Genomic DNA, 258,029 nt, shown 5'->3' with positions numbered 1-258,029 from the left:
CAGTATTTAGTTGGGCCTCCTTTGGCCTGTATTACTGCAGCAATGCGGCGTGGCATGGAGTCGATCAGTCTGTGGCACTGCTCAGGTGTTATGATAGCCCAGGTTGCTCTAATAGTGGCTTTTAGCTCTTCTGAATTGTTGGGTCTGGTGTATTGCATCTTCTTCTTCACAATACCCCATAGATTTTCTATGGGGTTAAGGTCAGGAGAGTTTGCTGGCCAATTAAGAACAGGGATACCATGGTCCTTCAACCAGGTACTGGTAGCTTTGGCACTGTGTGCAGGTGCCAAGTCCTGTTGGAAAATGAAATCTGCATCTCCAAAAAGTTGGTCAGCTGCAGGAAGCATGAAGTGCTCTAAAACTTCCTGGTATGTGGCTGCGTTGACCCTGGACCTCAGAAAACACAATGGACCAACACCAGCAGATGACATGGCACCCCAAACCATCACTGACTGTGGAAACTTTACACTGGACTTCAAGCAACGTGGATGAAGTGCCTCTCTTCTTTTCCTCCAGACTCTGGGACCTTGATTTCCAAAGGAAATGCAAAATTTACTTTCATCAGAGAACATGACTTTGGACCACTCACCAGCAGTCCAGTCCTGTTTCTCTTTAGCCCAGGCAAGACGCTTCTGACGCTGTCTGTGGTTCAAGAGTGGCTTGACACAAGGAATGCGACAGCAGAAACCCATGTCTTTCATACGTCTGTGTGTGGTGGTTCTTGAAGCACTCACTCCAGCTGCAGTCCACTCTTTGTGAATCTCCCCCACATTTTTGAATGGGTTTTGTTTCACAATCCTCTCCAGGGTGCGGTTATCTCTCTTGCTTGTACACTTTTTTCGACCACATCTTTTCCTTCCCTTCGCCTCTCTATTAATGTGCTTGGACACTGAGCTCTGTGAACAGCCAGCCTCTTTAGCGATGACCTTTTGTGTCTTGCCCTCCTTGTGCAAGGTGTCGATGGTCGTCTTTTGGACAACTGTCAAGTCAGCAGTCTTCCCCATGATTGTGTAGCCTATAGAACTAGACTGAAAGACCATTTAAAGGCTTTTGCAGGTGGTTTGAGTTAATTAGCTGATTAGAGTGTGGCACCAGGGGCCATCAATTTTGAACCTTTTCACAATATTCTAATTTTCTGATATGATGAATTTGAGATTTTCATTTGTTGTCATTTCTAATCATCAAAATTAAACAAAATAAACATCTGAAATATATGAGTTTGTATGTAATGTATGAATATAATATACAAGTTTCACTTTTTAAATGGAATTACTGAAATCAATCTACTTTTTCATGATATTCTAATTTTATGACCAGCACCTGTAGTTACACATATTATTTGCTATTTACACCATTAATCCGGATGCCAAACTCTAATAAGTGTGCATAATGAAAGCAGGAAAAGAAATCCTCCTTACAGCTGTTGATCGCTTTGTGCATCATTGACCTATGTAACATTTAGATGCTTCAGCGAAGGAAAGTTCCAGCGATATTTTCTGTCACATGTCTTTTAACTACTGTACATAGTGTCTTTTCAGTAGAGTTTTAGCGGTGTATCAGGGGTTAGGGTCGGGAGAAAATAGTCTATTGTACTTATTTTATTTGAATTATGTAAAATAGGGACTTCCAGATATTTTCAGGAAGTTAAATAAGTAAACTCAATAGCACAGCTAAAAGAAAACTCTGCCCCACAGAGATATTCACACTGACAAATATTCACACTGACAACAAAACTGTAGCACCTGAAAGAACTTACTTAGTACTTTTTAATTAATAGAACATGATAGATTGCAATTCTCATTAAAATCAATTCCAAAACACCTTTTTAAACCCAAAGGACATTAAATGTTGATACAGGGATTTATTGACTGAATTGTTGTAGATGTGAATAGCTGGAGGCAGGAAGAATCTCCTGTGACGTTCAACAGTATGATGAAGAGGGTGCACAGGGTTATCCATTATGTTCCCCATTTTATACTTATTTTCTAAATAACGTGGAAATGAAAATCAAAAACCGGCGAGTGAAAAACAAATCGCAATATATTAATACATTTCTGTCCTGCTTAATCATGACTTCATGGAACTCAACTTTACATCATTTTCTAAGGTGATACAAGCAGGAAGCAGAGAATGGATATAATCAAATAACATAAAGCATGAGTCAGATGTAGTTTGGTCTGTAGCAAAAACAAGGATTTCAGGGTTTAATAATCTGACTTTCCTAAAACTTTCCTATTCTCTTTTCCTCCAAAATTACCTTTTTAAAGCACTTAATGTAAGACATGATATTTAGAAACCCCATCAGGCTTGAAATGTATAAACAAACATGTTTAGTGTAGCACTATTTTTGTAATATTGCACTAAATGAACTGAAGGGAAGCAGAATATAGCAGAAACTAAATGGCCCCAAAACTGGACTCTGAGGAACACCATAAGGTAGACCTGTCAAAGATTTGTAATTCAAATCCTATGAACCATGGTTTTCAAGAATGTAGCCTTTTTTCCACTAGATTTTTTTAAGGGAAGTATCAGAGCACAAGGGGACAAAAACAATAGTCTTTAACTTAAAAACACTCTATTATTTCTATCTCAAATATATGTTAGCTTGTATTCCCTAATAAAATCCTTGGCTTTATGGCTGTGATGTTACAAAATGTGGAGATGTTCAAAGATTATCGGTTGTTTTTCCATGCTTGTTCAATATTATAACATTGCGAAACCTTCCCGATGTTGTCCAACATCGTGTTTCAGATCAACGACACGTCAAACATCCCATATATTTTACCAGAGCATATGTTTTTCTGTGCCAATACAGTTTAATAGTCTTTCATCATCTTTTTTTTTATGACTTTCTTAAGCATCTGGGTTTTACATCATTTTTGTGTAATTTTTTAATATATATTATTAGCTGAAAATGCAGACCTCCTGTTAACAGGGCAAATGTGATTACATGTTGCAAATAGAAAACTTCCAAACTTAAGAAGTTATTACTAAATCCTAATTTCAAATAAATTGTAAAATAAACTTTTATGGTAGAAGGAGTCATTTGAATCGAATATGTCACAACTAGAACAGATAGCTCTAGTGAGGAGTCAACAGCCAGACTGCTGGGGAATGCAGAGTTGTTTTTTTTTCAAGGTTAAGGTTATCAAAAAATATGTTTTTAACCTTTTATGTTTAATCTGTCAGTAAACATTAAGAGATCCTTTAAAACAAGTGACCACTATTTTCATAACCTACCTATATGTTTGGTAGCAAAATTATTATCAGCTGCGATTTGTTATGGTAGAGAGTATTTGGTAATAATCACACAGCAGGCAAACTCAACCCAAATCCAATCTTTTTACCTATATGCGGCTCATATCCTGCCTTTTCAAAGCAACTCAAAAGCTTCATTCCAATTGTTTTTTATTTCAGCCCTTTCTATAGGTGCTACTAAATTGGATTTATATCCAATAGTTTTCCCAGGTAACTGCAATCTGAATGTTCAGGCTGCATTTCATCCAGCTTCTACATTATTCGCCTTGCTTCTGCTGCACATCCAGGCATCTCTGCAGCAGCAGTAGTTTCCGGCTGCTTTGAAAACGGTTGTAAATAGCTCTACATTGTTCTTTTTTTTTTTACTTACCTTCCTTTTTTGTGAATGATGTGGTCTTGCTTTTTTGTTCCTAACAATTATTATTGTTATTGTTATTATTTTGATGCCGTCATTTCTTCCCATAAACAGTGTGCAGCTGTGTGATATCTACATTCTCCTTCTGCACATGCAGGTCACTGTGATGTCTTGAACACTTCACTACAGAATTCTGATCGCATCACATTTAATTAGCAGCATGAAAGGCAATGCCAAAAAAATGGTTTTCAGAAAAAAAGTGGAATTGAGCATCAAGCATTAGCTACCCTTTTATCCATCACACATGTAGCCTTTTGCTCTAAGAAGATTTAAAGGTCAAAACAGCATGCTGCTGCAGGTAAAATCATTTTGATAATGCATTACTGAGGCTCAATTAAACCTTTATGTGAAAACTAAAACAGTAAGACTTGCACAACGGCTGCTAAGCTCAGTGAAATGAAATGAGTTTTGTTCTTCGCTTGAAAGGAGCAGGCTGATGAAATTGAATCTATTGGAAGAATAATAAAATATATGATTTACATATTTTTTTAACAATAATAAATTAGCCACTCCAATGAGTTACAGGCAAGCAGAGTGCTTTTAAATCCATATACAGGTTGCCGGCATGAAAAGTTTCCACTTCGATATTTCTTAATTAGCCTAAACTTTAAGCCTGAACAGAACAGAGAGGGAAACTTGTAGAAATTATGATAAATGCCTTTTAACAGATATGTCTGTCTGGTCATTTTAAAGCAGGATAAGAAAATGATTTAATTTTAATTTATTTTATTTCTCTGGCCCTTTTTGAAAGAGCACACAAGTAAAAAAAAAAAAAAAAAAAAGTTCCTGAACTGTGTATAATGTAGAAAGAGATGCATGTAGGTCCTTTGATACTAGTCGCATAACGAAAAATACGAACCAAATCCTTTTCTATGGTAGATTTCTTGGGTGCAAGTTGTAAATAAAGTTTTGCTTTGTGGCTATGAGATCTTTGGAGATCAGAGATTTCCCCCTTTGAGATACATGGTTATCTCATGGAAAATGCAAAATACCACTACTGTGCTGTGTTTGAGTATGCTGTTGTCATTGTAGGTGAACATATTTGAAGTAACTGATTAATGAAGCTCAATCTGAGTGATTTCTTGTGGTTTGAGGCTAATTGTAAATGTTGGCTTGTTGGGTTTTGCATGATTTAGCGAGATGCTTTATTTGCCTTTTTTTTATATAACTCCCTATGACAACTTAATGTCACAGGGGGAAAAAAATGACTAGCACATTTACTGCGATGTCAACACCTGCTAATTGAAGCAGGTATAGTTGGTACAAGGTTAGGTTGAAATAGAAGAAACCTTGAAAGTCTTTGTATCTCCTGCAGTTAACAACCAAATGCTGCATCTTCAAATATTACTGTCGAATTCTAAAATCATGTATTGTTTAATAAAGTCAATTTGAAAAAAACGCTAGGATGTCTTGTTTGAAATGCTTATCCTGTCAAACCATGTAGAAGAGAGGAAATATGACAGCATTTTCATACTTTATAAAGACATTTAAAAAAGGATACATGTGGACTTAAATAGAGCAGATGCACCACTGATCTCCTTTTCAGTTTGTGGCATTTTGGTTGAAAACCTTACAAAAGAATACTTGGGTTGATCTGCATCATGTACATTAGACCACACGCATTAACAAAACCTCACTTCTTTTCCTATTATAAAAGCTGACCAAATATGGCAGATGTCTCACCTCTTCAGAGAGGAAATAAGAACTTATAAGGGAAATCTCAGGCACTGTGACATATCCATGCTTGGCACAAAACACCAATGTTTATTTACAAAAAAGAAAGAAAAAACAGCTAAAAGGACAGAAATGCTTTAAATATGACAACTATTGTTAAATCGAAGTAATAGTGGCCGTTAAACACAGGTCAAACATTTCTTACTAGAAAACTATTATAGTAAAATCATTATTTTGGCATAATGAGATCAAATTCTTAAGACTAGAAAACTACCCAAAGGGCGCAGATCTTTGCTAAGCTTCTTTTCCCAACATATTATGATTTCCTCCCTAATTTAATACCTGTATTCAAAGAATCTTTAAAAACAATCCTTGATCCAGATGGTGATCCGGATCATCACCAAAATCTAATCAACATCCATCCAGACAAACCAGTGCCGATGAAAACATAACCTCCATTGCAGAGATTATAAATACCTTACTGTATATGAAACTCGATATTCAATATGCTGCACAAAACAATCTAACTTGGAGTCTTTAATGTAACAATTCCACTATAAAAAGGCCAGTTTGATGTTTTTTTTCTACTTTATTCGCCTTGTGAAAATCCCCAAATGAATACATGATGGGCAGCAAAAAGGTTCAGGATAAATGCTGTAGAGGAGCAAACAACTACATTCATAAACAGCTTTGAGAAAAGATGTAAAGCAAAAAAAAACAAAACAAGCAATTATGGAAAGAAAATATCTCTCAAGAGGAAGTAAAGATGGATAAATAGAGATACATCTATTTGGTGTAGATGGTGTGCAAAATGCTTTAGAAGTGAGTCACAGGATGCAAAAAAAAAAAAAAAAGGAATGTTCTTTACCTATGCTGTCAGGTTCATATTAATCGCATTTCCTGACGGGAAAAAATGATTTAACTCCTTCTGATTGGGACCTTCTGTTCAAAAGGTTTGAAAGGAGGGAAATAAGTTTGAAACAAGGAGAGGCTTTGATGTGCTGTTTCCATGCTTCATTTACTCTAGAATGCCTTCTGTAGACAATAAAAGTCTCCAACATATACATTTCGTTTCCAAAATTAATATGGCTGCTTTTTTTCAGTAAAAACCCACTTTTCTATCGATGACTTGAATAAGAATAAAGAAAAGATACCAATAACATATGCTGGTAATTTCCCATCTTTACTCATTTTATCAATTGGGAGCATTGATCTACAAAAAAAAGCGTCTGCTGTTACATTTTAATTCATACAAACCCTGTATATATGTATATATATTGGTTTATTTGATGGATTTAGGAGGATATTTGATTTTCTGATTTAATTTATAATACAAAATCAGGCTCTTAACAGCTGCTCTTCTACCAGCAAAAGACAGAAAGTACAATCATAACTAAAATAAAACAAAGGGCATTTTAAGCTTTAGATTCAGTTGACTTTTTCTCATAGAAATTAATATATTGTCTCTTCAACAGATTTTGAGACACATTTAATGGGGTAATTTTATTTATTCAGCTATCTATAGATGCATTTTCCTACAAAAAAACAAAACATTAAAATACTTCATGGTTTAATTTTCAACCTACATTAATTTTCTTTCTATTGAAAGATGAACATGTTTCAGCAATAACAAAAAAATACAAACAAGAAACTTAATTTTTTTAAGTCTCCTTCCTCTTTTCTTCATTTCAGTTCATAATTTGTCCATAAGGGGAACAAAAACACACCATTTGCATGATAACAAAGACGTCAAGTTTGTCCTTTGACAAAAAATGCATCCTTGTCCATCAGTCCAGGTCATTTGGGAGTTCCAACAGTGGTGTTGTTGCTGCTGAGAGCCTGTTCCAGCAGGGCTCGCTGGGCCGTGGCAGGGAGGTACAGGAAGGAGTAAAGCAGTGCCAACAGCAGGAGCGCCAGCAGCAGAGGGAGACCCCAGTCCGAAATCATGATGGGCTCATCGCAGCGAGCCTGCAGGAATGATTTAGGCATGATGGACCGTTTTCATGCCAGTTTAAAAATGCATGCCTTATTTTGCAAAGTTGCATTAAATAGATGTGATTCAAAAAAAGTCCTTCAAGGCTTTAAGAATCCAAAGAGTGAAGCAAACGCAAGTATGTCGGCTCTGTAAAAAAGTCAAGAGTATACAGGCCTTTCTTCAGGCGGTGAACCAATAAAAAAAGAAAAAGAAGCTTCAGTTTACAACTATGATTCAGGAAAAATCAAATACAGAAACAATATCCTTATTAAGTTGATTAAATTGCTATGGATGCTCCTGTCCTTCAGTGACACATGTCACCCTCTGTTCTTTATCTGACTTAAACTTCCGTGATTTGCAGTGATGACGTTGGCCTGCTGAGTCACATGCATCTCTTTATTTCTAAGAGTTCAAAGCTTTCCATAGGTGCACACAAACACAAAAAGAAGCAAATTGTGTTATGAAATATGGCTTATGTTGTGAGCTTTAATCGTCCTAGCCCGAGAACAGACCCATACCTGCAGAGTGATGGGATTGGTATGATGATCCAGGACAGTCTGTCATGAGCTCTGGGCCATGTGAGGTCGTCACTTGACATTGGAATGATGTTTTCTCCTAAGAGCTTACGTAAAAAATGACATATGGGTTTTAGTGCAAACAGTCTCCACTATCTGTAGATTATTTCCAGGTATTTAATCTCTTGTGGGGTCAGTCGCACTATGAGAAAGACTGAGGTCACATGTACAGGTGCTGGTCATAAAATTAGAATATCATGAAAAAGTAGATTGATTTCAGTAATTCCATTTAAAAAGTGAAACTTGTATATTATATTCATACATTACATACAAACTCATATATTTCAGATGTTTATTTTGTTTAATTTTGATGATTACAAATGACAACAAATGAAAATCTCAAATTCATCATATCAGAAAATTAGAATATTGTGAAAAGGTTCAAAATTGATGGCCCCTGGTGCCACACTCTAATCAGCTAATTAACTCAAACCACCTGCAAAAGCCTTTAAATGGTCTTTCAGTCTAGTTCTATAGGCTACACAATCATGGGGAAGACTGCTGACTTGACAGTTGTCCAAAAGACGACCATCGACACCTTGCACAAGGAGGGCAAGACACAAAAGGTCATCGCTAAAGAGGCTGGCTGTTCACAGAGCTCAGTGTCCAAGCACATTAATAGAGAGGCGAAGGGAAGGAAAAGATGTGGTCGAAAAAAGTGTACAAGCAAGAGAGATAACCGCACCCTGGAGAGGATTGTGAAACAAAACCCATTCAAAAATGTGGGGGAGATTCACAAAGAGTGGACTGCAGCTGGAGTGAGTGCTTCAAGAACCACCACACACAGACGTATGAAAGACATGGGTTTCTGCTGTCGCATTCCTTGTGTCAAGCCACTCTTGAACCACAGACAGCGTCAGAAGCGTCTTGCCTGGGCTAAAGAGAAACAGGACTGGACTGCTGGTGAGTGGTCCAAAGTCATGTTCTCTGATGAAAGTAAATTTTGCATTTCCTTTGGAAATCAAGGTCCCAGAGTCTGGAGGAAAAGAAGAGAGGCACTTCATCCACGTTGCTTGAAGTCCAGTGTAAAGTTTCCACAGTCAGTGATGGTTTGGGGTGCCATGTCATCTGCTGGTGTTGGTCCATTGTGTTTTCTGAGGTCCAGGGTCAACGCAGCCACATACCAGGAAGTTTTAGAGCACTTCATGCTTCCTGCAGCTGACCAACTTTTTGGAGATGCAGATTTCATTTTCCAACAGGACTTGGCACCTGCACACAGTGCCAAAGCTACCAGTACCTGGTTGAAGGACCATGGTATCCCTGTTCTTAATTGGCCAGCAAACTCTCCTGACCTTAACCCCATAGAAAATCTATGGGGTATTGTGAAGAAGAAGATGCAATACACCAGACCCAACAATTCAGAAGAGCTAAAAGCCACTATTAGAGCAACCTGGGCTATCATAACACCTGAGCAGTGCCACAGACTGATCGACTCCATGCCACGCCGCATTGCTGCAGTAATACAGGCCAAAGGAGGCCCAACTAAATACTGAGTGCTGTACATGCTCATACTTTTCATGTTCATACTTTTCAGTTGGCCAACATTTCTATAAATCCTTTGTTTTTATTGGTCTTCAGTAATATTCTAATTTTCTGATATGATGAATTTGAGATTTTCATTTGTTGTCATTTGTAATCATCAAAATTAAACAAAATAAACATCTGAAATATATGAGTTTGTATGTAATGTATGAATATAATATACAAGTTTCACTTTTTAAATGGAATTACTGAAATCAATCTACTTTTTCATGATATTCTAATTTTATGACCAGCACCTGTATTATGTTTTTCCACTCTGTAGGCAACAAGCTGCTCAGAGGATGCTTAGATGAATTAACCTAGAAGCTTTATTTATCTATACAAACAACATTAATTTACTGGATCTTTCATTGATTGAGATCATCACCAACACTAGAAAAGGCATGACTTTATGCCCACTTATAACCAGGGAAAGAATACAAATAGACTTAGACAGATTTAATTTTGTCAAAAGAGATTTCATTTAAAGATAAATCAAATAGCACACCCAGCTAAACTAAATGACAATATTCATAAATACCACAGTAGATCTTTTAGAACGGAGGTCCTACAGCACCAGTTTTAGTAAACTGGGAAAGTTTTTGTGAAAAAATGCCTCTCAAATGATCTATTAGAGGACGTCAATAGGAAACATTATGAAGGCTTTTAGAACTGCTGTAACGCAATAAAGAACATTACAGTAACATCTTATATAACTTTTTTATTTTATTTTATAGGTAGTGGTGGCCTAGTGGCAGGGGCGGACTTAGGAAATTTGGGGCCCTAGGCAAAGACAGGCATGGGGCCCTCTGAATTGAGAAGACAACATATAGAACAGACCCAGTATACAGATACAGAAATTATAATAGAATAGACTTAGATGATTTGTTCTACCTTTTGTCCCTCTCTTCTTATCCTTTTTGTTGTGGTTTTCTTCTGTGTTCTTTTGTCCCTTTCTGTAGTAGTCTAGGCAAAGGCAGGCACGGGGCCATCTGAAATGAGAAAACAACAGGTCAATTATACAAATTGACATTTTAAGGGAATAAACATGCATTGTTTTACCTTTTATCCCTCTCTTCCTGTCCTTTTTTCATGTTGTCCGTTTCATTTGACTCTTTTTTTCTTTTGTTTTATTCTCTTCCTGTCTTTCTTATTCTTTTGTTTCTTTTACTCATATTCCTCCTTGTTTCCCCCTTTTCTCTTCCCATGCTGTCTCAAAAGGGATGAAGGATTTTTCCAATCACTAAGCCCATTCTCACTTAGCTGATTGCTCCTTCCTGGGTTTCCGAAAAGGCGACAGCAAAAGCAAAAAACACAGTCTTTCACTATAGACAAGCCAAGATCTGCTTATTTGTTCACCATTTTTCATTTGAATGAAATAATAGTTTGAAGTAAATCTCCGCCCGTCTCCATTTTTTGGAAAGATCCTATCCTTCACCTGGAGTGGTCCTCTACGTACTATCGAGCAGCATGCTCGATCAGACAGCTGCTTTGGCCAGAGTGCTGGGTCATCTTCGAGAAGTACAGTGCTTACTAGCTGAGTGGTTGATGCTGGATTCTCTGGTTGAACAACATCATCATGAAAGTCTGGCTGGATAATATTGGAATTCTCTCCATCACAGCCCATCTCCATCTCATGCTGCAAACAAACACACATAAAACACAGTATAAGGCTTTTACCCAATGTTTAAATATAAGTATATTTACTCAATCGCTAAAGTAGAAATTTGATATCATGTATCTTCAAGTTTGTCTATGTCACTGTAACTCGGAAAGAATCTCTCTCTCATATATATATATAAATAAATAATATATATATATAAATAATATATATATATAAATAATATATATATATATATATATATAAATAAATAAATAATATATATAAATAAAATAAAAAATGTATATATATATATATATATATATATATATATATAAATAAAAGATAAAAGGTGCATGTCACAGGAAAGACTAGTGTTGTTACAAATATGACAATTGCTTAAACTACAGAACAGTAAATTATTTAATCTATAATTAATGTGACTAGGGCTGCAACAACGAATCGATAAAAATCGACTTTTAAAAGTGTTGGCAACGAATTTCATCATCGATTAGTTGTGTCGCGCGATTATTGCGTCATCCGCCACGCCGTCATCACTGCCTCTTGACTGAAAGAGGAAGAAAAAAAAATATGGCAGAGCGAGTCAGCGCCGCAGGAGCAGTGTTGCCAACTCAGCGACTTTTCAGACCCCTCCAGCGACTATTTTTCAAAAAAGCGACTAGCGACAAATCTGGCGACTTTTTTCGGTTTCACTGGCGGCTTTTGGAGACTCTTACGTGAAAGCATGTATCGTTCCTACTCTGCCGTGGGGCGCCTCCCCCCGCTCCCGCAGGAGTCCCTCTTAGCGCTGCAGTCAGAGCCTCAGCGTCCAGACTGCAAATGAAGCGCGCATGCACCGGGATTGTGCGGCGCAAATTGATCACAATAATTAAAATAGCCTGCGCTTTGTAAAGCGAAAAAAGTGATCACATGCAACTTTTTTCAAAAGAAATTAACATGGCACGGAACCACCATGTTTGTTTGGTTTTAAAGTGGGGAAACGTAACGTTAGTTTCTCAGGTAGCTCATCTGATGCTTTCCTTACCGTGTTAGTAGGTTACAGACAGTGATAAGGTTGGCTACTTATTTTACTTTTAATTTCATTTGAATTAGCTTAAGCAGCGTTTACATTTACTTTATAAATAAATTAACTTGCAAATTATGAGGGCAAGGCTTTTAAAGTTTAAATCTTCTGGTGAAGATAAAGTAAAGAAGATCCTGCAATTTATGGAAGTAAAGCAGAATAAAATCCAGCAAGATCAGTAATATGTCAATTAATTATATGCCACATTCCCATGTAAATATCTGTCTTTGGAGGATGTGTTTTTTAGCACCCCTAGTTCTCTCATCCAAATACAATTTATAATTTGAATCACAGGGCTATTTTTATCTCTATGGTTAAGTATTTTCTCAAGTAGCAACTTTAACTGCTATACTTTCCTGTCTTAAAAGGCAGAACTCTTCTAGTCTAAAAAAACCTCATTTGTTGAAATGGGGGGGGCCTATTGTTTGAACCCCTTAGGGGCTTTAAAAACAAAAATGTCTTTTTTTGCGCTTTATGAAACAAAGGAGCCTATATTTTGTGGATGTACAGCCACATTTCTCATGTAAGTTTGCGTAGTTTTAACACAAACATTTATTTTTCATATTGCACCAGTACAGTTAATGAGCAACCTGTACTTGTGTGCTTGTTTGTTCTGTTTAAAATGTTTATTTTGGAATAAAGAGGTTAATATAAAAAATATTTTTTGTCCGATTCATCGATTAACCGAAAAAATAATCGTCCGATTCATCGATTTTTAAAATAATCGTTAGTTGCAGCCCTAAATGTGACCCTTAACATCCCCAGCTGTGCACAATAACACATATCAAATCAATGTAAATACAAAGCTGTAAAGCAGAGTGAGATGTTGGTAATAACTTCCTTATGTTTTTTGAATGTATAACTTAAATTATTAAAGACTAAAACACCTAAAACTTATGGGTGATTTTACAACATTTAAAAGCCTGAGATTTTCCTGAAATTCAACATAAAAAAACACCTAAATAATTGATTTTTCATCGTTCTAGCAAATCCAAATGAAATTAGAAACTTACTTTAAAATGACCCATCTTCAATAAGGTAAATAAATAGTTATCAATATAGGGGGAATGTCCCCTTCGACAGCTTAATACTCACTAGTTGTTCAACTCCACACGATGGATCCTCCTTAACAGGTGCCAGACTTGCAGCTGTTTGCGGCAGGTTACTGCTGCTGCTGCTCGCCGCTGCCGCAGTGAAGAAGCCAAACTCAGTCATTTTTGGTAACTTTGAAAGCAGCTTCCTACCTTCATTCTTTTTTTCTCCTCTTTTCATTACCGCTAGGGTAACTTCTTTTCATCTTTTTTCTTTCCTTTCTTTTCTCTTCTCCGCTCTGCTCGTCTCGTCTCTTCGCGCCGTTTGTTTTTTCAAATAGTTTGCTGCGGTGTGTTTGGACCTTTCTGCCCATGCGCATCAAATGGACTGAACCAATGTAGTGGAAACTGTAGGGGGGGCCCCGAGACACACTTAATATTATAAGCATTCTAATGGCATTTTAGCGAAAGGATTTTTTTCAAAAACATAATTAATGTGCACAAATAAGTAATTGCTGAATTAACCATACATGTAAAAGGAGTTTTAGGGGGCCCCCCAGGAACTCGGGGCCCTAGGTAACTGCCTAGTTTTGCCTAATGGTAAGTCCGCCCCTGCCTAGTGGTTAGTGCATAGAGCATAAATCCCTGACCTATCCCCTTGGGGAGCAGTGTGCTGCCATTATGTGGCACCCGGGGAGCAATCAGACATTTAGCGTTTTGCTCAGGAACCCAGAGAGAAGGCTGTGGGGATCGAACCAGTTACTTGCAACCTTCTCAGAGCACAAGGGCACTGCTCTAACCAAGTAGGCCAACACTCCCCCAATGGTAAAAGTAGAATTCCAGTAAAGAGCATTTCCATTACCATAAATGTCCCATTTGTTATTTAATCCAGGATATTTCTACACAAAGTGATCCCACTCTACAAGACTGTGGAAAAAAACTCCACTTTACTAATTTAAGGCCTATAGTGTTATTGTCAGGGGTTTTATTCAAAAAGTATTAATTCAAAAGTTCACTAAGTCTGTTTTAATATGTAAATGAGCAAATAGTCAGTAAAGGCTAATACGGTATATAGATCTACAATCTATGGCAATAATAAAGTTAACTCAGAAAATAAATAAGAACATCACTAATGTTTATAAAATTAAAGGAAGCATTTTACTCTATTCGTCTAAACAAGTCATCAAAGGAATTGTGACTAAGCTAAGCAGAGCCAAGCAAAGTAAAAGACGAAACAATAATTTTTTTCAAGCATTGTTAATTTGATTTGATTGTTACACTGTCGGCTGCTCAGTGGCGCAGTGGTTAGCACTGCTGCCTTGCAGCAAGAAGGTTCTGGGTTCAATTCCTGGCCCAGGGTCTTTCTGCATGGAGTTTGCATGTTCTCCCTGGGCATGCGTGGGTTCTCTCCGGGTACTCCGGCTTCCTCCCACGGTCCAAAAAACATGACTGTTAGGTTAATTGGCTTCTCTAAATTGTCCTTAGGTGTGAGTGTGTGTGTGAATGGTTGTTTGTCCTGTGTGTCTCTGTGTTGCCCTGCGATGGACTGGCAACCTGTCCAGGGTGTACCCCGCCTCTCGCCCATTGACTGCTGGAGATAGGCACCAGCACCCCTCGCGACCCCAATTGGGACAAGCGTGTAAGATAATGGATGGATGGATGTTACACTGTCTCATTTTAGTTACAGTTACTTTGACCACTGTAGTTGTAAGGGTTATTGGTTTAAAGAAAGACAGAGTTTAAGTGATGAACTGCACTAAAATCTGCAATTCTTGTATAAATAAATAATTTTCTACTAATAGACTCCCATGCAGATTAAATAAAAATACCAAGAGAGCTATCTGCTGCATGTGATGCATATGATATTGAATGTTTTAGACATTTTAATGACAAAGCATAAAGAATAAAATTAAAACTTTTCAAAAATCCAAATAATTTTCTTTGATCGTTAATTGATACATGATATCTAAGAGAAATACCTGCTAATAGTAAAACTGTCATTAATGATGACAAAATAATGCCTTAAATTAGTTGAAAAGATGTTGAAGGTCTTTTTCAGGATCTTCCGTTTCTCTAGCTTCTTAGACAGATTTATTTTGTCATTCTGTATACATGTGTATACAAAAAGAAATTTCATTTAAACAGCTCTAGAAAATTTCATTTTTTACAGTGCCTTGAAAAACAGTAATAAATACATAAAAATATAGTAATATAAACATATGACTGTATATTTACAGTTCTTACATTAATTTATTATATATATTTATTTATTTTTTCCTTGCATGGATGAACAACACATGCAGGTTTGGTTCACTGGTGACCCAAATTCTAAGAGAGTGTACTATTGCCTATCTCTGTGAAAACACAAAAAAGAAGAATAAAATTAATTCCACAGAGTAAATCTTAAAATCAGTATTCATTTTTCTGAATTCCTGATTTATAGACATAGATTTTACAGTTTTAGCAAACAGTATAACTCTGATTCAGTGGTCCTGGAAATTAGGTTAAAAGTTGCCTGAAATATTTGTTTTTTCTTACATCATTGAGAATATTGCAAATGTGTTGTCAATAAAGTCTTGTGTAAACACAACAAGAAGAACTTTGATTAATAATTTTGAAATTTTAAATCCTAGTTGTATTTGGATGGTGAATATGCAGAAAAAAAGATAAATTAAAGATAAAAGTTAAATTATTTATGGTATAAATGAATATTGTTTTTTGTGTGTAATTATCCTATACATTTATGTTTTAATATAATGAAACATTTTTCTCTTTTAATAAAAATGTTTGAGATTATTATCAATGCAAAAAATGTAAAGATCTGATGTTGAAAAAAAGAATTTTTATTATCATAACACATTAACGCTCAATGTGAATTAGTGAGACAGATATCATAACACAACATGCTTAAGTAAAAACATCGTCTTGTATATAATCAAGCCAGAAGCCGTCAGTTGCATTCATTTCATTTGAACTATACAGGTAAAAAAAAAAATTATAATTTTTATTCCTGCTTTTTCAGTCCTCCAAACCTACAGGTGGCGACATAATCCCAAACGATGGCCGGAAATCAGGAAGAAAAGAAATCATAATCTGCGAATGCGCAGAAGTGAGCTATGAGACGTGTTTCTGTTTACATGCTTTAGAGATGCTCTGCTCATCTTCGGCCTTCTTTTAAGTCAAGGTAAATTATTAATAGCGGATGTATGAACGTGTTTTCTTGAGGTGCAAATGTCATTTTTTCGACACTTTTAGCTAAACGTTGTTTAAATATATGTTTAAGAGATAGTGGTGGAACAGGAAGTGGATGGATTTATTAAGGATGAGATTTGATGAGGATACGATAGCACGCTTAAAGTTGTAACAAAAAAACAACATAAAATTGATTCAAACATTCAGGATAATTTATTTTTTTTTTTTTCTATTAAATACCTGCGTAGAAGTTTTGGGAATTTATTAATCCGAAAAATTTCAGAAATTGCTTTGGATAAATTGTTGAAATTACTCCATAAAAAATACTTGCATGACTTTTTCATAATTTTTCAAATTTCGATTACATGTTTAGTTTGATTATAATGCACCTTCATAGTGTCAGCATGATTTTCTGTTATTCAGGTATGTGCTTGTTAAACCCCAATAATACCTACCTGTCACATGTTAAGGCTAATGTTTTACCCAGCAGTTTATCTAACTGTGACAGTTCTTCTGTCAGGATAAAAAATGATACATAATAATGCAAATTCAGCCTCTTTATGTATTACTGTCTGTTGCTTTTATGTTGGCTCCCCTGAAGTACAGGATCACAGTAACAGAAAACTTATTGAGACAAAACAAGAGATTTAAATTTGGAATTATAGCAGTTATGAAACAGAGATGTCAGAAGTTCAGAAGTTTATGCAGTCGGAGATTAAACACTTGATATTGACTATTGGAACAGATTATAACGCCAAGTCATGTTTGCATCTTTTTTTTCTTCTTGTCCTGATCCAGGCTCTGCATGATTGGATTGATTTGACAGCTGGTCAGGATGAGCTCAGAGCCAGCAAGCGTTGAGAGCCTGCGGGTGTTGTACCAGAGCGATGACTACATTATTGTGGACAAACACTGGGATATCCGCATAGACAGCAAGATGTGGTACGAGAAGCAGACGGTGCAGCTTCAGCTTCAGCATCATTTCCCCCATCTGGCAGACCCCAGCACCTACTATGGGTTCAGGTAAAGGATCACATCCGTTTACATTTTCCTTATGCTTCGTAAACAGTTGTAGTTACACCTTATTAACGTCTCCTCCAATAGGTTTTGTCACCAGCTGGATTTTTCCACCAGTGGAGCTCTTTGTGTCGCTCTCAATAAGGCTGCTGCTGGAAGGGCCTACCGCTGCTTTAAGGACCGCACTGTTACTAAAGCCTATATAGCTTTGGTAAATCCTACATAAACCATCTGTGACTCTTACAGAAATGGTGTCAGCGAATGCCAAAAAACATTTGTTTATTAAACACATTTGATGTAGACTAAGCTACTTTATTCTACATCCCAGGTTCGTGGATGGGTGGAACAGGAGACACAAACTTTGAATTTTGCCATTGGCAAGAACTCCATGGAGGGAAGAACACATATGATGTGCATTGAAGGAAGTGAAGGTAACGGCAGTCTGAAATCAGCTTAAATTGTTTGGAATTGGATAATTTTTATGTTTATAATTCAATGTGACTTCAGAGAATGTACAACCTTGGATATAAAGACAATCGAAGACAATTTGCTTTAAGGTTTGCTGCATTTTTTTCCTCATTTTTGCTCCACAGGTTGTGAGAATCCAAAGCCTTGCCAAACTGAGGTGACGGTGTTGGAATACGGGATGTATGACGGAGACCCGGTCACCAAGGTGCTGCTGCAGCCACTCACTGGTACCCAACCTTATTTCTGTCCTTTCATTTTTTTAAAGAACTACATTTGCAAAAGCTCAGCTTACAGACAAAAAACTAAATAAAATAAAAACAGAAATCTGGAACGTGTTTAATGCATTTATTTTCAACAACTTAAGATAGTGTCACACTCTTAATGTCTCCCAGACTTCCATTCAGTCAGATAGGAACTTAAATTAACTTTTTGAGCCTAAAAGGAATATTCTATATGTGAAGGTAAAGCTAACCATAGGAAAACACATTACGGTGAGACGTGGTGGTGGTAGCATCATGCTGTGATGATGCAGGTACTACAGTTTAAGCTGATGGGAACATAGATTGTTCTTCATAAGGTTATTGTCTGCGTTTTGTTTAATATCTGTATATGTAATTATGACTTTAAAATTCAGCATCACTTAAACTTATTATTTTAGATGCATTTTAGTTTTATTTAATCACATTTGTTTTGGTGAGCTTGGGTGTAGCCAAGTCTTGGTTATACATTTATTGGATGGTTGGGGGAACCTTTAGTTTGAAACCCTCTTCAACCTGGACCACATTAAGTGCACCAACAACCTGCCATTTAGGTCTGGATATTCCATTCTTCACCACTTGAGGATGCATGGCAAACTAAAGCTTAAACCCTGGCTAGTCTATGTGGCAATTATTCAGGTTTGCAATCGCGCTTTTAATAGGATAAAAACGCATAGAGGGCTTGAGGACTCAGGCAAACCTGAGGACTTTGTCAAGGTTGCCTGATGAAGCGCTAGTACCGAAACGTTGCAAATAATTATCGTCTTCTGCAAGTTGGACAGCATGCAGGAGTCCTCTTTAAATGTTGATCTTTTTATCTCTTACGCAGCTGTCAAGTAATTTAAATGTGCAAAGTGCTCTGTTATACTTCTTAATACAAGAAGGTCCTGGATCGAGAGCCTTTAGAGGTGTAAAACGTAGTCACATTCCAAAAGCAAAAACATAATTACATAGTAGTTTTTGGTTCTGATGAGACAAAAGGATTCAAGTCATTGGTAAGTTGTTGCTGTTTTGAAAGCATCCATCAAACTTGCTTTTCCTGTGAGCCGATTAGTGTCGCAAAACAAAATGTTTACCTTGAGATGCTTGGATTATTTATTATATGTAAACTGTTTGCTTTGAGCGGTGTCTTTGTCCAGGTCGAACCCACCAGTTGAGGGTCCACTGCAGCGCCATCGGCCACCCAATCGTCGGAGACTTCACCTACAGCTTGGGAGCAGATGACTCTCCGTATCGTATGATGCTGCATGCCTACCTCCTCCACATCCCCCTGGAGCCTCAGGAGCTTCTTGTCACAGCCGGAGACCCCTTTGTCCCTGCTGTCGACCCAAAATGGATTTCACAACGCTCACTGAGGACACTGGAGGCCACAGTTGATGCTGTTTTGGAGCATAGAAAGACTAAAGAGAAGGAAGAAGAGGTGGCAAGAAGAGAGGGGGAGAAGAGGAAGCAAAGCAAGCAACGAAGGATGGAGGAGCAGAGCGAGGAGCAGAGGAGGGCTTGTCAGGAGTGGCTGAGTGAATGGGCGGGGGATTGATAGGACCTTAATGTTTTAGTTTTATTTTAGCTGTTCACACAAACTAACATGCTGACCATTGAAAACATGAAGTACCACGCAAAGTGAGAAGAAGAGTATGAAAGAATGAATGAAAGCGGTAAAACTTAAGGTGTTCATTCCTGCATCTTTGTTCATTAAATTGCATGTATTTTACTGCAGCTAAAAATGAAGTGCCTTCACTCACAGTCAGGAGTTCCCTCTTTAAGAGGTTTTTATTTACATTTTGTATACAACAATGAAAAGAAAACACTTCTTTCATGCAGATGCATTTCCTTTTTCATGAAGGTTTTAAGCTGTAGAGATTTACTTGGCCCATATTGTCATATGATGTATGTAGTTGTGGAAATCCCAGTCTAAATGTGCTCTATGCATTTTTGCTGTTTGATATTTTCGAGTCTGTTTAAGATTATTCACTCCCACTTGGTCTCATGCTTGAAATGACCCGAATCCAAACAGATTTGTATCATTATTACATCTTGGTTGAATATACCAGCAGATGGTGGCTGCTCAGTGGGGCAGCGGGAAGTACTGCTGCCTTGCAGCAACAAGGGGTCTTTCTGCATGGAGTTTGCATGTTCTCCCTGAGCATGCGTGGGTTCCCTCCGGGTACTCCAGCTTCCTCCCACAGTCTAAAAACATGATTGTTGAATTAATTGCCTTCTCTGAATTCCGCTTAAGTGTCAGTGTGTGCATGAATGGTTGTTTGTCTCTGTGTTGCCCTGCGATGGACTGGCGACCTGTCCAGGGTGTACCCCGCCTCTCGCCTGTAGACAGATGGAGATGGGCACCAGCACCCATTGCAACCCCAGCAGGGATGGAGCGTGACAGAAAATTAATTGATACCAACAGATGGAAGAAACTATAACACATATTTAGACAACATCTAAAGTAGGTTAAACGTGCTTAAGAAATGCTTAAAAACACTGCTGATGAGTTTTTTTTTATATGTCCTCCTCTGTTTTTTCCGAAACAAATCCAGTTCATTGCAGTCGAATCATATTGCCAGACCAAATTGCATGCAGTTCACTTGGTTCAATCATTAATGCAATGATGTGATGGATTATCCGTCTAAAGAATCACAGCTAACTGCTTTGTTTTTGGCTTTGTGGCAATCTCTAATCTCAAGTAACATGCAGGTTGCAGCAGTGAAGATGAACCGCTATTTATCCAACGATAAATGACAGCGCAGTGAGAGAAGCACGGCTAACCGGGGAATCAACGGGCCGGGACTGATTATCTGGGAATGTATGAAACTGCTTTTTTTTTTTTTTTTTTGCTTTTAAAAGGGAAATAAACATTGTCAAAGAAACAACTGACTGGGAGTTGCTTTCTATGGAATAATAAAAAAAAAAGAGAGAGAATACAGAGAAAACATAATATATCCCTTGATGGCCTGGAAACAAAGCCAAAGAAACTTGTGATCAATTTTAGCTGATATCGGACGTCTGCCAATATTTAGTATAATTCACCAATATATAAGGGACTATTTTATGACAGAAAAGTTTTCTTTTCCTGCGGTTTTAATGTCATTACACTTCCACAAGTACAGAACAATGAAATTAACTCTCTGCATTTAGCCCATCCCCTTTTGAAGCAGTTGGCTGCCACTATTCAATGCCAAGGGAACAGTGTGGGGGTTGAAGATCTTGCTCAGGGTGGCAGTCTGTGGGAGTGGGGCTTGAACTCTTTTGATACCTTGTGCAATGCTCTAACCACTAGGCTGCCATTCCCCAAAGTAGGCCACACTGGCAGCTCATTCCCAGCTGGGATATGAAGGCTTCCTGTTTGCAGGATGGGTGACTTAGCACTTGAGCTAGCGATCTGCTAAAACGTGAAGATTATGCCTGCTCCAGCAGGTCACATACACCCAACTGATACATGAGTCTCAGAGGAAATGCTGAAGTAAAAAAAGTCAGTGGTATGAACTTTTTTTAAAGTTTCAGAAGCCTTTAGGTGAACTACTATTTGCAATGGCTGCACAAGACAGAAGGGGGCATAAAAAATTACACAGTGTCTGTAGCTCTAGGGAAAAAATACTGCTATTAGTTATTGGCCAGATCTGTTGTAACATATCAAGATATTGGCCAAAATTCCAATATTATGCATCCATAATTTTTTTGGGAGTTAAAACATTGGCTAAAGGCCCCCTCAGTTTCCTCAATAAAAACTTTCTAACGGCGGCCAAGGCTGCAATTGCTCAGTTTAAATAACTTTGGTCAGGACAAAGAAAAAAATAAACAGATGCACTTGGCTATGAGAAGTGGAAAATAAAAAGAGTTGACTGTGATTGGCTGCAAAAACTCCACAAATTGCTCTATCAATAAAAGTTGTAAAAATTTTAATAAAAATAGGAGTGTAGTAAGTTTGCTGCAGGAAGGAATAATTACTTTGTCCTAAACAGAGAAACACAGTGAAAAAAGCTGTCTAAAGTAGATTATTGCTGAGATTTAAACATTGAATGTGATTAAAACTGTTGATCAGGGAGGTGCGCGTGAAACTACACTACCCAGGAAAGATGGCAAAAGCAGTGGGAAGAGGATAGAACTGGAAGGTGGCTCTACAGTATTCAAATAAAAGTTGGTATAATGAAGAAAACAGGAAGAAATAGAAAAGAGGAAACCATTATATCCAGATTATATTTTGAACATACAAGGTTAAATAGTACATTATTTAAAATGGGAAAACATCCAACAGGAAATTGTGATATTTTGTTTTCAAGGAGAGACAGTAAAACATGTTTTGTTGGTCTGTTCTAAATTTTTTACATTTTCTGTTGAGGGAAGGGGATTAGTTGATGACAAGAAAATAAATTGTAATTGAATATACAAGATATTTTGGACAAACTTTCATCTTCTAAATGTTTTTTTATTTATTTAATGAATTACCTTAATAGAATATAAGATTTATTAACTTAATTATTATAATTTTATATTATTTATTTATTTATTGTGTTGTGGGAGAATTTATATATATCCCGATCCACACTCCATTCCAGTAGATGGCGGTAATGCCCATCAATAAGTTGCTTGAGAGAGAGAGAGAGAGATATTTTTACAAAACATTTATTGAACAATAATTTAACAAAATACAGTTAACAATTCAGATCTACAATACATTATTACAATAGCAGATTGTTATATTTTAGCTCTCCCTCATCAGAAATGGTGCACAAAACACTGTTAAAACCCCACAGTTCAAATCAAATTAAAAGAAAACTGTTGATCATGGAGGCGCGCGTGAAACTACACTACCCATAATTCCGTTCGGTGGAGTCACGGCTTTGAGGAAGTGCGGATAAAACAAGCCAGCGAGCCGTGAGGTATCCGAGCGGGTTGACAGCTGTTAGCGGTAAAACAGAAGCACTTTTTCTTATCATCTGAGCTACTTTGTACCGAGACGGCAGCTGAAATGTCCGCGGAGGTTTTCTCCTATGAGAGTTTAGTTCATGCTGTGGCAGGAGCAGTGGTGAGTTACCTTCACTTTCAATCTCTTTCCCTTATTTACTTTAATGGAAGCTTTTTTTTGTCAGTTTACGCAATTTCGACTTGATGACACAATATATTTCTTTAAAAATGCTTAAAAATCCCTTTTTTTAGGGAAGTGTGACTGCAATGACAGTATTCTTCCCATTGGATACTGCTAGATTACGACTCCAAGGTAAACAACATTGACCTGCTGTTCAGTTTAAAGACATTTCAATTCTAGATTTTAATGACTTTTTTTCTTTGAGTTCAGTGGATGAAAATAGAAAGGCCAAATCTACACCAGCTATTCTGGCTGATATTGTCAAAGAAGAAGGACTGTGAGTATTATGATGTTAATAGATCACAGTTAAATTATTAAAGAATAGAAATATATGAGTTTAAAAATGTTACTGCTGCTTCTATGTAGACTAGCTCCCTACAGAGGATGGTTCCCTGTCATCTGTAGTCTGTGCTGCTCCAACTTTGTCTACTTCTACTGCTTCCACTGGATAAAGAATGCCTGGCTCAAGGGCAGGCTGTCAACTCCTAGCACTGACCTCATTGTCGGCATTGCTGCAGGTGAGCTGATCTCCATCTATAATTGGTTTTAAACATTTTGTTTAAGATTTTTATCAGCCAACTTGCTTTTCCAGGTGTTATAAATGTTCTACTGACCACTCCTCTGTGGGTGGTCAACACCAGGCTGAAGCTGCAGGGATCCAAGTTTCGCAATGCCGATATCCGGCCCACAAACTACTCGGGCATCCTGGGTAAAAAGAGACACTTTCAAGTTTACACATAATTCCTTGAATGGTTTCTGTGCAGGTCACCATTTTCTTCTTTTAGGGTGGGTGTTTTAAGGGTAACAGAACACATTTGATGTTTCTATGTCTCCCTTGGGACAAATTAACTGAGGCTTTCTTATGGTTTCTGGGTTTTATTTTCATGCCTGTCTTCTGCTACCCTATTTGCTGAGTGTGTGATCTCTGCATCTCCACAACAGTAACTGTCTGCCTTCCTAAAGTGGCTTCTTAAAAGACGTAACATACACACAGGTGGACTCCACTAAATAGGTGCTATCTGAAGGCATTTTTTTAACCTGAGTAAAAGAGACTGATTTAAATGCAAACCATACATTTTATGTGAAATAAAAAATATATAACATATCATCATGATTTTAATCTCACCATCAAAATAAGCACTTTGTGTTGTCTATCAAATAAAATACTTGTGATGTGAAAACATGAGGAAAGGTTTTTTGTCATTTTTTGCAGATGCATTTGAGCAGATCATCCGTAAAGAAGGCGTTGGAGCCCTCTGGAACGGGACCTTCCCATCCCTGCTGCTGGTGATGAACCCCGCAATCCAGTTTATGATTTACGAAGGTCTGAAGAGGCAGCTGAGAAGAGGGGTTCCCAGGGAGGTGGGTTGGAGGGAGGTCGTAGCTTTTGCATATTATCTGGATGAGAAGATGGTTTAAATGCAGGCAGGCTTGAACCATGGAGGGCTGAGGTGTGATCTGCTTTGTTTGGTAACCCTCCAAGCTTTCGTCGCTGGAGGTCTTCATCATCGGAGCTGTCGCCAAAGCTGTTGCCACCACTGTTACATACCCACTGCAGACGATCCAATCCGTCCTCAGGGTGGGTTTTATTTATCGGTCTTGTTCAAAGGCTTGGACTTTTGGCCTTAATTTTTTTTTTCTGCCTTACTCTCTTATTAGTTCGGTCAGTTCAACACACCAAAGGAAAGGTCCAAACTTCTGTCCAGTCTACAGACCATCAAAGGTCTACTGGTAAACAGAGCAAGGTGAGGATTAAAACAAAACATATTCTTCACTTTGAAATCTGGTTTCTCTAAGTAACGCATGTTGGAGCACATGTATAAACTTGCAGGGAAATACACTGGAAGTTCTTGAGAAAAGTGAGGAAAAAAGTGGGGCAACCAGTTCAAAACGAGTTGTAGCACTTCCAGGTTAAATCTTTGCAGAATAATAATAACGCCCTTTGAAACTTTTTTTTTTTTTGCACTACAAATAAATGTATTAAATGTGTTTCTTAGCATCAATTCTGCCATTGCTATGTTTAGTTGCAGGGATACTGGTTATTCAGACAAATAGAGTTCATTTGTGTGAATTCTTCAGTCTTCATTTAAGACCAGTTTTGTTTAGTGTTTCCACTAATGCTGCATTCACACCGGACGCAGCAGAAGCAGCGAGTTTACATGCAGTGTCAAGGGCTGAAGCGCATCAAGGCGCAGCAAAATGTCCCACAGCGCGTTTTGAGCAGCAGGCGCAGCGCGTCGGGAGCGTTTAAGCATCTGATGCACGCGACGCACCGCAAACGCGCTGCTGCTCGAGATGGAAAATTTTTACTTTTGCTGCTTGACGCGCCACATCAACCAATGAGAGACACTGATCTGGGAGATGCCAGGAAGAGAGACACATCGTTGATGATACAGAGCGCTGTGATCACTCCTCTGAAACAGTTTATTAAAGCCTAAATTAACTTAAAATGCTAAAACCTGCCGACAAAGCGTGTTCGCTTTTATTATCCTGGTGCCTGCAGTTTGGATTATGTACATGAAAACCACCTTCAACCACCAGCCATGTGTCAGAACTAAACTGGTACAAGCAGCAAAAAGGAAGCAGCAGACGCGGTTTTGCTGCTCCTGTTGCGTCCGGTGTGAACGTAGCATAACAGACTACGATCAGAGGCCCGTACCAGGAAGCAAACCTAACCTATCGGGATAACTCTCATCCAGTTTAACAAATCCACAACAATGGAATTCAGGATCAGCAGTACCAAAAAACTGGTTATCAACTTGCTAACTCATTCCAGTTTGAATTGATCATGAATCTTTGAACGCACACACATAAAGGGGCGGGTTCAAGGTAGCAGAACAATCACAACCATGAGCGCAGAAGGGAGAGAGCCATATTTCTCCTGTGAGGAACAAAAACTCATCTTACAGACATACAAAGAAGAAAAAAGTCTCAATGAAAAGTCAAACATGGTGGTGGCATTCTGACTACGTTAATGAGCAAATTGGAGATCAGTGACATTTAAATCAGACTGCATCCCAGTCACTGTACAGCATGTTAATGACGTGCCCCTCTGGAGTGAAGAGGACTTGCAGCAGATAACAATAAAACACAAAAGCATTATTTCATCTGGTTAGTTGGACTTTATAATATAATTCAATAATGTATTTGCTACAATGGAGCTGGAAGCTGATGCCAGGATTGCATCATATTAATACAAGAAGTGATCAGTCTGAGTGAAATCAACCTGATTTTTGAGCTGTGTCAGAAATCAGCTCACTTAAATTAAATTTTGTAGCATTTCTGTTACAGTCTCAAATAGAGTCTTTGCTTTATATGATCAATGATCCATTTCACAAGAAAATGACAGCCTTCTTCTTAGTGTTTTATTTTTATTATTTATAGCTGGCGTTACCATTAATCCCCCATCGGAGCTGGTTCAGTGTAACATTTCCCCTTTTCATTTATACTGTTACAGCCAACAAGACAAATAGAATAGTAAATGATTGGTATGTCAAAAAAGAGGCAAAGGCAAAAAAACGACTTCATTTGTCAAGAACATATTCAATGTGATGTTGTTTTGTTTAATTTCGTTTTTTTCCTCTGAATTAAATTGGGTCTTTAAAGAAAGGGCATGTCCTTGTTTCCTGGAGCGCTTAATAGGATCAATCCTGAAAGCGAGCCTGGTTCTGAGCAGGTTTGTCGTTCAGGGTACGTTACCATGGTGACTGGCCTCGCTAAGAATGAATCCAGCTTCATGGTAGCAGAAAGTCAGGGTTAAAGGTGAAATTGTCATGCTGACCCATTAATCCGGGTCCGTGGTACAGGGCTTATATCAGTTAAGATTATGGATCCAGAAGCACAGCTTGTCTTTACTGTTTTAAGGCATCATGCTTTAAAAAAAACAACCTTTTTAAGAACAACTCTGTTGGTATCAAAATATATGATTTTTGGTTATATTGTCAACGTCATTGGTCTTCAGTGCAGTTTTGTTTCGACCTGGCTCTCTGCTGTAGGAGACATGGAGTGTTGGGTCTGTTCAAAGGCCTGGAGGCCAAACTACTGCAGACCGTGCTGACTGCGGCCCTCATGTTCCTTCTCTATGAGAAGATCGCCAGTGGTACCTTCAAAGTCATGGGACTGAGCAGCAGCCACTACAAGAAACGCTAGCCAGCAACCTGAGAGACAAACCTGGACACTTGCCAGCATAAATGCACTGTTATGATGACGAGATGGGACCTAATTTTAGTCTATTTCATTCCTCAAAGGAAGCCGACGTCCTGCATAAACCACTACTGATGTCTCACTGTGATTTTCTTGTGTTTCATCATAAATGAAAATGAGGATGTGAGAAGTTGGGAAGGCGGCATTTCTCATTAAAATTTTAATACTAAATCCCTAAAAGTGTTGTTACTCATTTGTTTTCCATGTAATCTTTTCTTTTTCTTTTTGATCAACAGCTGCTATTTGCTATTGAAGTCTGCATGGAGTTTGCATGTTCTCCCTGAGCATGCGTGGGTTCTCTCCGGGTACTCTGGCTTCCTCCCACAGTCCAAAAACATGACTGTTAGGTTGATTGGCTTCTCTAAATTCTCCTTAGGTGTGAGTGTGTGGATGAATGGTTGTTTGTCCTGTGTGTCTCTGTGTTGCCCTGCGATGGACTGGCGACCTGTCCAGGGTGTACCCCGCATCTCGCCCATTGACTGCTGGAGATAGGCACCATCACCCCTCGCAACCCCGCTCAGGACAAGCGTGTAAGAAAAATGGAGGAATGGCTTGTTTTTAAAAAACTGAATACACAACATTTTTCTTTTTCTTGTTTTTCACTTTTATTGTCAAGGACTGCACAGTTGTTTTTATGAGTCCATCTTAAATAATACATTGAAAGGAGTTCAAACGATCTTTTCTGAGAATAATTATTTGCTTAAAATGATTCCAAAACCTTTGAAAAGTTTTTTTTATTTGAGAATCAGTTGACATTAACCAATCCAGGAGGTCTTCAGCAGTGGATATACTTTTATCCAGATCTATGCACATTCCAAGTTTTTTGCCTATATTTCCTAGTTTCTTCTTATAAATGCAACTTGCAGAAGCTGTTTGTCTAGTCATGATAGGAAGCTTTTAGGCCTAACTCTTTTAGAATGTTCTCGAGTGGACATTTTATAGAGAATAGGTTAAAAAAAATACAAAGAAAAACGGAGCGAAAAAGGAACAGTACCAGACTGTTTTTGCTTGCTGCTGTAGAAAAACTTGTTAGATATTTTTACACTTCTAATTAATTGTCATTTTTATGTGTTAGAATGTCATAGAAAATCCAAACTGTAGGCAGAGCAAAAAATAAAAACATGAATGGCTTATTAAGTATAAGTTTAAAAGTAGTTCATCATTTGTTGCATTTTCTTTTTAAAACTCTGAATTCCTGAATATCTCCAGCTCTTTCTGAATGTGCACCCACTGACCACTGGACATTAGGAGCAGGTCCCTGCGAGCCTGAACAGCAATTCACAGATTTAAACAAGAGATTGATGGAAATGAAAGATTTATTATAATATTATTTGCTATAACCAGCACTGGCTCACCATGATCGCAAACACTTTGAGGGTTCCTGCCACCTGGTGGACGAATGCACTACATGTTTTCTAAGTGGAAACATAATATGAACACAACTATAGAGCCTTCTTCATATCTCTATACTTTTTATGATGCCATGTAGATATGTTTGCATCTTCACATAGATGGAGATGCCTTACATAGTGCTACCTGTAAGCAAGGAACCCTCTTGGTCTTGTAGACGTTCACTTGAGTGCAGACAGTTTTAATAATAAAGGACTTAGGCACATGAGTAATTTTCCTAATGTTTCTGGAGTTAGCTCTTCTGGATTGCTTGTGCATCAAACTCACTGGTTTCTTTCCTCTGTGAGGACATGAGAACAGAATCACTGCATCCGATCAATAGCTTTGCTCTCAAAGTGCAGAGCCCTAAAATCTGAGCTCTAATTTGTCGAGAAATAACTGGCATCAACTAGCTACTTAATGTGATAAATATGTGAATCAATAAATTCAAGATATGCAGCCAGACACCACAAAGACTGAATGATGAGATCTTCAGCATTAATGGCAAAAAATACCTTAATGCACATAAAGCAAGCAATAACAAACTTGTAATGGTACAGGATTGATGTACAATTGCAATCATGCATGGGGGAATGCCTTAGTACCGGTATATTAAGGGGCCTGTCTGCTGAAAACCAGCATGTAAAAAGCAGCAGTAACTGTCGAGAGAGCAAGGATAAAAAAAATAGAGAAAAAAAGACAGAAATCACTGAGAACTGAGGGGAAATATAATTAATGGAAAAGAGGAATAAAAAATGAGGAAAGATTTTTTTTTTATGTCTGCCAGGATTTTAATGCCAAATTTAAGCCTGATTCATATTTGACTGACATTTTAGATGTTTTCTGGATCCAGCAACAACAGAAGCATCACCTTTGTTAATCATTGTTAGGGAAGTTGTGCTTATCTTCTGTGAGGTGGAAATCTTTCAGTGTGGGTGATGACAAAACTCTTTACTTTTCACAGATTTAGATAAAATACCATACAGCAGATATGTTAATGCATTGATGGATAAAGATTCTTATTTTATTTGTAGGCCCATGGTTACGATCTATGACTTAAAATGATAAGTGTTGCGTATTTATATCGCTATATTTTGTGACATATTGTAATACTTAATTTGATTTGTTGCTACTAAAGTAAAATTATATTAAGTAGCAGAGGTGGGTAGTAACTAGTTATTTTCACATGAATACATTTACTTGAGGAACTTTTTGACCAAAAAAACATACATTTAGGAGTAATTTTACTGCATCGTATCTTTTAGTTTTATTCGAGAAATTATCTTTAAAAAATATTAATACTCTTAATTGAGTAAAAAGTATGTCTACTTTATCCACTGTGATTACCTTCACCGCATAAATAACAAAAAGGCTAAAGACAAAGCCACAAGCTAATTTACAGTGAGGAATAAATCATGTCACTGGAGGTCACTTTTATTTTATTTTTTTATCTTTACCAACAGTGAATAGTTTCATAGGTTTCATATTAAAAAGAAAATTGAATTGATAAAGTCTTACTTGTATCTAAATATGTTATTATTTATTATTATATTTTTTGTTATAGTATTAAATACCAGAATTTGCACATACCTTTAAATTCTGATCTTCCTTGTTACATAATTTTAAATAGTAAATGAGAAGTTACTCCGTACTTGAGTAACCTTTGTACCAAAGACTTGTCATTTCCTGGATAGCTGCTTTTTTACTTTTGCTTGAATAAAAAAAATAATGATGAAGTATTACTACTCTTGACTGCACATGTTAGGTATTCTACTCACACCTGTTAAGTAGTTTGAATTAGGGATGGGCAGATCGATAAAAGTATTGATGATATTGATATGGATGTCGCTATTAATATTAAAAAGCAGATTCATCAAAGTCACTTGGCTCAGCTGTACCTTGCTTTGAAACTTTGTTTTGTTAATTTTCATTTCTAATAATAAAGTAAAAATCACAAAAAAAAACCCAAAGGTCAAGCTTGAATATAAAAAGTATCTGTATCAATATCAGCGATTCTGATCCTGTAATTACTTGGTATCGGATCATACCAATATTTCCTGTATCAACCATTTCTAGTTTGATTAGTCTTGAAGGGATTTACTTCATACTGAAGCTACTCTGAGGATTTATAGTGGAAATTATAGGAAGGTTGCAAATAAATTCTATTAGATGCAAATATACAGAAGAAAAATATGGAAAGGTGTTAGTTGGCTATTGTCAGAACCTTACAGTAAATGAAAAATAATACCAGTGCAGTGTGGAAAATTGGGCTGAAACAATTAATTGTGATTAATCGATTATTGAATTAATAGTCAACTAATAGAGTAATCGATTAATCATTAACTGGAGAACAAACTCAAAAACATGCCTTAAACTAACAGAGAAACTCAGAGCAGTAACTATAAAAAAATTGTGAAAAAATATATAAATATTTTGCAAGATAAAAACCTTTTCTTCTTTAAGGAACCATTTGCTATCTGATTATTAATAAATGAATGGAAAAATAATTGACTGATTAATCGATTATCAAAATAATAGTTATTTGCAGCCCTAGGAGGAAAATTCAAGTGTTGAGTAGCCTACATGAATCGGCAAAATAAAAAAGCTTTTATTCCTCTTATTTATCTTTAACTTATACTTGGCTCCAGGCAGGGGCGGAGCTAGATGGGGGGCCAGGGGTGGCCATGGCCACCCTAAGCCAATCATTGGACAGTGGCAACATTAGTACTCTCAAGTGGAATATTCAAACCATTTAACTTTTTCATATATTTACCTTTACTTAACAACAAAGACACTGTGGTTAATTATGCACATAAATATACTGAAATTAAAGATAAGTACATAATTCGTGCTCTTTTCAAAACTAGATTTTGTGTTATATGGGGTAAAGAGAAAATAATGTGTCTCTGCAAGTCATCAAGGAGTCTTCAGTGAAATCATAAATAAATAACTATTTTAATAAAAAAGCATTAAATAATCAATTAATGTAGAGATTTTTACTTGTAAATATAATTTTTTTGCAAAATGATTATTGATAAAAATAATGAATGAGAACGGAAAAGATGTTTGCCCCAGAACTTAAAACTGAAAGAATTGTATCCACTATATATCTGTCTATTTGTCAGCAAAGGAAATATGGATGTTTTGCTCATTGATTTTTCTGTTGGAACAGTGTAGCTTAACCCTGAGGTTCTGTCGCCTATCCACTTTCGGCCACCCCTCAACATACATTGGTTATTGCCTGGCCACCCTTATAAAATGTTCTGTCTAAGCCCCTGGCTCTAGTGGAGTCGTCCCTGAGTTTTCCAGATCTCTGGTTTCTAGCTGAAGTCCTTTAGTACCGATGAACAGCACAGCACACGTGGATCAGCCATGACAGCCTGCCCAGATCTTCAACCGGAAACACGCGACAGCAGCAACTCTGTGGTGCTGCGGCTAGGTCCATCCTCATGATATAACAATCTATGGTACTCCGACAATCACGCGACACTACAACCGGTAGTACTTCACACTTTCATAGTTACGTAAGCACTCCGCTGACGAGAGACTCTCCTAAACAAATTGAAGCTTTAGCTCGTTTTTTTCATCAACATGGATCCAACAAGCGCTAAAGAGTCCGAGAAGACGTGCGTGTTGTGCTGTCAGGACATCGACATCTTTGCTTTGGGTAAATGTGACCACCCGGTGTGCTACCGCTGCTCCACCAAGATGAGGGTTCTCTGCGACCAGAAGTACTGCGCCGTCTGCCGCGAGGAGCTCGACAAGGTGGGCTTTGCTCTGTTACTTTAGCACGGGGTCGGAGCTAGCTAGGCCTCAACGTCATTTTACCTTCCCTACTTATAAACAAAACCCCTCACTCTATAACAGTATATTCTGTAAATTGAAAACGAGGATAAATCTGCGTGGGAACTACGTATTTTAGCTATATTACACTTGAACTTGTCGCTGTTGCCGTCAGTCGCCGGATAGAGCAGTTAATGCTAATAGCTGCACGTCAGTAGGTGTAGGTTTAGCAAGTTATATACTTATACTACTTATACAAAATATGTATACTCTTAGGTTACAAATTGGCTTCAATGTTTACCATTAAAATAAAGAAGTTATTATAATCCTAAATAGTGCTGGTAGCCCTGTCAACTTTTGTGTAACACATTGCTTAATTTGAGTATAACCTCCAAATACCCAGCTAGTAAACTATGATATTTTGAAATATTGAAGGTATTAGAACCATTTTCATAAACGGTTTGTCTGTTAGTTTCAAGCTTTAAAGATCATTTTAGATGTGTTGAGTTGTAGGTAGTGTCAAAGGCATTTTTTTTGGGTGTCTGTCAATATATAAAGTAGTAATATGAGTGAGAAGAGCACCCATAAAAAATGCAACAAGTAGGGGAAACTCTCACTGCTTCTCAGTCTCACTGCTTCTCTTTGGCAACATATAGTCAGAACTTTAAGTTGGTTTTGGAATCAATCAAAGAGATGAGGTGACACAAGCATAAAGGAATCAAAACTTGGTAAACTGTACCAGTGTTGTTGATGTGTTTTTATTGTTTTTTTTTTTTATTTTTAACCCTGGTCTTTAAGTCACAGTATCCTGTATGTGTTAAAGTTTACCCAGTTTCAGCACACCTGATTTCAATTGTTGGATGATTTAGAAATAGACTTTACTAATATATATATATATATATATATATATATATATATATATATATATATATATATATATATAGGGGCTGAAACAATCGGATTAATGATGGTTGATCTATTATTGAAATAATCGAGTAATCGTAGTAAAGAGACTCTAAAACATGCCTTTAACTGACAGAGCAACCTACCTAGACCAATAATTATAGCAAAATTTTAATAAAATATCAACATTTTGCATTCCAGATTAAAAATAAAAAGACTTCCTTCATCAATATGCTCTATCCAGAACTCTTCAAAAGGAAAAGTTTGAGTTTCCCCTGGTTTAATTTAGTAAAAAGTCCTCTTCAAGGAATCTTTGGCTGTTTATTAATCATTAAATCAAAAAAATTATTGACAGATGAATCAATTTGCAAAACAGTAATTAGTTGCAGCCCTAAAAAAAAAAAAAAAAAAAAAAATATATATATATATATATATCTTTGTTACCATGTTGGAAGCTGACCTCTGTATTTAGGTAATTCATGATCTATAAAACATAGATTACCTACGTAGAACATACTCAACCCCAAAATGTTTCCCAAAAACCATTTAATATTTTCACTGAGTACCTGATCTATGTTTTCTGAATTTAAGCAGGATAATTACATAATTTATTTAGACTTAGACAGGTTTTCTTTTTTTTCTTTTTTTCGTTAAGAACAGCTCTCTAGACTATTTCAGTTTTTAAAGTGCAGCTGTTTCTCTGAGTGGATGTGCTCTCTTCGTCCTCTGGCATGGGAGCTGCCTTGGAGCTTGTCTGCCTGGCTGTGTGTTTCCTGGACGGGACCGCCTTTTACAGCTGCTTTTTGTATCTCTGCTTCTGTCTCCTTGAACCCCAGTCGGCCTCGGCAGATGGCCGCTCACACTGAGCCTGGTTCTGCTGGAGGTTTCTTCCTGTTAAAAGGGAGTTTTCCTCTCCACTGTCGCTTCAAGCATGCTTAGTGTGAGGGATTGTATTTGAGTCAATGAGTCAATGCAATCAACTGGTTTTCCTTAGATAGAAAACTTTGTATCAATTTGACTGTATGATCTGGTTGAACTGTAAAGTGCCTTGAGATGACATGTGTTGTGAATTTGGCGCTATATAAATAAACTGAATTGAATTGAATTGAATTGAATTGAAAAGGTAAGCAGCAGTGATAAAAATATTGTGATATTATTGAGCTTGGAATATCCTTACATCTAGTTATTAATATTAATTAATAATATTAATATTCTTTGGGAGATTATAAATAACTGCTCCAGGAAGTTGGTGTTTGCTTTGCAGCTTTAGTTCATGTTGAAAGAAAGCTGTGAAAAACAATTATCTAAGGATGCATCCTCTGCATTGGTGTTAGTGTTAACCATGTGTTGACAGCAGATATGTGATTATATGTATTTGTTTTGTTTTTTCACTAAATTAAATTTCTTTTTTTTGTATCAATAGTTGAACCTTTTTCTCTCATGCTGTTCCAGGTGGTGTTTGTTAAAAAGCTGAAGACCTTTCAGTCTCTGCCTTATCAGCAGTTCCCCTGTGAGAAAAAGTATGACATATATTTCATTGACGAAATGACTCACTCTCAGTACAGGTATGCAAAAACTTTATTCATATTGTTTCTGTTGCCTTGAACAACTGATATTTTACACACCAAATGTCAAAGTTTGAGAGGCCTGTTATTAATTTGTACACTCTGTAGTTTACAAATGCAGTAAGCTTACAGACCTTTTCCAAATCTTATGAGTTATTGGAATACTTTGCTCTTATTACAAAAAACTTCCTGCACATCAAATGGTTTACTAATGTTTCTGGTGAGAAGGCTAGGGGAGGCCCGTGTTTAAAAATATCTGAATGTCTAGTCCCTGTTTATAAACCACTTCTGCTTTTTCTTTTGAATATCTTTTAGTGTCACAAAAAAATTCTAGCTGTGAACAAAATAGGCAAATGCAACAGATTTATTTTAGATTAATTCTTGTAATTGCTATGTAATACCCTGTGCAATAACCTCTGCAATAATCCTGTTAAATAAGACTTCAGCTGTTATAGTTTCGCACTACCTCACTGTTGTTCTTTACTTTAAATCTGTCTTTTTTTTTTTTTTCATCCACTGTATATATGTGGATGCCTTATATATACTGCATGCACATTTTCCTCCTTTTTTGTACCTTCTTTTTAATATTGAGCCGATGTTACAAGTGAATTTCTCCACTCTGAGATTAATAAAGTTTATCTGTCTTATCAGATAGTTAAGATGAATCCCTGTTTTGCCAAATATCTCAGTGGGTGCTCTATCATTTATTCATCAGTATGTGTCTGTCTAGAATCGTCTCTTAAGTTTATTGGATTAGTTTGCTGAAGGCTTAAACTAGCCTGCTTACTTTCTGTTTTGGTATTGCTGGTTCATAATTCTGCTCATAACACATCTCCCAGCAGTTCTAGTTATTGTTTTTACAATCCTAACAGTTCTTAATATGACTTAATATTTCAGGACTTGTGTTTCAGCTGTCTTCTTCATCAGGGACTTTCTCTTTTTATAAGAGGGATCACATAACCTGGGCAGTCAGGAAGCTTCAGCAGCCTCTTTCACTCTAAATGAAACTGAAAGAGGTTAAGTCTTTTGATCAACAAAATGATGTTGTTAATAGCGCAGATTGTGAGCATGGTGTGCAAAAGGCAGCTGTTCCGTTATCTGGGTTGCAGCTCATTAATAGCAGACCACAAACCAGCGAAGGGTATAGGGAGCCGAGGCGACTTAGGTTAATTTAGACCAAATATTGTATTTAAAAATGCCCTGATGAGCCTCACCCCTGGCCTGATAGAAATCAGGCTGAACATTTTCTAATTTTGACACAAACTTTTTTATTACACAGCTCTTGTTAGAAAGTTGTCTGTCTGACTTATATGATTATTTAAGACCATTGCATGATGTTGGGATTTTATTTCATTTTTTTAGCCTTTTTACTACAGAAGACAGCTCAGCTGTATGATAGTAACCTGGTTATAATTTTTCTGAGTAGCTTTATTGGGCTTGGATGTTTTTCTTGATGTCTAATTTTGCTTATCAGGCGTCTGCTGCTGTCAGAGTGCGTTCGGTGTCAGGAGCCTAAAGTTTTCTCCAGATTTGAGGAGCTGGAGCAGCACATGAGGAAGCAGCACGAGCTGTTCTGCTGCAAGCTATGCTCGAAACATCTGAAGGTATGCTCAATGATCCTTTTCATTTCTGTTGTGAGAACTGCTCATGAAATCAGACCAGGAACCATAAAGTTGTTTTGGAATAACTTTAAGATTTGTGCTCTGCCAAAAAAAACAAACATTTTAGTTTTTTGCATGTGGTTGTTTACTGTCTAATAACATATAGTGGAGGATTTTTGAGAATTTTTGACAAGACCCACTTAAAAAAAAAATGCATGTGCACAACCCTGTACCCGCTCCAGAGAGGGACACCTATTAAATGCGTGCGAGAGCATGCATGAGCCCATCTCTCCTTGTGCACGCTCTCTTTAAAAGTTGCTGTTTGCATCATTCATACAAGCTTACTTTCCAAAAGAACATTGGCAATTTTTCCACTGTCAGACTCACCACCGTTAAGTGAAAATGTGAACAAGCACGTAGGACAGCCTTACGTAAATATATCACCAGAATGATTGAAAATTAGGAGGACCACTTATTTTGATGATCCACCCATGAAAAGAACATCATGCACTATATGTTTCAATTGATTTTATTTTATTTTTTTTTACTGAATTTGATGCTCTTGCTAAAAATGTTTGTGAGATAGATTTTTATAACACGGTTAGCTTTATAACATGGTTAGCTTGTTGATATATAGACAGTGCGGCATCTGCAAAATATTAAAGGTAGCATAACAAATTTATTTTGTGTTTTTTTTTTTTTTTTTTTTTTTTACTTGAACCCTCTCCAGATCTTCTCTTATGAGCGGAAGTGGTACAATCGTAAAGAGCTGGCGAGGCACAGAGCACACGGAGACCCGGATGACACGAGTCATCGAGGACACCCGCTCTGCAAGTTCTGTGATGAGCGTTACCTCGATAACGACGAGCTGCTTAAGCACTTACGCAGGGACCACTATTTCTGTCATTTCTGCGACGCAGATGGCTCACAGGAATACTACAGGTGTTTATAGAAGGAGAAAATTATCCTCCTTAATGATGTCAGTGCTTTACAGGGTTCTTTCTTTAGCTTTTATGGATTTCTCTGTCCTCAGTGATTATCAGTATCTAAGCGAGCACTTCAGAGAGAGTCACTACCTGTGCGAGGAAGGACGCTGTGCCACAGAGCAGTTCACCCACGCGTTCCGCACCGAGATCGACTACAAGGCCCACAAGGCCGCAGCGCACAGCAAGAACCGAGCAGAGGCTCGTCAGAACCGCCAAATCGACCTGCAGTTTAGCTTCGCTCCCAGGCAGCAGAGGAGGAACGACGGTGGGTCCCTTTATTAAGTTCTGGAGCTAAAAAGAAGCTTGTATGCAGGTGAATCTGAACAGTTCTGTTAATGGTTAGGTATGGTCTCAGGCGAGGACTATGAGGAAACGCGGCATAATCGAGCAGGTCGGGGAAGGCTTCAGATGGGACAGAAAAGCTGGAGGTACTCCAGGTAAGTTTGCATGACTAAATCCATTAAAGGCTCCAGTGGCTTTAAATCTTCTTTACATTTTATTTCATTAGGATTTTATTCGATTAACCAACACAAAGTGGTGTAACGGGAAATTTACTTTAATTTATGTAATATAATTCACAACTTTTTTAAAGGAATTTAAACATTGTTTTTTAAAGACTTTTTTTTAGGTCTTTTAATAGTTTTGCTCCTTATTTCTCTGGTTCACACTTGCACGCAAACAGGCACACACACACTTCATAAATAAAAAGAGACGAAGCTTTTACAGCTTTTCTCATACAGTGTGCAGTGAGCTTCCACTACAGGTTTAAAAAATTGTTTCCTCTTTGGTTTTAAAACCCGCGTGTCTTTTCTTAAAGTATAAATAAAAGGTAGGCAGCTCCTAGAGACCCATAGGACCAAGAATGAGAGGTGAGGTCAAGAAGTGAACTTGATATGATAAAATAATATAAATACCTTAAACAAAATGCAATGCTGAATATAAATTATAATGCTGCATTTAAATCAACAATATTAGCTCAGAAATAGTAATTTTAACCTTTCATTTCCTGCCTCCAAGTTAAATCTACAATCAACCAGAACACAGAGCTGTGATGTAAACATGTACCAAGCTGCACGTTCAGCAAATCGAGCAATTTAACTGATATTTCAACCCATAGAAGGCAGCACTGTGATAGTTTTAGGGCTGCTATTTCCAAATTTAACAAGCTTAACTGAAGATTTGCAAAACAACTTAAAGATAACTTTTCAGCCTTCATAAAAGCTTTTCATAACTTTGGTGGTTATATGTGGAATGACACCTCTATCATGGCCCGACGGGGTCTGTATTAATTTCACCGGCACTAAACAGTGCACCAAGAGCTTGAAGCGGCAAAAAACCTTCTGCTTCATTTTAAATGCTTGTTCACATTAAGGTCAGACGCGCGTCAAGAGCATCTTTGACTGCCTTCAAATATTATCTTGCTGTCGGAGCCCCATACACCGGCGGTGCACTGTCCCTGGAATTCCCGTTCAACAGCAGCCTCTGGCCTGGTCGCCTCTTATGCTGCGTTCACACCGGGGGCAGCTGGCGCGACAGAAGCAGCGAGTTTACATGCAAAGTCAATGGTTGACGCACGTCAAGGCGCAGCAAAAGGTCCTGCAGCGCGTTTCGAGCAGCAAGCGCAGCGCGTCTGAGCAGCTGAAGCAGCGCGTCGGGCGCGTTTTGGCATCTGACGCGCCGCAAACGCGTTGCTGCTCGAGATGGAAAAATTGAATTTTTGCTGCTCGTGGCGCCGCGTCAACCAATCAGAGAAGCTGATCTGGGAGCTGGCTGGGAGAGAGACACAGCGCTGATGACACAGATCGCTCTGATTACTCCTCTTAAACAGTTTATTAACGCATAATTAACTTAAAATATATACATCTGCCGGCAGAATATGTTCGCTTTTATTATTGTGGTGCCTGCAGATCGGATTATTTAGATGAAAAACACCTACCAGCCGCCGCGGTAAACCGCGAGGAGGCGACCCGCCAGAGGCTGCTGATGAATGGATTCCTTCTGTCGGCGCACCGCCGGTATGTGGGGGTCTGAGCGGCTCCGACAGAAATAATATTGGGAGGCAGGATTGTAATCTGGATGAACTGACTGCACTGATGAAGTTTTCAGGTGTATTTTCTCACTTAAAAACATATTAAAACTACTTTATTCCCACTGATCACAGCAAATATAGCTGCAAGGCAGAGAAAGGATAGTGAAGCTCCGCCCAACGCGCGTCAGAGCCACTTTTGGACCGCGCAGGCAGAGCAGCAAAGTTGCTTCAGCCGCGCGTCAGAACTCACTGGTACAAGCAGCAAAAATGAAGCAGCAGACGCGATTTTGCTGCTTTTGCTGCCCCCGGTGTGAACGCAGCATTAGGGGTTTTCATCTAATTTTTGCAGCGGCTGGAAGCAGATATTAATGCTTTTCATGTATGTAATCCAAACTGCAGGCACCAAAATAAAAAAATCTAACATATTTTGCCAGCAGGTGTCGACATTTTCAGTTAATTTAAGGGTTACTGTTTCAGAGGAGTGATCATAGCGATCTGCATCAGCAGTACTGTGACTGTCTCCCTGCCAGCTCCCAGATCAGCTTCTCTGATTGATGCAGCGTGTCGAGCAGCAAAAGTTAAATTTTTCCAGCGCGTCGGATGCTCAGGAGCTCATGAGCCTCTGCTTCAGCTGCTCCAAATGCGATGCAGGACCTTTTGCTGCGCCTTGATGCGCAACCATTGACTTTGCACATGAACTAGCTGCTTCTGCTGCCTATAGCGCTTGCAGCCTGAATATAGCAAAAAGCCTATGTATGTTTTTTATTGAATGGAAAAGGAATGAAATAGATTAAACTTTTTATTTCTGAATATGATAAACTGGAAAGGTTCAAATGGTGGAGATGGCTTGTCATCACACCCATTTAATTGTCCGGGTTTTAAATTGTAGCTCCTGGTTGTTATTGTGCTTATTCTTACCTACTACTTAATTGAATTGTGTTCCCACTGGGCCTTCAGTCATATTTCGGTTGTGAAAATATTGGTATTCTAGCTTTAAATTGTTTTTCTTATCTGTGCAGAGAACGAGAAGAAGAAGACAGACAGGTGGAAGCAGCTTTAAGAGCATCAATGGCGGTGCAGAGACAAGCAGAGCAAGCTGCGGCACAAAGACAAGCGCAAGCAGAGCGAGCTGTAGGACAAAGACAAGCGCAAACAGAACGAGCTCCGGGACAAAGACATGGAGAGCGAGCCATGGGACAACGATATGGAGAGCGAGCTCCGGGACAAAGACACGCAGAGCGAGCTGCAGCGCAAGAAAGAATTAATTCAAAACAGTGCCGAGAAGAAAGGACTGAGAAAGCAGAACCTGAGGAGCCCAGACAACTGACAGGGCAGCAGCAAACAATGAACAAACCCCCCGGTAACAAAATTTTAAAAAGCATGAAGTTATACCAGTAGTGAGATTATCTTCCTTAGATTTACCAGGATTGTCTTGTGTTTTTTTTTTTTTTTTTTTTTTTTTTTTTTTTTTTTTTTTTTTTTTTTTTTTAACAGTAAAAACGATGAAAGGCTCTAATCCAGGAGATGAGGATGACTTCCCTGCTCTGGGAGCCGCAGCTATAGCACCAATGTAATCCTCAACTCTCATAATGAACTGATCACCTCATGACTGTCTGGTTTTTGCTCAATTGCCTTCTCTGTGTTCTTGTCCTTTCAGCATGAAGCCGGGTCCAGCAGCTCCTCCTGCAGCTCTAAAGGAAGAGGAGTTCCCAAGTCTCTCCAGCGCCGTGGTTACGTCCCCCATGACCCCTGCTTATTCTGGACAGCCAAAAAATACTTCCTCCTTTCAGGAGGAGGACTTCCCAGCTCTGGTGCCCAAAGTCCGGCTTGTCAAACCTGCAGCTAGCTCCAGCTCTGCATGGTCCAACAGCACTGCTGTAGTTAAACCCAGCCCTCAACTTCCTATGTCCTCCAGAGCTCCCTCTGCTCTCTCAGCTGCTCCCTCAGGGCCTCAGCTCCTCTCGTCATCAAACTCCTCATCCTCCCGGAAGAAGAAGAAAGTTGGCGAGAAAGGAAAAGCAGCACCTTCTCATTCTCCCTCTCTGTCCGATGATGACAGCGGGGGTATGACGCAGCAGGAGTTTCGCTCGGTGCCCACCATGCTGGACATCTCCTCCCTGCTCACTGTTAAAGGAGGCAACAGCAAACCCTCTGTGACCTCCACTAATCCAACTCCCAACATGGAACCCCCCTCCTCTAAAGCCAGCAAGAAGAAGAAGCAGAAGAACACGGATGCTCCCACTGCGTCTGCACCAGCAGTTTCAGGAATGGCCTCAACTGTAAACACGATCTCAGTGGAAACGGCTGCGCAAAAGGAGAATGTCCCAGAGAAAACCTGGAGCAAATCCCTTTCCAGCACCGTCTTGGCAACCAGCAGTTCTGCTGAGCCGACAGCTGCTGTTTGCAGCGATTCGCCGAGGATAACTCCACCACCAGGCGTCGCTCCCGCTCCGGCGCCGGAGGAAGACTTCCCTGCCCTCATGACCAAGATTCCTCCTCCAGGTATAATAAACTGCCTTCCTTTGTTATTACACAGAGAACTGAGCCCTGCAAAGGATTTTAGAAATATCAACATTTCTCTGTTACAACAAGAAGCTTTAAGTGTTTCATTTATCCTCCGATTTTAGTAGAAATAAAGATCTAGAATTAGGATGGAATAAAATTGACACCCACAAAGTTAAACAATTCATGAAAATTAAAGTCCAACTAAAGTAAAAAACAACAACAACAAAAAAAATAAGATGTAAAAGTGAAACTTAAAACAGCATAATATTTCCATCCAGATGTTTGAATATTCTTTACCATTTACCCATTGAGATAAATTCTTTTAAATGTTGGTTTGTGATCGAGGGGAGATTACTTGACTATGGTTTTATTTGAGCTTTTTTTTTAGATTTGTTAATCCGAAGAAACCATCAAAACAAACAAAATCATCTGAGCTCGTTTTGGGAATAAAAAATTTTATTTGCAGAAGGAAAGTGGTCCAACGATGGCTTTACTTTTCATGTAATGAACAGTGAAACGTTTCAATTCTCCAATACAACAGGGATTCATTTGATACTGAGATAAAAGGAATAAACTCCGTTAATAGTCATTTGATCTGTGTTTATCTAACAGGATTTAAGACCTCCTTCCCAGTGAAAGCCACGGTAACAAGCTCACCCACTGTCATGCCCCCACCCCCACCCGGCCTGGGAAGCTCAGGCCCAAAGCCCCCCCCAGGCTTCACAGGAATCCCCCTGAACAGCAATGTGGTGGAACCTGCTGTGAGCCTGTGAGTCCTGATGACACAATATTGGCTTTGAATTAAAATTATCTGTGCTGAATCCGTTTGGCTTTATTTATTTTTATTTTTTTGCTGATGTTCTATTTCCTCTCTTGAAGGCCCCCCAAGATGCCGACGAATGGTTACTTAGTGCCAGACGACTTCCAGCAGAGAAACTTGGAGCTTATCAAGTCTATCAAAAAGTATCTCCACAACGATGAGTCAAAGTTCAACCAGTTCAAAAATTATTCAGCTCAGTTCAGACAGGTAAGCTTTACATCCAGTATTCCTTACATTTCTCCATCCATTTCTCCCTGACCGGTCTGCTGTGTCTCCATGGTTCTGTCTGTATTTTAATGTTCATTAACAGTCCTGAGGCCTTTATAGGGCAGCTGGATTTATTCTGAGATATTACACACAGAGGGATATAGGGCCTGATTTTAAAAACAAACAAAAAAACTTTGCTGGTGATAAATTGCTGTGTGACTATAAACCTGTTTTCCAATGCGATTTAAAGATTTTATTCAGTGTTTACCTCAAAATAGATGTGCTTTACTATGTAAGAGCGTCTCTTTTCCTGTCAGACAAGTGAAAATTGCTTCTTCATCTCTAACTCAGTCGGGGCTTCGCAAGCCACCTTCTAGAAATTACATCTTTAGTGTTTATCCCCATTGACTGTCAATAACACTAAAACGCCACAACCTCATCTGACATGATTTTCTGTCGGATCAGGTGTGTTCAGGGAAAAGCACAGATCGATATACCAGAGTTAAACTTTTTGCCATTCAGACCCTGTAGAAGAAGGTGGAAACAAGGGGGAGAAAAAGCACACAAACGAAGATTATTGAGCACATTTAAATCTAGGATGAATTAAAACAGGCCTGGATTGACAAGTACTTGCTTACTGGGTGCCTTCTGAAACTAGTTTGTTCAGCTGGGTTTTATTTAAGGGAATCAGAGTAAAGAAGGAACACCACATTTTTCATTTTATATAATTTTATTTTTTATTCCTCCTCTTTACCTCCTTATGTCAGTCTCTCAGATAAACATCCATTAAATATTAAATAACCTTTTTTTTATAATGTAAGAAAACTGTCCTAGAACGGTAGAGGTTATAGTTGGAAGTCCTTTTTTTTTACCGTATTTTTAGTTTTTATTAACCTTTTTTTTTTTTTTTTTTTTTTACCTTGTGCTCTCTGTTTCCAGAGCGTGATGTCAGCAGCCCAGTACCACCGCAGCTGCAAGGACCTCCTCGGAGACAGCTTCAACAGCATCTTCAATGAGCTGCTGGTGCTCCTCCCGGACACTGGGAAGCAGCAGGAGCTCCTGACCGCTCACGTCGACTGCAAGGCGCTGGAGAAACAGTCTGGCGCCGGCGGGGGGAAGAAAAACAAGAACAAGAAGAACGCCTGGCAAACGCCTGCCATGGCGACCAACTCTGCAGCTGAGCTGGACTGCCAGGTGTGCCCCACCTGCCGACAGGTTCTCGCCCCCAAAGACTTCAACTCCCATAAGACCCTGCACATTAATGAAAGCGAGGAGTTCCCTTCCTTGCAGTCGATCAGCCGGATCATCAGCTAGCCCCTCCCCTCGGGTCTCCTGCTCCGTTTGCCATAGTGGGGCAACACTTCAGCTGTCCCTGCAGCTCTGTAGCAGCAGCCTCACTGCTGTTTAACCCAGAGGAGCCCGAGATCTCTTTAAGAAGGATGTTGGTGTTTTTTCCCTTGGTTGAAGATGATGCTGATTGGTTGGTCTAAATGGTTTTCCAGCTCGACGCACGTCCCTCCAGGATGTCTACTGCTGGCACTCTCGCTCGGAGCGTCTCTAATCGGATCTCTGAATCTAAGAAAAACGGAGGAAGTGGTTTTGCGGCCTAACAGGGAAATCAAATATTCTTTTTACTTTGCTTTGGCTTTCACTTAAACAGAACCGCACTTTGTGTTGGTAAGATAATTTAATAGAGCATGCATTGCAGCAGTGCTGCGTGGTTAAACAACTAAAACATGTTCAGTTCCAATAATTAGAAGCATATTTATTAGATTTAGCCGATTATTTAGTTTTTGCTGCTTAATCCAGAACGGTGCAAGGATATTGTTCGATTTTTCTTTTCTTGATTATGTGACAGAAGAAAAAAAAGCTGCTTCTGATGTTGGAACAGATTTTTGTTCATGTTTCAAATGTTATTTTTTATCGTATACACTCATTCCTATAAGGTAAACTTAGCATGTTTGTTGATAATCACCAGCACTGGTGTGCGGTATGAGGTTTCAACAGAAACACATTCAATCATATGCTTCTTTACAGGAATGGCTGGGAAACATGATTTAGCTCCAGCTTTAACTTATTGCACGTTTTCTTATGATTTGTGAGACTGAAGTAATATAACCGCCATCGAAGCACCTTACAACGTCGACACAAGTGCCAGCGCTTTTTCTTTTTGAGGTCTCTGGTTTTGTTTGGTCCAAAATCTTCCCATGTTTTCTATCTGGAAATCCCTCACCGGTGCGCTGTTTTCCATCTACATCCAATAAAGCTGCCTGCATTGTATCAGTAGTGTTTTTTTAGTCTTTCAGTCATATTTTTGCTGTATCAGACTGAACAAAAACACTAAATTACAAGATGAACAAATCTATAAATTTGTGTCCTCTTGTGATTTTTCTGTTTACCTTTCAGGTTTTCTGTTTGATTCAGTAACTGAAGGAGGATCATTTCTGTAACTCACAAACCATTTTTATAAATTCAACATACAGCACCCCGTTATTGCGATAAGTTTTTCAGATCGTTACAGATTTATAATTAGAAAACTAAACAATCACTTTTAAGCAAATATTCACAGCCGTGAAGCTTCAGACTTAGCTGCGGTGTATACTGTTTCTACAGCATCAATTGTGTCCACCTGTGTTAAATCTGATTTTGACATGATTAGGATTGTGAATGTGACGTTTTCACCAATGCTTCATAAAAGCATGTTGATTCCTCAAGGTAGGGGGAGAAGAAAAATCCTGGATGCTCCAAAGTGCTTTTGACATGAGGACCCAAAGATCTTAAAGGAGGGAATCAGAACCAGTTTATGAATGTCCTGGATTGGCCAAACTAAAGTCCACTCCACACACTAATCCAATTAAGCACCTCTGGAGAGATCAGGGCCCATTTTCACAAATATTCTCAAAAACTCCCATTACAGCCTTAAAAATCCTGCCAAAAAGTTTTAAGTTAAAATCGGTTTGACTGGCAGCTGAGGGCAAGTCGGAGTAAGAACGGATGCAAAATCATATTTTACTGAGGAGGTTTAGTTTCTGAGACTAATTTCTGACTCTAATTGGTTGATATGAGACTATATTTAAAAAATGCCCCTAGTTAATGTAGTGAAATAAACTTATTAGAATTCAGAATAAAGAAGGGAGTCATAACAGAAAAACTAAACAATGGTCACTGCATCAAAGTCTAGTAGCATCATTTTGATTTGCTTCTGTTTTCTCACTGCACTGGTCACTTACTACATCTATGTGATATTAACGTGGACTCACCTGTCAGCATTTTCCTGGTTGCCTGCTTGTATTCTGGAAGGAGACTAAAGGAGCGATGAAAGGTAAATAGGGCTAAACTTCAATGCATCTTTTTTTTCTTTGACCTGCCTGGAAAGAGAAGAGTTGCGTGCAGCAATCAGGAACCAGAGTGATGCCGTCACACAAGCGCATTTCTAGATGTCCACCTAGGCTATGGATACTGACAGCATCATGCACAATGCAGCAAAGAACTATCTACATCTTCATCAGTCTATAGGTTGTATTTTGTGTACTTTATCTTGTCTAGGGTTGGTATGTATATTTATATTTTTGGTTTTCCCAATTCTTTTTAAAATTGCTATTGGGAACATTTTACAGTCTAACTTATTGACATTTCTATGTACTGTACTGTTTGATTTTTTTCTCTGATTTTTAAAAACTTTTCATTAGTAATATATATATTTTTTCCATTTTCTATCTTTAATAAGATTATGTTAATGGAGTTGCACTTTTCCAAGCACTGTATATATTTCCCTCTATAGATATGATACATTTAATCCTCTCTCTGTATTAATAGTTTTATGAATACTATAGTTTATCTACTATTTTATTTCACAATTTTAAATGGTAGATCAGACAAATAACTGCCTCTGTTTCTTCCATGTCTGCTTTAGACAGTCCTATGCTCACTAAAGGGCCTCATTTCTAACATCTTTTTCACTTTAAAGAGCTCTCTTAAGGCCTAGAGAACTTTGCTAACATCATTTATATTACTGAGGTAAAATGAATATAAAAAAATCTTGAGATTCTAAGATTTTTCCTGAAATATCAACAAAAGCTACTTTTAGGATTCTTTGTTACTTTTGGCGCTGTTTCGTAAACAGATGTAGCTGCCTGCGTTTTATCAAGACTCCCAGGGCTTTTCAGACTTCAACAGGCCCTCTGCTTTAGTACTTTGCAGATGTCATGAGGGGCTTTTCCACATATTTTTACTGTTTAAGGTTTAAAACCCCTTGAAACTCTGAAATTATTTTTGATAGCAAATTTGTCTTTTTGCTTTTTAACTACAAAAATTTTAACTACTATATATGGTGTTTCAGACCATTAATCAGTTGTAGGGCTGCAACCAACGATTATTTTGCTAATCTATTCATCTGTTGAGAAAGTTTTTCGATTAATTGATTAACAGTCTGATAGCCAAAGGTTCCTTAAAGAATAATTTTTATAAAATTAAAGCAGGTGAAACCTTTCCACTTGAGGGGTTCTGGATAGAGCATATTGACAAAAACATTTAACATTTTGCATTAATCATAAATGCAAAATGTTCATATATATATATATATATATTTTTACAATTTTGATATAGTTCGATATCTAAATTGGTCGCTCTGACAGCAAAAAAAAATTATTTTGCAGTCTCTATACTCTAGTAAACAATTGATTACTAAATTAGTTGATTATTTCAATAATTGATTAATCCAGCCCTAATCAAATGACATCACACAGTGATAACTTGCGATGGGTTTCATTCTTAAAATAAACGACTCAAACAAGCCAAATAAGTCAAAAAGCAACTTCCCCATTAAGCTATTAGCGGGTAGTGATGGTAATGATCCTTGAAATTTTCTAATAGTGTTTTCCTTTCCCTCCGCTTTACTTTTAATTCTATGTCCTATTGGATAAAATCCATTGATGCTTTGGTTGCAGCATGACCAATGCTTATTCCAAGGGAAATAATGACAGAAACAGGCAGTCCAAAACCGACTTTATCTTTTATTGGAGTGATGGTCAGACTGCAGTCCAGATAACAGACAGTGACACACATCTCTGTACACAGCGAGTTTACAACTTCAGAACAGGAAGAAAACAACTTAGAAAAATGTTAAAGGGCTGGATCACTACAAAAAAAATAATAAACCAATGACTGCTTCATCTGTCAATGAGAATCCTTTTCTTTTTGGTAAAAAGGGAGGGGCTATATGGGTGTGTTGTAACATCCATGCAATGCATTGTGCCGGTACCACCGATGGTCCCAGCTTAACTACACCTAACAGCCTTTTCATCACTTCAGCTTCACAAAACAGCAGAACGATGGCGTAAAACATCAACTTCGGCCCCCTTATGAGTTTTCTCACAAAGTATTTGCAAAAAGGAGTGCAGTCTAGTTAATAAATAACTCTCATAGATAATATTTTCTTATTTTCAGTAGTACGGGACAAACCAGACCCTGGACACCATCACACAAGATTTTCATTTACTTCATAAACATACTGTTTTTTTTTGTTTTTGTAATTACATTTCTTTTTTTCTGTACAATCAACCAGTATCACAGTAGTGTACATAGGCCAGAGCACAAAACACAGAGAATGCTTGTATTATTATTAATAATCTTCTTCTACCACATTGACTGAATAAGAGACTGAAGCACCCAGAACAATAAAACATCCGGACCTGACAGCACCCCGAACTAATGACACCACCATCAAAACCCCAATCGCACCCAGACAAAAGGAATGCTAACTTATATTAACCTGACGTTTACATGGAGGACTACACGGCTGCTATATTCTCTGTCTCCTCATTCTGACCATTTCCCACCACATTCCATACACGACTTTCTCTTGAGCATCATAATAAAGATATAACAGCTTTTACTTCACTTTTAAAGTCTCAACACTTCATGGTTAATAGATTTTGCCAAGCTGTCGCAAACAGACACCTCGGGTAATTGGATTTTCCTGATTGATATAAAGAAGTCATAGTTCTTTTAAGTTTATAACAAATGCTTATTAATTCTGTGCATTTGACATTGTCATTGAAATTCAGTAGCGAAAAATGAAGAAATATAAGACTGATTACGTTGTAAAAGAAAATCACACAAGCAAGGTAGTGGCATGGTCATGCTGTGGGATTTTTTTTTGCCAAGGGTGCTTGTTGAACTTAAAAAAATAGATGAAAACTGTCTGAAATCCAGGTTTATGTCACAAAAGCCACCATTTAAACTGATAAAAGAGGGAAGGGTGAGATGTTGTCGCCAAAATTGTTTTAGCAGCTAGTAGATGACAACAGAAAGTGTGTGTTCAAGGTCTACCTATACTGTATAATCGATCTATCCTGGTTTGAATAAATCATTAGAAGAGACTTCTGACCAGAGCTGATGATAAACCTTCCTATTTTGTCCTGCTTGTTGAAAACAAACCTACCTTTTGACCTCATGCTTCGGACTTCAGACAACCTGACAGCGAAAAAGTGAGCAGAAATATTCAAACCTATTATAACAATATAAAGTTTGCTAAAACCGTCACAAATAAAAGCTGATGTCTGAGTGGAAACGTTTAGTCGCTGCACATGGACGCCCCACATCACTCTGATAGATTGTTACATTGGAAAGGTGACCCACATCCTCCCCACACCAATCAATGTCACCTCAGATACTAATTCAACCTAACCAGCCCACCCAGATCTAGAGGCAGGATTGGAAAAATTGATAAATCAGTTTTCAACTTTAGAGTTAGCCTTTATAAAGCTCATCTGTACCTTTGTCCCTTAACAAAACTGTGATTTAGCAGCTTTTTAAAAAAAGGAAACAACGTTGAACCTTATTTCTCCACAACATTCCCACACATCTTACGCTCAAAGGATGCTGCTTAAATAGCACACTTCTTCATGCACTATGGAACGATCAAAAGACGACTAGCTTCTAAAGCAGGGTCAGCCTGCGATACAAGCCACTTTTTTATTTCAACACAAGTAGGGAAGAGCTGAAAAAGTTGGTTAGATTAACAGTCGGACTTTACTTTCTGGAAATACATTTGCTTCCAAAAACCTAGTAAAAATACCAGGTTTTTGTCATTTAAAAACATTTGAAAAGTATGATGAGATATTTAGAGGGGAATTCCAAATATAATGTGACATAATATCCTGTAAAATTTGTTAGAGGGACAAAGAAATATGAAATAATAGTAAAATATAAATCTTGGTGTATAAATGTGGATGCTTATGAATTAATACTTTGTTGAAGCAGTTTTATTTTATTTTGGGAGTCTTTTTTTCTTTGGTAGGAGTCTGAGGGCATCCCATACCATGATTGGATAAAATTTATTCTTCCTTCAGACCAAAGTCTTCTGGATCTATTCGATGGTGAGAACATCTTTCATTTACAGCCCATTTCTAGATTTAGTTCTAGACTTTGACTAGGCCATTCAGAAACTTTTTATGTACATAAAGTCAAAAGAAAAGGAAAAGGTTTGGAGCCAGAACTGACAGGTATTTTACGCTGCCAGTTCTACCTCGAGAAATGTTGGAGGGGTGGTGCCTCCTATAGGGTGACCGGGTGTAATTTCATGCAGGTAAAGCAGTAGAAACAAACTGATTAAATCATCCATTTATAGATGTATTTAAACTTTGTTTTATTGCAATGTTGAATTGTGTTACACTGTTAAATAAACAGCTGAACTTAAAATAGCTACGCTTTTGGAGTGGTAGTTTTTTTATTTAAATGAGATTGCAGGTTATCTTTTTGCAATATGAAATATATTGCAGTGGACCTGCATTTGATCAGCTGTTAAAAACGTTGAGCATGACGGGGGGCACAAAAAGTTTCTTGTAAACTGTAAGGGGGCTCAGCAAGAAACCACTTAAACCATGATGCAACCACCACCAACTTGGTGTGTAAAAAGGTTTGGTTTCGTCAGACCATGATACGGTTTCTCCAAAGGGCCTTTAAATACGGCCCTTTTTTCCTTAAGAAAAAAAGATGCCGTGGATCTTACAATCCATCCTTTAGTTTAGAAACAAAGAATAAAGGAGACTGTGGTCACAAGACCACAATCAGAGCAAACCAGTAATTATAGGTGGTTCTTTAGAGAAGTGGCCAATTGACAGTCTACAACAATAATATGATTTCTTTTCAACCATTTTGAAAAAAAATATATACTGTTGTGACATATATCTTCCAGCTATTAGGGACTACATTCACAGTTTTATATTTTAAATCTAACTCATCTCCTGATTGGTACTTTTGTATAATCCTGTCCTTCCTCTGTAACCTTTGTAAACCAGGACTTCAACTAAGGGGTGTCAATGAGCAAAGATTCTACAGATTCTTACAGAAAAGTTTATTCCATATTAATCAGTAGTCTAAATACTTAAGTTGAAAATAATGATGCTTCATCAAAGTATTACTTCAAAGGTTTATCCAACCAAGTTGGTACAGCTTTTGAGTTTTTAACATAAAGTACAGGGTTTTTCACATAAACTTTAGAGGATATACATCACTTCATTTTTAAATAGAAGAGACATTTGGAAAACAGTGTTTACATGTTTCATGGTCACCAAAAATTATCAGATGTTTTATCATTTTTGCTTTCCACTGCTTCTCTATTTCTCTTCACTAGAGTAGATGTAAAGTGAAAAATCTAAACTGCTTCAACAACTAAAATAAAATTAAATCTACCAGGGAAATTAAAAAATGTAATGCTTAAAAAAAACTTTTTATCAAAATTCTACAATGAATAATTTGAAGCCACTGATGTGATTGTGAATGGTCAAGGAAAGCACCAAATGTTACAAATATCACTAACATTTTTCATTTGATAATAATAATTGAACTTTATTAATCTCTCACTAGAGAAATTTACCTCTGCATTTAACCCATCCTCTTAGGGAGCAGTGGGCTGCCATTGTGCGGCACCTGGGGAACAGTGTGGAGTTAGGGTCTTGCTCAGGGACCCAGAGTACAGGCAGTGGGGATGTAACCGGGTAGATGAAACCTTCTCAGAGAACAAGCGCACTGCTCAACACTCCCCTTAGCTTGGTACTTTTCTCCACAATAAGTGCAAAATGGAAAAGGAAACAAAAAGAAGAAAAATATCTGAGGAGCCCCTAAAGGATATTCTGCAAGAGGCCTCATTCAATTGGCTTGGGTAGAGTGAGAATTATAACGGCGCATTCATAAACTAAGTAATAATTGTTCACCAATGCGAATGATGGTGTTTCTCTCTATGAAAACTCCTAGAAAGTCTTCAATGGTGGAAATAATCTCTTCAATTTGATCAATACAGTATTTGAATGAGAGTGATTTTAAGAAATGTGTCATTTGAGACAGACCCTGGAGTCAACCTGCTCTGATTATAACGTCTTTACTTTAGTACAGTGCCTGCCTGCCTGCCTACAGTACACAAGAATATGAAATATTGCACTCTGTCATAAAACATTGCAGTTGTGTACAGCATGTGGAAAACCGACCGAACTCGGTAACGTCCTCAGACACACGGTAAGAATATGGCACTTATTTGATCTCTACGTTTGGAAACATACAGATTCAATGCAAATGATCACCAACTGGGAACACAGGAGGAGTTATCTATGCTGCTAATGAATGAAAACAAGATCATTCCCAGTTTTGGCAAGAAAACCGACACCTGAATGAATGAAAAGAATTAAGACCAAAGTGCTATAAGAGAACACTCCCTGCACTGCTCACTGTTGTTTAAAACCACTGTGGTGGAATTTGTTCAGAACAAAATGATTTTTGAACACTTCAAAAGGAACCTCCCTCTTTCACTTTTCCTCCTCTAGTTTTGATTTTGATTTATCTGCGCCGATGCAGGAGGAATATCCTTTCTGCAGGTCTAGAAAAAAAGGCAGATAAAGCTGGAATGTTCAGGAGGGGCAGGAAACGAGAGGAGGAAACAAAGAAGCAGAGGCCGGACGACTTTATTCTAAACAGCTATTGAAAACTGTTTCCCGGGTCGACTCATGAACAACTTTACTTGAAACAGAAATCACAAGAAAACAATTTTCTTTTATCTGCGTCTCTTCCATCAACACATCTGTCTGTCCTAGTAAATAGGAACCTGGTATGTAGGGGCTGTGTTGTTTTCGGTGAACGGCGGGCTCTGGTAGGGCTCTGTGGTGTCGGTTGGGGCGCCTCCTGGTGAATTGGACGGGTACGGCTGGGTTGGTGCGCCGCCGTCCATGTGCTCAGTGGTGAACAGGGTCATGTCTGTTCCCAGAAGGTACTTCTGGACCGCACGCACGGTTAAGCCGGCCTACAGGGGGCAACAGAGAGAACAGCAGAGTCACCTTCTTAAAAGATGTAACTCATTATATTCAAAGAAAGATTCTATCTGTTTTATGTTTAAGTTGGAACTCTGTATTATTTGGTATTCATGCTATAAATAGAAAACACAAAAATAATTTTATATAATCAACCTAATAATTCATAACAAATCTAAAATAACTCATATTGCCCCTTTTGGATTTACAAAAGAGTCTGAATAACACATTGTGAACATTTCTCATTCCCATAACAAAAAAGCTGATAAAACAATTAATTTGTGCACTTTATTTAATATATTTATGTGATTCTGCCCACTGGTTACTGTTTGTTATCCTTTTTCCTTGGTATTTTTGTTTATATGTATGTTAATAATTTGCCAAAGACAAATGATTGAATATTGCTTTGTTTTGATAAAATCTTGTAAATAATACAAAAGGAGAACAGTAGAGTTAATCAAAACATTGCATATTGGTTAGCATAGCTAATACTAATAAATTAGCTTTAACCTGGTAGCTTAAAAGATTGTTGTCTCTTTGCAGCTAAAACTAGAACATTAAAGCTGTAGAAAAAATATGATCTTTTCTTTTAAACCGGCTGACATTAAATGCATTCTTATTTTAGCTCATAGGGTTACCAAAAGGACTTCTGCTTTGCTTAATGCCAGAACAATAAACAATCAGACAGGCTGCATCACAATAGGCTAATGAAGTTTATCATTAACAATAAAAAAATAGGAAAAACAACATTAATTTTATATGTTTTTTTTGTCTGCATGTGCCTTTAGGTTTAAAATTTTGTACCTCATAGCAAAGAGTTTGGACTCGACTGTTTTAATCCATGGAAGGGTTATTAACTGGGAAAAAGTTGACTTTGTTTATTGTCATTATTTCTCTATACATTGACAGTTTGCTCAAGTAAAAACCGCCCCCCCCAAAATCCGATGTTGTTGGGTGTAGTGATTAAAACCCTCTGTCAGTAGCTATGAATCTGATATTGGAGTCGATGTTTTCAGTCAGTTGGATGTTAGGTATAAAACATCCTGCTTCATATCCAGAGCAGAGCTCTGGTATGAAATACCAACTGCCAAAATGTTTCCACCCAACACTGCTGAGATAAAGCTGCTCCACCAAGAGGAAATGACTACAAAACTCCCTAAAGCTGATGTACAAGACTGATTATCAGACACAAGAAACGGTTCAAATAATTTTCTGTTGCTCAAACAACTCTTAACCAACTGTCGCTTTCATCCTCTTTTCATTTTTTTGTATGTTTTAGTTGAGAGAGAAGTGTGTCAACTATGTCATGTGATGTCATGTGGTTGAAGCTATTATGAATTTTTGCATCCAACTTGACCATCTCAAACAGAGGTCCCCCACACGTACACCAGCTCAGTGTATTACTTTCAGTGTGCATTAACACTTCCTTTGCTCCCTCCAGGTGATGGTGCTCTTCTTTTCATCTCTACAACTTTTTTAGGCTTGATGCTTGCGCGTGCATGCGTGGGTTCCCTCCGGGTACCACGGCTTCCTCCCACAGCCCAAAAACATGACTGTTAGGTTAATTGGCTTCTCTTAATATTCCTTAGCTGTGAGTGTGTGCGAGAATGGCTGTTTGTCCTGTTTGTTTCTGTGTTGCTCTGCAGTAGACTGGCAACCTGTCCAGGGAGTACCCCGCCTCTCACCCATTGACAGCTGGAAATAGGCACCTGCACCCCTCACAACCCCAGCAGGGATAAGTGTGATAGACAATGGGAATGAAAATGGCTTGCATTAGGTCTGTATGGCACCTCATGGCCAAATTACGTCATTATCTCATCAAAACCCTTCTGCACAGCTTTAATCCTGCTCAGATTTTCCACACCGAGCACCTTTGAAAATCTGTAAAGATGAGGACAGTGCTGTCATGAACTTGGCGCTGATGACTGGCTTGATTGCTCATTCCATTCACCTCCACCCAGTTTCTCATTACAGTTCATCGGATCCATCTGCTCTTGCCTCTATTTAACCAGCCCTTTAACCAGTCATCGGTGCCAGATTATTCTTGAGCCTGTTGTGAGAGTTTCTCTAGCCTACCTTAGAGTTACTGATTGCCTGATCCTGACCCGTTCTGCCTTTGACCTCTGAGTCTGCCTGTCCCCATTCTGATCTGTCTCCTTATGTCTCTCGGGAACCTCTTCGGACCTGTGATCTCCTGGTTCTGAATCTTGAGCACATTCTCGACACCGTCTTTGGCTCTGTCCTCTGGATTATCCTGCCTTCATTCGCCTGCTCGGTTCTGATCTCCGGTTTGTTCTCCGGTCTCTGAGACTACAGCGTCTGGGACTCTCTGGGCAGCACCCGCCGCATCTTGTTGGCAGTGTAACGGCTAGAACCAACCTCGTCCTCTGGGCATGGACTGAATTTGAGGACCAGGTTAGTGACTCACACATTGATAATCTACTTCTGCCAGATCGACATGGTCACTAATCTGTATTCTCCCCCTGCAAGGATTCCAGCCTAAGATGCCTCTGCTGTTCACTGCAGATCTGTTGTTTTAAATAAATGCCTTTTTTGAGAGATCTGACAGTCTGTTTGCCTGAATACTGGGTCATCTGTTCTGAGCTCTGACAAGTGCAGCATGGATAAACAAGAGTTCCTACTGGAAGTGGTTTGTAAACATTAAAATCTATGGACATTTGGGTTGTAAAGAACACTGTGATCCACAGATTGCAAACAACTTTTTGAAAAAACTACTCTCACTGTAAATTATGTGTAAACAGAAAAACTACAGAACCACTTCATCTGCAAAGGCACCCTCCTTGCCAAGATTGAGATACCCTCCATCAACACCCAAACTAGGAGCAGCTCCCGAATCATACAGACGTTGGTAACAATCACAGTCTTGTGCTTATAAAATCAAAACAGGTCTTGCTTTGTTTCTACGAGGACTTGGTAGTATTTAAAAGCAACCAAGATAATCCACAGTTCTGTCCCAGCCCAGACATAATGCATCAAGGGACACGGTAGTAAGACAACTCCAGATACACAAAGGACACGTGGACCTGACAACTGCACAACCATGACCACCTCAGATGCTCAAGAAGAGTAAAGGTCTGTTCCACTGACCTACAGGAAATCGTTACTGCTACAAATCACAGACACAGCATCTATTATCTCCAGTGATATATTTAGCCTTACCCAAGTGATTATGGAGAAGAAGGAGAAGGCGATTGCTGCTCGTGCTGCATCAGCCCCCTGGTTGAGAGGCAGATCATCACCTTTGGTCCGAGACCACTGATTGGCCAGGAAGCAGAAACTTACAAAGTACAGAAAGGTCCAAAAACCTGCAAGACACCAGAAAACCCAACAAGTGCTTATTTCCTAGGAAACTCATTTGATACTGGCACAGTAACAACCTGTGGCTGATGATTTCTCATATCATACTTCCCTATATTATGAATAATTCTTTTAGAAAAAAACAGTATCATTTTTCTAATAGTTGTTACCAGATAATTGTTTCATTTCACCTTATGAAACAAACACCTTAAAAAAATGCCCAAACCAAGACTGCACTCTTGATGTTTTAGAAACTCACTTTCAGTTCAGGTGGTTTCATCACTTCTCATTCACTCTGAATATTGCTTCACTTTTTTTTTTTTTTTAATAAAATATCACTTTAACGTTTTTATTTTTCTCACTACTAACCTAAATACATACTGATCTAACTTCATGTTGCAGACCAAACTAGTGCCAAATTGTTAAACTGAAAAATTATACATGTTTCTCAGACTTTTTACTCATAAACATCATAACAACAATGCTTACAGTTAGGCCCCTTTTGATGAAATTACAGCTGCTCTCTAGAGGTACAACCTTTGCATTTTTTGTCCATTCTTCTTTGTTAATTAGCTGAATCTAGCTCAATGTGATTGGATGTACAGCCTCTCTTGCAAGAGATTCTCAACTGGATACAGATTTGAACTTTAACTGGGCCATTTCGACATGGATCTGATTTGACTGAAATGATTTGATCGCAGCTCTGGTTGTATGTTTGTTTTTGTGAATTGCATCACCACGATAATGGTGCATTCCACTCTTCACAGATTACATTCTCCACATGTTTGCCGTGTTCTCTAAATACCTTATGGAAGACTGCAACATTTTCCTGGATCTCTTCTCACCTGAGAAGCCAATCTCCAGCATCACAGCCTTCTTCCTATCTTTGACAGAGCTGATGGAAGAGAACTTGTAATCGAGCAGGAAGAAGAAAAAACATGCCAGCAGGCCCACCAGGCCCACGAACACGCCGTAGTTGCAGGCGTCTGCATTCTTATTGAAGACACAGTGGAGGCGTTCACTGCCCAGGTTAACATAACCCTCGTTCACGATAGAGGCGAAAACCACCAGCGAAAATATCTGTGTGCCAGAAAAGAGCAGATGGACAATTTAAACATGGGATTGTTCTCCCTGCTGCCCTCTGAGAAGAGGCTTCGTAGCATTTGATGTAGGACCAGGAGGTTCTGTAACAGCTTTTCCCCCACTGCCATAAGACTGTTGAACTGCTGAAAACTCTAATCAAGTCACAAATCGAGACTCTGCATCACACTGAAAACATTGCACTTGCATTACATGGTGAATATACAAAATATAATTCAACTCAGCGTTTCTACCACATTTTGCACCATATATATTTATTTATTTTTGCACTACTTTAAACCTTCCACATCAATGCCTTTTCCACCATGTCTCTCCTACACTGTTTACATTTTGATCAATGCAAATTCAGTCTCGGAAAGCTGTAAGATTTGAAATTTCATTTGATATACAATTTGCATACAAAATAACAATAGTTTGTCTAAGTCTAGGTCTAAATCTAAATTGTTGCAATAAAATATATGTATTTCGATGGTAATCAAGTTTGTCCTTTTGGTTTTGTCTTTGAGCAACAAAACTTAATTCAAGGATCATTAAAATCACACTGCCCTGTCTACATCGGCTTTTTCTGATTAAAGATATAGGTGCTTCAACTAATCTACAGAATTAAACCGCCCTGCATACAAAATGCCAAAACAAAAGTGATTTCTTTTGCTAAAGCCGCAAGGTTTTTCTGTTCTTGATCATTTTTCCCCCCCCCCGTTTTTTCCCCAGATGCACCTATTTCTTCACCCAGTTCGTGTTTGGCCTCTTCTCTGTGTTCAGAACCTTAAATCTGACATTGATCAGCTGACTAACACTGTTCAGAATAATAAGACCATGTGATGCACCAACACAGAGAAGAATGCACTCATACTAGGGGTCTGGGTCATATGATGACGAAAGGACACACAATGGGATAATGTCAGACCCCACATTCTGCCCTAATCACATGAGTGGGCGTAATCTGAGCAGATAGATGCTCAAGAGCTTTGGTTGAATCAGTGAAATGAAATGGCTTTTAGCATCATAAAGCTGCATCATTTAACGGATTTTCTCAAATTTCTCAACAGGGGTTTCAAATTACCGTACTACCTTAACAGCAGTATCCTCTCTTTTCAATGCCAAGTCAGTTTCCTAAACAGTTTGTAAGCATTTTTAAATGGGAATCTTTTTGCAAATGAATCTTGTGAAAATGTTAATTTACGATTTAGTCAAAAGAATGCTGGTCTTTGTCCTGGGGCGGGGCAATAAAACAATAACAATATATATTGCAATAAATACCTTATGAAAATCATTTGTATATTTATACTGAACTCTAATCCAGAACTGCACGTTATGCTGGGGGATGTAGGCAAAGTAAAGGATTTAGCCGGAACCTCAGCTTGGTGGTGGGCTGATCTATTTTTTAAATGTTATATTAAAATAAGATCGGGGTTGTCATTTAAATTCTCCCCTTTACCCTAGTCCTTATTTCAAACAGGTAAAAAAACAGCAACAACAACAAAAAATACATAAATAATCATTGATATCAACTGGCTTATATCATAATACATTTTTCTGTCAAATCACACACCCTTAATTTGTCTCCTGACATGATTCTTCTCATGATTTCATGTTCCTTGCATTTTAATGTTAAACCCAAGTATATGCCAAAAGGTAGTACAAATAATCTAACCGACATGGTTCTATATAAAATAACAATTGGTTCTGCTTTTAATGAGGAAACATTGGGGAAATTGCAACAGTGGATGGCCACAACATGGAATTTTTCTCCAATATGAAACAAGCTAGAGTAATGCTACCCATACTGCACATGCTTAATAGGATGGCCACCACTGCAGAGGAATAGCAAGCAGATTCTAGATTTGCTACGGGATTTATTGGTTATAAAAAAAACAACAACAACAACAACAGTTTTTAGGGTATGAAAGTTTTTGCAAAGGGTTATTTTTTACTTTATTGTGGTCATGTTTTAGGGGGAATTTATCCCAAACCTACATAGTTTAAACAGATGATAAGTTTATATTTAGCAAATTGAGCTTAACAGGAAGGAGGGACAGCGGTTGCTTCTGTCTTCATTATTAAGAAACAGACCACAAAGACGGTATTTTTAATATTTGTTCTATTTTTTTTTTTTTTTACAGAAATATAACAAAGTGCATCATGTTAGAGGAGGAACAGCTTTGTCTGTGTCTGGGCCCGTGCCTTTATGAAACTGTGAGTTTCAAATCAATTTGAATCTTTCACTTCTGCATGTAAGGCCTACTCATAACTGTCATCTGATCAAAGCAAATGAATAACCCTTTAAAATTGCTTTGTCATATTTTAATCAAAACAGTTATGCATATTATAATGATAAGAATTATCACATAAACTATAAAATGTTTTATATTGGTCACAACTGATTTAAAGATACCTAAACAATTTAACTGTCCGGGGTCGATTGCAACATCTGTCACTTTGCATTCAGATGCAAATAAAATTCTTATATAAAATTCTTTTTAGTTTTTTTTTGTAATTAAGCAATGATTCAATTCTGCTTCAAATGTCTCATCCAGAGAAGATTTAAGGCGTTGATTAAACAGAACCTATCTGAAAACATGAAGTAGGTTATGACAGCTCAGAAAAACCACCAATGCAGACCTCAATTTAAAGTTGCCATTGATTATCTGCAAAAATATTGTTTGCTCACATGTTAGCTCTAAAACAAGCTGTAATAAACACATAATGAAGGCAACTGAAAGAGGGTTCCAGAAGTCAAGGGCATAGATTTGATCTCAACTTTGGTAGGACTCTATTGGTCTTAAGTTGAATTGGTCTGATGCCACTGGTCCTACGTATTATGCATGCTCCTATTTTTTTTTTAATGCTTGACGTGAGCATCAGGGCGCATTTAGTTTAAAGAGAAAACAGCATTTTTTGCTACATTTATACAAATCTTATAAGCATTACACACACAAGATGCTGTTTATCAATGTTTGAAGCATCAGTGGCTTGGAATAATGTAAAATTGGGACAACTTAACACTTTGAAAAGGGTTACATTTGAGCTTACCAATGTCTATGATGGAAGGTAAATACGTGACTTTTTAACCAAATATGTCTGTTGTATGTGTACTTATCCGGTGTTTTCTTTTGAAGAAATAGATGTGTGCAGAGGTAAACCCCTTCTTATTTTTTTTTTTATTTGATATGCTTGGTTCCACGTACTCAGAGATTCACTCCATACAGAAAGACCATATTCTTATCTTCAGGTAACACAGAGTACATGTCAGATTAAATAATACTACTTCAGGGATAGTATCTAGGTGTTACTTTTTTGTATGTCTCGTACCATGTCTTTCGGTTGTGCTGTTCTTTTTATATCTCTTTGCAGGTGATGAAGCAGACTGAAAACGTTTGAGCATTATCTCTCTTTCATTTCATCTCTTCTCCTTTTTTCTGTTTTTCCTCTTCTGTTCTACTTACATTGCAGTGTCCATATAATTTGTAAAACTCCCAGCATAATTATAATAAAGCAATTTATATGCATGAATCAAGCGGAACACTATGGCAATAGCCCTACTGCTCCACTTGTGAAAGTAAAATCTGGTGGGCTCTATTTTTCATCAAGACAATTATTGCTACATTAGCAGACAGGACACTTTATTGTAAAACAAAGCAAAATAACATATTCAAAGGACTGCAAATAGATTTATTGTATTTACATGGGCGCGGGAACTATAAGAGGAACTGTCACTGAGCATTTAAAATATTGACTTCAATATACAAGTTGTGAGAAAAGAAGCGACTGCTGCAACAACACTATATTGTAAATCATAAAGATGTTGTTCACATAGAATTATTAGTAGGGACAAGTACGTCGGGCCAAAATTTTGGTGGGGACATGTCCCTATGGTGAGTCTGCAAACCTACAACTGGAGTCTAATTTTTCCTAGGGGCCAGGTCTGCCTTGTTGTGGCTCTGGAATCACTGTATCTCCAGATACTGCTGCTGTGCAAAAATCCATTAGTGAGGGAAACAGACGCACACAAAGCAAGTCACCCATACAACCAGAAGCTGTATTGTGGTGTGAGCACTGCATGCACTTAAGATGCATGTTTCAGAAACCATTTCCCTGCAAAAGAGGAGCTGCTCCGTGGAACCCGAACGTCAGATCACGACGCATCTCCGTGGCCCCGCGTGCGTAATGATGGTGGCGGGCCAATCACAGGTGAGATGACGAACGACAACCGTGTAGGGTAAATCAGTAAAACCATCAGCTGGAAATAAAATCACTTCAAAAAATATAGAAGGATTTTTATATTACGCTGTGAGCATATTATAGGCTACGTAGGGGGAAAAAACACATTTTGTTTAAGAAAATGGGCTAATTTGCTGGATAATTAGGTTTGTGATTCCCTTAATCTGCGGTGTGTTTAAAAGCATGTGTAACCTGAGATTAGTAGCAATAAGGTCACTTTGGAGCCCGGAAAACATCTGTAGTGCAGCAGATATAGATGGATTCAGCCAAACAGCAGGCCCTGGTAACACCCTGCACCACATCTGTTCAATATACACAGCAATTCGCCTTTTTTTTCTATTTTCCTGTTTCCACACACACCCAGCTAATCAGCCTTCCTATTTCCACTGTCTACATTTACAGCGTTGGGGGTGCAAGTCACGGGATCCACGCAAATACACGCATGGACACATTAACGGGAGGAGGAAAAATGCAGCACAAATGAATCTCACCCAGGAGAGAATTCTCAGGATAGTCTGAGGCTGTTTAGCGAACGTGATCGGGTCCACGGTGGTCCCGGTTCTGCCCGCTCCGAACGATCCCACTCCGTCCATCTTCTGTGGCTCTCTGTCAGTGTGCGCTCTGCGCGGCTCCACGCTCCCCGGCTCCGCGGCAGGATGGAGGGACTGGTCCTGCGCGCTCCCAATGGCGCAGGGACGCGCAGGAGCCAGAGAGCTGCGATAGAGAGGGGGGGGGGGGGGGGGGGGGGGGGGGGGGGTGTTAAGGCTCTCAGCACCAAACCGTAGTGAACTTCTGCCTCATACGACTGAATCCAGTTGCACTGCTTAAAAAGGAAAGGCCTAACCGTTTTTTGTTGTTGTTTGTAAGTGTAAATTAGGCTAAAATGCAGAGGCGTAGCCAGAAATTTTTTATAAGGGTGGCCGAAAGTGGATAGTACATAAGAGGATTAGGGCCACTGAAAAAATAAAACAAGTTAACTGATTTTAAAATTTTATTTTAGTATAATATGGGAAAAAAGTCTGAATTCTGACTTTAATCTCAGAATTCTGACTTTTTTCCCAGAATTCTGACATTTTTCTAACAATTCTGACTTTTTCTCACAATTATTACTTTTTTCTCACAATATTTTTTCTCCCATATTATACTGAAATAAAATTTAAAAATTCAGCGGCCCTAATCCTCTTCCGTAGGATAGGCACCAGAACTCAATCTACACTGTTCCAACAATTATTAACGAGCAAAACATCCATATTTTCTAAATAAAGACAAACTATCCTTTTTTCCTACAGCCTTTGCTGACAAATAGACGCATAGTGGATACAATTCTTTCAGATTTAAGTTCTGGGGCAAACATCTTTTCCATTGTCATTACTTATTTTTATCAATAATCATTCTGCAAAAAATTATATTTACATGTAAAAATATCTACATGAATTGATTATTTAATAAGTTTTTATTAAATAGTTATTTATCTATGATTTCACTAAAGACTCCTAGATGACTTGTAGAGACACGTCATTTTCTCTTTACTCCATATAACACAAAATCTAGTTCTGAAAAGAGCATGAATTATGTACTTATCTTTAATTTCAGTATAATTATGTGCATAATTAACCACAGTGTCTAAATGTTAATATATGAAAAATTAAAATATTCCACTTGAGAGTACTACTGTTACCACTGTGTATTAGAGGGAAAAAGTGGTAGGGGTGGTCAATGATTCGCTTAGTGTGGCCATGGCCACCCCTGGCCCCTATCTAAATGTAGTCAGAATTAGAAATGTTTCTCTTTGGAAAATGCCATAAAAAATATCTTATGGTTTCTCCACTCCTGTCTACAAAAATGACACTTCTCTGCTACCAACTCTCCCCATGCAGGGCTGGCTGGTCCACAAATGCAAGAGGGACCGTCTGCAAATTATTCACCACAAAAATATGAGAAATATTCAATAACATCATGAAGGTCATGCTGTTTCTAGACTAATTTTACAGGAGGGGGCAATTTTTTTTATGGGGGCTCAGAGTAAAAGAATAACATACAAGCAGAAAAAACAAACATGGAAAGAGCACGGTTGCAGATTCCTGATCTAACAGATAAAAACTGAGATCCTATCTTGTGACTGAAGCTTATAATTAACTGCATTTACTAAATAATTGTTAAAAGGTGAAATTGAAAATTTTCCCAGGAACAAATCAGTTACGATTTCTTCTGTCTGCATATATCATCATAATTCATTTATCTCTGGAACTCTCTCCCAGATCATCTGAGAGCTCCACAACCACTGACTGATTTTAAAAGAGGCTTGAAGACTTTTTTATTTAAGCAAGCCTATTCTGCCTCCACATGATTTTTATTATGTTGATTTTTATCTTTGATTTTATTTGCACTGTGTAGCACTTTGAGATTTTTGTTAATGAAAAGTGCGGTACAAATTGGATTTATTATTATTATTATCTAGTATTAAACTATAAAAGCTGATTTAAAAAAATAATATTTTCTTCAAATAAGCATATTTGCCCCTTTAAGCAATCCATTATTATGATCTACCAAAGGTATAAGTATTTTGATTTTTAAATATCAAATATCAAAATACACCTTATTTGAAAAAAAAAAAACATTACTGAAAAATATTTCAATTTTTTTAGTGTAAGGCTATTTCCAAATGTCCACCCTAACCCCTAGATCCCTCATTCACTATATACAGCGGGGGCTATACAGTGGACTTTATAGTGAACTCAGTTGATTACTTCTTTACTCCCCGTTGGTCACGTAACTCCTCCTTCACTGCGCGGTGTCTGCAGCATCTTTGTTATTAGTCGCCGCTGATGAGTAGCGACAGCCTATGGCAAAAGCAAGCCGCTGTGACAGCAAATCATAATGCCTTGTGAGGAGAGCTCTCAGCGCAAAGCATTCTGGGATATATCTGCTCGTCTAGTGACCATGAATGACTACTTTTTAAGGTGCATTGTGGAAAATTTCAAGTCCCCTACTTTTTCATCCTCTTAAGTCTAGACTTTCCGAGACTCCTTTAAAATGGTGTGACCAACATATAGTGCCCTATATAGTGATTAGGGCGGACATTGGGACACAGCCTGTGTTTTCAGTACAGGGGCAGAGGCATAGCCAGATATTATATATAAGAGTGGCCAGGCAATAACTGATGTATACTGAGGGGTGGCCGAAAGTATACAGGCATCAGAACCTCAGGGTCAATCTGCACTGTTCCAACAGGAAAATTAACAAGCAAAACATCCATATTTTCTAAATAAAAACAAACTATACTTTCCTACAGCCTTTGCTAACAAATAGACGCATATATTTAAACATCCGTAATTTCTAGATAAAAGGTGTAGTTGATAAAACTCTTTCAGTTTTGAGTTCTGGGGCATAAATCTTTTCCATTGTCATTACTTACCTACTTTTATTAATAAACTTTCTACATAAAACTTATATTTACAAGCACTAATATCAACATAAATTGATTATTTATGTATTAAGTATCTATTAAGCTCTGTACTTATTTTTTATCTTAGTATATTAATGTGCATCATTAACCACAAAAAATGTAAATGTTTTGAATATATCACTTGAGAGTATTACTGCTGCCACCATCTGTATTAGAGGGAAAACAATGGTAGGGGTGGCGACCCCCATACAGGGGCCAGGACAAGTTCTGCAGAGACACTGTCCCCTATTGGCCCCTGTCTAGAACCGCCAAAAAAAAAAATGCACACCTCAAGGATCAGTAAAGCTGATGTCAGATAAATTGGGGTTGACCTCCTTTATATGTTCTATTAAAATCCACTATAAGCATCTTGAGGATGTCCATCATGATTTAATAAGTGGTCTTATTATTTCTATTTACAAATACTAAATTCCTAAATCCAGCAATTCCCTATACACCTAAGAGATTTGTTGTCTTAGAAAGAGTATTGCATTTCATTGTAGATTATTCCTAAAAAAAAAAAAAAAAGTTTGAATCCTCTTTATGATTAAATGTCTTTGTCCCTATTCATCCTTCAGCATTTATAGCCCAAATTGCCACATGCATGCATCTTTTTAAAAGTTTAAAGAAGCATTTTTAAAATACTATTTTAAATGCCAGATGTTCGTTTAAAAACCAATTTAGTTATTGAACAACCTTTTGATCTCAAAATGTAAGCAGTTATCTATTAATTTTTAATTTTTTTCCAGGAAGGACATTTTTATTATAATTAATTTCTTCATATAACCACTTATATTTTTCATTTACATAGTATTTTTCTTGTGAAGTGATTTTGTGAGGATGCCATCATACCTCATACATCGCTAAGGGGCACTGATGAGCACTTTGACATTTTCTATAAGAAATCTTAAAGCATAGGAAAGAAAAGAAAAAAAAAACCCACCAGGGTTTGTAGTTTGAACATTCATTATTAAATAAGGTGTCACACTATGAATGAGTAAAATGAACACAGCTGTTGGTATTCTGGATCTGCTGGTTTAGATCTGGAGGTAATAGACAGTTTCAATCTTTTTAATTCATGGTCATCTATCAGCAAAATTGTAAATATCTGCACTAAATACTTAGTTTTCTAGTATCATGACATAATATGTTGAGATATTTATATAGCAAGTAGTATCTAAATCAACATCAATAGCTCCACTAAAACACTTCGCTGCAATAGAGTGAAATGGTGACGCTACATTTTGTCTGTTTAGATCTATTTTCTCTTTATCCAACCGGGCCTTAGGAGGCATCAGCTGCAGGTTTGATACTGACTGCTCATTATTCCTCTAGGAAAATCGGACTAAAAGAAAATGAAATCATAAAAGTTAGAATGAATAACATTTTTGCAACAACATCTGTCATAGTAACACGAGAGGAGGTATTTAAGAAATGATCCCATAAACACATGTACTTATAACTTATTTTTATATTAATTTAAAAACAACAAAATATGATTTACAGAGATTTTATTTTACAATTAAACTTGTCACAAAACCTAATCACAAAACAACTAAAGGTAGAGATATATCACTCACTCGTCTACATTTTAGCATCTTTACAAAATAGTTCAATCAGAGCGAGCTGGGTTTTTCAGCAGGAACCGGTTTATTCAGTCACAGGAGCCGTCCTTCCAGCCATCTCTCCATCTCTCGTCCACAAGAGAGCAGTCGAACTCAGGCTTCCCCAGGCGGACGTTGACCTCATTATGTAAACGGCAGAACCACTGGGAGAGCGCGTGGCGGCTGCTCGTATCCGGGTGGTTGGTCTTTAATCTGCGGGGAGGAAATGGGATTTTTCTTAGAGTTGTCTTTTGTTTTTGACGACACCATCCTCTCATTATGTGTTAATAAGCTTTAAATACATATATTCACTGTTTTTCCTAGTTGGAATAATTAAATAATTACATGTAAAAGCTTCTTGCATATTTGCTGCTATATATCTGATATTTTAATCGTTTGTTTTAACGTCACTGATCGGATTTTCAAACAAGGTCTTTAATGTTCAGTGGGGCTGAAGTGAAGCTCTTGCATCATTTTCATTCACCTTATTGACGGCATCAGCAGAGTAACCGTCCCACAGCATGATGCTGCCACCAGCATTCAGTCACTGTCGTCAAATAGGTCAATCTTTGTCTTATGTGCCCAAAAAATGTATAAATATAATCTTCCCTCCAGTAGGTATGTGGCTTGTACAAGCTGGCAGCAGCAAACGTCTTAATTTAAGCTTAAAGGGATTAATTTAGGACAAGGTGTTTACTTCCTCTCCTCATTCCTTTATCACATGCTTCATTGATAACTAATCCAGAGCATTTCTGTTTATAGTCTTTATGAACCTTGGCGATTCTTCAACATCAAGACCAACTTATCTTTCTGCTTTAAAACTAATAAAGTTGGTTGGATGGTTGAAGATGGGACATAACTTGGTTTTCTAACTGTGATCACAGCCACATGTGATAAGGCAGGCGGTAATGTTATGGAATGATTCCAACCTCAACCCTTTTGATAAATTATGGACCATGCTCCAGAGCTGAGAGACTCGTTTAAATTAATTGATTTTGCTAAAAAACAAAACAAAAGAGAGTCAAACATCTAGATCGACTCCATCTACAGCAGACAACCATTCCAACTTAAAAAAAAATACAATAAAGCTGTCTTTAAAAGCTTCAAATATCTTTCATGTCTATGATGAGAGTATGCAACCTGCCAAAAACCATGTGTGGTCGTGTTCTACCTTCCCCTGAGATCTTCTGCACATTCTTCACATGGGTAGAACTTGGAGAAAAGGTTGATTAGCTGTCGCATATCTTGCTGCTGGGTGGAAGACGGACGATCGGGGTAATATGCTGCCATGGTGTGCAGGAGGGACCAGGTGCTACGTCCCAACTCCTCTCTGTCCAGTGGACACTGAGGCTCCGTCTGCTCTGTTTCTGGTGCACGCTTCTCCTGCAGAAAGGAAGGGACAGTAAAACCAATAAAGGTCAATTGGTTACAGCAGGAGTCTTAAATGTTTTCCAGGCCAAGGACCCCCAAAATAATGGCAAAATGGAGCAGGGACCCCATAATTATATATATTGTATGAAATTGTGTTATATCAAACTGGTCCTATATTCACGCTATTACAGATGGAATAATGTAACGAAAGTAATTTCACCCTGGGATTTTTAAAGTATATCTGATTCCTGGTTGATGGGACAGGTGTTGTGAATGAAACGGTGCCCAGCTTGAAAGAGCTCCTATGTGTCGCTGAATGTGTGCATTAATAACTGAAAGATCTTCTACCTTCATTTATCTGTTTACTACAGTGTGCTGAATTCATGTTAATGAGGATTTAAAGACAGTTCAATTAGTGGAAAAAATTGCAGGGTAGTATAAAAAATGTTTTTTTTTTTTTTTTGCAGTACCCTAGGGTTTGCAGACCCCCTGTAGAAGACCTCCGGGTTGTAGCATTTAACAGATTGAATGTAATTATGAGAAAAGGCTCCAAGGTCAACTAGTCCTAAAAGGGAGACAGTGGCAGTATTATGCCATTTGGGGATGTTTTGTAAATGAACCACTTGTTAAAAACTAAAAATATAAATTAGTGGATTTCTGTAGAGAACAGAACCCCCACCCCCACCTGAACCCTTTGACCCACCTTAACAGCTGCTGCTGTGGTTTGCTGCTTCTGCAGTTTCATCCAGGACTTAAAGTCCATACAGGCTCTACACGGTTTCTTTTTTGCCTCCCCGCTTTGCTCGTGTCCTTTCTCGGAGCTTTCCTGCTGCTGGGCAGCAATCGGGAAGGGAAAACCTACGAACTCCGATGGGGTGGCGGTCGATTGTCCTCTGGCTGTTGGTTGCTCAGCCATATTTTCGTCAGTTAGTACCTCTGAGTGACCGATAGATAACAAAAACGACTGCTGGAAGATATTAAATTAGTTACGACTGGAAACATCGCCGGTATCTAATTTCCTCTGTTCCGTGCGTTCATCTTCGGTGTTAATTTGGGTAACTGGAGCAACTCAATGGGGGGTCAAGTTTCGTAATTGCGAATTTCCTTCTTCTTCTTCTTCTTATGAGATTTTATGGCGGTTGGCAAACTTGTGAAATGTGCATTACCGCCACCAACTGATATGGAGTAAAGCAAGGAAACAGGAAACGATTCACCCCCCCCCAAAAAAAAAAAAAAAAAAAAAAAAAAAAAAAAAAAAAATACAATAAAATAACCTGTGTAACTTAAACCCACATAATACTAAATTATACTAAATTACATTTGCCCGTATAATTTTAATTTACTCTAGGTCATCGTACCTCTGCCAGTTTCTGATGGTCCCATTGGTCTTTCCATCATGCTTCCAACCATCTCCCAGTTCATATCTTTAACATCCAGATATTTTTCTGCAGCCTTCACTATTATTTTGATTTTTTCTGTTTTTTTTGTCGTCTGAGCAGTACAATTAATCACTTCCACCATGAAAAGAACAAAATTTGTCTTTTTAACAATTAGTGAGTCTTCATCAATTTTTGGAGATTTCTCTAGAGGTTTGAAATTTGCCGTGTGTTGAACTATAGGTTTGGGTTTTTCTGACTGAGATGGGATCCTTTTTGCAGCTTCAGCATAAGTTATTCCAAGCTCAAATTTCATTTTTTTTATTTCTTCAGACCTTTTGCTTGCTTCACAGCCGCGATAAGCAGCAGTATGTTCTCCACCACAATTACAGCATTTTATTTTAGCTTCTTTTCCACATTTACCATACTCATGTTCTCCTGCACACCTTCCACACCTCTGTTTCCCTTTACAAACTGCTGCAATGTGACCGAATTTTTGGCATTTGAAACATCTCAATGGTGGAGGATTGTAGATTTTGACATTATAGCTTATGTAACCGATGAATACTTTGCTTGGTAATTGCTCTTCTTCGAATTTAATTAGCACAGATAAACTGTCAGATCTTTCTCCGTTTCTTGTTGTTTTTAACCGTTTTACTTCTTTTACTTTTGCACCTCTTATGTTTTCCAGAATCTCTTTTTCAGAAATTTTCAGAGGAACTCCTCCAATGACTCCCCTGCTGATCTTTTTGTTCTCCATTAGGCTGCACTGAACTCTTATCCCGTCAATTTTGTTAATACGTATTGCTTTGCCTTGCTGGGCGCTGTCTCTGCAGTTAATTAGCAGGTCTCCACTGTACAGAATTCTGGCACCTCTGACTTCTCCAACAAGTTTATTGATGGTTTTTGTTAAGTGAACCGGATTCCAGTTTGTAAAAGAGTCTGCCTGATTAACGACTTTGAATATGACTTTGAATTCATTTTGTTGTGCTGTGGAATGTATGGATTGATCATCACTGGATTGTTCTGAACTAGATTCCCCTTTAACTGATCTCTGTTTTTTCCGCTTTTTCTCATTTTTTGATGCTGCTATCTTCCAACCTTCATTGTCACTATTTCCCTCTTCCATCCCACAAGAATCGCTTCCTGTTTCCTCACTACTCACGGCCCAGGACATTTCTCCACAAGCAGAGCAGCTTCAAAACACGCGCCATGCACCAAACGACCAACGTTCCTCCCACCCTCCGTCGAGCGTTCCCCAGAACTGGGGCTCTTCTTCTTCTGCTGTTATCTACAGCAGTACTGGAGCTTTTGCGCGCCCTCTTGCGAATTTCCTTGTTTCTCACGGACTTTTTATGGGAACGGTACTGCTTCCTGGTGTTGTGTCGAGGAGAGTCCCCCGCGATTTAATGCGTGTAGACAACGGCGCTGTGCGCTTCTATGCAGTCTGTTACGGCCGTATTTTAACTGGATGTTACTATTACAAAAAAATGTAATAAAAATCTGGGAAGCCGCAAACTAAATGACATTCACGAGGATTGAATAATAAAAAAAACTGACTTTTTAAATACCTAAAAAACAAACAAAAAAAAAAACCTTTTCTAGTCCGTTACAGGTGTACTGTTACAGGTGTAAGAACAATCAATCATTCATTTTAAATATTTCGAATTATTCTTAATTTAATGTAACTGTTATGGTCTCATTATGCATTTTTTTGTATTTCATTAATATTTCTTACTGTGGCACATGGGCGATTCTAGACAGGGGCCAATAAGAGAGTAAAACTGGTCCCATGTGCTGCACACATTCAAAGGTACAGTGGAGGATTTCCGTGAGATGCCTATTAAATGCGTGCAAAAGCATGGACAAGCCCTTTTCTTCTTGTGCACGCTCTGTTTAAAAGTTGCTGTTGGCATCACTCATACAAGCCTACTTTCCAATGGAAGATTTGCAATTTTTCCACTATGTCAGACTCACCACCAGTAAGTGAAAACAGGGATGGGCACATAGGGCGTCCTTAGGTAAACAAATCAGAATGATTGACAATAAGGAGGACCACTTATTTTGATGATCCACCCAGAAAAATAACATCCTCCAGTATACTGTTAAATAAAAGTGAGTACATTTTTTCTTTAAACATATTTTCACTTCATTTCAAGGGACAATTTGTGGATGGAATAAGACAATTTATGTTTCAAATAAAACTTCATTATCTTATTTCAAGTAAATTTAATCAAATAATTATATTTCAAGAGCAAAAATTTTTATTCCTTTAGCAGATTACCTTATTTGCCTGCTCAAATATAGGGCAAATGAATCTATTTTAATAAATGTTTAATTTTTTAGATTAGTTTTTGGTACGTAATAATACATTTCTTATGATGGTATACACAGACAGAAAAACAACAACCTTTAAACGATTTTATATTTTGTTTTTACAATTTACTTTAACAATTATTTTGAAATTACATTCAGCTACAAGCTTCAGCTCTAAATGTACAGGATCACAGTTTTCATATGTAAACACTGGCCCCAACCTGGTAGATTTATTCTAGAACCAGCGCGTCTATGGCCCAATGAATTTGTGCCTATTTATATCTTCTGAATTATTACCAGAGAAAGAGGGACCCATTGATTTCTCTATTTTTTCTTTTTATCCTTATGTAGAACAAAAAGTGTGACAGTGTGTTTTTTCAATGGCAGTAGAATGTTTCTAATTTTTAAGACATACAACACTACCTAAAAAGGACCCAATATTACATTGAGAAATACCTACAATTTCTGGTGACGCTTTAAGACAAAACTTATTTTTTTCTTCAAATAAACAATTTATTTTACCTCATTTTAGATCTTTTTTTTAATAAATCCCAACCTTAAAATGACACCTAAACGCACCACCCTTCTTACCATAAACCTTAGTGTAGAAGCGCGGTGACTTCAGGACAGTACCGAACCGGGCGGGGATTCATTTTAACGGAGGAACTCTGCGCTCCAAGTGTGCATGCTGTTGATTATACCCTCTGTTAAAGTAAACTTCTTCAATATTATTTTCATATGTGACTTTTTTGTATTATTCGAAAGCTTGTTAACACTTCTACCCCTTTAACCACGGCACTAACCGCTGGGTCTTAGCTGTCACCTCTCACTAGACTGCAGTTAGCCTTGGCTGGCTAACAAAGCTGACACGTTTCTCAAGTAATTTCCCTTTTTTTTCTCTTCTCCCCAACAGATTGGCTGCAGCAAGCCTGGGTTGCAACAATGGGTATTTTGGAGAAAATCGCGGAAATAGAGAGAGAAATTTCTCGGACCCAAAAAAACAAAGGTAAAGCAGAGCAGAGCTGCTAGCTAACCAACAGCTGCAGCTGCTGACCTGGTTAGCTTTGGCTCGGAAAATACAAACTAATTTAGTAATGAGGTCGAAACCTGCCCCAAAACAACAACAAAAAAGTTCAACCCCGCTTTAAATATCTAAAGACACAGGGTTGATATTGATCTTATAGTAACAAGAAGTTAAAATTCAGTGGATATTTTTTGAATTTTTACGGAATGACTATGACCTGGATGACTGAGAACCTTCATCAGCAAGAAGTTAAAAAGCTCCAATAAAGAGTAAAAACCTGCATGCTCAGCTGGGAATCAGATTTATTGCCAAGTAGGTTTGAACTTACAAGGAATTTGACTTGGTGTTGATGGTGCAGACAAATTATATATATATATATATATATATATATATATATATATATATATATATATATACACATACACACACACAGACAGACTCTATAGCGATATACATTATAAAACATACAATAAATAGTATATACTAGAAGGCTGTTAATGTTACGCAGGAGGTCTTGAGATGCTGCATTGGTGTAGCTTCTGTTCCAGGTCCTGATCCAGGGAGGGAGAGAGGTAGTGTCAGTGTGATACTCTGGGCCTTGTTGATAAGGCTGGTAGCGGATGGGAAGAAACTGTTCCTATGGCGTGAGGTTTTGGTCCTGATGGACCGCAGCCTCCTAGAGGGACTAAAATAGTTTGTGGCTGGGGTGCGAGGGATCAGCCACGATCTTCCCTGCACTCCCCAGAGTCCTGGAGGCGTACGGATCCACGAGCAGGCTCAGATTGGTAACTGTGATACTGGGCATTTGCCCGGTGGGCCGGTCCTAATTTCAGCGTGCTTAAATCATTCCGGCCCCAACACTTACTCTCACCTATCTGTGACAGTAAATATCTCCAGGAGCTCAAGAAGTAATACAATGTTAACTACCTAAGTCGGGCACCCCCAAAGTTGTTCCTAGAAGGCTGCTGTCCTGCAGGTTTTAGAGGTTTCCCTGCTTTAGCACAGCTGTTTAGGATGATTGAAGTTGAGCAACAGCCTGTTAATCAGCTTTCAATTAAAATCAGCTGTGTTGGAGCAGGGAACCCTCTAAAACCTGCAGGACAGCGGCCCTCCAGGACCGACTTTGGGGATGCCTGATAAATGATGCATGCAGAATATATATCCATTCCTTGTCATGCACATCCTTGTGACGGTTGGCATATGGTGCAATTTTATATTTCTTGAAACTGTAAAATCCTTGCAACAATCTAAATTATAATAAAACTAAATGCTTTCTTTAAACCGAACTACGATGTTCCTCTTATATTTGGCGAATTTATGTTTGAATATTTTTGCAAAAATATGTTGCGGTGCATGATGGGGTTTTGCATCTAAAGGCTAATGTTTACCATCCTACGTGCATTGTTGCCAGGTTGGGATGTTTCCCAATCTGGCAGTTTAGAATGGCCTCATTTACAGTAAAGCAGTATAATTATAATGCAGCGTATTATGGATCTGTGTGCATGTTAAGGCTTCCTGCAGGTCTAGAGCCTAGGCAGGTTTAAATTCCTTATGACATGTAGACGAATGTTTCCAGTTGGGCATTTTAGCAAAGGGAAAATTAAAAATCCACTATTTAGACCCCTCCAAAAAAGCAGTAGTTATCTCTATTGCTTGTGGACATTTCTTCCTTCCACTCAGTTTTCTATTAATATCCTTGGATGCAGCAATCAGTAAATAGCTGACGTCTAGCAGTAACCTTTGGCGATATCCCTGCGTGGTGCAGGATGTCACTGACTGTGCTGGATATGATATTAAAGGCCAGAACAGGTATAACAGTTCAATATAAAATATGACTTTGTTCGTTTATGTAATACTAACAGGTTTTGACCGAACCACCTTCATTTTTAAAAGAATTTATTCAATATATTAATTGTTATTTTCTAACTTATGATTTTTCCGGCCCTGGTTTAGGCCTAGATATTTATTTTACAGGGTTGCTGACAGGACATGGAGCTTGAGAGGGAGAGAGCGGAATCAGTTCTAAGTCATGACTGTCATATTATTATATCATGAATATGCAGATTATATTTTACAACTTCGTGTTTGATAATTATGTAATTTGTTGTACAGTTGTAGCTATTCAAAAAATCTCCACTTTCCTTGATGGGCCCTTGCCTGGTTCCCTACAATTCCTCCAAGATTTGTAGTAAAATATTATTTTTGTCATTATTTATGGACATTAAGATCTAAAGAGAAGTGTCATCTCCTGGTTAGACCCTTTATTTCATTGAAAGGGTGGAGTTAGAGTAAAAAGATATTCAACAGGGGGTCACTCCAGTGACTGGAAGTTGGAGGGGATTTTGCTGTGAGTTGGAGGGAAGTGGGCCGCCATTCAGCTGGCGTTTGACTGGGAAGGGCATGTTTGAATGGCTGCTACTTTTGGTTGACGATAGATTTGATGATAATTTATGCACCGTCCTATTCAGAAACATTAATCAAATTCATGTAAAACTGTCCAATGCTGGAGTTCAGAAACCTTTAAAGGAACCAGCTGACATGCAGTGATGATTGAGATGCTCCAGATGTTTCCCATTTAAAAATGTATGGACAACTTAGAGTAAATGTTGACAGCAAATTACAAATTTACTGTCTTATGACAACATTTATTATTATTATTGCATTTTCAAATGATTGAATGAAGCAGCTAATAGTGCTTAATGATTTTTTTTTTTTTTAACTCTGCAGCCACAGAGTACCATCTGGGTTTGCTAAAGGCTAAGCTAGCCAAATACCGAGCTCAGCTCCTGGAGCCGTCCAAATCTGCGGGGGCTAAAGGCGAGGGCTTTGATGTCATGAAATCAGGAGATGCTCGAGTCGCGCTAATTGGATTCCCTTCAGTTGGTAAGGTAGGTGGACGTAACCAGGGTTGGTTTTTCTCTTTTTGTTGCAGCTGTGAACTGCCTGCTTAAAAGCTCCCTGAAACATTAAAAAAATATATATTTTCATCATACATCCAGGCCTAGTTGTCATGTCCTCATCATGTGATGTTAACGCCACGGCAAGATAAAAGATGCATTTAAAGATACATTTTTTTTTGTCATTGATTCTCCCTCTTCAGTCCACGTTCCTCAGCTTGATGACGTCAACAGAAAGTGAATCTGCGTCCTACGAATTCACAACCCTCACCTGCATACCAGGCGTCATTGAGGTGCCTTTGGTTAAACTATTTTCTTCCAAGTCAAGCTTTAAACTGTATGGTTTTTATAAAAAAAAAAGAAAAAAAGTTGTAATTCTTTACTTTTTTCTATCTTCTGCTGTTATTTATTGGTCTTTAGTATAAAGGGGCCAACATTCAGCTGCTCGATCTCCCAGGAATCATCGAGGGCGCCGCCCAGGGTACGTTTTAGCTGCATTATGGCAAATTTTTCTCTCATGTCTGCAAAACCTTCATAGGTTCATGTCTTTGTCATAGGAAAGGGTCGAGGCCGACAAGTCATCGCCGTTGCCAGGACGGCAGATGTGGTCATCATGATGCTAGACGCCACGAAAGGAGACGTCCAAAGGTTTGATGATATTAAAAAGGTTTGTAACCTCGGAAGACCGTCGTTATAAACAGCAGATTCTTTTTTTTTTTTTTTTCAGAGAACTTCTAGAAAAGGAGTTGGAGTCGGTGGGCATCAGACTGAACAGGACAAAGCCAAACATTTATTTCAAGGTATCACTGTGATCCATATTTGGTTCTTTATTTTTATTTGTAGCTGTGTTATGAGCTGCAGGTGCTGTAGAGAGAAAGTTGAAGTTGAGTTTTGGTTAGCTTTGTAAATAAGACGTTCTTTTCTCAATCTTCTTGCAGCCTAAGAAAGGTGGCGGTTTGTCCTATAACTCCACGGTTCCTCTCACTCACTGCTCGGAGAAGCTCGTCCAGCTCATCCTCCACGAGTACAGTATCCTTCAATGAGATGACAGAAGAAAAAAAAAAGCTTTCCTTCCCACTTTCCCAGCATTTCTTTAACCTAACGTATTAGAAATCTTTAATGCAGAAGTTCTCTTCAGGGAGGACAGCACACCAGACGAGTTCATCGACGTCATTGTTGGAAACAGAGTTTACATGCCCTGCCTTTATGTACCTCAGCTCTTCTTTATTTGAAATGACACATTATGCATGTTTGAAAATCTCTTGCCTGATGCGGATTGGAGTTTACAGGTGTTCTTCTGTGCCATCAGGTGTACAATAAGGTGGATCAGATCTCAATGGAGGAGGTGGACCGTCTGGCTCGCAGACCTCATAGTGTTGTCATCAGGTTGGATTTCCACCTACCACCTCTTCCTTCAACCCTCATTTATTATATAAATGTGGAAATATTTGTAAGTCAAAGAAGCTTCTGACCTCTGCCTCTGTGTTTGTCCCAGCTGTGGAATGAAGCTGAACTTGGATTATCTCCTGGAGACGTTGTGGGAGTACTTGGCGCTTATTTGCATTTATACAAAGAAAAGAGGAGGTATTCTTTTTGAAGGACTCTTCCACTTTGGCTTGAATGTACAATAGATCCCTGAGTTAACCTCCTCATTCCTCTGCTTCCTGTCAGAGCGCCCAGACTTTAACGACGCCATCATCATGAGAAGAGGAGCATCAGTAGAGCATGTGGTCAGTAGATTTGATCAGTTAGTACAAGTATCAATGCATTTGATCACATAAAATAAGTAGTGAGTGAAAATGTGTGGGCATAACTTTTTTCTTTTTTGTTCTTCACCTGCAGTGCCACAGAATCCACAGAACTCTAGCCAGTCAGTTCAAATATGCCTTGGTGTGGGTAAGTAAGCTAACTGGGACAGTCAACATTTTTAAATGAGACGTTGGATTGATTTGTTTATTTTAATTTATTCTGAGTCTAACTTTGGATCCCTTACTTTCCGTTTCCCTGGTGTTACAACATAAAGCGACATATTAACCTGTTTTTCTTAGCTTCTCTTCAAATGGGGAAGATAAATAAAGGTAACTTTTAAGGGGATGCTTTGAGAATTACTGCCATCTAGTGGTGAAATGGGGGTATTTCACTCAAAAGAACACTATACCCTAGCTCTTCGGTCTGCATCCTTAAAAATCCAGACATTTTTACATTCAGTCCTGCTAATAAAACTCATTTAGAGCCACAAACATTAAAGACACCTTTTGTAAAGAGAGAAAATGTGAACTTATTTAATAATTATCTACCAAAGATTCTTCCATTTTTTTTTTTTTAAGAACTGCATTGCAATTTACAATTTTAGCTTTTAAAATGTAGGGAATAAGATTGTAAAAAAAGATAATTAAAGAATGGATGGAAATGGAGTGTTTGATTGGGCCTTTTGGTAACGAGGTATTCCAGGGATGTTTGGTATGAAAGAAAGGATATATTTGAAAGAAGCTGAAGTAAAGTGGAGGATATGTGATGCTGTGGGCCTGTTTCTATTTCTAACATCCTGGGAAACACTTTAGAGTTAATGCAATCAATAAGTCATTGAAATAGCAGAAATAAGAAGAATTCAGCCAGAAACTAATAACATGGTGATAATACGCAGAGATAGTTCGCTCCACACCTACGTCTTAACGTGAGAAAAATGGGTTTCCTCTTTCTCATACATATATAAAATAAAAAAAAGTGTAGATGCTCATTTTTTTTATTTAGGACAGAAAATTCTAAATTTTGACTTTTTTTAAATTTATTTTCAAAATTATTACACAGCATTTCGGATTTTTAACAGAAGACAACATTTGTTTTCGTGTTATAAAGAGGTCATACCTGTGGTTCTTATCATCTTTAACACAAACTGTAATTGAGGTTATTTTAATAAGAAATTTTTTCTGGCGATTTGGCCTCTGCAGCATTGATTGCATATTTATATTATTAATGAATCCCATTAATTCTGATTCTGTCACCTATTACAATGAGAAGCAGTTTGGGCATTTAATACAATGAAAACCTTTTTTGAAAACTGCTTTGCAGATTTCTGTGGGTTTTTATTGTCCACTTAATGTTCTAAAAAAAATTATTGTATGCCAAAAATAACCAGAGAAAATACAAAACACAGCTTTTAATTGAGTGAAGTCAGGATTTTTTAAAAGTCCAACCAAAACTGCCCCTCTTGATAAATCCTGATTAATCATCAAATGGCTCCATCATGTTGCAGACAGGTTCTAATTAAGCTATTTGATGATTAATCATCAAATAGCTTAAATAGATCTGTCTGCAACATGAAGGAGGTTAAAGGATCCCAAAAAGCTGTGGTGAGTCCCCCCAGGATTGTCCAGCCTACCAAAATAACTTTCTCCTCAACTTTCTCCCCAGTTAAGGTTAGAAATTGGGCAGAAATGGTCTCAACGCAAGAGCACATAGGCCTGTTTCACATTAGAACAGATGGGATACATCGATTCACATCAGGTTTAAAGATGAGGCAGCATTTCAGAAAAAGGATGTCAGTTTTAAAGAATTAGAGCTGGTGGTGGTAGAGTGGTGATCTGGGCCTGCTTTGATGCCAAACACTCTCATCTGGTATTGAATACTGTTTTTTATTTGCTCAGATTATCTCTTTCTGATTTGAACTTTGTGAAAACACTTCCTCTATCTCTGTTTAATCAGCCACATATTGGACAGATTCAACCGGTCAGCTTTCCAGGAATTAAAGTCCTCACCTTTAACATTGTCTTGTCATTTCAGGGAACCAGCACCAAGTACAGCCCTCAGAGGGTGGGCCTAACCCACATCATGGAGCATGAGGACGTAATCCAGATCGTTAAGAAGTAAACCTCTTCTGAATGGACGGAAAATAAACTGTATAATAATTATACAGAAAAGACAAGAACCTAGCGTTGTTATTTTGTATATGAAATCTATCCATGACCAGCAGATTCTGGACTAAAAATGTAAGATATTGTCATCAAGAGAGGAAGCGATAAAAATAAATTCCATAAAACATTTTATAAAGTCTGTTTGCTTCATTTGTACAAAGACAGGAGTTTTTGTTCCCTCTATAAGGTTATTAGAGATCCCTTTAGGTGTTCATGATGCAGAACCTGATGCTTGGTGTCCTTTGACCCCAACCCCACTGCCAGCATCCCTGCTGTTGGTGCTCCATGGCAGGCTTGCCACTTTTCTCTCCAAGAATATATGGGCTCCCATTGATTCGCCTGCACACACAAGCACAATAGTGCCTTTAAATATTAACAAGCAGATCTTCGGTCCAGGAGAGGGGCACCGAGTGGGAGGCTTCACTAGAGGGAAAGTGGGCTAAAAGATGTGAAGAAGATGCCTCTTCAGACTGTGCTGTGGATGAAGCAATGGTGTTTGGATATAACCTGACGTGGAAAGAAGAGATGGAGTATTCTGGAGCCTAACCACAAACAAAGGTAGGGTTTTAACTGGGCGGGTGTTGTGAGCAGGCATGACACTTGATGCTGCTCGGCTCCATATGGCGGGGCAAAGCGGCAACAAGCACAGCCAGGTTTAAGAAAGGGAATCTAGGGTCATCTTCACTCATAATGCTACTTTGTATGATTGCTACTTTTCAGGAAATCAGGAGAAGAAGGCTTTTTAATTTGTAGCTGTTAAATAGGTTCAGTTAATAAAGTCGGAGAGGCATTCTTCACCTTTAACCTCTTTTACAGGAAGTGATGCATGATTGAGAAGTGGAGGAAAAACATGAAACCTTTTTTGAATTATTTTTTAAACAGAAATCTGAAAAGTAGTTTTATTAATTCCTTATATCATGAACCCCCACATCCCATTTGGCTACAACTGAGTTTGCTGGTTTCTGAGGCGTATCTACAAAGAAGTATCTGTGAAACTCTATTTTTTATGTATTGGTTAATTAATTAGACTTTTGAATTTAGCCTGAAATACTCCATTATATCTCTGGCTTTGTGATAAGGGTCATTGTCCACCAGTCCCATCACCTTTGACCAGCGTTTCTGTTCCAGCAGAAGAAGAACACTCCTCCTGCCACCACCATCTTTAATTCTGCAGATGGTGCATTCAGGGACATGCAGTCCTAGTTTTCTATTACCTAATGGCCTAATCTTGGTCTAATTAAAGGATCTTCTGTCATATTCTAGATGTGCCCCAAGCTTTACATTGGACACCTTACCATTCTTTTATCACTCCCTTCTTTCATCTGGTTTCTCATAAAGTCTAGATTTTATCAGCACACGATTAATAGATTCCCCATCTGTTTATATTGCAGATCCTCCAGAATGATCACGGGTGGATTTTATGTAACAAATCAAAAAGATAAACAGGACAATAGCTCATTATTTAGTCTGTTACAGTATATGAGCCACAAAGCCATAGTTGCAGACTCCTTGGGTAACAGAGGAAAAGTGATCATAGCTTGTTATGAGTGAAGCTTATAGCTAACTGCTATTTCTAAGTGTTTGTTACATAAAATTTCCAAGGTGAAATAATTAAAAGTGGTCCAAATGACAAAGCAGTTACGGTCTGTTCTGTCAGCACATATAATAATAAGAAATTAACTAGTATTTCACTATAAAAACTGATCAAAAATGTAACATTCTCTTAAAATTTGTGTATTTTCCCTTAATGAGCAGGTGATTATGATGATCTACCAAAGAAATTTAGTGTTTCTGCCCTTAAAAATGAGATAGTTATCATGCACCTGAAATAAGGTAATAGTCATTTCTTGTTATTTTTTCCCTAAATCAAGGTAGGGCAAGTTTATTTGTATAGCACAATTCAGTACACCGACAATTAAAATTGCTTAACATGAATTAGATAATAAAATAGAAGAAAAATAAAAGCAAATAAAGATTTTTAAAAAATGTATAAAACAATTGGTCTATAACCTTATAATAATACCTCAGTTAGCAGTTAACTTCAGCAGTAAAAGGCAGCTGTGAACAAATGGGGTTTTATTAACTTTGACTGATTATATTACTCTCCCAAAGGAATTGAGTATTTTTGCTCTTAAAAATTAGATAATTTTCATGCACCTGAAATAAGTTAATAGTCATCTGTTCTTATTTTTTCCTAAAACAAGGTAAAATACACTTATTGTTAATTAAATCTAAACTTTTTTTAGTGTATGTTTTCAGTACAGGTGACAGAACCAGTTCTACAGGGGCACTGGCCCTCCTTTTGGCCCCTGTCTAGAATCGCCCTTGCTCCTCTCCCCTGACCTGTTAAGTTAGGCTAACAGGAACGTCTTTTTTTCAAAGCTTAACTTTGTTCTATACCTCTATTTCTCAGGCAATGCATTGGTGTAATTAAGTATGGAAAATAATGTAAAGTGCCTTTAAGCAACTTTGATTTACAGCTTTATCATGGGATGCTGATTTCTGAGAGATGGTCATGGAATGTAAACAAAAGAATGGTAGCTTATATATGAAGTATATAGATGGTACCGTTTATTTTCCACTCCTGAACACAGAACTCAGAACATTTTCTTAGGATAAATAATAGAAATGCATTGGATACATGAATAGGGCAAAAAAAAAAAAAAAAAAAAAAATATATATATATATATATATATATATATATATATATATATATATATATATATATATATATATATATATATATATATAAGGTTCAACGTCTAATCTGCCCCCTTCTGGTTCCTTCTGCTCATCACACGATGCTGCAGTTCCTAATGTTCTACTGCTGCTTCACTACAGCCAAGTTACCTCTCACTAGAAAAACACCTCTGATACATTAGAGACACACATGTCATTTTAATCTGATTAAATAGATTCTGATCGTTGATTTATACTTTTTTTCCATCATAAATTTGATATGCATACAGTTTATTTTTTATTCAGAAATGCGTAAATTCTTTTACTTTTCTTACCCAGTTTCAGCCAGATGCATACAGGGACAAATGGATACAGTCCGCCTTAAGTAAACAGAGGAGCGGCTGTTTTATTGTCATATCAGTTCAAGCTGATAATGACTTGCAGAGATTAGACATAATTGCCTCTTCATGGGATACATCTACATTGCTTTGAGGATTACATTTATATATATATGCTATAAACGTTGTGTCTATTTTGGACCATTAAAGGTACAGCTTGCAGCAGGAAGAAAGAATCCTGTAACAGTAGATCCATTATTATTCTCCAGAGCAGGTGATCTGCTGTTCTGTTATGGTGAGAAAGGAGATTCTTTTGTAGGTGATTATCAGTCAAATATTCTGACTAGCTCCTAAAACAAATCTGATTATCTTAGTGCTGGATTGATTTGGTTATTTGTGATTTGAATCAGTTTATTTGGGTTAGGAGAAATCCCAATCTATATTTTTAATATACCTCCATGACCTCTGCTCTCTAGCAGTATATCCGGGTGTTTGTATGACCACAATTATATGAATTAAAACCTTAATTAAGCATACTTATGTTAAGCAGCAGGATTTTGAAATAAAGCATACAAGCATGTCCAAAATTAAGACAAAACAGAAAAAAAGAACAACCACAAAATTCAATGATTCGGATTGCTGGTGAAGATTCTCAGTCATCCAGGTCATAGTCATTCCAAAAAAGTTAAAATAAAAAACAGTCCACTGGACTTGGTTTCCAAGTTTGAAGACGGTTCGCTTCCCACCCAGGAAGCTTTTTCAATTTCAAATGTTAGAATTGCAGTTGAGTTTGAAGCTTTATATAGCAGCCCAAAAACTTGTTTTGGCCTGGAAAACATGCAAATTGAACCGGAAGAATGGGTCGTTTTGGGTGCTTTGTTAGCCTGCAATACCTGATACTGGTCTATGCCTCTGAAAGGGGGGTTGTTGGGGCAATTGCTGGCTTGGCTGCCAAATCAAGAAGTTTTGTCCCCTGTATGGGGGTGGGGGGGTTGAAAGGATAGCGGGAAGGAATAAACTCTATCACTGCATTGTAGATTTTCGAGAGCTGAAACCTGAATCCTCCTCCTCTGTTTAATGTTAATTTTTCTCTCTAAACATAAATGGCTTCCTTCTCACCCTTTTTCAAACCACCTGTCTTCTTTCTCCAAAATGTGAACAGTCTGGTCCTCAAATGAGTGTTCCTTGTCCTTAAGGTGGAGGTGGTAGCCCATTTGTGTTGGGCAATGCATCTGTGGAGAGGTTGTTTGTTTTATCCAATATAAAGATCAGAACATTCCTCACTGCATTGAACTGCATAAACTACTCCCCTTATCTTAGGTCTGGGGGTTTTGTCTTTAGGATGCACTAGTCTATGTTTAAGGGTCTTGTTTGGTTTGAAACGTGCTGGGATTTTGAGTTTTTCAGACTTTTTTGGAATTATTTGGATTGGCCTGAACTTAAATCTGACTGAAATACTGGGATTACCTGATGAATGTAGCTTAATTGAAACAATTCTGCAAGGAATGGTCTATAACGCCACGGAAACGGGAAAGCCTTGTTACCATAAACAGTTATTGCAAATGCTTGATGGAGCAATCAGTCATATATAGCATCTTAGGGGGGTTCTACATAATGCTCATTGTTCTCCTATATTATTGTGATCTTTATTTTTTTTAATCTGTAAAGTTGTGATTAATTTCTACTGTTTATTTCTCCATTGTACTACTTTGCTTAATTAAGCTTAAACATTTTCCTAAATAAAAGCAGATAGCATTTTCAATTGGCCTATAATCTTAAAGCCAAGGTATGGTCTTTTTTAAAAGTTGTTCTTCATGTAGAGGTAAAACCCTCCTTGACATGTTAAAATTCGAACTGATTGCTTTTTCAAATATAGTGCTGTGAAAAAATATTTCCTAATTTTACAAGGAGCAAAAACTATTGAAACCAGTTTGATATGAAAACAACTGACTGCAATCATTTTACACTTAATAAGCATGTAACTGTTTTTGGCCTAAATATCCTGGAACTCATCCTGGAATAATCATTCAGTGCAATCAGACAGTTAGATATTCTCTAAAATAAATAAATAGAAAGTTTTTCAAATACAATTATTTTATGTAACCATCAATATGGGTAGCAAATTATATATATAAAAAACTAACTTTGTCTCAAAGACGTGCATTCATATTTAAAGAAGACATATAGATCACATAGCACATGTACACTCGTGTGAGCAGCACTGATAAGTCCCTCACCGGCCGTTATAAATGCAGGCCTTTTAAAACAAATCCCTTCTCTGACGTGCAGAAACGACTGTTGCTTGGTGATAGCACAATGCCTCTGTTTTTGTATGTTTGTTTGTACATTAAAAAGCTGCCATTAATGCACAATAGACACCTTAAATTGTTTGTCCGGAGACTCTGTGGCAGGAAAGTTCGTGTGCCAGTGCTGCACAGGCATAAAGAACTGCAAAATGTTTTCATAGTAACCCAATCGCAGCAATACTGATGCATGAATTGATTTGTAAACAGCTCACTGTCATACATTCGTTGGAATAGACACTGAGCTTTTGCTGAGGCAGAGGGTATCTGCACTTATGTGGGTCTTTTGTGTGCGCTAATCCTGCATCATTAAGAGCAAAGTGAAATGAATGTTGCCTGTTAGTCCACACGGTCTCAGAAAAGGACTAGAATCAGTGGAGCTGCACACAGAAGCCTGTTGATCGGATCGTTTCCCCTTTTACTTTGAGGATTTTCTCATCAGTTTGTTTTTTAGAAATTGAACATCTCAACATATTAACCCCCCCCAAAAAAAACAAGGTAAGAGACATACAAACTATTTTTCTCTATTAAATTTGTCTTTTTTTGTCATATATATAAATTCAACATTATTCACATTAGATCTAATTTTTAAAAATGGAAATATATTATGACATTATTATTCATTGTTGATTTAAAATGTTATTTTAGAAAAGTAAAATGGGTATAAATATTCTTTTCAAATATAGACCTCTAGCTATCTTGAAATACTAACTCTGTGTGAATAGCTTTTTAAGGTCTTCCCACAGCTTCTTAAGTTCACACTTTGACTAGGCCAACCAAAAACATTTTTTCCTATGCCATTAAGAGGCTGACTTGGTCAAGTGCTTCCACTTATTGTCACCGCTTAAGACCAGTCTGCTAAAACCACTCATACTCCTTATGTCAAGCTCAGAACAATAGGAGTCGAGGCAGATAAAAAGTTAGATTTCTTCAAATTTTTATTGGAAACAGAACTGCAGTGAGCGGCGTCGGCTTCTACGGCAGGAACCTCTGCAGGAGGAGACAACGGTTTAGTGACCAGTCAATCTGGCGGAGGATAATAATGAACGTGTGAGTCACTAACCTGGTCTTATAGTTCAGTCCGAGCCCAGCGGATGAGGTTGGTTCCAGGCTCACCACTGACTCGAAACAATCTGGCACTGATGACTGGTTGAAGGCTGGTTAATTAGAGGCTGAAGCGGGTGGATCAAACGAACAGTAATGAGAACTGGGCAGAGATAAGCAGGTGAATCAAATGAGTAATCAGGACAGACTTCACCACCAAGATTGTGGCTCCTTAAGGATTTTTTGGCTCAAAAGCAGCAACCATTAATGATTTTATCATGGAAAGCTCGTAAAGGAGCCTCAGACCATCATCTGACCACCACATCTTTCTGCCATTATTGAATCCTGAACACCAACCTTAACAGAGACAAGTGAAGTCTACCTCAGATGTTGCCTTTTTTCTTTCTCTCCCCTTGAATGAGCCATGATGCACTCTTCTGGTTGGCCATCAATGTTTTGAAATGTTTAATGGATCTTATGGTTTGTAATGTGTGAAACAGGGAAACTTGGAATACATTAGCAAATTATTATTCCATTCTTTGTATTCCTTTTTAGGAATTAAGATCCTATACGTATTTGTGACATTTTAAAAGTCTATTGTCTCCTCTGTCAATTCACTTCTCTCATTCTAACATCAAAAGTAGTACTCATTAGATGACCACATCTCTGGGGATATCTGTATATCTAAACATTGCTTAAGCTTTTTGGGTGTGAGCATAAAGAGACAGAAACTCTTACTCTTACAGTACAATACATTAACTCAAAATCTCAGTTTTAGTTGTCATGTTACAACTGTTTGCTATCAGCTTTGGTCATGTAGTATAGATACTTTTTTCTTTCCTATTTTGTTTTCACTTCTTCCTAATACACCTTGGCTGTCTGATAAATGAGAAAAGTGCACCAGTTTACTCACTTATCAGACAACAAACAGGAGATTACCATCAAGCATGTTCGATTGTTTACATGAATTGCTTTACATGTTTGTTGAACAATAGTATTCAGTGAACCAATATATCTGATGTAGACAGAGGAACTTTTGAACTTTTATCTGTACTTGATCACCATGAATAACCTTATTGGTGTCCTTTGTTAAATGATACCAGTGTCTGTTGTTGCTGTTTGCCCAGCCTACAGGATATGATAAACACTTGTGGTCACTATGGGAAATGTGATACAAATTTGGGCTCACTTCATAAAAAGACCAAAACTATGTTTTTCCAGCTTTAACTTTTCATATTGCATCCAATAACAACCACTGATTTAAGGTATTTTATTTAGATTTTTGTCAAAAACACATAATCTAAAGTTTTGAAAAGGAAAGGTCCCGGTAATATTTGGATTCAACCCTCTTTACTCTTTTCCTGGATATTAAAATCACATGCAAACAATTTCACTGCATCACAGCTGCTTTGTGAAGCCCTAAGATATATGGTTTGTTCCTGACATTGTGTATCATATAAGTCCTTTGTTTTAATGGTTGAAGAACATAGTGCTAATCAATCATAGTGTTAATCAAGCAATGCTCCAACAATACCTAGTCACAGTTTTATTACAAAATAAGGAAAGAAGGGAGGTCTTAATGTTTCCAAATTACGGTAACTTTTAGGTATTTATTTTAACCAACGCTTGATTCAGCTCATAATTATACAACCACTTGGGGGCACTCATAGAGCTTTAAATATGTAGCTCAGTCCCGGAAGGTCAGCAATAAAAGAGTAGAATGAGGCAGAAATGTTATTAAAAAGGAGGGTACCTCATTCTGTCAGCACTAAACTTTTGAATTCAATTCCTTTTTTACACATCCTATGCTGAACAGCTTTGAATTGCATATGGCTACATTTTTTTAAAGAAATTTTAGGATGTCATGTTTTTCTGCTTCATAGTTATTACACAGTAAGAATGTGATTTAGATGTATGAATGGCACTGTATTAAGTCATATTAGGAAAGAAAATATATTTATTTTTCCCTATCTGCTCTTTGGCTCCTGGCTGTTAACCTTTGACTCAATCCTCTCTGTTTATTCCTCTTTGTCTGTGTGGGGTTGACCCTATTGTGATATATATAGAGGAGCAGATAATGAATGTTTCATCTTATCTGCGTAGGAGGAACTCAGGCCATTCATTAAACATTCATATCTGCCACTGAAATGACCTCCTGGTCATGTCAGGCCATCATTGATGAATTAGCATCAGCCAATCACCAATGAGCCATCGCTGACTGTACTCGTTCAATCACCAACCCCATGATTCATCCAGACGTTCAGTCAAACATACGGAGATTTTAATGGTTTAAAATAACTTAAGTGCTCCACAGGATTATAAATTGTGAACTATTAACAACTATAGTCTACATGATAATGAAATCAGTGATAACGACTAATTGAAACTTATAATGAAACTTATATTTATAGATGTCCAAGTTATGTAGAATGTTTGTTTTAGATGAAAAAAACAGATATATAATATCTTTGAATTGAAAAATACTATCATGATTCAAATCCTGAAGCTCTATAGTCTTGTACAACAGCTGTGGCTTCTGCATGCATTATAGTGTTGGATGGTTCAGTGGAGTACCATGCATCATTCTCAGCTGATGTCCATCCTACTAATGAGGGGCATCTTTTGGCTCAGAGTAACTTTGCCGCTCAGACACAGTTTAGCAACAGCTCAGCCGGCGTGCATTATTCATACACAGGTGAACCAGTAGATATGGTTACACTAAGGTAGCATACCTGCTATATTAAGGTGCCCTTTGCAGCTTTAAAAGGTAATGCTCACTCAGATTGCCCATGCATGTGAAGTCAGACAGTATACAGTCTCAATTGGGACTGCAGATACATTGAGAAAAAAGACAAGAGGTCAAACTGAGGGAAACTTTAGAATATGGGTTTCAGTAACCAGAGAGAGAGGCAGAAGGTTGCAGGAGGTCACAAAGCCAAAGCTGACGTGGGTTGTGGGTGGATACAACTGCAATGAAACACACATGGACACTAACTCTAAAACAAAGAGGACAACCGCGGCTCATAGTATTGCACTTAAACTGTCTCTCCTTGTTGGAGAGACTTGCTGCCAAAGTAGGTGCAACGGCCAAGATGAGGATTCCCTGCTGGCTCACGGACCGGACTTAGAATGAGAGTCAAACAAAGGACTACACTGTCTCTGTTAATGGAATGGAAGGATGATTTATACATCAGATGATTTTGGAAGGTTACTTATAAACATAACAAAATAAAGGAATATACTTTTTTTTACACTTTGGAATATACTTTTTAACAAGACGAGATGCACTCTACATCTTCGAGCAATACATGGTTAATCTCAAATTTAACCCGACCAGCTGCTATTTCAACCCTACCGGACAGATTTCTTCCTCCTTATGTACACAGCAAGTATTTTTCTGATAACTGAAGAACTGTAATCCAAGTGAATACAGATGGCTGAGATTTCAACTCCATTACTAAATCATGTTTTAGCAGACTGTGGTTTGAGTTTATCTTAGGGTGCTTCATAAAACAAATTATCTGGGAAGGGTGCATCTATGAGTACTTTAAAATGTTTTCAGAGGGACAAATCAGTGCTGGAAAAAGCAATGCAAACATGGGATCAACTCAGATGTAAATGAAAGAATGTTTATGATGGTACAACACACTAATTTTGTTACACCCACCGGATTCAGCAATATTTTGGGGAAATTGTTTATCTTCTGTTGAAGGATATAAGCATACAACATGCCACCAAAGAAAGGTGACCCAAAATCAGCCAAGAAGGGCAAGTCAGATGAACCAAAGAAAGGAGGAAAGGAAGAGAAAAAGGGAGCGAAAGATGACAAAAAAGGTGGTAAAAAGGCTTCTGAGCCACCAACAAAGGGTAAGGATGATGGGAAGAAAGGAAAAGGAAAGAAACCTGTTAGTGAGTCAGAAGAAGGTTCAGAAGAAGAGGAAGAGGAGATTTTGTCTGAAGAAACTGGAAGTGATGAGAGTGAAGAAGAGGAAGTGACCACAAAGCCTGCCAAGGGGGACAAAAGTAAAGGGAAGGCAGCTCTAAAAGGGGCTTCCAAAGCTGTGGCTATGAAGCCTAAACGCTCTTCTCCTGATGATGAGGAGGTAGAAGACGATCAGAAGAAGAAGCCACCAGTGAAAAAAGGCATGGATGTAGTTAATCTAAAAAAGATGAGTGATCTCAAAGGGGCCTCCAAGAACATGATGGGCTTGGCTGCAGCAGGGCAAAACAAGAATTTAGTCAAAAAGGTGGATGCACGATCTCACCTTAAAGGAGCCTCCAAAGTTCTCACAGGCATCACAGGAAAGTCCTCTCCTTTTAGCATGCCCTCTAAACAGGCAGAAAAAGCAAAACCAAAAAGAAACCTTAAAAGTACCTCCCGCCTGTTTCTAAGACTTTCCAAAAAAAAGAAGCCCCCTACAGGTAGTAAACCACTTCTTGGAAACACCAAGCTTTTTGCTGGCTTTGGGGGGAAATCTGGGACAGTTGACAAAAAACCTGGTCTGTCTGGTTTCAGCTTATTTAACAAAAAAGAGGATCCCCCTAAAGAGACCACATCTAAAAAGACAGTAAATTTATCAAACTTGGGGAGTAAGGGTAATAAAATGGCATCTGAGGCAAAAGGGTTAGGAGGGAAGTTTAAAGGAATGTTTGGAAAGAAGAAAACAGGACAAGAGTTTAAGAGTAAAAGTCAGATGGTTGGTAGGATGGCTGCAACAACTAACTGGCTGACTGGTAGGTTCCTGTCCTCTATGGGTCATGGTCGCCTAGGGGGGCGGGCAGGACGAAAAAAGAAACCCTCCTTTGCAACCCGGAATACCAGAGGGGGACTCAATGGGCCATATGAGTATGATGATAATTATGGATATGAAGATGACTACCAGAATAGGTGGGGACCACAAACCTTTGAAAGAGAGACATTTAACTATGACCAAACTGATCCTTATGGAGAGCAAATATACTATGACGATGAAGAGTGGGAGGATGAGTTTGGTTATTACGATGATGACGGTAACTTCTACTATGATGATGAGCTCTACTTTGAAGATGATGTAGATAACTATGGTTACCCATATGATTATTATGATGATGAATATGAAGACTACTATGGCCATGAAGGAGCAGAGTACTACTATGGGGAAGATGGATTTATGTACTCTGTAGAGCCAGACTCATATGGCTATTTTGAGGATGGATTTTACGATTCATATTACCCTGAGCAATATGTGGATTATTTTGACCTCAACATGCCTTCTAACTATGGAATTTCAAACCCATATGTTATAATGAATGGCACTCATGATGTAGTCCCAGGGCCATTTAATGACCAAATGCTGGCATATGCGCAAAGTGCACAAATGTACAGCCCTTATCAGCAACACGTCACAATGATCCCTGAGCAAAATTTAGCTGAGACAGGACAACTTTATGGTCAGGAACAGTTTTATTCGACTGTAGCTGAACCATTTCTGTCAGAGCAGTTTAAAGTCCCTAGGCCCCAGGTTGTGTTGTTTGGAAAAGAGGGGCTAGATGTAGCAACTTTACCACCACCACCTTCTCTTCAAAATCAACCACCTCCCCAAATGTTTGCCTCTCCTAATCCATCATTTGCACTCAACAATCAGGAAATTCTGTCAGATGTACAATATGACCACCAAATCCCAGCTAACTTTTCTGGACAACCTTCTTTGCCCAATGACTTAATTCAGCAATTTCCTGCAATGCCTACTGAGGACTCTATCTATCCAACAGCTATGAGCAATCAACAAGGGTACCTTCCATCTTCTCAGCTAACTCACATCCCTTTTGCTGTTCATCCAAATCACTTGTCTCCATCTCCCCTACCTGCTCAGTTTTCCCCGCAAGTATATCAAGCAGTCCAAGCACAGGATCCACATATATTTCAATTAGAGCAAATCTCACCTGGAGCCCAACAAATGCAGCAACAATTATATTCACAACTGCATTCACCAATGGCCTCCCCTGTGCCAGTGCAAAAGATTACTCCCCTGCTATCTCCCCAGTTATCATTGAGGCCAGGATCACAAGAAGTACGAGTGCCTCATTCACCCCACTTCTCAACACATCCAGTCGATTTCCAACAATTTCAGTCTGGTTTTCAGTCAGACCCCTACTTTTCTCCTCATCTGCCTTGGCACACTCACCAGGCCTCAATGGCAAGCCAAAGACGCCCGTCAAGGGGGAGGACAGTTAGAACTAAACCATCCTTTACAAAAGAACGAAGAAGAAATGGGTTACATAGGGGCCCATCCATTGTCAGACCCCATTCTCCACCCTCTAGCCCCCTGGCGTCTCCACGAGGATCAGTAAGAAACAGGCAAAGTCCCCCGTCATCCCCAAGGTTATCATTCAGACAGCAACCCCCTCCAGATGCAGTGCATCTGCCCCCACTGAGACCGCAATTGATGAATGGGAGAAAAAAAACATCTACGATCAGGCGTTCCCCTTCTCCACCACGTCCCTCTCCACAAAGCCGTAGCCCAATTCAACACGAAATATCTCATTCTCCACAACATTCATTCCGCCCAGCTTCCCCCCATCGCTCACCTTCACCATCACGTGTTTCCACTCGACCCCTCCCAACCCGCTCCTCTACCCGCAGGCTGAGAGGAGGGTCAGGAGTGAGAAGCCATGTGCCAATGGGAGCTGTGAAACCTTCACCAGCCAATCCCTATTTAAAAAGACACAGTAGACCTGGGCCCCCTGTAACTCAGCAAGTAGCTCCCTTTAGGGCATCTATACATAGAGGCCCTGCATCGCCTTCAAGGGAAATGGGATCTGGAACCAATATGCAAGGTATATCAGGCTCTCGGCCAGCAGGTTTAAGGGAAACCAAGAGAACTGGTCCTGCCCAAGGAGCCTTTCACAGACCTGTAGGTCGGGGACAGCCACTTGTACGAATGCCCAGAAACCAACCATCGGTACAGTCAAGGCAGTCATTTAGGGCTTCTCCAGTAGCAGCCCCTGTCTCTCCCCAGCCATCTTTAAAACAAAGTGGTCCTCTTTCTCCCCAGCCCTCAATCCGAAGACTCCAGAGTAGACCCCCATCTCCACAGCCCCTACATCATAGATCTCCTCAGCCTTCCCGCTCAGCCTCTCCCATGTACCACATCTCTCACCCTGCTTCTCCCTCACCCCATCGGAGACCTCATAGTCTGAGGCATGCATCTTCTCAGCCTTCTGTACATTTGCCTAATCATCCCCATGGCGTCCCCCTACAATTGCAAAACACTATTCAGTATGATTACACACTGATGGAGCCAGGCCCATCCCCTATGCTAACCAATGCTTTACCAGGTTCCCAAGTTCTTCCTCAACAACTACCACCATCCCCTAATATGGGGCGTACACTTCATAATCCTTATTTGCACAATTCTAGCAATACAGCATCTTTACAAAGGACTCCTTCTCCTTTGCCCAGAGTACATGGGGAAGAACCAGCTATTGCACAAGAGATCCAAATGGTGAATCCATATGGCCCTCTGGTCCCCTCGCCTCTTTCCTCACCACACCTGTCTTCTGCTGTACTTAATTCTCAGCTACGTAATGCTTCCTTCACATCCACTTTACAGCAACACCTCTCCGTGGCTTCAGCAGCCCCTGTTTCCATAGCACCCCCACCAGGAAGCAATAGAGGTAGCTCCCCACTTTTCTCTGGAGGACTACGAACTTCTCAGATCCAAGGATCAATGTTCAAGCTTCCCAGTGGTACTTTGACAATGCCTAACGGCTCTGTTAAACATAGAAGTACAAATGATGCTGGAGTTGGTGTTAGTAATGTAAGGTCTTCCCCCTCTGTGCTTTCCAGCGCTCTGCAGAACCAAAACCTACGTCAAGCCACTTATAGGCTACCTGATGGCTCATTGGTCACCAGAAAAGAACCTGCTGAACCTGCCTCAGGTCCTTCCACCATGTCTTCCTCTATGTTGTCATCTGCCCTTTTAAACTCTAATGTACGTAAAGCTACATATAGGTTGCCTGATGGAACTTTGGTTACAAGAAATGAGCCAGCACCTGTTTCTTCCTCCCCAATGCTCTCCTCGGCCATTCTTAATGCAAATGTTCAAAAAGCCTCTTATAGACTACCAGATGGATCATTTTTAACACGTCCAGGAGAGAAGACAGAGAGTGCTGCAAATTCTTCCTCTTCACCTGGACTGTCTAGTGCTTTGATGAATGCAAACCTCCGTAAAGCAAAATTTCAACTCCCGGAAGGATCATCACTGTTTTCAAGAAATCAACCTCAGAGTCCGACAAGCCCTCTCCTGTCTGGTGCTTTGCTGAACAGTAACATCCGGGGTGCTTCTTACACTCTCCCAAGCACATCATTATTGAGCCAGCGTGGTCCAACTGATACTCCTGAGCAACGTTCACTTAATCTCTCTAATGCCCTCCGCAACCAGAACATCAGATCTTCTTCTTACCGGTTGCCAGATGGAACACTCATGACACGCTCTCAAGCAACTACTTCTCCGCAATCAATTGACCTATCGAAAGCATTATCTAAGAACCCAAACCTTCGTGGAGCAAGATACCACCTCCCGGAAGGTAATATCATGACGAGGCTTGGGGCGCCCAGCACCCCACAACCCCTGAACCTTTCCGGTGCTTTACAAAAATCTCACTTACAGGCAGCTTCTTTTCGTCTACCTTCATATGCTGTAGTATCACCACATGTCCAGGGAGCTGGACCTGAACAACACTGGGCACATGGCTCAGGAGCCGAAGGCATGCAAGAAGATCTAGATGTGTGGGGGGCAGAGAGGGTTCTACCTCATGGTACAGTGCAGAACCTCAACAAGTGGTCCTTGTGTAGAGATGGAGAGCTCCCTGAGCACTCCCAGCATCTAATGAGGCACAGAGATGAAGGGGAAGAACCTGGGAAGTGGAATCTCAATAGAGATGGGGAACCACGAGGGCAATGGTTTGACAAGGTAATGATCTTGTTGGAAACAACAAATGCCTTAGACAACTAGTTTGGCTAAGGCTATTATAATACCCCTAAATTTGAATGATCATGTTTGGAATTTATCATGGATGGAAATTATTTTTAGCCTGTTAACAATTAAGCCTGTTAACAATTAAACAGAAGCAAACTTGTCCCAGTTAAAAGGTAATTGTTCATATTTTTGTGATTGTCAAAAACATTTAAGCTTTGAGTTGTTATGAGCAAATAAGGTAGAAACCAAGGCATAACATTACTGATGGGTGGTAAACCAACTGCGTCACAGGTAATATAAAATCCTAGATTATTTTAGGAACAAAAAATTAATTCTTTGAAAAATCCCATTGCAAATGTTTTTTATGCAAGTTTGTTAAATTGAGGCCTGTTGTCTTGCATCATTTCCTAATGGCTCTAAACATTTGTGTTAAAGATGTACTCAATCAGAAGAATGCCTACAATCACTCATCGGGAGTGCAGGGAGGAAGATGGTGTGGAGGATATGACTCAATTACAGTAAGTCATTTTAAAATATATTAAAAGGAAAGACAAAGTAATTTTTAAGACTGACTCAAAAAGAAAAAAAACAATAAAAACCGTCTAATATGAGGCAGAATCATACAAAAAAACACTATAAAAACTTCAAAGAAATTTCTCCATTATCTGCATTCTGTTCCTTTTCAGAGAGATGGACGAAGGAGCTGTTTTACTGAACTTAAGGCGAAGGTTTGACAGACATCTTATCTATGTAAGTATCTAAAAAAGAACAAAAACGATAAATTTCATATTTTTAAATAAGTATTAAGTACTATCAAACATTATTTGCCTTTCTAGAGATTTACCATTTTCCATGTTTGTTCTTTTCCCTTGAGATACTGTACTGGTTTTATGCCAAAGGGTGCTCTCTCTCCAATCCACAAGATATTTTCCTAAATGTCTTGAGCAAAAAAAAGTTTTTGTTATTTTTATGGTTAATTTTATATGGTTCTGGTTATTATTGTTGCATTTATCCTACTTTATTTTGGCTTTATTTCATATATTTCTTAGAAATAACTTCAGTTCAGTTTTAACTTACTTTACTTCAGGCTGTAATTTGCCTAGGAGTGTCTAGTAAATTTAAACCAAAAAAAGAAAGCCCATTTTTTTTATCACATTTATTTCATTATTTAAAAAATGGGGAGAATTCTTGCCAGATGTTTAAAAAGCATTTTTTAAAAAGCAAATAAAAATATAAATAATGTTTTTCAAAACTGCATGTTATATACCTTCCAAAATAATGTTTTTATGATAATAAAATATATCTGAATATAGAAAACAAAAAATAGATAAAATTGTAAGGGGTCAAACATGCTTTCAACCTTAGAACTATTGACATCTGTTAATTCAAGTGTTTTAAAAACATTTTTTATATGTTACTGTTCTCTTTCAGACATATATAGGAAGCATACTGGTGTCTGTGAATCCCTACAAGATGTACAATATCTACGGGACAGATGTTGTGCTGCTGTACAAAGGTCGTGCTCTGGGAGAACACCCTCCGTATGTAAAATGTGGTCTTTACATTTCGACACTGCAAGCATACAATGCAAACAAACTACATTAACGAGGATTTGGTATTATGCATATCTTTAAAACATTGTTCATAATACAAAATACATTTTGACTTTAATAAGTCATTTGCAAATAACAAAAACAAAACTGTTGCAGTATATTTGGCTTTAAAACGCACTAGTTAGATGGAGAAAAAAAAAGAGCATAAATCAGACAAGGGATCTCAATTTCAATGTACTTATGTGGACTAGTTGTCCATCCTACTAGTACTTACAGCATTTGTGTTGAAGAAGCTTCTGGCCATGACTTTTTCTCTTACAGGCATTTGTTTGCCATAGCAAATGCTGCTTACTCCAAAATGATGGATGCCAAACAAAACCAGGTCATTATAATCAGGTAAGAGTACATAATCCTTTTTACTTTAATACAAAGCAGGTGATTTCCACTTTTTAGATAGCCATTTTGCAAGTACCATGCTGTATGGATATTTACTTCAACAAGGACAGGGAAGATGAACGAAGCTATTTATAATGTGGATGAAGGTTTGTGTGTGGTGTGTGAGTGAGTGCATGTCAAGGGCTAACTGAGGTCTAGTGTACAGTGACCATTAATGGCCTGATCCTTAGCCAAGCAGCCTGTGAGCTGAAACCTTATGCTGGAAAGTTTTGAAGGTCACTTAGTCCCTAAACACACAAAAACACACAGCATTCTACCGTCCCGTAGTGTGGCCTGGATAATGGTGGTATTTAGTGCTAATCTGTTGGCAGTGGTATAGGTACCTGGATGTTGGTGTGTTGGTGTACTTGCATGTGAGACACTGCTTCAGATAGTTCCTCTCAGACTAGGAATTGAGACTTTGCGTAATGCTAGCCAAGGCTGTTCTCATGTAATTTAGTAAGGTAAACACTTAGCAAGCCCAACAGCTTGAAAACAGGGATTAAAAAGTATTTAAGGAACTAGAAAATAAATTCTTGTTCTTAGAAATCGTTTTTATCATTGGGGGAGATTAGTATTTATTAGGGTTTTTGAGGACAAATGTTATCTTCTTGGCAAGAAAGTCACTAAGCCCCTTTTTGGGCTTTAATTTAATAGTGATAAATTATCAATTTCAGGTTATAAATATACAACACCATCCGTAAGTATTATTTATTGTATTTATGGAAATCTAATAGGAGAGATCAACACAAAGTAGGAAGGAAAATACATTTTCTATGGAAATAGCTTTCAATATAAAGATTTATAAAGTGTAGCTTGTGTTTTTTTTCTCAGAACCTTGTAAATAATACTTCATAGAACACCTTTGCTCTTTGGTTCAAGCCACAAGTCACCTGGGTGTATTTCTACCATCTTTGTAGCTGTAGAGTGAAACATTTGCCTATTACATTTCTGGGAGTGTCTGTGAACATCCAGGTTCCTGCCATAGATTCTTAATTAGAGCGAGTTCTAGACCTTAACTAAAAATTTTTCAACACATGAACATGCTTTAGTCTAAGAGAACTGCATCGTCTTGTCTTGCGTTTAGCTCTCCTGTCCCTGCTGAAGAAATGCATCCTAACAGCACTACCTCCATATTTTATAAAATATATAAAAACTTTTTTTCGTTTTCCTTCCACCATACAATCATGCATTACTTTTTGTTGGTTTTTGCACATGATATATGAAAAGATATGCATTGTTCGCAGGACATTGTATTGAGTAAAATGTTTATAAGAGCAGTATAGATGGGCACATTGGAAGGTTCCTGCTCTCTTACTGTGTTTTAGTGGAGAAAGTGGGTCTGGAAAAACAGAGGCCACCAAGCTTATGCTCCGCTACCTGGCTGCAACAAGCCACAACTCCAATCCATTGCAACAGGTTTGAACACATACTGACACGTACATGATGCTTATAGAATATTTCATAATAAAGAGGATTTGTAATGTCTCTTTTCAAATATGTTTTTTCCCTTTTACTGCTTCTTACGACGTCTTTTCGTATGGAAAGATTGAGGTACCGGTAGTCTTTCATTCTGAATGTGTTAATCTTTACCTTAAACTAACCATCTTCACTTTCTTTAGGTAGCAATGGAGGTTGCTGTGTTGCTCTCCTTGTTTCATTAGCAGTACTGGAACACTAATGAGCTCGCCATTCATTTTGAGTTATCCCTACATTTTCATTTACTCCTTCCTATTTAGCTGTTCGGTAAAAAGAGATATTTTTCTGTCTGTCTGCTGAATTTGGGTTATTGACTTCTTATTCAATACCTCCTTGTGGTTTGCTCTTTATCAAAGCATGCTGGACATTTTGGGACAGAGAACTTAAAGCTAATTCATTTTTTTTGCATCTTTCTTCACAAAGTGAATGGCAGCTGAGTATTCCGTATAGACTTTTATGTATGGAATGGTTTAAAGCTATAGTGGAGGATTTTTGTGAATTTTTAAAAAGACCCGCCCTCTCCACTTTAGTAAAAAAAAAAAAAAGCCCCTCTCTCCTTGTGCATGCTCTATTTAAAAGTTGCTGTTTGCATCGCTCATACAAGCTTACTTTCCAATAGAAGATTTGCAATTTTTCCACTATGTCAGCCTCACCACCGGTAATTGAAATTGGGGACGAGCACGTACGACGGCTTTATGTAAACATATCACCAGAATGATTGACAATTAGGGGGACCACTTGTTTTGATGATCCACCCAGAAAAAGAACATCCTCCACTATACCTTTAAGTGTGCCATGGTAAGGAATTGCAGAGCAGTCAAGCAGAGCGCTGTATTTGTTCCATACCACTTGTTTATATGCTTGCTTATTATAGGAAGTAATTCTGCTTCAGAAAATCATTTGAAAACTATTTGATCTCCAGCTCGGCTTGGATGCTATGTCTATTTTAGTCATGCACAAACCTCTGCACCATATCTCTTGCATTCCATGTATAATGACTATGTACAATTGTTCTACTGCATTTACACAACAGCTAATAAAACTGTAGTAACCCAACAATATGGGTTGATTTCATGTAGCCTTGTAGCAAACCTACTTTTCTATCTGAATGAGTGTGCAAATTGTTTGATGATAGAGTTACAGCACTGATATGTGACTTTGCTTCTTTGCTGCTCATCTGATGAATTTGGATGAATTTTGAACATGGTAGATCCTGGAGGCAGCGCCCCTGCTGGAATCCTTTGGAAATGCCAAAACTGTGCGAAACGATAATTCCAGCCGCTTTGGGAAATACATAGAGGTCTATCTGGAGAAGTGAGTGCGGATCAGACATGTTGATTTGGACGGCAACAATTTTTTAATCCTACTAATGTGCCCCACCCCCTCTTGTTTCTGTTGATCTAGTGGTGTAATTAGTGGTGCCATAACCTCTCAGTATCTGCTGGAAAAGTCCCGTATTGTCTTTCAGGTAACTTCCACAGAATCAGACACAGCATGGCATCTTTATCTCATGTAATTGTCTGTAGAATGAAAAGCTAATGTTTGCTTCAGGCCAAGGATGAGAGGAACTATCACATCTTCTACGAGATGCTGGCAGGTCTTCCTTCTCAACAGAAGCAGGCTTTCTACCTGCAAGATGCTGAAACCTACTATTATCTAAACCAGGTAGAGAAAAAGTGTGCAGCACAGATTTTTTATTCCCAACCATGTTGATCAGTGCTCTCTTCAGTTTGAACCCTCTCTCTGAATTAAGGGAGGGGACTGTTTGATTAGAGGAAAAAGCGATGCAGATGATTTCCAACGTCTGCTCTCTGCGATGGAAATCCTTCACTTCGCCCCTGAGGACCAGTCGGCCATCTTTAGAATCCTCTCATCCATACTTCATCTGGGCAATGTTTACTTTCAAAGGCATGAGGTAATTCTCTGGGTTCATTCATTGTTTAAAATTATCCCTCTGTCTGTATTTTGTATTTACCTTTTACCTGTTTATGGAGTATGAAGTGAAGAAAGCAGTAAGAGCAATCCTGGTTTGGAGAGAATAGTTTTCATTGCATATTCAAGCTAAACACTAATCAGAGGGAAGTTCCCATCATCTCAAAAAACCCTATCTGAGACTTTCACCCCATTACAAAGGTCTGTCTTGTTAGGCTAGCCATTTGCTCTGTATCTTAAAAACACCACACCACCTGTTATATGAAACTACTAGAAAAAAAGTTTATCCTGCTATTAGATCTGCTTCTAAGATATAATGGATGAACCCTTGCAGTTTTCTATAGAAAACTGATGTTTCGCTCCCAGTTGAACGGCATTTCTAGCTGCAGGTTGGAGAACCAGTAGGATTTGAGTTTCTTTTTCCCATTGAAGTTTCAGAGAGCAAGTATTAAAACAGTTGGAGTGCAATTCAAAAGGCATTACATTTATTTTGTCATTTTTTGACAAACTAAAACCAAACCAAATACATGAGAGAGAAAACTGATCTGTAATACTTACAGCCAGGGGATTATTAGAGGTAAAATAAATATTTTTTTCTCCTATTATTTCACTAGTGGCCACAGGCTTTTAACTGAACACCTACTTCTAGTCTGTTTGATGCAGTAAGTTTAAGTTCCTGAACTATGAAGCCACATTTAGGGTAGGCTTAAACCGGAATCAGGCACAGGTACTCTACTGATGATATATGATCCTAACGGGTTCTAAATGATAAAACACACTGTAGCCTGCAATCATGAAAATCCTATTTTCTTTTACAACCAAATCATGATATTCATCTGCTTATTGAGCTTGGAAATAATCATGAAAAGGGTTTAATCTTATTGTTTCTGATTGCCATAGTGTTGGTTTAGAGCTTGTCCTTAAAATAGAAAAAGCCTCTTTGTCGTCGTATTGTCTGTTTATTTTTGCTGTCCTCCACTGTTGCAGACAGGAGGTAAATTGAACTGAAAATAAACTTTATTTATGTCAGCCATATTTGAAATTTAAATAAGGGTGGCTCAGGCAGTATATTTTCCTTGTACTTGAGCTTCAGATTTTCCCCTGTACAAAAGTTTCAACCAGGATACTGCCATGCATGCAGAATGTTGTTCAGGTAGGTAGCCTCTGTTTAAACTATTTATTAGCTCATCTGTTAGTTCGTACCTCATACGAAGCAAAAGCTCACATTGTGCTATAAAATATCTAATTATGAACACTTCTTTTTTTATGTTTGGATGCATAAAATAGAGAAAAAAATTATGATCAGCTTATATCTCTGACAATACTTGGCAGCTCTCATCTCATTAATACAAACCTTAAAAGTCAATGACAGTTTATTTCCAACTATTCAGTTCATTCAAATAACTTGTTTACCTAAAGAGGGTACATTCCATAGAGCTCAGTGAGTTAATTGTTGTATTCAAAGCTCATCTGTGCCACAACACGGGCAGTTAATGATGAAATAGAAAAGTCAGCCCTTTTTTATTAAGCCTGATTGTCTTGCACGGATTTCCTCTGCAGACAACAAACTGAACAAATCTTTTCTCTTTTGTGTGTTGGAGGCTGATGGCCAGGAGGTGGCATCAGTAGTGAGCGCACAGGAGATCCGAGTTGTGGCAGAACTGCTTCAGATCTCCCCTGAAGGACTACAGAAAGCTATAACTTACAAAGTCACGGTTAGTTTCATGCTAAACTACCCGTCACGTGTTAGTAGATTTTTGTTTTTTTTACAAATCATTCCAAGATTTCTTTTTTTTTTATGTTCTGTTCTCCTCCTCTCCTGATTGGTTCATTGTAACTGAGGTTTTACATCTTGTCTCCTCTGAAGTGGACTGGCAGGTTCTTTTTCTTGCTTACACAGGTGTGTTTACATGAGAGCATGTATTGGTCCCAGTGTCCCTTACATAGACACAATGGAAACCCATGTGTTGCCCCCCCACACACAGAGAAAAAGACACAAAAGAAACAAACCGCTGTCATTGATCTACCTCCACCGTAGACATGTACACTCGGTTCCTTGGGTGGATCTTTTCAGTAGAGTGGACTGCTTCTAACACGTTGTGATGAATCTTGAATCTAGCTGTTATTTTTTAAACAATTAAATCATAGTAAGCTAAAGTTGTTTTTGTTTTGTTTTTTACATTATAACCTCAAATGTCAATGTCCAAAGAAAGTATAGAGGAAAAATGCTTTCCAATGTTTTTTTTTTTTAATAACCATTTTATCACTTTGACAGGGCCTTTTTAACACATCCATTTGCTTTGATTTTAGTTATTCCTTTTTTACTGTTGCTGTATGCTTAGGGTTACCAACCTACTCTGTTTAACTCCGCTGCACAAAGTGTTTTAGATGTTTGCCCTGAAGCATTTCATCAGAGCACCTTCATCCAGATAATTGCTAAATACCCTTCACTACTTGTGACAAACTTCCAAAAGGTGTTTTCATCCCTATTTTAACAATGACTTTCTTCTTGGATTCAGAGAATTATTCAGAGAACAACTAATGCTCAACAGATTCTCCCACCTGAGCTGTAAACCTCTGCAGCTCCTCCAGAGTTTATATTGAAGTAGCATACAATTGGTTGCACCGAATTTGATTGAGGTTATGAAAGTAAACGGGAATATTATGTAATGCATGCCTCACCTATCAGATTTCTAATATTTCAGGATGTTGTTGATCTAAATGCAGACAGGAACAGCACAGCAAGTCAAGATTATTAAATGAAAAATAAACCATCCATCCATCCATCCATTATCTGACACGCTTGTCCCGAGTGGGGTGACGAGGGGTGCTGGTGCCTATCTCCAGCAGTCAATGGGCAAGAGGCGGGGTACACCCTGGACAGGTCGCCAGTCCATCGCAGGGCAACACAGAGACAAACAGGTCAAACATTCCATTCAAACCATTCACACACACGCTCACACCTACAGATATAGCTTTTTTTTTTTAAGTCAGGAGACGACCAAAGCGTAACATTACCCCATTCAAGCACAAACTGATGATGGTAAGCTACATTTAGCCACAACTGCCCTGGGACACATTGACAGAAGTGAGGCTGCCGTACATAGGTAGCCTCTGACCACCATCAGTAGGCAATGCATATGAAGTGTCTTGCCCAAGAACACGTAATATTGAAAGCCGGGGCTTGAACCGTCAACTCTTCGGTTGCAGGGCAAACACCTGCATCCCTGTGTTTGCCCTGCAACCACGGTCACGCAGTTGATTTTTGTTGTGTTGCAGAAACAAAACAAAACTTAGCCTAGATGCAAGCTTCTGTCAGCCTGTAGACTCTCCTCACCCAGGCGCTATTTCTTTATTAGATATAAGCAAATCTTTTATGTATTTTTCCCCTAATGTTTCTTCCATATGTATCTTGTACGAGAGAGGGAGAGAGACATCTAGCAAAGGACAACAGGTCCGATTCGAACCCGGGTTGGCCACTTCGAGGTCTCCGTTCATGGGTCGTGTTATCTTCCTTTATGTTTTGGTAGAATGTTTTCTTGGTATTCATAAATCGTTATTGCTCAAACTACAAATGTTTACCCCTCCCAAGATGGCGGTGATTGTGGCTAGGCTCGCACTAGAATGTGTGACAACCCGCATGCTTTCTATGCTAGCAGTATTTCACTGTAATATGTTTCATTTACAGACAGAACAGAGTGAAAACAGAACCATCCTGCAGTTTTACATGGTGCTATTGTAGACTCCTTCTATAAGTTACTGTAATTACTTTTGAACCATTATGCATTGCAATATACAGTTATGTCTTGTGAAATAATAAAGCAAGTACATACTGTATTTATATCACAGACATGAGAGAAATCGGTTACAGTGTGGAAATGGGAATTTAGTGAACTTAGGAAGAAAAAACATAAAGAGGACAATAACTGCCACAAAAAAAAAACACAAAAAGCAAATAAAAAGCCCAAAACACAACGATATGCAATACTTTGTTTAGTTTTTTTTTTTGTTTTTTTTAATAATTTATAACCCCTAGAAAACACATTTGATTACAGCTTGTGGTTGTAGCTTAAAAAATTGCAAGAAAGTGCAAGGGGAGTAAGTCATTGTTGAAGGAACTGTGCTTTCCTCATCATTTTACTTATTATATTTCTTTACATACCCACACTCTTCTAAAAAGATACTGCAAAGCCATTATATTGTATCATTTTTAGATGCTTAAAATGCAAAATGGGCATTAGACTGAATATTTTTATTTTCAATTAGCTGTGTTTTTCTCTAATCTCTGATTTCCTGCAATATTGAGAGAAAATCCTTTGAGATTCGTCTTCCTTGTCCACACTAAAAAACCTTTTCCTAATTAGATATGTTATTCTGTAGAAATGTCTTCAGGCCTCATCCTTAAACACATAAGCAAAACACAGAAGAAAAGAATGGAAGGTTTCTTATTTGGTGTCCTGACGTAATGACGTTAAAGCTTTTTTCCTCTTTGCTTAGGGTAGATCCAATTATTTGGTCAATAAAAGCTCACATATTCCACAGATGTACAATATACCCCTAATCTTCATCTCTGTAGAGTGAAACAAAACGAGTACGAGGTCTCTTCTACCCCTTTATGCTGATAAAACTGATATTCCAGTTGAAAATCTATGCATTATCCTTTGTTCTTCACTTGGATCCATATTGAAAATAAATGCCAGTCCAGTTCATCATATCCAATTGTAGTGGAATGCATCAAAAAGAAACTGAGGTGAAAGAAAAGGAGAGAAAAATCTTACATCTACCACAAGCACATGCTTATATACACGAGGCAAGAGTCTTTTGCATTATTCAGACTCTAATTACAAAGGTGCGTAGGTAACAGGAGAGGAGTTGGGGCTACCAGCTCTTTCCTTAGGCAAGAGGTGTGTGCACATTAAGAGGGTGTTTGTGCCGGTCAAGAGGATTTTGGCAAAGGAAGCTCTCAAATCTCAAAGCGCTCTTTATCTGAACAGACTGAGTCTTGGTCTCTTGCATCTATGAGGTAGAAATGAGGGGGCAGAGCTTCCAGGAAGCAACGTGTGTGATGGAGATGAGGAGGAGAAGGGAATGCTAAATAAAGTGGGAGAATAGAGCCCCTAATGCAGCATGAATAGTGTCCTACTCTGCTGAACTCAACTGAAATGTGTAAACTTAACTCTCTGTATGACGTCTGGCAACCTTTTTCTCCACAGGAGACTATGCGGGAAAAAATCTACAGCCCTCTGAGTGTAGAAAATGCTGTTGATGCCAGGTGAGGCAAAGGAACCAGAGATAACCAACCCCAACAATTCACATACAAATCAATTCGTCTTTTTATTGGGTTTTCCAGAGACGCCGTTGCCAAGATTCTTTACTCACTTATCTTCCACTGGTTAACGGAAAGGATAAATGCTCAGGTGTATCCTCGCCAACACAGCCTCTCCATTTCTATTCTCGACATTTATGGATTTGAGGTAAGCAGGTGTGACAACAAACAAATCTGACTGGAGTTTTAGAGAGCGAGGTTTCTGCAATATAAAGTGTTTCTGCACACATTTTAGATGGGAAAAAAACCCTAAATGACCTCTGAATGATTACAGGAAGTTGCAGCCTGAATTTAGCACAATAGGTTGTTTGTTGGACTTTTTTCTTATCAAGCCAGGCAGACAGTTTTCCAGAAGCCATAAATTCACCCCAGGGCAGATGACACGAAATCAACAGGTCTAAAATAAGCAAAGTGGGATTTCCTCCATCAGACAGAACAAAATGAGCAGGTCAACTGAACAGACGCAGCGGACGCTGCCAGAGAGTTCCAGACGCGGAAGCCTAAAGGCTGCAGAGCTGACATGAGATCAGATCTGAGCTGATGAAGGAAGACAGGATAATCCACAGGACAAAGTCAAGAGGGAGATCCAGGTTCAGTCTACAGAGAATCCAACAGGAGTCCGAAGACAAGCAGGCTAACTAATTGGACAGGGGCAGGCAGGCTCAAAGGTTCAAATACAGAAACAAATCAGGATCAGACCAAAGTCTCAAGAATAATCTGGTACTGCTGGCTTGGAAACAGGCAGCTTAAATATGAGACCGGAACAGGTGGATTTGATGAGCTAGACAGGTGAATGAAATGAGCAATTAAGCCAGCCATCAGAACCAAAATCCTGACAAGTAGAGGCAAATGCCCAAAGAATCAGAGTAGATCCTTAGTCAGAAATGTTTTTCTGCCTGTTTGTGTGCAGTCTCGGTAGTATCCATCTGTTGTACTGATTAATACATTTTCTTTACTTCTTTTAGTGCTTTTGCTTTTCCCTATGATATTACCCACAGCATCAGATTATTGGTAATCAGAACATTTTAAAGTTGACCTAAAGGATTCAAGGTAGCATTACAACCAGCAGCTCTGGCTGGATTTAGAGACGTTGTTATGGCATTAGTAATATACTGACACAATATAGACACCTACCAATGGAGTTAGATCACACATGGGTATGTAAAGTTTGACTAATTCATCCTGTTATTCAAAAGATGAGCATTCGTGGAGAATAAAAGCATTTTTCTAGTCGTTTCTTGCAGGTCACACACGCTTTACTGTCTCGCTGCCTCCGTCTCCAAGCACACCACATTTCATGCCCTCTCACTCTGGAGCATCAGTCAGGTGGCCTCTTCCATGGCTGCTACTCTTGTCTCTAAACATATCCTATTGAAAGAAGTCATAGAGAATAAAAAGATTGGTGGTGGCAAAACCATAGTCCTTTTTTTTCAAACCTGTTAAATAAGTAATTTACCCATAAAATAAGTCATATATGGGTAAAACCACATATGTCTGACATTTTCCCCCCTTACTTCTTTCTATTTATGAGCTGATTTACATAACAGCATAACTGAATAAGAACGTCAAAGAAATATTGCAAAGCAAACTCCAATAATGAAAGAAGAAACCTTAACCGGTATGTTAGCACAGTGTCTACCTGAAAGGTCTAGTGGACAGTAGACATTCTGTCTAAATGTAATAAAAAAGGTTTTTTAGTGTTTGGAAAGCTGCAGCTTACCAACACCATACTTCTACAGAGCCTTACACTGCTCTCTAACTGCCATGCTCTGTGCTCAGCATAACAGATAATATAAAAAAAATATTTATCAGATTAAGAGATTAGAAATGAAAAATCAACTGCTGTGTGTGTTTGTGGCAACAGGATCTGGCTTTCAACAGCTTTGAGCAGCTTTGCATTAATTATGCAAACGAATACCTGCAATTCTTCTTCAACAGGATCGTATTCAGGGAGGAACTGGTGAGTCCCATCACACCTGCAGATTTGCTTAATTTCACACACGGTCTTCACAACCGATTTGGACTTAAATATCACTAGAATAAAGTGATTACAGATGCAGAGGTGGATGAAATGGATCTAACTATCTGTAGGGTAAAAAGGTTGAAAGTGACATTCTGCTGCATCTGATCACCCTGCAGGAGGAGTACAGCAGAGAGCAGATCCCATGGCAGGAAATCATATTCAGTGACAACCAGCCCTGCATTGATCTCATTGCCGCTAAGCCGCATGGGATACTGAGGATTCTGGATGACCAGAGCAGTTTTCCACAGGTGAGGGTGCTGACACAGAGCCGTCTGTACTGTGCATCCTACATATATTCAGACCTAATTTTTGTGTTGATTTGTTGCCAGGCAACAGACCACACATTTCTTCAAAAATGCCACTATCACCATGGCCACAATCCGCTGTATATGAAGCCAAAGATGCCACTCCCAGAGTTCACCATCAAGCACTTTGCTGGTCGAGTCACCTACCAGGTACTCAACTGCTCATCCATTTGATATTAAAAAGGCAAAATAATGCAGTTCTATACGTCATTGGTTTGAACTATAAGAGAATGTTGCACACAATCATGTGCAAGAGGAGCTTTGCAAAAAAACACTTAGTGTCACCTGATAGAGCTTTTTTTCTTCTTCTTTGTATACTCAAAACTTTTTCATTGCTTTTAACTGAATGACTTTCTCATGGGTTTTCACTGGATACAGGAATGAAAAAATGGCCAATGGTTGTGAAATTAAAAAAAGATTGCTTTTGATGTTTTACACATTTCTGAACTGAGCTGTGTACATTTTTATTTTGTCCTTTGTTGATGTATCTTTTGTGCACACAAAACTTCGAGTTTACCTTCAAAACTTTGACAGGAATCATAACCTTGAGACCAAGGGTGTCTGTTATGGTTGATCTCCTGTTGGTGGTTGAACCCCAGTCCCAACAATTGCAAGTGATTTCTAACCTCCTAACTGTATGTTTCAAACTTACTTGAGTAAGTTTGAAACATACAGTTAGGAGGTTGGAACCTTCCTCTTTGCCCTGCTAAAGAAAAACATCCCCACAGCCTCACGCTGCCACCATCATGCTTCACCATAGATAAGATGGTGGTGGATGGATTTTGCATAGAGAAGTGTGTGTATTTTTGGCTCAACCTACCACAGCATGTGTTGGATTTGTCTTTCTGTACCTCTGGATGGAATTTAATATTGGACTTCAGGAACCCCGTTTAACCATGTTTAAGATGATACCCTATTGCTACTCCTAATTTTAATTAGTGGGTCACTAATAGGTTTCTGAAGTGGATTGTTGGGGACTAATGCAAGCCTTTTAATAGTTGGTTTTCTCCCTCTTTTTCCAGATCTTAAGAGCAAATCTGATGACTTGACAAAATAATTTTATTGTAAAATTCCCACATGTGATCAGTGTTCTGATCCAGGGAACATTAAAAACAAGGAAAGTGTCCCTAGGATTAGGGTTCCCCTATGTTGCCTGCGGAAAAACATGCAATTATTCAGAGTTTTAGTGTTATCTCTCAATGGCTTTCCCCTCTAATCTCTTTGATAAATCTCTTCAGAATGACTTTGGTATTCTTCCTTCTTTGAATAATGCTGTTCTGACCAGGTTTTACCTGCTGATAGTTCTCTGATAGCTAAGAAACAACTTATGCCTCCGCTAAACAGTTGTGTTTATACTGGAAATTAATTAAAATAAACTTTTTATACTAATTTTTTAAAGGCGTTTGGTTGTACAGTATCTTATTTAGGAGTATCTAAGTAAAGGGGGCGACATACAAGGCACTGCTTTGTGTTGGTTTATAACATTTTGAAAAACACTTTGGAGTTTGTGTTGTTCATAGTACAAATGTGGATTTATTAGGGGGCATGAATTTTTCAGTTTTTTTCTGGTCATTCTATTCACGTTTGATATATTCACATGTGATTTTTGATTTTTTTTTTTAAGTGTTCCTTTCAGAGCCAAATCTTTCATTCTGCTTAATACTTTGTTTTGGACCAAATTGGTTCATAGTAAGACACTGAAAAAAACATCATGTAATAATAAAAGACATCTTTGATCCAGGTTAATAAGTTCCTTGATAAGAACCATGATCAGGTCCGACAAGAAGTGCTGGACCTGTTCATTCAGAGCAGAAACAAAGTGAGTCCAGAAAATCAGCCTGATTAAAAATACATTGAAAGGTGTGATCAGAATCCTGTTGCTGAGTTGTGTATATTCCATGTGTTTCTGCACATAGTTGGTGTCAAACCTGTTCCTGGCTCATGCAGACACCATAGGTCAGAAGAGAGGAGGCCACATGAGGAAAAGCAGCTCTGTCACCAGGAAGTACCAACCACACACCGTCAGCAGCAAGTTCCAACAGTCCCTGCTGGAGCTGGTGGAAAAGATGGAGAGGTGAAGCAGAAGAGACATAAAGACAAAATGTCATTACCTTAACATTCAGACAAAAATAATAATAACATTTTATTGCTTTAATTTCAGATGCAATCCTTATTTTGTTCGCTGCATCAAGCCTAATAGTATGAAGGTAAAAACGTGGAACTTTGTTATTTCTTGGTGTACGTATGTATAAACCTCTGTATTCATGCATGTGCAACTGTGAGCAGCGGCCAGGTGTGTTTGAGGATGAACTGGTCAGCAGCCAGCTGCGACACTCTGGAGTCCTGGAGACTATCAGGATCCGCAGAGAGGGGTATCCAGTAAGGATGTCTTTCTACAACTTTCTCTTCAGGTAATTTATATACAGAGGTCTGGATATCTATAATCAGTCTGGTACTTTAGCTATCTTTACTGAGATTGTGGAATGGCGAGTTGTTCAATCTATGGTAGATCACCATGAAAATATCCATCTATTGTGCTGTTCGAGATAGAGGCCATATAGATAGAGAAGAAGCCATTAGTCTAAAAGCAACCCAGAGAGTGAAATGACAGTTTACTAATGTACTTGGCGAGGAGGACTGTAACTTACTTAGATATTCTGTGGTCTCCTGAAATTAAATTCAAATTATTCAGCTGATTTAGTAAGCCACAAAGTAAAGCTTGGGCCTCCCAAAGAGAGAATGACCCTCAAACATTTAAACTAAATCATTCAGAGATTTTAAAAACACAATATTTTAGCACAGCCATCGATCCTCTATAAATTTTGTGGGCAGAGCTGAAAAGCGCTAATGCTAATAAAGAATTAATTTTGCATGACATAATATCATAAATGAAAAAAAAAATGGTTATGTATTGTTATTAAATACCTGGTATCAGCTTTAACATTGATTCCAGTACTTGGATCAAGGTAGGATAACAAATGCGACATCTCATAGTAACATTCAAGCATGGTGGTGGAGCAGTAGTGATCTGGGCCTGTTTGGCAACCACTTAATTTGGGGACCTTGCAGTTATTCAGACAAAGCTAAAGTTGTATGAAAACCAAAGTAGAGCAAGCGAAAGTTTGACCATCCTTTGATATCAGGTCAAAATCAAGACAACAATCATAAAAACAGCAACAGATTTACAGTATGACAGTAAATAACAACAAAGAAATGATTAAGATGTTGTAATGACCCATCACATTTTTTTAAACTCTCCTGTTGCACTCCTGTAAACCCTTAACAAAACTATGTTTAAATTTTCCCACAAATGGCACCCTCTAGGAGTGTTTCTCTTCACTTGCTACTGGAGCAAGTGAAATGCGGCAAGGTTCTGCAAAAAAAAAATAAAAAGTCTCTCTATTCTACCCAAAACATGAGAATGCCAACTCCACATCAATTGTACAAACATAAAAGCAATATTAATCTAGTTTAGGACACAAGTAACAGAAAAATCGATATGATTCAATCAGTTTTCTTCCCTTTCTAATGGCGGCCTCCTTAATAGTCCATATGTCCCATGATGAAAACCACCACTGTTCCACAGACAATAACGACTTCCCTATTGGTGTATTTTAATACTCAGGTATAAGTCCCTGGTTGGACTTAAACAGCTGCCAGCAGCAAACGGAGAAAACTGTGTGATTATGTTGAGCAAGCTGTGTCCCCTCCGACCAGGAGTCTTCCACATTGGTGTCACTAAGGTGAGTTACACCACCTCTAAAATAGCAAAAAGGCAACCTGTTGCAATCATATCATACTGGATATAATGTTTTAGAATGGCTTTTAAAGCCAAGATACCTTCATTATCCTCACCCATAGCCTCCTGTTTCTGTGTGTGTGCAAATGGCAGCTGTTTTTAAAGGAAGACATCTACCAGCTGTTGGAGTGCAAACGAGAGAGATCCCGGGAGCTTGCTGCTCTTACTTTGCAGCGCTACACCCGCATGTTCTTTGTGCGGAAACGCTTTGTTGCCTTCCGTAAAAAAATCATTGGGTTTCAGGCCCAGTGCCGAGGCTACCTCCTCAGGTGAGATGTGATTCAAACATTTTTAAAGGTATAGTACCTTAAAATGTATTTAGACAGTTGGATTTTTTTAATCCCCATTTTATCTCACTCCAATCTTCAGTATATATTTTTTTGTAGTTTTATAATTACAAAGAGAAAAACACCTCCTTATCCTACCTCCTTTACTGTTATACCCCTAAATAAAAATGACTTAATTCATAAATATAGTAAATCTGTGAGCAATTAAACCTTGGTATGACTCCAGTTGTTATGGGAAGGTCTTAGAATTTTGCTGCAGAAAAATGGAGAACAAACAGCATCATATAAACTTGCACACATGAACACAACAGACTTCTCTGAAAGTACTGTTCAGTCTGTCAGTTGGAATGTTACAGGCAGAACATTTTTCACAGAAGTAGCCTAAGGTGACCGTTATAAAGCTACAGAGAGAGTAAAATGTGCAGACAAGGGTTAGTTGGACAACTGACTTCACTGAGTGAGGACCAACAACAAAGCCATGTTGAAAGAAATCCCAACAGGTCAGAACTGACTGGATGGTGGAGCTAAACAACATAAAGAAAACTATTTATTAAAGAATGGCCTCGTCAAATTCTAAACCTGAACCAAATAAAAATGTGTTGCAGAGCTTAAAATCCATCCTCTGTAAGCTTTACTTAATTAGCAAAGACAAAACAGGTAAAGAGAGATTCACATCTGAATGAGAGTCAGCTCAGTGATGTATTTTAAAAAAACCTGTCATTTTTTCATTTTCCACTTGACAATCATTCTTTGCTTGGTTTCGGTCAACAACTATAATACATTTTACATAATGTGAATAAATGTGACATGATTACTTTAAAAAAGTTTTACAGTTGGATGTAAAGGTAATGTTTGCAAGCTATTTGGAGAACTGGATCAATAATTTTCTCTTCAATCGTCACTCTGTTCTGTTAGGAAGCAATACGTGAAAATGAGGGAGAGTCTGGTCCGATTCCGCTCTTACGTTCGAATGTATGTCAACCGCAAACAATACATCAAGGTATATGCACCCTCTGTTTTATCCATTAAGTGTAATTTTCTTTCAATGTCTCTTAGGTAGTCTTGGATTTACACTCTGTTGCCGTTTGATTTGTGTGATCTCTTTCCAGATGAAGTTTGAAGCCAAGAGGAAAGGTGAAGAAGAGAGGAGGAGGAGAGAGATGGTAGGATGGATGCTCACACAGAACTTATATGTAAACATGTATATATATTGTTTTCTTTTTAAAAGAAGCATATAAATGATTGATTCTTCCAGGAGCTGTCAAAGCGGGAAGTGGTTAATGTAACGCATCTAGCGATTCCTGCAGAACTGGGAGCTCTACTTCAGACAGCAGCAGGTGGGTAGATGGTCGTCTTCCACACTGAGCGTTCATCAATTGATGGGCTTACTCTGTGCAGCTCTTTAATGATGCATAGTTAACTAACCTATCTGGTCAGCTTTCTGATGGAGAAAGACTTTGAATAATCTTTCTGTTTCTCTCTTGCTGCTACGCCGCCTCAGTCCGGAGAGAGCTGCACGCAGACTGTTTGGCCTTACTTCAGGCTCCTCACATCCAGGAAGAAAATCAGCTCACTTTGCCACTGGACATCAACAACTATCCTTTTTACCGCTATGTTCAGGTCCACTTCAGGGTAAGATGTGTGTCAACAACCTGACTTTTAAGTACACACTACAGTGTTTTGTCACTTTCCAACCACAGACTTCAGCATATAAGAAAATGATGCGCGGTTTCTAAATTAGCCCTGAACAAGTAATTTGAACCAACTTTTTCCGGCAGCTGCAGGTTTTTTTTTTTTTTTTTTTTTGGTAGCTCAACAAGCTTTCTGCATTTAGTGGCTAGAACTTTAGGAGATTACCTCAGATTATCAATTTTATTTAGTTTATGTCCTGACTTCATGTTTAGGGTTGGTGTCCTTCGGGAAGGTGAACCTCCAGTTTTCCTCTTGCATCACTCTGTGTTTAGCTCCAAACATCTTTGTATTACTTTTGAAAAGCTTTTCTCTCCCAGTCTCCCTTTTACCACATCATGACCGTGCCACCACCATGCTTCAGACAGGGAATGTTGTGTTTGGGGTTATGTGCAGTGCTAATGTTGTCCCACATTCATCATGTTAGGTTAAGATTAAATTAGAGTATCTAACGTAAGCATTTCCATGTTGGTTGTGCTGCCTGTGTGACTTTAAAGTTGACTTTAATGACCTCCCTTATAGCTTCCCTGTACATTACCATATTTTTAGAGACATACTGCAAGGTGTTGTATCAACAGATTCCCCCACCTGAGCTGTTAATCTCTGCAGCTCCTCCAGAGTTGGCCAATCCTTTCAATAGATGATGTCATTTTCAGGTTATTTGCCAGTAAATTTGTCAAACTCCTTTCTTTTTCAGATAATGGATTCAATATTGCTCAGTGAGATGTTCAGGTTTTAAATCAGATCTATCTGCTGTGGTCTTCGGTCTTCAAGTTTCTGTTTGTTTAGTCACATTTAGTGCTATAGGATTAAGAGCTTTAAAATATAGATGAAGATTTTTATTTGCAAAACACTGAAAAAAACAAATTCAGAAACCAGGGTTATAAAGACTTCCAGAATCAGCTGCAAGTCAACTTTTCTAAGATTTCGTTTTATTTTTAATAAAAACATTAAAAGCTTTGCCCTTTGTTATATACTGTAGCTTAGTTGAGTATTGAGATGGTTATGGTGTTGGTAATAACAAATGGGAAATCTGTCCATCTAAAGCCAAATGGAGTTTTAAATTGGTAAGATTCTGCGCAATACAGGGTTGAAAAATAATATCTTTTTTTTTTTTGTAGGAACCCAAATTTGGGATGTTAATGGCCCCTCTGGAGTCACCTCTTACTAAGGTGGAGGATGACCTAAAAAGGGAGGCTCTGGAGCTTTTTAACATGGTAAAATGACTTTTTCACTTACTGTACTCTTTTTTTACTTTATAATGTCACAAATCTCAGATAAAACAATAAGACCATTAAAACAAAAAGATAGGGGGAAGACTATATTTGTGCCTTTCTTCTGGCATCCTCAGGTTTTGCGGTTTATGGGGGACCCTCACCTGAATGGAGCTCAAGAAAACCTTTTCGGGAGTTACATCATCCAGAGGGGTCTAACGTCTCCTGGTTTAAGAGATGAGATCTTTGCTCAGGTTGTAAATCAGGTGTGGAGAAACACAAACTCGGAAAACGCTGACAGAGGCTGGCTGCTGCTGTTGGCGTGCGTTTGCAGCTTCGCTCCATCCCCCAAGATGGAGAAACACCTTCTGAAGTGAGAACCCAAACCCAATAATGTTTTACCTCAAAAGGGGGATAAATGTTAAGAGCTGCCCAAGACCATGTTAGTATTTAAGAAAAAGGAAACAAATCAGAAAAGTCTTGACCAGTAATGAGAAAATCTTTGATTAGACAGAGGGATTCTCATTAAAAATCTGTGTATATTATCTAAGTACACCATCTCCAAAAATGGAACATAAAAACACTCCAAATGAGCTCCTTTGCCTTCCTTTTGTGAATCATTTTTTCAGGTTTGTGTCAGATCATGCCCTTACTGGCTGCCAGGCATTACTGCAGCACAGACTCATCCAAGCCAGTCAGAAGATCCAGCAAAGCTCAGGCCCTTTCCCTGAAGCTGCACGCACCTATCCACTGTCGCTGCTGGAGTGGACAGCCAATAGGAAGAAGGCAAACATGGTTTTGCATGTGCACTGCTTTGATGGTGAGATTTCAGCTCACAACATATAAAAGATCTACAAATTGAAAGTCTTTCTTCAGAACATGCCAAAAGCATACATTAAAAGAAGGTTTATGTAAATTAAATCCATTTTAGGATTTTTTTTTTTACAGTGGTTGAGGGGTGCAAACATACTGTGACTCAATAATTGCTCAATAATTCAAAAAGTACTGCTTTTAAATGCAAAAATTAGACTAACATAAAAACATATGCAGAGGGAAATTATGCAACGGATAAAAACTTCAATTACAGAAAGCAGAAATGAGCTGCAAACACAAAATTGGCTCCATATACATAAACAATGCTATTATTATAAACAAACACATGTAAAGGAAAATAGCATGTAGCAAAAAAAAAAAAAAAAAAAAAACAGGTAAGAAAACAATTTGTATCCTACTACTTGCTGAATTTTTCCTTTTGCATATGAGGTTGCAGCACTTGTTGTATTTGCTGCTCATTAGGCATTTGCAGTACATTTACACCTCTCTGCCACCATTTTTCTGTATTCAGTTTGAAGTTTTATGTTATTCCCTTCTTACAGTTAAACTTGTTTTTTATGTCGTTTTCTTAAACTAATTTAAAGGTGATTACTTAAGACAAAAGGATAATATACCAAACATCACTATTATTCAGTGAGGTCCATTACCGACTCATTATCTGACAATTAATTATTCATTACCAGACGGTATCCTGTGTCTTGAACTCGAATGTCTTAAATGAACGCCTCATATTGTCTCTGCAGATCTGAAGGGATAAAAAATCAGCTGTTTTATTTGGTGTTTTGTTTTTTCTGCAGGAGGTTCCTTCTTGTGCTCCATTCATTCTTGGACCAGCGGGGAGGATTTAGCAGGACATATCCTGCGTCACAGGTGCTAATGGTCTTAATTAATCTTTATTTCATACATTCCTTTACAGAAAAAAAACCCTAATGTTTTATATGGTTAAGCATAATCATTTTATGGTTCCAGTCAACATTTGTGTGAATGTACCGCAACCACAACTTTTAATTATTTTACCCTGTGGTAAGGATGCGTAAAAAAAAAAAAAAGATGGACCAGTCTTCTGGTGCAGTGCCATACTGGAAAATTCAGAGACATATTGAACCCTCTTTCCTCTAGGGTGCTGAATGTAATACTCTGGATTCTGAACATTTCTTTTGGTTTTACAGAGGTGTTTCTGACTGGTGGAGGGGGAGTTCAATTCTGATGAAGGAGCAGAGCCAGTGGGTGGAATTAGCCGGTCATGACTATGTGCTGGACCTGATAGCGGACTTGGAGCTTCCTGTGGATTTTCCCAAGCAGAAGAGTTACTTTATCATCAGCACGGATAACCCAGCTAGAGTCAGAGCAAATACCAGCCTGTCAGTCTGCAGAATAAACTCAACAGCAACACATGCAGTACAGGATGGCACTGTCACATTTATCTAACATGGTGGATTGTTTCCTTTCTCATCGCAGCACCTTATTAGGCAGCGGCTTTGACTCAGATGAAGATCTTCCATCTTCCTTTCCTCTAAGCAGTAGACCAGCCTACAGCCTGCCTGATTCTGATGGCTACTACAGCCATGGTACACAGACACACACTAAGGAAAACTCTCACCCTAAACACTCATAACCTTGTGTATATTATTAGCAGCACTGTATCTGCACTGGTATGTACATTTCAAGACTGTATGATTAGTAATCCGATCCAATCAGCTTCTACATATAATTAGGTATTATATTTCAAATTGCAGCCATTCAAAATGCAAAATAATATCCTACAAAAAGTGCTGCAGAGAGAAGTTCCTACCTAGAGGATGTAACACAGTTTTTAGCATCTGCAAGGATTTCTAATCGTCATGGTTTTTATACCATTAATATCATCTCTTTTAATTTTTTTTATTGCTCAGAAAGTTATATTCAATACCCCATGTTAGAAAAGGAAGAGGTACAATCCATAAAATGGAGTTGAAATGCAAAAAAACGTGGTAGTGTGTTAACATTTAGTGTCCGACAGCTATGCTGTTATGAGCTAAGGAAAAACTATTTAGATTGATTTACAAAGAAACTGAGAGGAAGTTAGGAGTAAATGTTTGCTTTAGCCTTAAACACCCTAATTCTAAAATCTGTGCAAGACTCAGTCAACCTATAATTCACTACAATGCTAAATGATAGTTGTGAGAAAAACTTGAACAAAACAATAAGGTTTCCACATTATTTAGGCAGACAGAGTCATTGCAGTAGCCCCTGTTTTGCATAGCCTTGCTGGTTTATTTCAGCACTCAGTCAACTTCCTGTTGGCATGAGGTAAAACCCTACAGCAGTGAAGGAAGATGGTTAAGGGTCTATTTTCTTCATGAAATCTGTCTGTTTTTTTACTTAGGTGAATTAAGGTTCTCTACAGTGATGTAGTTTATAAAATGCTATTCTGAGAACATCTTCTTCTAGATCTACAGTCTTAGTTTAAGCTAGTCAGATCTCCATTAACCAAAGCTACTTTTGAAGCACTAAAATACTTACTTAACATATAATCTATGAGAAATTGGAATTTTCCAGAGTTTTCAGAAGATTTTATTTTACCAAAGGGTCACAACAGCAAAGTGGGTCAACAGGGAAATTATTCTAATGTCATTTTTACATTAGTAAACCAATTAAGTAAATGTGCAGAGGCAGCTAAAGGTCATTCCTCATCTAATGGATCACTCTAAATGAGAAATGCTACTACTATCCTGCCTGTTTTTCTGTGTGTCCAGCAGAGTCAGACACGTTCAGCGAAGGTCAAACGCAGAGAGGAATGGACCGCTACCTGGATAGCTTGTTTGACCCTGTGCTATCAGACAACGGCACAGTGAGTGCTCACACTGATGTCCTGGACACCACACAGCTCAGATTTACTCTCACCATACTATCAATTCATGCATAATCTACAGTTTTGCAGCATAACATAGAGTTTTCTCGTTGCTTCATCACAGCTTATACTTTTGGTAGTTTTTGTAATGGTTTTATCCTGTTAACGCCTTAACCATGGGCTGTTATGTGACTGACCAACAGGAAGAGGTTCCCCTTATTGAGAATGTGCAGAAATGTTACATGAGTTTCCAATGCTTTATGCTTAAAACTATACAAAGTATTGGACTGTATTTCGATTGTTTCTCTCTACTGTGAAACCTCTAAATAAATCTAATCTAATAAATCTAATCAAAAAGAAGTTTTGTTAATTTCCTTAGGACCTGCTTTAGCTATTTTTTATATTGGGGATGGTAAGTTTTAAGTCTTTGTTTTTCTGCAATGAAGAGAAACCACAGCTCCATTTTGAATACATTTTAATAGATATGAATATGACAGAGAATGCATCATTAGTTTATCCTTAAAGGCTGATAAAGTAGTTCACTCAAGGTCCTCTGCTATTTGAGAGTGGATGGAAATGGGTGCTGATGGAAGAGTGGAACATGTGATCTACCTTCTCTGTTTGTGTATGAATGGGGCAGACAATGAGGATGATTAGGTTTCTTAACGGGCTACCGTATATGATTGTAAAAGCAGGCAATGTATTTTAAACATCCTTGGGAACAGTTTTCTTCTCACTACTGTTTACAGAATATAAAAAAGGAAGAGATTTTTACAAGGTTTTTCCTTGTGTTTGCAGTCGTTGACACATTGCTATCTTATTGTGAATTATAATGATTAGGAAATCTGCAAACTAGAGAGTCTGCAATTAAAAAAATTTATATTCACTTAGAAGAATGAAACTGAACTTGGAAATCTGTTGCAGAAGTGTATATTTTGTGTCCCTATGGGTTTGAGCGTATGTGTGGTTGAGCATTACTACAGTGTGTATGGTACTTCCTGGGGAGTATTCAGTTCCTCGACTCGCTCTCTAATTGACGGGTTGAATCATACAGCACTCTACCTCCTTTCTGGGCTCTTCTCTACTAGCACACACTGTTACTTCCATTCATGTCTTTTAAACTTCCGCTTCTCCTCACCTGCAAACATACATTTTGTTCCACTTTATCCAAATGAGCTTTCTGTGTGCCAGAACATGGAGAAGACTGGTTTGTCCACTAGAATGAAAGGAGGAGGAGGTGTGGGCATCGCAGAAGGTCGAGGAGAGGGGCATACATCTCCCACAAGGCCTTATCCACCTGGGATCCATCCTGGAGGTGAAACTTTGAACTTTCCTCCTGCTTTATATGAACTTTCTGTTCTGTGTATTTTATTTTCTGTGCATTTTTTATTTTTCACTTTTAAAAAAACATATTTTTTGATTGGCATCAGTTACTCAGCTTGATCTCATGTGGTTCTTAAAACCTTGATGCTCTAGTGGATTTCCACAAACTCAGAATGTGTCGAGTTGATTTGTTTTACTCTTTTGAATCAGTTTGACTGTATGATCTGGTTGAACTGTAAAGTGCCTTTAGATGACGTGTTGTGAATTGGCACTAAATAAATTAACTGAATTTAATTGAATTGAAATTACTCTCATACCTCCAAAAGTGAATAGTTAAAAATTATACAAATACAATGATAATTGAATTTAATTTTTTTATGATAATAGACTCTTTAGTTCAGTTGTTCAAAGATTCATTTCCACAGGTCAACACCCTTAATCGGGTGTTTAGAAGCCATAATGAGCACTAGCCTCATCCATAATGCATGAATGCCCATTCATTGTAACAACAGGTGTTTTTAAACTGTTACACTCCAGTTTCCATTTATATTAATAATGTAATTTTATTCTTCTGGTTACTCTGCTCACTTTGTAATTTATCTTCTTGCAATATAGTGTATATTATTATGCATAATTAATCCATTACTATTCAAAAGAGGTTCCTGTAAAGTTAAGAAATGTAGCAAAGGAAAGAGGGACGAATTGAAGGAGAGAAGTTAAAATGTTAGAGGGTAAAACTGGGGATATTATTATTATAAATTGAGGGGTTAGCATGTGATTGCTGCCTCTGGTTATAGATTGACTGTGCCTTGCTAAATACAGCTGCTCAAAATTCAGCTCCTAAACATACAGCCAGAATGGCTGGTATAGATCAGTGTGTATTTATGTTTAAAAACTGTTCAAGTCCTTTTTCAAATACAAATACAAATAGGAGCCTGCGGTGAGAATAATAAAGTAAAAAATGCTGCACCTTTATACTGTTCAGAAATTCTCTTTATCCAGCCTGATTTAGTTCAACATAGTTCCCAAAGAATAATGAAGAAAAAAGTCACTTTGGATGAATGAGCAGATGGAGTTAAGTTCCCATTTTTAACTCAGTTAAAATACAGCAGTTTGGATAAATACAGCAGTTTGGATAAATACAGCAGTTTGGATAAATACAGCAGTTTGGATAAATACAGCAGTTTGGATAAATACAGCAGTTTGGATAAATACAGCAGTTCACACTTTTATAAATTGTCAGCATAAGAAGAATCTTTATTAGATTTATATTTCTTTATTTTGTCTCTATGGTCATATACCAGATTGGTTCAGTTAGTAAACCTGCTGTAGCGGCCAGTGGGAAACACTTTCCTGACTCTAATCTTGTTCCTTACCCGCTGCTCTTAAAGCCGTCCCAGTGCTGCCAGTAGCTGGAGGAATGATGCCCCCCATGCCCGTCCCCTCCCACCACCATCACCATGAACGACACCAACAACAAGAGCAGGAACAGCAGCAGCCCCAGTACCACCAGTATAACCGACCCCAACAGCCCTACCCCCCACCTGGTTCCTCCACACCCCTCCCTGCCTCCCGTGTAGCTCCCACCCCTTTGCCTTCTCGGCCCCCCACTGCTGTTGCTACAGCAGCTAATAGAGAAACAGACACACCATCTCATATTGGAGGCATGCCGGGGATGCCGGCACTCCCGGCTATGCCTGCAGTTCCAGGCTTACCTGTGATGACAGGTGCAGCAGGTATAAGAAGGATGAGGTGTGAATTAGACTTTCCAGCATGTTTGGCCTGAAATGAGTGGGCATGGTGGATTTCCAGTATAACTATGAAATCCATAATAATGTTTTTATTTGATTCCCATCTTTCTAAAAAAAAAAGTTTGAAAGTTTTTTATGTGTGGATTGTATTTTGTGAAATAAATGCATGCTCAGTCAGGAAAAATGTCTGAGTAAAGTTAACTCTAGTTAAAACAATATTTACTTTAAAACAGAGTTGGCTCTTCTCTGAAAATAGGAGAATAGATTTAAAAAAAAAACTCCTTCCTTTCAAAGTAGAGCAAAAAAAAGCTTTCTTAGGGAAGAAATTGTTAACTGTGGAAAAACATCTCAGGCATTATTCCTCTGCAGCATTTTACTTTTATATATTTATGTGGTCAATGTTTCATTGCTGATTTCTTCCTCAGGATCGGAACAAGTGGTGCTGACTCAGCAGCAACAAGCAATCATCAACCAGCAAGCTATAATTTTGGTGCGAGTCGTCTCCTTTTCACTCTACCATTCTGTTCTTTAGTTCTATAGCTATACAAAGTTAAATAACATGGTAACACTTTATTCAGATGACAAAATATTATATGGATAAATGCCTTTTAGTCCAGTTGACATTAGACAAACTGAAGAAATGGATAGAAAAGAAGAAAATTTTATTTAGTCTTATTTCTACTCACAAAAATTATAAATACTAAAGTAATCAAATGAAGCACATTTAAAAAATGCTTAAGATCTGTATAATGTGTGGCATAAAGAACAAATTTACAGACACACCCTCTGCATACACATTTAAATTAAATACTACTCAGTCTATAAATCAGGATAAATTAATATCTCATATTTGCCACATCTAGAAATAAGTCAAAAGGTCTTAAATTAAGAGTATTTACCCTTAATTTGAGTAGTTAAATAAGATGATTTGCCAATGAAATGAGTATTTTTACCCTTAAAATAAGACAATGCAATTGTTTTTTCCTATTTTAAATGTAAATGCTCTTGTTCAATTGACAAAGTTTCTCACCTACCACCTGAATTCAAGAAAAAAATTACTTATTTAAAAGAAAAATACTAATTTAGATTAAAATTTTGCAGTGTTGAGGAAAGGAGAAATTACATTACATTAGATGGAGTTCTAAAGAGCCCTGTCACATACTACAACTTTATGAATTTCTTTTAGTAGCTCACCCTGGTTTCATAAAAAGGCTTACTTATTAAGTTATGGCACCCTATTTTCTTAATATATTATTATTTGTGTGTTTTACTCTTTGCTTTTGCTTTATTTGTTATTAACCTGAAGCATTTTTGAAATTAACACAAAAGAGAAAAGGTTCGTATTTGTGCATGAGCACAATAGGTAAGAAATGAAGTAATTTTCAAAAGAGAAATGTAGAAAAAAAGTGGAAAAGTCAGAGGTCAAGTGTACAAATGTAAAGAAGAATATTGGATACCAAGAGGGAGGAGATACAAGTAGTGCTTTGAATATATTGGAATATATGAAAGCTTGTTTTTATTGAATGATTATGTAAAGCTGCCTAAGCAGAGAAGTTGATGGATGCGTTAGTAAGTACTGACAACAGTTTGCAACGGCGTACAACAATGTTTATGTCAGCTGATCGCTTATTTCCAGGCATAGAAAAGACTAAGTAAACACTATCAGGGCAAATTACTAGCATATGTTGCTTTATTTTAATATTTTTTTGGTGATTTACTATCCTCCTGGTATATGACAGGGCCCCTTTAAAGGAAAAGATTGTTTTTAAGTCTCAAGAAAAGTTTATATTAATAATTGCATTTACAGCTCACAACTTACAAAACTGACAAACCCAAACAAGCTTAATTAAAATTAATCAAATAAACTGTTTAATACGTTTCTATAGGCCATCCTAAATAATGAATCACTTTGGGTATAAAGTAAGAAAAAAAATGCCTAAAAAAAAAAAATCCTACAACTTTTATGTTGATCACCAGAAGCATAAAGAAGCTTGGTTTGACCAAATTTCTTTACTAAACTGTATAAAAATTCAGTTCTGTGTCAGTTAAGTCATTTATCCATATTTTAATCCATTTTTCCATTACATCCCTTTACAACTTTGTAACTAAAAATACCTAAACCAAAGATTTTTTCCCCTTTTGATTAGGTATCTTCCTCGTAAAATTACTTAATTTTTTATATATAACAATATTGCATTTCAATATTAATTTTGGAAAGTGTGAATTAAACACCATCCTATGTACTTTGGTTCTGATCCCTGTTTGACCGACTAATTATAAAACAAAGACTTAAGATATGTGTAAAGAGGCATAAACTTTAACAGTAAAGTGAACTTGTAATTCTCAATATGCTGATATAGAACAAATAAATGTGTTTGTGGGGCAGGCCCAGCAGATGACCATGCAAGCTATGGCAATCCAGCAGCAGATGTTCTCGTCCTTCCCACCTGTTGCTCCAGCCCCCCAATCACCACCACCACACCACAAAAACCTACCACTACGCTCACGCACACCGAGCCCTGTAAGTAAGCAAATCTCCTTTTTTGCTGATATAATCACTTTTAAATATCATCTTGAATGATGTATGTATTTTTTCCAGACAAAAGAGAGCAGCGAGTCATACAAGCACAGTCCTCCAGCTGTCCAGCGGAAAAGCAGTACGTTTATTCTGTTCTTTAAATGTCATTAAAGCTGAAGATCCGGTTTTCAAATAGATCAGACGTGTCTCATTACCAGTGAATGTCTGTTTTTTTGTTCATGGTTTGTTTTTCAGGCACAACGCGTGGGCCTCCTCCTGAGGATGTAGTTCGTTCCAGTGTGAGCAACACAGAGCGCATTGACCCGAGTCATGACATCAAAGACATAATCAAACAGCACCAGCCTGCAGGCACAACATCCTCGGCTGGGTCTCCAACTAAAAGGTAATATGAACACCCCCAAGGCCCCATTCATTGCAAATATTCTGCACTGAAATTGAATAGATAAATTAGGAATAAATGAATTGTTATTGCTAAATCTTTTACCTTGTTATTAAACAAAATGCATTGCCTGATCTGATTGGTCTGATCTAGAACGAGTGTTTAGTTAAAGCACTTTTGAATGAAAATTAAATGTATTTATTAATATTTTCATGTTTGTCCAGGAAAAGTGATGGGAAGAAGTTTTCCAAAAAAGCCAACCCTCATGATGAAGCAATGGAGATCCTTAAAGATCAAATGGCAAACCCCCCACAACCGGTAAATCCCAGCTCCTAGATAATTTCTACAATACAGCATTAAAAGTCAGCTCGAAAATTAATGGGTATTGGATATTATAGATAATGTCACTGAGACCCACCATCCTGCAACTTTTAGATGCATCTTTTCTCCAACACACCTGAATCTAATGACTAAATTCCCTTAGCAGCTCATTCATCCTAGCAGAGGCTAAGTAATGAGTAATGAGTAAGTTATTCCAATTAGGTGTGTTGGAGAAGAGATGGATAAGGATGGTAGCTCTAGAAGACCAGACTTGAGTAGCCCTATAGTAGAGCATAGATGATTGGTTATGCACATTAAAACAAGTATTTTGACGTATTTTTCACACTGTGGTTCAGTCCTAAATTTACCCATAGAAAAAAAAGTCACAACAACTTATAATGATTCTATTGTTATATTTCAAGAGTTGCCTCTGACTTTTAAAATTGAAGCAGAGTTCAGGTTTCAAAACTTGGCTCAAAGGTTATCAGTGTTGCACTTACCCGAAATCTCCTGATGACAACCTCTGAGGTCTCCTTACATATTGACTATCGGGTACAATTGGTACAACAGTGTTATACACCAGGCTTCCTCACATGCAGGAAACATGAACGAAACTGAACCTACGGTCTCTGTTTTCACACCTGAATCAAATGGCTTAATTACTGCCTCAGTATTGATTGATTGATTGCCTTTATTGATCTCGCAGTGGATAAATGTACTTGTTACATCAGCTCAAATAGTAAAAGAAGAAGAGCATGGGATATATACAGTATATACAGTGTGTCCACATATGACAGCTTTTTTTTAGTAGTAGTATCATTATACAGGGTTGTGCACAGGGTGTTTGCATTGGTATTTATATGGAGTGATATTTATATTTATATATATAGTTATTGCACTGGGTGTCAAGTATAGAGAACAGTTATTGCACAGGGTATCAAATTGTAAATTGCACATTAAACGTTGCACAAGTTATTGCCATTGGAGTTTTGCATTGTAGAGTCTGGTGGCAGCAGGGATGAATGACCTGCGGTAGCGTTCCTTTTTACTAACAGGGTCTAAAAGTCTTTCACTAAAGGAGATGCTCAGTTCCTCTACAGACTGGTGCAGAGGGTGGAAGGTGTTGTCCATGATGGATGTAAGCTTGGACAGCACCCTCCCCTCAACCACTTCCTCCACTGAGTCTAGAGTGCAGCCTAGGACAGAAGGCCTTTCTTACTAGTTTGTTGAGTCTCTTTCTGACCCGCTCTGTGCTGCCAGGGGCCCAGCAGACAACTTCATAGACAAGGGCTGATGCCACCATGGAGTCATAGAAAGTTTTAAGCAGGGGCCTGCTCACTCCAAAGGACCTCGGCCTCCTCAGGAGGTTGAGGCGGTTCTGGCCCTTTCTATACAGGGCATCGGTTTTATGAGTCCAGTCCAGTTTATTCTTGATATGAACACCCAGGTATTTGAAACTCTCCACACAGTTTCTATGTTTGTCCTTGGATGTCCACAGGGGAGTGAGGTGGGGGTCTTCTCCTGAAGTCAATCACCATCTCTTTGGTCTCAGTGTTAAGACATGGGTGGTTTTTCTCACACCAGTCCACAAAGTTCATGATGATCAATCGATACTCCAGCTCGTTCCCCTCAGAAACACAGCCTACAACGGTCGAGTAATCTGAGAACTTCTGGAGATGGCAGCTGTCTGTGTTGTAGGTGAAGTCTGAGGTGTAAAGGATGAAGAGGAACAGGATGGTGCCCTCGGGGGGCCCGGTACTGCAGACTGCCACCTCTTAATGACAGCCACGTACTGCCTCAATATACAGTCAGGTTATCCAGAGTCATATTTATGACCTGATCATCTGAATCAGTTGTTTTGAAAATCATCACATTGATATGGCTCAAGCTACAAACTCCGGTATAGTAGGTGGCAGTATGCACCTAAAAGTCAAGGTTGCAATCTTCCATTAAACAAATAGAAGAAGAAGAAGTTGTGTTGAAGCAGAGGCTAAATTCGAATTTATGGGCTACGTCTTCCAAGGAAGCGGTCTACCTGGACTGGATCCTTCGAAGTCCATGAAAATAAGGAGGCCGAAAGAGTTTTTGCTGTAGATTCAAACAGGTCTAGCCTTCCACAGCTGATACCACAAAAAGCAGGAAAATAATGAATACCAATAATGAAATATATAAAAGATATAAGCAAATCTAAACAATGTACGTATAAAAAATATATCTGCAAAATCTCTTATAGTCAACAACAAAAAATACTTATACCAAAAATACCAAATTGTGCAAAATAGCAATTAAAAATAAAAATCATATCAGCCTTATAGTCCCCACATTGCATATATGTTAGAAATCTGTCCTTAAATTACAGCCACACCAATTTAGACAGTAACACATAAAAACTTTTCAATAAATCAATCATTACCCGCCACATATCTGACTCAATAACCATTAAAAAAACAATTTTAATTCATTTCAGACAAAACTATTCACATACTTGTATTATATTAAACTGTACTTCCAATATTCACCACTGTACGGCGCCAAGTACCTTTTTCCTCTGAGATTGGAGCAGCCGGCTTACTTGGTTTCCCAATGAATCATGGGATATCCAAGGCTACGTAGGATACACCGGACCCGTCCTACAAAACGGGCAAAAAGAAGGATGCATTTGTTGGCTGCGAGTAAAGTGAGGAGTTTTGTAATCCGAACTGACCTCAACGCCACGCTATGAGGTAATTGGCCTATGAATCTGGCCTTCTGAAGACGCAGTCCCTGAATTTGAATTCAGCCGGAGAGAAATCTAAAAGGTGCAGGACACCATACATTGAGTACTGGAACTGACGAATCCTGCTCTACACAGAAACCTCATTAAAGGTATAGTAGAGGATTTTCGCAAAGTTTTTGTAATGACCCGCCCTCTCCACTTTTAAAAAAATCCATATGCACAACCTTGTAACTGAACGTCAGCCCTAAACCCTAAATCCCTCAATCAATAAATAGAGTGGGGACTATAGAGTGGACTCAGTTAACTGACCGTTCGGACAGATGATCACCTCCTCCTCCCCTGTGCGGTGCCTGCGCCATCTTTGTAATTAGTCGTCCCTGTCCGGTTGCGAGAGGCTATTGTGACAGCTGGTCGCTCTAACAGCAAATCCCATAATGCTTTGCGAGGAGAGCTCTCCATGAGAAGCATTCCGGGATATATCTACCTTTCTTTTCTTCTCATACACTTCGTAGACACTTTTTCTCCTACGACCCTTGGCCATTTTCAAAGAACTGCGGTGAGAAAGGTGACCTTCAATGACTGTCTAAAACTGTAGCTCACCACACATGTACGCCACACAAGCGCAGAAATAGATAGCTAACTGGGTGAGCACGTAGGATGACCTTACGTAAACATGTCACCAGAATGATTGACAATTAGGAGGACCACTTATTGAGATGATCCACCCGGGAATGAAAGATTTGGCAGATTGTTACACTGTAGAAAGTACAGAACAACGAAATGAACTATCTACCTTTAACCCATCCCCTTGGGGAGCAGTGGGCTTCCATTGTGCGATGCCTGGGGAGCAGTCTAGGGTCTTTCCTCATGGACCTAGAGTGGCAGTCTGTGGCAGTGGGGCTTGAACTCAGAACCTGAGGTTTCCAAGCGCAACACCCTAACCACTAGGCCACCACTCCCCAAAGCAGGCATTAGCATGAAGGGTCTTGCCTAAGCACCCAAGTGCCAGTACCAAGTAAAGTGCTTTGGTACTGGCACTGGCGAACCCAGGCCTCCTGTTTGCAGGATGGCTGACTTACTACTTGAGCTAGCCAGCCACCAATGTTTAAATACCCAATATCTAAATCACAAAGAAATAAAATTCCACTCATTTGCGTGATTCTCAGTCACAGAAGAAGCCCTCCCAACTCAAGGAAGATGAAGGAGTTAAAGCTATTAAATTAGCCAAGTCTCGACCTGCAGAGCCAGCACCCAGCTCCATCATGACCCCAACCCATCCTCCAGGTGAGATTATCAGATCAATTAATGAGCATTAAAGTAAATAGCTCTTACTCTGGCATAATTCGACATGTATGTGAAGAGTAGCTCTGGCTAGATTTAATAAGTGTGGTTCTTCAGTCTCTAGAGATTTACCAGTAGAAGAGGAAAATATTCAGACTCAGCTTCACAGTAGGACCAGCGATGAATATTACACCTACTCTAATGTCCCCTGGAAACTCTTCTTGAGGAAAGAGGTGGGTCTGAGACCTTTTTCTCATTACAATTCATTAGAATTCTGTTTTAATGTTTTTTTTTTTTATGATGAATTCCTGATTTTATTATGCTCCAATACAGGTTTTCTACCCAAAGGAGAACCTAAATAATCCATTGACCCTGGACCTTATTTTCAAGCAGGTTGGTCAAAGATACCCATTTACATCAGACTTTTTTGTTCAGTTTACAAATTCTTATATATATATATATATATATATATATATATATATATATATATATATATATATATATATATATATATATATATATATATATATATATATATCATTGATTTTAAATTAAAATTATGTATTACAGCTGGAGAATAAGCACCAGCCTTCTTCCCCTCCAAGGATAAACGCTTGCAGACAGTTGTTAGATGGATTAGAATTTGCTTTAGATGAAGGCAAAGTGCATTTTTAACTGTGCTGTATTACACTTTTAATATTAAATATTAAAAGAGTACAAGTTTCTGCTTAATCTTGCAACAACTCTCTTGCAGAAATAACTGCTCCTTGAAATGTTGCTAAAGCATAATTATGAAATGAAAGAAATGATGCATGGTTACAATTTTTAGAATTGTTGAACCGTTGTATGCTATGCTAGTGGCAGAAAATCCCCTTTATATTTGGTAAAACTATTAGTAAAATATTTGTCTTGAACAGTCATCTTGTGCTGAACTATTGCTGTGGTTTCTGGCGTTTATTATTTCAGGGTGCTTCCCAGCAGCTATTTTCAACCATTGTAGTGATGGATTTTATGTACGTTTGTCAATGCAATACGTACGGTTTGGATTTAATTACCACCAATGAGCCTCCACTGTTTCAGAGACCAGCAGTTGCCACTGGTATCCAGCCCTTTTTATTCTTAGTGCTACCAACTCACTGAAGAAGTGTCCTATTTTATAAATAGAGTCATTTTGTTTTACAATTTATTCTGTGTAAGTACAGTACACCTGTTCTGTGAAAAACTCTGGTTTGTCAGAGAGCATTAAAGAACAGGCACCCATCAAGGATCAGATCTGGGAACCTAAATAAAACATTGCCCAAATACCTGAAGAAGTTGTGCAGCTAAAAAAGAATCCTGATATGTAAAACCATGATCACCCACAAAGCCAATCAATTTTCCTTTATAAATCACACCTGTACCTTAAAGTTTGCAAACAAGGCTCCACCTCATTTCTTCATGCCCATACTCAACAATAAACGCTGCATGCAAAATGGAAAGAAGAGCTGATCTGAGTGAGGTGAGAGGAAGATGGATGGAGTTAGTTGCAAGGCCATCCTGGAGGATTGTAGTGGCTTGAAATGCAATGCATATATATATATATGTATATATATATATATATATATATATATATATATATATATATATATATATATATATATATATATATATATATATATAGGGTTAGAGAGTTCATTTCTCCATTGTGAGAACAATAAAGTTGAATTTCTATTTTTTTATCTTTTCTATATGCTCTTGTCTGTGCCTGTTTTTTGAAGGTTTTACACGATACTTTCTCCGAGGCTTGCGTCCGCATCACTCAGGAAGAAAGGCAGAAGATGAAAGACCTTTTTGGTAAAAAAAAAATAAATAAATGATTAAACATCAAAATGTTGTGTTGTGGAGGAAATGCACATCTATAACCAGGTTGCCACCGAAAAGAGTTGATAGGTACATTTTCTTTATAACAGCCCAGAACAAAGTGGATCAGGCCTCAGGAACGAATGATGATAGTGTGAAGAAAAGAGTGGTGACCATGGCCAAAGACTCCTGGGAGATCTACTTCTCCCGCCTCTTTCCCGCCTCTGTGAGTTTCCCAAAACTGCTTTCCTTCTCCTTTAGGCCTGTATGAATGCCAGTTGTTTGTAATATAAGCCTGTGGTGGATATGTGTGCTGCTTGTGTGTGTTCTTCAGGGCAGCGTGGGAACGGGGGTGCAGGTCCTGTCTGTGTCGCATACCGGCATCAAACTGTTGAAGCTGGTGAAGAGCAGCTCCACTGCTTCAGACTACTTCAGAGTGCTGAGGCCTTACAGGTGAACCCAACTTGTTGGCTTGTGATAGTTTGGTTACGTTTTTGAAGAAACAGCTACTGCATTGAAAATGAAACCACATCCAATCTGAGATTATCCTCCCTTGGAGCATCTTGCACTGCTGGTAAATCACAGTCTTTGCAGTTGCATCACAGTGATCTCTGCTCCCTTTGACTGATAGCTGCTGTAGGAAAGCAGTACAGGTCAGAAAAAAATGTTTTTTTTTCTGTCTTGAAGGACAACTGGGGGAAAGTCGTTGAATACATTCCTCATGAAACAAAGAACACCCGATTTTAAATTCTAGGACTTTCCTTATCAGTAAATAATGAAAATGCTTATTAAAAAGATTATTTAGATATAATATTTAAATGTTCATAAACATGAACCAGATTCAGCAGTGTTGTTAGTTACCAACTATATAAAAAAGCATTGAGAAGCTGTGTGCTGCTAAGCATCTTTGATGTAACACCATGAACAAGAACTTCTTCAGCAGCAACAGCTTCTTTTTCATTCGTTTTATGGTAGTAGATTGCTTTTTTAACCACAAGCTCTTTTTGTTGTTTTTTTTCATAGAAGGTTGCTCTGTTGTTGGCAGGGAGCTTTTCAGGTCAGGATCAGCTGCTGGACTGTTAAGATTCAATTTTAAACACAGAAGCCTCTGGTATATAGCAGAGCTTATGGCAGTATCAAAATAGCGAGGTTCCCAAGTCTCTAAATCCTTGCTGTGCTAAAATCATGATTGACAGTTTTTTTTTTATTGTTTGCTTGTAGAAAACGTGCTTTATGGTCTATTATCTCTACTTTGGTCAAATCTGACCAAAGGACACTGCTGCAGAGGTCTTTTTTTTCAATGAGATGCAACTTTGCAAAATTGAGTCCTGCTGCTCTATTATTTTGTATCACACAGCATTTGTAAAGCATAAAGGTAACCTAAAAGGCTGAACAGTGTAAGACACGTGAAAATGAAAATGACAAATGAAACTAAACTGGATCTATCACCATGAGTTTTAAGTACAGTTTGTCTTTTAAACAGAATAATTAACAGTGTTCCTACTGTTGCTGCTTTTAGGGCAGTCCTTAAGTATTTGCTTCTTGTTTACATGTATATTCCAGACCTAGAAGCAGACAACTCTTCAACTTTCATAGAAAGGATCACAGTTGCTGATAATGCATTTAATCAGCATCTCCTGGATGCTACTTCCACACTAAAAGTCTACAGAAATGTATAATTAGTTTTTATCTAAAGGCTTACCCATAATATTTTCACTTCAATAACCACACAGTGTATAATCAAATATTTTGACTTTTATGGTAAAACTAGGTATATTTTATACAGATAAAACAATTTAGTGTACTTTTGGTGTGCTTTAGATATTTCCAACATGTTTTCTCACTTAGGAAACTTCCTTAAATAATAAAATATTACAGCCCTTGACCAGAATATATACTTGCTTTGAACTTTGGCTTGAAGCTGACTTCCTGCTTTGACCTTTGACTGCCCGTGCAGCTACTCGGACATCCTGTTTGTGTCTATCCCATCAAAGAACATGTTGGAGTTCAACCTGACCAATGAAAAGCTGATACTGTTCTCTGCCAAAGCGCCGCAGGTCAAACATATGATCGACTACTTCCTCACAGAGATAAAGAAGGTCAGAAACATATTTTTTTTACTGGCTTTTCTGCAATTCTGTCTTTTGAGTCACTGTCCTGTTTATTTACTCTATTATCGATACTTCAGATGGACAGTTTTTTATTGCCTAAATGTTTTTAATATAACATCTCAGGTAAGCAATGGGTCAGATCCATCAAGGAGCAGATCAGTCTTTGAGTGGCGGCAGAAATTGTCAATGTTTGCAAGTCGGGTAACAACCTGAAAAACAACCTGATTATTTTGGGGAGATTTGATATTGTCGAAAGTCTGCAGTATATTTTTATTCTGCCAGTACTATCTGATAGGTTTAGATAAAATCCATTCATAATCAAGGAATGCTTGAAGATTTTAAGCAACTATATCCCAGGCTTTAAACATCACAAAAAGCTCTGCTTAATCGATAATCCAAACCAGTGAAAGACTATCAACATTCAATCAATCAAGAGTATCATCGTTATGTCGTCTAAATTAAATGTTGCTGAGACACAGACTCTAAATGCACATTTAATAAACAGACAGGGGTTAGCAGGGGTATGGACCAATTGTAAACCAGCAACAACGTGAGTTGGCAAACCCCCACTTTTGATATAACATAAGGGTGGCATCATCATAGTGTTGGCATGCTGTTGTTCGGATGGAACTTTAAACTAAAGCATATTGTTGTGTTGCAACAGCCCAGTCAAAGTTCAGATCTAAATCCAAATGGAGTCTGTGGCATAAATTGTTGTTTTCCTCTGAAACTTTCTACTTAGGCTCAGTGAGATTAAGCTTGTTAAAATATTAAAATGGGCAAAAAAGTTAGTCTATAAAAAACTGCAGAGACACACCAACATTTTCACTCAGGAGGCCTAAATACCAATGCTTACAACATTTACCAAATTTCCATTTGTAAATCAACTTCAAATCCATGCCTTACCTTTTGCTGATCTATTAGAATATCCCAATAAAATACACTAAAGATTTTGATTCTAGATTGACAAAATCAGACAAATTTGAAGGCCCTGGTTCACCTTTGTAAGGCATCATAACGTGATATAATCCAGCACCAGACTGGAAGCTTCAAATGTGAGATGAAGAGTTAAATAAGGTGGTCTTCCTCAGGACTCAGAGTATGTTGTAGCAGTGAGGAATTACATCACTGAGAACAGGAATCACCTCAGCTTTCACAAAGGAGACATCATCAGGCTGCAGCACATGGATGGGCTGGATTCTGGTGAGTAATACATAGAAGTAAACTGAAAAATTGTTAAGTCTGGTTTCAATACATCTGTTCTCTGCTTTTTTGAGCCACTATCTATAATTAATGCAGCATCATACAAGCCACATCAAACCACTGTGTGTGTGTGTGTGTGTGGGGGGGTCTGTTTGTGCAGGCAAAAAGTATGGCTGCATTGTGAGAAAAACCGTCATGCTTCTGGAAGAGCTGAAGAAGGACACGCCAGACTTTGGTGGGTATGGAAGGGCTTTATTTATTTATTTATAGTTTTTTTGTTTGTTTGAGTATTTAATGAATGATTCATTCATCAATTCATTTTGAAAACATTTTGTCTAAAATTATCAGATTATTTCCACAAGTACGGTAAAATAAATAAATAAATAAATGTTTTTTTTTTTTTATTTGCTACAACGTCTTTTGTTTTACTTTGTATGCTTTTGTTTTGTTAGCACCCTTTGTTTGGGAATTTTCCAACTTTTTTTTATTACCTTTTATTGTCATTCCACTGTCAGAAGAACAGAGCAACGAAATTCATTCTCTTCATTTAAACCATCCCCTTGGGGAGCTGTGTGCTGCCATTGTGTGGCACCTGGGGAGCAGGGTGGGGTTAAGGGTCTTGCTCAGGGACCCAGATTGGCAGTCTGTGGGAGTGTGTGGGACTTGAACTCAGAACCACTGAGACCAAAGTGTGATGCTCTTATCCACAACTCCCTGAATGCCACAGACTTGACACTGTGGCATTCACTGACATGTGCATTGGTTAAATGTTATTGTATCATGACTTGCTCTAAAGACTAATGGTCCATCATGATCAAAAGATTTTAATCTAAATTCTGATGATTCCACTGATGTGTTTATGCTTAAACAGGTTGGCGGTTCGGAGCTGTTTTTGGAAGGTCTGGAATGTTTCCTGGTGATTACGTCCATCCTGTGGCTGCTCCCGACTTCCTGTTTCTGCCTGCTGAGCGTGTAGAACCTCGGGACAGGCACGGACGGGTTGCGGCATCGGCCGCTGTCGCTGTGGCGATGGGATCAGCTGTAGCTGCTCATGAACTTGAGCTTTCCACGGAGGTGCAGACTTGGATTGTATCTTCAGATTATACTCCCACATTTCAGTGCAAAAACATAACTTTGGGCTTTCCATGTGTTAGGTTGTAAACGAGAAATATGGGGACAGCTGGAGTGCCGAAATGGATGACCTGCCTTTGCACAGCAATCAGTATTTAATGACTGAGTTTGCCAAGAAGTACTTCAGGGAAGCTCAGAGGAACAGGAGGTCAGCCATATTAACACAGACGCATGTGCAGCCAAAATGATAATACAGTCTATAAATTTGGATTCGGATAAGTAGACCAACTGTTTTTTTTTTTTTTTTTTTGTTTATCTCTCACAGTGATCAGAAAGCCAAAAAGGGGAAGGAGGCCAGGGACCCCGCCGATATGATCAAATTCTCCAAGGTGATACATGGGGTCAGGGTTCAAACTCTCAATCATGTTAAAGCTTTGTGCTATTATCACATCATTGACAAATTAGAAGAAAACTATCTTCTTTAATGCTCAAAAGTTGAGAAAAATAGAAATAAATACTAAAATAAAAATAACCCCATCTCTAAAGTCATATTGATTTTCCAGGGCCAGGTAGAAACACAAAATCTGATATTTTTATGATCAGAGAACGCACCATATAGTCTCAGTTATCAATTCACAGTTGCCATATTGGTGTTTTATGATAAATTCAGGAGAAGCACATAGGTGTAGAAAAGTTTTATGACTTGTTCAGACATTAGGCCGTAAAAAAACGAGAGAGTGCAAGGTTTTCAGCAGATAACAGGAAGGCTAAATAGATCACAGCAAAGTTGCTCTGTTTTATCCTTGAGCTTTAAACTTTGTTCCATTATGGAACAGGCTGGAAGTGGAAATGTGAGTGTGAGAGATTTGCACAAACCAGCCAGAAAACCACAGAAATTTTTCAAAAAAAAAAAAAAAAAGTCTTAATTTATTCCCAAAATGTTCAAAAAATGATAAACTGGGCCCAAAAACAGAGGTTAACAAAACAGAATTCAATTCAGGCTTTAACATAAAGAACTCAAGCACAAACTGACCTAACAAACAGCACATGAGGGAAACTTGAATAGTGGCTGGTCAGACCACTGTTGACACATAAGGGGGATAACTGACTAACAAACTAATAAACAAATAAACTTAATTAAACAGATAAATACTGGCAAGACACTAAATACATTTTAAATTTAACTAATCAACAAAATTACCCAAACTAAGAATATTTAAACAAATGATAAACAAATTTCCCTTCCCATTACAAATGGTTTGACCCACTGATTAGCCTGCAACAACCAATTGAGGAAAGCTGGAGCTCATTGCAGCCCTCCACCAGCAGATCCCAAGGAAACTGGCAACTCAAAGAAAAAACTGATTAATCAATTGCATCTTGACAAAAAAAAAAACACCAAAAACAACAACCTGAGAAAGTTAACTAAATATGTGCACTGCAAAAAGCTAACTTAAAATCAGGCTAATGAAAATATATGAAATGTGCAACTCATTTTGAAGATGTAAAAGTTACCACACTGCTTCAGAGTGTGACAGCAGGCTGTCACAGTGAGGCTAATTCTGAATCAGACAAAAGACTGATTGGTGCATTGCTATCAATTTTTTGTTTTAATCTTGAAAGCAGCAGATACATTACTTTTGTTTTTCTTTGTAGTCTCCACTGTATGAGTCACTGATTGACTTCTCCGACAGTGGGATGAACAGAGTGGCTGCTGATATCTCTATAGGTAAGAGAAGTGAACAAAAATGAACACAATAATATCTTTAAGTTTTTTTTTGTTTTTATAGTTTTAGAAAAATACCCCCTTATATCTTGTCCTGAACTTAAGATAATTATTCATTCTATAGTTTTATCCTGTTTTGATAACTGTTACATTGAATGAATGAATGAATGAATGAATATTTATTTATTTCAGACAATAATATTAGTAACAAAAAAAAAAAAAAAATTACACGTGTTATTAAAATCTCCCTATAAATCATTCCCAGTGCTACTGCCAGGCATTGTTTTTCTTGAAATATGCTTTGTAAATATACTTTTTCCTATTCTATGTACTCTTTTTTCCCCCAGCTATTTTGAAGTTTATGGGAGACTTTCCAATGAAAGGCCAAACTGAGCAGGACCTTGTGGCTACTATACTAACGGTACCCAGAAGGAGTTATTTTTTATTTATTTTGTATATATAAACTCTAATTCTCAGTGTGTTTATTGAGCCTCTTTGCATAGTTTTGTGTAAATTAATCAATGCTTTCATAACTTTAGTTAAGTAGCGATCATGGACTGATAAGGGATGAAGCCTATTGCCAAGTGATGAAGCAGGTCACTAACAACACCAGTTCAAAACAGTAAGACTTCCTGTACTCACAAGTTACTGTCAGTGTTTAGGTTTTTGGATGGCTGTTAATATGTCATCATGTTTGTTTTGTTCAGGGATAGTTGCCAGAGAGGATGGAGGCTGCTGTATATCCTAACAGCTTTTCATCGCTGCTCTGATGTAATGAAACCATTCTTGCTGAGGTTTTTGCAGGATGCCTGTGACAGCCCTGGGATGCCATACCAAGGTATGCAATCGACCGATTGAAAATGGCTCCATTACTCCAGATCAATGCTGCAACACAACTTTAAAAATCTATCAGAACATCTATGAGCAAAAAGGATACAGTGGATTCCCTGTAATGGCCATGGAGCATGAGAACTAGCACACTGTTTTGACTGAAAATGCATTTACTTTGAGATCGTGGTGGTACATTATCATCAGACAGGTTACCAGAGTCAGAGTTGGCGCTGCATGACTACTGTACACAGATTGTTCTGCTACTGCTTTGGCTGCAATGAAAACAATCTTGCCAAGCCACATAAATGAATTCAGAGATTTACAATCACCATGCTAATTAACATAGTACGATGCAAATAGAGATGCAACACTGGGGAGAAACACACTCCTCCAAATTGCACATGCTGGTTGAGAGCTAGGAAAATTGAGTCTTTTTTAGACTAAAAAAAAAAGAAAAATATGTTTGTCACATAATGGAAGAAAAAAACATGGTATTATACTTAGAGATGAACTCTGATGGAAAAAAAGAAAAGAAAAACATCTTAAATTCAAAAATGAAGCTTTAGTCTCTCATAAAGCCTCCATATATTCAGTCCAGTGATCAACAGACAAAGGATGTGAATTTGGGCTAATGTTTCTTTCTGACTTTATTCTCAGAGTTAAGGCCAAACACTGGACACAATTTAGAGTCTGATTCAATAGAAAATCAAATGCTTTCAAGTTGTAGCATTAACCTTTCATTTAAATACAAGGGGCTGGTCAGACCACACTCAGTTCTCTGCAGTCGTGTTTCTTGATTCCAACTGCGGTAAAAGCTTATCCACTTTGGTTGGACCTACGTGGCAATTCGAAGAGAATCTCAAAAGTGAGACAGAGAGAGACACATTTAAAAAGTAAAACACATCCCCTTTGGGGAAAATACAAAGCTAACTCTACTAATCGCAAGGTAAGCCCGTGATTAAAGGTTCAACCCCATATAGGTTCTTCTGGAAACACACAGTCCACATAGAAGGTGGGGTAGAATCGGACATACACAATCCATAAAACATTTTAATAAGCAGATTATCATTCACTATCTGATTCACTCCATGTAAAACAAATACTTACAGGAGAGTATTTCCGGGAAACCTCATGTGGATGCTCAACCTCATGGTACCAGTGGTCTCAACACAAGAAAAAGTGCATTAGAGCTTGTTGAGTAGGATGCAAGCAGTGCAGTGGCGGCTTTCATGCACCCAAAACACCCAATGGAAATTATTATTACTAACAGTAGGCTATTAGGTGAGCAATATTATGTTTAACACAGCTTTTAACTTGCAGACTCATGTCATGCACAAATAAGATGAGAAAAGTCTGCATTGCTTTTGTTCTTTGCAGTAAGACAGAAACCGACAGCATATTCTCATTATCAGTTCGTATGAAATCGTACGAAAAGTTATGCAAAAAAAATCTTGTCTGAACTTTGACTCAACAGGGATATTTCGGTCTTCCACCCTTTCGGTCTAGACCAGAAAGGGTGTTAATAGGCCGTAAACACTTCCAATGAATGCCTTATTCACCAGTCATTTGTCAGTAATTTTGGGATGTTCATAGGGTTGTATTTGTTGCAATCTGTTCTGATTTGATAGGTATTGCCAAGGCTTGTCAGGAAAATCTGAAGAGAACATTCCAATATGGTGGACGTGTTCAGTATCCCAACAACATGGAGATCAAGGCTATACTGGTTAGTTGTTTTTTTTTTTTTCTACAGTATCTATCTCTCTATCTCTCTCTCTTTCTATCTATCTATAACAATGTGTTATTCGGCATATATTGATATTTTTGGTGCAACCAAGGTTAATTCTATAATACTATAGAAACTTGTAAAATATATTCATACAATCTGAACTTTCCCTATAAATTAACATTTTGTGTAATTTCTACCATTATGTTTTTTTTTTTTGTGAGGATAACACATCCTACCTCTGAAGTGGAAATAAGTAACATATTTCGTTTGCCGACCATCTTTACTCCAGTTTTAGCAGAAGGTTTTTGGGAGTATGTCTCCCTGCAAAAGAAAGAATCTTTTGACTGTAAGCATTACTGTACTTGGATCCCAACCATTCCAGTATAGATGAGGCTGTATGTTTAGATTCAATGCCTGCTGGGAGGTGTATTCCCACCCAGTTACTGCATGGAGATTGTTCCTTTTCTTAGTTTACTTCTCTTCTAATTGATTCCTACCCCCCCCCCCTTTCATCCCTTAGAAATAAAAAAAAATAGATCTCCATAGTATCACACTTACATTACTATTTTTAGATGAGATATCACGTTCCATGTGATCTATTGTCTTTTGCCGCAAATACTATTTTAAACGCAAAGGCCAGACAGTTTGGTTTTGCTATCATCTGAGCACAGCACTCTCTTACAACCCTTTTGCTGTGCCTTGGCATGTTTAGTGGATGGGTGGGTGGGTGTAAACATTGCTTGATATGTTCGTTTTTACATTAGTTTTTCTCCTGCATCTCTCTTCCAAAGACAGATTTGTGACCTGCATAACTAATAGATGTCCTGTCCAAAGGTTCTCGTATAGATTTTTCCAGCTTCAGATTTATTATTGATTTTTAGTTTCGTTTTTGTGCTGCTTCTCTGATTACAACCCCCCCACTCGCCCAGCCTGCCAGTTTAGGTGGAAGAATATGGCATATATCATTGCTTATTTGCTTTACACTGTTTTGATTCTTAATGGATGGACTGAATAATTCGTCATGCAATATTTAAAGCTTAGGATTATCATGTTTCATCTTGTTGTTGGACCCAAATGCACAGAGGTAAGCAGCAAAAGCAGATGAGATTTAAAACATAAAAGACATGAATAAACCAAGGAAATTAACTCACTGGAACAGTGCAAAGAAACCCCAGGACTTAAGAAACCAGAAACAATAGAACTCACACTGCAGAAACAGGCTTTGACTGAAAAGAGATTTTGGTGCTCATATAAAGAAAAAGAGAGGATTGTAACTTTGGCAAGGGTTGATGAGAGGCATTAGAACCAGGTGCAACTAATTAGAGGGATGCATTTTGCAGCCGGACAAGAAGCAGGTTAGGAGAGACTTTAATAACATTTATGAACAATCAAAAATGTGGATCCTGAAAGGGACAATTTACTTTCTTTAAGCCAGCAAACCCTGGTTAAACTTGTCCACAGCTTTCCCCCACTGACGTGCACCTAAGATGCTTATCACTAACTACTGTCCTTTTAACTTGCTGATAACTACTTAACTTCTAAAACTTGTAGTTAAACTGAGATTAAATTACAGAAAAATAGAAATCTATTTGCTAATGAGATGAATTCTGAATGCAAAATTTTACACTTTATGTTATAAAAAGGTTGAATTTCAATGCACCCCTATACTTTTTAATTCAATTGGTAAAAGCAATTATAATTATTTATTAAAATGATGATAATAATTTCTTCCACTACAAAGCATCTAGAAACCAGATGCTTTTTTTCATCGTTTTTGGCATATAAGGAATACATTCAGTCAAAGAAAAACAAAGGTTAAGGATCAGCTAACAAGTAAATAAAACTGCTACTTGATTTTATTATATAAAAAAAATATTTTTTTGGTGTGAAAACAGAGTTTTTCAGGTGTAGATCATGTTTGTTTGAACTAGATTTATTGGATTTAAAGAAGGCTACTTGAGAGATCTTATCAAAAACCTGAACACAGTGTTGGAAACAAAACATTGCTTTAGGCAAAGGAGATTTGTCATAGTTCATTCTTTTCCAAATAAAAGAGTATCGGTGAAACTGATACCCTTTCTTAGAGAAGGGCCTGTCTGAATTTGCTGAACATTGAGCAACAGAAGCCTCTCATTCAAACATTGTGCACAATTTCTGTAGTAACATACAGCACAATCAGGAAAAAGGGGGGTGCTGTTTAATTAGACCGGATTTGACTGATTCATTCCACCTTTTAGTAGAAATTTGACAATAGTTTTTACATTTGAATAATTGAGAGAATTTGAGTTTTTTTCACTCATGACTGCTGCAAAGTTTTGTGTTGTTGTGCGGCGGCGTTTTCTGATTGGTTGTCTGTCTATAGGCTGGCCGGAGCTCAAAGAGACAGCTTTTCCTGCTTCCAGGTGGGATAGAAAGGCACCTGAAAATCAAGACATGTTCTGTAAGTGTAACTCAGATAAGCTGAGCTCATAAACGTCTGATTATAAAACCAACCTAAAAAGTAGGGTGTAAAAGCAGGAAGAAAATTGCAATACAAGCAAAAAATGTGTGACGATTCCCAACAGGATTATTCACTATTAATGAACTTATTTATGCCAGGTTGCTTCAGATGTGATTGAGGACCTTTGCTCAGAGATGGGGCTGCAAAGACTGGAGGCGCTGGATGAATATGCAGTGTTTCTAGTAACACACAAAGGTAAACGAGGAAGCACTAAAATCTCAACATTTTTAATGTGATGCGGTTAGATTAATGAAGCTGCTTTTTTCTGCAGGTCAAAATGTGCGACCTCTGAACAAGCGCGAGTACATCCTGGACATTGCCACAGAGGCTGAGCCGGTGGATGCCAGCTACAGTCTGTGGTTTAGAAGAGTTGTGTGGAGTCTGGCTCTTAAACTTGACAATGAGCTTTATGTCACCATGCACTACAACCAGGTACGAAGCTGCTGTTTAAGCTGAATGATGGATTACATGTACCTTTAAATAGTTGCGTTGAAGCATTTGTTACACCAACTCCCACCCAGACTTAGACAGAATCCTGTAGCAACTCATCCTTAGAGAGAAATCATTTAATTTCACTTCAAGCAGGTTAAAACTCAGCTAATTCATGATCATACTGTATTGCATTGCTTCAGTTCCTGGCTCAGCATTCTTTTTGTCCAATATGAAAGAGCAGAGCAGCAGTATTACTGTTAACAAGGTTCCATTTAATCTATTTGTCTTAGCCTGTTTCTGTTTGAACAAGTCAGCTAACCAGGCCTTCCCTCATTCAAATAAATGGAACATCTGTGCTGTTATATCTGTCTTACATACATGTCAGAAGAATGGAGAAAAAAGTGACAGAAAGCTTTTAGCATGAGTTCATTCCTCAAATTTTCTCTGTTGTATCTGCAAGACCAGAGCTGACCTTTCTGGCTGCCTGCAGCATACACAGGCACACAGTAAAACAAAAAACAAAAAAACAGACATAAAATGTTTAAACCATGACTATTTGAAATGAGGCAGGACGTTTGCATAGGATGTACACCTCACCTGAAAACCCAACCTAGCTAAAGTTAACACCACTTATGAATATGCTTATTAGAACATGTTCTTGCACAGCTCTGCCAGTAGATGATATTTCCGTAATACCTTGTGGAAACTGCCTACCATCCTTCTGTCTCTACTTTAGGTGTTGCCAGACTACCTAAAGGCTTTGCTGGGTGTAGTTCCTCAGGGTAAGCCCAGTGATCAGCATATGCAACAGATTGCCCGGCTGGCGGCTCTACAGCACCGTGCCAAAGACGCCATCTACTTGCCCACTCTGTAAATATACTGTTTTTGTTTTCCACCATGAATCATTTCCCCTCTATAGAAACGGATGAGAAACTGCTCACTCATGCATAACATCAATCCAATTAATGCACTTGACATAAGCTAACTGTCATGTAATTAAACGCCTTTGGGGTCTAGTGTCACAAGGCCTGTTGTGTTGTTTTTGTGTTCGTCTAGCCGTGAGGTGCAGGAATGTGTCCCCTCCCAGTTCTACAGCAAACAGGGTTCCCAACAATGGCTGAATGCGGTAACACAGCACATGCAGTACGTCCAGCCTTTAAACCCACACCAGGCCCGTGCACAGTTTCTTGGTAAGTCGCCAGGATTTTGTGAATGTCTGCTTTACTGTTAACATCAATGCAGCAAATTGTACATAGATTGGGTCCTATATAGTTGACTATTTTCACTTAGATTTCAAAGTATTTCAGTATTTGAACAAACACATGGCTTCAAAAGCAGAGCGGGAAAATATTTAGATACCAAAAATGATTAAAACTCCTAATGTACACAAAATGTATTCTTTGTAGAGAATATTTCTTCGTTATTAATATGAGCTGAGTTTTTGATGACACTGTTACGTGTTTGTCTTCAGGTCTGGTCAGTGCCTTCCCAATGTTCGGTTCCTCTTTTTTCTACATACAAAGTTTGAGTTCTTCATCGATCCAGGCCCCCTGCATCTTGGCTGTAAACCTAAATGGACTTCATTTCCTTAACAAGGACACCCATGTGAGTAAAAAGCTAGATTTGCAGCATCAGAAATCCATAAAATCTTTCTGTATGTGTTTTCCATTTTTAGATTGTGGGTTTTTTGACGGTATACTTCTTATTTAGATTGTTCTAAGCTTTTTAGGGGTTCAAATACATTTTTTCTTACAAGTCTAATAGCACCCTTTTGTGGTTTAAACTGTATGTTGCCTTTCAATAAAACAGGCCAAGGTTATACATTTTTCAATTCAAAAATCATATGTGTTGATTCGTTAATTTATATCTGACAAATAAATGACGCAGAACAAGAGTAACGGCTACTGTTTAATTAGTCTTTGAGATTGCTGCGTTTCCATTAAAATACATGCGAAAATGTTTTGTATTATTCTAATGTAAAAAAAAAGGCATAATTTCGCATTTACAGTGTTTCCATTTAATAAAAACTGTCCAGGCAACTCATGTAATCCAAAAATTGTTTCCATTGCAGTTTTATGAAATACACCAATTTTGGTATTGTGGAAAAAAAACTCATCCTAGGGCGAAAATTAATAGGGTTTTTTATGAATTACAATTTGTGCAATTTAATGGTAAATGGAAATGCAGTTTCAAGACGTCCCCTGAAAACTGGAATCACCTTAATCTTCATAGAAGATGAAAAATATTATTAGAATTGTCTAATAAAGTAACTTCAAGGGAAATGTAAAGTAAAATGAGTAAAATTGTAGAAATTGACATTTTTAAAAATATCTTTAAAAAAGTGCATATTTGTATGATCATGAAGACAGTCCTTCAATAAAAACGTCAATAAAAATCTGGTACAGCAGATTCACCCTTTGTGAATTTTTTTCTTACCATGAATACCCCTCTGAATCAAAAGTATTGATGAATGTCCAAAAGTACAATAACTGATTATAAAATAAAAAAGATTCTACTTAATCTTTTAATTTTAGGATTTAAATATTAGGCATTTTATTCTTTCCATCTCAAATAAATATATAACATAAATATGTTTACTGGGAAGGAATCAAAATAAATACAAAATAAAACCCCTCATAAACTTGTATTTATAAAACTGGAGCTCCTCTTAGTAACTTTCTTGTAATCACATTTAAACTTGATGAATTGGGAACAAAATACAGAACAAACATTATAGTAGGACTGACTTGATTAGTTTTAATTTGTTTCAATCAAGACACCTGAGCTGCTTTAAAGATCTCTGATAGCTCAGTGTGGAAAACAACTGATCCCAGGCTGTTCTCTACATCCAGTCTGTTCCTCTGCTTGGTTAGATGTGTGTCACAGCTGAAGATGAACTCAAACATATATGAAAAAATGACTTTTGTGAAGCTTGTAACATTTTTCAATTTGGTCCTCTGATAGCAAAACAGATCCCAGCCCTATTTTACTTTACTACCTAATAAATAAAATAGAGATATAAAAACACAGACCAGTAGGGGTACGATTACCCCCTGTTGGGAATCAATGTGTTTAAATTTTTAAAAAAAGACAACTTTCTATGGTTGTTTTCATTATGCATTATCACAAATGTCCAAAAAGGAAAAGATTTTTTTTTTAAAGATTATTTCAGCTGTGCTGGTTTTAAAAAACATATGATGAAAGTTAATTTGTGTTTTTTTAAATATAAAGATGATCTGTTCTTTTTTCAGGGGGAAATTTATTTTACGGCAGTGCATTTTGAAAACAGGAACTAGAGACTTAAGTTTGCATGTATGTGATTAATAATTCCACCTTACACTACAGGCTCGAAAGCAAATATAGATCTTAATGTTGCGAAATTGTCCTTTTTCTTGCAGCATTTTTAGTTTATTTTAATTTGACTTTTTTTTGGTATGAACCTAGCCTTTATGCAAAAATCTATGCGTTTGCATTAGGGTTGAGGTTTGTGCCATTCCCAAAGCTTAATTTTAGTCTGTCATCACAGAAGCAAGGAAATTGGTAAGCTAGTTTAACATCACAGTGAAGGGATGCTAAGCAAGAAAGAAACACCCACTCCAAAGGCTGTCCATTAGCACAAGCCACATGCCCTCTGGAGAACATTGTTTATAATCAGATGAGAGAAGCGTCTTCAAGGTCAGGCTCTGAAAATAACTAGATGTCAAGTGGTGGAAGAGTCATCCTGAGGGCCTGCTTCTTTTCCAGTTGTGCTGAGGACAATACAAACACCACAGAGAGGTACCTCCAAATTATTCCATGTTCCATCAAATCAATGGGTCATACATGAAAGTCCAACCAAATCTGTAGCTAATAGGGAATATAACTTCAAACAGACACCAGAACTGGTTTCAGAGGAAACAAAGCAGACTAACATCAAGCATCTGCAATAAACACAAACTCCACCCAGTTTAAAATTTATGTTTTGAAGAAAAAGCAATGCTTTTATTTAACATGTTTATGAGGTTAGGGAAAATCAATGATAGATTCAAACTTGTTTTAAAACCATTTAAGGTGCTTGTTTTACAATCTTTTTTTATCCTTAAAAATACATTTTAGATAAATCCTTAAAAGCCCAAAGATGAATCTGACATTGATGTTGCTGATAATTTTATTTAACTTCTAAACAGAACTCACCACTTTCCTGCAGTCAGTACTCATTTTTTAATATAGCAAACAGAGTTCCCTAAAATCAAATTTCATTTCAACGCCTTATAACTGTTGAGCTCCATATTTGCACCTTCTATAAACAGGAAACTCCAAACGATAAAAAAGAGTTGAAAATATTGTTTTTGTTTATATTTATTAGTGTGTGTGTTATTATTAGGACACCATGGTACGTTTCCCCCTGAAGGAAGTGCAGTCCACTCGCACCCAGAGACCGACTTCAGGCTCCAGCTACCCATACGTGGAGATCATGATTGGAGACCTGCTAAACCAGAGGATCACGCAGCTGCAGCTGGAGCAGGTGTGCAACTTTGCAAGCAGTGCTCACACATAAGAAAGAATGAGCAAACAATAAGCATTGCTATATTTATGCAAAGTAAGATTATCTTAAGGGGCATTTTTGAGCAGTGTGTTTGTGTTGTTTCCAGGGCCTCGAACTGTGCAGAGTCATTGCCATGCACATGGAGAACATGCTGTCATTCAGAGAGAAGAGACTCACCTTGCCACCCAGTGAAATTACCCTGCTTTAGCGGATAGATCCCACTTCAATGCCTTATGAGTGCACTATATCTACCTCTGAAATATTTTATATACATTTTTTTAGGCCTTTATTTAGTAGACCTTTCTATTTGATAGAATTGAATGGAATGTTTCTCTTGTATATTAGGTATTAAAAATTTTATTTTGTTAACAATGATGTGTATTTTTTTTAAATGAGAAATATATTTGCACTTACCATAGAAAGAAGGAGTTTTTTGGCAGTTTAGCATTCTATGAGAAAGATGAAAATGTGCAAAGTGAGCAGTAAACATGTTTAAGATAATTTGCATGCTACATTAGAAACAAAAAGGATGGATTGTCTTTTACTAGACTTGAATACAGGTTTGAATTTAACCTTATCAGTCAGAAATGAGGTGTTCACTTGTATAGGTGCAGATTAATTCTAGGAGAACAGAAACAAGAGAATGCTACAAACTGATTAATTCTTCTCTCTTTGCCATAAACAAAAGTGAAGTAATAATCAGATAGCCCAATAAAAGGGACTGATTTTAGCAGATAGACACTTGAATGTCCAGTTTGCACAACAAATGTTTAATAATGTATATTTTGTAAATGATTGTTGTTGACAAATAATGTGTTTGAATAATGCTGGACATTAAAGTTCGTAGCATAACCTCTAATGTATGGTGTGCCAAGATGGTGCCTTGCCAGTCTTTCTATGCCTAAAATTACCTTATTTCTATCATGTTATATGGATTAAATCTAATGTATTTAATTAAGACTTATTTGAGAGGACAACATAAAGTAGCATATAGATCTTAAGTGTAAACAAAAAATCTTTATCATTTAATACCAATGAAATTATGAAGATATGGCTTAAAACATCTCACTAAAGTATTTTTAATCCATTATATCAAATGGATGAGCATAGCACCACAAACCTAAATCATGATGCCACTATACTGAGGCAAGGAAAGGCAAGTAAGGCATTTAATTGGAGGAGAGGGCAAATATTTAAGGGAGTGCCAAACCTTACAGATGGGAAAATATGTGCAATTGTTGGTCATCACAGACAACATATATCTGACCTTAAATTGAAACGTAGAAAGAAGATTTTTTTCTTCATCTTCTAAAAAAAAAAAAACAATAAGCAGTATGCAGTCTATTCTAAACGATATAAGTGCATGTGTTCAGCTTGCTCTGTCCCTGTCTGTTTTCCTGCATAGGATTGGCATATTTTTTAAATATAAATACTGACTACTCAACTTACCCTCTTTTGCATTTAAGCTGCATATATCATTACACCCTATTATGAATTATTATTTCACAGAGCGCCTCAATGTTTTCGTTTATTTTGATTCTAACTCCTATTGGCTACTTTTCTTGAGTACGTTTAGTTTTGTGCTTTCAGTTAAATTTTTACCATCCGCAGTGCCAATTTATACCAGAGGCATAAAACGGTGTGCCCCGTATTACAAAACATGCGCGCCTTTCTGAAATTCTCGGGCGCGTGGGTGTATCCGAGTCGTTTCTCGCAGATTTCTTTGCCGTCATTGGTTAAGAATGACGAGTTTCGTGTGAACTGGGATTGGGAGGGGGGCTGTGGTCAAACCCACAACGACCTAAACAGCCCCAGGAGGAGAGGAGAGGAGAGGGTAGAGAAGAGTTGTCCTCGTTGCAGCAGTTACTGCTGTAGCCCCGCGTTTAAAGCCTGTATGGGTTAGCCCCCCAGTTAGCTAGCCTAGCATCGTCCGTGGCGCCTCTCCTGCAGCGGTTAACTCCGGTTCGAGTGCTCCCCGTTTTCCCCTCGGTCCCACCCGGTCTAGCCCGTTAACCGCTTCGAAGATGATGAAGTTCAGGTTTCGTCGGCAGGGCACCGACCCGCAGAGAGAGAAGATAAAACAGGAGCTTTTCGCTTTCAACAAGGTAAAGTAACGGGACAAGGATGGGAGGGAGGCTGTAGGGTTTCCTCATCTTCTGCAGCTTCGCCCCCCCTAAAAACCCCAAACAGCTGAGCTGGCTGCAGTTTTGATGGAGATCGCCCTGCAGCATTTCACCTGGCTTCTAGTCTGTGTTGTTCATGTATAGAGATTTCCACATTACTGCTTCTGATCAGGCTGATTGCAGCCTCAACTCTTTTGTTGTTACATGGATTTTGATGTTGGTTGTTACCTGAAGTTCAAACTATCACATGGTGAAATATGTTCTGTAAAACAAATATGAAGCAACATTAAAATACAGCTCCTTACAGAGGTTGATTTATTTTATTGTTTTCTTTATTTTTATTGGAAATCAAATACTGTTTTTTTTTTTTTAAGCCAGCTGAGAGGGTTTAAAAAAATGTTTGCTCCATGTGTTTGAGTTGATGACCTCACCAGAGGCATCAGCATCAGTCTGATAAGCTACCATTAGTCAACATTTCCTCTCATGAAAATTTGCAGATTACGACATAAACATTGAAGCATTTGAGTACAGCTGAGCGATATGGCTTTAAAATTAATCTCAGATTGTTTTCCTACCAAATCCTATTAATTCATTGGTTTTCTCACTTAAGTTTTGTAAGAAAAATGTCATATATTGCTTTTAAAAACAGGCTTTGAATGAAATTTGATTTGTGAAACATGCTTGTAAAAATAATCAACAAACAATAAGAATATAACAATTTAGATAGTTGAATTGTTGCATTACACATGGAGGTAGTTTAACTGTTATGAGGAGACATCTAAGAACGAAAAGTGATGAACTGATGTCAGTCTGAACCATGAAGCCCAGTTAATAGATTGGTGGGGGAAAAAAATCCAGATTTTCCAAAAAAAAAGCTTCATAACACACACAGACAGACACAAAAAACAGTTACTGACACGTATGCTTCCTCTCTCATGGCTCTGTTCAGTGCAATGGCTGGTTACACTGTCATTAATCAAAATTAGGCTGATCTGCTGTGTTTTAACTAGCGTAATGGCTGCTTAAACTGTTTTTCAAACACATATACATCCTTATTCTTGCATATATGTGAGAAACCAGGCAGGTGAGCTACAGCTGCAGGTGGATCAGAGCATCATTACACCGGTTTAGTCCGATAGTTTGCATGTTAATAGAGAAAAGACCAGTAGAAATAGTAGGCTTTAATAGTAAAGAGGCAAAAAAGAAAAGGAATTGGTTCAGCAGGGGAGAAAAAAAAATAATTTTCTTTATGTGTAGCAGATTGTATCTAAAGTACATTGATTTTTACATCAATGTCTGCATATAGGTTTAACATATTGGTGGTGGTGGTTCTGTCCTCTAACCGGGTCTGTTTTAGATCAACTGTAAGTAAGCTTAATTAATAAAGCTTTATTTATTGAACACTTTTTATGTTACAAAAAGTATTTAACAAATGTCTGAGAAAAAAGAAAGCACAAGAAAGCCCACCATAAGCCATACAAATTAAAGATGATGTTGAAGTCCAGTTATGTGGATTAACCAAATCTTATTTGGAGAAAAGTTGTATATAATAAGAGTATTCAAAGAAAAACTAAAATGTATTAAAAATGAATAGGTATAAACTTTAACGTTGATGACTGCTCTGTTAGTTCATACTGGTTCTACTGAATAGAAATGAACAACCAGATTATTATTGTCACCCCCAAACGATTCAGATCAGAAAATAAAATGCTTGGAAATGTAATGTGAATGTGAAAAACTTGAGCATTTTGAAATTTTCTGTCCCATTATCACTATGCAAGTTTGTCCACTGCTGGTAAACCTTTGGTTTCCCAACATTTGCTGTAATTCTTTGTGTGGTTAGGGGGCCAGGGGGAATCATTGATTGTTTCTGGATGACCTGCAGCCTGGGCAGTCGAATCTCTCAACTATACAGTTGTAGTGTCCAAAAATGAGTCAAATTTGTAGTGTTGTAGCCTTGAACTGAGATTAGGTAAGACTGAAAGGTTTTTCAAAGAGCAAACATTTCATGTTGAAAGATAGTTAGTTAATATTGGCTCTACTGAATAGAAATGAACAACTAGATTATTATTGTCACGCCAAATGATTCAGAGCAGAAAATAAAATGCCTGGAAATGTAATGTAAATGTGCAAAACTTAAGGATTTTTACGTTTTCTTTCTCATCTCTATGCAACTTTGTCCTTGCAAACCCCTCCCAGTTAAGCGGTGCCTCTGTGTGGGATTCTCACGGTGAAATACTGTACATACTGTAATTCTGGTATCACAGTGACTCACTCCTTTCCCTACAGTGAGGTCACAAGCTTACTTGTAGAAATGTTGGTAAAAGTAACTTTTAAGGGGAGTATTGTGGACTAATCACCTTAAAGAATGGGTTTAGTAAAATATTCAGGTCTTACTCTGCTGATGACATCAGCAATTGCCTAACAACCATTGTGTACATGCTGCAAATCATAAAATTGTTCTTATGGCCATTTGCAAATGATTCAAAGCCTTTAACCTTCTCCAAATTTAGTCAAGCAGTCTCTTTAAAGAAATAAATGTTCTGTTAAGTGTAATTTTTTTTTTTGTTTGCCTGATTAAATAACGATTCAGTAAGATATGCATTCTCTCTTGAGTCGCTAAAGCTAATCTTTGGTTAAAATTATTACATTGAGGGAACGAAAAGGGGTAGCTATGACCTTTGAATGTCCCATTAAATATTTTGATAAATAATTTAATACCCCTGGAAAAAAGCAGCTGAAATGAGCGGCTGGGAGTCTCTGCTGAGTCTGCTGCTTTGACGGCCTGATCCCAGATAAGTGGAAGACGGGTGACCAGGCATTTTAAATTCGAATGCTATTTTCTAGAAATGTATTTATTTATCTAAAATGCATATAAGTAATTTACTCTGTGTATATTCTTTTGTTTCCTTGCTGCAGAGTCATGGTTGAATTGTTTAAACTGTCAACTAGACCCATCAAACTCTGTGATCGTGTCTGAAGGAGGAAGCTTGGTCTATGGGACTGATTGCAGATATTTTAGACCAAGATAGGGGCTTAGAGGCAGGAGTTTTTTTTTTTAGACTTTGGGGTAAATAAAGAAAACATGCAACAATTTTATTTGAGTTCCTGTTGCATTCACCAACATAGATATTGAGATATCTGTTAAGATTCTCAGTCATCCAGGTCATGATCCAGTTTGACAGTTTAGGCAACTTGACATGAAGTTTGCTAGAAAACAGATTTTTTAAAGATAGATATTGAGCTGCACAGATTTGCTTAGACATTTAAAAAATAATTTTTGTTCATGCATTTACTTATTTTATTTCCCAAATTGAATTTGTGTTTTTATTTGCTTTCTTTTCTACTTCAAACATAAAACATGTTTGGCCCCAAGGTTTGTTGTTTTCACAGAGTTGAAAGCTCTCTAAGGGCTGGGGTGAGAATCTTGGGGTTTCACACTTCGAAAAATGCAACATGACCAAAATTGAGTGCCTCTGCAATTTAAAAATTACATAAAAAAAAAAAAAAATGCAATTATGTTGGAAATGTAATTGTTTAGCTCTATCTAAGAATTATAGCAAGATTTTAAGAAGTTGTAATAATTTTTGTTGTAACTTCTCTGTATTTTGGAAAACAACCAATCAGACATCTGTATCTGTTTAGGAGTTGCCCTAGTCCTTTTAAGATATTTATTATTAGATGCCATTATTTAAGATGTATATCTAAAGTGACACTGCATAATTTTTGAACCCAGTTCTGGCTTAATTTAATATGTATTGAATGACTTTTTAGGCCATATACTACACTTGTTATAGATGCTCTGTGTGGGCTGCCCTCCTCTTACCTACAGTATTCTGAGCTTACCTTAAACATGAAGCTATATGTACAAAACGAATCGGACACCAACCTGATTAGATATATATTTTATTCTCTGTTGTGGGATTTAATCTAGAGGGGTGAGTAAGGCCTTGAATTTTCAATCTCCTGGTCCAAAGTGGTCTGCTTTTAAACACAGAACGAGACTGTTTGATTTTATGACTTTGCAATGTTGCTAAAAGTTACAGCATCTATTAAATCATCTGTTTTGGGTCACTAATTACCTAATTTTGCATTCTGTAATTGTATATTACATTTTTGTATGATATACCGGTATGAAAAAAAATAAATGGTGCATTTGATTACATCCCTGAAAATGTACTTTTAATCCATGATATATTTATATATTTTTTTAATTTTATTCTGTCTCTTTTTAACTTTTCTAAATGTGAGAAAGTGGAAGGCCTATAGATGCTTTTACAAATCCCTTTTCTTTTGTATCGATCTGAAGATTTAGCATAAATATGTTTACATTTATTTAGTTTTATCCTGATTTCAGAGATGCACAGTATAACCAATTGTAATTGTCATCTCATTATCGGTGTGCAGTATTGGAAAGAACTGGTTGGGCTTAATATTTGAGGTATGCAGTATCTCCAGTTCATGCATTTTTTTTTTTTCTGAATATCAAGTATTTTTCACCAGTTGGACGGACTCTAACTAATGGTTCTTTAAGTCAATGTTTATTTTTATTGGCTGAGTTGTCTTTGCTGGCCGGGACTGGTGCCGAGTAGAGGTTATGAAACAGAAGAGTCAGAAAGGTGCAAGTTAAGTGAAGTCAACACTGCAATTTTCAGCCATTTAATTACAACTGCTCTACTGAGCAACATTTGATGTACTTTCAGCAGCTCAGAGCGTTTTTGAACATCAGCACAAGAGTAAAGCTCAGACTGGCCTTTCTTACATTATCCAGATAACCTTTGTTGCTTCTGATGTTGCAAATGTTCCTGACAAAGACTTGCCAAAAGTGGTTAGGGTCTAAAGTATATTTTATGTTTAGTGTCTTTAAGACAAAAAAAAATCAAAGCTACTACATAAAAGATGACAAAGGCAGCCATAGATATTTATATCTATGTCAGTATCTCAGCACATTTAGGCTAATCTGCCATAGAGGCAGAATCACATTTATACTAAGAGGAGATACACTGGTTTAGATCCAGAGACGATGGTCTGTGTCAGCTTGATTTTTTTTTATATGTATTTATATATACGGTAGGTTTTGTTTTTGTTTTTTTTTGCGAAATGTGATAACATAGTTTTGCTATTGGCTTCCTGTCGGATACATTGTTTTGTAAAATCCTTTTAGCACAGCTGCGACAGTTTTTTCTTTTGCCTCCGTTGTTTGTTGCAGAAGGACTGGCAGATTGACCACTTAATCTGGGTCTTAACGGCAACATTTGTCCTTTTCTTTCCCTGCAGATTAAAAGTTTGGATCATTGAGATCTTCTCTTGGGTTCCTGAGAGTCCTTGCTATTTTTCTTTTTTTTTTTCACCTCTCAGATAGATTCCTGCATTCTCTTGGCTTCTAATGCAAATCTCAGTCTGTTCATCTAAACATGTCTTCAGTGACACCCACTAAGTAAATGCCTTTAATAGCGGTGGTGTGTGGGTGCTGTACAGAGTCAGCTCATCTGAACGGTGTATCATGTTTAAAGTCCATAAACTGTTTGTTTTGTTGGAACAACATGCCTCTTTTACTGTTCTGTACCAGCTGCTGCAACTGACACAGAGGTGGTCTGTCTGCAGGAGGCTGGGTTTGTTTCTAATCACTTTGGCTTTCTAAAGACAGCAAATATGGATGCTTTACTTTATGTTCTAATAAAGAGGAAGACCCTGGTGAAGTCGTTTTTAAAAAAATGTGCTGACTTATTCCCTGAAGCTCTAAATGCATTCCCAGCTGGCTGCCATGCCGTGCCATGGGCAGAAGGGGAAAAATGCCTGTGAATTGATGTTGATCCCAGTTAACAAGGTTTGCAGAGCATGGCAGTAAATTGTCGGCGCTGCCATTCAGTGGCCTTTTAAAAAAAGTTTCTTTTGACTTTATTAAGGGGGGTCCTCCCTTTTAGACGCCTCTTTGACTAAACAGTCTGGCTTGAGGGGAAAAAGCTGAACGTATTTTAAGAGAAATATGAGTTAATAAAGTTTATTGACTTTGTTGTGTCAGCTGGTAAACTCCAATTGTGTTTTTTCTTTTTTTCTCCTGTGTCTTCTTCCTCTCAGACTGTGGAGCATGGGTTCCCCCACCAGCCCAGTGCCCTGGCCTTTGACCCCAAGCTGCAGCTGATGGCCATCGGCACAAAGTCAGGAGCCATTAAAATGTATCCTTTATCACTGGTGAGCTTTTGGTTCCGAGTTTGCTTCTTTTGGTTGTCATCGCTCCTCAGATAAAAGCTGCCACGGCACAAAAGACTTCAGCCCACATTTTCTGAGAGAATGTCATGTGGCAAACCATCGTCATGTGGAGAATATTTGTGACATGAAAGGAAAGTGATATATCCATGCTAGTAATATTTTAATGAGTTTTATTTGCTACGTTTCTTCCAGTGATGCAAAAATCTAGACTAAAATGAGACTTATTCCTTTTTGCAAATTAACAAACTCTAAATTATCTAAGTCTTGTCAAAGATTTTTGATTGGATTGAGGTTTGAACTTTGGATCGCTATAACACAAAGTTCATCATGATCTACACCATCCTGCTGTTGTTTGGGACTGTTATCCTGCTGGAATGTGAATCTTAATCCCAGTCTGAAGTCTTTCAAAGCTACTTCTATCATCCCATTAGCTCCAATTAGCTTTCATCTCCTTCTCCTTTTTAGAAATGTGTTCCCACTGCATGATGAAACCACCACCATGTCTCACAATGGGATGGTGTCAGCAGGTTTACATGGTGTTTTTTTTTTTTTTTTATTCCTCCACATATGTGGTTTTCTAAAAAGTGAGTTTTTTAATGTTCTTTGTTCTGTATCCTTCACAAAACACCTATGCTAATACTGAACAATGTTTCTGCTTCAAGAGATTTTTGTTTATACTTGATCTTGTGTCAGGGTCTAACTGAATTTGAGGATTTTCAGATTTTTAAAAAATGCATACTTTATGTCCTCATTGGAGTTATGGTCTATCCCATAAAATGCATGAAGGGTTTTGGTAATAATTGGACCCAAATGGTAGAGGACAAGCTTTGACGATATGCAAGTAAATATTAGAAAGTCTAACCTTCCACTTGGTAATCTATAAAATGCTAGAATCATCTGTAAGTCTGTAAGTGTTATTCAGAATATGAGAAGCAATCAGAGAAATAAGTAAGCCTCTCAGGCCGAAAGCCATAAACAAAACCCAAGAATACGGAAACTGATTTCCTTCCTTTGCTGTCAGTTTGAATCTCTCTTATCTCTACATCAGCTCTGCAATTCAGTTTCAAACCTTCTGCTCCACATAGAGATGCTCTGCTTCTTTTGACTTCCTGCTGTCAAGTGCAAGGTCTAATGATAACCTATTGGGCCATAAGTGTTTTCTTTATGTAGCAAATATTGCTGAGACATTGCTGCTCTAGGCTGCTTTATTGTTGCTGTTTTTTAAACGGAGGAAATGCTGATCAGTTGTGATTGTAGAAGAGCTGTTTATATAACACTGGTCTGCTGAGCGGTGTGTGATCGCTGTGGGAACAAAGGCGGGGAGCAGAGGACTCATCAGTCGCTCTTTACCAGACATTTCTTCGTTAATAATGTATTATTCAGCTCTAGGGACATGCATGTAGAGTTTTTTTTTTTTTTTACTTAAATTCATCCGAGTCAACAGGCACAGACTCCTTTCTTCTTATTTGTGAAAGTATTGGGCTCTATAAACATAGTTGCTTCTTACTGTGAATCAATGCGTTTTGGAAAAAAAATAAGAAATATAGAGTCTTCTTTTAACCTTTTCTCTTTTTTTTTTTCAGCCCTCCATGCATTCATAGTGACCTCTTCTATTTTTAAACTGAAAAACTAGCTATTGAGAAAGGAAATGGTATTGTTATGATTATTTCTCCAAAAGGCAGTTCCTTGATGTGCTTACATCAGGAGTATCCTTCCTCCTTTTCTGGCCCAGGGCACCACCAGGTTCTGATCACACAGGGTAATTGGGAACACTGAGTGAAGCTGCACTCGGAAAATCATCAGTTTGGCTTGTTGAAAGCCTTGCAGCAAAACTATAATTTGGCCTAGGGTTTCAGTTATGTCAGAAATGCTAACAACTCGGCGGCTCATGCACTGTGTGCACATGGTGATATTTTCTTACTTGTTATTCCTGCCACAGGCAACGCCGTCAGGACTTCAGTGACATTTCCAATGCAAGTTCTGATTTTCTGCTGTGGTTTTATGAAAGATGTGTTATTGAGCTCAAACAGGCCATTTTCTGGTTACATGACAATCCTACCAACTAAAAACCCACAAATGTTTTGACCTTGATGTTTAATGTTGTTTGGCATGAGCTATATTAGCATTAGTTTTCTCTTTAGATTTAGTGTGGAGCAGAGGAGATCTAAATTGGTTGTAACAAACATGCAGGTATTTTGATCACCATTTGCATTCAGGGAGCTAAATTCAGTCTGTTAAGATGTATTCATGTATGAAAGGAGGGTGAAGCCTGCAGATGCATTAGAGTGGAGAATTGGCTCTTTGAGGCGCAGCTCTGAGAGGGGAGAGACAGCGAGACTGGTGGTACCAGGCACTTGCACCCCAGAGACGGATGGAGATAAACAGAGGAAGCAAAGATGGAGGGAGAAGGAAAATTAAATGTAAAAATAATATCATAAAATACTATTCTGACTTCTCACCATGTCTTTAATGAAGTTTCAGCTTGTTTAGTATTGTTAAGACTAACAACCCAAATATATATTTTGAAGTCAATGTATAATAATAAGAATACTTTACACAGTACATATTCTATACATATACTTTGTGTAAACCTTTATAAAACCTGGATATAATGCGTGTTAAGATTTATCAAGAAATGAAAATGATGAACTGCCAGGTTTGGAAATATTCAGGCCAAATGTCAGTAGTTGTAGCAAATATTAATTTGTGGTGATGTAAAAACAAAAACTGGAAATGCATAAATTAGTATTTATATAAATGTTTGAATTTTTTTTTTTTTTACTAAATCTATTCGTGTTGATGATTATTTTTCTTTTTTATACCTTTACTGTCATTAAATTGTATCTGTCTAGTCTTATCATGAAGTGAAGGCGGGACTAAAGGTTGATTTTTATGCTTGATATGTCTGCGATGACAAATTTTTAGCTTCCGTGTGTCTCCATGCAGCTTTCGTGCATTATGAATTTCCGCACAGCACAACATTTTTAACTATAGCTTTGCGTGGAAAAACGTGATGCTCAAGCAACAACCTGTAATATAATATAATGCACATGTATATACTTCTAGAGACGTCTTATGATTCTATCTTAAATATCATTAAAAACTAAAAATTGCTGTCACTTTTGCAAGACATGCGGTGCCGTTGAAAAACTTGAAAATGGTCCTATGTATCGTGTTGCTGTATACGCCGCACAGTATAAAAGCTTCAAACTGTGTCTCATTGTCGGCGCAAACATACCTGTGTCAGGCATAAATTAAGTTTAAACACTGAATCCACAGCAAAAAACTCAAATTGTTAAAATAAACGTGTAAACTCAAATCCACCTCGGTCCTGTGCAAATACGCTTACCACTGCCGTGCAGATCAATGAAGTTCCGCATGAATGAAGCCTGGCCGGACGCCGCAGCGGTCTCTGAATCAACAGCTCCAGAATTTCCCGCGTCAAACAGGAAAATTTGAGCGCCAGACAGAAAAAAATCTCACTGAATTTAAGAGTAAAATCAACCCACCAAGCTACGCTTTCTTGAATAGCGAAACCAAACAGGAAAATCAGGAACAGAGGCGCTATAGGACAGCCTGGTGTAAGGGAATTTATGAAGCCCGCTAACGTATTGGCAAGCTGTTGTTTAAATTTCTCTTAGATATTGTCATTTTGAAATCTCTATCAGGAAAAGTGTGATTACAAGGGAATGGCAACTAAAAAATAAAATAAAATGTCCAACTTAGCTCAATGATGAGTTATGTTTATTTCAGTAGACCATGAGGGGCCCCCCACGTGGTCCTTGAGGGCCCATCATTGGTGACCGTTGCTGTAAAGTGTAAAACTGTTTGCCAAGATATTTGATATTTTTCTTTGATCCACCACAGATGATCCAGACAGAAAACACTTGAAGCAAACCATGGCTCTACTTTTTGGGCTTTCGTTTCTCTTTTCATGGATGAAGAAATATTCTTCACTTGCTTGGTAGATAAGCAAGAAGTGAAGAGTCAGATGGTTCCAACTACTAGTTGTTACCATACCCATGCCTGCTGAAGCTTTAAGTAGCCTGTTGTCTCTCTGTAATTAACCCCATGGAGCTATTGTTTGGGAGGTTGATGTCTGGTTGCATAACATGTTGTTGTGGTGAAAGCTGTAATTTCCAGAGATTCTGCAGGTAAAGATAGATTCAGGGTTCCTGCACTGTCTCTGGAAGTTAGGAGGGTAATATGTCCATGGTTTAGGTATGTGTTAAAAATAAAAATAAATAAATTAACTGTGTTTAAAATAATTGTTAATATTCCAGACTAAAGCTTCATAAATGTGCTGCTTATTTGTGGTATAGTTAAATGAGTATTTTCACTGTAAGATATTAGGGGTTTAACTCCAGTACAGTAAACTGATCAGGTCCATTGTAACAGTCACACTGCAGCTGCAGCAGCAAATACAGTCTCTGAATCTGAATTTTGGCATAATTCAGATTTGTTTGATTTATAAAACAATCTGAAAGACTGGCAATTGTTGTAATGTTGAGCAGCCTGTAGACATAAGGACAGGCATTCATGAAAATTTGGCCATATTGGCCTGTTAGTTCCCCACCTGAGAGAATCGCACAGAAAAGAGTGACAGCCATCTGGAGCTTTGCCTGGAATCATTCATTCCACACTTATGGTTGTAATTCACTGACACAGGTGTTCATCCCACCTTTCCAGCATTTATTTCCATTAATGTGGTGAAACTCCCCTGCTGTTCTGCAGAACCAAAATGTTATGTGACCCAGCTCTATTGTTCGAGTAAAAGATATTTAGTTTTAGTGTTAGTCATAGGGAAGTCGTATTTAAATTTCAAATCATTTTGGTTTAAACATGTATATAAATATACATGTATTATTTATCAGACGATATTGTCCCAAAAGTTAAAAAAATTCTATTTAAAAAAAAAAATCCTGTCTTGAAATCTGTGGGGTTTTTTTTTGTTATCTTATGCAGGCCAGTTAGTTATACGATGGCTTGTACACCTAAATTCGGCCAATCATATATCAACGGTCATCTCTCAATCAAATTTTTTCGTTCACAGCATCTTGATTCATATGTCGCTGCTAATATACGCAACGATGCAATTAGAAATAAGAATAATTTACTTTAATATTGAGTTCCGTCCCAGTATTCACAGGGATGGACGTCTGTGCTTCTGCAGGCGTAGAGCTAACAGAACTGGCAGCGGTGCGAGGGAAGGGCTCAAACATGTACGGCTGTAAGCCTTCTACACCAAACCAAGCTTCTGCCGACCTGGCGTCCTTTTCCACAACAACTTCGTCCCCACTTTCCTCCTCTAAATAAAAAATGTATGATGGAGGAGACTCATCCATGACCTTTGACACCAAACTCTCCTCCTCTTGCATGTTTCCGCTGTCCATAGCGTTCCTTGATAGTGTCGTTGCTATGTGCTACTTGGTCCCAATGTAATTTCCCATTGAAAACCTATTAGGACAAAGTTGCTAACTGGTTAGCAAGATGCTTCCGACAAACCGGCCACAACCTAATTTGCTTGCAAACCTTCCGCCACCTCAACCCCGCCCCCTTGATAAACGACCAATCACATTCACCTTATTCGCTCGTGTAAAGTCAGGCACCACTCAGGAGAATTCGGAAATGCAACAGTTGGAACAGAAGTTTCCCTAAGACTTTAACCTCTGCTGTTTTCCCACCTTATATTTTTTTGTTAACTTTCATAAGTGTAATTGTTTCTAGTCTTACTTCTTCCTATTTGAGTTGTCATGTGTCAGTAGTCATGTCATGCTCTGATGTGTACTGCTGAAACCACATATTGGGGCTCAATAGAGGGAAAGGGTCGACATGTTTTTCTTTTTTTTTTCTTTATCCCCCCCCCCCCTCCTCCCACAGTGTGTCTGTTGAATGAGATCGTGTGCGGGGGTGGATGGGCGATCTTAAGCAGTCTGTCTCCTGTCCTGGAATGCATTTTGCACTGCCCTGGGTTAACCCCCCCACCCCACTTTGTGTGTCTGTATGCTGCATGCTTGCGTGGATTGGCAAAGTAAGAGCTTTGTTGCTGAGTCTAGTCTTAGTAAAGGGGAGCATTTAAAATGGTTTCCTAGACGACCGAGGCAGTTGCCTGGGATGAGGAGTGCTTGCAGCGGAGAGGATTTCCAAACTCTGCACCTCGACACATCAGATACCAGAGGGTTTAACTTGATCAATCGGTTTTTTCATTTCTTTTTTAAATTTGTTTTTAAGTTGAAAACAATTGCTTGATAGTCGGCTCTTGCTGAGTCACTTTGAAACTGTGACCATAAAGCTTTAGTATCAGCTAGCAGAGCGTGAGCTGATACTCGCAGAAGAGCTTTGATGCATGTTGATTAAAGATTGCTCATGTATTTATCTTTCTGCTGTGGTCCCATCTGTTGAATCTTAATTTAAATCCCCCAACTTGATTATGCATTGGGTCCATGTTTTTACCTCGCTGCTTTTCTGCTGAAGCTTATGTCCTGTTCCCAGTTTGACTGTAGCTGTGGTCACCACTGTTTGGTGATGTGAAACGGCTTTTGTTTTAAATGCAGAACATTCCAGGGAAATGAGTGCTTTCAGACTGTGATTCATGCACTTTTTGCGACATCAGGGAGACGACTAATGTTCACTGGAAAAAAGTACATTTTCCTATACAATTGTTGAGTTTCATTACACGTTAACCCATGTTCAGCTGTTTCAGCTTTGCAGCTTGATCATCCCAAATGTTTGTTTATCTCTTTAAAGTAAACATAATGTTTATTGTGGCAAGAAAAGTTAGTCTGTTGAAAGGGACGTATCATAAGTTCTTCCTTTTCCAATTCAATCATCAATCATAGATCTTGTGGTCTATAAACAGTGGAACTGCCATGCTTTGGTCTGAATTCCATGTTTATTGTTACTCAAATAAAATTAACTTTCACGAGGGAGTAAATGTTAAAAAGAAAAGCCTTTTTTCTTGATACAAACATGGTAATATGTAGGAAAAAATGTTTCATTAACCTAATTTGTTGAACTAATAAGATGCATCAACTGCAATTCATGAAACTGCTTATCAATCGGGTTAAGGTCCGGACATTCATTAGGCCACTCCAAATACCTCCCTCTTATTTTGTGAGTCAGTCAGAGGCACACATATTGTTGTGCTTTGAATCATTGACCTGCTGCATAAACCAAGTGTGCTTGAACGTCAGATCAGAAACTAATGGCCAGACATTCTGCTGAAAGATTTCCTGGTGGGCCTCATGGGGTCGTTAATAAGGTGGAAGTTAGGCAGTTCTAGACCTTCACATTTGCATATGTTCTCTTTGTGAGATACTGTGTTGGTTTTATGTACCATGTAACTAGATACAAACCATCCAAAAAGTTCCACTTTTGTCTCACCACTTTACCAAATGTCGCCCTAAAAGAAAAAGTAGAAAATGCTTCATTTTAAAGAGGCATTATGGAATTTTCTAAAGATGCTGCCACCTGTAGCAAAAGCACAGAACTGCGGCACTGTGCTGCTCGTTCTGGTACTCATACTTAAAAAGGTTATTTTTTTCACCTTACATGGAGTTACCATTCATGTCTAAGTTAAGCTGGATACTGGTTATTTCTGAATATCCATAAATCAATTATGAATTTAACACTTCGATTGTTTGGGAAGTTGGACCCATTTATCATACGCGCTTGACGTCACAACCACTGAACAGTGCGGGAACTTCGGACCCAAAGTAAATTCAGGAAAATAGTCCACAGGTTTATAGATGCATCGACACTGAACTACCGAGATGTCATTCTGCTCATCATGCCCAAAGTTGGTCCTTGGTGGACGCTATCCTGCAGGTTTTAGAGTTTTGCCTATCTCAGCACAGGTGAATTCCATTAATAGCTGATTAACAGACTGTTGCTGAATTGTAAACATCATAATAAGCTGTGTTAAAGCAGGAAAATCTCTAAAAGTTGCAGGAAAGTGGCCCTTTGGGCATGCCTGCTTTAGATGGTGTTCTTGGTTTGTGGAGACTAATTGCCAGAGTAATTTTGATCAGCCAGTAACTCCTGGGAGGGATAATTGGCTCAATTTAAAGATATATATATTTTTTGATTCCATTCATTCATCCATGTGTCCATTTTCCATCACACTTCTTTGCTGGGGTCGCAATGAGTAATGGTGCCTATCTTCAGCTGTCTACGGGTGAGAGGCGGGTAAAATCTGGGCAAAAGCCTTTAAGGCAAAAGCCTTGAAAATAGTTTGGACCCCTTTCCGGAGATGTCAGTTATTAAATGTCATCAAGCAAGTCACGGCTTAATCTGTAATATGGAAAGCCGAACAAGGCTTCAGTAATCCTGAGGCCCACCGCATCCTCTCATTTGCTCAGTACCACCACCCGCTCAAAGGAGCTGTGACTGGACATCTGCTTCCTGCGAGACTTCTGTCTGTCCAGGATCCCGTAGCAGGTGGACTTATTAACCTTTAGTGAGATTTTAATAAAAAAAAATAAAAAAATTGTCTCCTCTCCCTATGTCACAACCATACCCAGTCCCTGATTGGTTAAGGGAAAGTTAGCTGACAGGACATTTCAACTACTGCCAAGTTTGGCTGTGCCCTATCCATGTGTCAACTAAGCCCACTCACAGTGTTTCTTCGTTCTATCCGCATGCATGTATTCTCAAAATTCGACTTTCACTTCACTGACCGTTTAATCATCTGTGAATGAGCCTTTTCATAGAGATAACAGAAAACGCTGTAGGTACCTTTAAACCTACTTTTTGTAACTCTTGATGTTCCTACTGCCTAATCTTTTTAAATATATATATATATTTTTACTCTCCCTTATTTCCTTGTCTTAAACACATCCATGATGTATACCTTTTATATAAAAAGAGTCTTGAACTAATGATTTCCTTGCGTTTTGTGGCTCTACCTTTTCTTATTCTCTTTTGCTCCAAATATTTCTGTTGAACTCCTAACCCACACATCCTCATAATCAAATAGCTGCACGTGTGCAAACTCTTGGCAGCAGGTTGGACAGGCCTGTTTTTTACAGAACAAAGCATCTCCCCTGTTTGAAGCTAGTTGACGGGCCGTTGAATGAGGGAGTTGTTGTGCAAAAAAGCAAACATTTATGTGTTCTTACAAATCAATGTAGCTGCATCACTCGAAAGGAAAAAGTAGAAGAGAAATGTTAGCTTTCTGCTAACAAGGTTTCTTTCCTCTCTGGATTAGAACTATAAAGAGTGATTTCAGCCTGCATAGGCTGTTTCTTAATCTTTAATTTGCAGAAATATTTGTGTCTTTTTTTGGATTTTTAATGAGGGCATAAGCTCATGTTATGGATTTTGTTTGAAACTAACATTTTACTAAAGGTTCTCAACCCGTAGACCACCTGTCTCTAGAGTAGTGCCTCTTTCAGGGTATGTGGTTACGTCAGAGTTGCTACAGCAGTAAAAATTTGCGCTCGGTTGACTTTTATGCATCAAATGTTTTCAAAGGAATCTTTCTTATTGGGAATCTATATTAAAATGCCTTTCCTTTTTAAAGGGTTTCCCTAAATCTATTTGTTTACGGTCTATGGTGAAGTGCATCTTTTTTAAATGCTTGATGTTGATGTTAACAGAGGAGTCAAAGCAGGAGTGGCAATCTGCAAATGATGTACGTTTGTTTCTTTAGTTGGTGGGTGTAGTTACTTGGCTTGTCTCTTTCTTTGTCTTTTAACGGACATTTATCGTTGTTTTTCCAAGGAATGAACCAAGTGGATATGAGGGGTGGGCGTGAGGAGTTTTAGAACAAACCAGTCAAACATTTCTTATGCTTTTGAGACTCAATTGTCTTTGTGCGTGTGGTCAACTTTTGCACCTTTTCTTAAATCCAGGGGGCTTTGTCCTCTCTTCCTGTTCATTTCTGTTTTCTGCCACAGTTTTCTGTGTTATAGGGTGTTGGCTGAGTGTCCATAAGGGGGACAATGCCTTCTGTTTGTGTGTATTCAGACCGTGAAATCGTTTTATCCCCACTAACACTGCGTCTCCCTCACTCTCTATCTGCATCAACGGGCAGTTGCACTTGTATTGAGTTGTTGTTTTTTTTCAATCGAGACAACTTAGGGGTCTGAAATTATGCTCCTCAACAGTACAAAGTGATGCCTTTATTTGGAGTTTAAAACTTAGTGTTGATAATAGTTTCTGGATAAGTTGAGAGCAAGAAGGAAGGATTAGGACTGGAGTTGTGATGAGTAAGGTCTGGGGAACGGATTAGGATTTACAGAGTGTCTTGCATGGAGACCAAGTTATGAATCTGTGTGGTAGAGACTGTTTGGTCGGCTCATATTGGCATAGTGCGGTGTGGCTCTTTGTTGTTTTTTGCTGTTGGCAAATCTTGCAACTAGTAGACTGTTAGGCTGGTCTTCTTTTTTCTTTCATTCAAATCTTTATTTTTTTTTTCGTGGTGTTCTTTCTTTGGATTTCTACAAAATGTCTCAACTTGTGTGTTTTAAAGCTAAGTGCTTAAACTAAATGAGTAAACTTATGGCCTATGACGTGAGCTATGTTTTTTTATTACCAGATTATTTATGATTACCAGTTTAACATGAGAATTCTTGTATATTGTTTAAGTTTTCTTTAAAAGATTTCAGAGGCGAGATTTGATTTTGAAATAAGGGAGACTAGATGGAGTTAAATTTGTAAATATAGATTGCATCAAGATAACAAAAGGTGGGAGAAATGATTAGTCAACTCCAAGTACTCGTAATGCTGACCGATATTTAGACCCCATTGAGGGTGAAAGAGCTTTAATTAGACAAACTGACACAATTATTGAGGCAGTTGAGCTGCAGAGGCCTAAGCTTTGTGAGGAAGTGTTGACATCATAGCTGGGGATCCCTCCGCCAGCTGTTCACTGACACAATGCAACCAGGAAGCTGTCGAGGTCTCTGTGTGTCTCAGAGTTGTGAATCATGTGTCACACTTCAGCTTTAAGGTTTTACTGACTGACAATAAAAATATCTCATTATCTTCACTGTCTTCCTGCTCCATGGATATTCTTGTGTGGTACGAAAATGAGTTGCTTTTAGTCTCGGTCCTGTTAAGGGTGCAGCTGGGGGGTTAAAAGGCAAGGCTGTGACATACTCCCAAATAGCCATTAGTGGTCCCCCCTCCCCCACCTTATTCCACCCTAACATGTGCAGGAAGCCATATAAGTTTGTGATGACTGAGTTGGGAACAACATAAAATTACTGCAACAAAAATCCAACCACTTAGGATCACCTGGTTTCAGTCCAGCTATCTAATGAATTAAAAAAGGCGAAACATTTTTCTGGCTTGTTTGTTCTTATTGGCAGATTGTAGTTCCTCATTTATGGCTTTAAGCAGATATAAAGGAGCTTGACTAATATAAGCGAATAAAGTAAAGGAGTTTTAAAAATATATTTTTTTCCTCTGGACAAACTTTTCTATGCCGTTTCTGAGGTTTTTGGGCTATTTTAGAATGTTAGGTGTCACATTTTCAGCAACAAGTACCTTATAAAATCATTAAAAAACTTTGACCTTTTTTAAACATGTTTATTTCCTTTTAACAAACAAACTAAATTTAGCAGCATCCAGCAGCTCTGGGTGTTTAGTGGAATTTTCTCTATAATGTTTACACACTTAAATCTTTAAACATAGTATTTTTTTTACTATTTATTTAGTTAATTATCTGAAGCTCAGTTATTTAGAGGGTGCTTGTAATATTTAGGTTTAAGTTTTGTCATAAATTCTCACATGAACTCATGTCTAGACTTTACTGAACCATTATGCCACAGTATACTGGACCTGTCTGAAAATAATCCTCCACCTCACTCAAGTTTTTTTTTCTGCCTCTGACAACTTGTCACAAACAACTAAAATCTGACAAAAGTAATAGTAAATAAATAATCAACTTTCAAAATCGTTCAGTTTCCTTTTGGAGTGATGTGATTTCTAAATATTTAGTGTGATCTTGCTACTGCCCCTTCAAGAAACTTCATAATGCTACCCAGCAACACTGTCTGCTTTTATTGATAAACTGTATTTTCTGTTAAAGGTGTAGTAGGAGATCTTTTCTGACGCATCTTTTCTGAGATCTTTTCTGCCCACAGCCACTTAGCAAGTAGTCAAATAGAAGGTCTGGAAGTGAAACTAAAATAAATGGTCCCCACTACAGTGAGAAATCAATCAATAACCCCAACCAGTCACAAAAGAGGTCCGTTGTATACGATTGGTTCCATGACATGTCAATCATGGCCGTCTGCTTGTCCCTCTCCCTTGTGCGCGTACCCTGAACGAATTGACCCCCCCAATGCTCGTGCAGGACGCCATGGCTAGAAGCTAGCCACTGTCATGCTACGTTCACACCTAAAGCAACAAGAGCAGCAAAAACGCACGCGTTGCTTCATTTTTGATGCTTGTACAAGTTTAGTTCTGACGCGTGGCTGAAGCATCTTTGCTAGGGTGCCCACATTAGGTAAGGCAGGCGGAGGAAGCACAAGGACTCAGGTATCCAGATTACCGTCACCAGGTCAGGTTTGGTCGTTTCGTCCCCCCGCTGGCTCCCTGTTTCGACTATGTGCTGCACTGTAGTTGACCAAAATCCCGGTTGCTGCTCTGGCTGCGTGGTGGAAAAAGTGGGTCTGATGCACGTTGGGTGCAGCTACCCTATCCTTTCTTTGCCTGTAACAATGGCAGGTATATTTGCTGTGAAGAGTGGGTAAAAAGTTGTTTGAATCTATTTTTAAGTCTGAAAGTCCACCTGAAAAACATTGTCAGTTTATCCGTATTACCATCCTGCCTTCAGATATTATTTCTGTCGGAGCCGCTCAGATCCCCGTACACCAGCGGTGCGCTGTCACTAGGAATCCCATTCAACAGCAGACTCTGGCCCGGTCGCCTCTGCCGCGGAAAACCGCTGGAAGGCGTTTTTCATGTACGTAATCCAAATTGCAGGCACCAGGATAATAAAAGCAAACATGTTTTGCCGGCAGATTTCGGGATTTTAAGTTAATTTAGCCGTTAATAAAACTGTTTCAGTGTAGTGATCATAGCGCTTTGCATCATCAGCGCTGCTCCTGCTGCTCTAGACACGCTGCAGACAACATGCGCGTTCATGTGTTTTAAAGGCGTGGTGTCGAGGGGTCTAAAGGGAGAGGCATGGTTGTGTATGTTCAAAAATATAGCTTGCTGGAACCGTTTTTACAAGATCTCCTACAGTGCCTGCCTTTAAGTTCGCATCTGCCTGGAGCGGATGTAGACTACGTCTCCTTCTAAAAAAGAAAAGTACCCCTAAAGCATGATGGTGCCACTACCATGTGAGCCACTATGTGGGGATTCTGTTTTTTTTTTTTTTTGTGTGGCCTATCTATGGCACTCTTTAATTTTGTTTTACCTCTTTGCTTCTTTCTTGAGTACTCCCTCCCTCTCTACAGTCATTCAGTTAGGTGGACGGCCATGTCTTTGTAGGTTAGCAGTGTTACCAAACTCCTAAGATTTTCAAGTGATGAATTGAAGAGAATTCTGTGTTCAATTCTGTGTTGCTGTGTTTTATAACTTAATCTAACTCGTCGTCTTTGATCTTTGGTCTCTATAATGTTTTTTCTGTTCACTAACGTTTTAGTAAACCCCTTGGGTTTTTACAGAACTTCTAGATTCATAACAAATTATTAAATTATGCACTAGATTTTATTTGAGGGCTGAATGAATGCATACCAAACTTTTTATATTTAAACTAGTTAAATGTTGAAACCATTCCTCTTTTATTTTTTCCCCAATTATGCTCTACTTGGTAATAAATCCGTTGTTTTAATGTAAGTTTAAAAGTAACAAAGGGAATACATATCTTATAAACTTTGTAAACAAATGAACTTACTTGGAAAATAGACGTATTATTTATATTTTTAACATTTTGCATGCCTGTCATTGGTCACCTTTTTTGGTGTCAGTTTCTTTTTTTCTTTAGGCTTGCAGTTCTTGACCTGTGAATGATTGTTCCTCCGACACCTCGGCCTCCAGCTGTTTGAGGCATGTGTTATTGTAGTGAATAAAACACAGAGCCAGGCAGTGACAACACTCTGGAATGCCAGTGTAACACTCTGCTCGGCCTCCAGGGGATCAGCAGTGGGCCGCAGCACATATGGTGGGGATTTAATTGAAAAGAAAAAGACAAGCGAACTGGTAGAGATGAGGTGGAAATGGAGAGGGCTTACTACGAATGAGAATAGGAGCTGAGAAATGTTTCTCAACAAAACCCCAGTGGGCCCCTGCTTTCTTTGAGTGGAAAGCGGTGTAAGGTAAGGGTTAAAACACTGGGGAAAGGCAATAAAGGCTGAGTTTATGGGTATCACACAATGGAAGAAAAGAAGTGGAAATAATGAGAAAAAAATAGAGGAAGATCTGTGTCAGAAAGGACAGAATAAGAGCACATAAGTCTGAAAATGAAGCCTGTAATGTTTACATTTTGTTGACAATCCAGAAAGGATCATAAAGAGTAATAGGATTGTGTGCAACGAAAAAACCAGTAACTCAGATCTAGATTCCCACAGCCTTATGTAAGCACTGGGTTCAACAGGGAGTAAGTACTTTACACACACACATTTATTAAAGTGTGTAGCTTTTAATGAGCTCAGTTTTGCTTACAGTGCCACAGTTTTTGATTTTAGTCCCCAGTTTATCAGCTTTACTTCATTTAGTATCCTAAGAAGAAGAGGCGTGGTAATTACACACACAAATGAGTGGTTTTAAGCCTGTGCGTCATCTAGCATTGATAATTGCTATGATCTTTGTTTATAGTTCTCTACTTTCTCTATTATTGCACCAAAATACTTTTCTGCCCTCTAGTTTACAGGGTTAGGATTAGTATGAGGAGTTTTAACAAGTCTTGTTTCTATTTTTACCTGGGTGGGTATGTAAGAAATGTTCCAGATATTTTCTACATTTAGTTTGCATATACAGTATGTATAAAATCTCATTTCTTTAATGACATGCATATCAGCGTATATCTGCATTTGTTTGTAAGCAAGAAGGAGAAGAAAATGTAGATTACAGGAGAAATCGAGCTTGTGAAAAATGAAACTACAGATTTAGGAAAACGTTTTAAACTTTTAAAGTCTTTTTTTTTTTGCTTTTAAAAGTGAAACCTTCCAGAAATTGTTTCTTTTAAGAGCAATAATATGTTTAGATCTTAGATGTTTATGTCTTTTATTCATCCTGTTGAAAGACATGTTTTAAAACAGGATGTTACCAACATTTTAAAGACCAGCATCTTTACAAGCTTTTAAACTCCTAACATATTTGCTGGCATGGTTAGTAATAGTAAAAACCTCAGTCCTTGTTTTCTCTGGAATGTACATCCTAACTCTGAGCCTTCCTAAAGTCGGCTAACATCCCAGATCCCAATGTGTTTCATAGTGGACTAAAGCTTAAACGGACAAAACACAGAGCCTTCTGTTAGTGGTTACATCTCGCTCTCTCTGCCTGAATAAATACGTTGATGAATGAAATAAATAAGCTTTTCTGTGGCTGGGTAAAAGAACCTTGGATTGTAACTGTGAATTAAATTAAACACCCTCACTTCAAGCTTTTTGCAAAGTTGGAAACCATTTTAAACAGCTGATTTTGATTTATTTTTTATTTTTTTTCTGTAGCAGCCTCTTTTCAGCCATCTGACTTGCAGTGGAAAGCAGCTGAAAGTGACCTCCGCAGCATAACTGTTATGCTTTAATGTAGGCAATATTAAATAATAGCAGGGTTCTTATTGTCTTTTCATCTCAGATTCATCAGGTCACTATGAAGCTTTTTAATTTTTGGCGGTGTCCTTCCTGAAATCTTAAACTCCTTATGGTTTCCTCAGAAGCTCATGGCAGCGTAGAAGAGCAGATTTAGTTCATTTTTGTGCAGATAAGTTTCCCGAGTTGTGGGTTTCCTTGACCAGATCTTCTCAGCTACGGGGCTCCAGGTGTGGAGTTCACAGGACTACATAAAGACACCACTGCTGTGACACAGATCCACTTCCTACCTGGTCAGGTGAGGTTAATAAAAACTCCTCTTGCCTTCTATAAGTAGATAATTTTTTTTCTTTAATGTTACCTTAATGCTGTGTGAAACCTGACTCTTAGGGCCGTCTCCTGTCACTGCTGGATGACAACACGATTCATCTGTGGGAGCTGGTAGTCGGGCTTCACAGAGAAGTAGGCGGGACAAAGAAAGAGGGCGGAGTTTGTCTTAAACAAGTGGATAGCTACACCCTGCCTGGAAGGCCTGGGATCGAGAGCTGCAGGTAGGATGGAGACATCCTGGAATGCTGCAAGCGTCAAATCTGTATCTTCACCCATTTCTCTCTGCTTACTCGGTCAGTGCTACGCGGATGACTGTCCTCCTCTTACTAAAGTCTTGCGACCTGCTTTGCATCGGAACAGAAGGAGGAGGTGTCTATTTTCTGGAGTTGCCCCGGCTCGTGTTAAAGGAGAACCAGACGCTGCTTCAGGACCAGGTCACGCAGAGGTGAGACGGACTGAGGAATGAACAGGAAGTCGTCTTTATGAAAAAAGGGAAAAACAAAGCTTGAGCATTATTTTCAATATTTGGGTCCTACTATTTATTGGCAATAATATTGGATGACTGTCAGCTGGAGAACTGTCAAGTCAGCAGCCTTTTTCCATAACCTATGTCAACATAATAAACCCTGAACATTCCTGGCATTTAGGTGGATATTTTATTTTTTTTGTTGGTTTTCTGTAATGTCAATGTACATGGAGGACTGATGTGTTTACGTAAAGCCGTCCTACGTGCTCGTCCTCAGTTAGCCAACTTTGTCTGCGCATGCACACTTTTATGTGGTGAGCTACGGTTTCAGCCAGTCATTGACGGGGTTCTTTGAAAATGACAAAGGGTTGAAGAGAAAAAAAGTGTTTATAAAGTGTCTGCGAAGGGGAGAAGCTCTTAGAAGAGAGAAACATGACCAGAGTGTTTTATCTACGTTAACTACCTCTATATTGTTACTTTCCAGCGAAGATAAGTTTATTTATTTTGTAAATTGCATCGTTAGTAGTTGTACGCTGGCCACAGATCCTGATTTACCCCGCAAACATGTCCAAATTTCCACTGCAGCACACACACATAAAAGCATGTCATGATTACTTTAATATACCAGTAATCCTATTTGCAGGGAAACTTTTTATATATAAATATGGATGACTTGAGATCAATCCAAGCAACATTCTTATCATTGCGTCCCTGCAAATCCTCAAGGAGAAATCGGCTCGTGCATGCTCTCGCACACGCTTAATAGTCGTTCCCTCTTGGGAGCGGGTACAGGGTTGTGTGTGTGCATTTTCTTTGAGAATTTGCGAAAATCCTCTATTATACCTTTAAGGATTTATATTATATTATAAAAATCCAGTTTAATATGAATAATTGACTAAAATATCCCTCTATATGAGTGAAATTGATCAACTTTTCAAATAAATTTTAATTTGTTTCTAAATGGCTGCATCTTCATACATCTTTCCTTCTGTGTCTCTATTTTGTGTTGCAGTGCAACTTCTAGCAAACCCTAAACAGTCCAGCTGAGCAGGTCTCTCACACACATCTGCTGATCCAGATGTTATTGTTGTTCTTAGCAGCAGCAGGCTGACCTGGTCCATGATGTTATTTGTTTAATAAGGTCTTAAGTTTTTTTTGGCAAAAAATGGAAAACTTGAGAAAATAAAAATTGAAACCATAAAGAGTGACATCACTGGTCTGCCATCACTACATGATGATTGAATCTGAACCTGTTATTTAAGTGTGATGGCACTTAAATAGATTGTATTTGTTTTAATCATGGCGGCTGGAGCCATCCCTCATTAACCGAAGCCGGAGCTGGAGCTGTAGTGAAGGCCCTGTTTGTTTGTGTGTGAGTGAGAGAGAGTGTGTGGAAGCGATTGGAGATTTCAGACAGTGATGCTTTTTACCAGCTGCCAAAACTCGGTGTTCCGGTCGTGTTTTAGCTGAATGTCCAAACGTCCACATGCAGAGGAAAGGAGCTGCGTGTGAATCCGAGCACACACAGACCCAGAGATCTATGGTCCATTGCCAGGATTCTGCAGCAGGATGCTGGATTCCCTAAAAATACTTGTTAGCAGACAGACGGAGACAATGGCACCCTTTTTTTTTTTTAACGAATGTTTCTTGCTCTGTGTGTCTGGAGAGAATCCTCCTCAGCGAGCTCCGGCGCAGCAGGCAGATGTTTTGTCCGTCTGTGTTAAGGCCTGGCTCTGCTTAATCAATACTGAAGAGTCCAGAAAACCTCAGTGGTTTGGATTTCTTCCCCTCTCTGCTGCTTCCTCTCCCATTCTTCCTCTATCTCTTTCCCTTGGCTGAGGGATTCCTCTGACATCTCCAGGGTGTGTCATGCTCCACATTCCTGCTCTGCCTCAGAGGAATGTCCAATCCACAACCTCCAACTCTGCTCCATCTTCATGTTGACAGCCTGAATTGTAGCTTATCTCTTCTGCTCATGGTCGATTGTTTTTTTAAAAGAAGGAACGGTTTGATGTAAACAAAAGAGATCTCTGAATCAGCTGAGAACATGAACTGTTTTCAGCAGCTTCTTTCTTTCTGTAATCGTTATCCCCCCCTTCCTTTCTTTGAAGTTGCTAAGAGCTTGGTTCAAAGGTTACACACATTCCATTGAATTTCATACTATATTACAATGTATAAAGGTAAATGGGTAATGAAATAAAAGTGAAGAGGTAAACAAAATACAAATTAAATATATGATCAAATTAGCAATATTAATACATAAGTATAATGGTATTAAATGATAATAAACTTCATCAGTAGAGGTTTGGTTTGTGTTTTGTCTTGGAGCTGTTGTTTGAGTTTAATCTATTGTTTCACCCAGTGTGCGTTTGTAACGCACCGATACATTTGGCAGGAAAGCAGTCCCTCATGATGCTGCCACTGCTATACTTCTCAGTTATGTCTCAATCTATCCATTTTCTGCTGATCTGAGGTCAGATTGACTCATCCTGTAGGGATCCATAATCATTTCTCGAAAAGACGGTTAGGTCATCCACATTTGCAGGAGCAAACTTAATGAGGAAATGATGGCTACAAAAAGGATATGTTGTCTCTGCAAGTTGCTATGGGAGCTTTATTCAAATATAGGTACGGTATGATTAGGCGATAGTTCGAGGGAAGTTAGCCACTCATTCTAGTTTTGCTATAGGTAGTAGCAGAGCATGGCAGGAGAAGTTATATTTAAGTTGTTCTGCTAGTCTTTAAAAAAGGAAAAAAAAAATTCTATTTTTTTTTTAGAGCTTGGAACATTCTGGGGCTAAGGGTTGTTTTTATGGACCCAGAGGGACAGTGAATCTTGAACCAGCAATCTTGCTGCGCCTCTATAACACAGACACCTTCCATCTCTAATGTGGGATTTATTATTTTCAGAGGTCCCCATGGTGTCCTTTCAAATTCCAGTTAATACCTTGAAGTAACCAAAGATCCTAACTTCTCGTCAAATCTTTCTTTAATGGGGAAAGTTAACAGATGTTTTCTATTTTTGTATGTTTATTTATATTTTTTTCTCTTCATCCCCAGCCTGCCAGATGACTACAGATGTGGGAAGTCACTGGGACCAGTGGAATCCCTCCAGGAACATCCTCAGCAGCCAGGGAAGATCCTGATTGGCTACAGCCGCGGCCTGGTGGTCCTGTGGGACCTGGGTGCTCACCATGCCGACCAGCTGTTCCTCTGCAAACAGGTACATCCATCTCAAAGCCTAGGTCACATTATTTATGCGTCTTCATGTCTGATTGTTGTGTGTTAACCTTCCTGCAGCAGCTGGAGAGCCTGGTGTGGGAACGCTCTGGAAGCCTGTTCGTCAGTTCCCATAATGACGGAGGCTACGCTGTTTGGCCTGTAACCAGCGGCAACACGTATACTCACCAGCCAGCATCCTCCACCATCCCGTACGGTGAGAAATGCTCATGCAGACACACTCATCATGTTACTGTTGTCACCGCTTGGATGATGTTTGAGGCGCTGGTGTGATCTGGAGAAGTTCTCTTTCCTGTTTAGACAGTCTGATGTCCAACGTCTACATGAAAGGCCACGACCTGCAGAGTCTTTGGAAGATTAGTTTGCTCTTGTTTTGAGCTGATTAGATGGGATGTAGAACTATGGCAGCTAAAGCTTTAAACTTGTCTTCTTTATATTTTCACAGATTTATCTGTTTGGTTTGTACATAAAGACACATGGGATTGTAGTTTTAGTTGGACCACATGTTCTCACAGTTTGTGTGTTTGACTTTCAGGCCCATTTCCATGTAAGGCCATTAATAAGATCCTGTGGAGGACTTCACAGACGGGGTAAGTATTTAAAGCTTCTCTATAGTTGGTGTTAAAACTGCTTATGATTTCTCTAAGTAAGCAGTTACTTATGTAGCTAAATTGGGGCCATAAAGTTTATTTTGGGGGGGGGGGAATGCATACCTTTTAAAAAAAAAAAACATTGTTCAAAAAATTTAATCTGGAAAAAGAAAGCGCTTGTTCAAAGGAAAAAAAAAAAGCATTTAAACCTGAAAAATAAACATTTGTTTTAGCAATAAACTACTTTTCAGATTCAAGTTTTTTTGTTTTTTTTCAAACTTTGTTTTTTAGCTTTAAACTTGTGGCCATGTTTTAGCACAGACGGTGGACAAAATAAACTTGAAACTTTTTTTTTTTTTTTTTTTTTACTTATTTTCCCCCAGGTTTAAATTGATTTGTTTTGCAATGTTTTAGCTCCACAGTTCATCACTAGTAGTTCATAGTTATTTTGATATAAAAGCAGTTTGAATTACTTTATCCAGCATTTCTTTGAATTTTAGTTTAATATTTTTTTTGTGGTGAGTTGGATGTTCCGGGGAAAAATGCCTTTTAGTAAAAAAGACCAATTTTTTTTGTAGCTGTCAAGAAAAGCCACAGTAGAGTCCCAATGCTTATAGGTCAAGCGGTTGTTTTGCTGTATGCTTGGAGAGTTGATTTTAGAGAAGTATTGGAACAGTATTTTGTAACAGCGGAGGGTCTTTATCGGTATAAAAAAACTGATTGTCCAGAAGTGTCTCATCCTGACCTGAGAGAAAGAGAGAGAGAAATGACAGTAAAGTTAGTCAGCATGATTATATTTATGAGCTCTATAATGTTTTGTGCTGTTTTGCTTCCACTAGTTCTCCAGTGCTGTTATACAGTGGGGGGATGCCCAGAGCCAGCTACGGTGACCGCCACTGTCTGTCCATTCAGCAGGATAAGGAGCACGTCACCCTGGACTTCACATCTCGAGTGATCGATTTCTTCACTATCCACAACATGGAGCCGGACAAAGGTGGACCTACAGACCTGCATCTTTTCATCAGTTATTTATTTTAGTTGGTAATTTCATTCAGACAGTAAAACTCATATTACCGTCATTTTCGTACTATAAGCCGCGACTTTTTCCCCATTTTTCGACCTTGTGGCTTATATAACAATGCGGCTTATCTATGGACTTTTACAGCTAACAGCCACTAGGGTAATACCTAAATCTATGGATTTGATCATCCACCATGTTGACGTCACATTTGCTTCAAAACACAAGTACGGTAGCCGCGCGAGGGGGAATGCAGAGGTCCTCCAGAAGCAGACTTTTACTGCAAGACAGAACGACTGCGAGAAAGATGGACATTAAACATATAAAACCTGCGGCTTATAGTCCGGTGCGGCTTGTATATGTACAAATCATGCAATTTAGCGTCTGCGGCTTATATTCAGGTGCGGCTAATAGTCTGAAAATTACGGTATATGGATTTTTTTATATAAACAATACATTTTTCAAGGATTTATTGGCGTTTTGCTAGCTGTTCCGTGAGCTCTAGATCCAAGCAGGTTAATGGAAAGTTTAGTGGAAGGAAAACATGTCTTTTTTTTATTTATTTTTTTAAAGTGCACCAGAAAAAGTTCAACTTCAGCCTTAAGGGGATTGTGTAGAGAGGTGGTTAGAGTTTTAAGGGGCTTCTTACGGTGTGGCTCCAGTGCAGGGGCTGCAGCCATGGCTTTTTGTGTGAAGCCCCTCCTGAAATGGAGACTAAATCAGTAGCAGTGTTTCAGGTTTTGATTTGACTTACTGGGAAAATGTATTCTCTGTGGAGTTCTGAGATCTTATATATATCTCCATAACCCATTTTCCTTCTCTTTAATCCTCCTAGAGTTTGATGACCCATCAGCTTTAGTGGTGCTGCTGGAGGAGGAGCTGGTGGTGATTGATCTTCAGACCCCAGGGTGGCCCACTCTTCCCACGCCTTACCTCGCTCCCCTTCACTCATCAGCCATCACCTGCTCCTTCCACATCTCTAGCGTGCCTCCTAAACTCTGGGAGAGGTTAATTAACGCAGGCAGAGCACAGAGGAGCCGACAGCAGACACACATGGTGAGGAATCTATAAAAAAGGGGGCTTTTCTTCAACCAGTGGCCTCCGTGAAGATTTATCTGTAGGCTTGTCACTGTAAACATCAGGGTCGTTTTTTTTTAAGTGGTTTAAATGTTTAATCCGGATAATCAGTCCGTGGGAATCCGAGGTAAACCGCTTAACCTGACATGTTGGAACATAGCATGGTTTTCTCTCCACGTTCATGTTTACTTTCAAGCTTCAAAACAGAGTGAAATGCTTCTTTTTTTTGAGCAACCTACAAGGTATTGTTGTGGAGTCTAACTCTTGATATAAGGATAAATGACTGTGTTCTTAAATAGTTGTTGTGAGCAGTTAGTCTTTGAGCTTGGGTCAGCTGTTTGATTGGATGCAGATTAGACTCATGCAGACGGACACAAACAGCTGTAGTGTTCATAAATCACCGCTCTGTGTTTGCGTGTGGCAAACCCAAGAGATGGGTCGTATATAAAAAGCTACAAAGGGCCAGAATATAGTTGCTGCTGTAAATATTTGAGCTGAGGTCACGATGACATGGAAAACAAAGCATTTTCTTTTCAGTAAGTGAACAATTACTGCTGCTTATTTTAGAGCCCTAATTTGCTCCAACTCTCCTCTTCTTTGTTCTGTTTATGCAGAGCTGGCCCATATGTGGAGGGAAGAATCTGGCTCCTCAACCCAAACAGCAAGAGCTGCTTTTAACTGGGTTTGTTCTTCAACACACTTTCGCTTTATCAGAAGTCTTTTCCTTTCTATTGTATCTCAGTGAAGGAAACTTAATCCAAAAGGGGGATATGAGGTTATGTTAGGGTGTTTATGTGGTTTGGAAACTGCAACCTGTAAAGCTGTGATCTCTGATACTGATAACCAGATTATACACACTGGAACTCTTGAAATTTAATGTTTATCTGAACAAATGTACATTATTTTCGAATCTCTACGCAGGACAATGTTACATTTTTTTAAATTTTGTCTGTGTTCTCTTTTGATTATTTGATTACTTGTGTGCAAGTTTGTTTTCATGAACTAAAACTAACAAAAATACAAAAACTAGAAAAAAAAACACTTTCTGTGACTGAAATAATAAAAAAAAGCTTGAACCTGGTTAAGTTAAATGAAAACTAATTAAAAATGTAATAAAAATGAACAAAACTGATTAAAACAAAAATTATTTTAAGAGAAATTGGATTAGTTTTTGCTTGTCTTCATCATAATGCATGAGATCTGGTTTTATAGTTGCTATTTTACCTGCCATCTTCTGTTTTTTTTTTTTCTAGTCTAAACTAAATAAAAATAAGAACGAATGACAATTTCAAAACATCTTAAACCTTGGTTTGTTGAAAGCAATATAAATGTTCAGTGGGGGGAAAAAATGAAAAACATCCTTTTGTGATATTTAGCATCACTAGACGAATGCCATTTACTATATTTATGTTTAAAATGATCTTAGTGCTTTAATTTTAATCTTTTAATCTCTTTTTATGTCTTTTTATTATATACCTGTCCTGTAAACATTAAATAATGCAGATCAAATGAAAGAAAAATGCAAAGAAAATCCTTAAGTAAACAAACTGGTCACAGTTTTACAGGCATTAATAGTCTCTGCAGGTTGAGAGCAGAGTTTTAGCCTTGGCTTCCTGTGCAGAAAATCCCCTTCTTTTACTGAGCCACAATCATCAGTCTATGATGCATCTGTCTGTGAATAATTTCTCTCATGTCAACAGGCACGAGGACGGGACGGTGCGCTTCTGGGACGCGTCGGGCGTCGCTCTCACGCCGCTCTACAAGCTTGGCACGGCCAACGTCTTCCACACCGACTGCGACGAGCCTCACGACTCGAGCAACGACCAGGACATGCAGCAGGAGGAGGAGTGGCCTCCTTTCAGGAAGGTGGGAACTGAAAAGACCAGTTCAGACCCAGGATCCTATTTCAGCAGCTGTGGGAACTAATTCAGCCTTTCTGTTTTACACACGCTCAGTCCTTGCACTCTACATCTGCAGCCCTTATTTTCCATTCAGATGCTTTTCATGTGTTTGGATTTGAGTCAGAAGCTCCTCTATTGGTCTTGCAGTTAAAGCTTGGCTTTGAATGAGCTGCAGTCTGATTGTAGTTTAAATAAACTGATTTAGGGAGGGAAGATTGAATAATAGCAGCCAGGAAGTAAATATTGGAGAGTTTGGGTGTGTCAGCAGGATTAGCACATATCATGTGGGATTTCAAGTTGAACAGCGATGGGAAAATAATGCCTTAATAAACAGGTCTACATATTCAAAGGGACATTCTTTGTTTCCTCTGACTTTTATCTCTGCTCACATGGCTCATCTTGAGTCTCACGGCAACAGGGCTGCGTGTTGAGGAATGTGGCCCTCATATGGGATGGAGAGACCTTCCCCCTTTTCTCAGCTGTAATGAAAACCAGACCTATGGGCCGTCTCTCTATCTGCGTGCATCCAGCTTCTCCTGCATTTTGTTTCGCAGAAACTCTGCTCCAGCGTGAGCAGGATTCCTGTGTGGGAGAGAATGAGAGGCTGACGACAGATTAATGTGGATGTTTGCTGGGCATTTATGGAGTTAATGTGGGGATTTTTCCTGGGGTTTAGAGAAGAGGAAGAGCTGATAAAGAGGAAAAAAATTGTATTGCTTTTCAGGAATGAATTCAAATAATCCCCCCTGTTGCTTGTGCAGGTGGGATGCTTCGACCCGTACAGCGACGACCCCAGACTTGGCATCCAGAAAATCAGCCTCTGCAAGTACAGCAACAAGCTGGTGGTGGCTGGAACCGCTGGCCAGGTAAACATCCACTCCCACGCCTCAGAAATCTCTGCACGGCAATCACAGAACGACAGCCAAGTCGGATGTCACCTTCTGATTTAAAAAATGGGATTTATTTGCTAACTTTCTCCCTGCAGGTGATCGTGCTGGCATTCAACGATGAGCCGTCGGACCACTCCGTAGACATGTCTGTGGTTGACCTGCTGCAGGACAGGGAAGGTTTCACCTGGAAGGGGCACGACAGGCTGGAGCCGCGCCTCAAGCCTGCACCCTTCCCGCCGGGCTTCCAGCCCCAGGTGCTGGTGCAGTGCCTGCCGCCTGCTTCGGTCACGGCGGTGGCGCTGCACACAGAGTGGAACCTCATCGCCTTCGGGACGAGTCACGGATTTGGGCTCTTTGACTACCACAGACGAAACACGGTGCTGGCAAGGTGATTATAGGACAAAGCGTGGAGATTAGGACCGTAAGGGATGGACTTATTTAATCAGTGACTGCTCCTCCTCTCTTAGGTGCACCCTGCACCCTAATGACTCGTTAGCGATGGAAGGTCCACTGTCCAGAGTCAAGTCCTTGAAGAAATCCCTGCGACAAAGCTTCAGACGCATCCGGAAAAGCAGGGTGTCTGGAAAGAAACGTGCCATCAACACCCCTACCAGCAAGGTGGGAGATGTTCTCCTGCAGCACATGAAGCAAACAGCTCTTCTTAGCAGCTAATGGTTTCCTTCTTTTAGGTGCAGGAAGCAAATGCTGCTTTGGCAGAACAGGAGGAAGTGGCTCCTGTTCAGCGGCGGATTGAGCCTCGGTCAGCAGACGACTCACTATCAGGAGTGGTCAGATGTCTCTGCTTCGCTGACACATTTCTGCGTGATGGTTTGTTTGCCTTCCATTTTTGGCCACTCTATTAATATTCCTTCAGTTTTTTTTAACCCTTCTGTTTGTATGCTCGGCACGCACCTTGGAGAGGTTGCCTCACCCATTGAGCTTTTTTAAAAACTTTTCTCTTCCACAAAATTTACAAAATATTTTTAAGCATAAACATGTCAAAGTTTGGTTTGCATTAATATTTAATCAACAATTCAGTAAGACCATGGCAACAAGCCTTTAACAGTCTATTTGTATCTGTTCCTCTTTCAAAGAATTTGATGTGTGGGTGAAGAGCAGTTTTTAAGTTTTAGGTCTGTCCATTTTATCCCATTAACTTGCTTTCATCTGAGGTCTGCAACCTTATAAATTCAAAGAGCCATGCAACCAAACACAATAAAAATTGCCAAGACCCATTGGAAAGATTTTATAAATATTAAAAGCCAAGGAAATCAATAAAAAATGTCCCCACAAACTTTATTATTTAACATTTTTTCAAGAGAAAACAATTATTTAAATTTTGGAAAGAGTCAAGCCAGGTGAGCCATCATAAATATGAAAGATGAAGGACGTCACGGCCCACTTAGCAATATAACTCACACAGTTGAGGCCAGAAACAATCAGCTGCCTTGTACCACTGGTGATGTGCTGTTATTCATCTTGGTTATAGCCACACTGATGAGGTCAAAGAGCCACCCTCAGCTCTAGATCCACAGGTTTGCGGCTCACAGGTTTAAATTGTTGCTGTATTTTCCGGACTATATCTCACTATAGGCTGCACAAATGAAGTTAAAGAAACAAACTGAAAGCTTACATTTATAAGCTCCAACAGGTTATAAGCTGCTGATATCTACTGAACTGTCCCCAAACAAACCTGTAGGGGGAGCTCTACACATCACCCATAGAGTAGGGACGAAGAAGAATGCTAGTATCTTTTTAGCTTCCTTGACTCGACAGCTTTAATGCGGTAAATAAATGTCATGATGTGTAAATTTGGGATGTTTGTTCTGTTGTACCTGCTGCTCTCATGTTCTTTTGCTAAATAAAAATTAGCCCCTTCCTCTTTGTTTTCTAATTTTGACTTCCACGGAAAAGCTGCGCCTCCGTATAGGCCGCATGGTTCAATGTGAGGGGAAATAGTAGCGGCTTATAGTCTGTAAAATATTTGTAGATTGTAGCTCCAGCTCGTATTAGTAGGGTCTTCCTTTTTGCCTCCATCCATTTTCAGATTGACTGAGCCTCCCTGTTAGAGAAGCATGGTGCTGCGCCAACATGTTTCACCAGGACAACATGCTCTGTTAATTTTTCCTCCCAGATGAGTTTGGGATGAGTGTCAAAAGCTTCCCCGTTTTTCACATGAGTAGTTTCTTCCTCCTGGGCTTATAATGAACTTAAGATTTTATTTCATTACCTTCTTTTGCCAATTCTCACTTCAAATTTTTCTTTTAGTTCAAAAAGTAACCAGAACTCCTGTAACAGTGGATCCCTGCATCTCCTCCAGAGCCACCATAAGGCCTCCTGCCTGCTTCCCTAATATATTCTCTCCTTCCCCGATCTTTCAATTTTGCTGGACGACCATGTTTTTTTTTTTTTTTTTCAGGTGACAGAACAGAGCTTAGTGAGTTTATCAAAGCTGGGGATGTTACTTCCCAGTTCCAAACTTTCTCACAGCTTTTAATATTTAATTTAGGTTCACCTGGGATTAGGGGACTATATAGGAATGCAGGCCACACTTATGTAGTTTATATATCAGCCTTGATATATGATTTTCCTTTTTCTTACCCAAGATATCCCTATTAAAGTTATAGTGGGGTTTGGAGAGGGCGGGTGTTTTCAAAAATTCGCGAAAATCTTCCACTATACCTTTAATTGTATGTTAGGGATCGCTAACATGATGCAGGTCTGGAGGGTAGGAATACCTTTTCACACCTCTCTGGTTGTTTATTCAAAATGTAATCCCTCAACCCTGTGTTTGTGGTGTAGGTACGCACCATGGCCCCACGCTTTGGGCTGGCACCAACTCGGGCAGTGTGTACGCCTACGCTCTGGAGGTCCCGGGCGTCGGGTCAGGCCGCGTATGCGAGCGGGGAGGAGCGAGCGAGAGCAGCACGTGTGTGGAAGCTTTGCTGGGTAAAGAGATCCAGCTGATGCACAGAGCTCCGGTGGTGTCTATAAGTGTTCTGGACGGACGAGGGAAACCTTTACCAGATCCGTATGAAGCTTCCCAGGACCTGGCCATAGCTCCCGACATGACCAACGCTCACTCTGTCCTCATCGCCTCAGAGGAGCAGCTCAAGGTACAACTGGAAGGATAAGCTAACCTCTGGTGTTTTAATCACAGTGCTGCTGTGTTACAGCCTTACTGTTTTCCTCCTTCAGGTGTTCTCTCTCCCGAAAGTGAGCGCAAAGACAAAGTTCAAGCTGACGGCACACGAAGGCTGCCGAGTGAGGAGGGTCGCCTTGGTTCTCTTCAGCTCAGCCGCTCAGGAAGACTACAGCGAACACGCGCTGGTCTGCCTCACCAACCTGGGAGACATGCACCTCTTCACCATACCCGGCCTTCGACCTCAGGTAGAGCGCTGCGCATCCACGCCTGCCGCTTCAGGAGGTTTTTATGATCTACCTCTGATTCTGTTGTTTTGCCTTTAGGTGCGATACGACTGCATCCGTAAAGAGGACATCAGTGGCATTGCCTCTTGTGTTTTTACCAAGAATGGACAGGGTGAGGAAACACACTCTAACAAATCTTTATTGGTGAATAACAACTATAAGTCACAGAGACCTGAGTTTATCTGGCATGAAGTTTTAATAGATCAGAAAATCCTCCAGGCTTCCTCACAGTAAGTGTCACACACTGATGTATATGTTCTGCCTTCCACAGGGTTTTACCTGATCTCCCCTTCAGAATACGAAAGGTTTTCCCTCTCTGCCAAGATTCTAACAGAACCGCTCTGCTCCGTTCAGCTGGACCGAACCCTAGAACCCACAGCTACCTGGTAATATCTCCAAACACTTTTACAAAAAAGGCTTAGATGAAGATTCACTCTGCACTTTATATATACACTTTCTAAACCTTTACACAAGCAGATGTTAGAGAGAATGTTAGTTACATTTAATCATCCATCTAATTCATTTTTCAAATTGTTTATAAGGTTAAGAAAAAGACCTAATAAAGAGTTTTTTTTTTAATTAAAAGTATGATTATTATCAACAAGAATGAAATAAAACCTTCGTTTTTTAGGTCTGTTCCTGACTTGATAACAATGATTCTTGGAAATGTTGGAAGAACATCTTTATAATTCAGTCTTTATCTTTTTGTTTTATAGATCTTAACGGAAAACAGTCTCTCAACTAATTGGTCAGTTTTCAATTGAAGGATCCGTTTAGCTTTTTATCATCGTTTTAAACAATTAGTAAAGTAGAAAATGTTCATAAAAATGGTAAAATGTCCTTATTTCATAAAGATTCAGTGAGTATTGTGGAACTTTTTAAAGCCATGAACCTCTAATGGCTGCCAGCCCTCCCTGTGATTGGGAGTTACTGCTCCATAATAGTTCCTCCTCTCTGTTCTGCTGGAGTCAGATTCCTCTTGCAAAACTGCTTTGCTTGCTTCTTGAAAAACAGAAACTGTTATTAAAATGAGTTTCTCTGCAGTGAATAAATAAGTTTTTCCTAATCCTTAGACGAGGTTACTTGCTTAAACTACTAGGTTAGTTAATTTAGTTTTTCCTTTATTGAATTCAAATCAGGAAGACTGGAAATGTTGACTTATAGGCTTCTGTTGGTGTAATAAAGTGTAAAATACATCCCTGCAAAAACCTTAAAAAACTACAAGTTTGATTAAAAAAATCTTCATAATAAAACAAAACAAAAAAGGTGTTGAAGATGTAAATTATTTGTATCAAAATCTCCTGCAAACTATCACACATCACCTCAATAGTGGGGAATATTCAGAATAAGGTACCAGCATGCTGTTATCTTTTTTAGGATGAGAATATATTGTTTTTGCTGCTGTTGATCTTGTTCTGGCATCATCATAAATCTATAGATGCTCTTTTTATTAAAGGAATAGTACACCCAAAACATGATTAGCCTTCATTTTCTACTCACCCCCATGCTGAACAACACTCTGGAGTACTTTTTTGATATCTCAAATGCATCTGGAGATCTGGGAGGCTTCTTGCTGTCTGCTGACATTCAAATAATGGAGGTCCATGGCGCCCGAGGCAGAAAGGTCCATAAAAGTCCACAAAAAACGTGTCAATATTCCTCCATACTGCTCGTCCAATGTATTCCAAGTGTCCTGAGTGGGTAGCATCCAGAATTTACTCGAAACAAAGTCATTTAGAATGTTTTTAGAGCGTAAACAGTAGTGTATAGGATTTCCTGAAAGCGTGTGCCCGCACGTTCACGAAGCTACGGAAGCCGGCAGACCAAACCAGATGAAAGTGCGCATTCAGCATCTGCTCTGCAGATAATGCAAGCGTAGAAGAAGAAATGTGCTGTTTACCTGTGCAAAGAAAGAAACAACGAAAGAAAAATGTCTGAGGACTTCAGTGTTGAGGAAGAGCATGAGTTCTTTGCCGAGCTGAATGCGCACTTTCATCTGGTTTGGTCTGCTGCGGTTTCCGTAGCGTCGTGAAGGCGCTTTCAGGAAATCCTATACACTACTGTTTATGCTCTAAAAACGTTCTAAATGACTTAGTTTCGAGTAAATTATGGACGCTACCCACTCAGGACACTTGGAATACATTGGACGAGCAGTATGGAGGAATATTGACACGTTTTTTGTGGACTTTTATGGACCTTTCTGCCTCGGGCGCCAGAGACCTCCATTATTTGAATGTCAGCAGACAGCAAGAAGCCTCCCAGATCTCCAGATGCATTTGAGATATCAAAAAAGTACTCCAGAGTGTTGTTCAGCATGGGGGTGAGTAGAAAATGAAGGCTAATCATGTTTTGGGTGTACTATTCCTTTAAGCTTTCCATCTTTTACCATCAGCTGGGATCCACTTAGATGTACATGAGAGCAAGTGATTCGCCAAGCTAAATGAAGTGTCTCTCTGTGTCTCCACAGTGACGGTCCAACAACGCAGCCGCAGGCCAATGGGACCCACAGGAGGATGACGGGTCAGGCTGAAGGTTCGTGTGATCAAGCTCTCTTCCCTCCTTATCTGTTAGAACTTTTATTTTAACAAATTCTGAAGCTTCTCAAACTGGGGCCATCCCTCTCGTCCTGTCCGGCCTCCCTGACAACCATTGAGCATGCCCCAGTTGGCGCTCCAACTCTGGCAAGGACTGCTGGTTGTTATGGAAACGGTCCAGGTTTTTTTCAGGCTGCTCTTTCTCATTATTAAGCTGCTTTACAACAGTGGAAATTTATTTCTGATCCAACCTTCATCAAAGCTCAGTGCAGTGATACCCTGACCAGATTTGTAACGATGGGTCGTATACATTATTTATTTCTGGGTATCATAATCGGCTCTAATGGGTTTAACAAAGTTCAAAGATGTGTCATTTATTTAGATGAAGTTAAAACCAGATATTTACATAAATGAACAAAAAGAGAAGCCGACATTTTTTTCCCCTTTTTCTCCAATGTCGGACATTAAATAAGACTTCAAAATCATAAGTTCACGAGCTTCAACTTATTTTGGCCCATTCCTCCTGTCAGGAGGACTTTGTGAATTATCTTCTTGGTTTGTTAGCCACTTTGTGAAGACTAGTTTATTTAGGGTCTGGTTATTTACAGGAGTTATCTCAGGATTTCTGCACGAAATTGGCATTATTATTCATTAATTGTGATTATTGTGGCATTTAGAATTATAAAAAGTTTCTAAAAACAATTTTGTCAGATATAACTGGTTCGGTGTGTGTGCGTGGAACTGCTGTTACCCGTTGATCGTAAAGCCGTACGTTCGGAAAAGAAGCTCGAGGCAGAGAAAAAGTTAGAGAATGGGGAAAATGCTAATTTCAACAAAAGTGGCTAGAAAATGAGGAATTTGGAACATGGCTGCAGCCTGTCGATGGTAAAGATGACGAAGGAGTCATGGGTACTTGTTGATGGCATGAAATTATTTTTAAGAGCATTAAAAAGCATTCAATTAGAGTTACTTATTCCCGTATAAACCCTGAATCTGTACCTAAGCTTTAACTTCCTGATTTATGTTGCTTCAGTTTTACTAATTTTACTATTTATTAAAAAAATAAAACATCCATCTTTAATTAACATCATGGGTAAAATAAATAATTTTTGCCACGCTCTCTTGTTTCCTCGCCCTCAGGACGAACGGAGGAGTCCCCTAGCTCCCTGTCCTCTCCCATCCCAGATACGCCGCTTGACTCCCCCCTCGGCTGTGCTGACCTCACCCTTGACACCACCGGGGAGCTCACTGTGGAGGACGTCAGGGATTTCCTAACGTAAGCAAACTCCTCCCATGAAACCTTTCTTCTTCCTTTAGAAAGCCTAAGTAATGGCGGTGTGTCTTTTTCAGAACTGTGGATGAGGTAGAAAACAACCTGAGGAACATGAAAGAGGAAGAAGGCCGCTCTGCTGGAATCCTCATCAACTGAAGAGGTGAGGAGTAGCGTCTAAACTTTGCATATCAGCTCGTCTAAACGGATGCATCAGATTGGTTGAGTTTTTTTTGTTGTTTTTTGTCCCCAAAGCATTACCACCACACCTGTTTTTAATAGAGCCAGTCCAGCCTGTGCATTCTTCAAAGAGTAGTTGTGTCTGAGCGGAGCATTCCTTCACTCTGGCAGACGCAGCAACGTCAGCGTTTTATTCAGAAGCTCACACATCAAATTCTTTAGCTAAGTTTTCTCAGGGGTGAATGTTACCCTTTAACTCAGCACTTTCCACTTGCTTCATATTTAGATAGAAACTAGAATATATCTATTTAAATATGAATTTAGGACAAATATACACACAGGGAACTGGCTACATAGCAAGAAGGTAGAAACAGAAGATGTGTGCCCTAATATCTGCTTTATTTTGGCTCTCTACTGCCCTCTTGTGATTCTTCTAAACACACACGAGTGCATGCTGTGCTGTGTTGTTTACATCTCTGGAAGTTTTTTATTTTTATCATTTTGCCTTTTTTAAGATTAATTGTCATTCCCCCAAAAACGACCCCTCTTCAAAGCAACTAACTGATGCTGCAGTTTCTCCTGGAGTGGGAAACTGAAGCTGCCTCATACGGTACACTCAAAGGCAATGCATTTGTTAGGTGTAGTTCACGTTAGTATTCCTCATACGTTGTATTTATGAATGTATTCCCCCCTTTTTTTTCTCATTTTGCCTTGCTGCAACTACAGATTTTAATGGGTTTTACTGGTATTTTATGAGATTGACAAACACAAAGTATCTCATTAATCTGAAGTGGTTGTAAACTTATGCCTGGCTGGTAAAACGGCATCATAGATATTTGTCTTCAGTGCTTAACAGTGCTGTTCCTATTGGTGCATTTATATGAAAATGGGAAAAAAGAAATACTTTTTTATATTCAGAAGGATCCCTACAACGGATATCAATACCTTTACTTGACTAGATTCCTTTTTATGAGGTAAAAAATACATTTGGTTCAGTTTTCACCCCCTGGCACACTGTCCACTAAAACCTTTGTGGGTCAAATATGCTCCATCTGATTTAATCTAGATTTGTACCAACTATAGTCAACATGTGGTCTATGAAGTCTGAGGCTTCAACAAAAGTTGAAAGGGTTTTCATTGTATTTTTTAGTGTTTATTTTGGAGAAAATTTAGCCAAGAAAAACTTAAGAAAACTATTTTTTCTCTTTTGAATCACCTATAAATAACACATGGTGAAATTTACAATGGTGATTACACTTGAAAACTATTTAATGACTTTCTGTCAGACAAATACAACTTTTGAATGTATACTTTATAATTTTGGACCTGTACTTGATTATATTAGATAAAACGGGAAAACACTCCTGAAAATCTCTGGGATTGAGGGGTTAAACAATTATCACAAAATATTTGTATTTATACTTGTGAACAAAAGTCAACTGTATTAACTTATCAGGTGTTTTCTGGGGGAAATAATTTGCCCATTCTTTTTTCAAAGGAGGTTAAATGGAAATGCAAACCACAGTTTTTAGATTGTTTTTCTTTTAAAGAAAAACAAAAACAATCAGTTTAGTCATGTTATCCTTTCTTTTGACCAATCACCAAAATCCAGTTGCAGTGACACAAAATGCGACTGAGTTCAGGGATGTGTGACCATGAAGTCTGCACAAATCTATTCAGTTATCTGTCACTAGTTTAATCATGATTTGACTTTGGTTTTATTTTAAGGAACTTCCTGGAGCAACTCGAGTGGTTTCCTCTGGATCTCAGTGCTGGACCACAAACATCTGACACGGAGCCACCGAGAAGCTCTTCCCCTTTAAACTGGTACAAGCTGGGAAGGAAACATTAGATTCCTCCTGCTGGACAAACAAACTCCTTTTCTATAACCACTCTGCAAACACAGAGGGACCAGTGGAGCATCCAGACGGATCGCCTCCTCCTCCGCCTCCTCCATCCTCGGCCCACTGAATGTTTCTGCATGGTTGGAACTGGTCCTGGTGGTACATGGTTTAAACCTGATGTGATGGAGGTGCAGTAAAACAGAAGGTTTGCGGTTTAAAGTACAGAAAAAAAAGGAAAATGAAGTATTTTTTAAAGGTGTAGCATCCCCATTCCTCTGATTTCAAACAAGGACTGCTGATTGATTTTTCTTTTTTTTTTTTTTTTTTTTTTGCTTTTCTGTGTGGAGGTGGTGCGTAAATCATCGCCAGGATGTTAGGTTTTTGCTGACATCGAAGAAACGAGTATTGGAACAATGTAGGTGTTTTATACAGCAAAGATTGTTGCTCTATTGAATGTTTTTACGGTAACGTGAGAAAGTATAGATATTTTATTAACATATAGTTGGCGGTAGAGGAAGCAGGGGGAACCCACACTGTGATTTCAAAAGGGAACCAGCTTGGAAGTGCTGGCATTAATGCATCACTATGATGGGAAGATTACTGACCTGATACATGATGAGATGTACACAGTTCTTCTGTTTACATAGGAAAGTTGGACTTTTTACCATCTGTTCGGTTAAAAACTAGGATTTAAATAAAATGTATATTTTTTTCAGATGGAGAGTGGGAATAAGTGAATAAAGGTTGGGGGGAAATGGAAGTAGCGCCCAAAGTATGTAGAGGGCAGAGTTTGCAAAGGAAATCAGATGTTATGAAATAAAATGGTTCAGTTAGCCAGTGAGCGAAGCTTCGACCAGCAGGGTTTTTAAACCATTTTAAGTGTTTTACAGCCTCTCAGATTTAAACCCGGGATTCAGCAAGTCCGAGTCCAAAAAGGGCTCGCTGTAAAACCTGGAAAACGACCTCACTGACTAATGTAGCTCAGCTGCTAGAATCACTTTTGTTTTCAGCCTTTTTTTGTTTCAAAAATTAAGAATGGGACATTTCATTAACCCTTTCATGCACAGTTTAGCCTTTTAATCCCACTGAAATGAGCTATTCAGTTCCATTTGTAGGAATTAATACGTTCTTTAGCATTTTGGTTGAAAAATTGTGAATGTTAATAAAATGTATTTACTCTGAGATGTCTTTCTTTTTCTTGGTGATAATTTAAATGGTGAAATCGAAGCACATTTGTCCAGAATTTAGCAGATTTTAAATGGTTTGAAGAAAACTGAACATTGGTGAATTTTTTTACCTTATTTTTTCTGCTACAAGATAATGTGTTCATGTTGTAGGCAAATGTGAGATCACACTGTAAGGAAATTTACATCCACTGTATTTACAACCACTTCGTCTGAATTCATATATTATGTATAAAATATGGGAGAGGATTAGAGCCATTGAAAGCAAACGGCTACTCCAAAAAAGGCTATTCTAATTTATTCTCAGTTTTCTGACTTTATAGTCAGAATTGTGACTAATTCAGATCTCAGAAATCTCACTTTAATCTTCTACTTTAATCTCAATTTTATTACTTTAATCTCAGAATTCTGATCCTAACTTCATTCTCAGAATTCTGAAAAATTCTGACTTTTCTCATAATATTGAAACTTTAATCTCAGGATTCTGATTGCATTTGCAGAGTTCTGATTAATTCTGACTTTGATGTTAGAATTCTAATTTTCACTTCGATTTCAGGAACTGACTTTAACCTGACTCTAATCTCAGAGTTCTGACTAATTCTGATCTAATTATCAGAATTAGGACTGATCTCAGAAGTATTCCGAATTTTCACTGATTTCGGAATTTCTAATTCTGATCAGAATTCTAATTATGACTCGAATTTGATCTTGGAGTTCTGACTTTATTCTCAGAATTAAGTCAAATTTCTTAGAACTCTAATACCAAGCCCAATATTATCACTTCGATAAAGTACAAATATTAAGTCATAATTCTATGAGATTGAGATTAAAGTCAGAATTCACTAGCCTTGGTTTTGATTTGCTGTATTCTTTTTAAATGGCCCTAATACTCTTATATAACAAACATGCATTAAGGTTGTTACTCTGAATATAGTATAGTTGCATTTAGTAGAAGAAATCGGAATTCAATTACTACAGTGAGGCCAAAACATATTTAGTCAGCCAATGATTGTGTGATTGAGTTCTCCTACTTAAAATAATGAGAGCACTCTGTAATTTTCATCATAGGTACACTTAGAGATGAAATGAGGAAAAACAAAAACAGGAAAGCACATTGTAGAATTTTGAAAGAATTTATTTGTAAATTATGGTGGAAAATAAGTATTTGGTCACCCATAAACAAGCACGATTTCTGGCTCTCCCAGACCTGTAACTTCTTTAAGAAGCTCATTTGTCCTCCACTCGTTACCTGTATTATTGGCACCTGTTTGAACGTGTTATCTGTATAAAACACAGCTTTAAACAGTTACACTCCAAACAGCAGCTTAGTGTGAAAAAAAAAATCATCTGTAAGACATACAAGACCACTGATAATCAACCTCAATCTGGGACACCACGCAAGATCGCATCCGTGGGGTCAAAATTATCATGAGAACGGTGACAAAAAATCCCAGAACTACACAGTGGAACCTGATGAATGACCTACAGAGAGCTGGGAACAGATTAACAAAGGCTACCATAAGTAACACACTACATCTAGAGGGATTCAAATCCTGCAGTGCCAGACGTGTGCCCCTGCTCAAGCCAGTACATGTCCAGGCCCGCCTGAAGTTTGCCAGAGAGCTTATATGGATAATCGAGAAGATGATTTGGAGAATATCATGGTCAGATGAAATCAAAATGGAACTTTTTCTCAACTTGTCATGTTTGGAGGCAGAAGAATGCAGAGTTGCATCCCAAGAACACAATACCTACTGTGAAGCATGGGGGAGGAAACGTTATACTTTGGCGGTTTTTCTGCTAAGGGGACAGAAAAACTGATCTGTGTTGAGGGAAGAATGAACGGGGTCATATATCATGAGATTTTTAAGTCAAAACCTCCCATCAGTGAGAGCCTTTAAAATGAAACATGGCTGGATGTTCCAGCATGACAATGATCCCTAACACACCACCCGGGCAACGAAGGAGTGGCTCCATAAAAAGCATTTCAAGGTCCTGGAGTTGCCCAGCCAGTCTCCAGACCTCAACCCCATAGAAAATGTGTGGAAGGAGTTGAAATGCTGTGTTGCCCAGCGACGGCCCGAAACATCACTGCTCTAGAGATCTGCATGGAGGAATGGGCCAAAATACCAGCAACAGTGTGTGCAAACCTGGTGGAGACTTACAGGAAATGCTTGACCTCTATCATTGCCAACAAAGGTTATGTTACAAAGTATTGAGAGGAACTTTAGTTATTGACCAAATACTTATTTTCCACCATAATAATCCTACAATGTGATTTTCTGGATTTTTTTTTCTAATTTCATCTCTCATAGTTGAAGTGCAGCTATGACGAAAATTAAAGACCTCTCTCATTATTCTAAATAGAACTTACACAATCAGTGGCTGACTAAATACTTTTTGGCCGTACTCTATATGATGACAAAGTGCCTCTGATTGGATCTGTTACAATCTCAAATCTTTAAACGAACACACTTCTCCTTGCTGGAATTACGACGCTGATTTAAAGCGCTACATCTATAAAGTAACGAGAATATTTCAGAAAATTTTAGATGCTGTCGACTATCGACTTTCTCCAACAGTTCCGGGATTTGAGAGGCAAAAAAATTTCTACAACTCTGGTTGTTGTGGAATTAACAGAATGCTGATATTTCCAAACTTTAAAAGGAAAAGCTGGTTTTAAGGGACTCACTGCAATAAGACGCACATAATGCACAACGCAATTCAAAATTACTTGAATGTTTATATTAAATAAAAAGGCATTTTTTACTGTAAATTTAAATATTTTCCTATCAAATAATCCAAGGTTAAACTTTGAAACGGTCTATGATCCTGGGTTAGCTATTAGTGTTGCTAGCATTAGTATACATCCATATTTTCCATGTCCATATACCTGAGAATGTTGATTCAAATGTAGTTTTAAATTCACCATGATGTATTCAAAGCTCAAAGGGGTAAAATGGATCAACTTTGTTTAGCCTTCCTGTTATCAGAAAGAATGGAAACTACAAATAATTTTTAGAATGCCCTAAAAAAATATTTAATCCGATTCAAATGCTTGAAACTTAATTTCATAATGGGAATCAAATCATTGAAAATCTCAAACTTAATGCGTCATCTGTGAAATTATGAAATGAAAGCCTGGTATGAACTGCAGTTCAACCCTCAAAAAGAACCAGAAACAAAACGGGTGATGTGACATTTTTATTTTATATAAAATACATAAATAAAGCATCTGCGGGTGGCATCAGGAGCATGTGCATGTGTGCAGGAGACTCACACTCCAACCGGCATAGAAATCACCTCATAAAAAATATAAAGACATATTGCAGTCAACTCATCTCTTCCCTGGACCAATACCTGCACTTTACACGGGTCACATGATCACAAGTTAAACTACAGTCATCAGAACTTGATTTGACAGAGCCGGACATTCCCTGTTTATGCGGCGGGTGATAAGTGTGATATGAAGGCGCTCAAATTATCTGAGGTCTTTAACCTGTTTGCTGTAAATGTACAGAGAAGCCTCCATCAGCATCTCCCTACTGATTGCACATTGAAACAACAAAAAGATTCTTAATGCCTGACCTCTAGAAACTGTCTTTGGCCAAATGCATCTTAAGTTAGACTCAAAAAAATAAAATGAGCAAATAACAGAATCTCCCAGAGCATTCATTCCCCTACTAGAGTCTGAGGGAAATAAAGAAAAAACAAAAAGGAGAGAGGGGAGAGCATAAAAATCTGAAGTGTTAAGCTGACGATCATTAGAAAAAATAGTTAAATCATAAACGAAAAAAAAAAAAAAAATTAGTTGGTGCCTTAAACTGCCTAAATAAGCTGAATGAACGGCACCTCCTCCCCTGAAGCCAGGTGAAAGCAGCACGATATGTAAGCAGATAACCCTTCCCTTACGTTTTTATAAATCCTCTGTACATTTTAAAAGATAATTCTCTTATTTAACAGCGTGTGGAAATAGAGTTCATAGAAAAAAAAAATCATTGCATTATTCTGCACTCATTCTCAGACTGTCTATCTCCAGAAAGTTTTGGGATGTTTGGCTGAAAGATGGAGGGCAGACAGGAAGCTCATGGTTTAAATAAAACCCAGCAGGGCGGCAGATTGATTGGGGGAGTTTGGCCTATGAGGGGGGAGTTTTAAAAGGCCCCCAGGCGTGGAAGCAGCGTGTGAAGCAGTGAGGCTCGTTTCCCTTCCTCACCAGGCGCAGCTTCCTCGGATGCTCAGAGTCTTTAGCCCGCATGTGCTGGATGTAAACCTGGAGACAGAGAGAAGTTAGTGAAAACTATATATGCTCATCACTACTTACTCGACTTTCAGGGGTCCCCGGTCTGTTACTTTCATGTAGAAATAGAAAATAAAAAACTTAAATGAAGGAACGAAAAAATAAAAACAGGAAGCTGAAAAAAAGGATAGCGACCAGAAGAGAACATCATGCAGAAAAATGACAAAAAGAGGACAGCGCAGATGCAATGAAAGGAAGTAGGGACAATAAAGCATAGAGGGACAAGAAAGGAAATGAATGAAGTCATACCTGAGGGACAAGGAAGAAAAAGAACCAAATAAGGGAAACAAGAAAACACATTCAAGCAAAGGACACAAGGTAGGAAGGAATCCGGCAGGAAAAGCTAAATGATGAAAAAAACCAAATAAAGGGAAGGAAGGCCACAAATAAAAGGAGGGTAGGAGGTATACAAGGAAGAATGGATCACTTGCATATACAGATCGATCAGTTAAATTAGCTGGATATGTTCTTTCAAAGAACACAAGATCTAAATTAATAATTTAACTCCAACATCTAAAATGCTCTAACTAATATTTGGCTAAGGCTTTTTGGAAAAACCCTCACTGTTGTAAAAGTTAAAGATCAATGAAGAGGAAACAAACGGCATCATCACATTTAACTAATTGTAGTTGCTCAAGGCTCCATTTTAGGCCCCATTGTATTTATATCAATATATAGACATACATTTAACATCCATTCGGTGCGTTTATGGACCGATGGACATTACATCTCCTACCCTGCTAACATTACAACTAGTCTACTACATAACTGAGTCAGTGTCCAGAATTTAACTGCATCTTTTTGTAGGTAAGACAAAATCATTTATTAGATTTACTAAGATCTGAAAACATACAATAAAGGGCTTCCTGTTAAAACTACCGAGTATTAGTTAAACTGCAACAGTGTGTTTGGTGCCTCTGCATGTAGATCAGCCATGAACGGGAAAGTTACCTGACAGGCTTTGAGGCTGAGTTTGATCTCCACCTGGCTGGTCTGGGTGCCGACCCACATGTAAACCTGCGAGGAAATACGACCCAAAGAGCTTAGAAACCGTCACAAGTCATCAACCCGCTGACACGTCCGGACGAAGCTCTTTTACCTCCTTGCCGTTATCCAGCAACATGATGTCGTCGTCTGCCAAGTCGTCCTGGCAGAAGTCGGAGCACTTCTCCGACACGGAGAAATAACCCTTCTCATTGGAGCACCTGAGTGGAGGAAGAGGCAAAAACGGATCGTTAATCCCACAGAATGTTTTACTTTATGTCCAAAAGTCCTGACCGGATTAATGCGGGCGCCGCACTCTCACCTGAAGAGCCGAGCATGTTTCATGTATTCTGCATCTTCGTCGTACTGTTTCTGGGATCCGATTCCAACCCAGAAGAAGTTCTCTGGCTCCTCCCCCTCGTTAATTACCTACAGAACGTTTTTATATCTTTGATTAACAAAATTCTAAGCAAGAAAAAGGTCCTATAATGTTTAACACTTAGAAAGTTAGTGGATTTTAAATGTAAATGGAGATTATTTTAGGAACAGCTGAGACAAGATAGTCTCTGACCTGCTTGCTGTAGCTCTCATCAAACATGGTGTTCATGATGTCCTCGGCCAGCTTAGCCTCGTCCGGGTCGGCGGCCCGGCCCACCCAGGTGTAAACGATTCCCTGGTTGTCTGTGCTTTCAAACGGAACCTGCAGAGAAATACGTCTGAGTTGCAGCCCTTCCTTTCATCTAACATGTTTTCATCACCAAGCATCCAAACCTTAAGTATGAAGCAGAACTCTGAGTTGAGATTGCTGGAATCGGTACCAATCTGGATGGTCCTGAGTGACAAATGGAGAGAAGAACGCTATGATGTCATAGTCGTAGAGGGAAAGATAGACAGTGACAGTGGGGTAGGCTGGGTTTGACCACGGCGTACCTGGTGCACAGTGCGCTGCCATTGGTGCGTATGTGGTAAAGCGACGGCTGGACGTCAGTGTTCTGCTTCCGCTTCCCTTTGTGAATGATAAACTTCCTCTTAAAATGCGACAGGAATTTGAGGTTCTCCTGCTGCTGGGTCATCCGCACCACCTAAACCGTCAAAACACACCTGTTAATAATCTGCTCCAGCAGAAGAAACCAGAAAACAAATGAGCTGAAATCCTTCCTTGCCTTCAGCTTTCCAGGGAAAAGGCTCTCGAACTTCTTCTGCAGGGAGAAGGTGAAGGTGAGCCAGCCCATGTTGGACGCCTGCCTGCCCTGCCAGAAGTACACCACACACTGGAAGTCCTCCTCAGGCTGTTTGTCCTCTTCGTCCTCGTCCCCCTTTCCTCCTCCTCTTCCACCTTCTCCGCCCTCCCCCTCCTTCTTCTCCTCATCCTCATACTCCACAGGAACCCAGTATCTAAAACAATAAATAATCAGCCCGGAGATTAGGGCGAGGCAGCAAAGGCAGCACACGAATCTTTGGAGGTGATGATCTGAGTCTACCTGCAGAGGAAGACGTAGCAGTCTTGGGTGTAGAAGTGTCCAAACTCCTCCTCCGGAAGGCGAGTGAACTTCTTCCCCTCCAAAACAAAGCCCTCCATGCCGTCCAGGTCCTCGTTCCACTCCTCCATCAGCTGCTCGGCCTAGAAGTGGAGGAAGCAGAGAACTGTAGCAGGGATGTTTAGCAGAACAGCAGCGTGGGACGGAGCCAGCAGAGGGTTTACCTCAGTGAGGGGCATGGGGGGCTGGCGGGGGAGGAACAGGGCTGTGAGGTCAGCCTTCATCTGGTCCTTCTGCTCCGCATCCTTTTTCACCTGCGGATAAAATTTGCTTATTGTGATAAAAAAAATATACTGCTACAGTTTATTACATTGATTACTTCTATAGATTATATCTGTTCAGCCTCCCTGGTTCATTCATTAGTTTTACTTTTATGCTACGTTCACATGATTGAAGCAGCTGGTTTACGTGCAAAATCAATGGCTGATACGAAGAAGGTCCTGCAGCGTGTTTAGAGCAGCTGAAGCAGCGCCTCATGAGCTTCTGATGCACATGACGTGCTTCACAAGCAGCATTTGCTGGAGTTGCAAAAACTGAACTTTTGCTGCTGGATGCCTCACATCAGCCAATCAGAGAAGCTGATCTGGGAGCTGGCAGGGAGACATACACAGCGCTGCCTAACAGAGAACTATGATCACTCCTCTGAAACACTTTAATATCTAAATTAACCTAAAATGTCGAAACCTGCCAGTGCGTGCAGTTTGGACCTTTTAACATCTCCTTCCAGCCAACACGACCAGTAGCGGAAAAACCCCCCAATAGGCGACCTGGTAAGAGGCTGCTGTTGAAGGGGATTTTCAGCAACAGAGCACCACCGGTGTACAGGGGTTTTGTGCAGGTCCGACAGCAAAATAATAATTAAAGTCAGGACTGCAGAGAAAACATCTGTGCAGTCCGATGTGATGAACGGACTGCACAGATGTTTTCAGCTGGACTTTCTCAGTTAAAAACGTATTAAAACTACTTTTCCGGGGCATCAAAGATGCTCTTGAGGCGCTTCAGACCTTAATGTGGACAGGCATCAAAATATCAAGCAGCAGGCGCATTTTTTCTGCTTTGGTCTGAACTTGTGGTCTAAACGTAGCATTATCCTGCTCACGAACATGCCCTGAGCAGCAAAGGAGCCTCTGTAGCTTTATTTTTGATGCTCGCCCACATTGAAGATCAGCAAAGTAAAGGTCTGACGGGCATTGGGAGGAGCTACTCACAGCTGTGGATGAAACTGGCTTTATGAGAGAACGCCATCATTGCAGCTGGTTTACATACGCCTTGGCGCCGTGTCTGGATTCAGTGTTTTTTTTTCTTCTTTTTTTATATAAAAGGGGTCAGATATTAAAGGTTTTATTCTTTAATTCATGAATTTGGCTGTTGTTGTGGAACATCAGGCAACAAATGTCAGATTTTCTGAATGATTTGATATACTGATGGTGGTACCAGTGTACAGCTGCCTCTCCTCTGTCAGCGAGCCCCAGGGCAGCTGGGGCTACAATGCAGTTTGTCACCATCAGTGTGTAAATTTGCATGAGAATGGATGAATGACTGAATGAATGTAGTGTAAAGCCCTTTGGTCAAGTCTCTTGACTTAAAAAAGTACTATAAAGGTATAGGCCATTTACCATGTCTTCCAACTCTAAGTCATATGCTTAAATGCTCATGACGCGCTATGCATTGCTGGATCTTTGCATCAACCACAGACTTTGCATGTAAACTGGCTGCCTCTGCTGCTCATAACCAGATATTGGGGCATCAGAGGAAACTTTAACAGCAGCTTTCTCTTTAAGTTGCAGTTATTCTGTACCTTAAATGTTGGATAAACATCAGGAGTCTATGCCCGAACTCTGCTGTAAAGTTCTTCAATAACCTGACAGGTATACTGTGTTCTTTGCTCTTTTTGTTGATTAATTTTTTCTGTTAAACATCTGAGGCCAGAAACCGAACCAGAGTTTTTGAGTATAACATTTTATAAAGGTAGCCGATTGCCCTTGATTTTATTTATAGCCATCATAGTCAGGGAGACTGATGCACGTCACAGTTTTATTGTTGAAAAATATAAAAGTACATAAAAGTTTGTTTTTGTAAAGGAGAGAATGTATCAACGTTGAGAATAAAACTGGGTGGTCTCTCACCTTGCCCTGCAGGTTATCATGTTGCTGCACAGTCTCAGCAGCTCTTGTGTAATCCACCTTCAAAACATCGTCCCAGTTCTTAAACTTTGATTTAAACACCTGTTGGATGAGGATGAAGAGAAGACCAGCATGTTAAGAGGTGCAGAAAATACCCCAACATCTAGAAAGTAGCAGGTGTGTGGCTGCAGCCTCTGGAGCAGAGGATCTCTCCACCTGACACTCTGTGCCCTCCAGGTTGCGGGTGACGCTGGCGTGTTTGGGTCTGTGCAGCATGGAGCAGAGCTCCTGACCCAGCTTTAAGGCTGCGGCTCGGACCAGACGAGGAGACTTCCTCCCGATCCAGATGAAGACGTCTGACCAGCAGTCCAGGATGTAGACACACTTAGTATCCAGCAGAGACTGTACCTGAGGAGAGAGGGGGCAAAAAAGGAGGTGAGACGAGACAGGCACATAGGAGGACGCTTGGGAAGAACCGATAAACGTACCAGTCTGAGGTCAGGCATGGTGTCTAGCTTGATCTTGCGATCTTTATGCTCCACAGACAGCTTATAGTTAATCTGAGGCAGCTCCAGGTAGCCCAGACCCAGGCCCACCTACAGGGAAGACCGGTTCTGTTAAACCCTGAAAATCCACCAGAGAGACAACATTTCCAGCTGATTGTCTTACTTTGTAGAGTTTAGGTCTGACAGGGGAGAAATCATCTGGCACATGTTTCTTGATCTCTTCTGGTTGTCCTCCCAGAGCCTCCCAGAACTCTGGAGGCTCCTGGTTCTGCATCAGGGTCACTATCTCCGCCTTCCCTTTCCGTTCATTCTTATTGATCTTTTCAGCAAACAACCTGAAGGATTTCAACAACTTAGAACTTTGACCCCACAACAAGAACCCCCCCCCTTCTTCTGACATGAGAGGCGACTTGAAGCCGTTTGCTACCTGGCCTTTGTGGTGCCGCCGAGCGTGGCGTTGGCTCCTCTCCAGATGAAGATTTCCAGCCCCGTGTCCAACAGGAAGACAAAGCTGCAAGAATAAACAAAACAAAACAAAAAATCTGAGTTTTCAATCACAGAAAGAATGGAGGAAAAGAATTGATAATATTCAGTTTGATCAGAGAGGTTGGACATAAATAAATAAAAATAATTCCGGTCACACTGTGGGTTGGGTGCTATTAGTGAAGGAAAAAAGCTCCAGTTTTTTCACACAGATATAAGAAGAAATTAATACAATAACTATTATTTATGATCTGGGGCTTATCCTTATACTTTACAGTTTTGGTTTTTTGCACCAAACCTGTTTAGCTGGAATTGGAATTAAAAAATATATATAAACAAAATGATTTTCTGTTGAAAATGAGCCTTTTTAATCAAAATAAAAAATTATTTGATTTATTACAGGGTGAGATGGATGGAATTTGGGCAAGTTTAAAAAAGTACCAAACAATCATACAGTTTGTTTTATTAGACCAATGTCAGAGGAATCCTCTGTGCATGTGCTGCAGGGATATATATGCATATGGCACTTTGGGGGCGTGGCCTAAACACCCCTGGCAGGAAGCATGTGATCGAGGAACAGCACCAATATAAAACTGTATACTTGGATAACATTTTTCAGTAAAAGACATGCTAAACTATATTTTCTAAGACTTCATCTTTAGTTTCTTAAATTTTTGTCTTATTTACATACATGTTTTTTTTTTTAATAAGGGTCTTCAGGTTTGACCAGAAGCTGTTGTTATTACGCTATCAGGCAGTAGTAATAAAGTCGGACACCGTGTCATCATTCTGTGCAATTAACTCTGTTTTTGTTGTTTGGGAATGTATGTGGTTAGATTATTATTGTTATTATTTTTTATTTGTTTTGTTAACAGCTCTATTTTAGTCCTTGAATTTCTCAAACCTACTTGGGAGTGTCGTCTAGAACCAAAATTGATCAGATAACCTGAATTCTGAATGCAGCAGAGCAAAGTTTTCCATTTAATGCTCTGGAGCTTTTAAAAAAACTCTGCTGGGAAACATGTTAGGTATGAAAACGTTGGTGAAAGCCTTCAGTTAAACATTATTTTACAGCGTCTTGAAATAATAAAAACATATATTGGATTCTGTTCTCTAAGATGTGGCGTCACCTTTCCTACTAATATAGAGATCATTTTTTTATGACAGAAAGATTAACATTGAATAAATGTTTTCCTCAGTAAACAGAAACTAGAGAACAGGATCGGCAGATCAGAGCTTCAGATCAAAAATCTGTGATTCAGGTGAAGTGATTTAGAGCAGTCAGAGTGCTGAAACTCACCGAGGGTCGAGGGAAGAGCCCTTCACCGGCACAGACTCCAGTTTGATGTTCTTCTTGCCGTAGACTCTGTATAACCTGATGAATGGAGAAAAGATAAACATCAGGAGATATTTACCCAGATAGTGAAACACTCAGCTGATCAGCGGTAAATGATTGTCCTGAAAGGCTTCCACCCACCTGACGGTGTAATGCGTGTCCTCCACAGTGAAAAACCCACTGGATGTTCCTCCTTCAATGTAGGAGATCTCATCGTTAAACACCTGAACAGAGGACAAAAATCATCTGAATGCTGTGCTAACAGATATGCTACACAGGAAGCACTGCTGAGTACTGGTGAGGGAGAGCTGGGATGTAAGGATAACCCGACTGCCTGTTGTGGAAACAAGGAATCACGGAAAGAAATGAACCATTTCTCTTGAGATCTGGACCTGCTGCAGCAGCCGGTGGCTAAGGGACCCTGTACGGCATAGATATTAATCCTGATGACTGAGTTATAAAAATGTGTGTTACTAAGAGGCTTGAATAGGGATACATTTGGAGAACTAAGCTCTAGTGGAGGACATTTGTTTTGGAGATAGTTGAAGATTTAATATCTGCCAACATAACTGTTCGTGTCTCTTCTCTGCCTGCTTAGCGTGTTTTCTTTCCCTGTCATCAAGGCTGATTGTTGTCGCTGAACGCTGTCAGTGTGTTGGGCGCCCGGTCAGTAGAACACAACTTATAGGCGGTGAAATAAAAAACACTCGAAGCAGCTTCAGGCTGTAGCCCGGCTGTCCGATGGACCGCTACTTTACCAGACTCAAAAGTCTGCTGTTTTACAAAATCTCCAGAACGGATATTCTGTGAGGTAGCAGGGATAGTCAGAACCCCGCTTCCAAAACTGCCTCTTCTCTCCTTCCTTTGGCTCGAGTAAAACGGTGAATGGGCTCCAAAGCAAAAGCAATGTGATTTAGATGCTTCAGTGTCATGTCAGCTTCATCTTCCATCAAACCAAATGTTTTATGGTTGTGATGTGTCGCCGGTATTTCCAATGTATACAATTGCTACAGCTCGCAAAGACCAACCCTGTGACATCACCGTCTGAGGTACTGCAACATGGTGGTGCCCTTACCAAAAAAATTTAAAAACAAAGCTTCAGTTTATTATTTTTTTCCTCCTTTATATTGTTCAGATTTCCAATATAGTTATTGATAATAGTAAGACACAATCTCATGAATGAAGTTAGTTTGGTTGAACATTTAATTTCCCCTTTAAACGTGGCTCCGATTCTACTTACTGCGCTGAACTCCTCGCTCTCGTCTCCCATCTCCTCTCGAATGGTCCTGCACTCCGCTCCCAAGTAGTTTCTCAGGTTAACGGCATGGATGGCGGCGCCGGCTTTCTTGTCCAACGTCGCCTCCTGACCGATCCAGTAGAAGATCTGCCAGTTCAAGGCTCCGTTGTCGTCCAGGAAGGTCTACAAACAACATAGAAACCCCAGAAAAAACATCTTTACAGCGTCACCGCTAATTTAATAAAAAAAAAAAACATACTAATGGAAGTGAGTTGTTACCTTGAGGACGATGTAGCAGTCTGCTTCGTAGAACTTTCCATGTAAAACCTCATCTATCAGCTGGGGGACGAAGTTCTCGATCTGGAACACGGTTACTCCTGGGATCTGTTGAAGATGAAGCAGCATGTTTTAAACAAAACATCTGGCTTTAAAATACCAGGACCCAACAATAGATAAAATAATAATAATAAAGGAAACCTGCCTGTCCCACATCCTCCAAGAAGAACTCGGAATAATCCAACTGGGGCTTCTCAAGGCTCTTATCCCACCGCCGCACTTTTAGGTCTCCGTATTTCAAGTCCCCGTTTTCCTACAAAATCCATACGTTTTTTTGTTACATCGATTTTTTCTCACTCTGAATACAATGAGATAAAGGCTAAAGCATAGAATGAATAAAAACTGATTTAAGGTACCGGTATGAATCAATTTTAGGCTTTAAGGAGAATTCTCCATTTTAAAGTCACAGACTAAAATACTGCAGCAGCAAAAAATGGTTTCATCTATTTAGATTTGCTCTGATTGCTATAGAGCAATCAGAGCAAAGAGAGCATGGAGGAGGATAACAATGAAAATCCTTTTTTAAACAGTAATGGATGTATGAATATCATTGAAACAGCAAATCTTTAAAGGGAATCTCAACAGAGGGTGAAAATCCAACAGATCACTGCTGGAGAGGCTGGTTTCCGTATCAAAACGTTTTAGTGGAAAGTTTAGTGGGAGGAAGCAGTGTACCATAGGTGCAGTTCTGCCAAAAACAACAAACAAAAAAAAAAAAAAGAGAAAAAAAATGTTGTGGTTTTGATTCCCTGCTGTGGTCTTGGTGCTTGTTTTCCTCCTGCTGGTTTCAGTCTTAACAGGAGGGAGTAGGAAGGGTAGAAGACAAAAGAAGGATTCAGGTTTCATTTTCCAGCGACGGCAGCAGGATCTCCTTTAATGACCACAGTGCTTTCTACTCCTTTGATTCACAGAGCTGACATGTTTATTATATGTAGAGAATTCTCCAGATTATGAGACACTAGGAACCAACGATGCAGACAAACTTAAGGTGACTATCAAAGCAACCTGAGGTTAGCCTGATCTCCTCCACACAACAGGAGTTATTTACACAGACTGCTGTGGAGATATTTTATGCTATTTGTTGTAAAAATCCTTTTAATTAGCATTTTGTAATTTTCTACTTCTCTGACTTTGGGGTTTTAACAGCTTCAAACCACAAACATCTGAAATGAACAGAAACAAAAACTGGGAATAAAACCCCTTTATAATAGGATTCAATTATATAACTGAAATCAACTTTAAATATTATCATAGTTTTGTTAAAGAGGAAGTGTTTCTTCCAGTCGTTTGTTTTACCTCCATGTTTTTCTTCTCCTGAGCGACGTCACTCATGCCTTTCAGGACCTGCTTGGCCTGATCGTCCTGGGAACTGTCCTTCTTCCTCCTCAGCCTCATCTTCCTCGCCAGGTGGTCTCTGGGGCTGGCCCCTGAACAAAAAAGGGATTTGATTTTCACTCCTTAACACGAGCACAGTTTGACTTTAGGTGAAGAGAAATATCTGTTGGGGTGAAATGAATCCTCACAGACCTCCCCCCGCAGCAGCTACGGTGGCAGGAGAAGCTCCGGCCAGACGCAGCTGGTTCTGAAGGGAGAAGTCGATGTTGTACCACTCTGCTGCTCTGTCCACTGGCTTTGGTGGCATCACTAAGCTGGGGTTCTCCCTCACATCTAAGATCTATGGAAAGAAAAACACAGACAGGCTCTGGTATAAATGCATCATAGCATCATGTTCTTTTTCAAATAGCTACCTAGATTAAAAAAAAAAAATAAAAATGTGGCCCCTACCAATAAACCAATAACTTTCCATCGGCCTTTCAAAAGAATTATGATCCTAAAAAAAAAATACTGGACTATTCCACACAAACTGGGACATCTGGACACCCTGATAGATTATAAACTCCCCAGAAATAAACACATCCCATATTTTGATCAGTCCATGTCATGAAGATCGGATTAAAAACTTGATATTTTATTTTGTCACAGCTATAAAGAGCTTCTGAATGACAATACAAGAACAACTTTATTAGGTTTTGTGTATTGTAGAACAGTGCATCATAACCTTCCCTCTGCTGGTTGATGAGGAAAAAAACTTTGTCACCATGTGTTGTTTTCCTGTTTCTTTCTTGTCAAACAGGAGCGTCTGAAATTAGAACATGAACCTAAACTAGGCGAAGCGCAGCGTCTGTACGCGTGTAATGTTGGTGTTCAATATAGTGTAAATAATTAAACTGTTTAAAACAAAATCCTTGTGGGTATGCAGGTTTGCTGGGAGTACATGCTGTAACGCATCTGGATTCTTTTTCCTTTTGAGAACCAAAAAACTTTATAGTTCATTGAGACAAAACAACTAGTTAGAAAAAATATATATATATTTAAAAAGGTTAGTTTCTCTTTGGGACCAATAAATTGAATTTGGCCATTTTTTTTCCTAGACCAGAGGCAACAAAACCCTTAAAAAGATGAAAACCTATAAAGCTTCAGAGATGAATACTGCAATAAATCAGTAGTACAGTAAAATGTCCAAGATTTTCTATTTATAAAGGACTTATATTGAAGACAATTATCAGAATTTTAAAATAATTTGCAGTTTTTGCATGAAAATAAATAAAACCTTTGCTTTATTATTGAAAGTTGAGTCCTCTATCCTTTTTAGCTAAGGTTACTAAGATCCACCCAGAGTCACACAAAGCTTCTCAACTGCATGCAGCAGATCCGGAAAGTCCTAAAGAGTTTGAACGAGCTAGCAACAGTAAGGGTAAAAACAGAGATGCTATAACTGAGTTGATGAAGAAATGAAAATAAATATTTCTGAATAAAGCATCTGCTGCTTTACTGCTTTATTTAGCGATGCTAACTGCTTCAATATCCAAATATAGTAGCATTTAGCTCACATCAATACACAATGTTAGCTTTTCTCCAGTTGTAAAAGCATCATAAATGAATCAAACCCAAATGATGTACCTTTACTCATAAAGAGGCTCTAAATTTGGGAATTTCTAGGTCATAAATAACAGGGTTATACCTCCAGGTCGGGCAGGAAGTGGATGGTTTCAGGCAGTGTTACCAGGCGGTTCTTATTTAGGACCAACTTCTTCAGCTTGTCACATCTAAACAACAAGAAGCCAAACGTTTAGAGAGAGTTCAAATAATAATTCCAATGAATGCATGTCTTTGTTTGCAGTTTACCTGCAGAGGCCCTCAGGAATGAGCTCCAGGTTGTTGTTAGCAGCCATGAACTCGGTGAGGCTAGCTAGTTTGCTCACACCAGAAGGAAGCCCATCGAAGTCCAGTTTGTTGGAATTAACGTACAGCTTCTTCAGCTTGGACAGCTTGCAGATAGCAGACTGATTGGAGAAAATACAAACATTTCAAGATGGTTTGGTTTCCACAGGACTTTAAAAGAAGTGGCTGTCGTCCTTACGGGCAGCGAGGTGAGCTGGTTTCGACTCAGGTTCAGCGTCTCCAGCTGGGTCCACTGGTCGATGCAGAGGGAGAGTTCGGTGATCTGATTGCTGCTCAGGTTGAGTCTCTTCAGGCTGCTTAGGGAGTACAGGCACTCTGGGACCCGGGTCAGGTCGTTACAGGACAGATCCACATCTGATGGAGAAAAAAACTAGTGAGGAAGGAGCAGAACCTGAAGATGTAATTCCACAACCTGGAATGAAGCTTCTCCTATACTTTAAGGTACATCCAGAAATACCATTTCCATACAAGTAGCTTTAGCATAAAAACAGCTCGTTTAATGGTTACCTGCTAAGTTAGTCAGTCCCTCCAGGCTGGTGGGCATGTTGCTCTGCGTCCTCTGGGTGTTCCTCAGGTGAAGTGTCTGTAAAGCAACCATGGCTGGCAGCTGCCTGCTCAGAAACACACACCAGAGCAGCTTAGGTTCAAGGTCAAAACACAGGCTGACCGTCTACGAGTGTCAGAATAAGAAACAGCAGTGAGGCTGTGTTTTACCGCAGCTGTGCGTGCATTAGCGGGTTGTTGTTCAGAATAAGGGTCTGCAGGTGCACCAGGCGTCTCATCTGGGGTGGCAGGCTGTCCAGCTTGTTGTCGCTCAGGTCAAGGTACAGCAGGTCTGTGAGGTTGATGAACAGCTGGTTGGGGATGGAATCAATGCTGTTGTGACTCAGATTCAACACCAGCATGTTCCTGCTGTTCTCCAGGTCCCTGGGAATCTCAGTCAACTGATTGTAGCTCAGATCCTACAGGGGAGAATAATGAAGAATTACCCGTTTGGAAAGCAATAGAAATACCAGTACAGGTTCCATTTGCTGCTATGGTTTCTCACCAGCACAGAGAGGTCCTCTAGCTGAAAGATGTCATCTGGGACTCCAGAGTTTTTAAGGCTGTTGGCCCTGGCTACAACTGCCTACAGTGAAGAAGTGGTAGAAAACATGTCAGAATGAGACGACAATCGGCCCAAACAGAAACAGGGGAAACAAACAAGACTGGTCTTTGACCCCATTTTCTTAAACCATAGCAAGGTGTTAGTCTGGTTTAGTTACCCGCAGGTTTGGTAAGCTGGAGAGATCGCCATGTAAGGTGGTCAGACTGTTGTGACTCACTGAAAGATGCTCCTGAGGACAGAAAAATAACAGGTTTTATTATATCTTCAAGATATGAGGTCAGCCCATATGTTCCTCTAAAGCTGCACATAATGTGTTCAGATAGAAAACAATCCTATCTGTGGTCACAGTTATTCTGGTCATTATGCAACATGGACAAAGAAAGATATTTAAACGACACAACTCTACTGTTTTATCCTTTTTTGACTTTCAACAGCACTTAAAGTACTTAAAATGTTAAATATAACAGGCATGTCTAGTTGTCCTACTCATAATTTTATGCTATGAGTTCTAATATCAAATTAGCATTTAATTTTATATCCTTCAAATGTCACAACAGATCAAGAAAAGAAAGCTTAGGAATAATATATTCATTGTTTCTGGCTTACTTTGGTTCTTCCAGGTGTATTAATAAACCCAATGATTCTGCTTTATGGCAAACCATCAATGCATTCAATCACACCTATTGATGTCCACATGGAAACAATAAAACAACTTATTTAAACACCAAAAAGTAAAAAACAATTTCAACTATTGTGCCACTTATGGGGTTTTAAAAATATTAATTATTATTTTTTTAATCTTATAGATCTTCAGGTCAACAAATGATGTTGTCATCTCATACAGAAATACAACTGCAATCTTATTATGAGTAACAAAAGCTTTTAATGACAGAATGAGCTAAATGCAGAAAGTCAATATTTGCAGTGTTGACCCCTCTTCTTCAGGACCTCTGCAATTCTCCCTGGCATGCTCTCAATCAACCTTTGGACTAAACCCCAACTGACAGCAATCCATTCTTGCATAATTAATACTTGCATTTTGTCAGAATTCCTAGGTTTTCGTTTGTCCACCCGTCTCTTTATGATTGACATCAAATTTTCAATGGCATTAAGATCAGGGGAGTTTCCATGCCATGGACCCAAAATCTCAATGTTTTGTTCCCTAAGCCAGTTAGATATCACCTTTGCTTTATGGCAAGGTGCTCCATCATGCTAGAAAAGGCATTGTTCATCACCAAACTGCTCTTGGAAAATTGGGAGAAGTTGCTCTTGGAGACATTCTGGTACCATTCTTTATTGATGGCTGTGTTTTTAGGTAAGACTGTGAGAGAGGCGACTCCCTTGGCTGAGAAGCAACCCAACACATGAATGTTTTCAGGATGCTTTACAGTTGGCATGAGACAAGACTGGTGGTAGCGCTCACCTCGTCTTCTCCAAACAAGCTGTTTTCCAGATGTCCCAAACAATCGGAAAGGGGATTCATCAGAGAAAGTGACTCCCAGTCCTCAGCAGTCCACTCCCTCTACCTTTTGCAGAATATCAGTCTGTCCCTGATGTTTGTCCTGAAGAGAAGTGGCTTCTTTGCTGCCCTTCTTGAGACCAGGCCTTGCTCCAAGAGTCTCTGCCTCACAGTGCGTGCAGATGCACTCACACCTGCCTGCTGCCAATCCTGAGCAAGCTCTGCACTGCTGGTAGCCCGATCCCACAGCTGAAACACCTTTAAGAGACGGTCCTGGTGCTTGCTGGTCTTTCTTGGGCGCCCTGGAGCCTTTTTGGCAACAATGGAACCTCTCTCCTTGAAGTACTTGCTGATGCAATAGATTGTTGACTGAGGTGCAATCTTTCTAGCTGTGATTCTCTTTCCTGTTAGGCCATTTTTGTGCAGTGCAATGATGACTGCATGTGTTTCTTTAGAGATAACCATGGTTCTCAAGAAAAACAATGATGCCAAGCACCAGCCTCTTTTTAAAGTGGTGTCATTCTTACTTAATCATGACAGATTGATCTCCAGTCCTGTCCTCATCACCACCCACACCTGTGTTAATGGAGCAATCACTGAAACGATGTTAGCTGGTCCTTTTAAGGCAGGGCTGCAATGATGTTGAAATGTGTTTTGGGGGATAAAGTTCCTTTTCTAGGCAAATATTGACTTTGCAATTGATTGCTGTTACGCTGATCACTCTTTATAACATTCTGGAGTATATGCAAATTGCCATTATAAAAACTGAAGCAGTAGACTTTGTAAATATTAACATTTGAATCATTCTCAAAACTTTTGGCCATGACTATAGATCATCTGCATAGAGTGCAAGCATTGGTAAACTTCCTAAATAGAAGCTAATCTCTCTTGACCCTGATTCATTTCCCATTTCTCCAAATCTTTAAAATCCTTTATATGTGTATAAAACAGGTTTTCATGTCAAGTGCAGTTTATAAAATGACTTTGTATGTTAGTAAACCCATTTTAACCTTTATCTGCTAAAAGGTGGTGGTTCCTGATAAACGTAACAATAAGCTTGCAGGATACTCTGAATATATGCAATGATGATCTCAAGAGACCTTAGTGACACCGTTCAAAAAGCCAGAAACATCCTGGCTGACCTAACCTGGTGATCCAAGTCTTTATTATGATTGCTAGTGAAGATTCTCAGTCATCCAGGTCATAGACATTCCCAAAAAGTTTAAAAAACAATCCACTATAGAAGAACATGACTGCAACAGTCCAGAACTGAGTATGTAAAGAAATTATTGATTTAAGCAGCTATAAGCATCTGCTTTGTGAGATCAAGAAAAATACTTCACCCTCACAGGCAGTGCTTTAGTGAAATCACCGCCTGTCTTTGCATCTGCATACCATGAAACTGGACTGATATCATTTTACAACCACAAACCTTAGTGCATTTCATGAGGATTTCCAAAAAAAAAAAAAACAAGCACTGAATCATGCACTCCTTTGCCATACACTTGCTTCCAGTCGCCTTTACCCCAAAGCCTCTTGATAAAATTCAGTGCCACCAGACGCTATCAGAGGTCCGCAAATATTATAGGCAGCATCTTCTCAACCGTATATAAATAGTAGAAAACAAACAATGGTGGCAGCATTATGCTGTGGGATTTATCAGCAAGGTAACAGAAGCTGGTCACAGTTGATGGGAAGAAGAAGGGAACTAAATACAAGAAGTTTGTGGAAAATAATTGTTGAAGGCTTCTAGAACTTTTTGTGTTTTTTTTTCATTATTTAAAAGATTATACAAATAAAAAAAAAAATCATGTTTCTTTTTCCTACCACTTCCAAGTAATTAACTTGTTTTTTAAGGTCCTGTGTATACAATCTAATCTTAGTGTATTATAGAGCAAATGACTGTACCAACAAAATATGGACAAAAGATTGCAGAAATATTGAACCGATCAAGTAATCACTGATTAAAAAGAAAAAGATCGCTCCTTCTGACCGCATCAGTAGAGCCCTTAAAAGCTCTTCACTGAACATGAGTCTAATTAAATATTTAAAACAGCATCTCTGCAGATATGCTCATTGTGTATTCTAAGCATAACATAACCGCATTAAGCTGCTAGAGTAGAAAGGGAGGAAAGGGCTCCAAAAATGACTATTTCCACCCCCTGCACTGAGCTTTGAAGGATGAGGGCAGGGGGAGAAAAAGTTGGATGTTATAATTTCTTCATTATATGCAATAAAAACACCAAAACAATGTCTCATGGCCTTTAACATCAGGTGAAAACTATGGATCTTTCAAACTCAAGGCTTCCTGATTCTCTCTATAGAGCAGGGGCCCAAAATCATTGAATGTTATTCTAAGCCTTTACTGATATTAAACATGATGACAAAACTAACAACAGAAAGGCAAAGGTATGCTAGAAATGCAAACAGAGATGGCACTACATACATGTACAGAAAATGATTCTGCTCATTATACTCCTGTTAATAAGGCTTAGATAAACCTGTACACACAGCTGATAGTCTGGGTCACCAGACTATTTCACAGTTTGTTTGTTTTTAGTTGGAAATCGAAAAGTTATGGATACCCTGCTGTGGAGGAACAAAGAAATGACAACCTCTCCTTCAAAGTAAGGGCACATACTGAAAATCTCCACAGTCACAGTGAGAGAGGTCCAACAGGATTTATACCAAGAGCTTTCTGACTGGTAGACCATAACACCAAGCCCTATTACAGGGAATTCATACATGAACCAATGTTATATCAACTCTTAGTTGTGATTTGGCATAAAAGTTCAATAACTTACCAGCTTCTGGAGAGAGGACAGCTCCTCTGGGAGGTAACAGAGTCCTGTCCTGTTCAGCTTCAGCCATCGCAGGCTGCTCATAGACTTGACATCCTCAGGGAAGTATCCTCCCTGCAGGGACAGTAAATAAGGAGAGCAACAGAGAACTGAGTACTTAACCTGGGCTTAGTTGTTAAAACTGCTCAAACAGAAATTTCAGAACATCATACTTTAATCTTGATCAGACAGAATTAAGGAAATCAGGCTTAATCCTTAATGTGTTGACATTACAAAGGTAAAATAAAGTTTAAACAGCTGATTGTTACAACGGTCTTCTAACGCTGCTCACTAACAAGGGTTGTGGATTTTAAAAGTGGTTTCATTTCCTTTGAAGGCAGACTATTGAGCAAAAATCCAAAATAAGTATTTAATTGTCAAGCAGAGTGCATTATCTGATCCCAAAACAAAACAGAAATAGAAACGGTAAGCAGAGCAGTTAGATGTTTTATGTGGTGGGATACTGGGTTTGGATAGAACTTAGGGGGAGTTTGGAACCAAAAACTCTTTACAGAAACTTTAAATACTTCAGGTTTCTGAGGGAGGGCTGTGGATTAAAACCTTCAGCTCACAGGTGTGAGTTCTGCTCTGTCATTATCACTGACCTGATGGTTTTTAATCACATGCAACAGCTATCATCCCCAGTCCTGGTCACTAACTATTTTGGCCCAGAAAATCTGGTGTTATGGACCAAAGTATTTCATGTTGGACTGATATTCCATCTCCAAAGAAGAGCTTTTTCCTTTGTTTTTTTATCAAGTCAAGCTATAATGAGATCTAAAATCCTGTATCTGATCAGCTAAAACACTTCTGTAGTCTTCACTAAGACGGTTAGGAGATGAAACTTGGAGAGACTTTGAGGTCCGGTTAATCTGCCGCGGATAGGATGTCTCTAATCTGTGTGCCAGATTTCCTCTCTAATGTGGTTTATTTGGATTAAGGATGATTATCAGATTATTTACAATAAATGCACCTAAATCAAACAGGGATAATGTTTTATTTTTTTTTAAACCAGACATTATTCACACCCCCCGCATCTCATTCAACCTGCATATTCCCATAACTCGTCATGTCAATTAAGGCAAAAATCCTCAAAGCTCCAAATTAAAATTCCTTAATTTGAGCATGAAATATTTAGTTTTAGCAAACATTTTAATAGGTGTATTCATCTAAATAATCCATAACCTATGGCTCACAATAATCTCAAATTTACAAAATATGGTTAAAAGAAGTCGTCTCTCTTTGTGAGGATATCTTGCAATGTGATTGTTTTTCAAATTCTTCAACAGAACGGCAAACACAATATTTTAGAGAATAACCAATCCAACTGTAATGTTGCATTAAACCAGCTGAGTTGATGCTTTTAGATCTAAAATAAGAAAGCCTAAGCAATAAAAATTATAATAAAGGAACCCTGAGGTGAAAAGAAAACAAAACACTTCTTCACATTTACCAAACAGCATCCTGAGGAGCCCAAAAAAATTAAGATAATCATTGGAGGAAACAGTCAAACACGGTGGTGGCAGTGTGATGATCTGGTCCAGCTTTGGTGCTTTGATATTTTTCTACAGTTTGAAAAAAAAAAAATCTGTTCTTTAGCAGATAATCCTGGATATGTCCAGCCATCAGTTGTTGAAATTGGGCTGAAAGTACTTTTGCATTATCAGGCAAAACAAACAAGTTCACATCTTCATAGCTTTAAAGAATTAGGGCTCTGGTTCACACTTTTTCAACAAACATTTCTAAAAACCTTCTAACTTTTTGGCGACCTTTGACGTGGTGAACCTTAAAGCTCACAGAATGAGGTGTGAAGGAATCGTGATATTTTGACCAACCCCTTTTACTAAAAAATAAAAAAAAAACATTCAGGACAAACAGTAGCCATGACAACACTGGTTGATTTCAATCACTCAACATGCTCCTCAAAGTTCAACAAACTATACGATGTTATCTAAGATATGTCTAAATCTGCCCCAGTTTGACTGCAGTTAAAAAAAATGTATTGATGCGTAACATGGGACCCTGAACTAAAGGCAGCTAAAGTTAGCTAAAAGTAAAGCTAAATTAGCAGGGTGACGTGATGGTGGAAGCAGCTACTTTGACCAAAACTACATTCAACCAGAGGCTAAAAGAAAGCTTTACACAGGTTATTAATCAAAACACAGTTTAGAGAAAATAACAACTACGAAGCCAAAGGTGACCGACATAGGAAGGCTACTTTGTCATTTTGACAACTGGCTAACGCCCAATGCTCCCAACGTTCATCTACAGCTTCTGTTTTAGCCATTTGTTACCAATTCTTAGGTCTAGCTAAAAAAGCGGGTAAACAATCACCGATATAAAGCCAATTAAAATTAATCAGATATCCTTACTTTAAAGTCGTTTCCACTGAGATCTACCCCCCTGATGAAGGGAAGAACTCCGGTGGCAGCCATTTCTGACTAGCTGATGTCAGCTCCTCCACCCTTAACTGTCTATTTTGGTAGGAAAGGAGGGAGGGTTGTGGCCGTTCTTCTTTCTGGTTTTGGCATCGTCTGAGGACCGCTCATTACTGCTCCAAGCGGTAAGGAGGTTCGGTGTTTAATAGATTTCGGTGACGGTGTCAATGCGCCCCCTAGTGGCAGGGTAATGAACATAATTTAAACTTCGAAAACTTAGACAACTCGTATCGTCATTTAGAGAACAAACTGTCTCATAACATAGAGCATACATGTGCCAAATTATATTTTAAAACCCATTTAAAAAAAAGTGTTACAGCTTAATTTATCAGTTTTATTGAAGTTTTAATTCTGAATTAATTAAAACCAGTAATTTTCATTTAAAATAAGTCAAAGATATGCAATATGCCTGAATATAAATGTATATTACCTAATGTTCCAAATGCTTTTTTTTTTTTTTTTTTTTACTTTTGGGTAAATAAAACCAACATTATCAAACCAGAATTACAGATTTTTATTAGGAACAAAACAAAATCCTAGCTAAGCTAAATGACCAGGACATATAATTTCATTCAGTGCAGAACCACAAGTAGCTCTATGATTCTGCAACTTTCTTAACATATTTTAACTGATAAACTATTTCACTGTTTTTTTTGTTTTTTGTTTCATACTTTTCTGGACCCACACTTATGGAGGACCAGTCCTGCCATAAATGTAATCCATTGTTGAAATAATAGCTTGAAATTGACATTAGTGAGTCATTAGGTGCACCATACTGATAAAAATGAGAAATGTAGGTAAAGACGGATACATTACTTAGATATAAATATACATATAATTTATTTTAACTGTTCTATTTTATCTCTGCTCTTTTATTCTTACAGCATTCCGGTAAAAAGCAAATGACCGAATCTTAATTGTTTCAATAAAGAATAGGAAAGACAGAGATAGAATTTTGAACAATTTTGAATTCTGACTTTCTTTCTCAGAATTCTGACTTTAATCTCAGAATTCTGGCTTTTTTCTTGGAATTCAGACTTTAATCTCCAAATTCAGACTTTAATCTCCGAATTCTGACTTTGATCTCAGAATTCAGACTTTTTTTCTAAGAAGTCTGACTTTAATCTCAGAATTCTGACTTTAATCTCGGAGTTCTGAATTTTTTCTCAGAATTCGGACTTTAATCCCAGAATTCTGATGTTTTTCTCAGAATTCTGACTTTAATCTCAGAGTTCTGAATTTTTTCTCAGAATTCTAGCTTTTTTCTCAGAATTCTGACTTTTTTCTCAGAATTCTGACTTTAATCTCGAAATTCTGAAATTGTTCTCATAATTCGGACTTTAATCTCAGAATTCTGACTTTCTTTCTCAGAATTCTGACTTTAATCTCAGAATTCTGGCTTTTTTTCTTGGAATTCAGACTTTAATCTCCAAATTCTGACTTTAATCTCAGAATTCTGACTTAAATCTCGGAGTTCTGACTTTTTTCTCAGAATTCTGACTTTGATCTCAGAATTCTGACTTTTTTCTCAGAATTTGCCCTAATTGTCCCCAATCCTCCTCCGTATGTAATTGAGTAATAAACATGAATACTTTTGACATCTCTTATCATAAATATGAAAAAGAGAGAAGATATATGAGAAGAGAGTTTGAAGACATTAAGGAGAAGGTTAATTTATTAGATATACTGAGGAAAAATTTAGGGAGTAAACACATACAATTATTCGATTTCTAAAGAAAACGAAATTATTCCATAGAATTTAATTATAGTAAGTATGTTTGTGAGTGAAGGAATGATATACAAAGATGTGCACAAATATGTTTATATTTTTAAGTGTGAATGTGTGAATGTATGTTTAGAAGAAGTTAGGGTAGAATGTATCAGGATCAATATTTACAGTTTTTCTGGATTGTTTACACACATTTCTGAAAACATGCCTCGTATTCTCAGAACTCTACACACAAATCCAACAAACACACACACAATGGGCAAAACCCTTCAATTCTCCTGCAAAATGAAACTTTACATTCAAAACAGTTTTATCTCTTCACAAAAGGCCATTTTGTGTTCAGATGACACACACAAACTATCATATGAACAGACAATTAAAAAAAGCATTTAAACACTGATGTGCTCAGTGTAAAACACCATTCTCCATTCATCATAATGACTTTTTGTTCAGTGTTACACTTACTACAGACATTAAATACATAAGTGCGTTGTAAAATATTTTAGAATATTGTTTTTATACTCAGAACACACAAATATACTGTAACAAACATGTTTTATTTTTCCCACAAAACAATGTACACAGTGTACATCCCAACTGACACAAAGTTGCACATACAGTGCAGAAGATTTTACTGTATACAGTTACAGTAATAATAAAAAAACAAAACAAAATAAACTATGCTGCATCCTCTCTTCTGTTTCGGTCTGGCCACAGCACCTCATCTACATCACAAGCAATGTTTTCCCTGGCCAAGCAGCGGGGGAAATATCGCCTAGCATGGCGAATCCAGCCATGAAAAGCATCAACTGCTATATCTCCACATGCGTCTTCCATAGCTTGGAAAAGGGGTATACGCGTTTCTGAATTTAGGTCGTACACTTTCCATCTCCAGGCAGAAAAAAATTCCTCAATAGGATTGAGGAATGGAGAATATGGAGGGAGATAAACAACTGAAAAGCGTGGGTGGTCAGTGAACCAGTTATGAACCAGAGCAGCCCGGTGGAAGCTTACGTTGTCCCAAATGACAACGTACCTGAGCTGCTCTGGGCCGTCTATCTGATCTGGTGGAATGAGTGTGTTGTGTAGGGTGTCCAGGAATGTGATCAGATGGGCAGTGTTGTAGGGGCCAAGGGTAGCATGGTGATGGATGATGCCATGGTCGGTCATCGCTGCACACATTGTGATGTTCCCTCCGCGCTGGCCAGGGACTTCAACAATGGCACGCTGGCCGATTATATTCCTTCCCCTCCTTCGTCTTTTTGTGAGGTTGAATCCAACCTCATCAATGAAGAAGAACTGGTGCTCCACTGCATCCACCTCCAGCTCAAGGACTCTCTGAAACACACATGACAATATCAGAAGTAGACATGGAGCGGTCTCTATTGTGAAGCACAATCATTATGATTACAATATAATAGAAAGAAATATGTATGATTTATACAATGTTGACAGTATGCATCAAAGGTGGGAATGTACTGTATAGGACGTACTTGCACATAGTTATATCGCAATTCTTTGACCCTTTCTGAATTGCGCTCAAATGGCACCCTGTAGACCTGCTTCATCCTCAGTTTATTTCTGTGCAAGACACGGTCCAGCGTTGATAAACTTACCCTATCAATATTTTGAAATATCTCATTGTTTTCTATTATTTTTCTTTGTATTTGCCGTAAGGTAATGGCATTATTTTCAAGAACCATGTTCATGATCTCTGTTTCCTGTTCAGGAGACAGAAGACGGCCCCGTCCACCTCTTGTTGGTAATCTTTCAGTTCTGCAATACAAAGAGTGCAATACTGTAAATACTGTGTAGGAATACATTTCCCAAATACTCGAAACACAATGTCCTACAGAACAGTCCACAGGTAATACTGTACTACTGTACTCATTGAGTACTGTATTGATATGCAGTACTGCAGTTTTGTAGTGAGAGTAGATTTCTTACCTATTCTCATTGCGGAAAGTCCGGATGATGGATGCTACAGTGTACCTGCTCAAATTTGGCTGTACTCTTTGCCCAGCCTCCCTCATTGTTAGGCCATGGTTGACCACATGGTCAACCAAAGTGGCTCGGATCTCATCAGAAATGATTGTCCTTGGCCTTCCTTGGCCTTCCTCGTCCTCGTCCTCCCCATCGTCCTCCTCTTACTCTCACTCCTCTGGCTCTGGCTCTGCCTCTGTTTACAACATTGGCCTCCATTGCTCCAAAACAGAAGAGCTCCCCTGTTGCCCTTTTATGCTAAAGCTCTGATTGCTGAGTGGAAACATGTGTGTTAGGTGTTTGCCCATATGAGGAGTCAGTGTGCATAGTAGGGAAATTAACTTTAGAGTTTTGAATAACAGTGTGTTCCTTGTGAAAACAAAAGATTTTCTTCATGACAATTGTGTGTAGAGTTTTGGAAAAAGTGTGTTTTAGAACTGCAATTTGAGTGTAAAGCAGGAATTGTGCTTGTAGTTTAGCAGAATTGGTTCAGGGGGTTGGTGCATGAGTTACATTTTGTGGTCATTGTGTTTCAAGTACCAATATTTGTGTGTAAACAATCGAGAAAAACTGTAAACCATCACGAACCACACTCCATACCAGTAAGTGGCGGTAATGCTACTAACAGTTTGTTGCCAACCGCCATAAAACTCGACAAGAAGAAGAAGAAGAAGACATCTCTTATCTTACTGTTCGTTTATTGTGAAATCTGGCTGAGGAGTGAAGTTTTCTTATGAAGGTAACAGAACGGAAGTCCGGTTAGGTAACGTGCTCTGTTAGCTCCGCCCCCTCATCTGTGTGGTTTAAAGGTCTGCGGTACCGCTAGCCTACAGTAAAGAGAAAAATAGAGAAATATTTAGAGTAATGGAGAAAAATATACCTCGATACAACGTTCAGTTGTATATTTATGACCTTTCCAGGGGAATGGCTCGCAACCTTAGTCCAATTATGTTAGGTAAGTCGGTTTGAAATAATAAGCAAGACCAAAATCGCCGAATGGAGACAAGTAATAGGAGCAAACGGTTGGGAGGAATAACGCCGTTAATTTAACTATAACTTGAGGTTTTGACATCTTTCCCGTGTAAATATGAAACAATTAAAAAATATTGAATGTTGTTTTGCTCTATGTCATCATTATGTCATCGGAACAGATAATTGTCATTGGTTTAAACGGGTTCAGAAACTGTCAAAATGGGCCTGCTGCCTCCTATCATCACCAACCGATCTCCTTGTCGTTGTTGCAGGTAAACAGCTGGATGGTATATGGTAAGTCTGCCTTCCTGAACTCTGGAACTATTGTTTCATAGCTTGGAATATCATCTACTGATTCTGGAGGCTTATGCAAAATCATCTTACTTAAAAAAAGGGTCATTTGCTATAACAAATCATTGTTGGTTGATCCTTCTCAGATATTTTCACACAGATGCAATGTTTCTGTATATTTTTGTGTGGAACTTAACCCTCTCAGGCTCAAATTAAGTTGTAGTTGCAGAAAAAAACCTGATATTTGGAGAAAAGGATCATATGAGGTAGTAATATACTACTAGAGAGAGACCTTCACATGCAATGAATTCTGGGATGTTGCAGATTTGCAACAGTGGCCAGGAGTGGTAAACTAACACTGAAGACTGAATCTGATATGAATGTTAACTTTATTTGAATGTCACAAACAAAAAATTAACAAAACAAAATTCGAAAAAAATAAATAAATAAATTCTCTCACAAAATTAGAGACAACTGTTTCTCAAACCTTTTCTCCACCGACATCTCAAAACCTCTTGAGAAGACCGTTTCTGTTAAACTGTTGCTCAAAATATAGGCAAACTAGAAGATAAAGCATGTAGCATCCATTGGTACCTGTTTGGGCAAACGTTGCGAATCCACAACATTGAAATCGAGATGCCTCTGGTGAAAAACCTAGAGGAGATAAAATCTACTAATTGGCATGTGTCTTATCTATACACATTCATGATTCATCTTATGTAGTATTGATTTCAAAATAATGGAAATTGGTAGTGATACTTACATGAAATTGGTGCTTAGAAAATCTGTTTTAGTGACACCAAGGACTCAGCCATGTTGAAAGTGAGTCAGCAGTGCTATCTGGTGAGCTGGGGAGAAACTGTTGCAAATGCACAACTAAGTCCTTCTGTTGTACTTCTGAGTAACAAAAGCTCTTAAAATATGGATGTGGAGTAATTAGCTAAGTGGCATTTAGCTGTTGCAAATCTGCAACATCTGACTGGAGAGGGTTAAATGATCATATAATTCTGTAATATGAGAAAACTTATTAATGGTTTTTCCAAAAAAGTATAAAAAAAAATGAGTGGACTTAGTTTCCAATTTTGAAGACGTTTTGCTTCCCATCAAGGAAGCTTTTTCAATTTAAAATGTCAGAAATAGCATTGAGTTCAAGGCTTTATAGAGTGGCCTTGTTTTGGCTTAGAAAACATGCAAATTGAAGCGGATGAACGGATCCACCCCTTAGAATGGGGAGTCGTTCTTTGTTAGCCTGCAACATCCAATACTGCTCTGTTAATGATTATAATATGCACAACACTTTGCTTTTGTTATATAGGGTGTTGATTATAATGGTTCAGCTCAGATTTCCACATTTTATTGAAGCCCCCCCCCCAAAAATAAAAAATAAAATAAAATAAAAGTAAGATGCCAAACCATTTAGTTGTCTGAAAAAACCTACTTCGCTTCTTCTGGTTTAGATTACTTTTTATGTATTTATTTATTTATACTTAAAACCATAAGACCTGTTTCTGCTGGATGTGCCTTGGATTTAGTTTGGTTGTTTTCTTGCAGGCACACAGCTATAGTTGCATATGGTGATGAATTCTTCTTCGGAGGGGAGGGCATCTCCAGCTGTTCACCGGTAAGATAGTTTTACTGTTAACTAGGAGCATCAGTAACTTATTAACCTATGTTTCCATTCTGTGTGTGGTGTTGAGAAGAATTAGAGTCGTAATCTAACCTAACCTTTGCTCTGTCTGTAGTTATAAACAACTTCAGAGAATTGATTGATTGATTTTTTTCCTAAGGAGTATTGACACATATCTGCCTCACTAAAAATGACACGGCCTCTTTGTCATTGACTAAAACTAATTTTTCATACACCAAAGAATAAATAAATCAACAGATTAAATAAATAAAAACTTTTTGAAACTTTAATAAATTTAAAGAATAAATCGGGAATAAATAATTACATTTATTTTTTTTATTTTGTATAAGTGCAATACTCTCTAATTAACTTTTCTGGGTCGCTTGTTTTATTTAATTCTTTATTTTATATTGTATAGTTTTAATTCTTTATTTTATTTTTCATAACTATGCTGATGTGTTGCCGTCAGAATGAGATTCACCTTTTGACTGTTTCTTTTTTTTTAGTCTTTCTGATCCTTGCATTGTCTAAATACCACCCATAAATCCAGCTTTTATATAAGATGAAGAGAGAATGGAAAACTTATTATTGTTTGTTTTGATTGTTGAACATGACCATTCCCTACTCTTGTGAATATTTCTATTCACGGTGATGATAAATAAACTCCTCCATAGCAACAAATTATTGATGTTTTCGTATCTAACAAAGTAGGTTTCAGTTTAACCCTGAAGTTGGATCAATGGGAGTTTTGTTCCCTTGGGATTTTTAGTTTTATCCATTTAATTTTGTTTTTTCTCTCTCCTAAGGGAGGGACTATGCTGGGGCCTCCAGATACGATTGTAGAGCTGGGCGAAACTGAAGTGACTGAAGAGATCTTTATGGACTATCTCTCCTCTCTTGGAGAAACCACATACAGGTCCTTAGGGCGTTTGTCCTCTCTTCCCCTCACACTGAAGCTATTTTTGTCTCACTAAAGACTTCGACTTCAGGACACAGAGTGCAGCTGACACAAATTGTACTTCTTTTTTGTTTTGTTTCTTGGTTTAGAGGTGAGAGGTATCGTCTGTTTGAGCACAACTGCAACACTTTCACCAACGAGGTGGCTCAGTTCCTGACTGGCAGGACCATTCCGTCTTACATCACAGACCTTCCATCAGAGGTCCTCTCCACGTAAGTGTTAAGCTCTGTTTTCGAAGTGGGCATGCAGTCTGTTACCAAACTTGTCTCAGTTTGACATGAATGATGATTCCTCTGGAGCAAACAAACAAATTCAATCAGGATGTACAAAGCTGATGGTTATTCTCATAGAACAAAATCAAAATGGTTTTGAAATGTCTTTTTATTAAATTTTATGTTTAGTCAGAAGCTCAGTCCCTGCTGGTACACAAGTTATACCACAGATTCATATTGGTCTGCTTCAGTGGCGGCTGGTGGAGTTTTCTCCAGGGGGGCTATAAATTCAAAATAGACGTATACCAAAAACCCATCAAACTTGTACTAAGTTATCACACCAGGATATTTAGATGAATACCAACAACAAAAAAAACATAATAAAAACAAAACATAACTTGATAAACATCTTTACATTTTGGACATAAATCTTGCCCTTCTGAGGCTTTGTGAAGACAAATCTGTGTTTTAAATGGTCCAATATGATGTCACAAACATAAAAAAACAAATGGAGAAGCATTTAGTCAGCTTTATACATATTCTTTTAATATATATATATAAACTATTTATTTTCTGACAGTATTTATGTGCAACTATGCAAATGAACAAACATCTAGAAAAAGTACACTATATTATATTATTTTCCATGTGAATCCCAGATTGTTCATTGCCTTTTCTACAAAGTGCTTTAACTCAGTCCTAGCTGTCTTAATCCATGCTGATCCTGATGATTGAAAAAGGAGGCAGCTAAAGCAGAATAAAGCTACATGCTGCTAACCAAGCCTTCTTCCTAAACCAGGTCCTGGAAAAAGACGTTTCTTGCGCCATTTCTTTCTCTCTATCTCTCCAATGCGTCTCCAACCCCCGCGTTCGACCTGTCAATCACCCACAAAACGTCTGCGCTGTGGCGGGAGGTGGTGAGCAAATACACTTCCTGTCAGCGCACCATAGCTGCGCCCCAAGCTCTCCTGTACCTTTATATTGCAGAAGACCTTCTGCGCATGTACAGCTTTTAACGAGAGTCAATGGGCAAAGATTTTTACGCCCCAGGGCGGAAATACGTCACCGATCCAACAAAAAATGTAATGTCGCTTTACTAGTCATTAAAGATTAAATATTTATCTTGCACATCTGAAAAATATGTAGAGATATATTTTATGTTTTAATTTAAAATTAAATAGAAAAAAAAACAAAACTTTTTTTTGTACGTCTTAATCATCTTATCGGGTCATTGGGAGTGGGACGGCGCCCTAGCGCCCTCTGTGGGCCAGCCGCCACTGGTCTGCTTCAATCTACAGTGAGAGGACTATATGATGTCAGGATTATGACAAAAGTGAACCATGAGCATAAATTGTGCGTCACGGGCAGCTTGGGGTTACCTATTTTCATTCACTAAAGGCTTAAATAATGCTTTAAGATTGTTTTATGCTACATGCGCACATCAAAGCATTTTTACTCCAAATTTGACCAGTTGTCCTGCCTCTATTTTTAACATATAATTATTATTAGTTTTGGCCAATGATGTCACCATCCAACCAGAGCCAGAGGCCAGTGCTGCTCTTGTTTCTGTAAAAAAAAAAAAAAAAAAAAAAAAAAAAAGGTATTGAATAACCCCCCCCCCCCTTTTTTTCTGCTTGTGATGCATAACATACACATGTGCTTCACTTTTGTCGTAATTTTGATGCCATACTACAGCAGAGGAAGAAGTAATCATACCGCTAAATTGATATAGAAAAAGAAAATGTGAATACTCATTCATCAGCAGATGGTTTCATGTGAACTAAAGCCTGAACTTTGAGAGGACGTCCCAAATCTGTTTATCTTTCTCCACATCTTACTTAACAAAGCAAGTTAAACACAAGTAGCACAGAGGTCCTCCTTTAATGAAAGGAGTAGTGGATGCAACTCAACAAAAAATTACCCTCGCTTACCCATATTCTGCTAATTGAGGTCTTAGCTTCCCTTCCACTAAACCGTTAATAAATAGGAGAAACTAGTGCTAAATGCTAAGATGACTGTTGCTCATGGTTACCAGATCGTACTGTTTCCAGCCTCAGCAAAATGTAAAAGCTGACTACTAACATTGCTTTAAGAAATCCAAATTGTTTTTACCTTTGTCTAGTATGTTAAAGTCCTCTCATATATTAAAAGATTTCATCATTTTTTATAATTGTAATTGCAACACATTTGTTACTAAGAAAAGCAGTGGAATGGGGACTTTTTTAAATATTTGATCTAAGATTGGAGCCAATTTATTAGGCCTTTTAACGGCTATATACAGTCTGAGCTTACTGCTGCATGGTTATAGCGTAGAACCACGGTCTTCTTGTTTGAAATTAGCTAATCCTGGTAGAGTCTGATAATGTTCCACTGAGTTTGATCCGCTGTCTGACATCTAAAACATGCAGAACACTTTGTTCTGACTCATGAGTCATGATTTCACTTCTTGGTTTTACCACTTTTGCTCTTCTTCCCTAGGAGGACTATATTTCTATTAATCAGCAGACCTAATTGACCTAAACAGAGATCTTTTTTTTGTGCCACAAATTTGACAAGAGCTCCCCAAAGGTCTGTAAGTTCTCCAGATGTGAGCATGTCTGTTAAAAATAGATCAACACTTATGCTCCTGGCTGCCGGCTCTGTTCAGACAGTGTGAACTGCTCTCATTTTAGCTGTAACAGTCTCTGTGGGATCTAGAAGTGCAATAGTGTAATCCTCATTTATTGGCAAGTAAAATTAGAAAAAACAGGAACGCTAATTGACAAAAGACAACATGGTTCAAGGTAAACGTTCATGATGGTGTGCAAACACATTACGTTGACATGATGGGGCTTTTTTAATCACCAAATTTCTGGGGGTTTTTTTTATGAGCCATCTGTCCTTTTTTGAGTACTTTTATGTAGAAATCGAAAAATTCTATAATTTTATTGCAGGTATTGGTCAGACTGTTGGTTTTAAATCCCAAAGATTAAAACAAGAGCAGTTTAAACTCTTGTCTGTATAAAAGAGTAATGGGTGGTCACTCACTTAAAGTACTTAACAATAGATCTTTATAAGGCTAAAAAAGGACTCTATCCTACAATTATTCTAATATTTATACTTTGTTAGCAGTCGCTTGTTTTCAGTTTTTGTCTAACTGTCATATCAAATCTCTTTCTCCCGTCTCCAGACCGTTCGGCCAAATCCTTCGACCAATCCTGGACTCCATTCACATCGCCCCTCCAGGAGGTAACGTCATCAACGGTGGAAGAAACCTCTAACCTGCTCAAAGTTCTCTAGGTTACTTTACTTGTTGTTGATCATGTTGAAATTTTGTTTCCTATTTTTGTTTCCCCTTCATTGGAAATGAAGGAACCCCTACTTAAGAAGGAAATAGTTTCGCATTGTATTAGATTTTACAGTGTATGGGTAACATGACACTAAATGCGACACCCTTTCCTAGTTCCGAGAGATATGTTGATTTTGCTGTTTCATTTTTATTCACCCATTCATAATTTGAGATCATTAAATATATTTTACCATCAGACAAAGATAACCAGAGTAAATAAAGTTTTTAAAGGATGATTTAATTTATGAAAAAAGCAATTAAGTTTGAGAAGGTAAACCTAAGTGTATTGCTGTGCCATCCTTGGAGGCACCACCTGTTTTTATTGCCATTTCTGATGAGGAGTCTTTTATGACAATCTTATTTGAAGAATTGTTTCAGCCTCAGAGAAAGGCTTTAAAGCAGATGTGTTAAACTTTATTATTCATAAAAAAGACTTGTTAAATACTAAAGTAGCTAGATTGTTAAATATAAATTGCAATGTTTTATATAATCTCCATCAAAAAATCAGATTAGTTGAAGGAGAGATCACTTTTGTTGAGATAAAATTATCATCTTCCTTTCCAAGTCACAAGGTTAGGAGAAAAGATTGGGAAGGTACGGTCCTATTTAGATGTAATGATAATGTAGTTAGTCTTTTAAAGAGTCAGGTTTGATAAAATGGGGCTTATGTCGTAATTCGTGGCTTTAGGAGTGAGTAGGCACATGGTGAGTGAGTAGGTTGGACATGTTATATTTCTCTGCTAAACCTAGATTAAATATATTTAAGTCTTATTTGAAAGTCCGTCCAGATATTCCTGCTTTATGTTCAAAGAGAAAAAGCTACCTTCCTGGGAAAAAAAGAAGCCATAAGCTGTACTAAACGCTAACTAGTTGGGGGAAATATTTAGTTTTGATTGTTCTCGGATTCCTTAACTCAAGGACTTCAAAAAAGAAGGAAAACAAAACAACAAAAGAAAAGATACCAAACCATAAAGATAGAGCATTCAAGCTAACCGGCATGTAGATGTGTTTTTACAAAATGACTGCAAAAGAGGTGACTAAAAGAGCTAGCAGGAGTAGCTTTTAAGGGGGGACCCATTATGGTGATGGAACAGCAAATAGAAATTTCATGGTTTCATTAACTGTATCATATCTAGTTATACCTGTCCAATAGCAGCCCAAGACCATCACCCTGTTAAGTTTTTAGTTCTTTATTCTAATATGAGGATGTACACCATCCAAAGGTTCCACTTTTGTCCATTAGTCCACATAATATTTACTCAAATATCTTTAGTATTATTAGTTTTTATTAAATGTGAGATGGCCCTTTCTTTTTAGTCCGCCATGGTTCTGATTCTACGGATGTGGCAGGGATGCTGCCTCAGTGTGATTGTTGAAATGGAAACAATGAAATATGAGTTAAAAAAATAACTTAATCAGAGAGCAGCAACATTTTTGCTTACTCTGGTTATCCTCGTCTGATATTAAAACATTTTAAACAATTTGAAACGTTTAGGTGGAACAAAAACGCAGAAATCTCTAAGGTAGGCAAAGACTTTTCCAAGCACTGCATATTTTATGATAAGAAATTATATTTATCAGTTAATGCAGTGAAAATATTTACACTTTAAAAAGTGTCTAATTTGCTCTCAATATAGATTTGAGAGTATAATATAATACAATCTATACCCTGTTTATTGTTGGTTTTGCACAAATGTAATGTTTATTTTCCAAGTGTTAAATTATATTTATGAATTGTATCACTGGAGTTTAACTTAAGATAAATGATGGTATTCATCATATTTGATGAACTAATTGCCGTCGATCTGAGAATGAATTCACATCAGTCACATTTCTGTGTTTGCATCTTTGTACATCTTTGTTAGACTTTGGATTTTATCCAGTCAATATTTCCTGTTTGTGTGTTGTTTTTTTTTGTGTATGTGTGTCTCCCAATATTTCCTTCTTCATACCCCATCTGTTCTGATTTACATTTTTCTGACACTCCCCAGTGTGAGAATCAAGAACTGTTTACTTTTACTTTTCAGCGTCGTTAAGCATTGATATAGTCACTATTCAAGTTGTTGCTAGATCCCACAACCAATTTATTGATTGGATTTGATCAGATCAGTTAAATATTGTCAGTTTGTGCTGCTCTTGAGGTGTGTAATGACTTTATATTATTGCTATTATTGTATTCAGAGTTTAACGTCAGCAGATTTCTCTTAAGCTGCTCTTTCAACAATAACTTAAGTCCTTTAACAGCCATCAGAGTGTGTCTGAACGACAGCACACCTCTGTGCCTTCATTCCCTGCAGCCTACAGTCTAGACTCTCTCAGCCTCCACACGGCTGTTGATGGTTAACAATGTTTTCTTATCTATCACAATCATCAATATTAATTGCAAATAAGGCAACGAGACTAGATATTTTATTGTATTTGTACTGTTTTTAGTACATTGCTGCACTAATTGCTTCCCACAGTAAAGAAATGTTAAATAAGCTCACATTGCAGCAGACTAATCTCATAATGGACAAAAATGTGAAAAATCAATAATTTTTTGTTTGTACACTTCCTAGGGGGTTGGGGGGATTGTAGTTATTGAAAATTGTGTTTTCAGACATGGTTTTTGATAGGATTTAGCACCAGGGGATGATGGTTGATTTAGGTAGAAGGTTGATTTTGTATCCAGTTGGCCCTCTCCATCTTTATTTGACCAAACATTCGTTATTATTAAAAACTAACATTAACTCTGTGTCCACTTTTTGGCAGAGGTCACCAGAGCAAACTCTTTTTTATTTAAATGATTCATAGACTTTTGGCAAGCCCACAGTGACGCAAATAATCCATGGAGCTTAGCAGTGGGTACCCGGTACTTTCCTGCATATTCAATTCACTTCAGTTTATTTATATAGCGCCAATTCACAAGACCTGTCATCTCAAGGCACTTTACAATTCAACCAGATCAAACTGATTCAAAGTTTTCTATCTAAGAAAAAACAGTTGTTTGCATCGACTTATTGACTTGAAAACAATCCCTCACACTAAGCATGTTTGTAGTCACAGCGGAGAGGAAAAACCCCAGAAACCCCAAGTAGAACCAGATTCGGTGTGCTGAGGCTTACTGGGGTTTAAGGAGACAGAAGGAGACATACAGAAAGAAGCAGAGATACAAAAGGCAACTGTAAGCCAGCTCCACAGGTGGCCCCGTCCGGAAAACACACAGCCAGACAAGCTCTGAGCCAGCTCCCATGCCAGAGGATGACAGCGTGCACATCCATACAGTAATAGTGAGAGAAACAGGATTACACTGAAAAAAAAACCAGGCCAATCTTGAACATCTATAAATAAAGGTGTTGATGGCAGCAGCACAGCTGATATTTCTCTCCAGGATGGTGTCACAGCCAAACAGTAGGAAACCAGATGATGCTACTATGCGAAAAAGCAGAGAGAGCATAGCCTTAGAGATTGAACAAATACTGCAGAGTGGGAGAATAGAGATAGAATGATGAAATGGGGTCCATGTCCTCCAGCAGTCAAAGCCTATAGCAGCATAACTATAGAGATAGCTCAGGATAACCTGAGCCCCCTCTAACTATTAAGCTTTAAAAAAAAGGAAAGTTTTAAGCTTACCTTAAAAAAGTAGACAGAGTGCTTGCTAAAAACGTGTTTTTCACACATACTGTTGTAATTTTCAAATGATTCATAGTTATATCCAATATATATATTATTAATATCCTAGTATTATTAGTTTTTATTAAATGTGAAAGAAGCTTTCTTTAGTCCGCCATGGTTCGATTCTGGATGTGGCAGGATGCTGCCTCATGGATTGTTGAAATGGAAACAATGAAATATGGGTTAGAAAAATGAACTTATATCAGAGAGCAGCAACTTTTTCTACTGGTTATCCTGTCTGACTATTAAAACATTTTACAAATTTGACGTTTAGGTGGAACAAAAACGCAGAATATCATGAAGAAAGTAGTGCAAAGACTTTTCCAAGCACTGCATATTTTATGATAAGAAATTATATTTATCAGTTAATGCAGTGAAAATATTTACACTTTAAAAAGTGTCTAATTTGCTCTCAATATAGATTTGAGAGTATAATATAATACAATCTATACCCTGTTTATTGTTGGTTTTGCACAAATGTAATGTTTATTTTCCAAGTGTTAAATTATATTTATGAATTGTATCACTGGAGTTTAACTTAAGATAAATGATGGTATTCATCATATTTGATGAACTAATTGCCGTCGATCTGAGAATGAATTCACATCAGTCACATTTCTGTGTTTGCATCTTTGTACATCTTTGTTAGACTTTGGATTTTATCCAGTCAATATTTCCTGTTTGTGTGTTGTTTTTTTTTGTGTATGTGTGTCTCCCAATATTTCCTTCTTCATACCCCATCTGTTCTGATTTACATTTTTCTGACACTCCCCAGTGTGAGAATCAAGAACTGTTTACTTTTACTTTTCAGCGTCGTTAAGCATTGATATAGTCACTATTCAAGTTGTTGCTAGATCCCACAACCAATTTATTGATTGGATTTGATCAGATCAGTTAAATATTGTCAGTTTGTGCTGCTCTTGAGGTGTGTAATGACTTTATATTATTGCTATTATTGTATTCAGAGTTTAACGTCAGCAAATTTCTCTTAAGCTGCTCTTTCAACAATAACTTAAGTCCTTTAACAGCCATCAGAGTGTGTCTGAACGACAGCACACCTCTGTGCCTTCATTCCCTGCAGCCTACAGTCTAGACTCTCTCAGCCTCCACACGGCTGTTGATGGTTAACAATGTTTTCTTATCTATCACAATCATCAATATTAATTGCAAATAAGGCAACGAGACTAGATATTTTATTGTATTTGTACTGTTTTTAGTACATCGCTGCACTAATTGCTTCCCACAGTAAAGAAATGTTAAATAAGCTCACATTGCAGCAGACTAATCTCATAATGGACAAAAATGTGAAAAATCAATAATTTTTTGTTTGTACACTTCCTAGGGGGTTGGGGGGATTGTAGTTATTGAAAATTGTGTTTTCAGACATGGTTTTTGATAGGATTTAGCACCAGGGGATGATGGTTGATTTAGGTAGAAGGTTGATTTTGTATCCAGTTGGCCCTCTCCATCTTTATTTGACCAAACATTCGTTATTATTAAAAACTAACATTAACTCTGTGTCCACTTTTTGGCAGAGGTCACCAGAGCAAACTCTTTTTTATTTAAATGATTCATAGACTTTTGGCAAGCCCACAGTGACGCAAATAATCCATGGAGCTTAGCAGTGGGTACCCGGTACTTTCCTGCATATTCAATTCACTTCAGTTTATTTATATAGCGCCAATTCACAAGACCTGTCATCTCAAGGCACTTTACAATTCAACCAGATCAAACTGATTCAAAGTTTTCTATCTAAGAAAAAACAGTTGTTTGCATCGACTTATTGACTTGAAAACAATCCCTCACACTAAGCATGTTTGTAGTCACAGCGGAGAGGAAAAACCCCAGAAACCTCAAGTAGAACCAGATTCGGTGTGCTGAGGCTTACTGGGGTTTAAGGAGACAGAAGGAGACATACAGAAAGAAGCAGAGATACAAAAGGCAACTGTAAGCCAGCTCCACAGGTGGCCCCGTCCGGAAAACACACAGCCAGACAAGCTCTGAGCCAGCTCCCATGCCAGAGGATGACAGCGTGCACATCCATACAGTAATAGTGAGAGAAACAGGATTACACTGAAAAAAAAACCAGGCCAATCTTGAACATCTATAAATAAAGGTGTTGATGGCAGCAGCACAGCTGATATTTCTCTCCAGGATGGTGTCACAGCCAAACAGTAGGAAACCAGATGATGCTACTATGCGAAAAAGCAGAGAGAGCATAGCCTTAGAGATTGAACAAATACTGCAGAGTGGGAGAATAGAGATAGAATGATGAAATGGGGTCCCTATGTCCTCCAGCAGTCAAAGCCTATAGCAGCATAACTATAGAGATAGCTCAGGATAACCTGAGCCACTCTAACTATTAAGCTTTAACAAAAAGGAAAGTTTTAAGCTTACCCTTAAAAAAGTAGACAGAGTGTCTGCTAAAAACTGGTTCAACACATACTGTTGTAATTTTCAATCATTCAGTAAGGTTATATCACAAATATATATATTATTATATCCACATCTTTACATTTTTAAAAGTGGAAAAGAAGGCGCATTTCCTTGCAGGCCTCTAAAATCACCTAAAGGAGCGGAGAAAATGCCAATATACAACCCTACTAATTACAGTCCTGCTCATTATGGCAAGTATTCATCCAACCTTGTCGACCTCGCTTACTGTTTTTTACCTCTTTAATCATCGCCCTGACCCAGAATATAAATACTTTGTCATTTACAGACTTTCAAGACCAACACACAACCTGTCCTACCTGACTGCATTTGCTTATCTTTCCCTCTTTTTGTTTCTGTGCAGTGATCATTGATAAGACGTAAAACATAGAATAAGAAAATGCTTTAGTTATTTAGTCATTTAAGAGTTCAATTCTTAATGTTTTTTAGTGTAAAATTATGTTGCTGCAATAAAAGATGATTTATTTCAAGGCTTTTTTTCTGATGTCATAAGCAGAAGTGCCAATTAGTGAGTGTGGGGCTTTGTACACTAATAAGATGACAGGATTTATCTTTTTAGAGCATTTTCGTGCCTAAACATATCAAACAAAGAGCACAGTGACTAACATGCAAGAATCACAGAGAGTCTCAACCAGCGATACACTTATTCGCATTCATGTGCGATAAATGAACCAACCCTTAACACTATCTAATTCCCCAGCAGTTGCTGGGATTGGACGTTTCGGTCTGGCTCCCATTCATCAGGATGTGAAAGCTCCTAGCAGAGTACTCAGGAGATCCTAAAACTTTACCTTCTTCTCTGCAGCTCACTAACACTCTAACCCGACTGCTGAAATGTATCATCGCACAAGTCGCCCTTTATCGCGCTGATGTATCATGTTGCTTGCTGCTGGCTTTCATGTCAAACCGCAGATTGCACCTGATATTTATACTGTAGGTATCCTTACCAGTTTATTTAAGGAAACAGTGTTATATATTCCTGCACTTTGTTTTAATTGTATGTATTAGGTGTTTTTTGTTGTTGTTGTTGTTACGTCTTTGTAAATCTACCTATGAATTAAAATCATTGAAACCTTTTTGTGCTGTTTCGTCTCAAATGCAGGAACACTTAGTGGCTTTTAACCACCATTACAGCAAAATTACTTTGATCTATGATTTTCCAGTTAAATGTTATCATATGAAACATATTTTCCTTTTATCATCAGGTAAGCATTTTTATTCTTACTTGATGTTAGTACTTATCACGGTGTTGTACAACTAATATATTCATTGCCCACTGCTGTAGGGTGAAATAAATATTGAACACGCTACCATTGTTTTTCAGTTAATATATTTCTAGAGGTGTGATTGACATGATGTTCTCGCCAAATGTCTGTAAAAACCCATGCAATTCACTCATGCGAATAAATCAAGCCATACCTGTAAGGAAATTAAGTTATGTGTAATAAGATAAATAAAATAACAGATGGGGCAGGCACTGTGCAGGTAGGCGGAGTCACATGACCAATTGGGAGCGGAAAGTATTTGTCCGAACGGTAAGTTAACCAAGTTCACTATAAAGTCACTATATAGTGATTGAGGGATTTAGGGGATAGGGCAGATGTTCGGACACAGCCATGGACATTGGTCCTCAATGTCCAAAATTATTATGATGGTTTTACAGTATTTGTGAAGTCTTTTAAATCCTGTGGTGGAAAGTTTGATTACCTTTCTTCACAGAATTGTTGTTGTTTTTTGCTACAGCAGAAGGTTTTGAATTTTAAAGGGCTGTTTTATTTATGATGCATAACACCAATGAGATTGAGGCACAGACTTTAAACTGGCCAATTCAAATCCTTCATTTTTTGCCCTGAACAGGGCCAGCACAAGCCTTCTAGGGGTCCTAGGTGAGGTTGATTTTTTTTTTTTTTTTTGGGCCCTCCACTTCTGCACAGTACCACAACTACTATAAAACTCATTGCAGCTCTGGCACTGTTAAATATTGTGAGAATTTGTTAATGTAGAAAAAAAAATATGCAAACGAATAAATTGGTTGCACAAATGTGTACAATCATATAACTGGTACTGGTTTGTTGGAACAGTTCATAGCCTCATCCACTTTGACTAAAACCTCAGTTCCACCCTGTTGCCCCTTTATGTAACCACTACCGTGTTTCACTATGGGTATGTCTTTTTTTAAATTAATATTGGTTTGGTGCATTTTGAGATTGTGGCTGAAGTTTGATGGGCCATAGCACATTCTGCGGCAAATATTTTAGAGATCTTCAGGAAGACCTGGAGGTTTTTACTGTGAGTGGAGATCTGATCCTTCTTAACTGATTTGGCTCAGTTACTGTTTGTTTTTTCCTCCTAAAGCCAAGGTTTGTCTCTCCAGGCCTTGGGGTCCACCACACTACATATCCTGGCTGCATGCTTGCTCCAACTCTCCTTTATGGAAAGAATGGTTAATGGCTTAACCCTTTGAAAAACTCTGACATGCCAAGGAGGTAGTTCAGTGCTTTGATGCCGGCCTCTGAAAGCCCAGTTTGACCTTCATTTTCTGCCTCTCCTCTTATAAAAAAAAGCAAAGCATTGCATTGGTGTCTAAATTAAGTCTTGAAGTATCAAGAGGATAGATGACCGCAACACATCTGTAAAACCGAAGTCACTGCAATGAAACATTGATGAAGACCTAGAGGTTTGGAACTGCTGTAAGTCATGAACAAATACACATTTATATCAGGATCTACACTTACAAATATTTAGATCACAACACAAAAAGAAAATGAAAAGAAGCGTTGTCTGTTGTAAGTTATTATTCTGTGCACTAGGTGGCAGGGTTAATCTTTTGATGCCTTAAAAATCCCTCCAAGCTGAAGAAATGTGTCCCACAAGATACAAATTTGAAGAACATTATCCCTCAGCGTTCTTTTTCCCTTGAGAAATAGAAAACAAAGAGACAATCCTAAGGGCTATATAGCAAAAGGATTTCTCTTTTCTAAAACAATTTTTGTAAAAATCACTGAGCATCCCCCCTGCTTCTAGTGTCGGTCTAAAGTCTCTTCTTTTCTGGCTGTTGTGGAAAAGCAGCCATTAGTGGAGACTGATGCTCAGACATGAAGAATTACACACAGGAGAGATTTCCCATAGTTTACAGTCTGGAAGGTGTTTCTGGTCCTATTGGGACAAAAGCAGGGAAAGGGAAGATCTTTGTTTCCTTTCAGTATTCGGTCACTCCTACCAACATGGAAATAGCTCACTCTACTTCATCACATTTACTGAAAACAAGGTTTCGTTTAAATTAGGTTCCTTTGAGCCAATTACTAACACGTCCCATCTTAAAGAACTTTAGAAGATCCAAGTCATAATAATTACATAGATACTTCGATACACTACAGGTCAAATGTTTTAGAACATACCAGTTGTTTTTATGGAAAATGATTCAATTTAATCACTGTACTCTCAAATGAAAGCATAGTACAAATAAATGACCACATACAAAATGTTAAAATGTAAAACCAATCTCACAATGAGTAAAGAAATGAGTATGCTTTGCCTTAAAATCACATAATTAGATATTGTGCACTTGAAATAAGATATTGCAGTTGTTTTTTTTCTTATTTCAAACGTAAATTGTCTTATTCCATTGTGAAAGTATCTCACTTTGCTGCTCAGTTCAAGAAAAAATGCACTTAATTTAAGAAAAATGGATTACTTAGTTTTAAGTTTTTTGCAGTGCACTTGTGGCATTCTTATGAATATAGAAATGACACATTCTTTGGAAAATCTTAGGCAGAAGTTCCCAGTAATGTTCGTCACTTGTGACTGCTTTGCTTTCACTCTTCTGTCCAGTTACTTCAAAACCAACTCAGAGAGGTTTAGGTCTGCAAATGGTGCGGCTGCTTCATGTTTTCAAGCTTAAAATCTTGTTCTTTTCTCCTTAGATAGCTATTGCACTAATTGGACCTACGTTTTGGGTCTTTATCTTGCTGAACAATGAAACTCCTGATCAACTAGTGTATGATAGAGGGTACTGCATAGCGTACAGAGTGCCTCTCATTTTACACATGCTTGTATTCTGCACGACAGCCCCAGACCATCACACTTCCTACTGCATTTCTGAGAGTTGACATCATCCTCTGTGTGACTTTCTTTCCACAAGCTCTTCAGCATACAAAGATTCTGCACAATGAATCAAAGATTTAACTATTTAATTTATAAGGCAGAAATATTTTCTTCTAGTCTTCAGTTTTGTAACTAGGAAAAGCCTGTTTGTTTTATTCTGGCATCTTAGCTTTTTTGCCTCAAGTCTTCCTGCCACGCTTGCTTGCAGCTTGAATTGTTCTTCACAAAGTTAGATTTGAGACTTGACTACTTTAAAGGTTTGCTGGAAGCTTTTGTCCAGTGAGCCATCTATCACTCAAGCTGTTACCTCTCAGAAACTTGTCCTTCCATTCAGATGTTGGCTTTGGGTCTGCCAGACCTCTTTTGTAAGAGTTTCCCCCATTTTCTGAGTGCTTTTTGATAGCGAAGAACACATTACTCAATGACACCTTGATAATCGTTGCGATTTCTCTATAGGAAAGACTGACATTTTTAAGTGTTATGATGGCTTTTCTCTATTGCATTGTGGACTGCCATTTTCCTCACCATTTTTGCTGCAGCAAACCTTTTTTTCTGTAATATAAATCTGTTTCACTGAAACAAAGGCTCTAAAACTGCATTTGTGCAGGCAGCTGGGGCTGTGAGGAATCAAGAAAACCACTTTTCAAGGGTTGATCAACTCATTCCTGTAAGTTAAGCTGTTTCCCGATAAAGAATCTTTTGAATGACTCGTATTATTTTTAACCTTTTACAGTTTAGCAATGACCTTTGTTTCATTTTGAGCTAACTATTGGACTTTAACCCCTTAAATTGTGTGATCTAAAACGTTCAACCAGTTCTGGACATTGAAAATTAATCAGCCCTGTTTAGTGAAAATCTATATTTAAATTTAAACAAATAAAGTCCAGGTTAGATATGTTGTAGATATATCATAAATTAGCAGGTTAAAGGTTACCGATTTGCATTGTCAACAAATTAAATGGACATTTACTTCACATATGTACCACTTTGATCAACTGTAAGATGAAGAATACGTTTGGGGAGTATGCTAATTGAGTGCAAATATTATTACCCTGTTAAAAGGCTCAAAATGCAAAATCATCACCACCACAGATGCTCTTATAGCTACCACAGCTTAAATATGGCAACTGCAAAGTGTGAAATTAACTTTGTAGTTGGAGGAGGCTAAATGAAAAAGTCACCCCTATATTCAATTCAATTCAATTCAGTTTATTTATATAGCGCCAAATTCACAACACATGTCATCTCAAGGCACTTTACAGTTCAACCAGATCAAATTGATACAAAGTTTTCTATCTAAGGAAAACCAGTTGATTGCATTGACTCATTGACTCAAATACAATCCCCCACACTAAGCATGCTTGTAGCGACAGTGGAGAGGAAAAACTCCCTTTTAACAGGAAGAAACCTCCAGCAGAACCAGGCTCAGTGTGAGCGGCCATCTGCCGAGGCCGACTGGGGTTCAAGGAGACAGAAGCAGAGATACAAAAAGCAGCTGTAAAAGGCGGTCCCCGTCCAGGAAACACACAGCCAGGCAGACGAGCTCCAAGGCAGCTCCCATGCCAGAGGACGAAGAAAGCACATCCACTCAGTCACGGTCAGAGAAACAGGACCACACTGGAAAACAGGCCGATCTCCAACATCTATAAACAAGGGTGTTGATAGAAGCAGCACAGCTGATGTTTCTTTCCAGGATGACGTCACAGCCAAACAGGAACAGACGAGGCAAAGCTACTCTGAGGAAAAGCAGAGAGAGCAGAAGGTTAGAGATTGAACTAACAGATTCTGCAGAATAGGAGAACAGAGAGAGAATGAAGCAGAATGATGAAATGGGGGTCCCTATGTCCTCCAAAAGTCTAAGCCTATAGCAGCATAACTATAGAGATAGCTCAGGATAACCTGAGCCACTCTAACTATAAGCTTTATCAAAAAGGAAAGTTTTAAGCCTAGCCTTAAAAGTAGACAGGGTGTCTGCCTCACGGACTAAAACTGGTAGTTGGTTCCACAGGAGAGGAGCCTGAGGCATGTGTCACTGAGGCATGTGTCTCCACAGCAGGAGGGTTTTCTCAGAGAAATGCTCTGATGCTAACAGCTCTGACCTGGTCTGGCAGTACTCTTGAGATAGTGGAGAATGGTAATATTTGTCAAAGAACCAAGGACATTAACAATTTCTCTTCAAGACGAGCTGAATCAACTGCTTTACCATATGGACCAAGGACGATGTAGAACTGCAAGCATTTATTCTCTTTCTTCTTAGGGGGCATCACCTGAGAGACATTAAGCAATTCCTCAAAATATGCTTGACCAACAGATCTTTGCTTTGAAAGAAATAAAATTTTTTGAAAATACATTTTTTTTGGTTGCTAGCCTGTTTCTTAGCCAGTTAATTGTTTAAAAAAGGATCAGGTCCCTATAAAAAATATCATGCTGGATTTCCATACTGATATGTAATTGTTAATGCATTGGCAACAAAAGGAAGCCATGTCATTTAAAGAATTCAGAAAACTATTCCCCCACAGAGGGCTTAATTCGAAGTATGATGTGCCGAAATGCTGTTGCTACTTAAACCAGTACTCTGTGCGCACCTTAAAATGTTGGGGCATTCTCTTTATGAGATGATAAAAGGTCAGACCAGGAATCACTGAACTCAATTCAATTCAATTTAGTTTATTTATATAGCGCCAATTCACAACACATGTCATCTCAAGGCACTTTACAGTTCAACCAGATCATACAGTCAAATTGTAGGCAGTCTTAATGCGTTGGTATTAGATAAAACTAAACATGCTGGCTCAGAGATGGTCTATGTCAGGATCAGGTTAAGGTTTGTGGACCCAAATGCAGAGGCAGGGAGGCAGAGGTGAGTTTTTGTAGATTTAATTTGAGGTAAACTACCAACTGAGGAAGGAATCCAAAAAAAACCCCAAAAAATCAAACTTGATAAAAAAGTCAAACAAACCAGAAACCATGGAGACATCAGGGGGAAAAAACAATCACAACGAGGAAGACTCAGAGAGACGGAGTTGGAGGAAGTTAGACGAGGAACCAACACTGAGGAACTACATAAGGAGTGTATTTATGGGAGACTAACGAGCAGCTTGGGAGCAGGTGGGAACACAGCAGACAGGAAAGGAGCTAGGGAAAAAGGAGAACAAAAGAGGGCAGAAGAGGGCAACAAATAAAAACCTGAAAAATAACCTGAGAACACAACAAAATAAGAATGAAACCACTAAAACTAGAAAACATGGAGCAAAGTAAAACTGAATACTCAAAACAAAACATAACAGAACCAAGACTGTGAAAGTCTATTAGATTTAGGTCAAGGGAACATGGTGTCTGTTAGGGTTATCGATTTCTTTATCGTCCAGGAACTGCCTACAGAATCTTGCCAGATTTGGACTAGTGAAGGAATGGGTTTTGTCAGATGATTACAAAGAAAATTATAGACAATAATGTTAAAGGTAGAGGCTAAAAGACCATCTCCAAGCAGCTTGATGTTCCTGTGACTACAGTGGAACATATTACTGAGAAATGTAAGATCCATGGCACTGGAGACAACCTCTCAGGACAGGGCTGTAGGAGGAAAATTGATGATAAATCAAAGAGATGGATAATATGGATTGTAACAAATGAGCCTATAAAAACTTCTAGAGATTGAAAGGTGAACTTCAAGCTACAGTAACATCAGTGTCAGTTCTCACTATCCGTAATTTTTTTAAGCCAGAGTGGACTTAGTAGGAGAGGCTAAAGGATAATGCCACTGATGAAAAGAAATCATAAAAGGTCAGACTGGAATTAGCCTAACTACATGTTGATGAACTATAAAGCTTCTGGGAGAATTTTGGACAGATAAGTTTAAATTGATTTTTTTTTTACCAAGGCTCATCAGCTGTATGTACACAGACAGAAAAATGAAGCATATCAAGAACAGAACACTGACCCTACTGTGAAACATAGGGGAAGCCCTGTAATGTTCTGGGGCTTCTTTGCCTTATCTGCCAAAGAGTGTCTTGAATCTGTACATGGTACAATGACATCTCAAGACTATCAAGGGATTCTACAAAGAAATGTGCTGCCCATTGTCAGAAACCTAGTCTCAGCCACAGGTCATGGGTCTTCCATGGGAAAATGATGCAAACTACATACTTAAAAGCACCCAAGAATGACTAAGAGGAAACATTGGACTATGCTGAAGCAGCCTTCTACAGTATGAACCCTTACCTAAATTCTATTGATCATCTTTGGAACGAGCTAAACATGGCATCTGGATTAGGCACCCTTCAAAGCTGAGATAGCTGGAGCCATTTGCTCATGAGGAGTGGACTAAAATACCTGCTGAGAGGAGCAGAAGCCCTACTGACACTTTCAGTAATCATTTGATTGCAGTGAGTGATTAGGGTACCATTTTTGTTATGTTTATATATATATATATATATATATATATATATATATATATATATATATATATATATATATATATATATATATATATATATGGTGGTAGAGTTGCTGCACAGTCAGTGCTTAAAACAGTGGTGTTTTTTTGTGCTATTTTTCTGCTGGTTCTTTTATTCAAAAAATGTTTAACACTGCATTAACATTAACATTCATTCATTAACATACATTAACATTCATGTTCTTTCAAGGACTAATTTAGTAATATAAGCTTACTCTGTCTTCTCTATAAGGTCACCATTTTGCTTGCTGTCCAGAAACCAGACCATTTGTCGTATTAATATCTCTAAAGCTAAAAAAATAAAACATGTGCAGTAAAAGAAAAAGCTGCATCAATACTTTGTGATAGCTCTATATATCAACAGCTAACATCAACACAGACCTCCATTTACCCCTGTGCCTCAATAAATTCCAGTTGCTCTCAGGGACCAAAACAGGGAATGAAAACAATTCCCCAAATAATTAGATCTTACCTTTCACTCACTGCTTTTCCCTTCACATCCGTAAAGCTTTCCTGGATGGACCTTTAAGATGAATGAAAACAAAGGTTATTGTCTAGTGATTTTTGTTGCCCGGAAATTTGATCTTATCAAAGTATTACACATTTGGAACCTTGAATTTTAACCAGTTTTACCCTGTCTGTCCGTCTGGCATAATCAGTATATGTTTATTAAATGTACACAATCAATTAAGCACTTTTAGCAACATGAGCACATAGTGTTTGTGTGTGGGTGTTATATGCTTAATATCTAAGCACAGTATTATTATGCTTCATCAACAAACTAAGTTTGTTGTGATGGATTTCTAGAATATGTTATATTAGATGATTTATCGACTTCATAGACTTCATACTGACTGTTATGTGATGTGCCTACTGATGCTATGAAACAGCAAGTTTGTGTCAAAGTCATGAATTTATCTTTATTTTAAAAGTCTTTGGCCCCTCTGAAAAGAAGAAAATGACAGTTGTTCGATGCTGTAGCGCACGTATTGTTTACATTCTAATTCATCGCAACGTGTACTACCAACTGCCTATCAGCAATCCGGTGAATAAATAAAGATCAGTGGGGCTACTTTCCACTAAAAGTCATATCAGTAAAAATCATTACTGTTTAGAAATCTGTATTTCCCATGCATGCTAAAACTTCTGCTTTTTTATTGAATTTTTTCCTTCTGTTTTTAGATACGGTTTTTTCTTCTTTGTTTGAATGCTGTGTTAACAACAGTTTCCTTCTGTACAGGAGAAATAAAGGCTATCATATCTACTACATCTCCCTTAAAAACATCTTATAACTACTTTTTTTCCCCAACTCGTCACAGTAAATAAAACAAAGCCACTCTCTTGAGTGCATCTGCCATTGAAAATAGAGACGGTCTTCAGTCGAAGCGTGCATCAAAATTGGCTCGCGTTTGATGTGCTGTGCCTGTGGTGTGGCTGGAGGGAACACCCTGTACAACCAAAGCTGCTCTATCTCCCATTTTTATCATCATGTGAGGCTATTAAGTTTCATGAAAATCACTTGACAATTTCAGAATTTTGTCCCCCTTTCTTGTTCCCAAACAGTTTCCAAAGTTAGTAAAAAATGCCAATGAACAAAAAGTTAGCTGTGATATTTTTCACTGCTATCAGGGTTTGTTATCTAATGATCATAGTTGGCATCTTTGTTTTAGTCTTTTAATGTTAAGAAGTAATAATTAAAATAAACCTTAATATAATCAACATATTTTGTTTAAATAAATCCATTTTCCAATGTCTCTTTTATTGAATAAGATAACTATGCATAGTTAAGAGATTAATTCATAAATAATGTAGCTTACCGTATAATTTTAAGAAAGGAAAATTAACTCTGTGCAAAATCTGGGTCAAGTTCACTTTGAGGTTACTGCGCTCTCATTTGAAAGTAAATTTGAAGCATAACATGTTGAAACGAACCAGTCAAATGGTTTTGCATTGCATAACCTTCCTAAATTATCCAGAGCTAAATCAGATTTCCTTACACACATTTTATCAAAGAAGAGAAACATATTTGTTCAAATATTCTGCACAAGCACACACATCCTTTCCGAGTAACAGGCTCCTTTTTGTGCTGTCACAATGGTTGTCTCTATATCTAATTAGATTCGCTCTCAGAGGAGTCTGGCTAACTGTTCGAAGCTACATCAGTAAGTGTGATGATTATTCTTGTCCAGTCATGCTTGCTCCGACATGGATTTATCTCTGCTGCGTCAGTTTGAATGAGAGTCAAATTTGTTGCAGTAGGCTTTTTGCTTTTTATCTCTTCTTTTCTCTTGACAGCTCATATCCTTTAACCTCTGATCATTTTTCATCATCTATTTCATTTAGACTTTAAAGACCTTCTCAAAAAAAACCAAAAAACAAATACTAATTCTAGGAACACATAGGCCAGATCCCACCATATAGATCCGCCTAGCTACTTTTTACCTTGGTTAAAAAAAGACACCTGTTAAAGAGTTGATGCTGTAGTTGCTAAAAATTACTTATATTTTCATTGCTATATTTCTAACATTACTTCTTTAATAGTTCAGCAGTTGTTTTTTTTTTGTCTTCAGTAATGAACACACATAAGGATATGTCCTTTCAAAGCTCAGACATCTCAACACCTCTAAGATGTGTTGTTTGAGATTGCACCACTGCAATCAGATTAAGCTTAACCTCTGACTTTATCTGGTAGGTGTTAAAAATGGATTACTCCTGCAGTCAGTTGATTATTTTTCATCAGTTACCAACTGACAGGCTATCAAGAAAAATGTGGCTGAGGAATCTAAATTTAAAGCGACCACAGAAAAACCTTGCTGTAATGATAATCCCTACTGCACTGCTTTGGTCGGTAGTGGTAATCTGAGATTTTATTGAGAGCAGTGGGGACATGGTATGGCTGGTAAAAAACAAATGTAAAAAAAAAACAAAAATTTTTAGCAGTGGCACTGCATCCAGTTTTCCCCACAGACACAAGCCCCGGACCAGACATTGTCAACATATTTCATGCAGTCTATCTCCTTATCAAGGAATAGGGTGGATGCGCATTTATTTATAAATCTGTACAGGATCTGGAGATACCCAAAGATCGCTTCTGTTTACTAAGTAACTCTGGATCCAATAAGCAGAAACCCTAAATTAGGATTCTTTTAGGTTTAAGTTTTACACACAAAAACTCCACTTACATAAGATAAAAGCTGGACTATAAGACGAGCCCTACAGAATGCAAAACATTACTGGCCCATTAAAAAAATGTTTTAGTAAATATATAAAGATAATGATTACATTTAAAAATCTGCAGCTGAAAACAACAAAATCTAAACTAATTTTAGATATTGCTATTCATTTCTTTTTCTTGAGGACCTAGGCAAAAATTCCACACCTCACTTAAAAATAATTACACAGTCAAGCACATTTAAAATACAATATGCCCTAGGTTCTTCTCACTCTTATATGTTTTATTGTTAAAAAACTACCAATTACACCTTTAAACAAACTCTGTACCTCACAGTGTTTAGAAAATTCTTTTTTTTACTTGTTCTTCATTTATTAAAGTTACTCTAAGTGGTTAGAGATGCTAATAAACTCAGCATAGGGCTAGTTCATAATATTACTCAAGTACAGTGCAGCAACAATACTCCCAGAAGTACATTTTTGCCAAAATGTTACCCAAGTGAATGTAACTGAGTGAAAATAACTATTAATAAAACTATATGTCAATTTAGGTTAAATTCTCTGGCCTAGGGGCTTTTCTTTTGTTTGTTTTTTATTAAAACCTAATTGCAGGGAGGTTACCATTTTTATATTTATACACAGTAATAGTCCAACTGATATAATAAATACTCTTATGAGACACTAATTTCATTATTAAAGAATGCTTTACCTTAATTTGTTTGCCCTTTCTTGGTGGAACAAAAGAGGAAAAACAGCGGCCGTTTAACAAACCACTCAATATTCGTGTTGATGAAACATCTGAACTATTGAACCCTGCACTTACAGATTTACCCTCTCAATCAACCGCACCTCCACATGCTTTTCCCTATTTTTTTCTTACACCCCAACTTGTCATTTTCCTCCACAGGCAACCAGCTTGGGATGAACCACCAGCTGTCTGGGTCAGTGGTATCAATGCAATAGTCATCTGAGTCAGGGACAAGTGTCACGTCCTTGCATAAATAAATAGATGCATGAATATACAGACATGTGAACTGTCTTCAAGAACTTCTGCCACATCACTCACCCCTTTCACCTGCCCTTGGCTTTGCCATCTGGATGTTGGCGTACACTGGAGAGGACATGTATGAACCTGAAAACTCACCTGAACTTGTGCTCGTATGCAAGTCTTGTTTTTTTGTGCCCTTGTAAAATGCTTGACCTCAAGCTGTTTGTATTTTTTTAATCTATCAACCCCTGACGCCTTATTCATTAACTAATTTTTAATTTAATTTCTTTTTCTTTGTGCAGTACAGTCTCATAAAACTTAGAATTCACACAGTCATGCATTTTCTGAGTTGTCTTGTCTTGTTTGCAACATATCGATTTTTATTTATTATTATTTTATTATTATTTTACAGCTTTCATGCCGCTACCATTTTCTTTTAACAAGGGTTCCGGTAGGCAGATTCCTTTACTGTGTCCTCCGTTTGACACTGGTACCATTGAATGGCTTTGAATAGATCTATTTGTATGGCTAAAAACTGTAAGAAAATTTCCAGACCTTGCAATAAAGTGTGACAAGTCGTGCATTGAATGCATGATGAAGAGTGCACACAGGAGATCTAGCTGCAAAGAGGCTTTGTTTGTTAAGAGAAGATGTGCACTGACAGTAGAAATTGTTCCTTTAAAAGATGATTTGCACCTCTGGGGAATAACAGACTCAAGACCAAAGTGTAAAACTCTACAAATGATATACATTTATGACAGAGCTCTGCAAAGTTACTAGTCATATTTATTTGTTATTTTAAATAAATCAGCAAATGCTCTGCTAAAAAGCATGCTTTCAACCTAGTTAGCATTTTTTGATTGTTTATAATAATATCATACTTAAGACTAGCTAAATAATCAAACGTATACATAATCATTAGATTACAAAGATGGCAACAAAATAATATTAAAAACATATGGAAAGTAGTAAATAATAGGCTGTTCAACAGTTTATATGCTGGCTGAGGCAGTGAGAGGGGACTCTTAGAGAGAGATCTGTGAAGTTTGTTTTCATAAAGAGGGGAGAGTAATGAGCTTTGCTTACCTGCACTGTCTGCCCCTCATTATTTTCTTTTTTTTGTGAGTTAACATAGATAATTCTATAAATAGTAGTTTATTAGTCTGTGTAGGCTATAGGTGAGAGAGTGTAATGACAATCTCTCCATGTCACTAGTTTGTCAGGTCTGAGCTCCTGTAGTGCAAACATCTCTGCCTCCATAATGTACAACCAGCTGCCATTTAAACATAAACAGCAATTTTAAGGCAACACAAACATATAGCTTGAGACTTTCAGTTCTTACATTAAAGGATATACATATGTATAATATAATACATTTTTGTAATTAAATCACTCTAAATACTACACATTGTAGCTTTAAGCCAGGGCTGATACTGGGAATGGAAAATTTGTGGTCCAAAAATAAGCTACACTTTCTGCTGTAATAACTTTCTTGTTTGTATTGATACCTAAATGTGAAACTGTTTATTGCGCAAATTTGTCAGCTGAAAGAAAAGAAAGTTACAGTAAAAAATATAAAATAAACAAACATAAACTAAAAAACTTTCTCCGAGCAGTGCAAGTTAGACAACACTCTGAGGAGGGAATCTAAAAGAATATTTTTACATTTTTAGTAGGTTGTTTTCAGATGTTTGATGTACTCACACAATCCATGTGAACAACAACATACATAATAAATAAATAAAAAACATAAATAATTCCTTAGTAGCATATACAACATAGATATGCTACTAAGGAATTATTCATTCAAGTCAAGCTGGATAAGAAATCCTTGACTTCCCTGACTTTTTTTATTTTTATTTGTTTATTATTTCTGGCTGCAAATATAGCATCCTCTTTAATCAAAATATAAGGCTAAAGGAATTCCTTAATAAGTGAGATTCAGATTTTCTTAACACTTTTACCCTCATGCCCTAATGTCTATGTTTCAACACACATTCTCAGCCAGATACATACAGTTTTCTTCCTTGCAGTCCGTCAAACACCAACCATATTTAGTTGAACCTGCATATTGAATTGTCAAATGAGTCTGCAAGAAAACCAACATTTATTGCTGATTTAGTAATACAGTGTAGAATGCTAATATAAAAGGAAGTGTTTTTTGTTCTTAAAGGTAGTCGATGGGCAAAGGTTTTGTTTTGTTTGAGATGTTTTTATCACAAAAAATGGGGGAACATTTATTACATTCATTTGTGCCTTTCCAATTAAATAAACATAGATTAAATGTCATGAGAAAAAAAATAAAACGAAAAGGTGCTATAATTTTAAGGATGTTCACTATTTTGGGTACACCTATTAAGTTTCTTGTTGTCCCAGATAGCAAATCTGCAAATAACTTTAGCCATTTAGGTGGAGAAATGATGATTTGATGTAGTTCAACCTATTATCAGAATTGATAAGAAAGCAGATTGGACTTTGAATGTGGAATATAGTTATTCACAAACTCATTCACACTTTTTTAGAGAAGAATTGGAAGCTAAGTTGATAAGTTTTTCTGGAAAGGTTCAACACCCATCCGGGAGCCAAAATAGCCAAACACAAAACCCATGCAAAACAACAACCTTAGAATGATAAGTGGGATTATTGATTTACATCTGATTTGGAATTTGCCTAGAGGCATGGGCCATCAGTGTCATAAAAAAATAACAGCACTCCAGCTACAGATTACTCTAATTTCAAGAAAAAGAATTAAAACATGTTGAAATGTTTCCAGAAAAACTGGGCCAGTGTGTTTGCCTCCCATTTAAGCCTGTTTTGAGATTGCCATGACCCTGAAGACTAGGAATTTGAATCTAGTCGAGTGCTGCTGCTGCCCATTAACCCAGGTCCCATTCTATTCATGACATGTGGGACCTTGACATTATACAAATTTAGGCAACAAATCTGCAGCCACTGTAGAAAGTGTCCTGTAATTATGCACTAAAATCTTCAAAGAATATTTGCAAGGCCTGGTTAATGAGATTCAGAAAAGTGCGTCCAAGTCAGTACAAGCAAGAGCAACTTAAAAAATGGGCTTTATAGTATATATGAATGCAAAGATGAACTGAGGTGTTTTTAAGCCTTAGTCTAGAGCTAGGTAAATTTTGCAAGCAGTATTATTTTTTTCTTTTTTGTGGTTTTTACAGCAATAGTGGCTTGTTTCTGGTATATTGGGTTGACAGAAAACAGGTATGAGAGACATGCAGCAAAGGACCACAGGTCAGATTTGAACCCGGGTCGGCCACGGCAAGAACTAAGGCATTCGAACATGGATAGTGCACGCAAACCACTGCGCCACCAAAGAAGAACACACAGTGTTAATCTTAATTGATTTCAAATCAAAGTTTGTGGGTCTCTGGTGAAGTTAGCTTGAGTTGGGAGACCAAGTAAAAACTACATTAGGCTCCTTGTTATACCTGATTAAACTACAATCTGATAATCCTTGTTTGCTGCTCCTGGTTTGGAAACACCACTGAGAGCCAATAGCAACCAAAACTGTGGCGCAGCTTAAAATGGATAAATTTAGCAGCTGGGTGCATGAGAAGTTTGCATATCTGCTCAGATGTGAGCGAAGAGACAGGGAACTACAAAGAGCTGAGCCGATGCTGAGCGGTTGATTTTACTTATGAGCTAAAAAGCCCTGAGCAACTCAGTGACAACACGCTGAGCAAAAGATACAGAGAGGCAAACAGAAAAAAAGAGAGATGAGTCAAGAAAACGAGAGGAGGAGGACACAAACAGAACAGAGACACACAAGGAAACAGACCTAAGGGGACGGATACTTACATACATAAATAAATACATCAAGTGTTGAAGATATTCAGACCTTTGCATTCTGGATTAGCACCATTACTTAGGCCCTTTTTTATTGTTCTACACATTTTTCATGCTTATTCATCCTTTTTCTGTATTTCCTGCTGTTATTCGTCATACCGCTTTAAAGCCATAAACAACTTACTCAATTTCTCACTTCTACTGACAGAGAGACAAGGGGTTGGATAAAAAAAACTCCAAAAAACAGTGAGATATGGCAATACTCTGAGCTTCAACTATCTATGACTTTTGATTCTACAACTGTCAAGTGTTGTTGTTTTAATTGGACCCCAACTCAGCTCGTTTCAGCAGTCAGATCATCTCAACTCGACCTCAAAAACAACAGCTATTCAGCCTTTCAGCTTATTCGACCGCACAGCCCCGCACATAAAAAGAGATATCTGCAGGGAGGCAAGTTGAGATGAAGATGCAATGACAGAGGCTATTTGGAGTGCAGAAATATATTGAATGAAGAGCTGACTGAATTGGTTATGGGAGGGTGCCAAGCTAAAAAAAAAAAGAAAAAAAAAAAAAAGAAGAAACCTTTGCATGAACAAATTAGGAGTTTGAAAATTATAGGTTTGGACATCAGTTATTCATCCACTGTCTTTCACTTATCCATGATTGGGTTACAGAGGTCAAAGCCCTAACCCGAAAACTTCTTCTGCCTGGAAGGATCTGGGTGGATCCTAAGGTTTTCCAAAGTCAGAAATGATGGATATCCTATCGAGTTTTGGTTCTGCCCTGAGCTCTTTTTTAGCATAAGCCTCATTTACACTAGCCTTTTAAAACTGTGCCGAGAGCAGTCCGAGCATGTTAACCAAGATAACTCTTGAGTGTAAATGGAATGCAACTGAACTGGACCGGGCCAGATGCAACCCAACAATGATAAATCTAGTACTAATTGAACAGTAGGGCTCGGCACCGTTCAGTTTTGGCTCGGTTCTCTGATAACAAAGAGTGCATGAGCAGACCACGTCTTTGCAATTGCCATTTACACATCTCATCACCTGTTCACAACACAAACTTCTCTGCCGATTAACAACAAATGGCATCAAAAGAGCGTGGTGTGACGTGGGATGATGCCAAGATCGAGGTTCTCATGGAAATTTGGAGGACGCAATCCAGGCACATAAGTTCTTGAATGTTACGGGCGCCGCTATTTTTGTTTGTGTAATTCCACCCTGGGGAGCGGTAGTATCATGGACCACCAATCAGTGTTGTTTTAGTCAAGGATAAGGATGACAAAGTTATTCCGTTGACGCTCCTTTTTTTCATGACGTTATCAAGAACTGATGAGCTAAACATGGATCTTTATTGATGAAAACTTGAAAGTTATGGATGTGAGTTTTATTCGACGAGACACAACAAAATAAAAACTAGTGGGTGTTCGGTCAAACATTTAAAATGCATCATTGTGCTATAATCTGCTAAGCAGTATCAGCTGTGCTGTTGCATCCAGTTTGAACACGAACCCACCTTGTCATGATTGTTTTAAGGGATCTGACCCATATGCAGAGAACCACTCAGAGAAAAGGGGGGAAAGTTTAGCAGCTTTATTTTAAGGAATGGTTTCACAAAGAAGGATCTGGAACTCAGTGAACTGGTGAACCGGAACATAAGCTCTGGAGGGGAGATCACAGTGTTCTGTTCAGGGAGAGTAGGAAAGTTGACTGAAGCTTGAATACTGTTGGAGTGGGACTCACGTTTGAGGGGATTCTTGTTTATCCTTGAATCCAGTCTGTGTGGGTTTGTCCAGAGAAGAGGAGAGAGCGGACAGGTAGACAATGCGTTGGACCAATGGAGCAATGGAGTGGGCTGTCACTTGGATTTCCAAAAGGGACTTAAACGGCTCATGTGGATGTTTTCCCCTGCTCAGTGTGAACTCAGTTTATCCTTCCAGGGGGAGAAGGCCAGGCATCCAGTTACACAGGAAGGCTTCCTGCCGAAGAGCTAAGACAAAAAAACAATATAAGACTCAGAGAAACAAAGGCTCAGGTGAGACTCAGCTAATCTCAGCTTGGCTAGAGTACCCAAAACTGGCAAACACTCTGGCGTCGAGGTAGTGACAGCCCACTGCTCAAATACTCCTCCATATAATGATCCAACGAGCTGCAGGTGTGCAGGGATGCCCAACGAGGACGGGGCACCACCTGGTGGTGGAGAGAGAAAAACACACAACCAGCCCACACTAATTGGATTCCTAACACACCTGCCATGCAGCCGTGCTCATTTTGCATGACCACAGATGGATCATGGCAGCAGCGGCGGGGTGAAAATACTCCAGAGTGGTCCGGGTGTCTGACAGAACACGGCCTGGATGGGTTTCAGAGGGGAAGTGTAAATAGGGCAACAATGTCAAATAGAGATGTCTAAAAAATTATGAATCTAGCTGATTCCCTTCTTTGTTAAAGAACAGCAGCTCTACTTCCAGCTCCCCCTGAATGATAGAACTCCTTAACATACCTGCAGCAGAAGCTGATTTCATAAGCTTCTATTTGGGTTCTTGTTCCTAAAGTACTGATCAAATTCTCACGGCCATTTCTTCTCTACTTTCCCTCTGAGATCAATAAAATAATTCCGCATAGATAAATAAATAAATAAATAAATAAATAAATAAATAAATAAATAAATAAATAAATAAATAAATAAATAAATAAATAAATAACATTTCTTTAATTCAATTACAATTCAATATAGATCAAGAGCTGCACTTTTTGGGTCACCTCTTTTTTTAATGCATAAACCAGAACAACATTGGAATAAATTGGGCTTAAAATGGAATTAGAAGCAATCCTTTATGCTTTGTTTCACTTATTGAAGATTGGTTTGCAGGGGATATATTTTCTAAGAGATAAGTCTGGACACCATCATTTCCAGCTGCCCTCTCCAGCTCTGTCCAGTTGCTCTTAGTAACTGGACAAATAGAATCTACTGGTTACAGGCTGAACTGACCGATTGCAGACCTAAGAAGGCAGGTGATGACTGGATAGAGTGTAGGCAGACTGGATGATGGCTGACAGACTAGAAGCAGGTCTTCAGCACATTGGAAAAAGGTAGAATCAACTGATGAGAGACACAGAGTCCATATTTGACCAGAGCCTGAAGCCGACTCTAATCAAGGAGAAAACAGAGGGTGTAAACTTACACTGGAAAGAGTCTCATACAGGCTAGGAGGAGATATTACTGTAAATAGGCGTGTGAGAAATAGAGATCATTGGAAGAGAAGATTCTTTACACCAAAATGGGGATTTAAAAGACAATTATATAGATATTATATCCCATCCAGAGTATTGTAGGAAACATTTTCACCAGTAAAAGAGACTTCGGCCCACTCCCAAACCACCCCCTATGCGCTACCCCTTAACTATTGATTGTCACTACCAATGAAGCGTCACTCTTAGCTGTGGAGGGAGCTCTGATTAAAGGTGGGGGGTTTTAAATGAGAATGGGATGCCCTCCTCCCTCCATCGGAAAAAGGAGAGCAGTTGTTATGGCAACACACTGACATCCCATGTACTTAGCTGTAGCTCTATGGAGCAGGCTGACATGAAATCAAACATTTGCCACTTTCTTGAAAGAAATGTATACGTTCAAATAAAACTTTTGGAAACAACATATTTTTGTTCCCTTTTTTATAACTTGTGATTTTCTGTTATTGTGACAAAGATGCAGCAAACCAGCAGAACTTTGAACATTTGAATGCATGTATTTCCTCTGTAATTTTTTTGCCAATATACTTGCTGCCAAAACCCACTCACCGTACCAACCAAGTTGTTTGCCCTTAATGTGGCGGACCCTCTGCTGGAATTAACAAATGGAGGGTTGGTGCTTAAGGGTAGTGTTTTGGGATTTACCCTTAGATTTTTAAGAACTCTATACTAGGAGACTATGGAAGACTATGGGCATTCATAGTTACGTGCCTTACTCTGCGCTACCCACAGGTGATTCTAAAACATTTTAAATATTGAAGCTTTATGACATGAGCCAACAGAAAAAAGGCAACAAAAAAAAACTTTTTCCCTAAGAGTATAAAGGAAAAGAAAACAAGAATGGGATCAGGGTCAGAGTTGCAGCAGAGTAAAACACTTTTTCTTTGTGGTGAGACTTGAGATGCAAACCTGGAAAGGTTGTTTTTGGACTTTAAGGTAAATAAGTAGCAAATAAGCTAAACTCTGTTAGTGTTACTATTATGAGTCGAAAGTGATTGATTGTAAACCTGCCACTATAAAAAATGGAGAGGACGAATCACATAATGATAGAAAATAAAAGTGGTTTAATTGACAGGCAGACTTAAACTTGTATTAAAGTAACAATTTGCAGGTAAAGAAAAAGCTGCTGTTTATATCAGATAAGGTTCAAACCACCCTCCTCTTTTTGGTTTATTATGTGTCTTCCAGGTGCTTAGATTAGTGGCACTGCGCTGTAGCGGTGGGTTGCGCTGCTTGCAGAGGACAGTCAGTGCTTACAAAAGTGCTATTTTCTAAAAGTCCTGTATGGGGACCATGACTTGAAAATCAATTAGTGCTTCTTCAAGCTGGGCATACACAGTGCGATTTTTTTCAATCATTGCACGCAGCTACAGCTCACACTGTATGGCGAATTCGCAGTGTTTCATCGTATAGTGTGAGTTCACAGCTCCTGATGTATGTGCAGCACAAGACAAGACATGGACAAGACATGTTCATAGAGTTGCCTACTCCAGGAAGTACCTACCTTGTCTGCACTGTAAGCACTTTCTCTGCTTTGGGATGGGTGATGATTGGCAGAGTGTGATGATTCAGACTTAAAGTGAAGACTTTTGGCAGCTGATTTGCACAGGACAGAATTTTTTTTCTTTAATTCTCATGTCTAAGTTAACACGTCATAACTATGTTGAAGTTTGATCTTAAAATTTTTTTTTAACTAATCAATAATACTGCCAAGTTAATGCTTTGCTGATCTATTTTCATCATCTCTCTGCTCAAACGTGTAGAACTTGATGTGTTTTCGAAGCAAAGTATCTGTACTTGACTTGAAGAACGGTCAGGTGGTATGGCATGCAGAAGACATTTGATCTTTTTAAGTTAATGCTCAGTCAATCTGTCACTTTGCTCTTTATGTTGAACCTCTGAATAAATCCCTGGGGGGAACAGGTTGGTTATTGTGAATAAACATCATAAATGCCTCAGATTAGTCACACAAATGGCGGTAATTGAGTGGAAAAATTGCTTGCTCCGGCTATGAGGAGGGATTTTAATGGCAACGTATCAGTTCAAAGTGACAATGAGAGAACAGCGATGAAGAGTGGCAGAGTTTAATTATGATTAATAGAAACCTGCAACAATAGTTTGTGCTCTGATAGTGTTGGTTCACTTTGTCGGTGAACATCCTTAAAGAGGAATTTCTTATAAATTAACAAAGACTACAGACATTTTATTGGAATGTTACCCTTTTGATACGACTCATATAATAACCAGTCATTCCCCTTTGACATTTATTTTTTGTTTACTTTGTTCCAATGGTTTCTCTGTATATGTACCCCCCATTTCCAGAGTTCTTGGAGTTTTGTTAGTTAATTAACTAAAATCATCACAATATTGCATTTGTATTGCAGCTCCATAGTTTATGACTGTAAACAAGAGTTAACAACAGTATTTATACCAGCAGATAAGACCACAGCCAAACTTGTTTCCCCACTTTTAAGACTACTTGAGGCATGCTTTGGTAGCGCAGTGGTAGCGTGCATGACCCATGTACAGAGGCCTTAGTCTAGTCTAGGTTTCAGTGAGTGAGTGCTTGTTGCTATGATGCGTCTTTGCTCAGCAGCTTCGCTCGTTGTAAACCAACCAAACAGCACACAGCTCATCTAAATATTCATGAGCATACCATAAAAGGAAGAAAACCTGTCATTTCATTCTAGGGCTTTTAACCAGGCTTGTATTAGAGCTCATAGAAAAGCAAATATGCCATTTTCAGCCCAACCAATGTTACATACCCTATTCAGAGACCTTATGGACCAGCTCCAAATACCCTATATAATCATTCTATGAACCCTTTAAGCTATTCAATGAATAAAAGACAAAGCTGGTAAAAAAGACAAGTCAAAAGACTTACAGCTACAGTTCCAATGAAGAGTGGTGCTATTAAGTGTTCAACTCAATTGGGGCAAATCAAAATGCACATCAAATTCTTCAGAATTTTTTAGTACATTTTGACTTTCCTTTCTCCATTCACTGCATAAATATACCTTAATTTGTGCTTACATATTAAACGGTTTCCTGATTAAAAAAACAGTTATTTTTTAGACTGAATTATTAAAGTGTGAAGAGAAGAACCACTATGAATAGCTTTGAGAGACACAGTACTCTTCTAACAATATGTTTATGGTCCATTATGTTGAATTGATAGAGTATTGTCAGTCAATTGTTGTTGGATAATCTGTGAAAACAATTGGCTTGATAAGAGCAATGGAAAACAACGAAACAAAGAGTTTTGGACATTCTACAAGTTTCTATGAAAATGAATCATGGATATAGCAGACTTCCTTGCAGTGAATGTGAATAAAAATCCTTGCAGTGAATGTGAATAAAAACCGTGCTTCAAAAGCACACTCAGCAAAACTCAGAAGAAATACGGTTAAATGTAGCCTACAAAGGTAAAATAAAATAAAAAATAAGCCTTGCAGCAGAGGCTCAAGGATTGTGATTTGTCTTCAGCAGTCAGAGAGGGACCTGCTTCAGTTCACGGGCTCAGTTACTGATTGGAAATCAGACACTTTACGTCCGTGGAGTTGATTTAAAAGAGCACGAGTCAGAAAGACACAAACTCGCTCTACATTCAAGTCTCAGCTGCACATCCCTGATTTAAGCGTTTCTGCAACAAGGCCTTTCCAGGAAACACACACACACACACAGACCAAGATCATTATAAATACACCAAATCACTATAATTTTTCTGACGTTTAATTAATTTCATGCTGGATGACCAGACTATCCATCCATCAGGATTTATGTGCATTTTGCCCCTCACCTTCCCATCTTATATCAGTTTCCTCTTTAGTGGATGCATTGATTAACCAATGTCAACATTTAATGATGTAATTATCTGTTTTTTTCCCCCTCCATTTGAAGCTCGGCACATATACAGTATGAAAGTATGAACAAACTAGAAAATCTTTGAATCTAAAGTTTTCTATGAAACAAAGAAAATCACTTTCCTTGTACCTGTACTTGATCTAGCACAGGTGCAAGTAAAGAGTGATCTTTTTTAATGAAAACGTCAGATGAAAGAAGCCGACAGATGATGAGTTAATGACAGATGAGTAGCATTAATGATTTTTAAATTTCCTTTGTTATATTGCCTCTGACTACTGAGGACTGAGCTCTACTGAAAAGGCAACCAGCAGAAAACTAGTGGCACCAGGCAGCAGGTTTCCTGCCAGATAACAGCGGAAGCGATGGAGAATGAGATTTAGATGGATAGATGGAGTATGAGAGTGCTCTTCCCTGAGAGGCTTCCGCTCTAATTGAGTTTATGAAGCAGTGGACGCAGCAGATTGATTGAGGACATCCATCTAGAAGCACAGTGATCTCTACGGGACACCGCCTTCATTCTCCTTCTCAATCTTTCACCTGATCTTGCTCTTCCACCTTTATTCCCCATCTATTCGTCTCACTTACTGTCTTTTTTTTTTGCCTAGCTCTTGTCTTCTTGCCTATTTCTCTTCATTCTGAAGAGGCCTTTATCTCCCTTTGCCCCTTTTCAACTTTAGTCATTAAAAAATAAGAAATAAATGCAAACCAAAAATACAGCAAGGACTTGGTTTGATATAATTTGATAAAAGACTGTTTGTTTGGTATAATGGTTCAGCGACCAGCACAAGCTGAGCCTGATCAGAGGGGCTAGATTAACTTACTGATCTGTGTATCTCTCAAACTTTCCCTTAAACAGAACATCAGAGGTGAGGATATAAAACTTAGGCTGTTTTATCTAGTTGGACTGTACATAGTTAGATGAGCAGGCATATCCAGAGAAAGCTTAAAAAGAATCAGCAGTTCTTGAACTCATAGACTTTATTTTTTTTCTTCATGCAGATTTAAACTGCAACTATTTTCCAAAGCTCATTTCCAAATGATCTATTCAAACAGAAAGACACTGAGAGTTAAAGTTATATCAATTCCAAAACCTGACATTCATGTTAAGGCTTTCTGCACACTGTAAATGCTGCTACTGATATCTCATATAGAATGTCAATTTGCAGTATTTCTGTTTAAGTAATGAAGATTTACTATTATGTATTGTGTATATATTTGTTCCAACAATTATTTTCTGTTTTCAAAAGACAGGCAAGCTACTTTTCCAAGCGTCATATTTCCTCATATTTCAAAAGGCCTATCACATAGTCCATGCACAACAAAAGACTACACCCATTCAGAAGAACCAGGGCTGGCTATTTGATTTGCTTCTGACTTGGAACATGCAGAGGAGGATGGACCTCCATGCTGTTTAAATATATCAGAGCTCTAGCTACAGACTGCTCTGGTTCAAGCCGATAGAACTGGATAGGTGTTGAAACATCCTAAGAACATCCTCTGTCATGGTTACCATGACGGAGAATATTATCTGATACATTATCCAATATATATACTATTATTAATATTGAATTTCACTAGTCTGGTGGTCCATAGAGGGACCCTCTACACAACCAGTGAAAGAGTTAAAAATGATCAAGAAGAATGAATACAAGGTATGTATTTGGCTGAAGCCTCCTTTTTGCCATGATAATATGATGATAATTATAGACAGAGAAACAGTTCCCATGCTGATAAATACTGCATATACTGTATAAGTTCTGATAATTGGGATATTATCTGCATATTTGTTAAGAAAACTGATTTCAACAGCTTTTCTGCTGTTTTCATAGGTGCACATCCTGTGTTTGCCTGCTTAGTGGATAAGATTAGCATGCACATGTTTGCTTGTGTATTATACATAAAAACCTTTAGTTGTTCAGG

General features: G+C 38.4%; 11 protein-coding genes and 1 long non-coding RNA gene across 14 annotated transcripts; 7 read left to right on the top strand and 5 right to left on the bottom strand.

Annotated features, from left to right (window-relative positions):
- The first annotated feature begins 17,160 nt into the window (after positions 1-17,160).
- On the top strand, positions 17,161-20,876 carry rpusd1 (RNA pseudouridine synthase domain containing 1). Its single transcript, XM_038280290.1, has 5 exons — positions 17,161-17,348; positions 17,430-17,553; positions 17,671-17,773; positions 17,936-18,037; positions 19,207-20,876. Exons 1-5 carry the CDS (start codon positions 17,161-17,163, stop codon positions 19,602-19,604), a joined length of 915 nt encoding a protein of 304 aa, XP_038136218.1. The 3' UTR covers positions 19,605-20,876.
- Positions 20,877-22,902: 2,026 nt separating this feature from the next.
- On the top strand, positions 22,903-27,533 carry slc25a17 (solute carrier family 25 member 17). The gene is made up of 9 exons (XM_038280293.1): positions 22,903-23,090; positions 23,222-23,282; positions 23,361-23,427; positions 23,517-23,668; positions 23,743-23,859; positions 24,364-24,512; positions 24,634-24,729; positions 24,810-24,895; positions 27,146-27,533. Exons 1-9 carry the CDS (start codon positions 23,034-23,036, stop codon positions 27,297-27,299), a joined length of 939 nt encoding a protein of 312 aa, XP_038136221.1. The 5' UTR covers positions 22,903-23,033; the 3' UTR covers positions 27,300-27,533.
- A 4,697-nt stretch (positions 27,534-32,230) lies between these two features.
- On the top strand, positions 32,231-45,506 carry znf598 (zinc finger protein 598). Of its 2 annotated transcripts, none has more exons than XM_038280324.1 (12): positions 32,231-32,507; positions 34,881-34,993; positions 36,468-36,597; positions 37,325-37,536; positions 37,628-37,845; positions 37,936-38,017; positions 40,629-40,969; positions 41,104-41,179; positions 41,267-42,111; positions 42,727-42,883; positions 42,994-43,141; positions 44,081-45,506. In XM_038280324.1, exons 1-12 carry the CDS (start codon positions 32,334-32,336, stop codon positions 44,453-44,455), a joined length of 2,871 nt encoding a protein of 956 aa, XP_038136252.1. In that variant the 5' UTR covers positions 32,231-32,333; the 3' UTR covers positions 44,456-45,506. The 2 variants fall into 2 exon arrangements, with proteins under 2 accessions (XP_038136252.1, XP_038136251.1); XM_038280323.1 differs by having other exon boundaries at positions 32,233-32,507; positions 37,924-38,017.
- A 6,330-nt stretch (positions 45,507-51,836) lies between these two features.
- syngr3a (synaptogyrin 3a) lies at positions 51,837-62,770 on the bottom strand. The gene is made up of 4 exons (XM_038280322.1): positions 62,571-62,770; positions 57,603-57,837; positions 56,620-56,765; positions 51,837-53,432 (listed from the first exon to the last, which is right to left on the bottom strand). The coding sequence occupies exons 1-4, from the start codon at positions 62,670-62,672 to the stop codon at positions 53,223-53,225; spliced, it is 693 nt and encodes a 230-aa protein (XP_038136250.1). The 5' UTR covers positions 62,673-62,770; the 3' UTR covers positions 51,837-53,222.
- A 4,250-nt stretch (positions 62,771-67,020) lies between these two features.
- On the bottom strand, positions 67,021-69,603 carry gfer (growth factor, augmenter of liver regeneration (ERV1 homolog, S. cerevisiae)). Its single transcript, XM_038280294.1, has 3 exons — positions 69,203-69,603; positions 68,300-68,511; positions 67,021-67,341 (listed from the first exon to the last, which is right to left on the bottom strand). The coding sequence occupies exons 1-3, from the start codon at positions 69,413-69,415 to the stop codon at positions 67,179-67,181; spliced, it is 588 nt and encodes a 195-aa protein (XP_038136222.1). The 5' UTR covers positions 69,416-69,603; the 3' UTR covers positions 67,021-67,178.
- Positions 69,604-72,862: 3,259 nt separating this feature from the next.
- drg2 (developmentally regulated GTP binding protein 2) lies at positions 72,863-80,158 on the top strand. Its single transcript, XM_038280321.1, has 14 exons — positions 72,863-72,903; positions 73,105-73,197; positions 75,943-76,103; positions 76,316-76,405; positions 76,533-76,593; positions 76,670-76,760; positions 76,840-76,912; positions 77,051-77,141; positions 77,223-77,320; positions 77,422-77,498; positions 77,608-77,696; positions 77,784-77,842; positions 77,955-78,008; positions 79,893-80,158. Exons 2-14 carry the CDS (start codon positions 73,134-73,136, stop codon positions 79,977-79,979), a joined length of 1,095 nt encoding a protein of 364 aa, XP_038136249.1. The 5' UTR covers positions 72,863-72,903; positions 73,105-73,133; the 3' UTR covers positions 79,980-80,158.
- A 309-nt stretch (positions 80,159-80,467) lies between these two features.
- myo15aa (myosin XVAa) lies at positions 80,468-148,184 on the top strand. The gene is made up of 66 exons (XM_038280320.1): positions 80,468-80,581; positions 95,783-95,865; positions 96,034-96,097; positions 96,779-96,888; positions 97,222-97,296; positions 98,664-98,754; positions 98,884-98,889; positions 100,025-100,128; positions 100,219-100,282; positions 100,366-100,479; positions 100,568-100,729; positions 102,345-102,461; positions 105,960-106,018; positions 106,097-106,220; positions 107,937-108,032; positions 108,212-108,343; positions 108,425-108,550; positions 110,142-110,219; positions 110,317-110,474; positions 110,562-110,607; positions 110,687-110,811; positions 112,026-112,143; positions 112,293-112,468; positions 113,402-113,486; positions 113,596-113,649; positions 113,742-113,823; positions 113,988-114,118; positions 115,297-115,392; positions 115,527-115,762; positions 116,019-116,209; positions 117,021-117,093; positions 117,393-117,584; positions 117,682-117,791; positions 118,959-119,053; positions 120,245-120,368; positions 121,768-122,112; positions 122,553-122,617; positions 124,514-124,648; positions 124,727-124,784; positions 124,901-125,048; positions 125,270-125,363; positions 129,249-129,366; positions 129,481-129,596; positions 129,697-129,756; positions 131,121-131,196; positions 131,313-131,428; positions 131,537-131,655; positions 133,160-133,301; positions 134,405-134,516; positions 134,677-134,751; positions 135,388-135,590; positions 135,671-135,795; positions 135,913-135,976; positions 137,244-137,316; positions 137,661-137,734; positions 137,853-137,935; positions 138,021-138,151; positions 139,773-139,867; positions 142,233-142,310; positions 142,469-142,565; positions 142,642-142,802; positions 143,539-143,672; positions 143,859-143,992; positions 144,274-144,407; positions 147,166-147,306; positions 147,434-148,184. Exons 2-66 carry the CDS (start codon positions 95,783-95,785, stop codon positions 147,533-147,535), a joined length of 7,305 nt encoding a protein of 2,434 aa, XP_038136248.1. The 5' UTR covers positions 80,468-80,581; the 3' UTR covers positions 147,536-148,184.
- Positions 86,193-93,380, bottom strand: LOC119780321. The gene is made up of 3 exons (XR_005280374.1): positions 92,955-93,380; positions 86,407-86,550; positions 86,193-86,333 (listed from the first exon to the last, which is right to left on the bottom strand). It is a non-coding gene; the product is annotated as an uncharacterized LOC119780321 (long non-coding RNA).
- An 898-nt stretch (positions 148,185-149,082) lies between the features above and the next one.
- llgl1 (LLGL scribble cell polarity complex component 1) lies at positions 149,083-191,321 on the top strand. Its single transcript, XM_038280319.1, has 24 exons — positions 149,083-149,432; positions 155,529-155,626; positions 171,587-171,668; positions 171,761-171,921; positions 171,999-172,145; positions 175,227-175,389; positions 175,467-175,602; positions 175,942-175,996; positions 176,836-176,990; positions 177,850-178,070; positions 178,706-178,773; positions 179,792-179,957; positions 180,754-180,858; positions 180,978-181,270; positions 181,350-181,500; positions 181,572-181,710; positions 183,685-183,998; positions 184,081-184,272; positions 184,351-184,423; positions 184,583-184,697; positions 186,779-186,843; positions 187,986-188,121; positions 188,196-188,278; positions 190,024-191,321. The coding sequence occupies exons 1-23, from the start codon at positions 149,352-149,354 to the stop codon at positions 188,272-188,274; spliced, it is 3,195 nt and encodes a 1,064-aa protein (XP_038136247.1). The 5' UTR covers positions 149,083-149,351; the 3' UTR covers positions 188,275-188,278; positions 190,024-191,321.
- A 3,191-nt stretch (positions 191,322-194,512) lies between these two features.
- Positions 194,513-215,337, bottom strand: flii (FLII actin remodeling protein). The gene is made up of 31 exons (XM_038280318.1): positions 215,189-215,337; positions 212,781-212,891; positions 208,675-208,746; positions 208,458-208,538; positions 208,124-208,371; positions 207,917-208,020; positions 207,588-207,763; positions 207,353-207,510; positions 207,189-207,273; positions 205,694-205,841; positions 205,463-205,593; positions 204,312-204,419; positions 204,110-204,214; positions 203,834-204,013; positions 202,735-202,817; positions 202,558-202,632; positions 201,202-201,285; positions 200,938-201,109; positions 200,757-200,864; positions 200,485-200,676; positions 200,272-200,370; positions 198,310-198,399; positions 198,089-198,228; positions 197,771-198,002; positions 197,538-197,689; positions 197,379-197,439; positions 197,179-197,307; positions 196,930-197,036; positions 196,723-196,828; positions 196,575-196,640; positions 194,513-195,596 (listed from the first exon to the last, which is right to left on the bottom strand). Exons 1-31 carry the CDS (start codon positions 215,249-215,251, stop codon positions 195,462-195,464), a joined length of 3,801 nt encoding a protein of 1,266 aa, XP_038136246.1. The 5' UTR covers positions 215,252-215,337; the 3' UTR covers positions 194,513-195,461.
- A 1,836-nt stretch (positions 215,338-217,173) lies between these two features.
- Positions 217,174-219,085, bottom strand: LOC119780338. The gene is made up of 3 exons (XM_038280356.1): positions 218,931-219,085; positions 218,477-218,759; positions 217,174-218,321 (listed from the first exon to the last, which is right to left on the bottom strand). Exons 1-3 carry the CDS (start codon positions 219,014-219,016, stop codon positions 217,662-217,664), a joined length of 1,029 nt encoding a protein of 342 aa, XP_038136284.1. The 5' UTR covers positions 219,017-219,085; the 3' UTR covers positions 217,174-217,661.
- A 644-nt stretch (positions 219,086-219,729) lies between these two features.
- desi1a (desumoylating isopeptidase 1a) lies at positions 219,730-227,315 on the top strand. Of its 2 annotated transcripts, none has more exons than XM_038280361.1 (6): positions 219,730-219,921; positions 220,118-220,232; positions 221,781-221,850; positions 222,663-222,772; positions 222,904-223,026; positions 226,196-227,315. In XM_038280361.1, the coding sequence occupies exons 1-6, from the start codon at positions 219,831-219,833 to the stop codon at positions 226,284-226,286; spliced, it is 600 nt and encodes a 199-aa protein (XP_038136289.1). In that variant the 5' UTR covers positions 219,730-219,830; the 3' UTR covers positions 226,287-227,315. The 2 variants fall into 2 exon arrangements, with proteins under 2 accessions (XP_038136289.1, XP_038136290.1); XM_038280362.1 differs by having other exon boundaries at positions 219,731-219,921; positions 220,211-220,232.
- Positions 227,316-258,029: the final 30,714 nt, after the last annotated feature.

The sequence above is a fragment of the Cyprinodon tularosa genome, unplaced genomic scaffold (genome assembly GCF_016077235.1).
Source record: "Cyprinodon tularosa strain WSP-4 unplaced genomic scaffold, ASM1607723v1 ctg159, whole genome shotgun sequence".
NCBI lineage: Eukaryota > Metazoa > Chordata > Actinopteri > Cyprinodontiformes > Cyprinodontidae > Cyprinodon > Cyprinodon tularosa.
Note: the sequence above shows the minus strand (reverse complement) of the source record. Positions and strands in the feature narration are given on the sequence as shown.

Coding starts and splice junctions, on each gene's coding strand:
- drg2 (XM_038280321.1), top strand. CDS start 73,134: ATGGGTATTTTGGAGAAAATCGCGGAAATAGAGAGAGAAATTTCTCGG. Junction 76,406..76,532: donor GCATACCAGGCGTCATTGAG/GTGCCTTTGGTT, acceptor ATTGGTCTTTAG/TATAAAGGGGCCAACATTCA. Junction 77,321..77,421: donor TTTACATGCCCTGCCTTTAT/GTACCTCAGCTC, acceptor CTGTGCCATCAG/GTGTACAATAAGGTGGATCA.
- gfer (XM_038280294.1), bottom strand. CDS start 69,415: ATGGCTGAGCAACCAACAGCCAGAGGACAATCGACCGCCACCCCATCG. Junction 68,512..69,202: donor CCACAGCAGCAGCTGTTAAG/GTGGGTCAAAGG, acceptor TCCTTTCTGCAG/GAGAAGCGTGCACCAGAAAC. Junction 67,342..68,299: donor GCAGAAGATCTCAGGGGAAG/GTAGAACACGAC, acceptor TCCTCCCCGCAG/ATTAAAGACCAACCACCCGG.
- slc25a17 (XM_038280293.1), top strand. CDS start 23,034: ATGTCCGCGGAGGTTTTCTCCTATGAGAGTTTAGTTCATGCTGTGGCA. Junction 23,091..23,221: donor ATGCTGTGGCAGGAGCAGTG/GTGAGTTACCTT, acceptor CCCTTTTTTTAG/GGAAGTGTGACTGCAATGAC. Junction 24,730..24,809: donor CGATCCAATCCGTCCTCAGG/GTGGGTTTTATT, acceptor CTCTCTTATTAG/TTCGGTCAGTTCAACACACC.
- syngr3a (XM_038280322.1), bottom strand. CDS start 62,672: ATGGACGGAGTGGGATCGTTCGGAGCGGGCAGAACCGGGACCACCGTG. Junction 57,838..62,570: donor TCCTGAGAATTCTCTCCTGG/GTGAGATTCATT, acceptor TCTGGCACACAG/ATATTTTCGCTGGTGGTTTT. Junction 56,766..57,602: donor GCTGGAGATTGGCTTCTCAG/GTGAGAAGAGAT, acceptor GGTGTCTTGCAG/GTTTTTGGACCTTTCTGTAC.
- LOC119780338 (XM_038280356.1), bottom strand. CDS start 219,016: ATGAGGGAGGCTGGGCAAAGAGTACAGCCAAATTTGAGCAGGTACACT. Junction 218,760..218,930: donor ACTTTCCGCAATGAGAATAG/GTAAGAAATCTA, acceptor TTTGTATTGCAG/AACTGAAAGATTACCAACAA. Junction 218,322..218,476: donor TGCGATATAACTATGTGCAA/GTACGTCCTATA, acceptor TGTGTGTTTCAG/AGAGTCCTTGAGCTGGAGGT.
- flii (XM_038280318.1), bottom strand. CDS start 215,251: ATGGCTGCCACCGGAGTTCTTCCCTTCATCAGGGGGGTAGATCTCAGT. Junction 204,215..204,311: donor TCTTGGAGGATGTGGGACAG/GCAGGTTTCCTT, acceptor CATCTTCAACAG/ATCCCAGGAGTAACCGTGTT. Junction 202,633..202,734: donor GACACGCATTACACCGTCAG/GTGGGTGGAAGC, acceptor TCCATTCATCAG/GTTATACAGAGTCTACGGCA.
- rpusd1 (XM_038280290.1), top strand. CDS start 17,161: ATGAGCTCAGAGCCAGCAAGCGTTGAGAGCCTGCGGGTGTTGTACCAG. Junction 17,349..17,429: donor AGCACCTACTATGGGTTCAG/GTAAAGGATCAC, acceptor CTCCTCCAATAG/GTTTTGTCACCAGCTGGATT. Junction 17,554..17,670: donor CTAAAGCCTATATAGCTTTG/GTAAATCCTACA, acceptor TCTACATCCCAG/GTTCGTGGATGGGTGGAACA.
- desi1a (XM_038280361.1), top strand. CDS start 219,831: ATGGAGAAAAATATACCTCGATACAACGTTCAGTTGTATATTTATGAC. Junction 220,233..221,780: donor AAACAGCTGGATGGTATATG/GTAAGTCTGCCT, acceptor GTTTTCTTGCAG/GCACACAGCTATAGTTGCAT. Junction 223,027..226,195: donor CCATCAGAGGTCCTCTCCAC/GTAAGTGTTAAG, acceptor TCCCGTCTCCAG/ACCGTTCGGCCAAATCCTTC.
- znf598 (XM_038280323.1), top strand. CDS start 32,334: ATGGATCCAACAAGCGCTAAAGAGTCCGAGAAGACGTGCGTGTTGTGC. Junction 32,508..34,880: donor GCCGCGAGGAGCTCGACAAG/GTGGGCTTTGCT, acceptor ATGCTGTTCCAG/GTGGTGTTTGTTAAAAAGCT. Junction 34,994..36,467: donor ATGACTCACTCTCAGTACAG/GTATGCAAAAAC, acceptor TTTGCTTATCAG/GCGTCTGCTGCTGTCAGAGT.
- llgl1 (XM_038280319.1), top strand. CDS start 149,352: ATGATGAAGTTCAGGTTTCGTCGGCAGGGCACCGACCCGCAGAGAGAG. Junction 179,958..180,753: donor AGTGGCCTCCTTTCAGGAAG/GTGGGAACTGAA, acceptor TTGCTTGTGCAG/GTGGGATGCTTCGACCCGTA. Junction 184,424..184,582: donor TTTTACCAAGAATGGACAGG/GTGAGGAAACAC, acceptor TGCCTTCCACAG/GGTTTTACCTGATCTCCCCT.
- myo15aa (XM_038280320.1), top strand. CDS start 95,783: ATGTACTCAATCAGAAGAATGCCTACAATCACTCATCGGGAGTGCAGG. Junction 96,889..97,221: donor GCTCTGGGAGAACACCCTCC/GTATGTAAAATG, acceptor TTTCTCTTACAG/GCATTTGTTTGCCATAGCAA. Junction 112,144..112,292: donor TCCACATTGGTGTCACTAAG/GTGAGTTACACC, acceptor TGCAAATGGCAG/CTGTTTTTAAAGGAAGACAT.